This window comes from Eschrichtius robustus, chromosome 6 (genome assembly GCF_028021215.1).
Source record: "Eschrichtius robustus isolate mEscRob2 chromosome 6, mEscRob2.pri, whole genome shotgun sequence".
In the NCBI taxonomy this organism is placed as follows: Eukaryota; Metazoa; Chordata; class Mammalia; order Artiodactyla; family Eschrichtiidae; genus Eschrichtius; species Eschrichtius robustus.
This window is the reverse complement of record NC_090829.1, coordinates 64,333,475-64,585,301: the sequence shown is the minus strand read 5'-3', so window position 1 is coordinate 64,585,301 and position 251,827 is coordinate 64,333,475. Positions and strand designations below refer to the sequence as shown.

General features: G+C 39.2%; 3 protein-coding genes and 2 pseudogenes across 5 annotated transcripts; 3 read left to right on the top strand and 2 right to left on the bottom strand.

The window, feature by feature from the left end:
* The first annotated feature begins 4,069 nt into the window (after positions 1–4,069).
* LOC137765664 (DNA-directed RNA polymerases I, II, and III subunit RPABC4 pseudogene) lies at positions 4,070–4,264 on the top strand (annotated as a pseudogene).
* A 22,445-nt stretch (positions 4,265–26,709) lies between these two features.
* Positions 26,710–58,220, top strand: LIPH (lipase H). Its single transcript, XM_068545649.1, has 10 exons — positions 26,710–26,731; positions 27,263–27,630; positions 28,852–28,960; positions 33,590–33,691; positions 35,545–35,634; positions 38,478–38,645; positions 40,158–40,253; positions 41,994–42,105; positions 56,092–56,265; positions 58,133–58,220. The coding sequence occupies exons 1-10, from the start codon at positions 26,710–26,712 to the stop codon at positions 58,218–58,220; spliced, it is 1,329 nt and encodes a 442-aa protein (XP_068401750.1).
* Positions 58,221–65,141: 6,921 nt separating this feature from the next.
* Positions 65,142–74,010, top strand: TMEM41A (transmembrane protein 41A). 2 transcript variants are annotated; one of them, XM_068546395.1, is made up of 5 exons: positions 65,142–65,334; positions 66,931–67,084; positions 69,470–69,631; positions 69,992–70,130; positions 71,853–74,010. In XM_068546395.1, the coding sequence occupies exons 1-5, from the start codon at positions 65,216–65,218 to the stop codon at positions 72,071–72,073; spliced, it is 795 nt and encodes a 264-aa protein (XP_068402496.1). In that variant the 5' UTR covers positions 65,142–65,215; the 3' UTR covers positions 72,074–74,010. The 2 variants fall into 2 exon arrangements, with proteins under 2 accessions (XP_068402496.1, XP_068402497.1); XM_068546396.1 differs by lacking the exons at positions 69,992–70,130; positions 71,853–74,010 and adding an exon at positions 69,740–69,975.
* Positions 74,011–78,778: 4,768 nt separating this feature from the next.
* MAP3K13 (mitogen-activated protein kinase kinase kinase 13) lies at positions 78,779–244,154 on the bottom strand. Of its 2 annotated transcripts, none has more exons than XM_068546392.1 (15): positions 244,071–244,154; positions 242,144–242,270; positions 126,102–126,661; positions 113,643–113,826; positions 109,197–109,388; positions 105,377–105,535; positions 103,331–103,489; positions 101,977–102,085; positions 93,797–93,906; positions 92,916–93,032; positions 92,090–92,227; positions 87,201–87,987; positions 84,667–84,737; positions 81,605–81,902; positions 78,779–80,758 (listed from the first exon to the last, which is right to left on the bottom strand). In XM_068546392.1, the coding sequence occupies exons 3-15, from the start codon at positions 126,574–126,576 to the stop codon at positions 80,657–80,659; spliced, it is 2,901 nt and encodes a 966-aa protein (XP_068402493.1). In that variant the 5' UTR covers positions 126,577–126,661; positions 242,144–242,270; positions 244,071–244,154; the 3' UTR covers positions 78,779–80,656. The 2 variants fall into 2 exon arrangements, with proteins under 2 accessions (XP_068402493.1, XP_068402494.1); XM_068546393.1 differs by having other exon boundaries at positions 244,075–244,146.
* Positions 202,232–203,059, bottom strand: LOC137765663 (nucleophosmin pseudogene; annotated as a pseudogene).
* Positions 244,155–251,827: the final 7,673 nt, after the last annotated feature.

Sequence of the window (251,827 nt, the reverse complement as noted above, 5' to 3'; positions counted from 1 at the left end):
ACACCGCAACAAAGAGTAGCCCCCGCTCACTCCAACTAGAGAAACCTCGCGTGCAGCAACGAAGACCCAATGCAGCCAAAAATAAATAAATAAAAAATCAATTAAAGTATAGAATCTTTAAAAAAGAAAAAAAAAAAAAATGAAGACATCCTAAGAGACCTCCGGGACAACATTAAAGGCAGCAACATTCGCATTTTGGGGTCCCAGAAGGAGAAGAGAGAGAGAAAGGACCCAAGAAAATATTTGAAGAGATTATAGTTGAAAACTTCCCTAACATGGGAAAGGAAATAGCCACCCAAGTCCAGGAAGTGCAGACAGTCCCAGGCAGGATAAACCAAAGGAGAAACACACCGAGACACATAGTAATCAAATTGACAAAAATTAAAGACAAAGAAAAATTATTAAAAGCAGCAAGGGAAAAATGACAAATAACATACAAGGGAACTCCCATAAGGTTAACAGCTGATTTCTCAGCAGAAACTCTACAGGCCAGAAGGGAGTGGCACGATATATTTAAAGTGATGAAAGTGAAGAACCTACAACCACGATTACCCTACCCAGCAAGTATCTCATTCAGATTCGACGGAGAAATCAAAAGCTTTACAGACAAGCAAAAGCTAAGAAAATTCAGCTCTACAACAAATGCTAAAGGAACTTCTCTAAGTGGGAAACAGAAGAGAAGAAAAGAACTTACAAAAACAAACCCAAAACAATTAAGAAAATGGTAATAGGAACATACATATCGATAATTACCTTAAATGTGAATGGATTAAATGCTCCAACCAAAAGATACAGGCTTGCTAAATGGATACAAAAACAAGACCCATATATATGCTGTGTACAAGAGACCGACTTCAGACTTAGGGACACATACAGACTGAAAGTGAGGGGATGGCAAAAGATATTCCATGCAAATGGAAATCAAATGAAAGCTGGAGTAGCAATGCTCATATCAGATAAAATAGACTTTAAAATAAAGAATGTTACAAGAGACAGGAAGGACACTACATAATGATCAAGGGATCAATCCAAGAAGAAGATATAACAATATAAATATATATGCACCCAACATAGGAGCACCTCAAAACATAAGGCAACTGCTAACAGCTATAAAAGAGGAAATCAACAGTAACACAATAATAGTGGGGGGCTTTAACACCTCACTTACACCAATGGACAGATCATCCAGACAGAAAATTAATAAGGGAACACAAGCTTTAAATGACACAATAGACCAGATAGATTTAATTGATATTTATAGGACATTCCATCTGAAAACAGCAGATTACACTTTCTTCTCAAGTGCACACGGACCATTCTCCAGGATAGATTACATCTTGGGTCACAAAACAAGCCTCAGTAAATTTAAGAAAATTGAAATCATATCAAGCATCTTTTCCGACCACAACGCTGTTAGATTAGAAGTAAATTACAGGGAAAAAAAACGTAAAAAACACAAACATGTGGAGGCTGAACAATATGTTACTAAATAACCAAGAGATCAGTGAAGAAATCAAAGAGGAAATGAAAAAATACCTAGAGACAAATGACAACTAAAACACGATGATCCAAAACCTATGGGATGTAGCAAACGCAGTTCTAAGAGGGAAGTTTATAGCTATACAAGCCTACCTCAAGAAACAAGAAAAATCTCAAATAAACAATCTAACCTTACACCTAAAGGAACTAGAGAAAGGAGAACAAACAAAAACCAAAATTAGTAGAAGGAAGGAAATCATAAAGATCAGAGCAGAAATAAGTGAAATAGAAACAATGAAAACAATAGCAAAGATCAATAAAACTGAAAGCTGGTTCTTTGAGAAGATAAACAAAATTGATAAACCTTTAGCCAGACTCATCAAGAAAAAGAGGGAGAGGACTCAAATCAATAAAATTAGAAATGAAAAAAGGAGAAGTTACAATGGACACCGCAGAAATACAAAGCATCCTAAGAGACTACTACAAGCAACTCTATGACAATAAAATGGACAACCTGGAAGAAATGGACAAATTCTTAGAAAGGTATAACCTTCCGAGACTGAACCAGGAAGAAATGGAAAATATGCACAGACAAATCACAAGTAATGAAATTGAAATTGTGATTAAAAATCTTCCAACAAAGAGAAGTCCAGAACCAGATGGCTTCACAGGTGAATTCTATCAAACATTTAGAGAAGAGCTAACACCCATCCTTCTCAAACTCTTCCAAAAAATTGCAGAGGAAGGAACACTCCCAAACTCATTCTATGAGGCCACCATCACCCTGATACCAAAACCAGTCAAAGATACTACAAAAAAAAGAAAATTACAGACCAATATCACTGATGAATATAGATGCAAAAATCCTCAATACAATACTAGCAAGCAGAATCCAACAACACATAAAAAGGGATCATACACCATGATCAAGTGGGATTTATCCCAGGGATGCAAGGATTCTTCAACATACGCAAATCAATCAATGTGATACACCATATTAACAAATTGAAGAATAAAAACTATATAGGATCATCTCAATAGATGCAGAAAAAGCTTTTGGCAAAATTCAACACCCATATATGATAAAAACTCTCCAGAAAGTGGGCATAGAGAGAAACTACCTCAACATAATAAAGGCCATATACAACAAACCCACAGCAATCATCATTCTCCATGGTGAAAAACTGAAAGCATTTCCTCTAAGGTCAGGAATAAGACAAGGATGTTCACTCTCACCACTATTATTCAACATAGTTTTGGAAGTCCTCGCCATGGCAATCAGTTAAGAAAAAGAAATAAAAGGAATACAAATTGGAAAAGAAGAAGTGAAACTGTCACTGTTTGCAGATGACATGATACTACACATAGAGAATCCTAAAGATGCCACCAGAAAACTACTAGAGCTAATTAATGAATTTGGTAAAGTTGCAGGATACAAAATTAATGCACAGTAATCTCTTGCGTTCCTATACACTAATGATGAAAAATCTGAAAGAGAAATTGAGGAAACAATTCCATTTACCCTTGCAACAAAAAGAATAAAATACCTAGGAATAAACCTTCCTAAGGTGGTAAAAGAACTCTACTCAGAAAACTGGAAGACACTGATGAAAGAAATCAAAGACGACACAGATGGAGAGATATACCATGTTCTTGGATTGGAAGAATCAGTATTGTGAAAATGAATACACTACCCAAAGCAATCTACAGATTCAATGCAATCCTTATCAAATTACCAGTGGCATTTTCTGCAGAACTAGAACACAAAGTCTTAAAATTTGTATGGAGACACAAAAGACCCTGAATAGCCAAAGCAATATATTTTTTGTTTTTTTTAATTTTTAAAAATTCTTGGCTGCGTTGGGTCTTCATTGCTGTGCGCGGGCTTTCTCTGGTTGTGGCGAGTGGGGGCTACTCTTTGTTGCAGTGCGCGGGCTTCTCATTGTAGTGGCTTCTCTTGTTGCAGAGCACAGGCTCTAGGCACATGGGCCTCAGTAGTTGTGGCATGTAGGCTGAGTAGTTGTGTCACGTGAGCTCTAGAGCACAGGCTCAGTAGCTGTGTCGCACGGGCTTAGTTGCTCCATGGCATGTGTGATCTTCCTGGGTCAGGGTGCGAACCCATGTCCCCTGCATTGGTAGGCAGATTCTTAACCACTGCGCCACCAGGGAAGCCCTGCCAGAGCAATCTTGAGGGAAAAAAACGGAGCTGGAGGAATCAGACTCCCTGACTTCAGACTATACTACAAAGGTACAGTAATCAAGACAATGTGGTACTGGCACAAAAACTGAAATATAGATCAATGGATTAGGATAGAAAACCCAGAGATAAACCCACACACCTATGGTCAACTAATCTATGACAGAGGAGGCAAGGATATACAATGGAGAAATGACAGTCTCTTCAATAAGTGGTGCTGGGAAAATTGGACAGCTACGTGTAAAAGAATGAAATTAGAACACTCCCTAACACCATACACAAAAATAAACTCCAAATGGATGAAGGACCTAAATGTAAGACCAGACACTATAAAACTCTTAGAGGGGACACAGCCGTGAGTCGGAATCTGTTTGCAAGCACAGAGAAGTTTCTCCATGTTACATGGGTACAACAATGGACACCCAGAAGGACGTTCAACGCCCAAAGCAGCAGCCAATGATATATATCTGTGGAGAATGTCACACAGAAAATGAAATAAAATCAAGGAATCCAATCTGATGCACAGAATGTGGATACAGAATAATGCACAAGAAAAGGACTAAAAGATTGGTGGTTTTTGATGCTTGATGAAACACGAAATTCAGAGGAATATCTTCATTTGTGTTTTGATTTGCTGTTAATGTTGTATAGCTTTTGATTAGTGTACTTTATGAATACAACTATACACACATGATTTCATTTTAAAAGCCATATTGTATTTAGGTATATACTAATACTTTATATAAGGATATTATTTTTTGTTCAGTTACATGGTTTGTAATATAATTTTATCATATATGTAACCTGACACACAATGAAGGTTAAAAGTGCTTCCCCAAACTACACTTTAATCAAAACCTAGAATCATCTGGGACTCTTGTTAAAAATGAAGTTTGCTAGGGCTCTCTAAAGATCTGATTAAGTAAGTTCCTAGGAAACCACTGTTTTACATCACCAATTGTTTGTAAACTCTCCAGCATCATTTTGTATAGAGTATACCAATGCACTTACTGTCAGTGTGCATATCTCATTTTAAGTTATAATTTTCATTTGTTAACTTGGCATAGGCGTTTCTGTATTTGTATATAATGCTTGACTATTTTTTAAATCTTTGGCAAGGGAAAAGAAACTTTAATGATTGCTTTCTGTAAGGCAAAGTCAATCCCAAGTAAAGTGGATGAAGCAGACTATTAAGGCAGGTGCAATTTCCCAGGCATAATCATTCATTAAGGTAAAAAACTCTGCTTTCAGGATATTAAAAAAATGAGTTGGGTTACACTGAATTGTTGGATGACTGTTTAAAGCTTTTGCCTTGATCTTAGGGATATGGATGCTCAGATACTCCATCTGTTCCAGGATTCGATTAGATATATTTCAACTTTGTTAATAGCTTTGTGTGTCTCTCACATTCAAAGTATTAACTGTACCATTTAAAAATAAAGACTTATTTCTACTATCATCCTCAAATAGCAAGTTCTATAAATTTATTATGTGCTATACAAAGTACTACCATACTCAAGATTTTTAAAGAGTGCTTCCTTGGTCCAGGTTTTCCTGGACCATGGCTTTCATAATCTTGTAATTCTGCCATGTTCCTTCTTGAACTTGTCCTTTCTATACAAAAGAGTCCCAGTAAATATCTCTTTACAACCACAACAACAACAACAAAAAAACTCTTAGTGGAAAACATAGGAAGAACATTCTTTGACATAAATCACAGCAAGATCTTTTTTGCCCCATCTTCTAGAGTAATGGAAATAAAAAACAAAAATAAACCAATGGGACCTAATGAAACTTAAAAGCTTTTGCACAGCAAAGGAAACAGTAAACAAGACGAAAAGACAACCCTCAGAATGGGAGAAAATATTTACAAACGAAGCAATTGACAAAGGATTAATCTCCAAAATATACAAACAGCTCATGCAGCTCAAAATTAAAAAAACAAACAACCCAATCCAAAAATGGGCAGAAGACCTAAATAGACATTTCTCCAAAGCAGACATACAGACGGCCAAGAGACACATGAAAAGCTGCTCAACATCAATAATTATTAGAGAAATGCAAATTAAAACTACAATGAGGTATCACCTCACACTGGTTAGAATGGGCATCATCAGAAAATCTATAAACAAGAAATGCTGGAGACGGTGTGGAGAAAAGGGAACCCTCTTGCCCTGTTGGTGGGAAGGTAAATTGATACAGCCACTATGGAGAACAGTGTGGAGGTTCCCTAAAAAGTAAAAATAGAATTACCATATGACCCAGCAATCCCACTACTGGGCATATACCCAGAGAAAACCATAATTCAAAAAGACACATGCACCCCAGTGTTCACTGCAGCACTATTTACAATAGCCAGGTCATGGAAGCAACCTAAATGCCCATCGACAGACGAATGGATAAAGAAGATGTGGTTCATATATAGAATGGAATATTATTCAGCCATAAAAAGGAACGAAACTGGGTCATTTGTAGAGACATGGATGGACCTAGAGACTGTCATACAGAGTGAAGTAAGTCAGAAAGAGGAAGACAAATATTGTATATTAATGCATATATGCAGAATCTAGAAAAATGGTACAGATGAACCAGTTTGTAAGAAATAGAGACACAGATGTAGAGAAAAAATATATGGACGCCAAGGAGGGAAAGTGGCGGGGTGGGGGTGGTGGTGGGATGAATTGGGAGACTGAGATTGACATATATACACTAATATGTATAAAATGGATAACTAATAAGAACCTGCTGTATAAAAAAATAAAAATAAAATAAAATTCAAAAAATAAAACATTTCTATACAAAAAAAATAATAAATAAATTTTTTTAAAAGTTGCGCACGCATGTTGGGGAGGGTCCTGGGACCAGTCAGGTGTGAAAAAAGAAACGAGATAATTAGCCAAAGGTAAACAAAGACCCGGAAGGACTGTCCTATTTAAATATTAATTTAAATCACTTCATTACTGCACTCTTTGTTCAGGACGCCCATAAGCTTTCTCTCTGGGTATGTATTTCTGCCTAGTTTCTGTCTTAAATAAACAAACTGTTTATGCTCTGTGTGCTCTCCCATACCTTGTACTGTGTCTCTAATAATAAACTTTGTACCTATTTTTACAGTTTTTGCCTCCTTGAAACATTCTTGCTTTCAACTGGGGGAAAGGGCCAGGGCCACTTTCTTTCTAGCCTCTAGTCTAGCAGCTAGGATTCCTGGTTTTCATCCAGGCTACCCAGGTCCAATTCCTGGGCAGGGAACTAAGATCTCTCTTCAGGACTGCTCACTGCTGTCTTTCCGAGATCAATTAGACCAACTCAGTAACACAAACCCATCAAAATCACTGTCATTCAGGGCCTGATCATTTCTCACACCATTGCAATAGCTGCCTCTTCTTCTACCCTGTCCTTCTTCTATGTATTTTCAGGATCTCTCTTTTTCTGTCTTGTTTTTGTTGTCATTATTGTTCTTTTGTTGCCTTTTGTGTTGTTGTTGTTAAGGAAGGTAAATTTATATTATTGTTGTTTTTAAAAAATTTTTGTCTATTTATTTATTTATTTATTTTTGGCTGCGTTGGGTCTTCGTTGCTGCCCGCAGGCTTTCTCTAGTTTTGGCGAGCGGGGGCTACTCTTCGTCGGCGGTGCGCGAGCTTCTCGTTGCAGTGGCTTCTCTTGTGGAGCATGGGTTCTAGGCGTGCAGGCTTCAGTAGTTGTGGCTCGTGGGCTCTAGAGCACAGGCTCAGTACTTGTGGCTCACAGGTTTAGTTGCTCCACAGCATGTGGGATCTTCCCGGACCAGGGCTCGAACCCATGTCCCCTGAATTGGCAGGCGGATTCTAAACCACTGTGCCACCAGGGAAGCCCTGTTGTTTGTATTTATTAAGGAAAGTAATTTATAAGTTACATTTCTAGTTTTCTGTTACTGAATCACTAAAAATGGTTTGGTTGACTTTCACCAAATTTGGGAGGTTTGTTTGGAGTAAGTCTGAGTTAAAATATGTGGCAACGCTAAAATTTACGTTGGATGGCCCTAGGGAGAACCTCAAAAAGAGACACAGGTATCTCTGGGAGCAGCTGAAACTGAGGTGCAGGCAGAAGAAGAGGAAGCCACTTGGTAAGAAACACTCTCCTAATTTAGACAGCGTGAGCCCCTCAAATGGTTCACAATGGTTCCAAATGGATGCCCAAGCCAAAAGTCACAAGGATAGACCTTCCAAATGCCAGGGGTGGACTTTTCCATAGAGTCTTGCACAGACAACTTTGTGTGCATGCTCCAGGGAATAATTGTCCAATGAAGGTGCAGGATTCTCATGACAAATGATTGGGAAGCCAGCTAAATAAAAGTAAAAACCTGACTCTAATATCAGTATTTCAAAACAACAGTTTAAGGTCCAAGTAAATCTAAAAAACATGGTACCAATGGACTTTAAGTATTGAACATTCCCCTGAAATTTTTGTTGAGTTTTCTTTTTTAATGAAATTTTAGTAAGTAAAAAGCATTTTGCCTCTGTCTTGCCATTGTGCAAGGCCTTGCTAGAGCAGTCTCTCTTTGAAATGTTCTGAGCAGCACTCCAAAAACAAGCAGTTACTGAGAGCAGTGGACTTGCACTGATTTTGTTCAATACATTGTTTGTAAGGAAGCCATGCTTTCTAAAACGAAGTAGCTCTACTCAATGAAAAATACTTCTTAGGCCAGAAAAGTAGTATGTAGACATTTTCTTTCTTGTTTTGTAATGAACTACCAAAAAAATTATTCACATAATAATGTTAACAAGTTAGCATAAATATATTATTTTGTATTTATATTATTTATTACATTTATTATATTTGATCATATAATATTTATATTTGTTTGTATTATTATGTAATAGTAATACATTAACATATAAATAGGTGAACAAGAAAAAAAATCTAGGTTCCCATTGTCTTGAAGATAAAAAGCCAATATCCTAAGCATGACATAAAGTTCTTCACAACCTGTCTTCAAATTACTTTATCATTTCCTATTCATACACACCGAACTCTCAATCCACACTTCTTTTATGCCTCCAAGTTCATTCCCTCTGCCTGGAATGCCTTGCTTCCTCCTTCTTCACCTCGTAAACTGCTGCCTAGTCTTTGAAACCCAGCTCAAAAGACTCTTCCTGTGTGAAGCTTTTCCAGTGGTTCCTCCCTGGGATTCCTAGCACCTCACTGCTTTCTCCTCAGTTCCCCTATGGAATGTGTACCCAAATCTCTATATTATATTGCATTGTAGTAGTAGTAGCAGCAGCAGCAGCAGTAGTAGTAATAGCAGTAGAAGTAGTAGTAGTGGTAGTAATGTGTCTGTCTCCTTGAGGGAAGGAGCCATCTCCTACTTTTTCCTTATTATATTTTTAATGGAAGCTCAAGAAATGTTCAATAAATGAAGGAATGAAGAAATGAAACAGGGACTTCCCTGCTGGTCCAGCGGTTAAGACTCCGTGCTCTCAATGCAGGGGGTCCGGGTTTGATCCCTGGTCAGGGAACTAGATCCCACATCCACAACGAAAATCCTGCATGCTGCAACTAAGACTCAGTGCAGCCAAATAAATAAGCAAATAAATATATTTTTTTAAATGAAATGAAACAAATACATAGATTTGGAGAAAGTTACCCTGATCTCCTTATAGAATATGACTCAAGGAAACAGACTTATCTTTCCAAACCTGGACCTCAAGTGAGAAATTGCAGGGCCACTGATGCGGATGAAAAGACAAAAGGACATTATAGTGAGTCATATACTAGCTTGGAGCCCTAGACCAGGGCGGGAGGGGACACAGGTCAACTTTTCTGACTGTTGAAGTCAATGAGAGTTATAAAACCACCTCCCCTCAGTTCCATTACATTTCCATACCTGTTTTTCCTGTCCCTCCATTTGGAAGCTTGCCTGCCTCTTTCTACTCTGCTCTCTGTAGCAAGTGATTTCTAGGTTAAAAAAAAAAAAAAAAAAAAAAAAGCCAGTACATAATACTAAACTGGAAATGAGGAAAATTCTAATGTTCTTGAGTTGTCATTTATCAGGGTCATAGTACTGAGAAAACTGACCATTATTCATTCTTATCTAGCTGATGAGAAATGAAGAAATGGTTTTCCATAGAATACCTTTGAATAAATGTTATCAAATGGTTAGGAGTTGGCAGATCATTTGGAATTTTTAAAACCTTTTATTTGGAAATAATGATCAGTTCATAGGAAGTTGAAAAATAGTACAGGGATGTCCCTTGTACACTCACCCAGTTTCCCACAGTTGTAACATCTTATATAAGATGTTACAAAATGAGAAAATCAAACTATCAAAAAACTATCAGAAATTGCACTATCAAAGCCAGAAAATCGACTTTGGTACAATTCATAGACCTTACTTAGATTTTACCACTTTTATATGCACTCATTTGTGTGTGTGTATTGGGGGGGGAGGGGTTCTAAGCAACCGTATCACACGTGTAGATTCCTGTAATCACCATTACAATCAAGAGAAGGAAGTAATCCACCTCTGAAAGACTCCTTGTGCTACCCCTTTATCACCCATTTTCTGTTCAGCCCTTCCTCACTCCTCCCCCAATCCTTTAGAATGTTTTATGTTTTTTTATATTTGATATATTTCACTACCCAAAAAAGAGGGGATGAGTTCTCTCACTGATTCTTGTGCTGTCCTGAATGCTGGAAGTAGAAGGGAGCACACAGCTAGGAAGTTAGGGGACTTTCTGTGTCCCCAGCAGGACAATCATTAATAGTAACACAAAGAGGCCTCCCAACGGAAATGATTCTTATTCCTATAACTGGCTAGTTTCCAGAAAAATGTACATTGGCTCTGTCTAGATAAACACTTGGCATGGTACTAAAACTGATAGGAATTCAACAAATTTTATCAGGCAAGTACACTGAGCCAACAGGGGCAATGCATTCCATAACATGTTCCTAACAGAATGTGAAACAATTCTCCATTTGTTCCAGAGGGCAGTTGTTTTCAAATTAGTAAAGCTTACTGCAAATGGAAAAAAAAAAAAACCTAACAGGCCACCTATCTGGTTTTCTTATTTATGTATCCTTAATTTATTTCTCCAAGCAGGAGACAAAATACCAAAACAGAGAAGTGCTGGCTAAAATTATTCACCTGAAACATCACTGCTAAAAGGTCCTCTTCATTCCTACATTCCCACAAAGCTTGTCCACCTAATCCTTCTTAGTACTGTGTGGCTCACCTTCTGAGGGGAGGGAAAGGTGCAGACTGTGTGACCAGTTACGTAATAACAATAGTTACCAAGCGGTGAGTGCACTTACCCTTGGTAGTAGGCACAGTGCCAAGACCTTGACTTACAATATCTCATTTAATCCATATAACAGCCTGGTGAGATGTGTAGTTTTATCATCCTCATTCTACAGTGGAGAAAACGAAGAGTTAGAGAACTTCTTGTTTTGGTTAAGGCCACTCAACTAGTGAGTTGAAGACATGGGATTTGAACGCAGGTCAGTGGACCACTGGTAGGGAGTCTTGGCATTCATTAGGTCTGAGGTGTGACACAGAAATCCATATACGATACTTTTAAAAGTTCCCCCAGTGATTCTGATGTACTGATTACTTGGAGAGCATTGCTAGAATCTACTTCCTACAAGGAATGGGGTGCAGGTGCAGAGAATTATATGAGTATAATTTCTCATATAATTTCTCAAACTTATATGAGAACACTGATAAACTTATATGAGAGATGCTGTCACTTCATAAACAATACTAAATGACTAGTGAATTTTGCCTATGCTTTGGATGAAAATGTATTCTTAAGTTGTTTCTGTATTTATTCATCTATCTTTCAGCTCTTCGGACCACCATCACAAGCCTGAGTAAGTGTTGCAAGTACTTCTACCAGAGAGAGAATTAAATTACCTTGTAGCTATGGAGCACAAATTTAGTTACTTCCAAATTTGAGGTGGATGGATTCTGGCCTAGTTCTCTATTTAAAGCCTTTTCATCTATTTTTCCTTGAAGAAAAAGGAGAAGAAGGAGAAGGAGAAGAAGGGGAGGAGGAAGAAGGGAGGGGAGGGGGAGGGGAGGGGGACGGGAGGGGGAGGAGGAAGAAGAAGGAAGAAGAACTAAGAGAGAGATGGGAAAAAATAAAAATAAAGATATATAGTACCATTTTAAAAGTTGCCTTTAATCTGAAGCATATTTTTACAAATATAGGTACTTGATTAGACTTAAAATGTTCTTAATAAAATCTAAAGACTGCCCTCTGAGAAATAAGTGTGTAAATAAACACAAAAAGTAGTTTTGTATACACAGGTCAACAGAAGACTAACTGGATTTGTTTCATTCACGAAAACAAGAGGGGAAAATATCTCAAATCACACTTGATTTCAACACACCAAGCCAAACGGCTAATAAACCGCCCACAAAGAATGAAACTATTTTGAACTCATCATTCTGCACATACATAATATCAAGATATGCATAAAATCGTGTAAGCAGAAATGTACCTGACCTTTTATTGAAAAGGGGAGGAGTCACATAGCCTGAAAGGGTTGGGACCCGCCTGCGGTCTCTTGGGAACTTCCTGTTGTCACCACACCTTTGGGTTAGTTATTTGAGCTCTCTCTGAGGGGAGAGTCTAAGGCTCTGGGAAGGAAATCATTCTTCTTGTGAATGCGACACACACTGTCTCCAGTTTCCATATGCTGAGATTATACTTCCTCATCAGTTTGATGTGCTTGGTGAGACCAGGTTGGTCATTTATTGAATGGCTTTCTTAATTATTTAAAAAATACTTAGTATAACTGTCATTCTATCATCCCAGTTCCTTCACTGGACTTTTTAAGTTTCACACAGCGATTTTTCAGGAAAGAAGATATGGATTAAATGAAATTTCGAATTCTGAAAAAACTTTATTTTTCCTCAGTAGTAAAAGAAACTATTATTCCTTTGAACTGGCCTGTTCTTCTGATGTACAAAACTTAAATATGCTGAAAAATCTAGTATTTTTTCTTTCATAGTTCATTTTTCTGTGCCTTTCCACGTCTATGAAATAAGATCATTTATTTTCTGAGAATTTTAAATTTTATTTTACTATAATATCTAATACAGAGAGGACAGGTTTTTACAGCTTTAATGCATCGTGTTTATTTAAATTATTTTTATTAAAAAAACCATGATTTTATATGTGTAAACCTCTTGGAATGGTGTCTGGCATATTGATTACTTAAAATTGTTAATCATAATGGAGAAATAAAAATTAAAACAGTAATGTACACAGCAAGGTAATAAAAATAAAGTGAAATGCTTTTTTTTTTTTTTTAAAGAAAAGCTCAACACTTCTCAGCTTTTTAGGAATCCAGTACTTTTTCACATAGTTTACTGTAATGAAGACTGGTACAATTTTTCTGAAGGGAAGTATGTTATATATTAGGACCCATAAAAATGTTCATGCCCTTTGAAACTAGTAAAACCATTGCTGGGAATTTGTTCTAAAGAAATAACTTGTAAAAGAAAAACAAAGAACCTATATACAAAGAATGATTCTAACTCTGTTATTTATAATAAGTTAAAACTAGATACAGCAGAAATGTTCCTACATACAGGAATGGATAAAGTACAGTGTAACAACTTTTAAAAATATGTAGCCTTTAAAATAATTCTGAAGCTATGCAGAAATGTGCAAACATGTTTATAACATAATGCAAAGTCAAAAAAGCAGAACTCAATTTTGTAGATAAACTAAGATTACAACTATGCAAAAATCATGTGTGTATGCCTGTAAATAAAGTTTAGAAGGGAAATGGAAAATTAATATAGTTGTATTAGGATTTCAGGCTTATAAATAACTTTTTCTTAATTTGTGCTTTTGAAGTTGACTTAATAGTAAGTTAAAATTAAACTAGTGATGATATTTTAAATTGAGAATTCAACGTTTTAAAATTTGTGTGTATTATCACTTAAAAAAAAATTTTTTTTTGGTCGCGAGGCATGGGGGATCCCTGGCCCCTGAGGGGACCAGGGATCAAACCCTTGTCCCCTGCAGTGGAAGCACGGAGTCTTAACTACTGGACTGCCAGGGAAGTCCCTAAAATTTTTAAAAATAAAATAAATTTAGAGATAGCTTAAGGGGAGTGGGAACTAACCTTCACACAAAAACCTGATGGTAATTTGTGAGTACTTTCTTCCAGTCTCCCATTATATATCTCAGTTTACAAAGCTGGAACTTAATTTTTTGTGACCCGCCTTTTTAAAAAAATGTATTTTTAAATTAATTTTAAAATTTGAAGTATAGTTGATTTACAATGATTCAGGTGTACAGCAAAGTGATTCAGTTCATATATATATATATATATATTCTTTTTCAGATTCTTTTCCATTGTAGGTTATTACAAGATACTGAATATAGTTCCCTGTGCTATACAATAGGTCCTTGTTTATCTATTTTATATATAGTAGTGTGTATCAGTTAATCTCAAATTCCCAATTTATCCCTCCCCAACCTTTCCCCTGGTAACCATTGACCTGCCTTTTTACTTAATGTTATCTCATCAGTAAAGTCTTGTTTTAAGTCATTCCATAAGACCCACTGCTGCATGATAGAACCTAAGCAGATAGATATACATCACAATAAACTTCCATAGCTAGAAAGAAAAAATATAAAAAACATAATTATAGCTGTAAGCTAAATCCGTACTTTCAGTATCTGCAAAACCTTGAACTGAGAACTTTCTTGGGGGAGGGTGTTGAATAATATGCAGAAATTATCGATCACAAATACATTGACTTTTTGTTTTTCCATTCCTTGGCTTGCAGTCCAAAAATTAGGACTTGTAATCCTTGTAATCTCAAGAATACAAGTCACTTACTTTCAGAGATTTTTATTTTGTTGTTCTAACCTTTGTGAAATCATGATAGGAATGTTTGCCGTACTCTTACTAGTGTACAAAGCAATGGCTAGCAAACTCTAGTGTGCACTGGAATCATTTGGGGAATTTGCTAAAAATGCAGAGACTATCTCCAGAGATCCAAACTCTGGGTCTGGGGTGAGGTCCTGGAATCTGCATTTCAAACAAACTCACAAGGTTTTTCAGTTTGTAGGTGGTTCAAGGAACACAGGCTGATAAGTATTCTTCTAAATTAAGGCTGCTTGTCATAAGTATTTTATTTATTTATTTTAAATTTATTTATTTATTTATTTTTGGCTGCGTTGGGTCTTCATTGCTGCCTGCGGGCTTTCTCTAGTTGCAGCAAGCGGGGGCTACTCTTCGTTGCAGTGTGTGGGCTTCTCATTGTGGTGACTTCTCTTGTTGCGGAGCATGGGCTCTAGGCGCGCGGGCTTCAGTAGTTGTGGCACGCGGGCTCAGTAGCTGTGGCTTGTGGGCTCTAGAGCGCAGGCTCAGTAGTTGTGGTGCAGGGGCTTAGTTGCTCTGCGGCTTGAACCGGTGTCCTCTGCAGGCGAATTCTTAACCACTGTGTCACCAGGGTAGTCCCTGTCATAAGTATTTTTAAAAGTTACTCTGCCATTGGTATTTTGTCCTGTGGCAACTTGTGTAAAACTAGGTAGATATTTTCCTAGAGAAAATAGCTTAGTGCCAAAATTAGAGAGAGAATTGTTTCCTCGGATATTGGAAGCTCTCTTCAGATTGATTTATAACTGTGTGTGTGTGTGTGACTCATCCTTCTCCAACACAGAGGGAGACAAAGGTGAGTGAGGGGGTGGAGCGTGAATGTGCATATTTATGCACATGATTAAGAGATGAGAGTGAGGAAATCAGGCATCTCATTTGTTTTCTGGGTTATATCCTAAAGAAATACAAGCTGGTGGTTAAAAGCAAAGATGTCCTTCTAACCAAGAGGGCATTTGGCCCGTATGCTTCTTGCCTGTCTCTGCCTTGGGTAAAAGAGAAACAAAGATATTTCAGCAGTTTTGGCTCTGGCCAACTGTGAACCCGTCACAATCTGGCTCAGGATGGATTTTTAGTGCCAAATTCAGTGTGGTTCTCTGCATTAAAAAAATAAACTTTTCAGATTAAAAAAAAAAATCAATAGAATTTCATTGTAGGGACATGTCACCTCCCCCTTCTCCTTCTCTCTTCAAAGTAGGAGTCCAGCTCATTTTCTAATGTCTCCAAGTCAAAGTTTCTGGGCTAAAGAGATGTTTATTTCTGAGACATTTGGAAGTTCCTGCAGAACAGTGTTTTCAGGCAAGCCTAAGAGTGTGCGCAAACGTGGGTTTCTGGAAAGCTCCTAGCTCCATCAGTTAACACGTGGTGAGCTGTGTGTCCTGGTCACTGACTGGCATCCACCACCCGGCAGGCAAAATACTCAACAGTGTATCCCTTAATCTAGGTCTGAATCTCAGTAAATATTTTCAGGCTACATCGAGTCAATATACCTGTCTGTGGACCTCTGTTCTAAAGAAGTTATTCATACATATTTGCGTCATGTTTGGAGGTGGGGAGAATGAGAGCTTGAGCCCACCTCGGAGCCCAAAACTTGACATGAAAGAAGTGTAAGTCAGGGCCCTGCCTGTTTTACTTCCTGACTGGATATGAGGCAGCAAGGTGAAATTAGGTGGAATTTCACCGCTGTCACTGGGGGTTGGAGATTAGTAGACTAAACTTCACCAACCATGGGTCTGAGAGAAACTGATACTTTCATTTTTTTTTTATTTTTATTTTTTTGATACTTTCATTTTTAATAAACGGACTCGGCCATATTGAGAGGTTTTGCTCATTGACTCTCATAGAATCTCAGAACCGTCTCTCTTCTCGCGCCACTCACGATTGCTTCATTGGTGGCTTATTTCTATCTACAATTCCATCTTCTCTCTTCACAGACACCTCTTTGGATATGAATGAGGAGTTTCCTCTTTCTGCAGGAGTTTTCCCCCAATCAGAGTTGTGGGAGCTGAAATCAGTTCCTCCAAAGGCAGGTAGAAGCTAAAAAGCCAGAACCAAGCATGACTCTGAGATAGCATGGGCAGCTTTATTTAGCTGCAGGGCAGTGTGTCTTGTGAATACAGAGCCAAAGGATCCCTTGGAATTTTCATCAGAAAGGAAGCAAGGTTGTCAGTGATCAGTCTGAGGGAATCACACTTTTCTATCCAACTGGGACTCATATAAAATAAGTCAATCTAGGGAAACAAATGTCTCCCTGTTTTCTTGGTTGTAGCCTAAAGAAACATAGCTGGTGGATAAAAGCTAGGGATAATCTTTCCAACCAAGAGGGCATTTTGTCTAACCAACCCAATTTTATGTGGTAAAGGTAAAACAAAATAACAGCTATATTAATCCCTAAGTCTGAAGAATAAGAGTGATTTGTTTTGCACAGGAACAGCTACAATCCCTCCCTCACAGCCAACAGACTGACCAGAGTGGGTGGCGGAGGGGCAGGGGTGCTTTATTTATCCTGCAGTGGTAGAAAATGAAGGTCTATCAACCTCAGTTTCCAAGGGGAAAGAAAACAAATTGGAAAACTGGGAGCCTGATTTGATTGCAACAGAAAAAGGGAAACTTCTGCCCAGTCACCTCCAAAAGACTTTTCGTCTTTTTTGTTTTCACTCTTTCCATGAAAGGATGAAATTACAGGAGCCATTTTTAAGAAACAGATTTATTGAGATATAATACACATACCATACAATTCACCCACTTAAAGTGTTTTTTAATATATTCACAGATATGTGCAACTGTCACCAGTCAATTTTAGAACACTTTCATGACCCCAAAAAGGAACCCAGTACCCTTTAACTATTGCACCCCATCTCTCCATCTCCTCCCATCCCATAGCCCTAAGCAACCACTAATCTACTTTCTGTCTCTATAGATTTCCCTATTCTGGACATTTCATATGAATAGAGTCATGTAATATGTGGTCTTTTGTGACTGGCATCTTTCACTTATCGTATTGTTTTCAAGACTCATCCTTATTGTAGCATGTGGAACCATGTTTGTTAACTAACAGGTATTTAATAGCAAAAAAACCCTGCTTGATATAAAGGTGGGAAAACACCTATCTGACCAATATTCTAATTACAAGAGTAAAGTATGGTTATTTTCAGGTCTTTTAATTAAAATTTAAGAAAAAGGAGATTTCTTGATATATTAATTTTTTTAGATTAGGGTTGTCTTTGGTTCGTAAGAAAGTCCTGGAAATTTGTTTTCTTAAGTAGATGCAAGAGGCATCCTTTCAAATAAGTTAGTTTGCAGATCTTAGAATTTCATTTCTAAAAGGAATGCTAGAGTTAGCTAAATGGCTAAGGAATGAGGAACCAACACCTCATTTTAATATGAGAAAACTTATGACCCAAATAGGTTGTTTGTTTTACCTTGTTAATGACACAGCCAGAAACAAACACAGTTCTTTGGCCAGGGAGAAGCACTGTCACCTGTATACTGGCTAATAAAGCTTCCCTTTTCCAAATCCTTGGTTGGATTAAGGAAACTAAAATATTGTAAGGGGGACTTCCCTGGTGGCACAGCGGTTAAGAATCCGCCTGCCAATGCAGGGAACATGGGTTCGGGTCCTGGTCCAGGAAGATCCCACATGCCGCAGAGCAATTAAGCCCGTGTGCCACAACTACTGAGCCTGTGCTCTAGAGCCCACGAGCCACAACTACTGAAGCCCACGCACCTAGAGCCTGTGCTTCGCAACAAGAGAAGCCGCTACAATGAGGAGCCCGTTCACCACAGCAAAGAGTAACCCCCCGCTCTCTGCAACTAGAGAAAGCCCGAGTGCAGCAACAAAGACCCAACACAGCCAAAAAAAAAAAAAAAAATGATGGAAGGAAGGAATTTATTGAGCACTTATTTTATATCAAATCCCACACTGTGATTTACTTATTTTATTTAGTCTTCATAACAACCCTACAAGATCGATACTACTAACCCAACTTATCATCAACATCATCATCAATTACTAGCTTTTTGGCATCTATTATGCATCCTGTAATGCTTTAGATACTTCATAGGCATTTTCTCTCATTCTCACATCAGTCCTGACGGCAGGGCTGGGATTACAGTGAGGCAAGTGAGGCACTCACTAGATGCAAAATTTAAGGGTGGAAGGGACACCAAAATAGTCATCAAGGTCAGTCATATTTATGACATTTTAATGCAATACAAATATTTTATTTTTGTGATATTTTAATGCAACATTTAAGTGATATTTTAATATATAAATAATATTTTACTATCATTTAATGTTTAATGCAAACAATAATCTGCATATCATTATCATTAATAATGTATATTATAATGCATAGATGATATTTTAATGCAATATTTTTAAAAGATCAAAATCAATGCAAATATATGATGAACAAAATGTCAAAAATTTTAATAAGATATACTATTGATTGTTTTACAAGTCTGTGTTATTGTACAACAGGAAAAATTATCTCCACTTGGCTGGAATTCCTGAGTCCATGACAACTCACTTCGTTGCTAGGCGGTTTATAAGGGTTGACAATGGTGTATGAACAGATGAAATAATGAAGGTCAATTTTTCACTTGTTTTAAAATATGGGAGATATTTTGATAAATATATATTTATATAAATATGTATATTTATATGGTGTGGTTTTTCTTTTGCCTTGGGCTCAATATGGCTCTGCAAAGCACTGCCTGACAGATTGTCACTATTATGATCATTTTACACATGCAAAACTGAGACCTAGAGAGGTTGGGTAATTAATTACCAGAGGTCACATAGCTAGTAGGCAATGGAATTGAACCACAAACCTAGGTCTGTCTCCAAAACCCAAGCTCTTTCCAAAATTGTGTTGTGTTTTTGTTTAAGACATTAGACCAGGGTTGGCAAACTTCTTCTGTAGAGAGCCGGATAGTAAATATTTCCAGCTTTGTGGACCAGTGGTCACGGTTAAACTACTCATCTTTGCCTTATAGGAGGAAAACAGCTATAGGCGATACACTAATGAGCATGGCTGGATTTGGCCCATGGGCAGTCATGCATTGGATTATAAGAAAATATCTCAGGCACAAATATGTTATATCTGAAGATGCTATAGCCAGATTTCCCTGCCATCCTACTTGAATATGTTTCTTTTAATTTAACAGAGGGAAGACAGTAAATGATAATCAGGCCTGCCCTACATAGGGATCTGAATTCATCACGGGATGGCAGACATCACCCATCCAATTGTAATTTTCCAGTTGTCAACAGGAAACAGCATTTCAGAGGGATTGCATTTCAAAGTAGTCTGAAGAAGAAAGGCAGAGTTTCTCCTGTTTCAAATAAACTCTAGAAGAGGTTAAGGTTTAGAAACCAGTTTAACACGTTCTGTAGTTCTTGATTGGGCTGTTAATAATACTAACTCTAAGCAAACTTGACTTTGTAAAAAAACAACAAAATAACCAACAAGAGGTTTGCTTTCTGAAGGCATACATAGTAGTTAATCATTTTAGTAATACCAACATAAAGTAAAATGTAAAGAACTATATTTACGAGGGTGAAGCAATTTAACAAATTTGCTACTCACATATATCTAGTCCTTGCATGTTCTCCAAACTGCCTGAGAATTTCAGGCCCAAAGACAAGACAAGTTCCTGAGCTTGGTGCTGGGGACACAATACTAGACTAAAAACAATGCAGTTCCTGCCCTCAGAGGAGCTTAAACTAACTTGTAACATGGTCCAAAATAAGATAAATGTAATGTTTTCTTTTTAAAATGTTATTAAGTCTGAGAGGAAAAGGGTTAATAACCTGAGGCAATTTTAAACAAAGAACATTGGAAGTGGAGTGCATGACCCATTGTTGTTTGCATATGATTTTCCAGGCCTTGTCACCTGCAGATATATTTTTACATAGTTTCAGTCGTAATGCATGTGCCACTTCATACTTCATTTATTTTATAAACATTACATAATACACTCCTTATAGTATTTATATGGCTCATACTGAATGGCTGAATAATGCGTTAACAGATTGATATTCATTTATTCAGGAAACATTTATTGAAGCCAACTCCGAGCCAGGTTCTGTTCTTGGCACTGGGAACATAAGAATGGATAAACAGACAAACAGATCAGTCATCTTGGAGCTTCTGTGCTAGTGGGGGAAGTTATTTCAGAAAAGGAAAGAATGCTTCAAGTTTGTGGTAGGAAAAAGACAAGTAACATTTAAGGGGAAAAGTTCTCTGGAGTGGAATTCAACACAAGAAGGAAGTAGGAACGCATATTTAAAGCCAGGGCATCATTTAGGCCAAGGAATTCATTTACAGATATGAATAAACTTAGGAACTAAATTACCCACTAGCCGCTTTTTTTTTTAATTGAAAAAAAAAGAAAAGAGTCAACTTTAATTATAACTAACCAAACTGCATCCAGGAATGTCTCCAAACAATTGAACAAAAGAAAAACGATAAAATTGTCCTATTGAAGAAACCAAGAGTTTCTACCAGTCCCAGAGCTTCTGAGGGTTAAGCCAAGAGCAGCTCATTCCTGAGGCTGGTTCTGTCCCCCACTCAAGTTTCTCATCCCATGAGCAGAGTTGGGGATGGGTGAAGGACCATCCACTAGCCCGTCTTGAAAAGACAGCAAGAGCCAGTCACCCAGGGGTGAATGGAGAAGGCTAGGAAAAGGACTCACTGTGAGCAATAATCTCATACATTATAGAACTAAAACTACATAGCCAGGGAAATATGATCCCAGAAGATAATTTTTATATACACTTCATCTTTATTCACAGTAGATCATGTTCTGTAAAGGCGCTACAAGCACTGAAGTAGCAGTTACTGAACCATTGCTCTTAGAGGGAATATACGGTTAGGTTCCTGTGAGCCTCTGCTTATGACATTTTAGTTGACTGATCAATACATAATCTTATTTTATGTGTGTTTCTATTTAAAGACACCTTATTTTATATATAGTGTTTTGTTTTGTTTTTTTAATATTTATTTATTTATTCATTTATCTACTTAATTTATTTATTTTGGCTGTTCCAGGTCTTAGTTGCGGCTCATAGGATCTTTGCTGCAGCATGCGGGCCCTTAGTTGTGGCATGCGAACTCTTAGTTGTGGCATGCATGCGGGATCTCGTTCCCTGACCAGGGATCAAACCAGGGCCCCCTGCATTGGGAGTGTGGAGTCCTACCCACTGGACCACCAGGGAAGTCCCAATATATATTGTTGATTTGCTAACATTGAACTCATGGCCAGCACTATAACTCATACCTGAACAAAATTATCTCACACTCACATTTTCTCTGTAAGGTACGTCACAGCCTTCATGAGTTTAGAAATGCCAGCCAGCACTTGAGGACTATGTCTGGGGGATTTTAAACAGTGAAATCACCAAGAAAAGGCACAAGAAGCAAAAAACATGGCAGTAAGAGGCCAGGTAAAGGACATTTGCTATGAGAGCTGAAACAAGAAGGCAAAGTGTCACCGTGTTTGACCTCAGCTGAGAGTGATGTGTGGGGCAACTTAGATTTTTTGCCACTCAGCACCTAGCTGTGAATAACTGCAAAAGCCCCTCAAGTACTGATTTTGGGGGTTACAAATACATTTGGGTTTTATTTTAGTTCTTAGGTAGAGTGTTTATTGCTGTGCTTTATCACAGATATTCTGCATTCTTCTTTTAATGTATTAAATATTATGTAATTTTTTTATTTATTAAAAATAAGAAAGGTTTGGCCCTCAAGGGCTCCCAGTCTGTTGCTGAGGTCTGAGTGGCCATCACACTCCTCTTCCGTCTGGGTTTCAACCAATAGAGAAATTGACCCAGGGCTAAAAGTATCAGCTTTCTTGTTGGCATAGCTGGATTTGAGAAAAGTGCAGGTCAAATCGTTTTCTCCTCCTAATGCAAACCAGAGGTCCCCTGCTGACCTCTCCCCAAGTGGCAGGGTGTATCTGCCACCAGGGAGGAAGAGGAGGGAGAGAAACCACTGAAGGGAAAAGGAGAGAGGGGGCGGCCCTCCTTCCTGGGGAGTGGAGTGGATGTCCCTTGGATGAGGCACACCCAAACTACCGGGATGCCAAGCAGGGGTGACAAATTCTTGCTTTGGGGTGTTACAAATAAATTTTAACGAGTAGGTGAATTCACAAGTATGAAATTCACGAATAAAGAGGATTGACTGTATTTTGACAGTGTTTGTGTGAGTGTGTGTGTATGTGTGTGTTCTGAAGAAGAGGTCAAGAAGGATATACAATACAGGAGGCAATACAAGTGCAGTGACTTTCTTATCTTTCTTGGTAGGGAATGAGGAGCTAGAATAGATACAGTAAATAGAACAGAAGCTCTCTGTGATTGATACACTAGGAAATAGAGCCTTAAATTTTATTTTTAAACTAAAAAAGGAATCACCAGATGAACTAAAAGTAATTTTATAACTAATAAAAATCAGGAGGTAGAGGGGAGAAGTATTGAGTGTGCTAAGGCCCTCATCATTTATAACAGAGGGTCATTAGATACTGTCTCGAGTTACTAAAGCAAGGACTGGAGCAGAATAAGGAAAGACAACTGTTCTGACAAAGGTCAGCAGCAGGACACATGGCAGAAGTTAAAAATATGCCCTACAACAGTCTGAAATACAGTTTCCAGGTGCCCAAAACTCCTGGCCAGGAGTTCACATTGGAGGATAAATAAATCTGAATAAATATTGCTAAGTCTGGAGCAGTTCTGCATGTAGTCTATTTCTGACCTACAGGCTACACGTTGAAATCCCATGAAATAGAGATTTAAGTGTTTCATATAAAGTTATAAAGGTCAATCCCAGAAAAAATTAAAGCAGGCTATAAACGTCCCAGTATGAGAAAGAAAATATAAACGGAATAAAACAAAGAAAAGAGAGACAGGGCAATCCACATAGCAAAAGCAATGGCCTTTTCCAGAGCACAATGCTGTTATAAAAATAACTAAGACATTTAAAAATACTTGAAGTCACAGTGGTTCTATCAAATGAAAAATAAAAACCCATTTGTTCTGCCCTTCTTGCCTTTCTGTAACTGTCAATTTTAAGGGCTTCTAGTAAGGACTCAGCAAGCCAAAAAGATTGGTTGAACCATTCCATAGTCATTAAAGTTGGCAGTTTTTGCTGAAAAATAGCTCTGGCCCCAAACTTCAGGATGCATCTCTGAGCCTTCCAAGTACTCAGACACATGGTTTATGACACATTGACATAATATTGCTCAATCGGCTCAAAATGAACAAACCCTAGTAATTAAGCAGTCCCCTTCTTTGGAAAGGGATCTCTATCTTTTCCAGTATGACCTCATTCATAATTAATTTCTGCCGCATAAATTTCTTGGGCAGGTAGGTAGCAAGTGAAAGATGACTCAATTTCCCCAGGCCACCTGGTGAGTCAGTCACACAACCAGGAACAAAACCCAGTTTTACTGATGTCTAAGACCCAGAGGCTCAGCCCTACCCTCTGACTCTTCCTGTCCAATAAAATGACTAATTGAACAGTCAATTATTTACTCTGGGACTTGCTCTACAAGCGCCAGATAAGTTTCAGTCCGTGTTCACCTGGGGCAAGTGATCTACAGGAAGAGAAAAATGAAAGGGGCCAACAGATGGAGAAAATATTTACATAGCTGAATAAGTCCTGGGCATCTAATGTACAGCATGGTGACTATAGTTAACAATACTGTATTGTATATTTGAAATTTGCTAAGGCAGTAGATCTTAAATGTTCTCCTCTCACACACATAGACACACACACACACATGCACACACACAAGTTAACTACGTGAGATGAATGTGTTAACTAACCTTATTGTTGTAATCATTTCTTAATATATATATTAAATCATCACATTGTACACCTTAAATTTACACAATATTATTTGTCAATTATATCTCAATAAAGCTGGGGAAAAAAAGAAAAAAAGACAGTATTTACATTGTGAGCATGCTTTACTGCACAATCTACTGGATAGTACAGAGTGAAAGGAGGAATGTGTGACTTTGGGGCTCAATTTTTAGCCACATCTTTTCTAGGGTGAGGCATTTCAAAGCCTCCTTAATTTCTAACCTTCTATTTGAGCTTCTTTTGCTCATTCTATTTTGGAAGTTCACTCACTCCTAAGTACCAGAGCCTTTGCAAGAAGTTTCAAGTAAAAGTATCCATGAATGGACCCAGGTTGTGAAGGAAAGGTAGAGCCCCCAGGATGAAGGCCACTCTGAGGCTCAGAATAAGGGAGGAGCAATTCCTGGGTGTGCAAGTGCAGATTCACTGAGAATAGGGGCCCAGGGCAAATGGTTCCTAAATTCTTATTGGAAGAAGTCAGAACAGATGTTTCCCATGGCACTCTTGTCTTTTTTTGGGCCAGTTGCAAGTCAACTGTCTTCCCAGTCTGTTCCCTCTCCTGAAGAACGGTCATGGTTAGGGCCTTGCCCCCTCTCCTGAAAATCCTAAAAGGCCATTTCCAGCTTGGAGCTAGGGATTGTCTGCTGCTCCAGTTCACCTCGTACTTGGCTGTTCTCTCTCAATCAAGCAGGATGTGGGGGGGGGGGGTCACAATAATAGTAATAATAATATATAATAATAATTATTATAATTTAAAAAGTAGTCCTCCCAATCATCATATTATTGTGTCTGGATACCAATGTCGATCAGAGGTTTCCTTTTTTTTTTTTTTCATTTATTTTTAGCTGCGTTGCGTCTTCATTGCTGCACGCAGACTGTCTCTAGTTGTGGTGAGCGGAAGCTATTCTTTGTTCTGGTGTGCAGGCTTCTCACTGCGGTGGCTTCTCTTGTTGCGGAGCACGGGCTCTAGGCGTGCGGGCTTCCGTGGTTGCAGCGTGCGGGCTCTAGAGCGCAGGCTCAGTAGTTGTGGCACACGGGCTTAGTTGCTCCGCGGCATGTGGGATCTTCTTGGACCAGGGCTCGAACCCGTGTCCCTTGCATTGGCAGGCGGATTCTTAACCACTGCACCACCAAGGAAGCCTTAGTCTCCTTTAATGTAGAACATTTCCAGTCTTTCTTTGTCATTTATGACATTGACTTTTTTTTTTTTTTTTAAGAATACAGGTTCTTTTTTTAAAAAATAGAATATTCCTCATTTTATGTTTGTCTGATTTTTCCTCATGGTTAGATTCCAGCTATGCATTCTCTACTAGAACACTTCACAGGTGAAGCTGTGTCCTTCCCAGTGCATTACAGCTATAGGCACATGATATCCATCTGCTCCTCATTGGTGATGTCAAGTTTGATAACCTTGTCAAGGTATTGTTCACTTTCTCGATCTTACAGTTACTATTTCTTCCCTAATCTCTAATGAGCAATCTGTGGGAGACACTTTATTTTTTTTTAAATATTTATTTATTTATTTATTTAGGTCGTGCTGGGTCTTGGTTGCAGCGTGCGGGATCTTTAGTTGTGGCGTGCGGACTTCTTAGTTGCGGTATGCGTGTGGGATCTAGTTCCCTGACAAGGGATCGAACCTGGGCCCCCCGCATTGGGAGCATGGAGTCTTACCCACTGGACCACCAGGGAAGTCCCTGTGGGAGACACTTTAAAACCGTACAAATATCATGCTCCTCCTCAAGATCCACATCCCCACCCCAACCTCAGTTTAGCATCCATTGATGATTCTTGCCTAACCAATCTTTGTTATTATGGTTGCAAAATGATGAATTTCCACTCCAGCATGCATTCCACATTTATCAGTTTGCATTCAGCATTATATTGTAAGAGTCCTCCTCTCTTCTCCATGTTTCTTTATTTATGTATTTATTTGTTATGGAATCATGGATTCCTGGTTTTCAAAGGCCTATCATTCATTAGTCTCCTTAATTATTTTGTCCTCAAGTTATCCCAGATCTGGCCAGCAGAAGCCCCTTTAAGCTGGTTCCTATGTCCCTATAACATGTTTTTAAACACTCTCTTACTTTCTGCCATAAAACATTCTCTTACTTTCAGCTCATCTTAAGCTGTTCCCATTACATCCCCAGCCTTTCCATTCTTAGAGCCTAGTCAGCAGGACATATGCTAAAGGTGGTGCTTGAGCAAAGAAGGAGAGAGAGAGCCCAAGAAAGGCCACCATGGTTAACAGTTTCAGATGCTTCTGAAAGGTGCAGGGCAAGGCACATCATGTTCTCTACCACCATCCCAGGTGGGTGCTATAGACAAGGAAAGAGATGCTTGGACCCCACAGATTCTGTTATTGAGTCCTCTACCATGTGCTGGGCACTGTGAGGGATACACAAGATTACAAGGCACCATTTCAAGGAGACTGTGGTCTAGTGGGATAGACACATATGTACAGAAATACCCATAATACATCCCTGAAAATGTCTTCATTGTGCTGTCAGTGTGGCACATAGAGGGGTTTGGGGAGTTCTGGGTTGAAGGACAGACAGTAATTATGGCTGGGAGAGTCGGAGAAGGCTTCGTTGAAGTGACTTTTGGGTTAGACGTTGAAAGAGGGTAGGATTTGGAAAAATGGTTTTCTTGGTGAAAAAGAAGTTACTACTTATGAACTCCAAATCAGGTCTGACTTTGCAACTTCATTCAACTAGATCCAGCCTCTTGCTAGGTGCCGTGAGGCACATAGAAAGAACTCCAAAGAGTGTAGGACAGCACTCTTGCTTGATGCCCAACTAAGGAAAGAACTGTCACAATGCCATCTAATTTTTATTTTCAGACACAGATGAAACATGTCCTTCATTTACCAAACTGAGCTTTCACAGTGCAGTGGTTGGAACGGGACTAAATGTGAAGTTGATGCTCTACACAAGGAGAAACCCGACCTGCGCACAGGCCATCAACTCCACAGTTTTGGGGAACTTGAACGTGACCAAGAAAACCATCTTCACTGTCCATGGATTCAGGCCGACAGGCTCTCCTCCAGTTTGGATGGAGGACTTAGTAGAGGGTTTGCTCTCTGTAGATGACATGAACGTGGTTGTTGTTGATTGGAATCAAGGAGCTACAACTGTAATATACAACCATGCCTCTAGAAAGACCAGAAAAGTAGCAATAGTCTTGAAGGAATTTATCGACCAAATGCTGGTAAGGGAGAATTCTCTTAGATGATTCAGGGCCAAATTGAAACTGGCTCATTATCTGGATATTTAAAGCCAAGAGATAACTACAGTGACCAGAAGGACTATTTTTGCAATGTTTTGCAAATCTGAATAAGCCCCAGGGAAGGTGAAGGGAAGGGCCCGAGGCAAGGCCCATGCATATGGTTGTGCAGGTTGTGCACTGCACAGGGCACCTATCTAAGAGAGCACCATTGTCATTGTAGACATTGTAGATTTATATGTCTATTATGATAATTTTCTAGTGAATGACAGCAAAGGGTCCTGAGGAAGGGACAGCTTTTTCTAACTCACATAAAGGTGTCTAATGGGTATGAGAGGTTCTGTCTAGGGGTTTCCTGGCTTCAATGCCTAGAGTTTCCTCAACTTCTATAGCTCTTCCTTTTCTTAGAAATGCCAAAAGTTTAGTGACCAGATTATCCAAAACCAAAACGGATACACATGGTCTGATGAACGATTTGTGTGTGAGTATGATTTATGTTTTCAGAAGACTTACAAAGATGAAATAAATCTTAAATTTAATTTAATTTAATCTATTTCATGAACTGTCCTTTTTATGAAAAAAAAAAAAATGACTTGACATCAGGACTACTTCAGAGAGTCACACCTGGTGGCCACTGTGGCCAGGGGTGACATAAATTTTACATGAGCTTCCTACTTAAGCCACAGACTTTGGGAAAGTGAATATTAAAATGACTCACGACTGGCTGGCCCAGGACTATGGTTAGTGTGCCCTGCCCCTTTCTTTCCTTCCTTCCCTCTCCATGGTGACTTCATTAACTGAGCCAGCATGGACATAAAGGAGTTCATCAAAATGTTTGGTTGCCCTTCTCAGTTGGGAAGGTTTTAAGGATGTCTCAGCTTGGTTTCTAGCAGAAGCATGAATGGAGACACCATGGCATAAAGGTGAAGGCATAAGTGTGGAGTTGGACAGACCAGTTTGAATTCTGCCCTGCCCCCTCCCTGCCTGACCTTGGGCAGATGACTTCAACCCTGGGCTCAGTCTCCTCATCTGTATAATCAAAAGAATAGCATTTAGTTTGTGTGGGTGTTGTGACATTTCAATAAGAGAATGGATATAAGGTGCCCAGAAATGTTTCTCCGAAGTCAACAGTTAGGAAATTTCTCCAGATGTTGTCAACTCCTTGGCCCCTCACAATTTATAACGATGGACCTCTTGAAATTCCAGGCAGAAGGAGCTTCTCTGGATGACATATACATGATTGGAGTAAGTCTAGGAGCCCACGTAGCTGGGTTTGTTGGAAAGATGTACAATGGCCAGCTGGGAAGAATTACAGGTAAGGCTTCCTGTGAATGGGCACAGGGTAACCAGACTGCTCAGGGTGTTCCCTGGGGGAGCATGATGCAGGCAATCCTAGTCCTTGGGTTCAAAGCCAGCTCTTCCAATTACTTAACCTCTCTGAGCAAATGTCCTCTTGTGCAAAGGGAAGACCATAGTAGTAATTGACCTTAGCAATATTAAATTTATTATTTAATAAAATATGTGCAAAGCACTTTGTAAATTGTATATGCCATAGAAAAGATTGGTGGTGACTTTATTTCTCTTCTGGCTAGAAAAACAGCTACATCCCATGGGGATTTTGCCCCAAGCAGATAGCCTTCTTCCTTTCATTTAATCCAAGATAGTTTCAACTATATACCTAATATATCCCCAGGCATAGCTGGAGCCTCATGATAGGAAAATGAGATGGGAATTATGTTGTCTGGAGCCTACTCTGTGAATATCGGCTTTCAGGCCAAAGCTGAATAAAAACCCTCAGAAACAACAGCATGTGAAATTCCAAACAAAGATTCCCTTGCTGGGTTCATTTGCCTAGTGTTCTGTAGCTTTCCATAGCTACAGATGAAGGGCTGAGGGAGGCTTTCTCTTTCAGAGACTCAAGGCTTCCATACCTTTCCCAGAATCGATCCTTACATTGAGATAGCCATTCCAAACCTAGGAAGTCTGGAAGGTAGATGTGAACAGAGGGAGGGAGGGGAGAGGTAAATGATTCAAACCAACTACATTTGGGAGGTAACCTTTCAGAGCCACAGGTCTGAATGTGCTACTTAATTTGACATGTGGCCCTGGGCATGTCCCCACCACCACCCCCTGCCCTAAATCTCTCTCTCTCTCTCACATACACACCACCCCCACCCCCCCCACATTGGCTGGTGTCTCTTCTAACCTTGGTACTTGAGGTTACATTCTTTTTCCTGGCTATTTTTTTTTCTCACTTTCACCCCAAAGGCCAAGGTTGCCCTTATCTTATTTACCTGCTTTCCTAGGGAAGCAAAGCTCTTTTTCAATTTTTTAAAATTATTACTATAATGTTTTAGAAAGCAGTATGTCTTTACTTTTTATAAATTCATTTTCCCTTATGGGTACAAAGGACAGATGGCTCAAATGTGCTTGTTTTCCTTGTCTATTGGGAGCTTCTCCTCTGGGAGCTGGGACTTTTCCCAGTGGTGTGTTTAGAAGCTGATCAGCTCTCAAAAAAAAAAAAAAAAAAAAAAAGATTTATAGCATTTGTTGATTTCCATGATGTAAATACTCCCACTGTGGCTGATTTCAAGCTACTGACCTGACATCACTGACCACACAGTTTGGGAAGAGATAAGCAAAATCTGCTCTCCAGTGCTGGTGCTGGGAGGCTCTAGCCCACCACTGCCTTATTCCATCTACCCCCTAATTTTGCTCCTCAGCCTCCCAGTGAACCTGTTCCCACGACTACTTTGGATGGGAATGCAATGTAACCTGGCCTCTGACCATGGAGATTCCCTGAGCCAACCTCCCTTCCACCCTGGGCCCACGTGGCCCTGCTCTGTGACCTGGACTCAGCCAACAGTCTGCAGCTCAACTTTCTGTCTCCTCTGATTGACCCATGTTCTCCCAACTCCTCATCCTCTCTGAGCCCCAAGGTTAATCTCACCTGTTACTGAGAGCTATTTCAGGGGTAAAGCATTTCCCTTCTCCACTCACCTTCCACTGCCTTGCCAGAGTGGGATCACTGGATTGAGGGGAGGGAATTTGGCCTGTTACCCAAGGACATAATTCCCTCCCAACTCCCAAGAACTGGGTGATTCTGCTTGTTAATTATCTAGACCAGAAGGCTGCTTCATCTCTTCCATTTCCCTTTTTTTTTCTGCTCTTCCTTCTCCTTTTGCTCTCCAGGCACATCTCCTGGTATTACTTTTCATTAATTTCCTCAACAGAAGATGGCAGAAATGAATGGGTTTAAAAACATTTCAAGTACCTACATCACTTGATAATACATTAAATTTGATTCTTGTAAAAATCACCTTGGGGCGATGGATACCATGCTGACTTGCTGAATTGGAATCTCTGGGCTTGAGGTCCAGGAGTCTGTACTTCCTTTTTTTTTTTTTTTGGCCACGCTGCGAGGCATGTGGGATCTTAGTTCCCCAACCAGGGATCAAACCCATGGCCCTTGCAGTGGAAGTGTGGAGTCCTAACCACTGGACCACCAGGGAATTCCCGGCGGTCTGTACTTTTAACCAGAAGATGCAGGTGGTCTGAACACCATACTTTAGGAAATGACCACAAAGCTGTGTTGTCCAATATAGTAGCCACAAGCCACATGTGCCACTGAGCACCTGAAATGTTGTTAATGCAAATCGAGGTGTGCTGTAAATGCAAAACACACACTGGAATTTGAAGACTAGGTACAAAAGAAGGGTATTAAAGAATTTCAAATTTTTTATATTGATTACATGTTGAAATAATTTTCTGCTATATTGGGTTAGATAAAATGTATTATTAAAGTCAATCTTCCTTGTTTCTTTTTACTTTTTTAAAGTGGTTGCTAGAAATTTTTAAATTATATATGTGGCTCACATTATATTTCTATTGGACAGCACTGCCTTGGAGAGTTAGTTCATGGTGACCTTGGGGATGGGAGTAAGAGGCCCCTGAAAACGCATGCAAAATGTTTGACGTCTCTCCTGGGGAGAGGTCCAGAGCTTTTATCAAATTCTCAAACTGGTTAATCTTGTAATCAAAGCCAGGGATCACTAGCTAGACACTTTTCTGGCTATCACAGAGCAACAAGAAAGAGCTCCATTTTGTCATTTTTGTTTCTATTCTATAATAATTTCAATATTCTGGATTCAGATCCCAGAGTGCTTTGGTAAGTCTTCTGAAGTAGCAATTCATTCTACCTCTATTTTGCAGATAAGGAAACTGAGGTTCAGAGAAGTAAAGTAACCTGCTTAAGATCACACAGCTGGTTAATGCTAGGTTTGGGGTTCCATGTCACATCCATCTGACTCCAATGGTCTCTGCTCACACAAAATATGCAGCTTTTTTAGGGCAGTTTGTGATTTTTGGCTGACAGTATAAGCTGATCATTTGCTATGAATTATCTCTAAGGAGATCATATGTCCAAGTTTACTGTGACAGTCCTCATTTGTGTCTTCTGTCCTGGCACAATTATTAATAGCAGCCTTATCACTTTCAAAATTGCCCTGGTTTGGATTTTATATGGTAAGCCAATGTATCTGCTGTGGATCTGGAGGTTGCTATAAACTGAGGCTCTCACTGTTCATTTTCTCAGACTGGAAATGATGCTGTTTCATGTGAGGAGGGGGAGGCTTCCCCAGCAAGGTCTTTCCAAGGTTATGAGTTTCTCATTCTGTGCAGAGACTATCCTGTGGACTTGGGTACCTGGGTGTTGATCCACCTCCTCCCCACATCAGTTTCAGTTGGGAGCAGACAGAAGAGGAAGAAAAGCTGGCGGGTGGGGTGGGTGGGGGAGACAGAGGGAGATAAAATTAGGAGGCAGATAAAGACATGCCTCAAGGAAGCAAGGGTGTTGGCCAGGGAGAAATGGAGAGATTGGGGCTAGAACCAGGACTGCTGAGGCAAAGATGCTATCTCTTGGATTTTATACCACCGGGGGATAGGGGATGTCATTTAAAATGACCTTCATAGATTAAAAACTCAGAGACATCCCTTGAAACCTTTTTCACTCCAGGTAAGTTTCTAGTTAGCAAGGTCTTTGGGATCCTCTGGTGTTTCGTTTTTAGTTTGTGGTTACATCATCGTAGGAGCTGCTCTCTTGCTTTTGCAGCTGTTTCATAATAATGGTGAGGAATGTCCAGTTAACATTGACCAAGAGCAAGAAATCAGTTCAGGCATTTATGGGGTGGGTTAATTCTGCAGGAACTGGCACCCACTTAATTTCCCTCTTCCATACCTAGTCTAATACCTGGCCTGACCAGTGAGTCTCACACTTTCCCACTCAGTTTGCCAAACCCAGTTCAATGAAATCAAAAGCTCAACAGAGAGAGGTGGTTGCATTGTGAGGCTGTGGTTGCATTGTGAGGCTGTGGCCCTGGCTAAGACACTTGACCTCCCTGAACCTCAGTTCATTCATCTGTAAAATGGGAATGACAATAGCTACCTTTCCTCCTTTGTGATGTGGACCAGGTGAGCTGGTAAATGTGAATAAAAATGGAAACAATAAAGGAGTTTTTTTAATAACAAGAAAGAAAAGTTGAGTGAAGTTTCTGGATTATTTAAAATGAGATAAAGATACGTATAGTGTCTGCTTTTTATATGCACCCTTAGATGCTTTTTTCCTGAGGAACCAGTTTATCCCAGTCCCTGGTCCCCATATGTCTGTGCACTCCCTGCCGTGGAGCCCTGCACAAGGTATAGTACACCTCCAGATGGAGTCTGGATGAGTTCTCAGGGGGCGCTGTGAGGGTAACCACCTTTAGTGTGGGAAAAGGCTATACAGGGCTGTGGAAAGGAGCCTGACACAGCAGGATGGGAATGTGAGTGCCTGCCCACCCGAGGATGCCCCGCAGCCTGTGAGCCATCTCCGTGGGCAGGGATCCAAAGCCCGGCTGCAGGTGACTCATGGCGTGGGGCTGCCAAGCCGACTCTGTTTTCCTTCCAGGTCTGGACCCTGCAGGCCCTTTATTCAATGGGAGACCTCCAGAGGACAGATTAGATCCCAGTGACGCACAGTTCGTTGACGTCATCCATTCTGACATTGATGGTAACATTCCTTGTGGGTCAGTGACCACCCACACCCTCACCCCCAAACTCCTAAAGAGTCTCCCCCTAGGGGGATCGTCATGCAGGGGTGGATCAGGTTCCTCTAGATTCCCTCTTTTCCTACGGGGCAAGTTTCCAAATCCACAAGAATACTGAAGGGAAGCTGCTTTAATGCAGGCACCCAGGATCTCCTGATGGAGTAGAGGTACGTTTCCCGTTGTCTCCTATTATTTTTAAAGTGATCATCTTGACCAGTCAAGGACAGGCTGATTTGCACACCATGTGGACAAATGTTTCCATAAGTACAACTGGGTTTGGATGCATGATTCCCTGTTTTTGTTGGTTCTTTGTCATTATTACCTTAAGCTGAAAGATATGTTTAAGTGTTGTGTCTTTCCACACAGAGCATTTCTGAACCACCTATAGGTCTCTAGCTCTCTGTGGATCTTCCTGGCTATTTCTATCTTTCATGGTGTTGATTTCATTTCTGGGATTGGGTACATGGCTTGGGGGTTGGGCTGATGTTACAGATGGGTCTTTATATCCAGATGTCTGGGAGAAGAGCTGGAGTAGGAACTTGGGGGAGAGCTGAGGGGACAGACCAGAGTGGACATTTAATAGTACATCTCCTTTGTGATACAACCACCTGAAACACACTTGACTGCCTATTGTGGGCACTCTGGTGTGGTATTCAGCAATTGTTTGCCTTAGAAGAAGTTTCTCTGTGAAATAGCTGTGTTCTTACTATGCAGTTTGCAAAGTATTACCTTACTTAGGTGCAGTACCTCAATGCTATTTTAATGCTTGATGGCATAGAGTAATTTATTTTTTGTTCTTGAAGAGGGCAAATTTTGAAGGAAAAATATAAGCTTTGCAGTCAAGGCAGAGGTGGACTCAAATCCCAGGTTTGGTTCTTTCTGGTGGTATCATGTTTGGTCCATAAGTCCTCCAAGCCCCAGAATCTTCATCTGTAACTTACTTCATCTGAATTTACCAATGGCTACTTTTCAGACATTGTGAAAATTAGAAGAAATCTGTGTAAAACCCCTAGTATCACACCCACAGACACATGTAGTTTCCTGAACATATAATAGCTATTATCATTATTGCAATGATACACTATATATGTGTGTATACATATATATACATACATACATATGTATAATCTTTTTTTTTTTGGCCACACTACACGGCATGTGGGATCTTAGTTCCCCGACCAGGGACTGAACCAATGCCCCCTGCAGTGGAAGCGCGGAGTCTTAACCACTGGACCACCAGGGAAGTCCCTGTATAATCTTTTAATCAAGCATTTTACTGATTACTTTGGAGTTACAAGGTCAAAGAGAATAAGCAATTATTAAATCTATCTATAATTTTCTAGGTCCCCATTTTCTAGAAGAGTTTCCAATCTTTTAACCATCCTAGATCCCCAAACTTTAAAGGTTTCTCCTACTAAGTGAAGGTTCATTTTTTCCTGTTTCTTATTCATTAAAGACTTACACAAATGTAATTAGAGGCTCAGGAAGCACCTAGCAATGAGTGTTCCAGCCAAATATAAACATGAAACATATCATTTTATCAGCCATGTGGTGAATGAGTGACCAAATTCTCTTACATTTTCAGAAATATGGGAAATAAATTCTGTTACTAGCTTCATAGTCTCCTACTTGGAAATCACTGCTTTCTAACTAACTATCTGGCTAACTTTGGACAAAATATTTAAATAGGTTTAACGACAACAATAGCAGCAAAGACAAGAATAAGACAATCTCTGCCTATATCCTAAACAGGCAAATGAGCTATGAGATGGGAAAAGTTCAAAGCAGTATAAAAGCGTAGTATATTGTCTTTTAGCACTGGGCTACAGGGAACCATTAGGAAACATAGACTTCTACCCAAATGGAGGATTGGATCAACCTGGTTGCCCCCAAACAATATTTGGAGGTAAGTGCAGATACTTTATATTTTGTAAAATAGTGGTTTAAAAAAGGTGTATTTTAAAAATCTGATATTATTCTATGTGAAATCGTTTTTAATCAAAAACAAATTTCCTGAGAAGATAGAGGTGGTATAAATATAAATTATAAATTAAACATTATTACTCAAATATACTACTTAAAAAAAATAACCATATGATTAAAAGCGATTTTGAATTATTTCTCTCTCTTGAAAAGGTGTATCTTTGACCTAGAAATTACACATTTGGAAATCTCTCCTAGAGAAATAATGGAAAATGTAGACAAAAATCAGAGTGAAGATATTCAACATGGCATTGTTTATAATAGTTAAGTTTTTAGAAATAATCTAAATACCCAACATAGGAAAATTATTAAATAGTATGGTGCATCCTACACAAAGGAATGTAATTCTTAAAAACCATATTGTCAGGTTAATGAAAATGCTTACAATATGATGTTAAGTGAAAAATACACAAATTATACAGTATAATCCCAATTTGTTTTTTAAATGTATATTTGTACATGTGTAAGTGTAGAAAAAAACACTAAACATAAGTGCTCCAAATAATTATTAGTGGTGATCTCTGGATGTTGGATTTCTAGGTAATTTTTGCATCATAATTTGCTATTATTTTTTATTTTCTAAATGAGCATGTATTAGTTTTATAACGAGAAAAAACTCACAAAACAAAAATGGGTAGTTGGAGGGCAACATTAAAGTGTGATGGGGGACAGAATTAAAAAAACCCACCCTGGGCTTCCCTGGTGGCACAGTGGTTAAGAATCCGCCTGCCAATGCAGGGGACACGGGTTCGAGCCCTGGTCCAGGAAGATCCCACATGCTGTGGAGCAACTAAGCCCGTGAGCCACAACTACTGAGCCCGTGTGTCACAACTACTGAGCCCACATGCCACAACTGCTGAAGTCTGTGCGCCTAGAGCCCGGGCTCTGCAACAAGAGAAGCCACTGCTATGAGAAGCCCACGCACGCTAACAACGAGTAGCCCCCGCTCGCCGCAACTAGAGAAAGCCCGTGCGTGGCAACAAAAACCCAACGCAGCCAAAAATAAAAAAAACCCCAAAAAACAACCCCCCCGCCAAGTGCTCTGAATCTGTATTTCACCATTGTTAGAGAAAATTAAACAATCATGGAAATAATTCTAGAAAAAGATGATCTTGTTACAAAATGGTAGCTGTATATGGCCCCATGGGAATGACGTAGTGTTTGAAAATGATCCAGATGAAATGGCATAAGTAGGGCCAATCATATTGTACCATAAATGGTGTGTATTCAAATCCCATCCTGTGTGCTGTAATGTAACTACATCCATGAGCAGCCAAAGATAATGTGCTTTGCTTACAAAGGACATCCTCTGTAGCATTATTAACTTCATTGTTTCTGCAAGTGGAAGTTCCAGGAACAATAATTAAATGTCGACTTGTCAGATTTTACTCCAGTCCAGCTTGGCCCCTGCTTCTCCTCTCTCGCCCAGTTTATTTCTTTCTGTCCTCCACTGATCTCTTCTATGGGCATATGTGGACTCCAGAGAAAGAAGAAACATTGATCTGACTCCAGCTCCCAGTGCCTCTCCAAACTACTAGCTCACAATCACAACTCCTCTTTCCATGGGGTTCACTGTCTGCTATTGAGATCCTTACCTCCTTTGATTACCCATCTTTGGGACCCAGTTCCTGTTTCTGAATGACTTCATCGTCTAACCCATCAACCTTCTGATGAACCTCTCTGATATTTTGTACTTTAGTCCTTCATCAGCTCCAACTCTTCTGATGGCCACCTCTATGCCTCATCAGCCTCCTCTCTCACCACCACATCACATGGCACCCACCAAGAATTAACTTGAGGCTTGTGTCTCACCTCTTCTTGCCCACTTACAGCTTCCAGTGCCACCTCCTATTGTTCAGCTCCTCTCACTTCACCCTTCACCTCTGGAGCAGAAATGGAGCCCCTGTCACTTGTCTGCTCTCATGAATGCCCTGTGCACCCCCAGGCCCTTAGGTCTCTGCCATGTCAGCCCCCATCTTTGCTTGGGCACATTCTGGAGAAGTCATGGAGTCTTGTTGATCAAGTACAAGGTCCAGGCAAACTTGTTAACTTCTCCATGGCCCTCAATAATGCCAGAAAAGCCTCATACTTATCTCTTGCTGACTCCCTATGATCACTCCTCATGCTTCTATTCCAAATACCGCCCCAGCTATAAACCCTCACCTCTTAGAGGTGAGCTAGATCTGACTTTTGTACCTAGATCAAGGTCCCACCTGAAGGAGCCATTTTATCTATCCTAACCTTAGATCACAAAGTTGGTCTTTACATTCATTTCCCCATCTGACCCAAGGTGGAAGCATCCCCCATCCTTTTTCACAACTATCTCCTCTCCTTGCCCTCATTGGGGATTTTCCTCTACAAATTGCTCCCCAATGCCGTCTTTCTCTCATGTCTTTACTGGTTTAAATGTGCTTGCCTTCTGCTGAAAACCTCTGGGGGATCTCTGACTACCACTGACATTTCTTCCTCCTTTCACTGACAAAGGAAGGACAAAGTCAAGTCCTTTAACCTCTCTGAGTCTCAATGTCCTGCTAGGTAAAATGGGGGTAATCATGCCTATCTTCTTGTCTCCTGCCATTTGTCAGCATGAATCCTGATCTATTGGTTTTATAAAGATTAAATGAAATCAAGTACATTGAAGCTGTTAGCACAGTGCCTGGTATGTAGGAGACATGATAAATTATGTGTATAAACAATATGCGAGGCACTATTTATTACTAAATGCTACAACTGCTCTACTCTTTGATCATTCCTTTTACAACCCAGGAATGCAGTATTTTAAGTGTGACCACCAGAGGTCCGTGTACCTGTACCTTTCTTCGCTGAGAGAGAACTGCACCATCACCGCGTATCCCTGTGACTCCTACCGGGATTATAGGAACGGCAAGTGTGTCAACTGTGGCATATCACAGACGGAGTCCTGCCCCCTTCTGGGTTAGTCCAGCAAGCAGTTTCCCACTCTGATTAACAAAGAGCTAATTTCTGGTAGAATCCTAGCACCATTTTACCATCTAAAAATGGGCCTGAAAATGCTGTTTTTAAAAAACTTACTGGGCTTCCCTGGTGGCGCAGTGGTTGAGAATCTGCCTGCCAATGCAGGGGACAGGGGTTCGTGCCCCGGTCCGGGAGGATCCCACATGCCGCGGAGCAACTGGGCCCGTGAGCCACAACTACTGAGCCTGCGCGTCTGGAGCCTGTGCTCCGCAATGGGAGAGGCCGCGACAGTGAGAGGCCCGCGCACCGCGATGAAGAGTGGCCCCCGCTCGCCGCAACTGGAGAAAGCTCTCGCACAGAAACGAAGACCCAACACAGCCAAAAAAAAAAAAACTTACTTAGTTTTTTCTAGCCAATTTGTTCTGTGAAGTACTCTGGGGTCTCCTAAGAATAAAGAATGCTAGAAAGGCAATCTATATGGGATTTCATCCAGAAGGTAGTGCCACCTCCCTGGACACTTTATTCTAGCAAGAAAAAGAAGGTTCCAGAAGAGTTTCCAAGCTCACCCAGGCACAGTCACCTTACGTAGTCTGCTCCTGTGGGGACAGGAGCACCCTCTCCAGGCACACAACCTCTCTGCTGGGGGAGGGTTTGGCAAAGCAACCCCTCTAACAAATTGTGTCTGTAAATGCCCTCATGCCACACTCTGGTGCTGTGTGCATGGACACATACAGGGGTGGGCTGGGGTAACAGACACCGTGGAGGCTGCTTGGATATTTGCTAAGGGTTAGCAGAAATATTCCGGGTGGTGGAGACTTTGTAACTGGATGGTCATGAGAATTCTCTAATTGTACCCAAAGGAAAGACTCAAGTTAACATCAGGGCATGCTATATAGACAAGGGGTTCTCAGACTTGACTGTGCATCTGAATCATCTACAGAGCTTATAAAAAATGCTGATGCCTGGGTTCCACTCCAGATCAGTTAAGTCAGAATGTGCAGGCCACTCCCTAGCAGTGGGAACAGAGGAGAGAGAGAGGCCCCAGGGATGGCCCTCAGCCTCATTCCTGTAGGCACGTCACGAAGGATGACGTTTCCCTGCCTGTTGACAGAGTAACAGCAATTCCAAGTTCTCTGTACTTCAGGGGCCCAATCATAGTTCTTCAAGAAAGCACATCGCTTTGCAAAAGTGATGCTGTTCTAGGTATAAACCTGAATCTGTTTTAAATAATCTAGAAAATGAATGTATTGCTGGAAAATATCAGTGCTATTTTTAGTCTACCCAGTGTGTGTCACTCCCCACAATCCCACCCCTGCTACTGAGGACCAGGGCTGGTGATGTAATATCAGTAGATAGGGGGAAAAGCCACTGGAGGGTCCTCTGGCAAGTGGGTACGAGGGGGATTGTCTCGATGGTGGTGGCAGTCAAACCTGCTGTTCTCACTATCTCCGCCATTGCTTTTACATTTATATAATACATGTTAATGTTACACTTTTCTGACTTATTTTATAGGCTACTATGCTGATAATTGGAAAGACTATTTAAGGGAGCGGGATCCTCCTATGACTAAAGCGTTCTTTGACACAGCTGAGGAGAAACCCTTCTGCAGTGAGTGGTGAATGTGCTTGCTTGCTGTTGCCCAACTCTTTTATTTTTGGAATGGCTGAGTCTCAGCTTCCTGGCTACTTCTTGGCAAATGAAGGCCATGGTGAAGCATGGACTTTGGAGTTGGAAGGACCTAGGTTGAATCCTGACTCTCCTACATAATAGCTGTGTGACCAAGACATTTAACCTCTCTGAGTCTCAATGTCCTGCTTGGTAAAAGGGGGATAATCATGCCTATCTTCTGGGTTATAAGGATTAAAATCTCAACAAATCATAGTTGTTAGCTTCACTGGACGGCCATTCTAATCACTAAGATCTTCCAGAAATTTGCTTGAGCCCCAAGAGATGTGAAATTGTGGTTAGGAAAAATCAGGTGTCAGCCACATGTATGGGTCAGTTCCAGCTCCAAAACAAAAACAATGACCTTCTAAGGACATTGAGAGGTTGGGTATTCAAGATGGGAGCTAAATAGGGCAGCAGATGATCAGATGCCCCGGGAAGCAAGTAGGAATTTTCCTGGGCAGATGTACATCTTACAATCTTATCCCTCTTTTCACTTTTCTTGGGAGCAACCCTTATAAAAGAGGTTGCAGATCACCAGGTTTCCCTCCTCCTTTGGAGCCATGAGTGGCAGCCCAGGGTTTGGTGTCTGCCCAACCCAAATGGGTCAAGCCCCTGAGTACTAATGGGCCATGAAATGGCAACCCCATGGCTGACCTTATTCCCTAGTGGGACTGTCATTTCCCTGAGCCTCTTTCCCCTTCTCTGCAAGTCTGACCAAGAGATAGCAAATCTCACTATCATGGTGGGATCCCCATCTTCCCAGAGCGTCCTTGACCTTGGGGAGCAGAGAGTAGGGAGGAAGAATAGTTCTCTGGATACGTTATGTGCTCTCGTTTATTCAGTAGGAATTAATGGATATCCACAGGTATTACTGCTGGGATTACCAAGAGGAATAACCATCCCTTCCTAGTTATCATTGTAGTATATTTTAGCTTTTTTAAAAACCCCATAAGACATTATACAGGCAATATTTGTATAGATGTACACATATGTTTACCACTTTTTGGTTATCATTTGTCTTGCATTTTGTAAATAAAGTGTGTTAACTAATGATGAGAGAATACCAGAGCATGATAAGAACTCTGAGAGAGACCTGGCTTAGTCTGAGGGTCAGTGAAGGCCTTCTGGAGGGAGTGCATTCAGCTGGAACCTGAAGGATGAATTGGCAAAGGGGGCAAAGTAAGAGCGTCCAAGTTGGGGAAAGGCCCAGAAGCAAGAGAGAGCATAGCAGTGCAGGTGGTGTGGCATGACGGGGGAAGAGATGAGGGAGGCTGGGTAGGCTGGTGGACATGGCCCAGATTGAGGAAGACCTTGTCAGCTGTGGAGGGTCTCTACATGGCCCCCTATTTGGTTTATTCTAAAATGGGCGGGGATTGAAGTGAACCAATCATACTTGGCAGTAGGCCATGAGATTTCAGTTGATAAGGTGGAAACACTGATCCAAGAGTGACGCCTACACATGGCAACTGCATACCACTGAGTTCTGCCATCACTCAGGCCATCTTTACCAAAGAGAATAGAAAAAAATATTAGAAAATTCTGCCCTGGATCTTTGCAGAAAAACTAGAGGAAGAGAAAAGGAGACTCAGTTATTAGGGAGGCTGGGTTTTTACGAACTGAACCTTCAGGAAAGCAGTTGGTAATATTCTTCTCTTACCATGTTCTCTCCCTGTTTTGTAGTATATCATTACTTTGTGGATATTATAACTTGGAACAAGAACATAAGAAGAGGATCCATTACAATCAAATTGAGAGACAAAGCTGGAAACACCACAGAATCCAAAATCAATCAGTAAGTTGGGCTGGGATTCTTTGCAGCTTGCTATTTCCTTTTTTTTTTTAACAGTTTTGGGGTACTGTATTCTGCAGGGAAGGCATTATTATTATTATTATTATTTTTTAATGCTATTCTTGTCTGCTTACATTCTTTTTATTTATGTATGTATGTATGGCTGTGTTGGGTCTTCGCCTCTGTGCGAGGGCCCTCTCCAGTTGTGGCAAGCGGGGGCCACTCTTCATCGCGGTGCGCAGGCCTCTCACCATCGCGGCCCCTCGTTGCCGAGCACAGGCTCCAGACGCGCAGGCTCAGCAATTGTGGCTCACGGGCCGAGTCGCTCCGCGGCATGTGGGATCTTCCCAGACCAGGGCTCGAACCCGCGTCCCCTGCATTGGCAGGCAGACTCCCAACCACCGCGCCACCAGGGAAGCCCAACTATTTCCTTTTTTGCTCAGAGAAATTAAATCCCAAACATATCTACTTTTTAATTATAGGTCTGTATGCATCTTTGTCCTATAAAATATATAAAGGGATATACTGCTTAGTTACTTCTTGTGGCTCTTGATCTTTCAGGCTCTTTACAAATGGAATTGGTACAGGAATTTTTTTCCTTCTTCCTTCTTTCTTTCCTTCCCTCCCTCCCTTCCTCCTTTCCTCCCTTCCTTCCTTCCTTCCTTCCTTCTTTCTCCCTCCCCCCTCCCTCCTTTCCTCTCTCCTCCTTCCTTCCTTTGCGTAAACATTTAATTTCAAAAGTCATCCCTGCTAGCTATAAATGATTTAAACAGTAAAGAAGTATGTAACATAAAAGCAAACCTTGCCCCATCCCAACAATCCCATGCCCAAAGGCACCCACTCACATACACACGTTTCTATTCTTTTCTGAGCTCATAATATACATATATACATAAAAACATATATATATTTCTGAAACTCAGAAAATCTAATTTGCAATAGAAAATTGGAAACACCCTAAAAATCCAATGATGGGGAAATTGTTAGTTCCCATATAATAAAATAGTATTCAAACATTGAAGTTATTTATAAAACATATTAAATGAAATGCTTATAATGTACTAAGTGAAAAAATGCAGGATATAAAATTATATAAAGTATAAAATTAGCTCAACACTGTAAAAATAATGAAAAAGAAACATGCCAAAATATGTTAGATTGCCCCTTGGGTGGTAGGAATATGAGCGCTTTTTAAAGTTTCTCTTTACTTTTCAATTTGCTGTGCTGTTGTATATATATATAGTTTTAAAAATAACGAGTAATTTTTTTCATCTGTTACTTTTATAATCAGGAAAAAGGGAAAAATACCCCAAACCCTTTAGTGTAAGCAAAGGGATTTGAGGCTCCTTTCATTCATTTACTTAGGAGGTGTTTCCTGGGTCCTATTATCTACTAGACACTTGGGTTGTCTCTTGGCCTCATCCATAGAGTACCACGTAGATTGTCATCTGAAACTGGCAATCGCCTTATGGGCTCACTGTGTAGATAAATAGGGAAGGTGTGGGTGTGGGGTTTGGAAGTGACTTTTTTTTTTTTGGCTGCACCGCACGGCTTGTGGGATCTTAGTTCCCTGATCAGGGATTGAACCTGGGCCCTCAGCAGTGAAAGCGCAGAGTCCTAACCACTGGACCGCCAGGGAATTCCCTGGAAGTGACTTTTTAAAATGCATCCTTGGATCATAATAATAACAGCCTTTGTTTATTGAACCAAGCACATTACAGACATTGGTTAATGTAATTCTCACTAAAATCCTGTGAAGTGGTATTACCATCCCTATTTTCTTTTTAATTTATTTATTTTATTTATTTTTATTTGTGGCTGTGTTGTGTCTTTGTTGCGGTGCGTGGGCTTCTCATTGTGGTGGCTTCTCTTGTTGTGGAGCACGGGCTGTAGGCACGTGGGCTCAGTAGTTGTGGCTCGCAGGCTTCAGTAGTTGTGGCTCTCAGGCACTAGAGCACAGGCTCAGTAGTTGTGGTGCCCGGGCTTAGTTGCTCTGCAGCATGTGGGATCTTCCCGGACCAAGGCTCGAACCCGTGTCCCCTGCATTGGCAGGCGAATTCTTATCCACTGCGCCACCAGGGAAGCCCCTATCATCCGTATTTTATAAATGAGGAATCTGAGGCTCACAGAGGGCAAGCGGTTTGGCCAATATCACACTCCCTTCAGCGCCGATGTCCCCAAACCCATAGTGGGGCAGCATTTTCAGGGAGGGAACCACTAAGGGGCCACATCTTGAGAAACCAGCCTCAGGTAGTTTATAGGCATCAATGAGGAAGGTGGGCAGAGACCTCATCTGGGAGTCTAAGAAACAGCAAAATTTGGGTATTTGTGCCAATAATTGGTTACATATTTGCTTTACCTATGTCTTAGAAATTTGAATTTCATATAGTGAATTTCTCCCAAGTAGGAATTCCTAAAGTTGGAGGCTTGTTTCTTGATTAAGATAGAGACCTTAACATCTTTATTTTAGCCATGTTTAGTCATTCCCATTTTAGTCATGTTTGTGAAAAAGTCATCACCGATCAGAGAATATATGGGAGAAAAGGAAATAGTTGTTCTATTTCGTGATAAGATTATGGATACTTTTCTCTTTTCTGCCAGGTAAACTTTAACATTTTAGTATTTAGTATTTTTATGATTTAAGAAAATGGAAATAATAATATTAGAATATGTACCTGAGCTTATTCAGTCTTACCAGTCTATGGGTTACAAATGAAGTCACATTCAAGGATATTATCTGCCTGTTGACTCTCCCTGTATATGTGTTTTTGATATATATATATTTTTTAACCTTAAAAAAATTGAGATATAATTCACATACCATAAAATTCACCTTTTTAAAGTTTATAATTCAGGGGTTTTTAGTATATTTACAAAATGTGAAACCATCAATACTATCTAATTTCAGAACATTTTTGTCATCTCAAAAAGAAATCCCATACTTATTAGTAGTAATTCCCCATTCCTCCCTCCTGTCCAGCCCCTGCCAACCACTAATTTGCTTTCTGTCTCTATAGATGTAGACCTATAGACCTATTCTGGTCATGTCATATAAATGGAATCATACAATATGTGGTCTTTTGTGTCTGGCTTTCTTTAAAATTTTTATTTATTTATTTATTTTTGGCTGTGTTGGGTCTTCGTTGCTGCACGCGGGCTTTCTCTAGTTGCAGCGAGCAGGGGCTACTCTTCATTGAGGTGTGCGGGCTTCTCATTGTCGTGGCTTCTCTTGTTGCGGAGCATGGGCTCTAGGCACGTGGGCTTCAATAGTTGTGGCATGTGGGCTCAGTAGTTGTGGCTCACAGGCTCTAGAGCGCAGGCTCAGTAGTTGTGGCACACGGGCTTAGTTGCTCTGCGGCATGTGGGATCTTTCTGGACCAGGGATCAAACCTGTGTCCCCTGCATTGGCAGGTGGATTCTTAACCACTGCACCACCAGGGAAGCCCTTGTGTCTGGCTTTTTTTTTGATTTGCATGTTTTCAAGATTCATCCATGTGTAGCATTCATCAGTACTTCGTTCCTTTTTATGGCTGAATAATATTCCATCGTATGAATATTCTACATTGTATTTTGATCCACTGACCTCTGGCCCAGATGCACCACTGTGCTCACACATACCACATTTTAAATACCCATTCACCAGTTGATGGATATTTGGGTTTTTTCCACTTTTTGGCTATTATGAATAATGCTACTATGAACATATATGTACACGTTTTTGTGTGGACATATGCTTTCATTTCTCTTGGGTATATACCTAGGAGTGGAATTTCTGGATCATAGAGGACTTTGTGTTTAACCTTTTTAAGGAACTCCCTGCCAAGTTGTTTTCCAAAAGGACTGCACCATTTTACATTCCCTCCAGCGATGTATGAGAGTTCCAGTTTCTTCACATCCTTGCCAACACTGTTATTGTCAGTCTTTAAAAGTTTTTTTTTCTTTTTAATCATGATAAAGAAGCATATGATAAAAAACCCCATAAAATTTACCATCTTAATCATGTTTAAGTGTAAGTTCATTAGTAAGTATATTCACATTGCTGTGAAATAGCTCTCCAGAAATTTTTCATCTTGCAAAATCTGAAACTCTATATCTATTAAATAACAATTCCCATTTCCCCCATCCCCTATCCCCTAGCAACCACTATTCTACTGTTTTTATGAGTTTGACTACTTTAGATACATCATATGAGTAGAATCATACAGTATTTGTCTTTTTGTGATTGGCTTATTTCACCTAGCATAATGTCCTCAAGTTTTGTCCATGTTATAGCATGTGACAGGATTTCTTTCCTTTTTAAGACTGAATAATATTCCATTGTATGTATATATCACATTTTGATTATCCATTCATACATGTCTGTCTTTTGTTACAGCCATTCTTGTGGGCATTACATGATATCTCACTGTGGTTTTGATTTGTAATTTCCTAATGATTAATGATGCTGAGTATCTTTCATGTGCTTGTAGACCATTTGTAGAGCTTTTTGGAGAAATGTCTATTCAGATCCCTTAGCCATTTCTTTTCCTTTTAAACAGACTTTATTTTTTAGAACAGTTTTAAGTTAACAGCAAAATTGAGCAGAAAGTACACAATTTTCCCACATACTCCCTGCCCCACATAGGCACAGCCTCCCTCAGTTCCAAAATCTGGTACCAGAGTAGTACATTAGTTACAACTGAAGAATCTACATTGAAATGTCATTATTACCCTAAGTCCATAGTTTACATTAGGGTTCACTGTTGGTGTATCTGAGTTTTGTCAAATGTATAATGACATATGTCTACCATTATAGGATCACGGAGTAGTTTCACTGCCCTAAAACTCTCTGCTCCCTCCCTATTCAAATCTATTCATCCCTCCCTCCCCCCAACCCCTGGCAACCACTGATTTTTTTTTTTACTGTTTTCATAGTTTTGCCTTTTCCAGAATGTCATGTAATTGGAATCATACAGTATGTAACCTTTTCAGATTGGCTTCTTTCACTTAGTAATATAAGCATTTAGAGTTCCTCCTTTTCTTTTCTTTTTTTTTTTAATGGCTTGACAGCTCATTTTCTTTTAGCACTAAATAATATTCCATTGTCTGATGTATCACAGTTTATTTATCCATTCACCTACAAAAGACATCTTGGTTGCTTCCAAGTCTTGGCAGTTTTGAATAAAGCTGTTATAGACATCTGGGCGCAGGTTTTTGTGTGCCTTACCCATTTTTAAACTAAGCTAATTAACTTTTTATTGTTGAGTTGCAAGAGTTCTGTGTATATTCTGGATACAAGTCCTTTATAGTTTTAGGTCTCACATTTAGGTCTTTGATCCATTTGGAGTTAATTTTTGCATGTGATGTGAGGTAGGGGGCTTCTACTTCATTCCTTTGCCTGTGAACATCCAGTTGTCACAGCATCATTTATTGAAAAAATTCTTCTTTCTCCATGAATTGTCTTGAGACCCTTGTCTAAATCAATTGACCAGGAACGCCCAGGTTGTCCAGTGGTTAGGACTCTGTGCTCTCACTGCCGAGGGCCCAGGTTCAATCCCTGGTTGGGGAACTAAGATCCCACAAACCGTGCAGCATGGTCAAAAAAAAAATTCCATCCACCATAAATGTAAGAGTTTACTTCCGGACTCTCAATCTATTCCATTGATTGATATATCTTATCTTTATGCAAGTACCACATTGTCTTGTAGCTTAGTGTAGCATTACTGTAGCTTTATAACAAATTTTGAAATCAGGAAGTATAAATCTCCCAACTTTGGTATTTTTCAGAACTCTTTTGCTATTCTGGGTCTCTTGAATTTCCATATAGATTTGAGGATCAGTTTATCAATTTCTGTGAAAAAACAGAAGAGGCAGCTGGGACTTTGAGAGGGGTTGTCTTGAATCTGCAAATCAATTTGGGGAGTATTGCTGTATTAACAATAGTAAGTCTTCCAATCCATGAACATGGACATGGTATCTTTCATTTATTTAGGTCTTAGTTAACTTCTTTCAGTGATGTTTTATAGTTTTCAGTGTACAAGTCTTGCACTTTTGTTAAATTTAATCCAAGTATTTTACTCTTTTTTATGTTACTGTAAATTGAATTCTTTCCATAATTTCATTTTAGATTATTCATTGATAGTGTACAGAATTACAACTGACTGATCTTGTATCCTGCAACCTTGCTAACTCATTAGAGGACTCAGTAACATGTTCTATGTACAAGATCAGGTCATCTGCAAATAGAGATAGTTTTACTACTTTCTTTCCAATCTGAATGTCTTCCCCCACCCCCCCCTTTCTTGTCTAACTGACCTGGCTAGAACTTTTTTCTAAGCTGAATAGAAGCGGCAAGAGACATGCTTGTCTTGTTCCTCATCTTTGGGGGAAAACATTCAGCCTTTTTTTTTTTTTTTTAATATCTTTTATTTTATTATTTATTTATTTTGGCTGTTTTGGGTTTTCGTTGCTGTGGGCGGGCTTTCTCTAGTTGCGACGAGCTGGGGCTACTCTTCGTTGCGGTGTGCGGGTTTCTCATTGCGGTGGCTTCTCTAGTTGCAGAGCACGGGTGCTAGGTGCGCGGGCTTCAATAGTTGTGGCACACAGGCTCAGTAGTTGTGGCTCGCGGGTTCTAGAGCGCAGGCTCAGTAGCTGTGGTGCACGGGCTTAGTTGCTCTGCAGCATGTGGGATCTTCCCGGACCAGGGCTCGAACCCGTGTCCCCCATGTTGGCAGGTGGATTCTTAACCACTGCACCACCAGGGAAGTCCACATTCAGTCTTTTAATATTAAGTACATATTAACTTTTTTTTTTTGTAGATGCCTTTTATCAGGTTAGGGAATTTCCCTCAATTCCTAGTTTGTTGAGTATTTTTATATTGAAGGGATATTGGATTTTGTCAAATGCTTTTTCTGCATGTATTGAGATAACCATTTGTTTTTGTCCTTAATTCTATTGACATGGTGTATTATAATAATTGATTTTTGCATGTTAAATCCACTTTGCATTCTGGGATAAATCCCACTTGGTTAAGGTATATAATCATTTTTATATTTTGCTGGATTTGGTTTGCTAGTTTTATTTGAGTTTTTTTGGAATTTATATTCATAAGACATATTGATCTTTAGTTTTCTTTTTGTGTGTGATGTCTGGTTTTGATATCAGGATAATACTGGTGTCACAGAATGAGTTGAGAAGTGTTTCCTCCTCTTCTATTTCTTTTTTTGGAAGAGTTTGTGAAGAATTTGGTGTTAATTCTTCTTTAAATATTTGGTAGAGGGGCTTCCCTGGTGGCACAGTGGTTAAGAATCCACCTGCCAATGCAAGGGACATGGGTTCGAGCCCTGGCCCCGGAAGATCCCACATGCTGCGGAGCAACTAAGCCCCTGCGCCACAACTACTGAGCCTGAGCACTAGAGCCTGCGAGCCACAACTACTGAGCCCATGGGCCACAACTACTGAAGCCTGCGCACCTACAGCCTGTGCTCCGCAACAACAGAAGGTATGACAATGAGAAGCCCACGCACCGCAAGGAAGTCCCAACACAGCCAAAAATAAATAAATAAATAAATTTTTTTAAAAAAAGAGAAGCGTTTAAAAAAAAAAAAATTTGGTAGAGGGGCTTCCCTGGTGGTGCAGTGGTTAAGAATCCACCTGCCAATGCAGGGGACATGGGTTCGAGCCCTGGTCTGGGAAGATCCTACATGCCGCGGAGCAACTAAGCACGTGCGCCACAACTACTAAGCCTGCACTATAGAGCCCACGAGCTACAACTACTGAAGCCCGAACGCCTAGAACCCGTGCTCTGCCACAAGAGAAGCCACCATAGTGAGAAGCCCGCGCACCTCAGTGAAGAGTAGCCCTCGCTTGTTGCAACTAGAGAAAGCCCGCGTGCAGCAACAAAGACCCAACGCAGCCAAAATAAATAAATAAATAAATAAAAATTTAAACATATATATATTTGGTAGAATTCACCCATGAAGCCATCTTGGTCTGGGCTTTTCTTTGTAGGATTTTCTTTTTTGTTTTTAATTGCTAATTCAATCTCTTTATTATAGGTCTGTTCAGATTTTCTATTTCTTCTTTTTTAAATTTATTTATTTTATTTATTTTATTTTTGGCTGCATTGGGTCTTCATTGCTGCACCCGGGCTTTCTCTAGTTGTGGTGAGCGGGGGCTACTCTTCGTTGTGGTGCACAGGCTTCTCATTGCGGTGGCTTCTCTTGTTGCGGAGCATGGGCTCTAGGTGCGTGGGCTTCAGTAGTTGTGGCTTGCAGGCTCAGTAGTTGTGGCGCATGGGCTTCGTTACTCTGCGGCATGTGGGATCTTCTCCGACCAGGTATCGAACCCGTGTGCCCTGCATTGGCAGGCGGATTCTTAACCACTGCTCCATCAGGGAAGGCCCTGTCGTGTCTCTTTTAAAAATCCCTTTCTTGAGAGATTTTGTTCCTGTAGTTTTTATTGGTTGTTATTCAGACAGGTGAACACAAGCCTTCAGTTTGAGAGGTCCCCTCAATCACCAGAATGGACTTTTCCTCCTCATGACAATTTTCAATTTGAAACAGCAAAACACTCTTGGGCTGCAGCATCAGGGTGATATTCTGGCTCTTCTTGAGGACATTATGGGAAGTCAGGCTGTTCAGGCCACATGTCCCCCTTCCCTAGAACAGGAGTACTCAGTGGTGGACTTCCTTTTGTTCTCTTTCCTTTTATGGGCCATTATTTTTGGGGTTGGTGCCTTAATCTTTTCCCACACCCCTAGGCAGTTTGAAATTCCACAGTGAAACCTCAGAGTGACAGTCACCGACAAGTGCTTGCCAGGTTGCTTGAGTGTGGTAGTTCGCGCATCACATTTTTTACATGTAAGCACAAATTTGTATGCTCTTTGAGAATTCTGAGAAGTCTTTGGTAGGTCTTAATCGTTCCAATCTTTTGCATTCTTCCGTCTCTTTTTGCCGTTAGCAATCTGGGTCCCATCAGGGTCTGGTGCAGCGGGGAGGCGGCTGACTGCTCCCTGCCTGCAGAGCAGGGGTGCCCCGGGCACGCGCCTCCGCTGGGAAGGTCGCTTTGGTGGTCCCATGTCCCAGCACTCAGTCCTGCGGGCCTCCTCACTCGCACCCAGCCCGGGCAGGAGGTGCCCCTTCCCTGCAGCTGCTGCGCAGGCGCTGTGTGGACCCGGCAGCTGCACCGCCCCACCAGCCAGGATCCGTCCTCCCGCCCCGCAGCTGGCGGCCACAAAGCCTGCAACCCGCAGCTTCCCTCCACCCCCCTTACAAATGGCTTTATTATTATTATAATTATTTCACTATGTGCGGGAATTCTTTGAGGATCTGAGGAGTAGATTTCTCCAGAAACATTTTGCGTTTGCCTGTCAAGTTCCTGGAGATACCATCAATCTGAGACCACTTTAATTTTTAAACTTGAGGTTTCTCAGACCACAAGTAGTTTGAATTTAGCTGCTGACCCATGTGAAGGGCACTCAGCCCCCTAGCTCCTCACAGGGCCAAGATTCGAGGTGGGGAATATTCTGTCACCTGAGGTGGTAGAAGGTTGTTTACTTCAAATTCATGTTTAGTTCACTCTTCCCCCAGAGTTCTATTCAACTCCCGACCTTCAGGGGTCCATAGACTTTGTTTCATGTCCTACTGCACTGCAAGGCCATGAAAACTGAAGCTCAAGGTTACAAAGTTTCAAAAAGACCAACAAAAGGTGATTTCAGGATTCCTATCTATTTGGATTTCTGCTTTCACGTATTTTGAGGGTTTCTCAGTATTCTTTCCTTTCTTCTTAGTTCAGTGCAATTTAAAAGGTTTTCAGTTTTGTTTTTTGTTGTTTGTAATTGTATCCACTATTATGAATGCTTTCAGGGTATTCAGTGCACCATACTGCCAGAACTCATAGTTCACTGGCTCTCACTCTATTTATTCTTGTATGAACCCAACGCTTGGTTAGTGCCTCCCCATGTATTTCCAGACATCCTTCTAGGAGGAAGAGGGCATCTCACCTCTACTCATGGACAACCTTGATCAGCTCCCGATCTCCTTTTTCTTCTCCCGCCTTCCTAGTACCCCCATTGGGTTCTGCCATCTGCAGGTGGCATCACCTTCTCCTGGAGTCCCTGCCCTTTCCTGATTCCATAGCTGCCCTTGGAGAAGTGGGAAGGGATCCCTTTTTCCTCTTGCTACATTCTGATCAAGAGAGGACCAGGGGCTTCCCTGGTGGCGCAGTGGTTGAGAATCTGCCTGCCAATGCAGGGGACACGGGTTCGAGCCCTGGTCTGGGAAGATCCCACATGCCGTGGAGCGATTGGGCCCGTGAGCCACAACTACTGAGCCTGCGCGTCTGGAGCCTGTGCTCCGCAACAAGAGAGGCCGCGATAGTGAGAGGCCCGCGCACCGCGATGAAGAGTGGCCCCCGCTTGCCGCAACTAGAGAAAGCCCTTGCACAGAAACGAAGACCCAACACAGCCATAAATAAGTAAATAAATAAATAAATAAAAAATCTAAAACGCACCTCATTAAAAAAAAAAAAGAGAGAGGACCAGAGTGGTGCTGCTTATAACCCTCTTTGGTTAAACCACTCCTTTCCTATTAGTTTTTTTTTCTCTCTCTTTATTGTGGAAAATTAAAGTTTACAGAAAAGTTGCAATAGTACTAAGAGCCTTTTCTTTTTCTGAACCATTCTACAGTAATTTCCAACATGCTGCCTCATCAACCCTAAGTATTTTAATGTGTATTTTCTACAAACAAGGATATTCTCCTACATAACTACAATTGACCATCAAAATAAGAGAAATAATATCGATACATTACTACTGTCTGATCCTGAGACCCCATTCTAGTTTTACTAATTGTCCTGATAATGTCCTTTGTAGCAAAGGGATTCATTTCAGGATCACTGGCTGCATTTGGTTTTCCTGCTTCTTTAGTCTTCACTTTGGAACAGTTCTTCCGCCTTTCCTCGCCTCTTTTGACTTTGACACTTTTGAAGATGACAGGTCAATTACTTTTAGCATGTCTTCAGTTTGGGTTTGCCTGATGTTTCCTCACGATTAGATTCAGATCATGCATCTTTGGCAAAGACACCACAAAGGTGACGTAATGGTTGTCTCAGTGCATCCTATTAGGAGGCTCACAATTTTGATTGTTCCATTAATGTGGATCAAGTAATTAAAGTGATTTCTGCCAAGTTTCTCCACTTTAAGGTTACTATTTTTCCCTTTGTACTTAACTAGTATTTTGTGGGTAGGTACTTTGAGACCATGTAGATAGTCCATTACTCCTCAAACATTTACCCACTAGTTTTAATGTTTTGTGGTTGAATTATTACTCTGATGGCTGCCATATGGTGATTTTTCTAATTCAACATTTAGGAAAGGCATTTTTTTCTCATTTATTTATTCATTTATTTGTTTCATGTCCAAATATATCAATACGGACCCCCGGATTTTTATATTTTATCAAGGGGGAATTATAATCAGTTACTATCATTATTTATTTATTTTGATATTCAAATTGTCCCAAATCAGGCCAGTGCCTTTTTTTAATGCATTTTTAATTGTGGTAAAAAAAACATAAGATATACCATTTTAATCATTTTCAAGTGTACAATTCAGTAGCATTAAGTATATTTACATTATTGTGAAACAGATCTCCAGAACTTTAAAGAAAAAAATTATTTATTTATTTGGCTGCGCCAGGTCTTAGTTGCGGCACGCGAGATCTTCTTTGTGGCATGCGGGATCTTTTTTTTAGTTGAGGCATGTGGGATCTAGTTCCCTGACCAGGGATCGAACCCAGGCCCCCTGCATTGGGAGTGTGGAGTCTTAACCACTGGACCACCAGGGAAGTCCCTCCAGAACTTTTTCATCTTGCAAAACTGAAACTCTATACCCATTAAGTAACAACATCCATTTCTCCCTTCCCCCACTCCCTGGCAACCACCATTCTACTTTCTATTTCTATGAATTTGACTATTTTAGATATGTCATATAAGTGGAATCAAACAATATTTATCTTTTTGTGACTGTTTTATTTCATTTAGCGTAATGTCCTCAAGGCTCATCCATGTTGTAGCATGTGATAGGATTTCCTTTCTTTTTAAGGCTGAATAATATTCCATTGTAGGTACAAATCACATTTTTTTTTTTTAAAGAAATTCACGTTCTTTTATTTATTTATTTATGACTGTGTTGAGTCTTCGTTTCTGTGCGAGGGCTTTCTCTAGTTGCGGCAAGTGGGGACCACTCTTCATCGCGGTGCGCGGGCCTCTCACCATCGCGGCCTCTCTTGTTGCGGAGCACAGGCTCCAGACGCACAGGCTCAGTAATTGTGGCTCACGGGCCCAGTCGCTCCGCGGCATGCGGGATCTTCCCAGACCAGGGCCCGAACCCGTGTCCCCTGCATTGGCAGGCAGACTCTCAACCACTGCGCCACCAGGGAAGCCCTAAATCACATTTTTTTAATCCGTTCATCCATTGATTGACATTTGGGTTGCTTTCACCTCTTGCCTATTGTAATAATGCTGCTATGAACATGGGTGTGCAAATATCTTTTGGAGACCTTGCTTTCAATTCTTTTGAGTATATACTTAGAATTAGAATTGCTGGATCATGTGGTTCTATTTTAAATTTTTTGAGGAGCCTTCATACTGTTTGCCATAGTGGCGGTACCATTTTACATTCCCACCAACAGTGTACAAGGGTTCCAATTTTTCAATATCTTTGTCAACACTTGTTTTCTGTTTTTGTTTTTTTCACAGTAGCCACCCTAATGGGTGTGATTCTATATTTTTTTGAACATCTCCATCACTCTTTGAGTGTTTCCTTACTTTTGGCACACATGTTGTTCCAGGATCACTTTGTACTTTCCCTGCCCTAGCCCTGGAATCAACCATTTCTCCAGGGAGCCCTAGTTCCATTTTGTGGAGATGGTATTTAGAAACCAAAATCTGGGCAACCTTTTGGATTAGTTTTACTTGTGGCACTTCTGCTCTGCACAGTGAGGCTGGGGTGACAGGCACCTTCTCACCCCCATCCCGACCTCCAAACTAAGGATTCATTCCTAGAGCAATCATTTCTCCACAGCCTATTCTTGCAGCTCCCCAGAGGGACAGTACCCAGGTGAATCTCCCTAGTGGATACACCTTAGGCTCAATTTGGGATTCCAATTGTAGGAAACATCTCCACACACTTGGAAAAAAAAGTATTGGAACCTGGGATGTAGCTGTTTTAAGGTTTCTCTTGAGGGCAGAACTGAAAAAATATATGCTTAAGCACAACTTCTAAATTAGTATCTAGGGACTTCCCCGGTGGTCCAGTGGTTAAGACTCCACGCTCCCAATGCAGGGGGCCCGGGTTCGAACCCTGGTCAGGGAACTAGATCCCGCATGCCACAACTAAGAGCCTGCATGCAGCAACGAAGATCCTGCATGCCGCAAGTAAGACCCAGCACAGCCAAATAAGTAAATAAATATTTAAAAATAAATTAAAAAAGAACTTATAGGGCTGCTTGCATTAAAAAAAAATAAGTTAGTATCTAGTGTGGCTAAAAAATATACCTGTGCATCTAGCAATGCAGTTTAATGGAAAGACCATAACTTTGAACTCAGCCAGAACTGGGTTTTAATCACTGCACTGCTACAGAGAAGCCCTGTGACCTGGGTGAGCTTTAACTTTGCAAGCATCTGTTTCCTTGTTTGTAAAATGAAGACAATAATACCTTGCAGAATTTTTCAGGGGATTGGAGAAATGCGTCAAGAGATGAGGATGCTGTCTGGCCTATAGTGGGCAGCGCATACCTTTCCAATGTCACAGCATCTCATCAGTCCTGGGGTCGGCAGCTTCACTTATGCAGTCCCTTGGAATCCAACGGACTTTGCCCATGAAAGTCGGCTAGTGCAGGCTATGGGGTCAAATGGCTACTTGCTGATGAGTGATTTGTAGGCTTCAAAACTGTTTTCTTTCATTGGTAATTCATATCCACTTAAAAATATATTATTTCTTCCTTCCAGTGAACCCACAACATTTCAGAAATACCACCAAGTGAGTCTGCTTGCAAGATTCAATCAAGATCTAGATAAAGTGGCAGCCATTTCCTTGGTGTTCTCTACAGGATCTGTAATAGGCCCGAGGTACAAGCTCAGGATTCTCCGAATGAAGTTAAGGTCACTTGCCCATCCAGAGAGGTGAGCTGAGGCAGCGTCTGACAAGCCCCTGTTTTCCAAAGATGTTATTGGTTCCTGTCCAATCCGCTCGGTCTTACGTTTTAACAGGACTTCATCAATCACAATGAAAGAAGTGAGGGGTTTTCCAAAACTAGACTTGATAAAAATAAGTTGCCCAGTAATCCAAGAAAAATTTACTGGTATGCACTTAAAGACAAACCGTCCAATAATCCAAAGAAACAATGTTGTTATATGCTTAGAGTTACACGATTCCTCCCTAATCACTCTACCCACGCTGCTTGCAAGCTGATAATTTGTTGTAGAAAAGAAACTCTCATATAATTTGGCAAACTGATAAAACACAGCCTTGCATTAAAAAAGGTACAGAAAATTTGGAATATTTTATTCCACTGATACAGGATACAACTACTATATCAATGTTCAATTTGATAACTGCACTGAGAATGTACTTGTTCTTAGGAAATACACACTGAAGTATTAAGGGGTAAACAACCTATTCTCAATTGGTTTCAGAAAAAATAAACTGCACGTGTGTGTGTGTGTGTGTGTGTGTGTGTAGAAAGAGAGAGAGGCAGAGACAAAGAGGGGGAGAAAGAACAAAGCTGTGATGGTATGTGTGTTTTGTGAGTAATGCCACTCCTACATATATTCCTAGTGTTCAATCTGTGGACAGAGACAGGAAGTGATGTGAGCAGTTACTACTTTATGTTTATAAATTCCTTTTTCCTGAAGGTTTAGGATACCTCAAAACAATAATACAAGTTTTTTTTTTTCCTAAGAGGATAGTCATTACATCTTTTTTCTTTTTCTTTTTAATTGATTTATTTAATTTATTTATTTTTGGCTGCGTTGGGTCTTCGTTGCTGCACGCGGGCTTTCTCTAGTTGCGGCGAGCGGGGGCTACTCTTTGTCACAGTGCACAGGCTCCTCTTTGCGGTGGCTTCTCTTGTTGAGGAGCACGGGCCCTAGGCACACAGGCTTCAGTTGTTGTAGCAGGTGGACTCAGTAGTTGTGGCTTGTGGGCTCTAGAGCGCAGGCTCAGTAGTTGTGGCACACGGGCTTAGTTGCTCCGCAGCATGTGGGATCTTCCTGGACCAGGGCTCAAATCCGTGTCCCCTGCATTGGCAGGTGGATTCTTTTTTTGTTAAATGTTTCTTTAATTAATTAATTTATTTATTTATATTTATTTTTGGCTGTGTTGGGTCTTCGTTTCTGTGCAAGGGCTTTCTCCAGTTGCGGAGAGCGGGGGCCACTCTTCATCGCGGTGCGCGGGCCTCTCACCGTCGCGGCCTCTCCCGTTGCGGAGCACAGGCTCCAGACGCGCAGGCTCAGTAGTTGTGGCTCACGGGCCTAGTTGCTCCGCGGCATGTGGGATCTTCCCAGACCAGGGCTCAGAACCCGTGTCCCCTGCATTGGCAGGCAGATTCTTAACCACTGCGCCACCTGGGAAGCCCAGTCATTACATCTTAAAACTGGGACTTTTTAATACTTCTTTCCCTGATTATCAAAGGAATACATATTCATTTTATAAAATCTGGAAAGTACAGAAAGTGTTAGGAGGAAGAAGAAGAATACCATGGATAATGTCATTATTCAGAGGCAACCACTGTTAAAATTTTTGGTTATTTCTTTCTAATCTTCTTTCTATTTGTTTTTAAACCTAGGTGAAGTTATATGGTAAATCAAATTTTACACCCTGATTTTTTTGCAGTTGTTGATGTGGCTTTGCTTATTTACCACAAGCATTTCCCTAGAACATTAAAAATAATTGCTAAATAATTTTATATCTGAAAGAGATGATATAATTTACTAGAATGGGGTAATTTTATTATTGTACTGACAAGGATATTTCATCTTATTTTCACAGGCCCCAGTTGTGTCGGTATGATCTTGTACTGATGGAAAATGTTGAAACAGTCTTCCAACCTATTCTTTGCCCAGAGTTGCAAATGTAACTGTTGTCAGGACACCCGGGTACCAGTAACATAAAGAATGCTACAACTACAGGATTTTTAAAGCTTCACCTCGCCTTCTCCTCAAGGCATAAAAAGTACGGAATAACCAGGGTTTTTTTTGTTTTGTTTTTTTACAGTCATGTCCTGTGGATGTCATATTGCAAAATGTCAAGTGACCCTGGATTATGAAACAGTCCTGGGAAGGGAGCCCCTAAATAGGGCAAGTCAGAAATAGCCAGGCTCCTGACGGCCCAGCGTCTTGTTCGGCTGTGTCCTGGGGCCTCATTTGTTCCGAACTGTCGATTCTGCTGCCTGTCACTCGGGCATTTCTGCCAATCACAGTGGCCAGCCAAGCATCTTAAAGGGAAGGACTGGCTGGAGACCTCACTTTGGACTCGACCCCATGTTCCCTGTGCCAGATCCCTCCAGGCTCTGCACAGAGAGGGAATGGCTTCCTGCCTTGTTTAAAGTGGGGCTGGTGCAGGAGGAGGTGGGGACAGAGCAACAGCCAAGAAGGCAGCTGCTGGGACTAGTGGATGAGGGAAGAAGAGCAGATGAAGCAGTGGGGCAGCCTCGCTCACAGGGACAAGGGATAGAGTGAGAGGCAGGAGAGAAAAAGCAGAGCTTGTTTTTCACTTAAGGTGAAGAAGCATCACTTTACATGCAACCCTCATTTTAAGCAATACTTAAGAAATGTTTTGTTTTTCTTTATTACCAATGTAATCTGTAATTATTGAGGGAAATTTCAAAAATGCACAGACGCAAAATGAAAATATGCTATCCATAATCCCACCTGTTAGAGGTTAATTAATGTTAACCTCTTGGAGAGATGCTAAATAACTTGTTTTGCCAACATGTGAATTCAAAGCACTAACCGGTCTGCTCTTGGAGCACCTGAAGCTCCCAGTTTGAGGAATTCTCAGGCTTCCGTAGGAAGAGGTGTGATCCATGAATCTGAAATGACAACAGCAGCCAAGTCAAGAGGCCCTCCCAAGGGCCAAGGTCGGAGAGGTCAGAACCACTTGAGGTCAGATGCCCAGGGTGGAGACAGAGCCAAAGGGGTGGACACCACCCATCCCGCAGCTGTGGCCACTGCAGGAAGGTTCCTGGGATTCCTGAGAGTCATAGGTCCACTAACCTCCTCCCCATCCAAGTGACTGCTCTTCTACTGCTTTCTGTGTGGAGGGCTGTATTTTAAAGAAACAGACTCTCTGTTTCATGAATGATGGAACTCTGTAAATATAATCCAGTGTGGCACACTTTATTTATACCTATATAGCAAGTCCAGAGTCTATTCCACTTAAGTGCGGGATGCCTGCAGTGAATGTCTGAACTCTGAAAGGAGAAAGGCTCAGCGACGCTCCTGCCCACTTGGACATCTTTTCAGCCTTCCTCCTTCCCACGTTTCCTCAGCAGTGGTGGATACAGAGATCCCAGTGCTGATAGGCCCTGATTTTGTTTTTAGAGTTTTATTGGTCCTGTATTTTGATTAGCACAGTCACTTCTTTGGGCTCTTTGCCTTCCTTGGTAAGCAGGGGATCAAAACAACATCAAGAAAATGCCAGGAATAGCATTTCTATCAATGTAGAAGCTCCTCAGGCCAGCGGGTGTCTCTGAGCTTCTTATCCTGGCGTCTCCTAGCACGGCGCCTGGCTCACTGGGGAGTGGGTGGGTGGGTGAACAAACAGATAAATGAAGGAGTAAAGGAAGGAAGTTTGCTGCCTGGACTGGAGGTGAATTCAACGCGTATCATGTAACAGTGATCAGGTGAAATGAAGGCAGTTACAGGTGTGGCCACTCTCTTCTCACAATCTTTCTCCCAAGGCCCCTGGAACTTTCCTCTCTGTCTCTTGTTACCCCTGCCTCTCTTCCCTTCCTTTTGTCAGTGTATTTGTCTGAATACCCAACCCAAGATGCGATGAAACTGCAGCCTACCCTGTTCCCTCCCATCTTCACCAGTACCTCCCACTCCATGTTTGGACCTTAGCTGCATGGTCACTTCCTCAGGGGAGTCTTCCTGGCCCTCATTTCTCCACAGAGCCCACCGGACCTGTCCTTCCATAGCACTGTTCACTGTTTAAGCTGCGTTTTTTTTACATTTATGTGTATGATTATTTGATTACTGTCTGTCTGTCTTCTCCACTAGGCTGCTCTGCCAGGCAGAGGCCGTGTGCCTAGTGTGGGGCCTACAATGCAGTCTGTGCTCAGGAAACATTGATTACATGAACACTCCCCATTATCTTGTGAGCCTTATGGAGCCATGTTCGGTTGTGAGGAAAGACCAGGCCTCCACCCCCAGCCACAGCCCATTTCCCTAGAGGTGCCCACCCTTCGCTGCCTTAGACCTCTCTCCCAGGCACCTTTGTTACTCTTGTCTCTGTTATCTCTGGAGGCCCACCGCCCACTTCCCAGGCTCCCTGGGAAAAAGAGAGTTTGGCTCTTGCTTTCACTCCTCTTCGCAACTTCCAGGTGGTCCCAATACCATCCTTCAGCAAGCCCACCTATCCTGAAGCCTAAGAGATTTTGCTCTCCCCAGCTCCTGTTTTTGCACCTCAGCTAAAACCCTCCAGGACCCTCAGGCATTCCTGGGTGACTCCAAGCTGGGCTTGCTCTTCCACGACTCCCTTCCACCACCCACTTTGTATGTGCTACCATTGCTGCTTGTATTAAGCCATATTGTAATATGTTTCCACGTCTGTATCTCCTCCAAGACTGTGAGCACCACAAGAGCAGCTGCTGCTTATTTGTCTTTGTTGCCCTGGCACCTAACACAATGCCAGGCACAAAGCAGGTGCTCAACAGATGTCTGTTGAACAGAATGGAGTGGATTTGTCCTTAGGGACTTGAGGGAGCCACCTGCATTCTGTTTTAGACATCAACACACTTATTCCCAAAACCTAAACTTAGAACCTCCCACCCTCAGACCCCTGCCCCATGTTCTCGTTCCTGACAGAAATCCACTCATATTTACCCGGATTTTATTAGAGAGAGGACTTGTGGAACCCCAGGGAGAGCTGAGCCATCAGACCTCAGGAAGGGCAGGGATGGGGATGCCCTGGACCTTCAGCAATGAGAATCCATAGGCCTTTACTAACCCTCCTGCTCTGCCACGTATCTCTCTGACTCAGCTCTGCTCCCTCCACAGGGCAGCTGTGGATCATTGGGGTCCTTAGGACCATTGGGTCCTTGGCCACTCACTTACTATGTGGCCCAATCCCAAAGCTCAGGGGGAGGATCCAGCCCTCAGATCCTCCTCTTGGGGCAGGTGTCCATCCTGTTCCCATTGGTTGTGGTTGGAGCGGGGATGGGGAAGCAAAGCCATGTGGTCTGATCAGAGCTACTCCTTTCAATTGCTCCGTGCAGATCCAATTAAGCCAGGAAACGTGGTTGAGCCCCATGATAAAGACCCATGGGGAGTGGCTGGCTAATTTGCTCTCACTAGAGCCTCTTGGCTTTTCTTCCCTCCCACTCCCCTGAACCACTAGCCCCTACCTGTTCCCCAGTACAGCATGTGTCCCTGGTAAGGGTTGCTGCTGTCCTTTACAGGCTGCCTGGCATGTGCTGCAAGTGAGTGGCCTCAGGGGAGGCCCTACAGCCTGCAGGCGGTACACCGGCTGGTTAGAGCTGGCTCTGCAGGTGCTGGGTTGGGGGTCAGGAGGGTTGGAGAGAGGCGGGCTGAGAGTGGGGAGCAGGGCCCCTTCCCCGAAACAGACAGGCTGAGCAGGAGGAATCAGAACAGGAGGCAAGGGGGGTAAGTCAGGGGCAGCGAGCAGGGGCTTGGGCAGTAAGCCTGTAGGCAATCAGGTTTGCATCTCCCGGAAGAGCTCTGTCAAAGGTCCCTTGTCACCTGGTGTTGGCCGAGTCCCACAACCCCTCAGGTCTCCTTGCTGGATTTTCCCATGGACTCGGACACCGTGCACTGGTTCCTTTCTAACAGTCTTTCTTGGGCCCCCAGTGCACTCTTCCCCACCACCCTATCTCTCATCCAACATCCCTGAATGAAATCTCGTTCTCTTTCACCAGTTCCACTATTTTCTTACCGGGCTTCTGATCTCAATCTTCTCTCTGAAAAAGGCAGTGGAGGGTAAGTGCTTAGGCTCTGCTGTTTGCTGGGGTGCGACTTCTGTCGACGCACTTCACTCTGCCTAAGTTTCCATTCTCTGGACTGTAAAGTGGGGGCTGTTAGGAGCCCCTGCCTCATGAAGGTTGTTATATAATAAATACATTCATGTGTGTAAAAGTCCTGTGGGGTGAGTCTGCCTAGACTCAGTGAATGTCAGCTGCTGTTACTTTCCCTCTCATGGTCTCCCTCAGAGCCCTTCCCTCCTCCCATTTCAACTCTCTCCTCTAGACAGATGACCTCTAAATCTGAATGTTCAACCCGAGCTCTGGATCTTCACCTGCTTGTTGAGAGGCAGTGTGGGGCAGAGCAAAGAGCGTGGGCTCGGGAGGGGCCAAGGAGGGCTCGGTCCTGCTCAGCACTCACAGCTGTGGGCTGCATCAGCCCTCCGAGTGACTCCATCTGAACACCTGCTCAGCCACTCATCCAAAGAGGGATGAAGATACTTGCTTCTCTGGAAGCTTGGCCACGTCTGTTTCCTCTGCGACACCATCATGCTCTATAACTCTCTCCATCCTCTCCCCCAACCACAGGCAAAGTGAAGTCCTTGAGAGCAGGAGCTTTTCTTCGTGTTCTCTGCTCTGCACACTTCTAGCACAAGCTCAATATCGTTATTCACTTTCCTCCTGTACTCCTCTGACTTCTCAAAATCAGCATGTTCCAAACCAAACAACCAATCATTTCCTCCGTAGACCCGGTCCATTAATTTAACAAACTATTATTAAGTGCCAATAATAAGCCAAGCACAGGGCTAAGGGTTGGCATAGACATAGGATGGTGAGACCGTGTCTCATTCACAGGAGTGTTCACTGTCTCCTGAGGAGATGGACGCTGACACTGGAGCACAGTATTTGCAGTCACAGGAATACAGACACTCCACAGGCAGCCCCGAGCACAGAGAAGGCACAACCTTTCTGACTGTAGGAGCTGGAGAAGCCTTCTCAGAGGAGGTGACAACTGCCCCGGGTGTTGCTGAAAGAGTAGGGATTTTCAGGCAGAGAAGTTTCCCAGGGAAGAGTGTTGTCAGAGGCACAAACGAACACGGTGCCTACACGGTGCATGTTTAGCTGGAACAGGAGACTTGAAGGGAGAAAATGAGACTGGAAGGCTGAGAACATTTCCCCACGTTGTAAAATGGAAAATTTTACACATACACAGAAATAGGGGAAATGGTATAAAATCCACCTCCAGGTGCTCATCATCCAGCTTCAGCAATTATCACTTCAACGGCCAATCCTGTTTTACTTATATCCCTACTCACTACACTCCCATCCCGTTATTTTAATGCAAATCTCAGACATCGAGTCATTTCATTCATAAATACTTCAGTATTTTGAAAAGTATATCTTTTTTTCTTCTTCTTACAAATGAGTCATAGTATAGTCTAACACTGCAACTTGTTTGATTTTTATCCTAGCCATCTATCTGGCTACTGTACTGTATCAGGATCCATAACGTTGTCTCCCTCTTTCAGGAAGCTACTTAAGTGTTCCATTTGTGAATATACAATAACTAACCTCAATAGTCCCCAAATGATGGGCATTTAGGCTGTTCCCAATATCCTCATATCAAAACAAAGTTGAGAGAATACCCTTTACATGTTTGTCTACCTACAGGCATATCTATGGGTTAAATTCCTGGACGTGGAATTGCTAGGACTTTGTGCACTTTGACTTCTGACAGGTGCTCTTTATTTGGCCCAGGAGGGGCTTTGAATGATACAACAAGGATGGTTTCTGTTTTCCAGGCTTGTGACATTTTGGAATCCTCTCTGTCATTCTCCATTTAATCAGCCATGTCCTACGAACTCAACTCCTCCCAGTCTGTCCACCTTCCTCCCCACTGCTGTGGTCCTGGCTCAGGCCTGATTCCTTTCTCACCAAGACAGTTGTTGCTACAAACTCAGAATGTAGTCTAATCATCTGCCAGGGCAACACATCCTAAAACGAGAACTACATCATTCTCTTGCTTAAACGCCTCTATTGGTCTCTCCCCAAGTACTATATTAAAAAACAAAATCCAACTCCTTAGCTGCCTTTCCATGCTTTCCAGTTTGTTCCCACCTTCTCACTCATTTCTCACACACCTTTAGGCTTCACGGAAACTGGGGCCCCCAGCTCACCTTCTCCCTCCTGTCTCTGTTGTGGAAATCTTGCTCATCCTTTAAGGTGAACTCAAACCCCACCTCTTCCATGAATCCACTCAGTGCAAGACCACTAGTTTTGAACCCAGGGTGACTTGGATTCTAATCGTGACTCCCTTGGGGAATGTCACTTAATCTTTCTGAGACTTGGATTTTTCATCTGTTAAATAAAGACAAAAATACCAACCTTGCAAAATTGTTGTGAGAATTAAGGATAATGGGCACATAGTAGGCGTTCAATAAAAGGAAATTCTCCTTATTTCCGTGGTCGCTTTGACTATCCCACCGCACTGCATTGGCGCCTCTGGTTCTACGCGGGCTGCATTTGCTTTGTGTTACGCCTGGTGGTCGACAAGGCTGTCTTGACCACTAGAGTGCAAGCTCGCTGTGGGCAGGGCTGGTGATTCACCCCGGACCACCTAGCGCCTGGCAGAGAGCCTGCAAATAAGTGGAGAACGAGACAGAGATAAACGTAGGAAGATATACAGGCGGAAGGAGGGCAGACGCAAGCGCAGAGGGGCTGCAAGACAGCTTTCTGCTGGACTCTGGAGCCAACTGCAACCGGAATCCGGGCCGGGGGTGGGGCCAGGATATGGGGGCGGGGCCTGGAGCGGACCCCCGCCCCTGTCCGTCCACTAACGCGCTCCGCTGTAGCAGTCCGATAGCAGCGAGGTTCCTGGCGCTGCTTCCAGGCTCCTCCGCGGCGGGGCGAGTCCGGGTGCTGGCGCCGAGATGCGCCCCCTGCTCGGCCTCCTCCTGGTCTTCGCCGGCTGCACCTTCGCCCTGTACTTGCTGTCAACGCGACTGCCCCGCGGGTCGACACTGGGCACAGCCAAGGAGGCTGGAGACAGGTGCGTGGCGGCGGTGACGGGGGCCGGGGTTCGGGTCAGAGGAAGGGAGCCAGGTCCGAGGATGGGGTCTGGGAATCGGATTTTCGGGTTCCTGGATCGGAGGCGTCGGGGGCTGGGATTTGCGGTTCAGTTCTGGGACTGGAGATTGGGCCGCGTCTACACGGTCTTGGGCAGACCGGGTGGACGAGAGCGGGGCCTGGCCCTGTCTGGGACCTGCGTGCTGCCGGCTTCGCGGGAGTGCTGTCTGGTGCCTTTGGGGTGGTGATTTGCGGAGGGAAACGCGGCGCCTTACTTTGGGCGGATCCTGCTGGAGCACCTCTGTTCCCGCCATTGGATCGCCTCTTGAGCGGTGTTCCTGTCGCCTTCCCAGGCCCAGCCCTGATCCCCGTTTGCATCCGACCTTCGCCTCTATGTGGACCCGCAGCCCCTTCTTAACGACTGCTCTCAGCCTCACTCCATAGTCCTCTCCACTTCACTTCACTACACTTCTGTCAGGTCTGCCCTTGGGGCTTTAAGGCATCCGGTGTTCAGGAGAAACGTTGATGGACAACTTTAAATTATTCACTAATTAATTATCTTCTGTCTTTTCTTGGCTGTCTCTGCTCTTTTCCTTTTACTCCCTGACAGGTTGAGGCAGGAGGCAGTACAAATACCTACCGGGCTGATTTGTCGTGATAAACCAGCATACTGTTTATAAAGTTAATGGAAGTGTGTCAAGGATGTTACTGATGTTTGAATATTAGGACAGCTGTTTTCAGTGACTGTATTCTTTTACTCTAGCTGGGAAGGCTCTGCTGTGGGTGTCAGACATACTAAGAGAAATATTCTGATGAGAACCAGGAGGGTTTGCTTATAATTGATCACTGATGGATTCAAGAGTTGTTCAGCTGGCAGAGGCAAAGTAGCCTTTACACTGTAACCCTTGTACAGGGTTCAGAGTGCACTGAGGATCATATAGAGAGCAGGGTGAAAAGCAGGCTCTTTGAAAGGGTTGGTTCCAAGCCTGACATATTATCAAGAAGATTATGTTTATGGTATGGACAAATATACTTTCCCAGGGAATCTTTAATTGGCTCTTTTGTGACTGATAAAGCAGTCGTTTTACCTAGTAACTTTGGAGCAGTGTGAAGTTTGAATTGTCCTTGGCCTGAAGCTTAGGGGGAGGGGGTACTCCTAGAAAGGAAGGCAGTTTAGGATGTTCAGTACTTGCCTAGAAACTAATCCATTTGCCTTTTAAGAATAGTTCATAAAACCTGAGAGCTAAGAGGGAACTTAGTGATTATCCACCTTCAACCCCTCATTTTTCCGATAAGGAAACTGAGGCTCAGGGACTAGCCTGAGATCACACAACTGGACAGTAGCAGAGTTGAGATGCTATGCCAGGTCCCTTGCTTCCAAACCAAGGCTCTTCTCCTTGCCTCTGCTGTGTTATATCAGGTCATCCACTATTCTGGCCTCCCATTAAGTGTGTGTTCCCAGCAGACCAGATGATGGGCACATTTATAAACCTACTTTGGAAAGAAGACACAACAAGTGACTTTATTAGGTGTTAGGCTGATCTGGACTCTTGTTTCCACCTGCTTTTCCAAATCTCAGGTCACTGTGGTTCCCCTCGGACCTGGCCGAGCTGCGGAAACTCTCCGAGGTCCTTCGAGAGTACCGGAAGGAGCATCAGGCCTACGTGTTCCTGCTTTTCTGCAGCGCCTACCTCTACAAACAGGGCTTTGCCATCCCTGGCTCCAGCTTCCTGGTCAGTATCGCCCTCCTCCTGTGCCTGCCTCCCGGGAAGCCACCTTCTGTCTTTGTAGAGGGGCCCTTAGGCTGCAGATCCTACAGTCCAGAGGACAGACTACTGTGGCTACCATTTGTCGACAGCTTTCCCTGTGTCAGGCACTGTCCTAGTTGCTTTACCTGCACGACCTCATTTAATTCTCCTAAGAGCCAACAATGGGCACTTTTATCCACATTTTACAGATAAGGAAATGAATGGTGAGAAGTTAAGTAACTGTCCCAGGTGACGAGGCGAGGAGGGGGTTGGGCTGAGGTCTGCACCCACATCCGCCCAGCTCCAGAGCCTGCCTTTCCGCTCAGGTATGCTGCTTTTGTTTCTAAGGATTTGATAGGTGTGGAGCACTGTCCTTGAGACCTCTCCCCCTCCGCATGTTGGTTTTTCTTTTAAAAGCTGTTCTCTCCACTAGTCTGTGAGTTCCTTGAGGTCAGGACCTGTTCCTTATTCTCAGCCTTTGTGTTTCTTTGCCTGGCACAGGGAAGTGCCTTCATAAATGTTTGACGAACAGGTGCAGGTTGTTCGTGGTGATGTTAGGCTGTAGAGGACTGGGGAGTCTCCCTGTGTGGAGAGGACGAGTCATTCTGGTTTTCCAGGCGGCCCCCTGGCTCTCGGGAGCCACAGTGTAAGACCTGGGCTTGTGCTTGGGCTCCTGGATGCTTCTCATCAGTTGCCATCTCAGGTGATACAGAAGAATCTGTGCTGTCCTCCCAGCAGCATTTTAAGCTGGTTGCTGTAAATGTGTATATCTGTTATGCCTTTGGGTAGGTTTGAATCCCAGCTGTGTAACCCTGAGCAAGTCATTTAACCTCTCTAACACTGTTTCATCCTGTAGAACCGGCATTCTCCTATGTAACCCCCTAGGATTGTTACATGGGAGGATTAAATGACACAGTGGGTGCATAGGGGCTGGCACGGTGATGGTGTGCCTGGCACACAGCAGCCCTCAGCACTTGTTGAATGACTGGGTGACTGAGCAGGAAGACCTGCAAGCTTCCTTCTGCCCTGCTTCTCCCTCCGGCCCCAACATTCAGCTCACGCTGGATCCGCCTAAGCAGTTTGTTAGAAACTGGAAGAAAAGCAAACACATTCTGCCAAGAGAGATGGGGGTGTGTATGGTGCTTGAGGTCAGGGACTGACTCCTGGGGCTGCCCCTGTACCTCTTTCTCTCTTGAGCTGATCCCTCTTCAGGGCGAAGAGCCAGCTGCTACCTGGAGGTGAATCCTGTCTCTGCCTCGTGTGACTTTGGGCACGATGCTTAATCTTGCACCTATAGAAGGGGTGAGGATGGTATACTAAACAGGGTCATAGTGGGGATTAAATCAGACCTGTAGTCAAGCACATAGTAGGTGCTGAGGAGATCCCTACCGTCTCACTTCCAGGTTCCCCTTTTACTTTCTCTTTTGGATCCCATGTTTGGCAGGATGATGTCAACCAGCCAAACTGCACTTAGGAAGTATTAGTTCACTTTTCCATTTTTGTCAATCTAAGGCTTTTTTTGAGTGTCAGCTGGAACTCTGGTCAACATGGAACCCCCAGTGTTAGCATTATAGAGAAGTAATTCCTGCAGGAAGGAAAGAAATGAGACATTTTCTAAAGCTTATGAGGTCTTACTGAGGGAAAATTCATGGTTTGTGTTCATTTAAAGTAGCAGAAATAACTTGTGAGCTTCATTGCTGCCTCTTCCCAGGGCACCAGGGCTGGCGGGGCCTTGCACAGCCCAAGTGGCAGGCTGGGGGCTGTATACACAGATTTCCCCATTTAATTCTGTCTCGCCTGCTGAGGTTTTAATCTTCTTCCCAGTTTCAAAGGTGAGGAGACTGAGGCCGGGGTTGTAGTTCCCAGCTCTTTCATCACTTTTTTTCTTTTTTTAAAACAATTTATTTATTTATTTTTGGTTGTGTTGGGTCTTCATTGCTGCACGTGGGCTTTCTCTAGTTGCAGTGAGCGGGGGCTACTCTTCGTTGCGATGTGCAGGTTTCTCACTGCGGTGGCTTCTCTTGTTGCGGAGCATGGGCTCTAGGCGTGCGGGCTTCAGTAGTTGTGGCTTGCGGGCTCTAGAGCGCAGGCTCAGTAGTTGTGGCACACGGGCTTAGTTGCTCTGCGGCATGTGGGATCTTCTGGACCAGGGCTTGAACCCGTGTCCCCTGCATTGGCAGGCGGGTTCTTAACCACTGTGCCACCAGGGAAGCCCCTTCATCACTTTGCGTTCATCTCTTTAGAGTGGGAGTTAGGTTTTCTCCAGGAAAATCACTGAAGGAGGAGGGAACCTAGGACTCTTGGGCTCCAGGACGAGATGGCTGGTAGCTGCCAGATGTTCTCATGGCAGAGGATTTGTTTTCTTTGCAGAATGTTTTAGCCGGTGCTTTGTTTGGGCCATGGCTGGGGCTTCTGCTGTGCTGTGTGCTGACCTCGGTGGGTGCCACATGCTGCTACCTGCTCTCCAGTGTTTTTGGCAAACAGCTGGTGGTCTCCTATTTTCCTGACAGAGTGGCCCTGCTGCAGAGGAAGGTAAGGCGAGGGGGTACATCTAAGTGCCGGGCCCCCAGAAAGTTACCACGTGGCCCTGAGGGGAGTAGGGGCAGAGATCTCCCACAGTGGTCCTCTGTCCTGCCTCAGGAGGTCCCAGGGGTCCTGTTGATGTCTCCAGGAGATGCAGATCTGAGCTCAAATCCCAGCTCCTCCACTACCAGCTCTGTGTCTTTGGGCAGGTTCCTGACTTTTCTGAGCCTCAGGTACCTCCATTTTAAAAATGAGGAAAAGAATCTCTGCCCTGGAATTTATAGAATATGTAAAGTATGTAGAACAGTGCCTGGCACCAACAGATTTTCAATACCTGCTTCTTAATGGCCTTGTCTTCTTTGGCTACAGGTGGAGGAGAACAGAAACAGCTTGTTTTTTTTCTTACTGTTTTTGAGACTTTTCCCCATGACGCCAAACTGGTTCTTGAACCTCTCGGCCCCAATTCTGAACATCCCCATCGTGCAGTTTTTCTTCTCTGTTCTTATCGGTAAGACATGGTGTGTAAGTTTGAGTCTCACAGTTGTCCTGGGCATGTGCCTGCCTCTGCGAGCACAGGCTCATGAAGAGCATCGACAGGCCTTATCTAAAGTAATTGTTCCTGATTGCAGATCTACTCGGGCTTGAACATGAAAACCCATAAAAATACTTCTGGAAAAAATAGGGATTGTTCATTTTGTAACTGTATTTAATGCCTATCGTGTGCCAAGCACTGTGCCAGGCCCTGGGATTAGAAGAGTAATCTGTGTAACACACACGACTTGGCCCATAGTAAGGGCTCAGTAAAAGCAGAGTTGGAGTGAGGGGACGTGGGCCGAAGGCAAGTGGAGGCAGGGGAAGGGTCAGAGCAAGGGGCTTCCTGTTTGGCTTTGGCCCCTATTTTGATTAAGATCTGCCTTAGGAAGAGCTGGTACTAGTGCGGTTCCTTCTTGCCTTTTGACAATTGTATGACCTTCAAGAAGCTCCTTACCCTCATGGGCCACTTGGCCAAATGAGGGGCTAGGACTAGAGCAGTGTTTCTCTAAGTATGAGCTTTGAACCACTTTCATATGAATGGTAAAATTGCTAACAGCCTGTAAAATCACTGGCTATTATTTTCTCCACACTGGAAGCAAACCACCCTCTCTAAGCCTAAGGCAAGGATCGCCTCTCTTAACCCTTCTTTACAACATGGAAGGGAAGGCTACTCAGGGCTCTGGGTCAAACATGACAAATCTGTGGTTGAGCAGCTGCTATTAATAGGGAATTCCTGAGAGAACCTGAGATCTTAAATTGAAGCAGAATCTACCACAGCTAATTCTGTCAGACAGGCTTTTAGACAGCATGCCTCAGCACCTCTGTTAGCAGCCTGTAATCACCCAGGTGGCACGAGGCTTGGAAAGACTCCGGAGACCGAGATTCTAGTTACCCTTCTGACAAGCTATGTGACCTTCATGAGTCTATGATCTTGAGACATCATCTACTAGAGGAGTGGATCATCAGGGGGTCCCAAACCAATCAGAATCTTGGGAGTGGGGTTCAGGAGAGGCTGTTAGAATGCAGGTTCCTGGGTTCTACCCCAGACCCAGGTAACCAGAGTCCCTGGGGTGGCACCTGAGGATGTGTTTTTAACAACTTCACCAGGGGTTTGTTATACAACCAGCCTCTCTAGCCACCGGTCAGACTTGTGGGATCCAGTGGATTTGATGACCTCTTACAGACAGTACAGAACATGAATAGTACTACTGCTTCTGAGAAACCTGTTTTTATCACAGGCATGCTGTAAATCTCATAATGCTGGTGCTTCTCTTTACTTTGGCTGTTGGGCGCTCAGAACCAAATTTGGGGACACCTCTAGCAAATGAGTGAACTTTATGCATTTTTGCTTAAGTACTAACTGTACTTTGTTTATTCTTCTCTCATTTTGTTTTATTCTTCATTCATTTGGTTTTTTCCTATTTAAAAAAATTTCTAATCTTACTGTAGTATATATATTTTGTAAACCATCTCAAGTCCTTTTGCTGAATGAGACAAATGTATGTGGGAAGTGAGGAAAGGAGGGGAAGGAGTGGAAAAGAAGGGAAAGAGGTAATATGTTTAGAGGTCAGGAATTGGGCAAAAACAGTACAAAACTGGAGTCACTGTTGTGAATTCCTGGTGACATTTCTGAAGGACTATTGTTCTTCATTTTCCTGCTCCCCAGTAACAGGCTCTTTCCCTTTTCTTCTTCAAGGTTTGATCCCATATAATTTCATCTGTGTGCAGACGGGCTCCATCCTGTCAACCCTGACTTCTCTGGATGCTCTTTTCTCTGGGGAAACTGCCTTTAAGCTGTTGGCCATTGCCCTGGTGGCCTTAGTTCCTGGAACCCTCATTAAAAATTTTAGTCAGAAGGACCTACATTTGAATGAAACAAGCAGTGCTCATCATCTAAATAGTAGAAAGGACACGTGATCTGGATCCTTTGGTTGCTGCGTCCCTGGACTCTACTGTTTATTTGTGTAATGGGCGTGGTCCTCTGAAGCCCCTCATTGTGTTTTTTTTTTTTTTTTTTAAGTATTTGTTTATTTATTTATTTATGGCTGTGTTGGGTCTTCGTTTCTGTGCGAGGGCTTTCTCTAGTTGTGGCAAGCGGGGGTCACTCTTCATCGCGGTGCGCGGGCCTCTCACTATCGCGGCCTTTCTTGTTGCGGAGCACAGGCTCCAGACGCGCAGGCTCAGTAATTGTGGCTCACGGGCCCAGCTGCTCCGCGGCACGTGGGATCTTCCCAGACCAGGGCTCGAACCCGTGTCCCCTGCATCGGCAGGCAGATTCTCAACCACTGCGCCACCAGGGAAGCCCCCCTCATTGTTTTTAAATTATTCTCAACAGGTGATTTGGACACTATTCTTCTGTGTGCACTGTCTTGTCATGAAGGACACTCTGTGCTCTAGAAGGTGAATTATATCAGGTTCTCAAACGAGCCCTGATTTAGCAGGACACTCTGCAAAACGGATGGCCTCCTAGCAAATCCTGTTTGTATTTTACTGAATAACGAAGAACTCGGGCCAAGCCCTGAGCTGGTTCGGGAGAGGATGCTGATTGCCCTCGTCCAGGGTGCCTCTTCTGCACAGTGATCAGCTGTTGTGACAGGTGTTATCCTTTTATGTCCCTCGTGGACATGATTAGTGTAGATAATGATGTGTGAACCCACGTCACTGACACCACTCTTCATCTTGTTAGTCTCCTGAAGAGAGATCCTTCTGCACTGTTTTGCTGATGACCTACCTCTTCCATAAATCACAGGAAACAAGCTGACAAACTGCATAGGATTTCCACGTACAGCTCAAAAGCACAGTGATTGCTGTGATGCTCTTTGTGTTCAGACACACTGTTACCACATATGTCACATCTCCTCTTGGTTGCATGTCCTGACAATTCAGCTGATTGCAAACAGACTATTAAATATCAATGGAGCAAACTCTGTATGTTATGAATATATTCTGGAGAAGTTCTTACCCATCTGGATGGGCAGAACCCTTGACTCACTTGAACCAAATGACTGTCAGTACATTTTCTAGTCTGTCCTTTCTGTGTGGGAATCCCTCCTCTGTCTTGCTGGGACAATGGATTCAATACACTCCAATATCACCCAGTATACCCTCTGAATGCTTTTTTTCATTTTGTCATTTCCTGAGAATAACTGAGGGATAACTCTATTTTATCTTTTAATTCAAGGGAATTAAGGGGAAAATTTGGTTTTGGATTAATTTGTTGTGTTCTATTTTAATGATCTGTAGCTGTCATGGCTTCCTGTGGCTGCAGTATTGAATTGGCACAGACCTGGGTTCATGCTTCCAAGGACAGAAGGGCCTTGGCACCTAAAATGACCAGCTCTGGGATCCTGTACCCTACAGGAGTAACTCATCATTTCTTATCAGAACTGTTGTCCCTGGGCACCATCTGTTGGGTTTTTGATTTGGCTTGGCCAAGAATCTTGCCAAGGCTTTAATGTAGACCAGTTGTTCTACATGAATTCTTGGGAATACTTCTGTTTAGTACAAAGAATGAATTTCCAAGCAGTGTTTTTTGGACATGGTATAATCCAAAAAACACAACAAGGACTTCATTTTTAAGGATGTGTTGCTTTAAAAGAAGCTTGATAACAAGAGTGGGAGTAAGGAGGATGCCAACTGGACTTGGAAATCCGTGGCTCTTTGTGTTCTGAAGTAGGAGGAGGGAAGGGGAGACACAAGGAAGCTCTCTACACTATTGAAAGTATGGCCCATTGCCCTTTATCCAGATCCTTGGATTTGTCTCTCTCCCATCTCCCCCGTGATTTTGCAACAATGTGCCTTATCAGTTGTGAGTTTACAGGCAAAGCAATTTCCCAAATAAATGGATATAAAGATTCTGTGTGGTGTGTGTTTATACATGTTGCTAACTTTCAATTTCCATTGCCAGTGGGAATCAGGATTGGCTGAAAATCAGACAATCCAAAGTGGTGTCTTAGCTTTCTGCTCTCAAGCTTCTTACCAGTTGTATATACTGGAAGCCAGATTTTCATTTTTGCCTTTTCCCTCTTATGCATACTTTATAGTAGGGTACTAATACCACAGAAGTAGCTGTAAGATGGGCAGCAGGAAAGTCATAGGGAAGAAGAAGAGTGCCTGTCTAGGATATGACAGAATAATCATGAAGAGATGATAACAAAAGAAAATCATGGTTATCTCTTTCTTCTGTGGATGTGTCTGACGAAAGAGCCCCAGAAACCAGCTTTTCCCATCACCTATTTTTCCTGGCTGCGGGAAACCCAGTCATGTCTTTCCTGGCTGCGGGAAACCCAGTCTTCCTTTACCGTAAGTTCTGACAAATACTGAGACTTGTGAAGGCAGCTCTCAGGACACAAACAGTACCTATAAGGAAAAGACAGGACAGAAAACAGTGAAGTACACTTTTTGTTTAATTCCATGCATTTGTTTGCTTTGATAGTCGCTCTTTTTCCCATCGCTGTACAATTGTTCAATACAAAGAGGGCGCCGGCGTCAGAACCCACACAGGGAGCAGGGGAGCTAACAGTACCGGAGACCTCAGAGGACACAGATGAGGGAGATCATTCTGAGACTTGACTACAAAAAAAGTTAATTTGCTCCAAACTGAAAGGAACTCAAATTATTGCAATCAAGAATCAAAGTGGGTTGTCCCACTTCCGGACTCTGAGAAGTGGTCGCTCGAGGTAGTGAGCTACCCGGGCGATGCGGTCAAGAAGGGACATCTTCCTGTTAGCCTGCACCTTCTGGTGGGGTTCCCTCTGGCCTGCAACCACGGGAGGACCCTGTCTGCCTGGTCACTGGGCAGCAGCCTGGGGCCAGGAGCCAGTGTGCCCCTGAGTGCTGTGAAGTGGCTCTAGAGAGTAGGCCTGGGATTTGGCCGGAAGTTTTCTTACAGTGGCCTTACCATCTGCTTGGGGGCTTGGCTCTGTGTGAAATCTTGCCAGCATGCTCTGGTTACGTTGACAGTTAACAAAAGCCTTAACCCAACCCTTTTGGGGTTACCCTATTTCTCAGAACACTGATTTCAGAGCTCCCCTCTTCTGCCACCTGTCCCTGAGAAGTGTTCCAGTTTCCACAGGGGTCCTCCACTTGGCAGTCTAGTTCATTCCAGTTTGAATAGGTGCTTGCAGTATTGGCTGTAACATGCAAACAAGCAGACTAATGTGATTCTTATGTGCTAGTCTGTGAGGCTGCTAACATTGGTGATGTGAGTATATTAGGTCATTTATTCTATGAAATCAGCAATGAAGAAAAATCTTGCTGCCTAGAAAGGCACTAAATTCATACTGACAGTACAAGTCAAAGTCTTGAAAAGAATGTCACGTTGATTTGGTACATCAGTCTCATAGAGTCTAAGGAAGAAGCAAGTAACTGGGACTTGTATTAACTTTCTGTTTATAGAAGGTGGTGGAGGAACATGCTCACTTAACAATGAAATGATGTAAATGAAGAGACATTTTGGAATTCAATATACAATTGGAATCGTACTCCAAAAGGGCAGTGGGTGGAGGCACGTGGCCTTTCTCCTGTCATTGGTGCTGCCCCTGATAGCCGTAGGGTGGGATCTATAAGGAGTACACTGGTATATCCTGTCATTCTCCCATCAGGGCTAACTCAAGATCTCAAACCACCTTAGGAAATTAATTATGAGGTTAGAGCTGGGACAGCAAACAGATGTCCCCTTGCACACCAATTCCAATCAAGTGCTAATTATGGCTCCAAATGCTGTGTTGTGAGAGGTTCTGAGGCCATGTCCAGGCTCAGTAGGAAAGAATATGGTGATCAATAAATAACACGGTCTTGGGTATCGAGGGTGGAGATGGTAGATGGTGGTATGAGGTGGTATTTTGGTTTCTGGCTTGGTAGAAAAACAAAATACAACATAGCACACTATACTGCAGAGCAGGGCAGGAATTCCTTGGAATTTGTAGAATTCAGTCACAGGAAGTTCGAGTAGAAACATTTTAAGGAAGGGGGGCGGATTGAGACAAAAGGGCATGGAAAAAAAGGGCAAATCTTTTGATCGATAAGAATGCATTCACACTGGAAAAACGTCAATGCTCCACAGTGGGAGAGGGCATTTAAAATTGGGTTGGTACCAGGAAAACCCCAAACCATCAAATCTATTATTACTTAGGGTAAGAGGAAAATTTAGTACAATGAGGCCCTGAAGTGGAAGTCCAGTGTATTTATTAAATCCTACTAAAATATCCTTAATTCTAGAAGGATGGATTTGTTGATACTAAAGTTTTAAAATATGTGAACTTCAAGCTGGTCATACCAAACCATCATACAACACAGTTAACACCTTCACCTCCCTGGGTAGGTGCTCCCCACAATCTCGCCAACAGGTCCAAACTTTAGTGGTGCTAAGGTCTATTATAACTTCAAAGGAGGATGCAGGCTTCTCAGTCCCTCAGCCAAGCAATTTTAAGAGGCATTGTTATTCAGAGGACATGATCTAGAAATAGATGGGAATCAGAACCAAATGGCCATCTGCAAAACAAATAAAAACTCATTATCTTGCAGTCAGTCAAAACCAGATGCTAAATGAATGTGGAATTCACTTCAAGGGGGTTAAACTTTTGATCAACAATGAAGCTTGAAATCATAGTCCTGTGAGTTTCCTTAAAGCACTGCCACCCAGTTGTCAGACTGAAGAATTAGCTCTTAAATTCCCCGAGCTCTTCGTTCCACTCTTCAGATGACTGTGGAGTTGTTCTCAAAGAAACACACACTAATTCAAAATAGTGCTGGTTATTTCAAGGCAGGCAGTGAAGGGTAGCCTGGGATAGAGAAGGCATTTCTCTTTTCACCTAGACTAAAGACACTGTTCTCTGAAGCCTCTAGTCACTTCTACTAAAAAATAAGTAAAATGTTCAACGTGGAACTTTATTCAACTTTTTTTTTTAAAAATAAATAAATATATTTATTTATTTTTGGCTGCGTTGGGTCTTCGTTGCTGCGTGCAGGCTTTCTCTAGTTGCAGCGAGCGGGGGCTACTCTTCATTGTGGTGCGTGGGCTTCTCATTGCGGTGTCTTCTCTTGTTGTGGAGCTCAGGCTCTAGGCGTGCGGGCTTCAGTAGTTGCGGCTCATGGGCTCAGTAGCTGTGGCTCGGGGGCTCTAGAGCGCAGGCTCAGTAGTTGTGGCGCACGGGCTTAGTTGCTCCACGGCATGTGGGATCTTCCCGGACCAGGGCTCGAACCTGTGTCCCCTGCATTGGCAGGCAGACTGTCAACCACTGCGCCACCAGGGAAGCCCTATTCAACTCTTGACAATAGAGTGAATGACTTGAAGATTCAATACTGTCTGCTATGCTAACTTGCTCATAACAGTCAATCCAGACAGGTATATGGCATTACCATGACAGACAGTCAAGATGGGAATTCAAAAAAGTTATCAAAATTATGAGGTATTGGGGTGGGTTTTCCAGGAAGACCATCACTGAAAGGGGTAAGACACGTTAACCTTCACATTCCTCTTTGGCCATGACAGGTGGGCAAGACCTGGACACGCTGAAGGGTCAGTGTTTTATGTTGGACAGAAAGAGGACACAGAGGGACTTCCCTGGCGGTCCAGTGGTTAAGACTTCACCTTCCAATGCAGGGGATGCGGGTTTGATCCCTGGTTGGGGAGCTAAGATCCCACATGCCTCGCGGCCAAAAAACCAAAACATAGAACAGAAGCAATATTGTAACCAATTCAATAAAGACTTTAAAAATGGTCCACATCAAAAATAAATAAATAAATAAAGAGGACACAGAGTTGTAGCCTCTCTGTTCTCAGAAGTAATGAACCAGAGAGATTCACAGTATGGTGTGGTCTGAAGTCAGAGGATGAAAAATATGGGTTTTCAGGTACTTTTCCAGCTCTGTGACTAAGAGACTAAGCCTCATTCTAGAATTTCTCTTGTCTTGCTATTGGATGACATCACAGTTAGGCATTTTTTTTGTCATGCCATCTATTTATTTCCTTTTTATAGTCTCCCAACTAGGAGAAAAATGTTGGTTTTATGGGATTTAGTAGGAAGGAGATTACAAACTATGCTGCCAGTTCTTGAAACTATCTACCCCACAGGCCCCATGCAGATTCCCTGTAGGCCTGTTCCTCTCAGGGCATTAAATAATTCTCTTTGTGCTTCTAATGTAGTCCCATGATTTTATTTCTTAAGAAACTCGAGAAAATGTACAGCTTTTGAACTCTTTGTCCACCACTCAGTCATCTGATGCCCACCTAGGAGCTTTTGCGATCAAGTCAAAATCACAACGTATCCACTGGACCTCAGGGCGGTACACGCATCCTCAGATGATTGTTGTTGTACACAGAAAATGAGGGAATACAGCTAAGACAAATACCAGGGAGCTCCCAAATGGCAGTTCCATTTTCATTCCTTCATAAAAATCCATAATAATTCATGGTTAGCAATAAACACAATCATTGTGCTACACCATAAACCACACCTTCTGATCGACAGAAAATGAGAAAGATAATTATAAAATAAAATAACAATGATAATAATACCATAACTTAAGATCTTTCATGTAGTCCAGCTACAGAATTTATACAAAATGGAATAATTTAATGAAACAATACTGCTCTCTGTATAAGTTAAATATTTTCCTTCAGCCTACCTAAGAGCTATAAATTACAGACACTAAATTTTAAATCAATGTCTCAACATAAAGTGTAAACAAATGGAGGGATCAAACAAGCAAAAGGAACTGCTCTAAATTCCCTCCTGCTTTTCCTTTTTGGCCGATGCAATCAGTGACACCCAGAGGAGGGTGATGTTTTCATCTGCACTGGAAATGGTTTAATACCTGTGTATGTAAGTCTTTCCTGAAGTCCAGTCCGATGCAATATCAGAGCGTCTAGCCACCCTCTCCAGGTCCTGAGCTTCGAGGTTGTTTGGCAGTAACTGATTTTGGAGACAGAGACAGGAACTAGGCCAACATCTGTTTTTATATAAAATTCTAGATAAAAATTTCCTTAAAGCCAAGGCACCATGAGGTACCTTGGGATGTTTCTCAGAGCCCATGACCCTAGAGACAGGAAGGACCTCATGCCTTGGACAATATTTTTCCAATCTCTGCTTAGCATCAGTTGTTCTTTCTACGAATTTCCAAATCCAATTATTCAAAACTACATTGATCCAAATACATGTTACAAGTAGCATTTAACAAAAATGCTATCGTGATAGGGGAGGGGTTGCCCTTTGCAAGTTGCTTATTTTGCCTTTATTCTGATAGTGGTAGCCAGTCACTACAGCTTCTGGGATAGAATGAGTTAACAAATAAAAACATGGGGGATGGTTTGGGATTGGACATCGGGCAGACTGACACACCTCCTAGCTGTCTTCAAGGACTGTTCTGTTTACATCAATAAAACTCTAGTAGACAAGCAACCTGGTTCCAGGGAGGGGTGATCCCATCTTCTGCACGTAGTTGAACTGAGACATTCTGAAAATGTCCTTTTACAAATTCCACATTTGCTTTTCCAACACTGTTGGACATTCTCTTTTTGTCTTCTCCTTCTCTCCTCCTCAGGCTCTCCCTCCCCTGCCCCCTTTTTCCCTAAAAGAAGCAGCCAACAGGTGGAAAGGAAATGGGCTACAGGAAACTGGCACTTGAGTCTGAAAAATCAACACATTGGTCAAGGTAATGCATTTGCCAAGGTAGTGACATTGACGCATAAAAAGCAGAAAATTTGTCAAGGACAAGGTTGGACACTGTCTGTAAGTCTCACTACCAACGCTGCTCAGCATTTTAAAAATGAGATCAGCTTTGACACGCGCAGTTTTCTTTTTCCTCCTAGAGGAAGCACATGCCCTCAAAGGCCTTGGGTGCAAGTCTCTGGTCTCCAAAATTGTCTAGGTCTTTCCATCACCCATCTGGACAGGCTGGGTGGATTTAATGTGGTCTGTTCACAGATTACCTGGAATTGCTTTTCTTTTGCTGTTTTTGTTTTCTAAAATGTTCAGTATGTCTTGCTCTGGCTCTTCTTCAGTCACTTATGGCCAGAGGAACTGGTCCCCTGTTCAAGCAGCAGTAATACCTCCTGGCTCCACAGATTCCCAAGGATGTTGCTCCTGAATTCCACTTCTGTTCTTTCCTCCTTTCTCTCTCTCTCTCTCTCTCTTTTTTTTGCAAGAAATTATTGTCTTTCTCTCTATCATATATAGTTCACTCTTTACAGTACAAAGTGTTAAAATGTCAAACAAAAATAAATATCAGTGTTACAGTAGCTAGAATATTCAATAAAATAGATCCCTGCCATTCTTGATTGAAATGTTCAGTGAGACTTAATTTCATTTGGATATTTTTTTCCAGAGATTTGTGAAGTCTCTCACGTTCCTGTTATTGCAGCTCATGTCTAGGGGTAAGAAAGATGGGGCAGCTCTCTTCCCAGATGAAAAAGCAGGGAGAGAGTGGGAAGAGTCTGGGGGTGGGATGGATGTGAAATGCCAGTATAGTCATGAGATCTTCAGGGTGGGTATTCTTTCATTACCAAGTAGCAGAGCTGTAGTGTTTATTGGTCCTAACTGTGGCATCAGAACGCTCCCCATCTGAAGAGTCACAGTCCGATTCTTCAAACTGCATAGGATTCTGCAAAGTCAAGACAACATAAGACCTTAATTCCTTTCTGCAATCACTCAGTAAACATATTTTGAGCACCTCTCATGTGACAGGCGCTGTGCTGGGTTGCTGGCTAAGATACAGGAGACCAGGTCCTGTCCTTGTGGGGTTTACGGAGAAAGAAGACATATAAAGATGACGATGGCAATTATGACGAAGGTGATGATAGTGATAACAGTGCCCCCAAAGCCCTACATATATTGTTTACCACGTTCCAGGCACTGATGTAAGTGCTTTAACATCTATTAATCCACTCAATCCTCACAACAGCCCTATGAAATAGAGGCTGTTATCATACCCATTTTACAGATAAGGGAACTGACCTACATCGAGGTTAAGTGGCTTACCCAACGTCACACAGTGAGTTAGTGGAAAGGCTGAGATTTGCATCTAGGCAGTCAGATTTCAGGGTCTACACTTCCAACCACTATGCTATCGTGCCTCTCAGGAGGCAGTACCGTCTGTGAACGAAAGTGTTACATGTGCTCTGATAGCACGTAGGGGCTGGTGGGGACACAGAGGAGGGAGGCTCACACCCTTAACCAGGTTGGGAGATGGGGTCGGAAGTGATGCTTGAGTGAAATCTTGGAATGAAGGGTTCCTGAGCAGTTCCGTGTTTGTGCTTCCTTTGGGAGAACTGCCCCCATTTTGGGGGGCTCTGTTATCTCTGTACTTCTCCTTACTTCATGGAGGCAGTTGTTTTATCTTATATACTAGACGATGATTGTAAAGGCCCTAGGGACTTGAGCATGTTCTAACCCAAAGAGCTCCAGGAAGGGAAGAGTGATGAGAGGAGAAGGGAGGAGAAGCCCCCACCTCATAGCCACGGTCCTCCGTACACAGCTTGCCCAGAGACATCTGCGTCTTCACACGGCGCACAGCACACTCCTTGTCAGAGAGCCCGTCTGAATGCGAGGATATCTCAATGGGGATCTCCGGCGTCTGGGACAGCAGGTCATCTAGCTTCTCTGCCAGGCGGTCTTCGAGTTTATCTGCTAACTCATCAGGGCTGTTTGAGTGGTCACTGGTATTTCCTTCCTCTCCGTCAGACACAGAGAAATTCTCAGAGCTAAAGGTTGAATACGACTGGCAGCTGCTGATACAGCGATGGGGCCTAGAACCACAAAGAACCAGAGGAACTTAGTCCCGGGAATGGCTACTTTCCTTTTTTTTTTTGGCATGCCCCGGGATCTTAGTTCCCTGACCAGGGATCGAACCCACGCCCCCTGCAGTGGAAGCGTGGAATCTTAACCACTGGATCGCCAGAGAAGTCCTTACTTTCCTTTCCTTGTCTGTCAGTCGCAGCCTTGGTGGGAGGCGATCTAGTTTTTTTTCCTGCCCCTGAGGGAGAGTCAAATCCCAAAAGGTAGAAACTGTTTAAAGCAACAGAGAGAGAAATCTGAGCTTTGTTTTATATGTTTATGTGGCTCCACACAACGCTCCAAAACTGATGGCTACCGCTGGTCTTTGAGAAAATCAGCTGGTCTAATGACACTGTGTACACCTGTGTGGTATGGAAATGTTCACATTGAGAGTATGCTTCTTACACACAGAGAATCAACCACCTAGGTTCTCAAGGGTGAAAGAGACTTTGGAGAGTCTCTGGTCTGACTCCTCTCCCAGAGCAGAAAACTGGAGGCAGAGAAGGGAAGTGACTTGTTCAAGGCCACACAGCAGAGCTGGGCTCGGGCCAGGTCTACTCACGTGCCGCCATGTCCTTCTCTACCTGCCTGGGCATGGTGGGGCGTTTCTCATGGGGCAGAGCAGCCCGGAAGGCCGACCCCCAACAGAAATGTGCTTGGAAGGAACATTCATTCTGCAGCTGTGGGCACTGCCCAGCCAGTTGCTGGCTCATTCCAGGTAATGTCTGGGTTTAGCTCTGATGAGGCAAAGCTTCCGGGGTGGGGGGAGGGGATTTACAAAAGTTCCTCATTTCTTTTCCATTGTTTGCAAGAAGCCTAGTAAATAAGAATACTGTTAGCTTACGCTGACTTAACAAACAAAACAAATAAGAAAAAAGATTTCCTTTTCCCTCTGTCATTGTCTGATCTTTCTGTATTTCTTAGTACAAAGCGATTTTGATGGCATATGATCTGAGTTTGGTTGATGGGCAGGCCAGGTGATGGGCTGGGGGCGGGGGTGGCATCAAGGACACATGAAAAGAGGCCAGATGGAGGAAGCCCATGTGGGAAACGGAAGTTAAGGTAGGACTCACACCTTCTCAAGGCTGGTAATCCAGGAGCTTCCCTGGTGGCGCAGTGGTTGAGAATCCGCCTGCCAATGCAGGGGACATGGGTTCGAGCCCTGGTCTGGGAAGATCCCACATGCTGCGGAGCAACTAAGCCTGTGCACCACAACTACTGAGCCTGCGCTCTAGAGCCCGTGAGCCACAACTACTGAGCCCGCGCACCTAGAGCCTGTGCTCTGCAACAAGCCACTGCAATAAGAAGCCTGCGCACCGCAACTAGAGAAAGCCCGCGTGCAGCAATGAAGGTCCAATGAAGAAAGAAAGAAAGAAAGAGAAAGAAAGAAAGAAAGAAAGTCTGGTAATGCAGAAGGGAGACAGGGAGAAGAATGTTATAATATTAAAAGCAAAACCGTGAGGTAAAACCAAAATTTTGCATCATAGCAAGAAAGAAAGGTGGGAAGCCATCAGGTGGGCTGAGTTAATGGTGGTCATAGGAACAAAAGCTGGAAGTAACATAATTGTGATGCCTGTAGAATGAGGTCAGAGGATGAAAAGACATTTTATTTGGGCTCAATCTCACTGCATAGGAGAAAACACAGCGTCCAAGGAAACAACAAGACAGCAATGGCAATGTGGTAGGAACAGCTCAGGGGATAACAGATTTCAATTTTGTGTACAGCATAGGGACCCAGAATACAATTTACCAAAGTACTAGAAGTCCCTTGGTTTTAGGAAATTCCTGGTTCTGGGTAGGTACACAAACCTTCCTGGGGGATTCTTTAAGCCTTCCTCTTCAAAAACAGAATGCCTAGTAGCAGAAAAGGCCTCCTGGGAGGAAAACTACCTTCCATATTTCTACAAAAGGGTAGCTCTTAATTCTAGAAATGAGGGGTGTGGTCCTTCTTTAGTCCTATAAGCAAAGTTATTATTGCTGGCTAGGCAGGAAGCTATTTCTAAGGATGGGTTGAAGGAGGACTCGACTCATTTAATTATACTTAATTTGAGGTATAAAATCCAAGGCATGGAGAGTGCTATGGATTTAATTGCATCCTCCCAAAATTCATATGTTGAAGCCTTACCTACAATGTGACTGAATCTGGAGAGAGGGTCTTTAAGAGGTAATTAAGGTTAAATGAGGTCATAAGGGTGGGGCCCTAATCTGACAGGACTGTGGCCTTATAAGATGAAGATCTCTCTCTCCCTCCCCCACCATGTGAGGACACAGCAAGAAGGCTGCTGTCTGCAAGCCAGGAAGAGAGTTCTCACCAGGAACCTTGGACTTGGACTTCCCAGCCTCCAGAATTGGGAGAAATAAATTTCCATTGTTTAAGCCACCCAGTCTGTGGTATTTTGTTATGGCAGCTTGAGCAGACTCATATAGGGAGGTACACTAGAAACCAGTAAAATTACCCATAAAACAGCACAGCCATCTCTCATAAACTGCCCACTCTATTGTCAATTACAACCTTGAATCCATATTTATTTTCCCCATCTTGCAGTTCCTATCTAGTGAATTTGGATAAACTGGGATCTGCTGTGCATAGCCAGCTGCCAAAATGGGCAATGGTAGGTTCCAACTTCCCTATAAGCTGGCTGTTAGAAAGCGGCCTGTGATCGAACCGGAGGTGCGGCAAACTCAGGATTTTCCCTGATTACACTGAAGGCAATCACATGTGTTTATTGGTTTTACCTCTGTCTTCGTGGAAATTCAACTTCACTATCTACTTCCCCTTCTTCCTCTTCAGAGGAGTCATCTCCACTCTGAGGAGAACAAGGAGGAAAGAGTCTTATTTCTCTTTCTCTCTTACACACAAACACACACACACACACACACATGCACACAGTCCCTGTAAAAGATTTAATTTTCATCAAAGGCATTGAGTGGTAGCTTGCTGTCATTTTTAAACATATATCTCTTCATTCATTTAGCAACTTTCCCTGGGTGTCCATGATGAAAGGCCCTGAACTTGAAGAGGGGAAACCAGAGAAGAGGTCTTGGATTTTGGGGTGGTCTCTTGTAACCATTGTCACTTGTGGTTCTAGGCTCTGATATAGAGACTCCAATAAGAGGTGATCTTTCAGTTCTTCAAAGCCCAACAACTACTTTTTCCCCTTTTATGTACCAATCACCTTTCCACTAATATTATAGTTATCATGCTTACATCATCTCTACTACTAAGACATACATTATTTAGGGTCAGACCCCATCTTGTTGTACAGTATTCCTCCTCCACCATTAATACAAGACTGCATACAAGGTAGGTGCTTAGCCCACAACTGAGTCAGCATGTGGGCACAGATAAGAGAACTCTGGTTGGGACATCTGAGGCCTCATCATTGCTAGGGCTCTGTGGTTGATCTGGAAGGGTGGGTAAGTGTCCCATCTGAGAACATGATCTTCCCTGTGAGGGAAGATTCCATTTCCCTTCCAAGGCATAGGAACAGCCCCACTTCAGATCAACTGTCATTAATGCACGGGATTACTACAATCCCTTGTGAGGTGGGTAAGTGGGTCCAAATAACTGTACCAAAAATTGAGGATAATTTACCTTTAAAGTCAGTTCTGACAATCCATCACTTTTACCCATTTGTATTCTGATATGCTTTTTTGAGTAGGAAAGACAGGGATGGAGTTATCCTGACTGTGGAGATGAGCACTTCCCCCTAAAAGACCCGTGGGAGTGTATCTCAGCAGAGAGAAGTTGAGCTGCTTTGTGGGAGTGTGGTTTTAGTGAGGCCAAAAGTAGAAGGGGTGTGTTCCGTGGCCTGCAGACCCACGGATGCCTCAAAACGGCATCAGGATGGTTCAAAGATACATGTTACTTGGGAGGGGATGGGCAAATGGGGTGATTGCTAAAGGGTGCAGGGTTTCTTTTTGGGGTGATGGAAATATTCTAAAATTAGTTGTGGTGATGGCTGCACAACTCGAGAGAAAGAACTGAGTTATACACTTTAAATGGGAGAACTGTGTGGTAGGTGAATTGTATCTCAATAAAGTTGTTACCAAAAAATTATGTTATTGGCTTTAGGGGTCAGAGGAGCAGAGACTGACTTAGCCCAAATCCACTGCACTACCTGAAACACAATTTATTTCTGGGAAAGCTCAGTCAATAGCAGCACCGTATGTGGAGGAAGAAATACAGTTCTGAGACAGTGGCCTTCAGCTTCAACTTCTTTTCTAGTAAATGTCTAGTTGACCAAAACATACTCATTTACATTTTAGACATTTTCATTCCTTCAACTGAACTTCTGATGAACGATGATGATATGAAACAATAGTTAGAATTGAGTGGGTGTTTTCTCTGTGCTAAATACTTTTCATACATAGTGTTATTTTTAACACATTAGCAAGATGAGCTCACATTTTTGGAAGGTTGCTACGTGCCAGGTCCTGTTCTAAATGCTTTATATGTATTAACTCATTTAATCTTCACATCGACCAATGAGACAGGGTCCACTATTAGCCCCATTTCATAGATTAGAAACCGATGTTCATAAAGGTAATAAGTGGAAGAGCCTGGCTTTGAACTCAGGTCTGACTCCCAAGTTTGGGGTCTTAACCACAAGGTAGGAGAGGTAGCCCGCCTCCCAGCTAATAAACCACAGGCAGCCAGTGGGCGAGGAGGAGGGGAACAGGTTTCAGTGACTGAGAACCGGCTGGATCATGACGGTTATTAATTAAGGCGATACTGTGAAGAAAGCTAGTTCCATGGGGGATTAATAGATGTTATTTTAAAAAGGCAGTATGGTCAAATAGGTGAGGGAAGTGCTGGATTAAACAAGGTTATTGCATGATTTCTCAAAGCCCAGGATTTGTTAATGTGAGCTTAGGAAGCTCCAAGAGGGGACAGAGAATACTGTTTCCCAAACATGTTTTATAATGGGAGCCTTCCTTCTTGCTACATCCCTTAGGACTAGGCTAGAGTAGCGGATTCCAAACTATTTTGATGACGTGTCGCTAACGTATGGCTATTTTTCTATTGATAAATTACATACATTTGAATCAGTCCCCTGATTCAGGAGTTTCCAAAGTGCATTCCTTAGTCCATCACTTAAGCAGTGTGGAAAGTATTAAAAGGAAATAAACTGCTATTTATGCTTTTGTTATCTCATCCCTTTACAAAATGCATATTTTTTATGTACGTTTTATACTGCCTAGAGTATGACAGGCTCTGACATTCCTTGAAGGCAGTGATACACACCGCGGTTGTCATCACACCTTACCTTCTGAAGGGGCCTTGTTTTTCGAGGTAGAGCTGGGGGGGTGATGTGATGAGAGGTGTTGAGGGATGCTGCAGACCCACAGCCGCTGAATTCCTTTTCTTCCATTTTCTCAGAACCTTGGGCATTTTCCGAGAGGGGATTGTGTGCTGGTGGCTTGAAAAGGTTGGGGCTCCTCCTCACGGGCTCGGCAGAGGGGACGTCTAAGGACCCATGCTGTTCTGGCCTGCGCTGGAGGCAGGGGTCATAGGGGTCAGCCTGACAACAGCCCCAGGGGCCTGCCTGGCCCTTGTCAGGCTCGGAACTTTTCCAGCAATCTGCCGCCACGGCCGTGGAGATGAGGTCAGGGCTAGAGCCAGGCATCTGTCTTTGAGCATGGTTGCTGAGTGGGCTCCGCAGGGCTGCCGCGGGGCCAAAATACCTCAGGTTGTTGGCGCAGGTTGCAATGTCCTGTCCGTGCATGTCGAGTCTGGGATGGTGACTCTGAGACGTGGCGGGAGGGGGTTGCTGGTATTGCTGCTGGAGAGGACTACGGTGATGGGGAGAAGGGTATTCGGACTGAGCTTGGTGCAGGTAAGTGGGATGGGGTGAATTTTCCCGGGCTGGCTGGTTTTTTAAGATCGCCGCAAAGTCGCTGTGGCTGCCTCGGCTACTCCCACGGCGGTGGCGTGGTTTGCTCCGATATCGGCTCTTGCTGCTGGAGGTGGACATTTTGGGACTTCCGGACAAAGGGGATGCAGTGGGAGCCACTTCCACACTGGGGATACCTTCAGATCTCAACAGATCTGGCCTGGGAGAAAAGAACAGGTTTGGTTTTAAACACATGAAGACACATTCAAGTTTGGGGAAATGTATCCCAGACCTTAAAATACACGTAATCTTTGAATCAGCAGTTACATACACAGGGATTTATCCAGTGGAGATAACGGATGTGCACAAAGATGTATGTTGGAAGATGTTATGTTACAGCATTGTTTAAAATAGCAGAAAACTAGAAACAACCTAATCTCCACTTACAGAGGATTCCCTTTATTCCTTCTGGATTTTATTCTGTACCTCACTAGCTGAGTACTCAATCTCCTTTAAATTCTAAGTTTACCCTACAGGCTTCTTGACCTCTTCCTCATAGTATCAGCTCTCAGCTTGGTGCCAATATGCCAAGGCACAGGCATGGGTGTTTGCTCACGATCAGAAATCTGTCTGATGATGGATCCCACAAGGGATCACAAAGAACAGAGGTCTGGGACCAGAGAAGGAAACCTCAGTTAATTAGACAAGAGGCTAAATTCAGGGAGTTTCGTCTAGACACGGTCCCCTTGAGGGCCGCTACTAAGTCATATCCACCTTTGCATGTGGAGGACACTAGCAAGGAGTCTTGCTCATAGTAGGTACTCAATAAATGTTTCAGGAAGGGGCCGAAGGGGGTGGCAGTAGAGGAGGGGGAATTAATAGAGAGCCCAGGAGGTTGTGTAGAGCCAGTAAGAGAAGGGCTCATGTGGAACGACCCTGGTATTCTACCGTGTTCCTAAAGGGAGGAGGGCCTCTCTCAGACCACTGGGCTAGTCACGTGGATCATGTGCAGGAGGAACCCAGAGCCTGCAGGTAAACCTTACACACACCAACACCAAGGCACACAGGCAACCAATAAATGATTTCTGAACTGATGAACTGATTCAGGGCAGAGACTCTAGGATGCCAGGTAGTATCGCTACCTCCTTCCCCCCAAAGAGTAGCCCCACCCTTCTTTCGGACCAGACAGACACAAATGAGCTGGAGATTTCAGAGCTGGAGGGCCCAAACTCTTTTTTTTTTTTTTAAAAAAAACAACAGAATCCTTTACTCAAATGAATTATGAGAAACCCAATATATAAAATAGATACAGTAAGAGAACAGATTGGTGGCTGCCAGAGGTGGGGGTGGGAATAGGGGGTGGGCGATATGGGTGAAGGGGGTCAAACGTACAAACTTCCAATTATGATATAAATAAGTCATGGGATGTACAGCATGGTAACTATAGTTAATAATACTGTATTGTATATTTGAAAGTTGCTAAGAGAGTACATCTTAAAAATTCTCATCACAAGGAAAAAAAATTTGTAACTATGTGTGGTGATAGATGTTAACCAAACTTATTGTGGTGATCATTTTGTAATATACATATGTTGAATCATTATGTTATACACCTGAAATTAATATAATGTTATATGTCAATTATATCTTAAAAAACCCAAACCCAGATATAGTAGAGCAGCTGAAGAGAGGAGGAAGAGCAGAAGCCCCTCCCCGTGGGGCTCCCCCTCCTTGTCCTCTCTACCCCTGCAGTGGCCTCAGAGACACCTCTATTCAGCCCCTAGGGGGTCCCAGACCTTGTAAGGAAACCACAGATGCAGTTCTGCCTTCATCCTATGTGATGAAGAACCCAAACCCCAGCCAAAGTGGCTCCTGGTCTCACAGCTCATTACTGATAGAATCCAGACAAGAAGTCTCTCCTACTTGACAGTCTGGCTTGTTGGACAGTCAGAATACAGCTTGAAGGTGTGTACAAATCACTTGGGAGCTTGTTGAAATGACTGCATGGGTCTGGGATGGGGCCTAAGAGCCTGCATTCAGCAGCCACGCTCTCAGACGATGCTGAACTAAGGACTGCATGTTGAAGAGCCTCACAGGAAATCAGTAGGCATCAGGCAATAGGAGATGGGTTTTCTTCTCCTTCAGGAGAAGTTCAGTTAAAGGCTTGTCTTCGCACAGAAGTTCCAGGTATAATTGGTTTATGATGAGGCGGGTAGGGTACTGTGCTGCCGTCAGCATCTTCCTGTCTCAGATTCACAGCTTTGTGGTCAGCTGGCCAACTTGTGGCACAGAAGGCATCTGGATCGAGGAGGTCCTGGGGCTTTTTATTGAGGAAAGAGAGCCCTCCAAGGCCCAGTTAGGGCATCTATCAATACTTACACAGTAACTGGCTATGGCGGGATCTAAAAGAAAGCTGAGGTGAAAGTGCCATTAAGTCAGGTAAAGGCTACATTTATTGAACCTGGCAGTACAAAAATCAAAGAATAACGCTGAGACAGCACTTCACAGTTGACAAAGCAATTTACAATATATAAAACACAAGTTTACTACCATTACAATATCCATTTTACAGATGAAGGCACTGAGGGATCAGAGAGGTTAGCTGGCTTGTGTCCGTCACAAAGCTAGTAAATGGCAAAACTCACAACTTGAAGCCAAGTTTTTGGACACCAAGAAATAGTTCTTCCTCCATTCCAAGCTTCTCCATATTATGAAGTATTTAGATTATCTTATTAGACTATACTCACTCGTGATGGGCTTGGTGGATCCATCACTGAACTCCGACTCTCTTTTCAGTCCCTAACTAAACACAAACTGAAACCAAGGCTAAAGGATAGTGGATGGTTTCTCCTCTCTGATCGCCTCGGTGGGCATTGGCCTTCTGACTCCATAATCACTGGACTGTCCAAGTAATCTGAAACATAAATCCTTCAAGGGGCAATCAACTGAAAGCATAACTCTCTGCAGCTCTAATACCCACTCCGGGTTGCCTTTCCAGACAAGTTCAGCTCATCGACTAAGCATCTACTGGTGCTGTCAAACTCTTTCAAATGCATTTCTCACAGGCAAAATAAAAGTAAACACAAGCTCACACTGTGAAAAATTAAACAGTACTATTTTCTCCCAAAGTGCTCTTTGTTTTAACTGTCGGCAGACTGCAGGGAGGAGCCAGCAGGTGAAGTCTGTGCCTCGTTTGTACACCAAAAGAAGAGAGGTGCTGGGATTCCTGGAGGGTTTTGCCAGGTGCCAACTGAAAAAAATTTCTCAGAGCTTGACCAGAAGATGGTCAGGCATGGTAAGTAAAAGCAAAACTGGAATTAATCCATGTAGTTATCCCTCAGTAGTTTAGATTTATGTTAGTCATGCTGTGCTGGAATGGTCACTGTTCTGAAAGCTTTAAAATACACGCTTGGTTTGCATTTTCTCACTGTCTTTATTCTTACTGCATTTAGCTCAAGTCTCACTGCTGGGTCTACACCCCAGTTAAGGGATATTTCCTTCTTTTGCTTTAATTTAGGATAGGGTCAACTCTCCATTCCTTGGGAGGAATGAGGCTCTAGCAGAGTCTGGTAATAAAAACTGACTGGAAGAGCATTCTAAAATTAAACTAATATAAGGAAAATGTGTTATAATTAGGGGAAAGGGCATCTTTTAAAAAAATTTAAAAACCCATTTTTTTTTGAGTAACTATGATTTCCTAGGTGATTTCACACGTTGTCTTATTTAAACCTCATGAAAGTTCCACACAGGAGTGGGATGAGGGGAACTATATGGTTAGACACAGGTAATTATCAAAGTGCCTGCTTTTGTTTTCGGTGGTGGATTTACAGGCACTTATTACATTATTAAAAAGAACTAACTAAACGAATAAATAAAAGTGGGACATGCATGGACCAATGTTGCATAAATCAAGAATTACGGTGAACTCAATTCTGTGCACTAGGGGTCAAAAAAAGAGAAAGAAATCTCACGTGCTATAGTTATACTGTTTTACCCATGGGGTTGAGAGTGGTCAAGTGACATGATCCAAATCACACAGCTTCTAATAGGCAGAGCCAGGATTTGAATCCAGGTCTGTTTGGCCCCCAGTTCATTTCTCTTTTCACTATTCCATGCTAAGGTAATAAATATCAATGCCTCAGACAGTAAAAACTAGATTCCTGGAGTCCATGACACACTCTCTCCCACCCCCCTAGGCCATATCTAGAGGCAAGTGCGCTGACGACGTGGTACCGTGTGGCCACACCCACCATCATCTGATCATGTATTTTAGGGGCATGTTTCCCCATTTATCTGAATATCAGGTCAGTACAGGTGCTCACCGCTTGGCCTGCATCCCAGGTCTGTGAGGCACACCTTTCTTCTTCATGAGTTTCTCCATGGCATTAGGGTGGATTATTGGACGGACAGGATGTCGTTTGTATGTCCCAGGATACTTCTTCTCCACTGCTTGCTCACGCCTGAAGAATGAAAGCAAAAGCTACGTCTCAGTCACCGCAGACAGAAAAGATGGGCAGAATGTTTTCACAGGTTAACTCCACCCACAGATTCTGGCCACACTTAACAGATACAGGCTATCTGAAGAATAGCAAGGCGGCTCTTTAGGTTAAAAAGGAAAAAAAATAATAACTCAAACTAACCTGACTTCATTTTTTTCTTCAGGTCGCAGATGGACTTGGAGGCCAACCTTCCCGTCCCCAACATGCCTCATGAGACACAAAGCAGTGGCTGAAGTCCTACTTATTTTCAGCAGCTGCTATTTTAGTCAGGACCCCAGGGCTTCTCACCATTCTCAGGAATACCCTGAACCACTTGCAGCAGCTGCCTTACTTCCCCAGGGGGCAGTAAGCTCCCATGCATCCACACCAAGCTCTTCTTGAAATGAGGACCCCTTTCCTGAGCCATTCGGCAGGTTGAAGTTGCAAAGGCTTGTCAAGCGCACAGTCCCCTAGAACCAGCTCTGTGGCAACTCCACTCAACTGTAAGCCTCACCGGGGCGGGGACCTGTGCCCGGCACATGCCCTAAGGAATGTTGGGCGGACGAATAAAATAGCTGCCGGTTCTGAGTAGCAGCAACCTGAAAGAGTAGTACAATTCAGCCAATTGATAGACCCACATCAGTCAGGACACAGTGGTCTGGATACATACTTGATTAGCTCCTTCTCCCGCATTTCTAGCTGCAGCATGATGGCACTCAATTCCATGTATAAATTATTAGCCCGCTCAAGTTTTCTCTCATAGTGCTCACGAATATCCAAAGCATGCCTATCAAAGAAAACACAGAAGCAGTGAAGCTGATGAATGTGAGGGAGAACTAAGGTCAGCTCTAAAGAAACAAGAACAGGATGGTTTATCTCAAAAGCATTTGCCCAGGGGCCCTCTAAATTTAAGACTCCCTTGTCCAATGCAAAGACTCAGACAAGAGTGAGTGGGAGATGGGAAATCCAAGTTTTCCACTTAGTTGATTGTTAAGGGTCATATCCAGCCATGTAGGATAGCCAGGAGGGTTACAGATAAAACTGAATGCAATTTATGTATAATTTACAGCCTTTGTCTATGCAGTATTGGCAATATCTTAATAAGAATACAGTATAATATATGTTAAGGGAAATATGCAGTTAAAGCATGATCACTCATCACTCATTTATACTTATCCACACTACAGATCCTGTCTAATCTAGTGGTTATCTGAGAACATATGTTCTATCCCTTGATAGATTATAAGCATCTTGAGGCCTGGTACTACATCTTATAAACTTCTGACCTTTCATGTTACCTAGGACAGCGGCTGAATAAACAAATAGCATTGCTCCAGGAATCTTTGTTGCAGAGATATAATAAAGGAGGATAACAGAGGTGGGGGGAGACGATAAAAAAGTGATATAAAGGAGGACCAACTTTTAAAGAGAGTAACAATAACCAGCAGAAGTGCAAGGTGTGTAGAAAATGAAATGATTCACAACAAGGGTTCCTGCTAATATCTGAAGACCTGGGAATGAGAAGAGGTGAAGTAGGAGACATCAGCTGACCTGAGCTCTTCTCTGCGCCTTCGAATCAGTTCTTCATCTAATCGGTGGATACAAGTTCCTTCACTTTTGATCTTCTCAAAGTGTTTTTTTACTTCTTCTCTCCATTCAGCCTAGGCAAGGACAAATTAGATTTTGTTAATAGTCCAGGAGTTTTAATCCCTGATATAACCATAGGATCATGTACAAGATTTTCCCCCCTGTATGCTTCTACTAAAGAACCTTATAGAATAGATGTTCAATAAATGTTATTTGATAGCAAAATATCTCATGCTAGTGTATCTGCACACCCCACCCCACTCCTCACCCCATTTTCTGTATTTAGTCCAGTACTCAGTGCTGTCTTTTCTAATTTTCTGTCAGTACTAGCCATAAGAAACATCACAGCTGGCACGCTAGCCATCATCTCTGGAACAAAAGAGCTCAATTTTAAGTCAGGATGGTGGCTGAGAGAGCCTGGCTGGAAAGAAAAGCTCTGATAACCATATGGTACAAGCATGTGTCAGTGACAATATGATCATCTTTACATCTGGACCAGAATTCCTCCTAGGCTTTGTTTATGAAAATATCTTGAGAAAACATTTGGAATAGAAGATCCAAGGGGCATGAACAGCAGGAGATGGGGATAAAAATATGGGGAATTATACGGGAATTTGGGGGTGGGGGAAAGAAAAGAAAAGAGAGAAGGAGGAGGAGGAGAAAGAGCATGGCCAAACATTTTAGTAGTCTGACAAAAATTTTAGGAGAGGGATGGATATCTAACGTGTGATTTAATTGTTCAAAATGTAAGCCTCTTCCAATTTCCTAAACCTTTAGTAAAGTCTCTGACATTCACCTTGACTTTGGATGAGTGTTTTTATTTGTTTTGTTTTGTTTTTTTAAATCAAGGAAAGGTGCTGAACTTCATGCTTAGGTCAAAGACAGGAAAAAGATAAAGGAACAACCAAAAGATGGCAGGAACAGGGGCCCAAGCAAACAGAGTCAAAGTGTCCATGAAATTATAAATCTCCCAGGAATTCACAGAAGTATTAAAAAGGACATTGGACTTTGCATAGGGCATGGAATTTCAGACCAATTTTATCTAAATTTTAGGAGGTAGGAACATCTCTGCAGGAATATAGTCTACAGACCATTTCTAGAAAAGCAGCTAAAGGAGACGCTTCCTCAAATTATGTACACACTACTATCCCAAGAAGCGAATGAGATTATCTAAAATAATTTCTAGTGAAGGCTAGATATGTAACCAAATGTTTCTAATTGTATCATCTTCTTCTAGAGCTATTCTATTACTTTTAGATTCATGTTAAAAATGATCTCTCTAGATCATGGAAGAAGTTATGCTTAAGTAGTTGTGAAGTTACAGAAGTTTCTCCCCAAATTTGCTGTTTCTCATTTTTTAAAAAAGTCTTTATTGAATTTGCTACAATATTGCTTCTGTTTTACATTTTGGTTTTTTGGCCGCGAGGCATGTGGGATCTTACTCCCCAACCAGGGATCGAACCCACACCCCCTGCACTGGAAGGCAAAGTCTCAACCACTGGACCGCCAGGGAAGTCCTTCATTTATTTTTATAGAGGAAATTATATTGCAATTATTTAGAAAGTGGTCATCCTACTTATCTGTTTATAATACGTTAGATCTTCACATATATATATATGTTGACTGACCATTGGGGAGAGATTTCTGTTAGTCAGTTGACTTTCGGGCATCAAACCTCACAGACAACGTCATCAAAGAGCCGAGATCTAGAACGCACTGTCCATTGTTTGGTAACAGTCTTTGACTGTATCTAAGCAGTAAATGCAGGTTTGGCTGAGCCCCAGGTAATGCTGTTCTCTCAGCCATCAGATCAAAGTCATGAAGTAGGAAGAGCATTTGAGCTTTAAGAGGCCAAAGATGGAAATCAAGAGTTGTTGGACCTAAGAAGGATAAGGGAGAGGGCCAAATGTGGGCCTTAAAGCAGCCTCTTTTGTGAAAAACATGTCAGTAGATTCTACTCCAACACTTAAAGAAGGGACCAGGAAAAGGAATACCTCCCTCTGGCAGTGAGGAATCAGATATCACAGATCAGATTTTTTAAGTTCTAGAGGAAATAAACCTCCTGACATCTAGCTTACGGGAATGTGAAACTTAAAGAAAACCTTCTCAAGATTGAAACTTATTAAGAAAGTAGATTTCCCAAAAGAAGTTCCCTCTGTGGGAAAACACCAGGTACTGATTAATAATGTGTTTTCCCCAAAGGTACTGTGTTACAGGTAGATGTTAATTTTGGAGTTCCATCACTATACTTAGAATCTTTATGTAATAGGAGTTCCAATTTGCACTTAATCTGCAATTTAGACATTTCTGGGCATAACTAAGAAATGGAGGTGGGCAGGCTGAAGCCAATTTGCACAGAGATTAAGGAGTCTCTGAAAGAAAACATGAGGGAAGAAGGAATCCTGTGTGATCTTGACCTATAACAAAACCATCAACATAGGAGTGGAGAGGCATTTCCCATTTGTTCCACTAATACCTGTAAAATTTTGGGCCATAATCAGCACTATTCTGTGACCTTTAACAAATGTAACTCAACAGGGAAAGGAACAATTCATTGCATAAACAGAACAATGTGCAACTTTGGAATATGGAGAAGTCCAGAGCTTCAGCAACTGCAAAAAACAGCAGCTCCTGGTGGGTGATGGCAGTGCCTTAAGGACACGGCAGCATCCACTGGATGCCAGCTGGGGACTACAGCCTTTCAGCAGAAAACAGTACTAACCAATAAAGTAATACCCAGCAGATGCTAGGTGGAAGACTGCCGTTCCAGCCAGAGTCACTGGAAAGTAGGGCAGACATTAATATGAGGCTGTTTGAGATCCCCCCCACTCGTTACTGGGGATTCCCCCAAACTGCATGTGTGGTGGAGGGAGGGAGTATGGAGTGCTTCACAAGGTACTTAAGTCCTGTGTAAGCAGGTATGGGAAAAATACAGTGACAGTTGGGTTATTGTCATGAATGGAATCCTCTTTATATCCCAGATAAGGCCTGGGAAAGGCTGTAACATCTAGAAGGTTTTTGTCTTCTCCAGTCTTTCAGTTATTCAATCAGTAGACTGAAGCTCTTGTACCCAAACCTTGCTTCTCTTCTCTCTCATAAGTGTCAAAACGAAGCTGAATTAATATATCAATGGATAAATAAAATAGGGTATATCCATACAGTAGAATATTATTCAGTCATAAAAAGGAATGAAGTTGTGACATATGCTACAACATAGATAAACCTTGAAAATATGCTAAATGAAACCAACCTGACACAAAAAGACAACTATTGTATGATTCTACTTCCATGAAATATCTAGAATAGGCAAATTCATAGGGATAGAAAGTAGAACAGAGATTACCAGGGGCTGTGGGGAAGACAGAATGGGAAGTTATTGCTTAATGAGGTAATGAGAAATTTTGAAAATAGATAATGGTGACAGTTTTATAACATTGTGAATGTAATTTATGCCACTGAACTGTATATTTAAAAATGGTTAAAATGGCAAATTTTATATATATTTTACCACAATTTTTATAAAGTAAAAAAAGAAGTTGAGCCAGCTCCAGCCTAGCTTGAGGAATAGAGAAGCAGGATGTTGAGGGGCTAAGTAGTGGGAAAACATATATTCTGAGTCAGAAAGGTCTTAGATGTTGTCAAGTCCAAATCTTGATTGGCACGAGTCCTCTTTACTGTCTCCCCACGTAAGTGCCCAGCCTGTGCCTAAGCGCCTACTTGCTCATGATGAAATTACTCTTAAGGTAGAATAGTCTGTCCCTATAATGAGCTATCTGTCTCTTCAACTCCCAGCCCCTGAATTTCTGGGTGGTCATGGTGGCACTCAAAAGGAAACCAGAATGGTGCAAAGACAGAGGGTTGTGGAAGAGCTCAGAAGAAGGGCACGTGACGCACCTAGCAGCTGGGATCTGGGACCAGGCTAAAATGTTTTCTAAAGACTCATACCAAATGTAATTGAATACCAGAGCAATAATTGCCTACTTGGAGAAATGGGTTATTGTCTAGGAATGAAGCAATAGCTTTGGCAGAATCTAATATTGTACTGAAATTGGTTGCTTTGTTCATCTGTTCTATATATGCTGCTTCCTTATACATGTGCTGTTGATGAGAAACAGATGAAGCATTTTCTCTCAGGAAGGAGTCAGCTGGGCTCTTGGCAGCACTCTTGACTGACAGTTCTGGGGGAAGGTGGCAACCAGCAGCTAGTAACCATTGATGGATGACTGATGAGGAAAGGGTTTTGTCAGCAGGCAGGAGGTGAGGCTGCAGGTATAAAAGTGCTATCGAAAAGCAAAACTATGTGCTAAAAAACTAGTTCTTGCCCATTGGGGGAGGATAAAGTCAAAACACAATTAATAGGAATTTAACTGCGGATGGAGCTCCCTAGCTGCCATCTTATCCATCTCAGGAGTACATCAGAAAAAGTACCCAGAATCTCTACAGTGGCATATACTCAGCAATAAAAGGAATGAACTATTGATATGTACCACAACATAGACAAATCTCAAATGCATTATGCTAAGTGAACGAAGACAGGCACAAAAGCCTACATATCATATTATTCCATTTATATGACATTCTGGAAAATACAAAACCATAGGAATAGAAGACAGATATCTTTTTAGCAAGGACTGGGGCTGGGAGGAAGGGCTGGATACAAAAGGACATGGAGAAAATTGGAATGATGAAAATGTTCTGTATCTTGTTTGTGGTGTATATATTTGCCAAAACACATCAAATTGTACAAGTAAAAAGGATGTATTTTATGTTTGTAGATTATACAGAATAATGTGACTTAAAAAAACTCTCAATCTTAAATTCCCAATTAGAGTTTGAGATGTCCTAGGTAATTTTGTTTCTAGCTTCCTATGTAACTTTTTCCTTTCTATAGTAGCAGCAAACACCAAGGACTTTAGTTATTAGATTTTTATAACATGTCTGAGATATATGGCAGACATTGTTACATCTATTTTATATGTGGGAAAATAGAGGCCCAGTGGCATCCAATTACTCATCCACATTAATGGTGTAATGGTGACCAGAATCCAGGTCCCCAGGTTCAAAGACCAGTGCTTCTCACATACATTAAATACCCATTCCTCAAATAGTAACCCATCATCTTTATAATTAGCAACCAGTAAATAACCATTTTCCCATTTCTAATAATAAAAACAAGGATAAATGGGTCTTAAAAAAAGAAAGAAAAAGTATCCAGAATGTAACACCTCCAAGGAGGCTTAATTTTTATAGCTTTGTGGGAGGTGAATAATAATAACAATCAAACAGTTCTTTACAGTTTATAATGCACTTGCATGTTTATTATCTTATTTGATCCTCACCAAAACTCCACAAGGAAGGGAAGATATGGTTATCCTCATTGTTTAGATGAGTAAGCTGAGGTTTAGGGAAATTTAGTGACTTATCCAAGGTCACAGGACAGGGGTTTAGGCTCAAAATCTGTTACTTTTCCCAGTACCTCCCTCATTACTTCATAAATATTGGGTTGGCCAAAAATTTCGTTCGGGTTTTTCCGTAAGATGGGTTTTCATTCGGGAAACACCCAAACGAACTTTTTTGCCAACCCAATACTTTATTATCATCAGCCAGAGATGGTCTGAATTTCAGACCCAGAAACAAATCAGCTTGTAAATGCCCGAAAGATTCTAGGAACTAGCAAGGGTATTTTGAACTATTTAAGGAGAGGTAAAATTTTATGCTGGGAGAAAACTGTGGTAGAATTTATGAATATTAAAAGATGTCCAATGCACTGTTTTTCCCTTCCATTCCTTCTCCTCCCCTTCCTCTCCTTTTCATACCCTTGCTCTAAGAGAACCTTCTCTGAGTTTAATCTTAATGCTGCATAGATTAATAAAAGTGAATTTACACAAGTAGGGATACCAACTGTGGGGACTTAGTTGTACTACACAGTGTTTTATATATATGGTGGGTATTCAGAAAGTGTGGCACTGGCTTCAGAAGTGATATTCTGGGAGCACACAAGTAGAATCTGTTTAGAATTTGATGTCTTCCAAGTATGTACAGTTATACTCTCCGTGGCTTGTGGCTTAGTATTCTCACCAAAAATTGCTTTTCAAAATTGTGGTACGTATAGTTTTCTTGTAAAGGAAGCAACGCTGTGATTGTAACCATATCTTAAAGTCTGAAAAATTTCCTAGAGAGTACTCACTATTATTCTCTTTCATTTCACAAGAGGACTTAAGTCTTCTTCTTAACAAAAGAAAATATTTGAAAGATTTCTAATCCAGTAACCAATACCTACATGTATTTGTATGGATAGGTAATAGCTTTAATAGTTCTAAGGGAATTTACCTGAATGCATATCAAAGAACATAGGAAACGTCATGAAGTTATCCTCTTATTTTCTCTAAAATCAAACACTTCACTTATATAATAATCCCCCAGAAACACTAAAAAACTATAGGGGCAAGCCAGACTATTCAAAGGCACAGTGTGGGGAGAGCTAAGTTTGTGGGTCATAGAGTGTTAGAACTTTAGGCAATAGAGGAAAGGTCTCTGATTTATTATTCCTTAGAAACTACATAAACCTTGTTCCTTAATTAAGATATTCCCCGATATCTGATGGGAGGAGTATCTCTGTTTATCAGACACCAGAGAAGCAAGTACTCTAAGCCTCTGGCTGGGCCGGGCAATAAACCATATTGGAGGACTTGTTTAACTCCCAGGGATGATGCCCCTCCCAGTCCAGTTTGCTTTCACTGCATACTTTCCTGGTAGGTAAACTCATCACCCGTTGGTGTTGGGGGCTATTAGGAGTAGACTGAGACACTAATTGGTAATAATATTTCTTCTCTGAGAAGAAATTCTCTGAGAATGAATCTTTGAAATCATACTGGAAGTCAACGCAGAGATGGAATTCATCTTGCAAAAATTCATTTTGGGAAGTGAGAAGAAATTTCTTCTGTATGAGAAGAAATTAGGTAATACTATATTTAAAACTCTATAAGCATAAAGCTATAGTTTAAGATCATCACAATTATTTCAAAAGCCATAGTTTCATCCCATTTTACTCCTTTTGCTATTGCCTGGGTCTGGTAGGGGTAAGTAAGGACCTCACGTATACTGATCCCTCACAACTCCCTATCCATGTTGACAGTGGTTAGACCCCGATCCTTATGCCATTTACAGCATTTTTATTTAATGGTCACAAATTTATCAGTAATGCACCCATGCCTTACAACATGTGATGGCAGATTCTCTTGTCAAGAGGTGAAATCTATTTCTCAATCTGGGTTAGCCCGTGACTTGCATTGGCCAATGAGACATTAGCAGCCACAATGCACACACAGGCTGGAAAGTCACGCGTGCGCTGGGGCTTGCTCTCTTGCTGCATTTGGTACCCTGAGAAGATCATGTGAACAAGCCCAAGTTAGCCTGCTGAAGGATAAGAAGCCACGTGGAGGAGAACAGAGGCGTTCTAGCTAATAGCCAGCTAATCGCCGGACTTGTGAATGAGACCATTTGGAACCAGCCAGCCTCCCAGTCAACCTGGCAACTGACTGCAGACACGTGAGTGAGCCCAAGTCAAAGCCAAACGAAGAACCGCCCAGCATAAATTACAAACCCACAGAATCATGAGCTAAACAACAGCTTATTGTTTTAAGCCATAAGTTTTGGGACAGTAATGCAGTAAAGGCTAACAGATACATTAAATTATATTTTATTTGGTGCTACTAGGTGACACACTTAAAGTTAGTGGAAAGCCTAACTTAATCAACGGGCTCTCTCTGGAATTTAACTTTCCTCCTCTGTACTTTAGCTTTTCTAACTTTAAGGAAAGCAATATTTTCATGAAGGTCAGCAGTAATTCTAATTCAAATGTATGTACATACAGTTTTCATATCCTCTTTTCCTCTTTTCTCTCCAACAACTTCACCAGAACCCACTAGGAAGATGAATTTTAATACATGCTATCTTCAAATAAGAGAATAATATATGTTAAGTGCTTAAAAAACTCCAAAAATGTCATATGTGTGAGGTATCATCATTATTGTTTCACAATGAATAGAGTTATATAATTGCTATCAGAATCAGAATACCCTTACTCCTTCTCACTGAGAGTTTCCTGTCTGTTTAGCAGCACCTGGAACAGTTTCCAGACTTACCTGAGACTTGAAGTAAGTTTCTTGTGGGGTGGCAAGTACATCCGCAGATGCGATGTCTAAATGCATGAGTGTCTGCCGAAAAGAAGGTCGATTGCGAGGTTTACTCTGCCTAAAAAAAAAAAAAAAAAAAAAAAAAAAGCTGTGCATTTGAGAAGTTGTGTCCAGGAGGATAAAGATTTTACTCTACTTTATAAAAAATATATATATATTTTTAAAGTATCTGCAGGAATTTATTAGCACTGTTATTCTTTATTTATTTATTATTTATGGCTGTGTTGGGTCTTCGTTTCTGTGCGAGGGCTTTCTCTAGCTGCGGCAAGCGGGGGCCACTCTTCATCGCGGTGCGCGGGCCTCTCACTATCGCGGCCTCTCTTGTTGCGGAGCACAGGCTCCAGACGCGCATGCTCAGTAATTGTGGCTCACGGGCCTAGTTGCTCCGCGGCATGTGGGATCTTCCCAGACCAGGGCTCGAACCCGTGTCCCCTGCATTGGCAGGCAGATTCTCAACTACTGCACCACCAGGGAAGCCCAATAAAAAATATTTTTGACTCTATGTGTGGCTATGTCTCAGGCAGTTTTGAAGTACTGAAGAGCAAAAGGAAAATGTAATTATGAGATACCTCTAATGATGAACTGGAAATCTCTAGGATCTGTTTTATAATAATTATCCCTTAGGGCTGGTAAAGTAATGATAGTTATCATTTACTAAGGCCTACTGTTTTAAGATATCACACCAAATTCTTTATTTATAATTTTTTTTTTAATTTTTATTTATTTATTTATTTATGGCTGTGTTGGGTCTTCGTTTCTGTGCGAGGGCTTTCTCTAGTTGCGGCAAGCGGGGGCCACTCCTCATCACGGTGCGCGGGCCTCTCACTATCGCGGCCTCTCTTGTTGCGGAGCACAGGCTCCAGACGCGCAGGCTCAGTAATTGTGGCTCACGGGCCTAGTTGCTCCGCGGCATGTGGGATCTTCCCAGACCAGGGCTCGAACCCGTGTCCCCCGCATTGGCAGGCAGACTCTCAACCACTGCGCCACCAGGGAAGCCCTATTTATAATTTTTAATTAATCATAACACAACAACTCTATGAGTAGGTGTTATCCCCATTTTACAGATGAGAAAACTGATGCTTGGATGACATACCCAAAATTACACAGATAAAAAAGGGCAGAGCAAGTATTTGAATCCAAAGTTCTCAAATTCCAAGTCTCCTAGACTTTACACAAAGTAAGGTTATTCACTCCAAATACACGTTAGAGACTTCCTCGCAGTTTTAAATATAGTTTAGAGAGTTTTAAATATGGTTTTGAGGAAGAAGGTAAAAGAGGATATTGGGAGAAACATATTTCTTACCATGTCTGCTTCATAAGGATTTTGAATCCATCAGGGCAAGTGGAAGGAACTGGAAGGTGTAGGCTATTGCTTCCAACACCCCAAATAATGGCTGAAGAGTCTACATCTTTGTACGGGATCTCTCCTGTCAGCAGCTCCCAAAGCACCACTCCAAAAGACCTACAGTAGCACCGGGAACAAGTATAAAAGACATTTCAGAAAGACTGACTTGTATTTGAGTTATTCATTTATTAATTTTCAATCGAATATATACCCCAGTTTTAAAATTCTAATATTGCTATAGGAAAAATAGAAACAGCCAGGAAAACTCTGAAAAAGAAAATTAATGAGAGGGTAACCAACACTATCAGATATTAAGACATACTTATAAGGCTTCAATAATTAACACTGGTGAGGAATAGTCAGCCAGACTATAGGAATGGAATAGAAATCCAGAAATAGACCCAAAACATATAGGAACTGAGTATATGAGAGAAGTGACATCTCACACCAGTGGGGAAAATTGATTATTCAATAAATGCTGTTGGGAGAATTGGGGAAAAAATTAAATCTACACTTCATCTTACGTCAAGGTAAATTCTAAATGTATCAAAGATTTAAATGTGAGAAAAGAAATCATAAAAAATCGTCAAAGAACACATGGAAATTATAAAAAAAGAATCTTAGAATGTTGAAGTCTTTTCTAATTAAGAAATCCAGAAGCCATAACAGGAGAGACTGATAAATCAAACTGCTTAAAAGAAAATCTTGATGTGGAAAAAAACCTCCACCATAAGAAAAACAACAAAAGTGAAAAGTACCTATAATTCATATACACAGAAGGATAATCTCCTTAATATATAAAATACTCCTGTAAGTTGATAAGAATAAAAGATCAGAAAGCTTAGTAAAGGATTAGAGTAGTTCACAAATAAGAAATTACAAATGGTTCATAAATATATGAAAAAATGTACAACCTTATTTATAATATTAGAAGAGGAATGCAAATTAAAACTGCACCTAAGACACTGTTTTTTTACCTATATGGTTGGCAAAAACATCCCAAAGTTTAACACATTTTATTGCTGAGACTGAAAAAACACTCTTACACATTTCTTTTGGGAACATAAATTGGTATAATCCCTAATGAGGACACTTTGGTAATAATTACCCAAATTACAAATGATCCCACATTTCTACTTTATCTTATTTACTCTTTACTCTTATTTACTCTAAAATTACATGCAATTTTAACATATGCTATTTTTTTGGTTTTAAGCCTAAAAGTTACTAGTAGCCAATTTTAAGAATGGAAGAAAAGCAACTATAGGGAAATATACCGGTTTTTTTGTTTTGTTTTTGTTTTGTTTTTTTTCTGCCAGGCCACGCAGCATGCAGGATCTTAGTTCCCTGACCAGGGATTGAACCCGTGACCCCCGTAGTGGAAGCGTGGAGTCCTAACCACTGGACCACCAGGGAAGTCCCAAGGGAAATATACTGTTAATAGCAGAGATTTGTAACCTCAGAGGAAAAGTTAATAAAGATTAACCCCCTCCCAAGAAAAGCATAGCCCATCAGGGCTGTTTAATAAAAGGGCAAACAGCCCCATACACCTCAAATAGGTCTAAATCATATAACTGTATCACAGCAAAGTACATCACTGATATACCCAATGATGGTCTGAGTCACCAAGAATAGGTAAACTTTGTTTAACATATTTTATTCAAGAAGGTGAAAATTATATAGTATATTTCAGAAAGACTTTTATACTAAATGGCTATATGAAGTGAACTTTTAGTTTTCAAGAAAGTTCAGCATATTCTCTGGGAGTCCCCCAAACTGATGACTTACTGAATGGATATTCACCTTAATTCCTTCTCCCCCAATCCTTCTTACCAGGTGTGATGATCATGCTGGGTAGTACCTCAGATTATATGAGACTGAAATCAACCACAAGTGAGTAATACTAAAGAATATTTTGGGAAAGTAGACATGTTGAAAGAGGAAAGCGCTAACAGGGTGAAAGTGGGAACAGGCTTTCTGGTTGGCACAGATGGCACCACTCACCATATATCGACTTTTTCAGAGACAGGTTCATTCCGTATCACCTCTGGCGCCATCCATGCTACTGTGCCAGCGAAGGACATCTTGGTACTTTTATCACTAAGTTCCTTAGATGTACCAAAATCTGAAATTTTTACTGCATCTGTGTGAGTCACTAAAACACTTTAAAAAGAAATAAAGAACACATCCAGATCGTTAGTATTAATGAAAATCACGACTAACTGGCAACTGAAGATTTTGTTTGCTGCCTCCTACCTTGCAGAATTCAGCTCTCGAGTTCCAGTACTACTGGGGCATTAGCTACACACCACAAACAGCATCATTCATACTTGTGAGGTAGCATAGCATAGTGGGCTTTCTACATCTGGTTTTATCCTGCCTCCACCACTGCTAACTGTGTGACCTTTGCCAATTACTTAATTCTTCTAAGCCAGTTTTCTCATCTGTAAGATGGAGACAATTCAGGTCACAGTATCTTATCCACAATTCAAAAATCTCCAAAAATTCTTTATAAATATTTTTTCATATATATAAAGCAAACTCAATTTATCCCACTTTATGCGACTGTCAAAGGTTTTGCTGCAGATTTATGAATGTGGCTGATCATAGGATGTGGCCCCGGACTTCGCTGGGGGTGTAAGGTAATGCCCTATGTTACATTTCTGAAATCATCTGACTCCAAGAGCTTTGGATAAGGGATTATGGGTCTGTAATAATGGTCTCATAGAGTTTTCATTTGAACTAAATGAGGTAATATATGTAAAGCACCCATCTCAGTAAACATTGGCTTTCATCCTTGCTGGTCTCAGACAACTCAACAGGAAAAACACTTCTTTTAAAACACTGTTTAAATGATGGCCAACTAAAATCATGCATGGGACCATGACACAAGGGATTCATTATTATAAAAGGCTAATAAGTATGCTGGGATTCCATTAATGTTGATAAGGAAAAGCAGGAATAAATATAAGCTTAGGTAGATTCCACACAGTCATGTTATACTTGTTACAGTAGTGATCTGGGTTGTGACTTGGGGCAAACTGCTTTTGCTAGCCTTAAAGTGAATAAAATCTAGTACCAGTCAAATCCAGAGAATTAGCATCCACACACACTAGACTGAATTCACTTGAAATAACCTGTTTAGAACTTCAGAATGTTAATGAGTTAGGGCTTCAGAGGCTTAATGATATAGAGACTTAATTTTAACGAGAAGTCTTCATACTCAAATAGTATCAGAATCGAGGCGGCTAGAAAACAGAAAACTTCTCAATCTATCTCCTTCCTCCTCTATGTGAACCAGGAACTTGACATTTGCCCCCCTCCCCGCCAATGTCAGATGGCTCTCTACCAAACAGTTCATTGCTTATGATTGCTTTAGAATACCTTCATCCATATCTTAACCCTGGTTTTGTATGTGACATATAAAATTTACATAATTTAGGAATTTTGATTTAATCATGTTAGTCTTGGTGAAAATGCATAAGGATTAAAATATCATGGGATATCTGAGATAACTGGAGAATTGATGGTATCATATATGCTGAAAATAAAAAAAGGTGATAAGCACCTAGTAAGAAAAACACTAGAAGCTTCCTCTTCTGCCTCTTTTGTTCTGCTCATTATGGGACCTGTTAGTATGACAAGAGGGAATAGACATGGGAGGAGACTAGAGAAGATACAACGTTGGGACTTTTGTGAAGTCTTCTGAGACAAAGTTGGGGTCACACAGCCTAAAGATTTAACGTAGGTAATGAAATCTCTCTTTACAGCAGATTGACCTTTGTCTTCTCAATGTCAGCTTGGAACCCAAAGAGGCCAAGGCTGCTGGAGGTTCGGGATGGTATTGATAGCAGAGGGAAAGACTTACTGGGTAACAAACTTATTGCTCTAATTTTAATTTTTTTATTTTATTTTTTAAAAAGATTTATTTTATTATTTATTTTATTAATTTATTTTAGGCTGCATCAGGTCTTAGTTGCAGCACTTGGATCTTCATTGAGGCATGTGGGATCTTTCGCTGCGGCGCGTGGGCTTCTCTCTAGTTGTGGAGTCTGGATTTTCTCTCTCTAGCTGTGGTGCACAGGCTCCAGGGCATGTGGGCTCTAGTTTGCGGCACGCAGGCTCTCTAGTTGAGGTGCACGAGCTCAGTAGTTGTGGCACGCGGGCTTAGTTGCCCTGTGGCGTGTGGGATCTTAGTTCCCTGACCAGGGATCGAACCTGCGTCCCTTGCATTGTAAGGCGGATTCTTTACCACTGGACCACCAAGGAAGTGCCTGCTCTAATTTTTAAATGACAAGAGGTAAAGAGAGTAGCATGTGATTTACATATCCTAAAATTTCCTGAATTCTTCCTCTAAAATTAATTCTTTTTTTTTTTTTGGCCACTCTGCCTGGCTTGCAGGATCTTAGCTCCCTGACCAGGGATTGAACCTGGGCAGCCACTGGACTGCCAGGGAATTTCCTAAAATTAATTCTTAAGGAGAACAAGGTGGTTAAGAAGGAGGCCATTCAAAGAGGTCTTCGGCAAGTATTTTGTGTACCTCATGTGTATGCAGTGGATGACAAAAGCAACAGATTGTGTGAAAAATGTGAACAGAAGGAATGAACACTATAATAAAGTTTATTTGCAAGTAAAGCAAGGAGAAGGTTGTTCAGTGAGCTAACGACTATAATAAACATTGTTGAGAACTATGGTGATAAATAGGAGCTGCTTTGAAGTTGATAATCAAGGACAGATTTGTATCTTCCATGGAGAAGAGGCAGGATTAATTGTGAATCCCTCATCTTCACATGATGAGGGAGAATGCAGTGGTCTGTGGTCTAAGTTCTGGGTTCAAGTCCTAGCTCCATGACTTTGGGCTCTGAGTTCTAGATTTTCTTACATAAAATGATAACATGATATTTGTTACATCTATTCCATACATTTTTGCTAAGATCAAAGCAGATGTGATCATGGATATTTTAAAATGTTATAAACCATGAAAGCACTATGCAAATATGTTTTTGGAAAAAGATTAATTCTTCTCTGCTTCTCTAAACAAAAATGTGGTGGGAAATAATGAAAATAATGTTTAAAAATAGGAGCTACACTGAAATATACCATTTAATCAATTCCTTTCCTTCCTTCATGCATTTTGGGGAATAAACATTCCTCTTGAAGTGGTTATTGGTAGCCGAAGAATCACTTTGAAAACAGGTTACTAGAAACAGCTCTGCTTCTCTTAAATAACCAATTTATATTATTTAATGGACACTGTGAACCTCATTACTACTTGTTTCCTTCTTTGCTTAGACCCTAGGAAGCTCAAAGCCAAATTCATAAGCCACCTCTAACAACTGTACAGAATCTTATGGCATACATTTTGTGAACAAGCTTTAGTTAATGTTTTTATTTTCTCTTTGCCTCTGTTTCTTATCCATTTTTATCCTGTTGTATATATTTCTGAAACTCAGTTTTTAAAAAATTGGTTTTCTGGGGGGAACACACTAGGAAAACAACAAGTCAAGCCTTCCAGTGGGAAAGTCTGGCATTAATTATCTGAGATGATGGAAAGTGAATACTTTAGTTAATAATATATTTTGTTTCATAGTTGTACAATTAAAAGGCAACAAAAAGGGAAAACTACTGTCAGGTGCCTGGACACATCTGCCATATAGGTAAGTAGGTTAACAGTAATCCCCCAAACGTGCAAATAGAGTTATCCACTGTGCTAATTTAAACTGAACTGAAAATATGATGTCCAAAAGCTTCAACTATGGTTGATAAAATTCCATATTTCAAAACAATAAAACAAAATGGCTGAAAAATTAGCTCCAGAACTCACTTAGGTGATTTGAGATCACGATGAATAATTTTATGGAGGTGTAAATAATTCATTCCACTTGCAATTCCTGTGGACCAATCTACTAGCAATCGAGGTGTGATCTTCCTGCCAGCTCGCAAAACCTCATAAAGTTGTCCATGGGCACAGTATTCCATGATGATACAGTAACATGGGGCCTGAGTACAAACACCCCTTTCAAGAAAACACAGACATGTACATGAGTACACACATACATATAAACATATATGTATACATATTTATATTTTAAGAATATTTAATAAATTTAATAATTAAGACCAGTTCTCTGTCCAAATTATTTAAAAAATGCATATAATCTTTCCTGATTCTTAAATTACCATTTAAGTCCCTCTAGTCTACATGTTTCTTTGTTATGCACCTAGACAATTTTAGTTTGTTTTGTTCACTTTAGATATCTATATGCTATGCTATATCGGTGCTTTTTCTGTGGGACCATTCCATTCTAGGACAAAGAGCACCTTTCCCTGAGACTTGTGTAGGCTGGATATTTTAGACTGTTAAGAATAATTTAAATATCTTCCTTTAAAAATTAAATGGAAAGTTTTATATATAGTGTACAGAGAGAATTCAAATAAAATATTGCTATTTTTACTATTTGTTGAATTTCAAATTACTCAAATGTAAGATAACTAGACTGAGGACCAAAAGAATCAATTTTCTATGTTATAGAGTAGCTGAAAAACATTTCTGTTTAGAACAAAAATAATGTTACACAATGTATTATACACCTATGCAGCCTCTATTTTCATCAATTCCTACATCTTCTATGAAGCCTTTCCTGATTATTCCAGTCTAAAAAAAAATCTTTCTCTTCTCTAATTTCCTATGCTACATATTTGTTTTTTATATGCAATTTTTCTCTGCCTGTACAGATTATCGGTTCCTTAAAGGAAATGGTCTTCAAGTTCTTTTCTTTCTACCACATAGCTTAGAAGTTCACAGCAAGTCCTTGACAAGTATTTTTTAACTTCACCTGAACGTTCTTTGTTGATAAAGCCTTTGCACAAACAAGTACAGAGGCAAGGGGTAGGAGGAAGGGTACTAACATGAAAGAACATCCTCTATTTGTCAGGCATGTTTACATGTTAGTTAATTGTCTTATTTAATCTGCCCCAAACCATTGTACGATAGATATTATCTTTTCCATTTCTACAGGTAAAGCTCAGCGAGGAAAACTGACTTGTCCTAGATCATACAACTAATACATGACAGAGCTGGGATTCGAATCCAGTCTGTCTACTTCAAAGCCCATGCTCTTTCCACTTACTACGCTACACTGCCTCCCTTCCAGCTTTTAAAAGTTTGTATAAACAAGCATATTGGGGATTCCTATATTAATACTGTTATCCTATAAAAGTGGGAAAATCATATTAGCTCTACTTCACAGTTTTGTTCTGAGAATCAGAAAAGAGAAGAAAAATTACCATGAGCAATTCTCTGTGTCTTATTTCTTAATGATACGTATGCTTTCCTCCAAAAGAATATCATTATTCTACCTACAAGACTCCCAGCTAAAGTCCTCAGCCAGCTACCAATTCATGTCCTATCTCTTAGGCTGCCGTAAGTGCTGAAAGAATTTAGAGGTTGTGACTTGTGATCATGTGAAAGTCTTATAACAATGGCAGATTATGAATAAGTATAATTAGTTTTTATTTTCCCTGCCTTGATGTGCCTGTCAAATGCCACAAAGCTATTTCTATTACTCTCCTATCATTTTCTAAGCTCCCCAGAATTCTCATCTTGATTTTTAAAGAAAAAAATTTTTTTAAGTTTCTGTTACTTGACTTTCAGGAAACCTCAGTGGAGCGCAAGTATACAGCAACAGACAATTTAATTTTTACTACAGAGAAATAATGAATAAGGGCAGAAATAATGTAATGTGCTTAAGAATATCAAAACAAATATTTGTTTGAAACTACTCAGCATCTTACTCAAGTATGTTTTAACTTGTCAGACAAACATTGACATAAAGGGCCTAACGGCGATATGTTATACACTTTTCATCTTTCTTGACTGACAAATGAGAAGCAATCATTCCATCAGCCCTGTACTATGACAAGACATCTTAGTAGCTATAAATAACAGCTCTATAATCACTTCTAATTGCTACCTTTTCTTCCCTTTGGCACTCAATTCCATTAGGAACAGGCAGGTTGGGTTTTCTTAAAAGATTGCTTAAAAATTGGAAGAAAAAGAGAATATAGTATTCCTTTCTTGCACTTCCCTTCTGTACATGGTTCTTACTAACTTCAAAAGAAGCTGAAAGCACAGAAATCAGTATCCAGAGAGATGTACTAAAATCTAATCATGCCCTCATATCTTCCAGACGGTTCTGAATGATTCATTGGCCAAGCAACACATGGCACAGATGGCTGCAAACATAACACTGCACAATGCCTCAAGAGCATGGTGTAATGGGCCAGGGACACAGTCTCACTATTGTTTTCCATGTAGAGGTAAAGACAATTCAAGCATCTTCAGCCTAAAGAGTTGGACACCAACAGAGCAATACTTATCCATAATGCTGAAAACTGTATATGCAGGTAGGAGGGTCAGAGGGTAAAGCGGGGAAAAGACTCAGAGGAAAAAGGAAGAAACAAAAGAAAGGAAGGAAAAATCAAGCTTCTCGCACTCATCCTCTGAGGACACATTTCTACCTTCAGTAACCCACGACGTCCTGCTAGAAAGCCCTCTCACCTGAGACTCATAGCCTAGTTCACTTCGGGAGGCCAAAAAGCCATGCTCATCTATAGAAGATTCAGCGTCTCAAACCTAGCATACCAGTGATTTAAGCTTAAAGTTTAGTTAAATAAAAGGCTCTTCCTTCCATTTACGAGGGTAACCATACTGTAATGATGATCCTCTCAGTGAAGTAAAATGAATGAAAGAAGTGAGCCTCTGACAGACTTGTCTGCTTAAAAATAATCCTCCTATTGTCTTGAGAAACTTATCATCTTGGGAAGGATTATAATTGGTCTCGATAGCATTTTGTTTTAGTTTCACATCCTTCTGGCCCTCCTAGGGCAACCAATAATAGAATCACTACAGCAACTGAAGTTCTCTCCCATGTCCTCTGCAGGGATGTTCCTTCCACAAGGAAATGAATCCAAGGACTTCACTTAGTATCCCAGTTGAATGCTTCTCTTCTTTTCATACTTCTTTCCCTTTCCGTAAGGGGTTTTGTTTGGGAATCAAAACTCAACCTCAATACACATTTAAACCCATTCTACAAAACTTGTACCCATGATTTCTGTTCCTTACTTTGGGGATATATTTCCAATTAGAAATCATTGCATGACATGTTTAGCTTTATAATCAGAGTTTTAGTGAGGAAAGGATTCCTCTTGGGGGCTGGAGGAAGTCCCTCCTAGGTTAGGAAAGGGGAATTTGTAAGTTATTCTACTTTTAGCTATAGGCTTATTGGTCATACTATTTTCCAGAATTGAAATATATATAAATTCAATATGTATTATATAAAAATATACCAAGAAGCTCTAATTTCTAATCTTTCTTCCTTCCTAAAGGCTTTCTTTCCTGTTCTTCACCTTTCTTCCTCTTAAGCCACTCATTATTCATTTGTTCAAGCCTAGGGCAAAATTTCAAGGCTGGTAAGAGAAGGAACTCGAGGGAAAAGTACAGGCAGAAGAGATTATACATATTCAGAGCTCAGAACTGCCAAGTTCGGTGCCTTCTACAAATTTACCTCTGAATCTTTCCATTTTGCTAGGGATCCCTGTCAATATTATGAAAATAAGGGACTAAACTAGAAAGATACGTTCACATACTCTTGAAAACAACCACTTTGTGAAATAAATATAGCATTTAACTTACTATCATCACTAATTCTACTATTATTAGACTTAGAAAGCTGAGTGTTTGGCATTCCTTGAAAACGGATCTGGCAAAACCTGAGGCAGGGAGAAATACTCTGAAGGTACCTGTTATTACAAGTTAATATTTAAGAACGGACACTAATAGAAACTAGTAAGAAAATACATCTCTATTTACAAGGAACTAATTGTTCTCTGATCACTTCAGATGTTAGCTTTGTTTTCTTAACTGAATTTTAGGATGTTCAGGTTATCTTGAAGTAGCCTCTGTTATCCTACTGATAATGACATTGATTCAGCAGATCTGACTGCTTGGCAGGAATCCACTTTCTCCCTCTCTGTCCCACATACATCCCTTCCAAGAAGTGTGTGCTCTGGCAAAAAGAACTATTAGACTATAAAATCCTTAAAGACATGATTCTAATATAATAGTTCTTTGGTACCCTCCCAAAGCATCTAGCACAGTGCTAAGTCTGTAGAGTGTTCTTAACATGTCTTTCAAAGCAGGAACTTAAATGTATATACTGGGGGAAAGAAAATCTCTCTATTTCTTTAAAAAAAAAAAGCCTTGACCTACTTGAAAGCGATGATGTTAGGGTGCTTCAACTTCCTCAAATGCTTGATATCCGTCTCATTCTGTTCTCTCACTTTCTTGATGGCCACCTCCTCCGCTCGGAACTTGCCCAAGAAGACAGCTCCCTGGGCTCCACTACCCAGCCACTGCAGCTCTGAGATCTCCTCAAATGGCACTTCCCAAGTATCTAGGCACACAAGTGAGAAACAAGCTTAAAGAGATCTCAATGGCCCCTTGTAGAATGCTCAGGGGCCATTCTACAAGGCCAGTCTGAAAGGACCAACTTCACCATCACCCAAAATGACCTCTATCCTTTGTCTCTCACCCGGTAACTCTCCAAAAGATATAACCTTTCTATGGGTCTTGATACCATAGATAAGATATTCACATGTATTAGTCTGTATCAGTTTTTAACCAGTGAAATTCAGCAGATCAGAGATCTCCTCCAATATAATCACCTCTGAACAAAACACATCCTGACACTCCCACAGCCCCACCTCCTCACTTGAAGCTTGCATGTTCAGTCAATTCACCTATCTGTCTCTACATCACCATCCCTACCCCATCACCCATTATAAGTGTTGCTTTATTCCTCTTTGAATTTCTAGTGCAGGCTCTCAATTAATCTTTGCTGAATGAATTTTCAGTGATACTCTCTTAAAGATCTAATGATGTATAATAATTAAATTAGTATTTACCTTTTATTTAGTACTTACTATACACCAGACACTAGCATAGTGCTTTAGATCTGTCATGTGTTTAATTCTTACAACAATCCTATAAGTCTGGCCTTATTATGGTTATTTAAAAATGAGAAAACTAAGCCATAGGGTAACCATGCCTTAAGTAACTTAATCAAGGTCACATAATTGGTAAGTGGCAAAACAGGGCCCAGGACTCCAGAACTGGCTTGAGTCCAGGGACTGTGTTTTCTCTACTATACCACATTACCTCTCATGAAGTATTTGAGAGAGAGGGCCATTAGTCATGATATATTTATTCATATAGATGCAGTATTTTCAAGTTTCTGTTTTTCTTAAAGTTTAATTTCTTTTTGCACCAAAAATGTAACAGGGGTCATTTCTAAGTGGTGGCATTATTGATTATTCATGTTATGTCATTTATCCTTTTCTGTATTAAAAATTTTAAACCATAAGCCTATATTACTTTTATTTTTATTTTTAATTGAAGTATAGTTGATTTACAATATTGTGTTAGTTTCAGCCTATATTACATTTAAAATGAATAAAATGCTATTTAAAATAGATCAAAAATTCAATCAATATGTGCTTTAATCTCATGCAACTTAAAAAGAAGACTATAATCCATTGATTATCCTGTTTGCCAGTGCATTGTCACTGCACTGGTCAGAAATGAACATCAAAGAGCTAAGAGCCCCACGGAGTGAGGAGAAGATGATGACAATGCTAAAGGTTATGAGAGATTCTTGTCAGATCACCAATCACTTAAAGGCCACTGTTTGCAGAACACTGAACAAAGTAGTGTTGAATCAGCTTTGAAGATATTCTGGTCTTGAAAGCAAATCAACTCACTACTATGTCAATGAAGCAAGAGCAGAAAGAGTAGAAGGGAACTACATTTCCCTCTTTTCTAATTTTCTTTAACAGAAAAGAAATTCCGTAGATGCTTAATAAAATGTGGTTTCTCATTACAAAGGTTAAAACATGACCTTCAAAATATAAATGCATAGAGCAGAAAAAATTATAGTGATTAATAGCATGGGCACTTGTCCCATTTTTCTGGTATGAGCAGTATTAAAGGTTTCTGCTCTACTGAAATTGAATAGATGCTATACAAAAACAAATCTCTCTACAATACAAATAGCTCACAAATATGAAATCACCAAAGAAACAAATTTGGGTGGAAACAGTAAGTTACAGACGACTGCTTTTAGTATCTTTACAGCGTCTAATGACTTTCATCCCTATAGGCTTATTCATGTGGCACACATAGGACACAGGTATTGATGGCATACTTAGTTTTACTCATTAGGCGTCCAGTGAAGAACTAAACACAGTGTCATTTTGACCATTCTGGGGGCTGAATAAAGTACTAGCACTGGATTCTGAGCAAGAACATAACTGGGCAATATTTCTCCAAATAACTCTATAAAAGCCCAAGTTACCCTAATTTTTAATACATAATTACTAAAATTATTCTTTAGCTGTCTTTTTTTCCTATTTACGCAATCTTTATTTACTGTTAAGTACTAGAAAACATTAGAAAATACTAGAAAAAGCAGAAAAGCACATATTTTATCTGAAATCCCAGCACATATTCAGTTTTCATCTTCTCTTTTAGTCTTTGTTTATATGTATACAGCTATGTCAGAGTTGTATGTATGTATAATTTTTTCTACTTTTTTCATATGTTATGTATTCCCCATGTATTTACAGTCTTTATTATAAGCTTAATAGTTACTTACTGTACCCTCTTACCTTTTTTTGTACTTGTGTTTCCATTGTTTTGTTTGCTAAGTTAAATTTGATACTTTTTTCTTTCTTTATATTACTTCTTCACGTTCAATCCTGAGATTAAAGAGTATAGTTTCCTGGTTCTTGGTATACATTCCAAGTTGCTATCCAAAAGGATTTTTCTAGTTTTTGCTGACAATAGCAAAGTATGAGCAAGTCTCTTTTACTACAACTTTGCCAGCAATGAATGTTGCCGCTTATTTTTTGGTGCTAATTTAATTAGGTATAAAATAGTGTTTTATAAGTTTGCACTACTTTAATTGCCAGTGATATAGGATATTTTCTCCACATTTGTTTAACACATCTTCTTTGTATGAATTATCAAATTTATCCCTTGTCCATTTATTTATTAGGGTCTTGCAGTTCTCATAAGCTCAAAGGAGCTTTCTATTTCTTTGATACATACGAAGAGGCTTTTTACAAAAGCATTTTTCTTTTAATTTTATTATGTTTTGAACAAAATATTTTTATAGTTGCTTCTCATTTCCTTTGCAATTTCTTCTACTGCCTAATCTATCTTCTAAGAGTGATCTATAGTTGATTTTTTAAAAGTTTAACCTTTACATCTGAAGTTTATTTTGTTGTATGGTATGAGAACTGATGCAAATTAATTTTTTTCGTAGTGTTATTTAGTGATTCAAAAAACAATCTGTTAAATAATCCTTTCTTTTTACATCATTTTATAATGTTTATATTGTAATTTACTATAAATTTTATAAATAACTCTTATTACTTAGTATTTTTATAAAATGAGAAATAAATGTAGTATTAAAATACAAATGATAGGAGGGAGGGACAAGATAGGGGTAGGGGATTAAGAGGCACAAACTACTATGTATAAAATAAATAAGCTACAAGGATATATTGTACGGCACAAGGAATGTAGCCAATATTATATAACAACATTTTTTTATTCTTCTTTTTTTAAAGATTTTTTTTTGATGGGGACCATTTTTAAAGTCTTTATGGAATTTGTTACAATATTGCTTCTGTTTTATGTTGTGGTTTTTTGGCCGTGAGGCACGTGGGATCTTAGTTCTCCGACCAGGGATTGAACCCGCACCCCCTGCATTGGAAGGCGAAGTCTTTTTTTTTTTTTTTTTAATTAATTAATTAATTTGGTTTTGGCTGTGTTGGGTCTTCGTTTCTGTGCAAGGGCTTTCTCTAGTTGCGGCAAGCGGGGGCCACTCTTCATCGCGGTGCGCGGGCCTCTCACTATCGTGGCCTCTCTTGTTGCGGAGCACAGGCTCCAGACGCGCAGGCTCAGTAGCTGTGGCTCACGGGCCTAGTTGCTCCGCGGCATGTGGGATCTTCCCAGACGAGGGCTCGAACCCGTGTCCCCTGAATTAGCAGGCAGATTCTCAACCACTGCGCCACCAGGGAAGCCCGGAAGGTGAAGTCTTAACCACTGGACAGCCAGGGAAGTCCCTATAATAACTTTAAATGGAGTATAATCTATAAAAATATTGAATCACTATGTTGTACACCTGAAATTAATATAATATCGTAAATCAACTATACTTCAATTAAAAAAGAAATAAAATAAAATACAAATGATAAATATATTTGGCACTCAAATACCAAAGGTTGATATTATAATAAATAACAAAAATTTCCTTGACCATCAGTAGCTCACGCCTGTGTTAATTCATCTATGTTCAACCAAATCTTAATTGTCCATGGAAAAATAAAGGGGCTGGCATTGGTAATTCAGGAACACAGAGCGTAAAGTAATACTTCAACCGCCTTTCCATCAATTTTTTTTACTAGAACTGACTACCAGAAGTAAAGTTGATTCATGTGATTTAGTCCTCTCTGTCCGGTTCCAATGTCCTGATCGATATCTAGTAGGGAGTCAAGGAACAAGAAAACGGCAGCAAAAAGAACGTTAGCAACAAGGATATACAAATTGGGGGCCTAGATCACTGAGGAACAAGATAACAAACCTTATAATGATGGAAACTGGCTGTGCTCCCTCCAGGGTTAGTCCCAGACTTTCTGCTGCTTTTACAGCTGTCCCATTGGTACTCTTCCCCAGCTTTTATCTTCTCTCTGATTCATCACTATGACTACTATCTTAATTCCAATATCCACCATGATCCCTAGGACTGAGAAAAAGCCACATGCCCACTCACTTTAACACATAAGTTCTCCTTTGTTTATTCAGACAAGTCTATGACAATACTTGCTTTGAGACTGGGAACTATTTGGCAGTAAAAGATTTCACATATTACCTTACTTACGCTTCACTACCAACATACTAAATGGGAGATGAAGATATCATTAAAAAAATTTTAATCAAGTGAAATTTCCTCATAATACCAAATGCAGGGACACATCTGTTATATGTACTATCCTTCGGTTGACTGTAATCCAGGATTAAAGATTAGCTCCATGATCCCAGAGCTGACAAGAAAAAAACTACACTAGTTTCAGGCTAGTGAATCTCTTCTACAGCCCACAGCAACACCTGCTCACGGTAGGATATCCTGTCATTTGCTGAAGAGCTGGGCAGCTGCCGTACCCTTGTAAGCTTAAACTGACTAAGGATGTTTCTTATTTGTTCCTGAACTAAGCCTTTCTGAAGGTCACATAATCAATCGGAACACAAATCAAATACAAGGTTACAGAACAATAAAGAATTTTAAAGGCTCCTTTTAACAGACATAGGATGTGTCTGTTAGTCTTCTTTATGAGTCTGAACCTCAATGCTGCATTTGGATCCCGAGACCTCCAAATTGCCACCAAAATAATTATTAGACTGGACAAGTTAAGACCCCCAAAACCAAATGAGTTTATCACATAAGCAGATATTAGTAGGTTTTGTGTCTAAGCAGAGAAGAAGGAACTTCTAAAAAATAATAAATTAAGGGTGGGTGGTTATGGGATGACAAGTGATTTTTATTTTCCTCTTTGGATTTGTCTTTATTCCCAATTTTTAAAATAATAAAACTGTTTAACATAGGAGTCCCCAACCGCTGTGTGACAAGGAACAACTCTTTAATTTCCCTGAAACCTTAAGATCATAGAGGGAAAAAAAGGGTAGAATGTGCAGGGTATGGAGAGAAAACAGACAGACAAAACCTGGGGATTGAGAAAGAATGCTGTGGTTGACAAATCCTGGAAAGTATACCTGGAATGGACAGATTTACAGGTAAATCCCAATATACTTATGGAGAAGGGGTATAGATGGGGAGTCTGGTATTGGTTTAAGAGAAAGTATTTCAGAGTCATTTTTTTAAAAATTGAAGTATAGCTGATTTACAATGTTGTGTTGATTTCTGCCGTACAGCAAAGTGATTCAGTTATACATATATATATATATATATATATATACACACTCTTTTTTCATATTCTTTTCCATTATGGTTTATCCCAGGATATTGAATATAATTCCCTGCGCTATATAGTAGGACAGTATTGTTTATCCATTCTATATGTCATAGTTTGCATCTACTAACCCCTAACTCCTAGTCCATCCCTCCCCCACACCCCCTCCCCCTTGGCAACCACAAGTCTGTTCTCTATGTCTGTGAGTCTGTTTTTGTCTCGCAAATAGGTTCATTTGTGCCATGGTTTAGGTTCCACATAAAGATGATATCATATGGTATTTGTCTTTCTCTTTTTGACTTACTTCACTTAGTATGATAATTTCTAGTTGCATCCATGTTGCTGCAAATGGCATTATTTCATTCTGTTTTAGGCTGAGTAGTATTCCATTATATATGTACCACATCTTCTTTATCCATTCTTCTGTCAGTGGACACTTAGGTTGTTTCCATGTCTTGGCTACTGTGAATAGTACCATTATGAACATAGGGGTGCATGTATCTTTTTGAATTATAGTTTTGTCTGCATATAAGCCCAGGAGTAGGATTGCTGGGTCATATGGTAATTCTATTTTTAGTTTTTTGAGGAACCTCCATACTGTTTTCCACAGTGGTTGCACCAACTTACATTCCCACCAACAGTGCAGGAGGGTTCCCTTTTCTCCACACCCTCCCCAGCATTTGTTATTGGTAGACTTTTTGATGATAGCCATTCTGACCGGTGTGAGGTGGTACCTCATTGTAGTTCTGATTTGCATTTCTAAAAGAAAGTATTTCACATCAATAGATGAGAGGAGAAAGACAATGTGGTATATATATATCTACACACACACACACACACACACACACACACACACACATACACACATTGGAATACTACTCAGCCATAAAAGAGAATGAAATTTTGCCATCTGCAGCAACATGGATGGACTTGGAGGGCATTATGCTAAGTGAAATAAGTCAGACAGAGAAAGACAAATACTGTATGATGTCACTTATATGTGGAATCTAAAAAATACAACAAACTAGTGAATATTAAAAAAAAAAGAAGCAGACTCACAGATAAGGAGAATAAACTAGTGGTTACCAGTGGGGAGAGGGGGAAGGGGCAATATTGGGGTGGGGGAGTGGGAGGTAGAAACTACTGGCTGTAAGATAGGCCACAAGGATGTATTGTACAACACGGGGAAGATAGCTAACATTTTGTAATAACTGTAAATGGAATGTAACCTTTAAAAATTGTGTTAAAAAATAAAATAAAATAATACCTTAAAATAAAATATCAAAAAAAGAAAAAGTATTTCAGAAATAGAAAAAATTGAATGCATGGAAAAAGTGGCTAATGGTGACTAATGTCAACTGGCAGTTGTGGAAAAGCTGTCAACAGTCTTGACTAAAATATATGAATACATTTTTAAGGGAGGGTCACAGAATCCAATATTCAGTTATAAAATAAATAAAACAGAATATCATTTCTGGTCCATATTATTCCTTTACAAAATTTCTTGATGAAAGAACTCATAACAACTGATCATTTACATAAGGCTGCAAAGATATGTATCAAAAGCCTTAAAGCAAAAAATCCTTTGAACCCAGCATTCCTCTTCTAGTAATTTATCCTAAGGAGTAATCAACATATGTGCGAAAATTAAGGAATGGACACATGTTCACTGCAGTGTGGCTTATAATCACTGAAAATAGTAAACAAATTGTTAAGCAATAGAAGATTGCACTAGAAGTTATCAATGAATTTGGTAAAGTTGCAGGATACAAAATAATATACAGAAATATGTTAATTTCTATACACTAACAACTAACAATCAGAAAAGGAAATGAAGAAAATAATCCCATTTACAATTGCATCAAAATGAATAAAATAGTAGGAATAAATCTAAGGAGGTAAAGGACCTGTACTCTGAAAACTATAAGACACTGATGAAAGAAATTGAAGACAACACAAACAGATGGAAATACCGAGTTCATGGATTGGAAGAATTAATACTGTTAAAATGACCATACTACCCAAGGCAATCTAGAAATTCAATGCAATCCCTGTCAAAATACCCATGGCATTCTTCATAGAAGTAGAACAAATAATTCTAAAATTTGTATGGAAACACAAAATACCCCAAATAGCCAAAACTATCTTGAGAAAGAAGAACAAAGCTGGAGGTATCATGCTCCCTGATTTCAAACTATACTGCAAAGCTACAGTAATCAAAGCAGTATGGTACTGGCACATAGATCAATGGAACAGAATAGCAAGCCCAGAAATGAACCCATAATTACATGGGCAATTAATCTATGACAAAGGAGGCAAGAATATACAATGGGGAAAAGACATCCTCTTCAATAAATGGTGTTTGGAAAACTGGACAGCTACATGCAAAAGAATCAAACTGGACTACACCATATACAAAAATAAATTCAAAATGGATTAAAGACTTAAATGGAAGACCTGAAACCATAAAACTTCTGGAAGAAAAAATAGGCAGTATGGTCTTTGACATCAGTCTTAGCAATATTTTTTGGATATGTCTCCTCAGGCAAGGGCAACAAAAGCAAAAATAAACAAATGGGACTACATCAAACTAAACAGCTTTTGCACAGTGAAGAAAACTATCAACGAAATGAAAAGGCAGCTTACTGAATGGGAGATGATATTTATAAATGCTATATCTGATAAGGGGTTAATATCCAAAATATACAAACAACTCATATAGCTCAACATCAAACAAACAACCTGATTAAAAAATGGGTAGAGGATCTGAATAGACATTTATCCAAAGAAGACATACAAATGGCTATCAGGCACATGAAAAGATGCTCAATATCACTAATTATTAGGAAAATGCAAATGAAAACCACAGTGAGATATCACTTCACACCTGCTAGAATGGCTATTATCAAAAAAACAACAAATAACAAGTGTTGGCCAGGATGTAGGGAAATGGGAACCCTTGGGTACTGTTGATGGGAATGCAAATTGGTGCAGCCACTATGGAAAACAGGATGGAGATACCTCAAAAAACTAAAAATAGACCTATATATAGAACTACCATATGACTCAGCAACTCCACTCCTGGGTATTTATCTAAAGAAAACAAAAACACTTTTTAGAGACCTAAATGTAAGACCAGATACTATGAAACTCCTAGAGGAAAACATGCAGAACACTCTTTGACATAAACTGCAGCAATATGTTTTTTGGATCCGTCTCCTAAAGGAAAGGAAATGAAAACAAAAATAAACAAGTGGGACTTAATTAAACTTAAAAGCTTTCACACAGCAAAGGAAACCACTGACAAGACAAAAAGATAACCCACTGAATGGGAGAAAATATTTGCAAATGATATGACTGATAAGGGATTAATATCCAACATATATAAATAGCTCATATACCACAACATCAAAAAAACAAACAACCAGATTAAAAAATGGGGAGAAGAACTAAACAGACATTTTTCCAAAGAGGAAAAGAAAATGGACAACAGGCATATGAAAAGATGCTCAACATCATTAATCATCAGGGAAATGAAAATCAAAACCACAATGAGATATCACCTCACACCTGTCAGAAAGAATGGCTATCATCAAAAAGAACACAACAAATGTCGGCGAGGATGTGGAAAAAAGGGAACCCTTGTTCACTGTTAGTGGGAATGTAAACTGGTGCAGCCACTGTGGAAAACAGTATGGAGGTGTCTCAAAAAACTAAAAATAGAACTACCATATAATTCAGCAATTTCACTCCTGTGTATATATCAGAAAAAACCAAAAACACTAATTTGAAAAGATACATGCACCCCAATGTTCATAGCAGCATTATTTACAATTGCCAAGATATGGAAACAACCTAAGTGTCCATCAACAGATGAGTGGACAAGATTGGATACACACACACACACAAACACACACACAAAATGGAATACTACTCAGCCATAAAAAAGAATGAAATTTTGCCATTTGCGGCAAATGGATGGATATGGAGGGCATTATGCTAGTGAAATAAGTTAGAGAAAGACAAATACTGTAGAATATCACTTATATGCGGAATCTAAAAAATACAACAAACTAGTGAATATAACAAAAAAGCAGATTCACAGATATAGAGAACAAACCAGTGGTTACCAGTGGGGAGGGAGGGAGGGGTGGGAGAGTGGGAGGTACAAACTACTAGGTGTAAGATAGGCTCAAGGATGTAATGTATAACATGGGGAATATGACCAATATTCTGTAATAACTGTAAATGGAAAGCAATCTTTAAAAAGTGTATAAAAAATAAAAAATTTTAAAAAACAAACAGAAAAAAACACTCTTTAGAAAAGATATCTGCACGCTTACATTAACTGCAGCATTATTTACAATAGCCAAGATATGGAAGTAATCTAAGTACCCATCGGTAGATGAATGGACAAAAAAGGTGTGGTGTATACACACACACACACACACACACACACACACACACACACACACACACGCAATGGAATATTACTCAGCCATAAAAAAGAATGAAATCTTGCCATTTGTGACAGCATGGACAGACCTAGAGGGCACTAAGCTAAGTGAAATAAGTCAAATGGAGAAAGACAAATACTATATGATTTCACTTAAATGTGTAATCTAAAAAACAAAACAAATGAACAAACACAATAAAACAGAAACAGTCATAGATACAGAGAACAAACAGGTGGTTGTCAGAGGGAAGGAGGGAGGGGGGAGGGGAGAAATAGGTGAGGGAGATTAAGAGGTACAAACTTTTAGTACAAAATAAATGAGTCAAGGGTATGAAATGTACAGTGTGGGGAATATAGTCAATAATTATGTAACATCTTTGTATGGTGACAGACAGTAACTAATCATGGTGATCATTTTGAAATGTACAGAAATGTCAAATCACTATGTTGTGTACCAGGAACTAATATAGTGTTGTAGGTCAATTATAGTTCAAGAACAAACTCATGAAAAAAGAGATCAGATTTGTGGTTACCAGCGGTGGTGAGTGGAGGAGGGGGAATTGGATGAAGGCAGTCAGAAGGTACAAACTTCCAGTTATAAGACAAGTAAGTACTAGGGATGTGGTGTACAACTTGATAAATATTAATGAACACTGTTTATGTTAATGCATGAAAGTTGTTAAGACAGTAAACCCTAAGAGTTCTCATCACAAGGAAAAAAAACAGAGGATTACTTAATTACAATTACTTAAACTGTGTATGTTAACACAATTTAATATTATGCAGCCATTAAAAATGATGCTGAAAAAGTATATTTCATGATACAGGAAATGTTCACAATATGAAGTAAAAAAGTGTTACAGAACGGCATGACTTTTTTTAAGCACACATACACACATGTATAGACTAACATAATATATACCAAAAACACTAATGGTGGTTATTGTCAGGAGATTGGGGATCATAGATTATTTTAATTTTTGGGGGGGAACTTACTTGTATGTTCCAAAATTTCTATATATATTACTTTTGTTCTCAGGAAAGATTGTTTCAACAATATAAATGAAGTTATAAAGAACACTAGTGCCATGTGTTCTCTTTACTTCAAAAGCATAAGGCTTGAGGGACTTCCCTGGTGGCGCAGTGGTTAAGAATCCGCCTGCCAATGCAGGGGACACGGGTTCGAGCCCTGGTCTGGGAAGATCCCATATGCCACGGAGCGACTAAGCCTGTGCGCCACAACTACTGAGCCTGCACTCTAGAGCCCGTGAGCCACAACTAGTGAGCCTACATGCCACAACTACTGAAGCCCGTGCGCCTGGAGCCTGTGCTCCGCAACAAGAGAAGCCACCGCAATGAGAAGCCTGCGCACCGCAACAAAGAGTAGCCCCTGGTCGCCACAACTAGAGAAAGCCTGCGCGCAGCAACAAAGACCCAACGCAGCCAAAAATAAATAAATAAATAATAAATTAATTAAAAAAAAAAAGCATAAGGCTTGAATTGGGGCATATGAATATACATACGACACAATGATGGGAGTTAAAATTTTACTTTTTAAAAAGCTGTGGGATCTTGAAATAATAATGTTTCTCAAGAATGGTTAGATATTTTGTTCTTTCCTCAAAATGTGAGCTTTCTGTGCCTGACTGTAAGATAAAAAAATTCCTTTTTACTACTACCTAAGGCAGGCCTACAATCTTCAGGGGCAGTACCATGTGGCTTCTGTCTGGTTTTGAATTAGTCCAGTGACCATCAGACTTCTTGACTGTAAAAACTGTCAATAAAATTTTTGAATATGCACTCACTATGTGATTTATTTATAAATTATATATCTGTAAAACTTTATTAAAATACCAAATATATATGAAAACATGCATGAAAATAGAAATTTAAAGTGATGAGATAAAAGGAACAGAAGCTCTAACATCTTCTTCCTCACAACGTCATGGATTGTCTTATACGTACTCTACTCTGGACACCACTGGACTGTACAACAACAAAAGGTGGGCTTCGACCAAAAAAGACCAACCATATGTCAATCTGTTCCATTCAGAAGGTCTACAGGAAATTGATATGGGGTATTATTCTGGCACTAGGTCTTTAATTTATCAAAGGTTATCCAGTTAATGGTGGTAGTGTGTTTACACAGGAAATATCTTCCAGGTCCATACTCTAGCTTACCTTGCTGCTGCAATTTGTAATCAGTGGAATATGCCTTCCCAATGATATTCCATACAGGCCTTAAGCATCCAAATAGTCCTTCAAGAAACCCACCACTGCCGCTGCCCGACCTGCTGAACTGAATCTTGATGTCTTCGGTTCCACTTGTGCCCTCTCCATCCACAGTGTTGCTGTTCCCATGAGACACGGCCATCTCCGATTCATCTTGTTCCCTTAGCTGAAGAACGCTGTTCTCAAACTGGTCCCTGGAATCCTCGCTTACGCTTGTCAACACTGTTGTGGTGATGGGGCTGTTCATGCCCTCAGTTAGCTCTGTTTGCACCACCCCCTTTTCCTGCTGGTCCTTAAGAAGCTTGGGTGAAGGGTGGCTTCGCATAGGTGCGACGTCATCTTGTAGTCCATTGAAGGTTTTGTTTTCACTCAAAGGCAAGTGTGGGGAAGAGGAGCAGCTCAGGTGCTCCTGAGGGTTGGCCATCGTGCCATGAGTGTGCCCAGGGTCCTGAGATGACACTCAGAGGATCATTAGAAAAGAGTTCTGATGTAAGAGGGGGCTTCAGAACCTGGGGAAAACAGGAGGAGGTCATGAGATCACCCTTTCTTTAGTCACCCACACCACTACACTTCCTTTTATAATAATAAAAACATTGAAACAAGGGGGATTGATTAAACAGTGGTGTTCATCCACATGAAGGAATACTGTGCAGCAGTTAAAAATCATGTTGTAGAAGAGTATTTACTAACATGAGAAAATGTTCATGACATATTAATATAAAAAATAGGTTAGAACAATATATGCAATGTAAGCCATTTAAAATTTTTATTATTTAAAAGGATACACAAACACATATACAAGAAAAAAAGACTGGAAGGATACATCCAAAGAAGTAACAACAGTTAATTCTAGGTGGTTAGATTTGGGAGGGATTTATGTTGTTGTGTTTTTCGAGATATTCTAAGCATTTTGCATTAATATGTTTCTATAGACTGAATGGTTGTGTCCCCCCAAAATTTACATGTTGAAACTCATTTGTGATGCTGTTTGGAGGTGGGGGCCTTTGGGATGTGATTAGGTCATGATGGTGGAGCCTTCATGAATGGGATTAGTGCCTTATAAAAAAGTCCCCGGAGAACTCCCTTCCCTCTTCTGCCATGTGAGGACACAGTGAGAAGATGGCTGTCTATGAACCAGGAAGCAGGCCCTCACCAGATTATCAAATCTGTGAGTGCTTTGATCTTGGATATCTCAGCTCAGCCTCCAAAAAACTGTCAGAAGTAAAAATATTTGTTGTCTGAGCCATCTAGTCTGTGGTATTTTTGTTATAGCAGCCTGAACAAACTAAGACATATATATTATATTTATAATCAGAAAAAAATTGTTTCCCTTCCCAAAGGTATAAATATATTTTTGTTAGAAACTACATTCTGTGTTATTTTAAGTCACTGCTGATATCTTCTGTTTGCTTTAGTGTCTTGTCCACTGGCACCTTGCTTTACTTTCTAAGGCATTCATTAAGGCATGTAGATAAATGTCTTGTGTATGTGACAGATAAATTCCTAAGATGTAAATTTCGTTTTACTGTACTGCACCAAATCTGGAGCAATATGACCAAGCCGCAGCTCTTTAAACTTATTCTTTGCTTCTGATCTGTCCATTAGCACCAATTTCTCAGAGCTACCTACCCCCTGAAAATAAAGACATGGAATTGCTCTAGATTCACCAGATCATGCAAAATCAATCTTAAACTTATTCAATGTATGTCTCTTATCAGAAATTTAGTTTCTTTGCAAATCCCTATATAATAGTCCTTCCTTCTTTCACTCTGTATTAAGCATCAAGGATGTGCTAGAGGCCAGGGGATAAAGATGATCTCGCAGAGGGGGCAAAAGACAGGCCAACAAAGATTGACTGTACACTGCTTAACCACGTGCTCTGGGAGCACAGAATAGGGAGGGATAGTTTCAGGGATAGCTGTCCAAAGGTGGTAACTATTGATCTGTTTGAAGGAACTGTAGAAATTCATTGGGCAGGCAGCAGAGGAGTGAGTGAAAGAAGAGGAAGAGGGTACTACAGGTTTGGAGAAAGTGTGAACGAGGGCATGGAAGGATGAAAATATGGAACAGATGAGATATCTTAGTGGCTGAAATGTAGGTTATATGTATATATACGAGAAAGATAAGAATTGGAGAGAGTCAGGGGCTAGATTGTAAGTATGCTAGGCTAAGAGATTTGGATTTTATTCTGAAGGTGATGGGGAGCCATAGTATCCTATATTGGGGGTTACAAATAAAAATAGACCATTCTTATGTTATTAATTTCTCATCTTCATTACTGAGACCAGGGATTGCTAGGGAAGTGAGACTAGGCGTTCCAGGTGGTAATGGAGAGCAGCAGGAGATAACTCTTGTAAAAGGTGGGCCAAGGTCAGCATATGGTGGACCTGTATGGCAAGCTAAAGCTTTTAGATTTTATCCTCAAGACAACAGAGAGTCATTAAGGAATTTTAAGCAAGGGAGTGATTTGGTCAGATTTGTAATTTAAAATCATACCCATAGCAGTAGAGGTTGGATTGAAGGAGAATGACTGAAGGTCAAGATATCAGTTAGGAGGAAGAGATCAAGTAAGAAATGATGAGGACCCAAACCAAGGCAGTAGCAATGGCAATGAAGAGGAGGGGACAGGTTTAAGAGGTAAAACTGGTAAGATCTAGTGATTGATAAAACATGGGGGTGGGTGAGGAAAAGGACAGGAGAGGAATACTTTCAGATAACCTACTTGGGATAATGGATAGATGGACAATGTCATTAACTGAGATATGAAATATCAGAAGAGATGAAGTTTTAGAAAGAAGATAATTAGCTCATAAATGTAGACGGTTTAACGCCTACTGTGTGTTTCATGCACTGAACCAGATTATTATTTATGTTATCTGATTTTAAAAAGACACTTCAGGGACTTCCTTGGTGGTCCAGTGGTTAAGACTGTGCTTCCACTGCAGGGGGAACGGGTTCCACCCCTAGTCGGGGAACTAAGATCCTATATGCTGCGCGGTGTGGCCAAAAAGGAAAAACAATAAAAATAAAAAGACACTTTATAGAGAGGAATTTAAAGAGAGGTAAACATGGGAGCTTCTTTAGCTCAGGGACAGAAGTATCAAAATAATACAAAGGTGAACCCAAGTTAAATTAAAAACGTTTTTATTAAATGCATGTTAGGAACAGTACCAAGTTAAATTAAAAATGTTTTTATTAAATAAATGCTAGAACCACACACTAGGTTAGGTTCTATGGGTACAGGACATTACTATTACCATTACTACTTTTAATGGGAAGGAAGACAAAGGGCTTTACAATTTACAGAGTTCCGTTTACATAATCAGCGATGTGTTTACTCTCCAGGATAAAAAAACCAACAATGCGATTTGTAGTGTTTGCCAATTTCCCTGGTATAAATACTCCCACCAAGGCAGATTTCAAGCTAATAACAACAGCTTAACAACCTGCTTGCAAAGTTACTAAATATTTGACAGCTGGCTCTTAGAAATTGGCATATAAACCAGCACCAACACCATCATCTTTGTGATAGTGTCATTTTCATTTGAAAGAAGTAAGAAACTTCTAAGGCCACATATTGAGTAAGCGGTAGAGCAGGAATTAAAATCTAACTCAGAATTCAGATTCTCAAATTCCCTTGCCTTTTTTTTATGACAAGGCACCTCTTATGATAACCGTTCACTTTCTTTGAGTACTTTTCCTGTGACCTTGACCTAAACACCTGATTGCCTGTTTAAGGAAGCCAGAGCATGGAATGGCTATCCCTGTTTTTCCCAGAAGGACACGGAGGCCTAGAGAGAGGTATATGCTAAAGGTCACAGAGCCAGGACTGAATACCATTTTCTTTTTCCTAATTCCAAACTCTCTCCTATACCATGTGGTCTCTGTAAGACATAGTTTCTTCTTTTCAAAGCTTATACACTACTTAAAGAGTTAATAATTACACCGAGGCAATTACCTCCTGCCCACTCCCACCCCATGACATACGAGCCATATTCTGTTCTACAGGCTGTGGGAGAAGGGCAACAAGAATGGGGCAGGAGAAGGTAGATTGGGCTGACTGCACTTGAGGTGAACCTTTGCAAGGAAGATGTGTTTGAAACTGACAGAGGAAAGGAAGTCAGGAAAGAACAAGAGCATTAGCAGAGGCAGGGAAAAAACGACCAGGGCATGTGTGGGAGGGCTGATCACCTGGAAATAATGAAAGAGCCAGCTAAGGTTGGAGAGTAGTGTGCAATAAAGGTAGCTCCTTCACATACAGTCTCTGAAAGCTCATGAAATAATGCAGATAATTCTTCCCTTTAAACAAATCAGAAAACTTTAACTGTTTGAGGTTAGGTTAGGAGGGACTTAAATTCTAGGGCATGGAGAAATTTAGGGGCTGGGTAGTTGCCTGGGACTATAATGTTGGGGAAAAGAAAGAAAGAAAGAAAAAGAAAAGCTGGAACCCTTCGCTACAGCAACAGCTGTTTGCTGAATTGACCGCCATTCCCCACCCCAGTCCTCTCCACTTCCTTCCTTTTTTCTCATCTCTAAGCTCTGACATTACTGATCCCCTCATTTTGCTTTCTTGCTGACCTCCTGCCACAACCTTGATCTGTCTCTTGCCTTTGGCCTCTCTGACCTTGCTCTGTCTGATCTCTTTCAAGACTGCTGACTTCATATTTTCAGACTTGGCCACTGCCTTAGTAAAGTTGCTTCCAGTCTGTCTTTACCGTTGGGATTCGTGGTTATCCTTTACAGCACAGGGCATATATTATGCTGTTGGCTCACATCAGACTTGATAATGCAAATACCCAAATGTATATGTGAATTTCAGCCAAACACCTATTTGTGCAATTTGTTCTTTGAACCCAACTACAGGATTTTATATTAATTCCTGGTAAATTTCCATTTTGTCCATTTTTATTCTGAGTTTCTTCTCCCTGATGACCTCATATTGAAATGAGCTCATATACAAAAAGTTAGAGAAACATGTGTTTGTTTTGTAATCTCTTCCCATTTCTTTTTTTTTTTTTTTTTTTGGCCACGCCTCAGATCTCAGTTCCCCAGCCAGGGGTTGAACCCGGGCCATGACAGTGAAAGCGCAGAATCCTAACCACTAGACCACCAGGGAACTCCCGTCTCTTCACATTTCTAAGAGGTTAATGGTATACATGAAGTGGACCTGTTCACACAGGCACCGGGAATGAGTCTAAAGAAGAGAACTTCAGCATGGTCATCACATTCAGTTTGATATTTAAGACATCAAGGAATAACAGGACCTTCAAGGAATACAGTCCAACCACCTGTTTTACATATGAGAATCAAATCCCAGAGAGATTGCTGACTCGCTCAATACAACTAATTAGTGTCAGAGCTAGAATGAGTCCTCTTTCTTCATCCTATGATCTTCCCCTAGTCTGGCTGTTTATTCAGACAAATAGAAACAAATAGCCATGATAGCATGACCACTGATGACAAAAACGATAATAATTCACTGTGTTATTCTAGATGCACTAAAGCTACACCCAAAGAAGCACAAGCACCCATTTAGAGGGGTGGCCCTGCACCTGTTAACAGAGGAGTGAAGGGCACCCAGCTATTGGTGATTCAGTGGCTCTGAGAGTGGGCAGAGGTGATGGAAACCTCAAGGTGTGTATAAAGATATGTAGTCAGAGAGGCTTTCCTCTGCTCACCAAGAATATCAAGACCAATCGCAACCAACAAATGCAGAGAAATGGAGAAGCACGAGAACAAAGGGAAAGAAATCATCACCATGGCTATATTCAAATATGATCAGAGCTGACTCTACATGTAAGAGTGTAGGAGGATAAAAATATCTAAATTTTACCTGTGTTTGTACGTACACCCACACACTGCCACTGCACAGTGAAGGAGCTGGTAAGTGGAACCTAAGGGAACACAAGCAGCCCCACCATCTCTGCCTCTGTCTTTGTCCTCTCAGTTCCTCCCTCTCTGTCCAGATTTGGCTCAGGTACCCTTTTGGGAACTGACTGTTTGCATATTTTAATTCATGAGAAGGCAAAGCTAGAATTCATTAGAAGGGGATAGAAAGGAAATGAGGCAAGGATTTCAAACACTGAGAGTCAAATGGAAAAAGATAAGGAAGAGCAGAGGGGCAAAAGGGCAAGGTTGGCGTGTCACCCTTATCAGTAGGAAGCTCTATGGGCAACTTCCCTTACAAGGGCTCCTGAATCTGCCAGGAGCACAAGGTAGTGCTTCCGTCTCTGCCCTTCGGGCACACTTGCCTTGCCCTCAAAAGGAGGAAGTGGTTTGCGCAAAATTAGTAGGCAAGGGTTGGAGACAGCAGCAGATGTGCATTTGCCAGCGCACTGCCAATTTCTGGAAATTACCTTGGCTTCATGCCAAGATGGGTTCGGCACAGAGAAAAAGACGAGTGGAAGAGGTCATGTGGCCAAACGGCCCCTGAGTTCTTGTGTTTTTATTATATGATACAATTTCCCCATGTTGCTAATAGAGGATAATTTTATAATAGACCAGAGTTTGAGTTTTACATCATAAATATGAATAAATCAAAGATTTTGGAAAATTTTGCCTCACAAAGTTTTCAGGATGACTAAAATTGAATCAAACTTGAAAGTAAGCCTTTTATTGCTGAGATTTCTTGATTGATGCTCACCTCTTCCCAAGCTGTCTTATTATTACTTGGCATTTGCTTGCCTTAAAATGAACACAATGCTGCTATCCTAACTTTCTGGTTATTTCTCTAAAATTCACATAGCAGTATTTAGAGCACAAGTGAGATTTCTGCTGTTAGGGCATCATTCCCATTTTAAAACCGGGATTAAGTTACTTGTTCATAGCAATAACATAAAAAATGATCTTTCTAGGACAGAGGTCTATCACGGAGATCTTGATTTGAACTTTAAAAAAAATTAGATTGCTTTTCCTAATGGAATTGCAAAGTTAATCAGATCAGAATAGTGGCCTACAATTGCGCCTTTACCCCTAACTTGCTCTCCTAACTGTGAACCCTCTACTGAAATCCCTATTTGAAAGGACAATAATAACCTCACGTCAACCAAATCCACTGACCTACCTTGTCCCATCTTCTTTATAACATTTCATCCAATAATCATGCATTCAGAAATATTGATTCAGTGTCTACCATATATCTATATTTTTGGTTAAGATTATGAATGTTTAATAATATTAAAGTATGCTGGAGCCAGCAAAAAATAAAAATTACAAACAGGCAATCTCCATGTTGACAGATCACTTAATGAATATTACTACCTATAAATACAACTATGACTAAAGTTAAACTAACTTTATAATGTAGGTTTTAAAATGAATAAAGATGCTTCATTTTCAGAGTTACAGACTATGATCTCATCAAAAAATAGCAACTTGTGAGGCTTCAAATATACCTTCAGTCAAAGGCCAAACAAATTTCTTGACCAAAGGAATGGTTTCTCTATAACCTCTATAAATCTATGATAAATAATATATACTAAGTGTTAATATTCCAGAATAGAATCAACATTTTCTGACTTAAATCTGACTTGCTATATGAGGAAGAAAATTAGTAACTAAATAAATCCACTTAAAATATCTTAAAAAATAAGATACAGACATATATGCCCTTAAATATTTAATATGAATGAGTATAAAAATAATTATATAAGCCTTTCAAGAAAACAGGAAAATAGGTTTAAAAGGTCAACAGTGGTTATCACTGTTGTTTTTAAAAATTTTCTATATTTTCCTAAATTTCTAGTCTTAGCATGCATCACTTGTTTAATCAGAAGTTTTCAATCCAAATCTTTGTTGCTTTAAACATATAGATGAACGAGCCATCTTTACTACATTTGCATATTTGAAAAATGATATGCGATGTTAAGGACATGGTCAGGAAAACTAATCGTCAATGTGTGCTGAGGCTTGCGAATAGGCATAAGAATCATTTATAAATTCAAAACAAAAAGAAAAATGAATAAAAAACAGATGACAATGAGGAAACAAAAGCTGATGACTCCTATTTGGTTTTTACCTTTTCTACTAGTAAGAATCATATTCAAAAGGCAGAATAATCTAGATAAGAGAACTGAAACTTAAGACAGATGAAGAGACAAAGGCATATCTAATTATATCTTGATTATTTCCAAGTTCTAAGGTCAGATGAATTACACACTAATGCACTGAAACGCTTGCATTTAGGATCACAAAAACAACCTTTCGTAAAGAATTACCTTTAGGAACTGTGAGCAAGATATTCATGGAAAAGTAGGAGATAGAGAAATACCCTAATTTTTTTTAATAAAGGAGGATTATAGAATATATAGATAGAACTGTGAACTTGAGCTGGTCCCTGATAACAGCACCAAGTATACAGTAAGCACTCAATAAAAGCTAGTCCCTTTTCTTCTTTTCCTTTCCTGTTATTTTGTGCCTTTCCCCTCTTTTTTTGGGATATCTATGATTCTCCTTAAGATAAATAGTTCAGGAGAACAATTGAAATGACCATTGAAATTATTTTAAAATTACTATTTAAAATTTAAATTATGTTTTAAAATTTGGGCTATAATGCACACTTTCATATTGTTTCCCAATCAACCGATTCAGAACCTTCTATGCACTTCATCATATAGAGAGCAACACTGTGAGGGGCTAAGAGGGGAACCACTGGACGAAGATAGACCTGGATTCAAATACTAATCATTAACTTGACCTTACTCTCTCTCTAAGCCTCAATTTCATTACCTGTAAGTGGTGATAACAACAGAATCCAACTCATAGAATAGATTAGATGATTATATGAGATAACGCATATATAATGCACTTATCTAGCACATAGTAAATCCTCAAGACTTGTCAGCTATCCAAATCTTTAACTAGAAAAACTAGAATGAAAAGATATATGTCAATATACTCAATATATATGTGAGATCAAGGGGCATGAAAGGAAGGGCAAAAGGAAGACAAGTGAGCTTTCTTAAAGAAAGTGGAAAAATGACAAAAGTGGGATAAGAGAGGGATAGATCAATATACATAGAAATTGAGGCACATTTAGCTTGTAATGTTCATTTGAAATTATAAATGAAAGCACAAAGATTCAATAAACAGAGAGATACTGGGTCAAAAGGGCAAAAGGAAGATGGAAAACAGGTGAGGAAAATCCCAAACGTATGCAACTTCTTTTTCATATTTAATTTCCTTTGTCTTTGATTTAATTACAGCAGTTATTTTTACATTCCAGGTTTCAATTAAATTGAAAGAAAAAGGGAAGGCTCTATGTAGCTATAATATTTGGGAGAATATTAATACTATGTAGTTCTAATATTTGGGAGAAAAAAGTATGTAATTCCCATGGTTTTAACATTGCTATATTAAATTAGGAGATAATTTTATTGATTCAAGAAAATATCTCTGGGAAAAGACTGCTTATGTTTTAAACAGAAGAGCAATTAGAACACAGGAGAACCACTGCAGAACTGTGTTCCCAGAGGAGAGTATGGAATTTTCTTGCCTAGAGATCGACATGTTTCTACATCACGTTATGTACACATGAAGACATTCTGTCTTTCAGGAACTGCTTAATTCTACTCTTGTCTCACCCACCTTCCTGGAAACATTATAGTTTTCAGGCAGCTTGCCTTCACTTTTTTTATGAAGACCTCATCCCTAGGGCAAAGTCTAAAAAGTTTGTTGTGGCTCTAGGCCTAGAGAACTTTGTACATTAGCAACTTCCCACAAGCTTAGAAAAATAATAAAAAATAGTCCTTAAGTGATAAATTGAACATTGTAGTCAAATGTGTACTCTAGATTCAAACTCTCTGGTTTGAATACTGATTCTGTCCATGGGGAAGTTCCTTATCTTTGTGTGTCTCAGTTTTTGCAGTCAAAAACTTGGATAATAAGTGTATCTACCTCATAGGGTTGTAATGAGGACTAAATAAGATAATACTTGCAGAGTGCTTAACATATAACCTGGTACAAAGTAAGCACTTAATAAGGTTTTGCTATTTATACTTTAAATTAATAAACATTTTATTCTAAAATAAGACTGTATTCTTTATTAATAATAATATCCATATTGTTAAAGGAGTAAGATCAAATGAGTACATATATTTTACAACAGTTTTGTCCTTGGTCATTCCAGGGATATAACCATAGAAAAAGGGAAACTTAAAGTTGTCCCAGAGGATGGCTACTTTCATTTTATAATGAAAAGACCATTTATTTCCAAGGAGTTAAGCAGAGCAGCTTAGCCCAGAAATAAGCAATGGCCCCAGCCTGTGGGATTTGACACCACTATTCATTGACCCCAGGCCCTAAGACCACTTTGACCCATTCTCATAAGTCACCATGCTTTGTCTAGTTTGCAAAAAAAAAAAGTTTTTTGGATGTAATTTGAAGGATTATAGATGTTGAGAGATTAATAAACCCCTAACTAGGAGAGAGTACAAGTAGCACAAGTAATTAACTTGATGTTGAGAATAAAAACATATTTAATAATTACTTAATAACATCGTGATGTCAACATATTAATAAATTAATAAATATTAATGTTAACATTTGTTTATTATGTCATATGTATCTTCCTTTGTAGACTGGGCATGATTCTAAAGACAAAATAAGCAGAATCTAATTAGAGGTTAATTCATATTCCAAATGTACTAGGGGTTGAACTGAAGGAAGGTTTTTTAGGCTGTGATAATCATTTTTCTGACTTAAGGTTTTCTGGAGTCTGTTTGATGAGCGAGCAGCAGAAGCAGGCACTAACACTGAAGTTGGTGCAGGACCCTGTATTAGCCTAGACCCTGGCAAGAAAGAGATGCCACACTCAAATGGGGCAACTTACAAAGTTATGAGACTTTGAGACTTATGAGACTACTTACAAAGGTGGGGGCAGGAAAAGCAACAGGGATGGTGCCATTCCCCAAAGCTAGTGACAGTCAAAAGGCTGTTAACTGAGCAGGGGAAAAAATGATTGCCAGAACCTGGAGAGCATAACTATAGAAGAAAGTCATCCAACAAGAGCTGTGGCTTTGGTAGAGGGATGCAACCAAAGTTTAATGACCTGATAGGGAGGGAGCCAGGGGAATTAATATTGAACCCCAACCTCACGCTCCCCTTGCTCTCTGAGACCCTGCAGGTGCTTCCCATTGGTTGAACCCAACAGAAGACAAGAAGGCAAGGAAGTCCATTAACGCAGCCTTCAGAGGCACAGAACAGAATGCTCTGAGAAGGACTGAAAATGGATCTGATCCTAAGCGTCAGCCCAGTGCAGGTCCTCCTGCTAAAGGCAGAGACATAATGGCCAAAGCTGGAAATGCAATGAGCAGAGCTAAGCCCCTGCTAGTAAGAGGTCTCCCTCTGGCTTCTGGATCTTTCAGTTTGGTGGGAACCCTTGAACTTCGGTGTCGGTTATGGGCTCTATAGCAGTTGGGTACCACTGGACAATCTGTTCTTTCTGCCTGGGCTGAAGTATGGGGAATATTTTCCCCTCTAAATATATAAAATACTATTTACTATATTCAGGTCATCTACGAGTCTTACTACCATGTACTATGTTCCAAAAAAAGCATTTCATCAATGAAAACTAAATGATACCCACATTGTGATTAAATACTTAGAGTGGAGGCAGCTTGCTACACATGGGTTCTGAAAAAACGGGCTTCCTCATGTGGTTTATGTGAATTTTAAATGAGGTAAGGTACATGAAAATGCTTTTCAAGCTATGAAGTAGTATCCTGATGCTGTCACTATTAAAATATATGGCAGCCATAGGGAAATGATGGATAGTGTACTGCTTAGTAAGAATTGTTGTCAGGAGCTACTGCTCAGGGCTCTAAGCAGGTGAGAGTGGAAGGAAAATCTTTGTGATTTTATATTTTGAAATTATGTTATGAAAGTTCTCTTTTCCCATTAAATTTACTGTTAGTGTTTGGACTGTTTAGTTGGACAGTGAAATATAACTGAAGTAGAGCTATGAATATAACACATTACATACTTGTTTTATACTATATAACATGAAAATGAAATAATTCATTGCCAGCTTAGTATAATAGAGTTATTGAAAAGCATCAGTAACAGACTTCCAATGATATATGTGGAATTTCCCACAAAGCTGCAGATCCTACAAACTGTTCCTGGGCAAGTCCTGCTTGTTCCTGGCAGGCAAGAAGTTGTCAAGGGTCCTTCTGCCATCTTTGCATTGCTTTTTCAGGTCTTGCTTAGGAATGATAGAAACAGAGATTGTTAGAACTGGAGGGAGCAGTGAGTGGGTGATAACTTCTATTTTTAAAGAGAAACAACTCATCCTAATTAGTTTGTAAATTTGCTAGGGGTAGAATCCAAGTATTATTTATCTCTGTTACCTTGTCCCTCTTCTTTTCCTCCCTACCTAGCCTCAGCACCTAGTACAGGACCTGTGTAAGATGATGCAGTTTACTTTTTGGATGAGAGAACTTCACACACACACACACACACTCAGAGCAATTTGATAAATAATACATTAATAACAATAGCTAACATTTGCTGAGATTATTGCCAAACACTGCTCAAAACACTTTCCCTATATTAACTTCTCTAACCCTCACATCAACCCTTTGAGAAAAGTACTACTATTACTCCTATAGTTACCAAAGCAGTTGGGGCATAGAGTGTTTAAATAACTCACCAACAGCTACTAAGTGGTAAAGACAGGGGTTGAACCCAGTTCCACTCCAATTCCAATTCCAGAGCCTGAGCCCGAGTTGAGTCCAAGCCCATGATGTTAGTCACAACGTCCTACTGTCAATATTATAATGGGCTTCTATTTAATTAAGAAAGGCCTAAGAAAAATATGGACATCTTACCTCGAGGTTAAGTTCTATATTTAGGATAAAAGGTAAAAATTCCTAGCAACAAATAAAGACAAGTGGAAAATTCTAAAATATGCCCACTTTCTACAGGGTTTACTCCATTCTGTTTTAATATTAAACCCCCATACTTGCACTGTCCAATATGGTAGCTTCTAGGCATATGAGGATATTTAACCTAAAATTAATTAAAAATTAAATGAAATAAAAATTCAGTTCCTCAGGTGCAGTAGTCCATTTCAAGTGCTTAGTAGCCACATGTGAGTAATGGCAACCATATTGGCTAATACAAAATAGAACATTTCCATCATCACAGAAGGTTCAGTTGGACAGCAGTTCTCCATATGACTCATTCATATTAACAGATCTGTTTGTTGTGAGAATTAATAAAGATTATTGCTTCCCTTTGTACATGGGAATTTGATAAATGCATAGAACTCCATTAGCTCCTTTAAAATAACAGGTTTGCTACCAAATTCTAGTAATGCCTGTGAATAAGATGATTTAAGTACAGTTCATTCTAATGATGGTTCATCAGGATCAAATTAAAGCAGAGATTTTTTAAAAGGATTTTCTAAGGGACCATAGTCAGTTGTCCAAAATCATTAGAAGAGCCAAAGGATTCATTTTCAAATACCTAAGTAGTTTCAACAGTCATTTGTGGAGAATTTTACAACTGAAATTGGATTGCTATTTTTCTCATAATTACCATTCCTTAAAGTTCCTAATCATAGGACTAGTGTAGGTGAAAGGCAGAAAACTAGGGGAGGGCTAATGGAGGGAAGGCTGAACAGGACCAGAAGTTTCTACCAAATCACCAACAGCTCTTGTCACTTCTCAGAGAAAACTGTACAGATAACCAGGATAAAGACTCCAGGGGGAACAAGGAACTCTAGACTCTGGATCCAATATACAATTTTAATAGAGAAGTAATTAAAACCATATTAGTGAAAGATCCTATTGCTTTAGACTTTTACATTTCTCCTTAATATTGTTTTTGCTCACAGAAGCACAGCAGTTTTAATTTTTTAAAGTAATGATTCAATCCAGATGATATTCTAGAAAATGTGTGATAGGACATTTTGAGCTTTACCAAGAATAGAAGTTTGACACTGGCAAAAATCAATCATTTTTCACCTGTCTCCTGTCACTATTTTGGAATGTGAATTTGACTTTGTGCTAGAGAGTAATCTAAACCCATCATTTAATTATTCATTGGTATAGTTTCCATTTCTACTCCAAATATATAGCTAAAATTTGCAAACTACTAAAGGATCCTTGATGAGGATAAATATCAATAAATATTAAATTTTTTTCTAAGTGTTAAAAATGTACAAGACAGTTCTAATGGAAAGAAAAATAAATGCAGAATAATCAACCATTTGTGAGAGTAAACAGTATGTAGTTGCCTCAATACAAACATTAATATTACAGAGGATAGAATTTAGACATATTTAGCTGTCTCCCTTCAGAAATTAAAATTTGAACTCATTACAAGTGTACGTTTTCAATCACGTGTTCCTAAAAAGTTTTCTATGAGTCCATTTATATGAAATACATTTATAGAAAAGACATAACCATACAGAAAACAGAAAAGTGGTTAACAGGGAGAGGGTTGAGGGAGAGGGGACCTACTTGAGCTTTTCTTCCCTTTAATTCCAATACTGAGATCTGCAAAAGGCATTCTGAAGGCAAAGTCCCCAAGCTGTCCTGAGCAATGGCAGAATCACCAGAATACATCAACAGCCTTCTGACAGGCTCCTTAGAAACTATCGGTGTTCTAGGGACACCGATACTTTTCCTGACACTTTTACTAGGATGCCTTGGACAAAGTCCAGTTAGTTGTGTAACTTGTGGTAAGCTTTGTTAAAATGCAACCACATTGCTTTAGATTTATAAATTTCCATTCATGCGTATATTAGAATTAATTTTATATTTAGAATCCTTTAACATCCTTTGTGATAGATGTACCTCTGGGTGTTTCTAAATGAAAGTTAATAAACATGAGTCTACAGAATAAAATGAGCAAGAGTTTAGCACAGTCAAGGTTACTTGTCCTTAGAATCTAAAAGCCATTCCTGGAGTTTCCTACGCCAGAATCAGTGTTGACTGAAGGTTGAGGTAAAGATCTAGGGTGAGGTGGCAGAAAATGGTTAAGGAAGGAGACGTTAGTTATATCCTGAGGGTTCACAGACAAACACATAATCACCTCCTGTATCCTTCCCTTCACTTACTGAGGCAAATCAAAGTGTCCTTCTCATTAAATCTTTAGGGTTTCTAACGTCCTTTCGTGATTTTCTTCCCTTTCTAGGCATGCTTTCGATATTAATTTTTAAACTTTATTTTACTGGATAAAAATTTTGTGGGAATATACCCCACATCTCCTCTGGGATGATCCCACTCCACTGTATAGTTTATGACTTTCACTTGAAGAATTTTTCCACAGAGCCCATAAAAACAAGCAGTTTCATTAGAAGAATGGATTTTGCAATGGGGCATCAATGCAACCTCACTAGACTGAAATAAATTGAGCACGAAAATTTAAAATATGAAAATAAATAAATAAATAAATAAATAAATACCTATAGGAATCACAGAGTCCTTATACCTAGTCAACTAAATGGCCTTCTTCTCATAATCACTGAAATGACAATAGGGTGAGGATGGTCCACCAATTATACCAGTACCTTGGAAATTAACCCATTTACAACGCCTTGGACAATTCAGGTTTGGGGATTAGTGATATATTCTATTAGCCTACCCATGGGACAAAAGTAAAGACATGATTGGCTGTGGTCACAGAGAAACTCAAAGAAGAGTCTGATTATTTTTTAACCCCAGTAGATTCAGGTTCTGATTCTTACTCTCTTTTTCTCTCTCTCCTTACTTACAACTAGGCAGAATCAAGAGAAAAGACACAACTTTCACAATAGCTAGGATTTAGTTTAAGAGTCAAAGTGGTAGAATAAAAATGTATTTTGGAAGGAGGAAGGAAAAATTAGGAGTATGGGATTAACAGACACATACCAACATATATGAAATAGATAAACAATAAGGATTTACTATATAGCACAGGGACTATACTCAATATTTTATAATAATCTATAATGGAAAAGAATCTGAAAAAAATATATATATTTAGAAACATATATATATATTTTTGAATCACTTTGCTGTATACCTGAAACTAACACAATGTTGTAAATCAACTACACTTCAATAAAAAGTAAATGAAAAAAGAATATATCCTTAAAATCACCCTATATCAGCTCAGAGAGATTGTCTTTATTCTTTTGTACATGCTTCAATCGAATTAAATATGACCACTGCTTTACCTGGGCTTAAAAAAATGTATTTAGCGTACTCCTAAATAGGCCTGCCATTATACTGGCTTTATTTCAAGTCTTTTCTTGACATGGCAGTATAATTTAATTAAGGGAAGGCGCTACAAAAAGAAAAGTTGAGAACTAAATTGCAGGCTAGGAATGGCTAAATTGAGAGTCAAGTGGTATCCTAGGCTTCCTGTTTTTCTGATTTCAAAACGTTTTAGGTAATTTTTCCTGACTACTCTGGGGCCCTCCAGTCTTTTTAACTTTTCCACTACTGGACTCTCACTACTTTTTCACCTAGGGTCACTACATTATGCAATTCTAAGGGGCTTCATCCCCAGTGACAGCCCTATTTTTATTATTTCTCTCTTCCCACAAATGTTTCTTAAAGTAGAAACTATTTCTAATAAGATCAACTGATCATTTCACTTTAGGGAATTACAACCAAGTGCTTTTTTTTTTGGCCACACCACACAGCATGCAGGATCTTCCCTGACCAGGGATTGAACCCGTGCCCCCTGGACCCCACTTAACCACTGGACCACCAGGGAAGTCCCAACTAAGTGCTTTGGGACAACAACACACAAGAAAATACTGTAAAGGAACTTGAGTTATCTTTCTAATTCACTCACTGCTATGGCCTGACTATGTCCCCCCAAAATTCATATGCTGAAATCCTAACCCCCAAACATTATGGTATTAGTAGGTGGAGCCTCTGGAAAGTACTCAGGTCATGAGGGTGGAGTCCTCATGAATGAGATTAGTGCCCTTATAAAAGAGGCTCCAGAGAGCTCCCTAGCCCCTTCCACCATGTGAGAATAAAATGAGAAGTCTGCCACCCAGAAGAGGGCCCTCATCCAACAATGCTGGCACCTGATCTCAGACTTCCAGCCTCCAGAATTGTGAGAAATAAATTTCTGTTGTTAAAAGGTACCCAGTCTGTAGTATTTTGCTATAGCAGCTGGTACAGATTAAGACACTCACTCAGGAAACATGCACTGAGCATGTGCCAGACATTGTGTTACCATGCCATGGATGATGGAATAAAGACAGTTTAGAAAGTCCTGCCCTCAAGGAATATACAACCTATTGTGTCAGATAGGCAAGTAAACAAGTAACTAGAAAGCAAGGTGGAATTAAGAAAGGCTTCAAGAGCTGTATGTGCCATGACACGGCAGTGGGTGCGATGACTAACTCTGACTGAGAATATCAGAGGAAAGCTTCATAAGAAAGAGACACTCATGTAACAAAGTGGGACCCTAAAGGAAGAGTAAGAGTCATACCAGTGGGAAAAGGGTGAGGGATGGAGGAGGCAGAAGTGCTACTTGGAAGAAGGCATACATTTTTATCAAAGAGAATTTCATAAAGAAAAGAATGGAAGGCAAGAAAATAAATGGCATTTTCCAGGAATAGCAAGCAGTTTGGAATAGTTGGAGCAAACGGTACATGGAGGGCAGTGATCAGCACAGCTATAACTATAGAGTGGTGTCACATCATGTAAGATTTTGAAGGCTGGGTTAACAAGTCTTTTTTCTCTCATCAGAATAATTTTGCTTCTTAAAAACCATTACTCATTACTTGTGTAAGGATCAGAAAACTTCCTATGCAAAAACCACAGGAATTAAAATCAGGAAAATATATAGTTTTTGAAATCATGCTATCACATTAAATAATGTGTATATACCTTATTAGCTAAAAAGCATTGTTTGGGGGCATAAAATTGAGGCAGAGTTTTCCTTAAGTCACTCTGGCACAAACACATTTTTCAGAGCCACTTCTAGAAATCTGATAGTAGACAGGAAGGACTAAAAGTGCTGGCCTTTGAGCAAAAAGGGGCATGTCACAGGAAATCAACGTACTGAGATGCACTGAGATCATCATCTAAGGGCTTATGACAATTTTATACATGCTAATAGAACTGGCTACAAAATTTTCAGAGCTAGAGCAAAACGAAAAAGCAAGACCCCCTGTTCAAGAACTAGTAAGAATTTCAACCTAGAGACAGCAGAGCATTAAACCAAGAGCAGGGCCCTATGCAAGTGCCCCCATTACACACCCGTGAAGTTGGCCTGACTTCCAGCTCTAACTTTTAATGATAATCCGGTTAGTTTCCACAGCCTGATATGTGTATAACAGCTCTCATATTCAAGTGTGAATTTTTGACACCAATTTACCCCCCCAGAATTTATCCCATCCCCACCAATGTGCTTTCCTCTCCACCTTCCCTGGCAGTGGTGACTACAAGAAAGCCCTTCTTAGAGACGTGCTAACTCCTTCACTTGATCTTATAATGCCGTTCTTCTGCTCACTGAAAACTCAGGCTTTCTGTTCTTAATCATTTGTGCTGAAAATTTCCCTTCTTCATAAAGTCTTCACTAACAGGAGGTACGGTAATAAGTTCTCAACCACATCCAGTATTTAATCTTAATTGATGCGCTGTTTAGGCTACTATTTATGCAGAGTTTAAGTATAGCTGCCACTGCTGCTGCTAATACTGATGATGTGGTTGAGTGCCTAGGTGCGGTGCTGGGCACTTTACTGTCCTGAAAATTGATCAGTGCATGATCCTGTTGCTATCTGATTTCCTTGTTCTTTATATTTTAGTCCTATTCCTCAGCATATTAACACTTTCCCCAAAGAAAAAACAGAGGAAGGAGAGGGAAAAAAATCACTTGGGTCAGACAATTTTGCTACCTGTTAATAGGGTTGGTAAGAAAAAACTGTTAATGACTCAAAAAAAGATTTGAAACAACTTAATTACAGCTCCTACATTATCTGTGCATTTCATTTATTCTCCCTGACATTCAGTGGATAAACTGATTGTTAGGTTTATCTATCATCAGTAAGTTGGCTATCCTAGGCAATAAAATCAGAGAAGACACCATGTTTTTTTGAATCGCATTTGTACAATACACATAGCCTTAGCTGTCAATAGAAAAAATTGAAACAGATCGTTTACTGTAGCTGTGAATTCTACTCAACCAGTTGATATGTATATTATGCTGAGCCTTGTGCTGCATGCTACATTAAAAAGGTGCATGTTTTCATATTGTGAGTGTACTATTATCACTGAAGAACTTCAGACAAGACCCTCCTGTGGCTCTGAACCTGAATTTGGTTCAGTGCTGTCTGAGTGGGGTTAATTTGTTTAAACTTCACCAATTTTAGAACAGCAGCAAATCTAAAGTCAGAGGCTCTCAACTGATTCGAATTAAACTCTTTGGATTAGATTACTCCTATTTGCATTCGCTAGATTGGAATGATTTCAGTCTACTAATAATTTCCAAAACCCTGTATATGTAGCTGAAGTTTGGCATACAGTTTACCTTTTTTCTCCATTTTTGTCTTTTTATCTTTGGTTTGAGAAGACCATATACCCCCATCCTGTGACTATGAGAAGGAGGGAGGTTTTTGTTTTTACATACAGAAGGTCTACTTAGTACCTCAGGACACTGTGCCTCCTGAGCCACAGCTTAACAGCATTAGCAAATGCAGCTCAGCCAGAGGGAAACTGAACAGCAGCTGAGTCAGTCTAATAATTTACACTGGGGAAAGCCCTTGGAATTCAGAGGCACATTGCCCAGCTGGAGAGACAAACCTAATCTTTGCTAATGATGTTCCTCCCTCTCTTTCCTATCAGGGCTGGGCTTTTTACACATGCGCACATAATTATATATGCACACTCGGAGTCTAGTGAAGCCAAACAACACAGCACCCAGGATTAAATTACACAGTAAGACTACCAGGCGTCATCTGGCCTCTACATCCTGTCTAATAAATGCTGTCCATGGTTCACATTGTGGAGCTGTTAAAGATCGTAAGAGTTCAAAAACATATACAGCTACATCCTAAAATTCAAAAGTGAAAATATTATGGTGATATTAAAAGTGATAATATATTGCAATATTATTTGAGGCTGAATACAGTAAGCTTGACTTCTTAAATTGACTTAAACAAATACATATTAGAAAACAGACACATGGATTTTGTTCTAAAAAGGACTTGAGGCTATTGACAAAAATGCACACAGTACAATAGGTAAACAGGTGAAGGGAAAATGAGAATAAAATGTAAAAAAAAAAAAGAAAAAACCACCAAGGAAAAAAAACAGTAGGCAAAAATAATTTGTATGCTAGCAACTGTAAAGATGGTTCACAAATTTGGACCAGAGCTTTCTGTGGATCAAAGTAAGGAGAAAGACACAATTGTTCAAGTAAGAGAATACCATACCAATTGTCCAAGAGCAGTTTTTACAATACTAAGGCCCAAGAGGCTTTTCTTCTACTGATCCGTACAAAATGATAAAACAGCCTCAACAATACCCTCATAGCAAATACAGCAGCATTTCTTGGACAGTTTTTAGAGCACCTCTCCATTCAAGGTAAGTTTCCCAAGTATTCCAGAAAAGCAGTACTTACAGTAAGAGATTCCAAGGAAATAGCTGAAATTCTGATTTAATGCAGAAAGGGATGGACTACATCTCCTTCAGGAAATCTTTCCCTGATCATTATTGATCACACTCAAGCTTTCCAAAAAATTAAGTAGCAAGAATTGCAGGTTCTATCCTCTGGCAAGAACCTGGAACGCAAACATTCTGGGTTTTCATGTAAGGGGTAGACCCATAAGCTTTAAGAATCAACCAAGAAGGAGAAAAAGCTGATATCTTCCTATGAAAATTCAGGAATATGACCAGAATTTATGCCTCAAAACCTCATTTCCACCTGGAGGTGGGCCAAAAAAAAAAAAAATAAACCTGACCGTGCAGTGGTTTATTTTTTTATTATAATGTTCTTCGCATTCTGATGAAACTGTAATTTTTTCAATACCTTTATAACTATTTTTTTACAGAACCCTCTGCAAATAGCATCAACTATTTTAAAAAGAGGGAAGCAATTTAATAGTTAATACCTCTTCTGATGGTTGTGAGTCACCATCTGGGGCTATAAATTATAATCGTGCTACACGGTAACGGGCAGAGGACTGATCCATGAAGCTCCCCCAGGAGAAGCCATCTATCAGCGCAGCCATCTAGACAAGGGACTCAGGGACAGGGCAGCTCCGAGGCCAGACAAGGGCTACAGCGGAAGGATACAGCACAGTCAGATTTTCAAAAGCACCTCTCAGACACCCCCAGCCCCAATGCCATACCAAATTTCTGAAATAAGAAAATTATACAGAAAATTCTCACACTTTAAATACTGGCAATTAGAGGGGAATTTAGGATTCAAGAAGCTCTGGCCAAAAAATGTCCTCAAGTGAGAGAGAACAAACAAGAGGTTCAGAGCTGCTTCATCTATTTTTAATGAACTTACAAATGTTTCGAAAAGAAAAAGGTGATACTATTTACCACAGAATGAGAACTGAGACATTAACCTAGCAAGAAGAAGCTATGAGATTGTGCACACATGTGCTTGTATAAACTCGCACAGCCCCCAAACCTGGCGCCCTGGTGGCTGATTAGTGTCTTCTGCCTCTTACTGCAGACTAAGGGCTTAGCTGCTTTGGACTATTTCCTCCAAATACAATAATTTCAAAGATGGTATAAGCAGGTGAAAAGAAGACAGAAGACAGGAATAATCCTAATAAGAAGGAAAACAGTGCAGAAAGTCAAGTTTATAAAAATAATCAGAAAATTACAAGTCGAAAGAAAAATGTACAGTTAGGATACTTTCTGAGGCCTTACATTAAGCCTTAAAGGGCACCTGAGATCATTCTTAGAAAGAGAATACAAGCTAGAAGTGCTAAAGCAACTGGGTTTTTTGGTATGCTGCTTAAACACCTAAAGCTTAGACCTGTCACATCTTCCAAGATATTCAAGGACTTTTATAGACATTCTCACATCAGTTCTTGCAACAAGGATCTGAGAAAGGCACTCATTAGATTTGCAAAATCACAAACCTACACCTAAAAACTCCCATTTCTGTGAGGAAGGTGGTCACTTAGATATTTTCTACTCAGCTCATTCACTGAATCAACAAATACTTTGTTAATCACTCAGGGTGCTGCAGTTAAGCAGTAAAGACAATGCAAAGATGAACTAGACAGTGGATCCTGGCTCTGCAGGAGCTTACAGTCTAACAGAGGAGAAACATAAGAATAAATGATTAATATGTAGTATCAGAAGCTCTCTGAAGGAGATGGATACAAATTTTTGAAGTACAAAGAAGGGAAAATTGCTGTCCAGGAAGAATAAAGAAGGGGTATATGAGTCAGAGGACTAGGCATGCACAAAGGCATGGAGGTGTGAAAGAAATCATGCTGCTATTTGGGGAGAGGGGAAAATGTCAGCAGGGCTGGTGGGAAGTGATGAGAGATGTAGAAGATAGGGCTGGAAAAAATAGATTGGAGATTTTTTTTTCCCCTATGGGCAGAGAAATATGGAGAAGTGAAGGGAAGTGACATGATTAGATTTGAAAGATGATTCTGTTTAAGGGTGGAAGACGGATGGACGGAGGATGGAAAAAAGCTAAGGTAGAGAGAATGGAAAGCATCTGAGAGATATCTAGAAGACAGAATTGACAGGATATAGTGACTGCTGGATGTGATGGTGAAAGAGGGTTCTCCAGTAGGGCAGACTAGATGCTACCATTGATCAGGTAGAAAAGTGCCAGCCAGGGACCTGCAGCGATGAGGTAACAAGCTAGGGTTTATATTTCACAAACTCTACCAGGCAAGGCAGTTGGAAATGGAATAAGGAAGTAGCTAAACTGAAACTGGGTCAAAGGGCTACAAATATTGTTGGAGAGACAAATACAATGGAAAAGTTTTATATAATTATTATAGTCAGGTCAGGAGAGTTATAAATTTCATGGACTCAACTTTATCCTTAGTTTGTTGATGAGTATTAGCCTTTTCTCAAGGGTTATTTTATCATTGTCCTTTGTCTCTTTCACGTTCCTCCTGAATCTACCACCTAGCTCCTTACCCTCTCCCCACACCACACATGAATAATCTCCTCCTGTCCTTCCCTCAACCCAAGCATGTTCCTTCCTTCAAAGCCCTGTGTCTTCCATGAGCCACTTTTGAGCCCTCCTCAAAAAAATCAGTGATGGCTAAAGGATGTAACCGAACACAGATAACAAACTACTTCTTTCATTTAATGCCAAATCCATATTCCCATTAGCTATTTATACCTTTATTGTTTCATTCCTTTATTTAAACTTTAAGTCATCCGAATAGGACACTACTTCTGAGTTCTAATCATCATCAAAAATTAGGACTGTCTAATGTGGGCAACATTGTTCTAAGGCCTTTTGGAAAAGCTACTATTTTCATGAATATCAGAGTAGATTTTGCATTGACCCTCAGAACTTAGGCCCCCAGGGAAAATGATTCTGATTCTGCATAATCTTCAAGAGACAGAAAGGACGATTGTGCAAGTGTAAGAAGGAAGTTAGTACTGCAATTCTACAAACCTTTCATGAGTGCCAGGTGCATGCTAGGTGCTGTACTGTGCTTCTTAGACGCCATATGAGAATATAAAGGTGTAAAGAGGGCATCCTCTTTATTTTTTGGCATGCCTTACATATTTCGTAATTTTTTAAAAATGGTCCCTTCTCTTCGGAACTCAAGTCCAGTAGGGAAGACGGCACAAACACAAATGAAAGCAGGCCATGATGCATGCTTGTAATAGGGGTACAAAGTACCGTAAGATAATAAATAATAGATTAACCTGCTTTTGAGGAACAAGAGTCTGGTCATCTATCTTTATAAGGATATGAGACCAAAAGTTTGAAAATTGGGAAGAATATGTATCTTTCTCACTGATACATCTGATAAGCCTTAAAGAAATATTTTTGAATCTACAACTGGAAAGGCACTAAGGCTAGCCCATTGGATCACAGGCCCAAAGCTGCTGCCAGGTCCTCTTATTTTTATTTTTATTTTTTAAAAATTTATTTATTTTAATTAATTTAGTTTTGGCTGCGTTGGGTCTTCGTTGCTGCGAGCGGGCTTTCTCTAGTTGCAGCGAGCGGGGGCTACTCTTCGTTGCAGTGCGCAGGCTTCTCGTTGCGGTGGCTTCTCTTGTTGTGGAGCACGGGGCTCTAGGCACACGGGCTTCAGTAGTTGTGGTGCGTGGGCTCAGTAGTTGTGGCTCGCGGGCTCTAGAGGGCAGGCTCTGTAGTTGTGGTTCACGGGCTTAGTTGCTCCACGGCATGTGGGATCTTCCCAGACCAGGGCTCAAACCCGTGTCCCCTGCATTGGCAGGCGAATTCTTAACCACTGTGCAACCAGGGAAGCCCCCCGCTGGTCCTCTTTCTAAGGCTTTTGGTTATTTTTCGGAACAGATAGCATTGCTTGTCAGGGCTTTACACCACACCATTTCCAATGCTCCTTCCCCTCCAGTGTGTCCACATTGTACCTCAAAACCCTCTCAGAGTCTATCAGCCTCTCCCATCATAGCCAATCAGTGTTCAGTCCTTCCCTTCACTACTACCCCTCCCCCACCCCACACACAGGCCAAGGGGTGATCCTAAAGCTTCCAGCGTATAATTTCACAGGACAAAAAGGTTGCAGATTCCCTTTAAGTGCAGTCCTTCCAGAAGGCAGGGAAAGGCCAGGCAACCTTTCAAAGTCCCCCTGGCATATGGGCAGGCTCTACTCCGTGTCATCCACATTGCCACTGACAGGCCTGGGACCAAAGCCTGACAGGAATATAAAAAAGCCCCTGGCTCCAGTCCACTCTACAACCCTCATGTCAGGCAGAAAAATGTGTTTTTTGTGTCTTTTTGGTCATATGACTTAGATACAAGAACCAGACTGATGACTTCCTTTTCCCTCCTCTAAAAAGGAAAGCAAAAAAAAAAAAAAAAAGTCCTGTTTAAAGCAGGGAGTTTCTCATAAAGTTTAAGGAGATATTTATACATAATTAAAAGGAAAGATTTAGATTTTCTCTAACAAAATCAAAATAAGTTTATCTATAGTATAACACAAACATTTGCTATGCTAAAATATGCTGCATCTAAAGCATTTATACACTGCATAATAGCATTTAATACTACTCAGCATTTATGACTTAAGTAATTTTGCAGTTTAATGATTTGGAAAAAAGCTACCAGGAGTCAGGAGTCCCAGCTGTGTCCTAAATTAACTGTTTGGCCTTCGGCAAGTCACCAAACGTCTCTAGGCCTCAATTTCCTCATCTGCAAATTGAAGGAATTGGACTAGAATGGTCTCTAAGGTCCCTTTTAGCAACTGAAAAAGTATTCTGTGAATGTAAGGAATCAGAACAATCCAACAATGGAAAAGGATATCTCAAAACTGATTTGCTCTCCGCATCTCTGGAAATGCTCGATGTATCAGAGAAATTATAATATTCCTGCTTTGGTACAGAGGATTGAACCAAATGACCTCTCCTATGTCTTTCAACTGGAAGATTCTGTCATTTTACAAATTAGTTCTAGAGACCATAAAACAACCAGAGAATGAAATTAAGTGGAGGAGGGGAACACCATCTAGGTACAGCAAATGTTTGCTGTTACATTAACAGAGTAATGACAGGTATAGCAAGTCACTGTGTAGCTAACATGAACTGTTTGCCTTGGGCCAGGTTGCTAGGCGGTGTAAATAACTCTGCAAACACAACACCTAGCAATAAAAAGGTCTAAATGCCTTCAGTCACTCCAAAGTGAGCAAATAGGGTTTCTTCACGTAAAGCCTCTGATTGTCAGTCAGAAAAACTAAGGGAAGGAGGGAGGAAGATCACAATGGGCTCTCATTTGTCTGGGGGCAGACACTTCCTACACTGATGTGCTCCACTGGCCCACGTTCTTAGGGCCATACAACAAGAGGGTGGCAAATAATAACAATAATCACTGCATTATCCTACATTTATATGTGGAGTTGAGTTTCCAAAGTAATTCCATCTATTTTAATCTCCTTTGAGCCTCATAATGGCCATGTGAGGTGGGCAGAGCAGGTATTATCGACCCCTCTGAGAAAAACTGAAGCTTACCAAAGTTTAGTAATATTCCTTTTCCTCAAAAATGAGAAACTGATCAAATCCTTATTATATCATTTTCAACTCCCGTTAATGCTTTTGTCATAAGAGGTCTGCCAGGATCTATGGATCTATTTATGATTTCATTATATTTGCATATATTCAGGAAATGACAGAGGAATATAACATTGTTATGGAATTTCAGGAAATATCTCTTAAAAAGGAAACCAACAATAACAATCCTGAATTGTAATGCTGTTTTAAAAAGCTGACAGAAATAGATGTTGAATTAGAAATGCCTCCTATATCCGAGAAATAATAAAGGGGACCAAAAAAAAAAAAACTATAACAAACCAAATCCAATTTAAGTTGTAATCTAGCAATGTGATTCTGGAAACACATAGTGGAAAAGGTTAGTATACTGGGAAGATAGAGAAAAGTATTTGAAATAAGTGATAAATAAGCATATCAAGAAACAAAGATCTTTCTAAAGAAATTATATTGAAACAACTAAATTTGGATTAATCAAGAATTAGGCAAAGGAGCTAAATTCTAAACATAGCCCTGCCCAAACAAAGGCAGATTTTGGTATAGGCTAAGCATATAAAAGCTTTAAGCTTTGGAAGAAAAAAAATGGCAATATCTGTTAAGGCACCTATTATGCTTATACTTTTAATACACTTTATCTCATTTAATCTTCAGACCTTCATAGAAGTCAATATTATCATCATTTTATAGATGAGAAAAATGAGGCTCAGAAGGGTTAAATAACTTGCCCAAGGTTACACAGTTAGTAGATGGCCTGTTAGGTCCATCTGATTTCAAACCCAGTCTTTTTAGAAAGTTACTTCTTAGAAAAAGTATATCTTCTACAGTTATATTTAGTTACTGGAAATATGAGATATTAAAAGATAAAAAATACCTTTTCATCTTTCCTAATAATTGGTAGGCTGAAAATTCCATGAGATGTTATAATTTAAATCACTCATCCTAGTGACATGAGCTTTAGAATCAGAAGAACTGGGCTTGAATCCTAGAATCCTTGCCTAAGCAGCTACACGAACTAGGGTAAACCCTTGAACTCTTTAGGCCATAATCCAATATATGAATCTTTCATTGTATATATTTATGAAAAATAATTGCTGGGTGTTTTGCTAGGCATCCCAGGGAGAGAAAGATACATAAGACATGGTTCTCTGTCTTCAGAGTTTATTTTCATTAAATCAATTTAGTTAAATCAAAATCACCATCTATATTTTTAATCTTCATCATTCTTTTAGGCTTCTACTCCAAGTAAGCAGGTACATAGGAACAAGTGCCCAGAGGGACATGGGATAAATGAAGGGTTCTAACACTGACACTAGAGATCACAGGACTACTGGGAATAATTCTTCAAACCTTGTAGCCAGCTAATCCCACCTTGCATAACATTCCTGTTCTCCTTTGTTACTGCCCAAGATGTAACTATCTCTGGTTTATAGTCTCAGTCCTGTATTTTTCTTTGCATCCTCTTCCCTGACCCCATCTTCCATCATCCTTTCCTTCCAAAATTGGGCCACTGCAGTCTCCTGTTCAATCTTCAACATCTTGACTGAATGTTCCCTCACCCCTTTGAATGAATGGTTAGAGTTGACTTCTCTCTCTCTTTTCCTCCCTGCTCACCCTCACTACATTCAACTAATCACCAAAATCCTGTGGACATTTTCTTGTCAGGGAAAATTGTCAGAGACTTTGAAATGAGAAAAAAGACAACTGGGTATCCGTGCCTAGGGCACCATCCCCAGTTTATGTGAGACTTTCCCTGTTTTTGAGATATTTACAACACTGAAAATTGTAGCACACATCTAGTAATGCAGCTGACCCTTGTCCAGAGAAATGCAAATAAATTGTATCTGGTGAAATGCAATTGATTATTAATGCCCTGTGGATACTGACTGGTTTTGCCCCTAATTGCACAGCCATTTCAGCCTTTCACCACTCCTTATTGCCTACATACAAGTGTGGTCTTTGAATTTTCTTTATAATGTCCTACTGGTTCCCTCATTAACTAATGGGTTAAATAATAACCTTGACATATATTCATTTTATATGTGTATGAATTGTTTTACCCTTTAAAAAAGTATCCTTTAATATTCTGAGTATCTCTTTGAATTTGTGCACTTCTCTCCATTGCAGTAAGCCTTTCTAGCACAGGTCAGCATCATTTTTGCCTAGTTTAACAATCCTCTAATTTTACCCTTGTCTCCAGTCTCTCCGTCCTATTCCATTCTCTCCATAGCCAGAGTGCTTTTTCTAGAATGTAATTCTGAACATATTTCTCAACTTTGTAAAGTCTCCGGCTCCTAGCATAAAGTTCAACCCTCTTGGCATGATTTGCTTCTCTAGCCTCATGTTTGGTACAGTCCTGCAATTCACCAGCCAGACTCAATTCAGTTCTCTGAATTCACTGCCTTCTCTCTCACCTCTGGAATCTAGCCCTTGCAGTCTGCTTTGCATGCAACACATTCTGTACACCTGTCTCCACCCAACTGTTGCTTGTTCTTTAGGGTTCATGTCTGTCATCACTTCCTTCCTGAATCCCTCAAGTCTGGGTTGATGCTCCACTTATGTCCTCCACTAGCAGCCTGTATGCCTTCACCTCTTTACCTCTCCCCTAATAGCACATACCACTGTATTATAATTGCTCTTTAACTATCTCCTCTACTAGTCTGTAAATTCTGTGAGGGCAGGTGACATGACTAGGTTGTTCACACTATATCCCCAGTACATGGCATAGCAACCAGCATGTAGTAGTCATTCAAGAACGTATTCTGAAAGCTGAGTTCTCTGTATGGTCCCAGGATAACAAACTTTCCTATACAAAGCCTTCTCAAGGACCATGACTCCTCTTGCCCCCACGTCCCCAGTGAAAAAAGGACCGGTTATGCTCAAATAGAATGTACTTCAGTTTATTTAAGCTTTTATTTTGTAAAGTCAGAGCAGAATTTTTAACTCATCGGCTTTTTAAATGTGAAACAGTTCCATAAAATGGCCATGCCTAGAGGCGATGAAAGAGGGTTTTGTTTTACTTCTTCTATGACAGAAAAAAGGGAATGGGAGTAGAAAAAAAGCATGAGAAAGAGAAAAGATCAGAATCACGAGAATTGGCTACAGTATACATGATGGGTCCTACCTATTGCCCAGCCATTCTTTTTTTTTTTTAATCTCCTACTGAATTCTTCTTATCCAAGCAATATTAAAAGTTATAGGATAAATTTTGAAAATAGTAACTTTGTAATAAGGCATAGAAGCAGCATAATATAGGTTTATGTCCTATAGTATTTTACATTCTCTTTCTTCTTTGTTAACTGATATTTCTTTAGGTCCTGCGTTTGATTTATTCTTAAACAAAGCCCTGAATTTATTATTCCACCTGAAAAAGAAAGAAATTCTAACACATGCTACAACATGGATGAACTTTGAAGACATTATGCTAAGTAAAATAAGCCAGTCACAGAGGACAAATATTGTATGATTTCACGTATATGACATAAGTAGAGTAGTCAAACTCATAGAGATAGAAAGTAGGACGCTGGTTGACAGGGACTGGGGAGAGAGGGAAATGGGGAGTTATTCTTTAGCGGGTACAGCAGTTCAGTTTCGGAACACTAAAAAGTTCTGGAGATGGATGGTGATAATGAACAATATGAATGTTCTTAATGTCACTGAATTGTATATTTTAAAATGCTTAAAACGTAAATTTATCACAATAAAAAAAAATAAAGAAGGGGGAAAATATCCTTGAAACTGCAGTAACTGGCAGCTACTAGTAGGAACCTTGGACAGACTAGGGTACGTAGGACAGCACTGTTAATGAAGTTGCAAAAAAGAAAAAAAGTGTAAAGTGATTTAGAAGAAACTTATTAGTTAAAGCTGAAGGCTAAAAACTTTCACAAGAATAAAATCCTGCTCTGTATTTAGTAACAATGAAGTGTTCTCTTAAGATTGTCTATAAGAACACCCATTCTTACATATCCTTTAAGAAAAATGTCTTCACTATGAAATCTTACTCAATTCCCAAGTAAGGAAGCAGTACAGGGGCATAGAAAAGAGTTTGGATGCTGGAGCCTGACTATCTGAAACTGAATGCTGGCTCCACTTTGAGGAATTTGCCATCTTTTTGCTTTGGTTTCATCTGGAAATTAGGGACAGTAATAATAGCACCTACCTCAGAGAGACGTTGTGAGGTTTAACTATGTAAAGCACAGTGTCTGGCAGATGGTGAGCACGATATTGATGTTCACTATGGTTCTTGCTCCATTGTCACACTCACGTCCTGTGTGCAGTGGTGCTCACAGTGGACTCGGGGGCCTCCTGGGGATCCCTGAGACCTTAGGGGGGCTGTGAGGTCAGAACTATTTTCATAATAATGAGATATTATTTTCCTTTTTCACTCACACTCTCTCACAATTCCACAAATTCTTATAGTGGAATTTCCCAGTGGCTACTATATGCCATTTGATATTACAATAGATTGAAAGCAGAAGCTAAGATGAGAATCCAACTACCATCTACGAAGTCAGACATGAAAAGATTTGCAAAAGTCTCTTCTCATAATGCCACCTTCCTCACAAAAATGTTGGAGGTATGGAAATTACAGTTAGTTTTCGTAAAAAAAGTTATGTGAATGTGTAATGGTTTTTTAAAAAATAAATTAGTATTAAAATTTTTCTCAGTTTTAATTTCTACTGTAGTAAATATAGAAGATACAACTCACATAAACAAAAGCCCTTTGGGAATCTCAATAATTTTCCTGGTCCTGAGCCGAAAAAGTTTGAGAACCACTGTTCTATTATAATATATTACAGTGTATGTGTCAGTCTCTTCAAGTAGGCTGTATTTGTAGACAGCAATACAATTTTTCTTTCTTTTTTTTCTCTTCTTTCTTTTTCTTTTTAAAAAATTTCCCCAGGTATTGACCGACAGCCTTTTTATTTTTATACGGCAGACCATCAGCAAAGCGAATGAAGCTAACATATAGTAGCAACTACCATTTATTTGGGGCTTAGTGTTTCTTACGCGCGCCGTGCTCAGCCTTTCATTTAACACTCATTAGGTTCTAGAATTACCCCTATTATATACATGGTGGAAACTTAGAGACATTAAATAACTTAAAGGCATAGATAGCTAATAAATGGACTTGCCAGGACTCAACTCTCTGACTTCAGAAGCCAAGCTCTTAACTATGTCAAAAGAGTGGAAAAATGCAGAGAAATTAGAAAATCTATAGTTAGGCAAGACAAATTATTTACAAAGCATGGTTCCAGTAGTCTCTATCAAGTAGCTAGTTTACCTTTGCAAGGCGTTTGTAATTCTGGTTTTCTCCTGGATATTCACATTGTGACTTGGAACAATTTTTATTTGGTTTAACACAGAGAGCATACTCCCGTATACTAAAGTTAATAAGATCTTTCCTAAGAAGGTCAGCTCCTCAACCAGAATGTATTGCCTCTGTCTCTCAAGGAGGTGAATAGGTGGTACCTCTTAGTACCTTATGTCTCTGAAAGAACTAGTAAGACACAAATTTTAAAGTGTAACATTATAAACCTAACGTAACAATATTATAAAAATTGGAGAAATAAAGAAAAAATTACTCTTTCACCCTAACTCAAAAAAGTTTGGTGTATTTCCTTCAATTTTTCCCTTGAAAAATTTTAAACGTAACTCGAATTGTGCCGTACTTGAAACTTTCTCTCCTGTTTCTTTTCTCTTACAACTACATCATATATATTTTTCATATTGATCAAACGGATTTCATCACCATCATTTTTAAAAGGCAGCATATATTCTGTCAGTTGATTATTAACTGTAGTTACTCTTGTTATTCGTGATAGTTATGTTCTATATAAAGTCACCAGGAACAATGAATTAGTGAATACTGAACCATTGCTTCTTGGAGAAATATAGGGTTAGGTCTCTGTGAGCCTCTGGACACAACATTTTCATTAACTGATCAATACACAACTTCGCTTTATGTGTGTGTCTGTTTAAAGACACTTTATTGATATACATTGTTGATTCATTAACATTGAACTCACAGCCAACAGCACAATAATTCATGCCTAAACGAAGCTGATTTTCTTAGCACATCATGGCCTTCATAGGAACTCCAGGCAGCACTTCAACACTATGCTTGGGGGCTCTTTTAAATAGCGAAATCACCAACAAAAAGCACACAAATGCAAAAACCAGGGCACTAAATCGACTTCAAGAAAGACACTTGTTTACAGTATGAGCTCTGAAACAAGCAGGCAGAGACAGTCACCTTATTCCACCTCGGCTGGGAGTGTGTACTTCAGACCACTCACATTTTTCACTGCTCTACACATGTGTGCAAATGACCTTTTGTAAAAGTGCTGCACGTATTGATTTGGGGGTTAAAAATAAATTTTAGTGAGCAGGTGAGTTCACAAATATGGAATCTGTGAATAATGAGTATCAACTGTATTTCCCTATTATTGAACAGTTAGGCTATTTCTTTCTCTTTCTATGAAAATAATGCTGTGATTAGTTTATGCATAAAACTTCTTCTTTTAGGAGTACTTCCTTAGGAACAGGGCTAGTTACAATTTTGATAGAGCCTGCTTATTGCAGTAGCTCTTGGAGTAGCTCGTGCCAATTCTTCAATACAAAGTGTTGTCCTAGGACCAGTAGCACCAGCATCACCTGGGAGCTGATTAGAAATGCTGACAAAATCACCCCCAGATTAAGTGAATCAGAATCTGGGTTCTAACAAAATCCTCAGGTGATTCCCATGCACATTAAAATTCTGAGAAGCTCTCCTATAAATCAAGGATTCTCAAACTTTACTATGCATCAGCATCGCCTAGCCAGCTTGTTAAAACAGAAATGCCTGACTCCACCCCCGGCATTTCTGATTCGGAACATCTGGGGAGGGGCCTGAGACTGTGCATTTCTGACACATTTCCAGGTAATCCTATGCTCCTGGTTCTAAGACCACACTTTGAGAACCACTGCACCAGCTGGTTCATGAGTAGCTCTCCGGCAGGATTAATGTTTTTAAATTGCTAATGCATCTTATTTTTGTAGAAGGGAGGGAAAATATAATCAATTTATAGCTGATCAAAAAAAAAAAAAAATTCCTTCTCACTGTATAGGGTCAGGGTTTGTGGAGGCAGGTAAGCCAGCCAGGATGGTTAGACCTAGTCATGGTTGGTGGGGGGAGGCTAATGTGGAGGGATCACCTGAGAAACAGAAAAAGAAAAAAACGTTTTTTCTCTTATTATTTAGGCACCTCCTATAAAAGAATCTATAATTTAAGTACCTGGAAAAATTCCTATTGAATAGTTTTTCATAAACTAAATTTTATTAATTACATCCCAAAATAAGAGAATATGGTAAAAAGTGTCAAAGAAATTTTTTTTTTTACTTCGAGTTTCCTGTGGTGAAAAATAATATGTGTACAGCAATGAAAGGATAGGTCCCAAAACAAGGCCCCGAAGCTTAGTGTTTTTAGTCTTTGGCAAATCATTGGCTATGACTCAGGAATACACTGGAGATTTCTTTTAGAAGATAGAAGACTTGAGACTACAGTTTCCTCACCCTGAATCTTCATGTCCAGCCCAGTCAATTCAAACACATAACAATTCTCCAGCATAAACACATTTTTGGGAACAAGCCATATGCATTTCAGGTAAATCACGATTACCATTTCATATTGCTTATGAGCTTGGCAAAGGTTTAAGGCAGTACAGTCTCCTAGATAGGTACTTCCTTGGAGTGCCTTCCTTTTCCTTAACCTGGGACCCCTTTGCCCTACCTTAATAGTGAGGTTCTCTTGGTCATTCCTCTTTACTTTCCAGGCCTGGTCCAAGGCTATTAGAAACTGGGTGGCTAGCAGCTCTTTGTTTTTAAAACCATTCCAAGTCCTTTTAAATAGTTAGTAGGAAAAAGACAAAGACAATCTGTGACAAAAGCAGTTGACACTAACAATTAAAAACAAGAGGGAAGAGATATGGGAACATATGTATATGTATAACTGATTCACTTTGTTATAAAGCAGAAACTAACGCACCATTGTAAAGCAATTACACTCCAATAAAGATGTTTAGGAAAACAAACAAACAAACAAACATTAATCCTGCCGTAGATCTACTAATGAACCAGCTAATGCAGTGGTTCTCAAAGTGTGGTCCTAGAACCAGGAAATAATTGGTGAGTAATTAGTAAAATGCTTAATCTTATACTCAAAGGTATAAGATTCAGTTAAAAGAAATCCTTATCAATGAAGATAACCTTTTGATCAAAGGGGAGCAGGTGATGGGGAGTGAGTGCTGTTTCAATGTGTTATGGCAGAAGCCCTGAATGGAGAAAAGATCATATAAAGGATTAAGAAAACATAAAGTATTATGTGATTGATTTTCTTTCTCCAAGAGATCTGCTCTGGTCTCCAGGTCTCTGAGAACACATAAGGATTAGATTAGGGCCTAGCTTTAATCATTAACACAAGCAGTATAAAGCAAATGTTCAGTTATTTTTGATTAGACAAACAGACAGAAGGGGTTCTGTTCAAAAATGGCCATAAATAGGAGGGGGAGGATGAGGAGGAAGGAGGGAGAACCTGGCAAAATAGTAGAATTTCTTTTCAAATTGGCTCTTGAGCCCCAGCAGCTGCAATATCAGGTGGGTATTTCCCAGGAGTTTTTATGCTTAGCAAAGACTTAAAACGAGTCTGTAATTTAGGTCTAGCAGTGACTGGAAATATCCAAAGGTATGTTGCATCTGTTTCTTCTTAGCATGCATATATACTTGAATTTGTTATGTGAGAGGAAATAATTGGTGAGTAATTAGTAAAATGCTTAATCTCACTTTAATCGAAAGATTATTTTCTCTGGAAAAAGCAATCATGGCTTTGTGTTTTGGTGGGCTTGATCTCACTAATCTCAATTCTCCACGGTCACGCACGCCTGCAGATAGCCTAATGCGTCCCATTAAAGGCAGGAGGGAGAGCTACTAGAAATGCAGGCACAGTGCCTCAGGGGTAATAAGAAACCTCGGAGGGCTTGTTTGGTAAATTGAGCCCTCTTTAGTTATAGCAACTGTGACAGCCCGCTTTAGGACACTAAGAGTCTGTTTCAGTCTGGGTCTCAGATCCATTCTCTTTGGTTTAAGGTGAAAACTGCTGGCCTGGCTGCCACCTGCCTGGGCAGGTGAGCCATCAGCGCAGCCACAGTCTCCCTGGGCTCTGCCTCCCTTTTCTCCATCACCTTTCTCCATTCCTTTGTCTTTGGCTATTTCTTAAGCCATTCACTTTTTTTTTTTTTTTTTAATTTATTTTTATTTTTGGCTGTGTTGGGTCTTTGTTGCTGCGCGCGGGCTCTCTCTAGTTGCGGCGAGCGGGGGCTACTCTTCGTTGTGGTGCGCTGGCTTCTCATTGCGGTGGCTTCTCTTGTTGCGGAGCACGGGCTCTAGGTGCACGGGCTTCAGTAGCTGTGGCACGCAGGCTCAGTAGTTGTGGCTCGCGGGCTCTAGAGCGCAGGCTCAGTAGTTGTGGCGCATGGGCTTAGTTGCTCCACAGCATGTGGGATCTTCCCGGACCAGGGCTCGAACCCATGGTCCCCTGCCGTGGCAGGCAGATTCTTAACCACTGTGCCACCGGGGAAGCCCCGAGTTTTGCTTATTAAGAGCACTAATAAAAGTCAGATTAAGGAAGAGGCTACAAAACACAACCAGCCTGAGGTTATTAGATTGCCTGTTGCCACGTGCCCCATTAGCCCAGACCAACAAAACACTAGTCTACTGGAAGCTTTCTCTTAACTACAGAGAACAATGGCCAAGACAACTTCCTCATTCAGAGGAAAATCTGGAGGTGATTTAACGTTTCTTTGTCGCACCCGGATATCTCCACCTGAAACACTTCTGATGCTTTCTCCTCCTCCACTGTAGCAGCATCCCATGGGGGTTAAACGTCTATAAAAGTACTATGAAAAAATCGGAATAAAGGTAGATTAACCAGATTGCCTTACAAACTGTCACTTGCCGATCTGATGTAGGCAATAACCAGATTTTAAGAATCCTAACAATGTTAGGGTTAGAAAGGACATTTGAGATCACTAAGAACAAGTTCTTCATCTCATATATTAAAACCAAAGCTGAGGGAAAATTTCAAAAAGCTGAGAGAATTGGAATCTTGCCAAGGATGATCTGCAACCGCTACACTGGCCCTTCTAGTCTTAGTACAATTCTTCTTCCATTGCATCATTGTCTCTTACAGCAGGTAAATAGAAAACATGTTGATTTTATCCATTTTAACATAAGTAACCTTTTAGATAAAGAAAGAAGGCAGGTGGATGGTTGCATAATAGATCCTCGTTATTAAAAACTTTACTACACACCAAGGGTTCAATTCGCCCTCTGTTCAAGGAGGTGCATGAGAATCTCCTGCTAAAGTGTAAAAAGCAAAAGGAGTCTGCAGTATTCCCTACACTGATGGTTCTCTGCCCATTTCATCTGAACGCTAGAACACATCCTCCTTGTTAACTATCCCTCACCATGCAGTGATTCTCAGTTGTGACATTATGGAAGGACACAACCCCTTACCCCCACCATACATAAACACACATACTTAGAAGGATCTATCCTAATAGGGCAGCAAGCAAAGTTTGAAAAAGTTTCCCAAGCACCATCCCTGTCCTGGCCTCCATCCAGTGGAAAAATCACTAATCCAAAAAAAAAAAAAAAAAAAAAAGTACTTATCCAATAAACAAACGTTTATGAAGTGTGTACTCTGTGCCACGAACAGGGTATAAAGTGCTGAACAAGAGTTAATACTAAATACTCACTCTGGGTTTTAGTGCTTAGAAGCTGCTGTCTTTATATACCCAAAGTGCCTGGCATGGTCAGCCACCATCCCCTCGGTTTGATGGTTCCTTAATCTCCTTGAGGAATCTATATCTGCACATAAACCAAATGATGAAAAGGTTCCTTTTCGATTTTACCCCACTCCTACTCTCTGTTCCCCTCCTACCTTTATTTTTCTCCTTAACATTTATCAGTCTAAACATAACTTACTTATTCATTGTTTGTCAGCCCCAGTAAAATAAGCCCTCAAGAGAACAAGAATTTTTGTCTATTTTTTCTCTTGCTGGGTCCCCAGTACCTAGAACGTATAGTAAATGCTCAATAAATATTTGTTGATTAAATGAATGCCAACACTTCTACACCTGCCAAGTCTATCTGATACATCCTCGCTTCTACCCTGGTCTCCCCACCATTCCCTTCAATCATTCTCCCATATACAGGTCCAGTATATTGGCCTCTGTCCTCTTAGGATTTTTCCTGTCGGCTACATCTAGGCAAAGTACAGCCAGCCTGGGTTCCATGATTAGCTAACACATGATGATTTTCATTCACTTCACCCTCTTATCTTCCACTGCACCTGCTGCACCAACACTTAACCCTATATTACTCCCATTGTCCAACTTATCTTACTGTTTGTCCAGTCCAGAGCATTGCTAGAGAAGATTTAGATGCATGCTAGACTGGACCAATCTCAATTCATGGTAGGACTCAATTCTCAAAATTCATAGTATACAGAAGAAAGAGAATGGGATTAAGAATTAGAGCCGGGGGGACTTCCTTGGTGGCTCAATGGTTAAGAATCCGCCTGCCAATGCAGGGGACACGGGTTCGAGCCCTGGTCCGGGAAGATCGCACATGCTGCGGCGCAACTAAGCCCGTGCGCCACAGCTGCTGAGCCTGCGCTCTAGAACCCGCGAGCCACAACTACTGAGCCTGCGTGCCACAACTACTGAAGCCCGTGCACCTAGAGCCCGTGCTCTGCAACAAGAGAAGCCACCGCAATGAGAAGCCAGCGCACCGCAACGAAGAGTAGACCCTGCTCGCCGCAACTAGAGAAAGCCCGCTCGCAGCAACGAAGACCCAACACAGCCAAAAAATGAGTAAAATAAAAAAAAATTTTAAAAAGGAGCATTAATTAAAAAAAAAAAGAATTAGAGCTGGGTTTAAAAATAGCGTATAATGTACACTACCTGGTGTCTTTGGCTGACTCAGCAACCTTTCTGAGGCTGTTGTTTTCTCATCTGTAAAATGGGAGTGGTAGTACTCACTTCATATCTTGAGGATTATATTTGAAATGAAATAATGTACCTGAAAGCTCCTAGCAGATTTACAGGCATGTAGAAGTTGCTTAATAAGTGTTAGCTCCTTCTCTTCCTTTAATTTAACATATTTCACTAACCTCTGATGATGCCCTCACTCTCTGAAAATGACTAACATCCACTTAGCCAGAAAATCAATGCTTTCTGGTATGAATCTTAATTTTCTTCTTTTCTCTCTTTTCCATATCAGAATTCTATGTCTTCACTCATCCTATCTCCTGATTCAGAAATAATGTCCCTCTTCTTTTGTAAGACTAACCCTCTATCCATACCAATAGTTTTCATCCCTGGCTGCACATTAGAATCATCTGTGGAGCTTTTTAAAAATGCAGATGTCTGGCCCCCACCACAGCCCAATTAAATATGAATCTCTGGAGGCGGGAGCATGGCATCAATATTTTTTTTAAGTTCCCTGGTAGTGTGCCAAGACAATTCAGTGGGGGAAAGAATAATCTTTTCAACAAATATTGCTGGAACTAGATATCCTCATTCGAAAGAACGAAGTTGAACCCTTCCTTATACCACTGACAAAAATTAACTCAAAATGGATCATAGACCTAAATGTAATAGTTAAAATTTTAAAACTCTTACAAGAAAACATAAGAGTAAATCTTCATAACCTTGGGTTAGGCAAAGCCTTCTTAGATATCACACCAAAAGCACAAGCAACAATGACAAAAGATAGATAAACTTAACTTCATCGAAATTAAAACATTTGGTGCTGCAAACAATATCATCAAGAAAGTGAAAAAGACAACCTACAGACCAACAACAAAAAAAATCACAAACCATATACCTGATAAAGAACTTGTATCCAGAATATATGAAGGACTCTTAAACTCAATAATAAAAAGATGAATAACCTACTTTTTTAAATGAGCAAAGGATCTGAATAGATATTTCTCCAAAACCACAATGAAATTCCACTTTAAACTCATTAAAATTGCTCTTACCAGAAAGATGGATAATAATAGTTGTTGATGAAGATGTGGAGAAACTGAAACCCTCATACATTGCTAGTGGGAATGCAAAATGGTGCAGCTGCTTTGGAAAATGGTTATTGGAAAAGTCTGAAAATATTAAATGTACAGTTATCATATGACCTAGCAATTTCACTCCTAGGTATATACCCAAAAGAAATGAAAACATATGTTTACACAAAAACTTGTACACAAATGTACATAGAAGTATTATTCATACAGCAGCCAAAAAGTGGAAAAAACCCAAATGTCCATCAACCAATGAATGGATAAGTAGCATGTGGTATAGCTATTCAATGGAATATTATTCGGCTATAAAAAGGAACGAAGCACTGATACATGTTACAACATGGATAAACTTTGAAAACCTTGTACTAAGTGAAAAAAGTTACAGTTGCCCCTCGAACAACATGGGTTTGAACTGTGCAGGTCCACATATACTCAGATTTTTTTCAATAGTAAATACCACAGTACTATACAGTCTGTGGTTGGTTGAATCCAAGGATGTGGAAGAATTGCAGATACAGAGGGATGAGTATAAATTGCACTCAGATTAACCCCCCCCCCCACACACACACATTGTTCAAGGGTCAACTGTAGTCACAAAAGACCATACACTGTATAATTTCATTTATAAGAAGTGGTCAGAATAGGCAAGTCTATGTGTAGAGAAAGTAGATTAGTGGTTGCCTAGGGCTGAGAGTTGAGGGGAAATGAGGAGTGACTGCTAATGGGTATGGGGTTCTTTCTGCAATGATGAAAATGTCCTAAAATTGACTGTGGTGATGGTTGCACAACTCTATGAACATTCGAAAAACCACTGGCTAGGAAAGAGAGACAGAAAGTTCCCCAGGTAATTCTAATCTTAATGTCTATTTACAGAAACCAATTTCTGAACCACAACACTCAAAGTGTATACGGTATTTTACCTTCTAGATTCCTTAGGGGTAAAGATGGCATCTTCTAATTCTTTCTCTCTCCCATACCCTTAAGGAATAATAACGGACACAGAGCAGGAGTATGATATCTTTTAAATGACTTTTTTTAAGTAGAAGAGTGTTCTTTGTGAACGGTTTTTTAAAATTTTAATCAAAATTGTTAAGAGTCAGGCTGCCACCTGGCAGAACTGATCATCTTGGCTATCTTGATTCATTTAAACTCCCCAAGCAATTAATTCAGCTGTAGCACATAGAGAGATGGTAGGTAGACAGTGCAAACCAAACTGACCGGTTCTGCCATTCAACGTATGGTTGTTTCACCATATAACAGTGGATGTGGCCGCTGGCCGGCCCTTAGGAACTATTCTTTTGACAGCTCCCCAGGACACAGCTCTGGTTTGACTGACTTTGTTTACTAAATAAATTAATTCCTACTTCTGGAGTAGCTTCAATTTTTAAACAGAAAGCCATCTATTGACAGTCACTGATACACAGGATTTTATTGTTTGATATTAAACAATTAAGAGTTATTGTTTTTTTTCCCTACAAGTACACCATACATGAAAATAAATATAATCTAGAATACAGCCACTAGGAGTGGAGAGAGGGGGAGAGTCTATAGCCACTCTGTGCCTTAAAGGGATAGCTTTACTTTAATAAAACCAAAGGGCAAACTGTATTTCTTTCATGGAAATTAAGCTCTCTTTGGCAAAATGTACATAAAAGAGTCTGATGAACATTTCCTAAGATGAGTTTAATTATGGAAACACATTTTTTAAAAAATCCTAAGGATTCAGTCTTTCGATCTAGCAGTGACCTAGTAGACTTTAATAATTTAAACTAACTTCGAAATTGCTACTTTCAATAGAGGCTCTGAAGGTACATACACAAAAAATGCTGAAATAAGTCTAGGTGTTTACAAATATAGGGAATTTTGTCTTATTCAACCCAGCAGATTAAAAAATAGCAAAATATGACACCATAGTTGTCTGAGCATAGGACAAAAACCTGGTTTACAATCAGGCAGAAGTTTTCCCTTCTTTAACTCTAGTGAGTTCAAATGTACTCAGAAAAACAAAATGAATGAGGGCAATGTCAGATGAGAAATAAAAAGAAAATTCTAAATCCTCAGGTAATTTTGAAATGAAATGAGTTTACAGTTGGAAGATTCATTAATAAGAATAATTCAAAAGATATCATTAGAGCCATAATTTAGAAGCCTTGTTTCATGAGGAGATTATAATCTGAAAATCTCAAAACTAAGAATTGATTATACAAGGTAAACAAGATAAGGCTAAATGATAAAAAACAACAGACATTTTGTGTTCTCTCTCACTGGAAAGAACAACTGGCTACATGCTGCTGACTAGACTATAAACTGCTCTAAGTGAGGCAGTTGGAAAATGCTATTAGATTATATGGGTTGAGGAGCTGCCCCAGGGGTAGAACATGTCACAATGTCACATCCCTCTTCTTTACTACCACAACTTTCACCAGAATCAACCAGAGCCTTGGAAAACAAATTCAGTCACAAAGACTAACTTTCTGTTAAAACTCCAGTCAAACTATCAAACCAACTTAATACCTGGAACATATCAGAAGTTTTCCGTGTTCCCCAGACACAGTGGAATAAACGATTTTCAGTTGGAAGTTCATCTTAGAAAAATGCTCATGCGCATTTCTAGGCATATAATTACGGGATATACTAAGAAACCACTTCTTAGTTTTCATTAGGGGATATTTAACAAATCAGAATTTAAGGATAATTCCCCTTTTGCCTCTGGTGCAGGCTTTAGGTTTTTGAAAACGTAAATAAAATGTACAGAGTGACATAAAGAGCTATAAATATGTATACATATACGACTACAGCTCCCATAATAAAAGCTTTTGGAAAAAAAAAAAAGATTGAACTGGTATTCATCTTCCCCAAACTGCAATCCCAAGATATTGACTGTTATACAATTATGAAACAAAGGCAAGGTGAAGGGTGAGAAACAACAGAAAGGACGGCAGAAAGGAAGACAAGTGCTCATCAGGCTAGAACCTGCTCTGTCTAGCTGGCCCGGCTTTCTCCAGCACCTTTCTGGTACCAGTTCTGGGCTTCTCCTATAATACAATTCACATCATCGCTCAGAGAGATGAATCTCCCTTTAAGGAAAGCCAAGCCAGCATCCAGAGGTAACGTGCAGAACCGTAAATGAAAAATGTCCACGTCTAGCAGGCAGACAAGCAAAGGAAAACCAGCTGTCAGTTTCAGAGGCTCCTAGCTGTAACGGGGTTTCAGGTTTCTCTTTGCTTCTGTCTGTCTCTCTCATCGTGTCTCCTTCAATAATATCAGTTTTCTAATCACCTCAAATCACAAATACATTCTCCATCTGTCCTTGTGAAATAAATGCTGATGAAACAGAAAAACAGAGTGCGATACTCACAACAATGAAGAATTCCTACACATGCCGTTCCATTTTCTTGCTTTAAAAAGATGTAAGGTTAATTTAAAAAGCCTTGCAGAATTAGAAAAATAAGGGGGAGGGGGATTCTACCCACACAATCCTCCCGCCCACCGCAAAGGAGCCCGAAGGCTTGCTGACGTCACAGATTCATGAATGGATGTAAATTGGGCTGGTTTAGGATTCCGCACAGACTTCGCTGTGGTGTGTGCTGTGAAAAAGAAAGGGAGGGTCCAGAGCAGCCCGGGCCAATAGACTTCAGGCAGTCATGGCCTGCCTTCTTTCAGAAGGAATCTGGTCACAGAATAAACAGAGCCCACCAATCAGGGGCGTCAGCCACTGCCTTAGGACAGACTGGCAGTCTGAGGAAGGAGGGTGTGCGTGTGTGTGCGCGCGCGCGCGCGCGCGTATGTGTGTTTGTGTGTGTGTGTGTGCAAGCGCTGCAATAGTCATAAAAACATTATTATTGCTACTGAATGAGGGCAGACTGGCAGCCTGAGGAGGGAGGGTGTGTGTGCGCGCGCGTATGTGTGTGTGTGTGTGTAAGCGCTGCAATAGTCATGAAAACATTATTATTACTACTGAATGAGGGAATCAGAATTTTGGTGAAATCAGTGCATGCATATAGAAGATATCACAATCTTTGATTCATTAGAGCTATTTTCTTTAACCCTTTTCTTGCTGTTCAACAACGTGCCTGATCTGATGTGATAAAAACAAATCAAAGTCAGAGAAAGAGTCTCTAAAACTGATGCCCAGTAGACAAGTATGCCCTGCACACCAAGACTTGTAAAAGCAAAATAGTAGAGAAATAATAATGGGAATAACAACCTAACGATTAAGGAAATAGATAAGAAAATATTACATAAATGTAATTGTTTGGTAGAACAATATCACCTTGCTGACATTTGCGATGAATCAAAAGTGGGTGTGAAAGAGTAATTTACTGCTACATTTAAATAAGGTAGGGCATTTCCTCATTGGTTTATTAAACTTCTGACATTCAATTAAGATGCAGCTCCAAAAGAGCTGTTAATGTTTCTTTGAGCTAATTTTTGTTTTAGTAAGATGTCTTATTACTAATAACAAAAACAGCTATAATTAAATTCTCAAAGAGCTCATGATATTAAACAAATTTTTCTTATTTAAAAAATGTTAACAGCTTTATTGAGGTGTAATTGCTATACAAAGAACTACTATATTTAATGTGTACAATTTGATAAGCTTGGAACTATGCAAATACCCATGATACCATAATCACAGTCAAGGTAGTAGAAATATCTGACATTTCCCAGAGTTCCTCGTGTTCCTTGGGTTTTTTGTTATTGCTGATATTGTTGTTAGTTTTTGTGGCAAGAACATTTAACATGAGACCTACTCTCAGCAAATTTTGAAATGCACAATAAAATACCATATTGTTAGCTATAGGCACTATATTGTACAGCAGACCTCTAGAACTTATTCATCTGGTATAACTGAAACTTTATACCCATTGAATAACAAATCCCCATTTCCCTCTCCCCTCAGGCCCTGGAAACCACTATTGTATTCTCTGCTTTCATGAGTTTGACTATTTTGGATAACTCATATAAGTGGAATCAAGCAGTATTTGTCTTTTTTGTGACTCGCTTATTTTACTTAGCATAATGTCTTCCAGGTTCATCCATGTCGCAAACGGCAGAATTTCCTTTTTAAAGGCTGAATAATATTCCATTGTACATACAGTATATACATTTTCTGTATCCATTCATCTGTCAATGGACACTTGGGTTGTTTCCATATGTTGGCTACTGTGAATAGTGCTGCAATAAATATGGGAGTGCAGATATCTCCTTGAGATCCTGATTTCAATTCTTTTGGATATATACCCAGAAGTGAGATTGCTGGATCCTATGGTAGTTCCATTTTTAATTTTATGAGAAATCTACATACTGTTTTTCATAGCTGCTGCACTATTTTACATTCTCTTCAAAAGTGTACAAGGGTTCCAATTTCTCCACAACCTTCCCAACACTTGTTATCTTTTTAAAAAATAATAAGCCATCCTAAGAGGTGTGAGGTGATATCTCATTGTGGTTTTGATTTGCATTTCCCTGATAATTAATGATGGTGGGCACCTTTTCATATACCTATTGGCCATTTGTATGTCTTCTTTGGAGAACTGTCTGTTCAAGTCCCTTACTCATTCTTGACATCAGTCTTGGCAATAATTTCTTGAAATGACACCAAAAGCAGAGGCAACAAAAGCAAAAATAGACAAGTGGGACTATATCAAACTAAAAAGCTTCAGTCAACAGAATGACAAGGCAACCTACAAAGTAGAAGAAAATATTTGTAAACCAGATATATTGTCTGATAATGGGTTAATTTCCAAAAAATACAAGGAACTCATACAACTCAGTAGCAAAAACAAAACAAAACAACCCCACCCCAAAAAAAAACAACAAAAAAACTTGTGACACTGTTTACTCTTTTTTTTTAGCTTAGTATCGTCAACAAAATTTTAAAAATTTTTATTGGAGTATAGTTGACTTACAATGTTGTGTTAGTTTCTGTTGTACAGCAAAGTGAATCAGTTATACATATACATATATCCACTCTTTATTTTAGATTCTTTTCCCATATAGGTCATTACAGAGTATTGAGAAGTGTTCATTTTTTCCTCTTCATTTTAAATTTTTTCAAAGTTACACAGAAGTGGAGATTAATATAATTTATTGCCCTGTATCCCATCATTTCACTTCACAATTACCAATACTTTACTAATACTGATCATAACTTTTTTGAACTTTGGGAATGACCTTAAATCCTTGAAACTGGAACAATGGTGGTTAATATAAGGCCTTGGTTATAAGGTGTCCAGTAACCAAGAACATTCTGAACAGATATCTGCTCTATCTCTCAATCAGATTATTTGTACAGCTGAGAGAAGGAGAGCGGTTGCCTGTTTCTATGTGGTTATAAAGGGTTCAAACCTGACACTAGTAAGTACTGCTCACTGCTTACCTCACTTGGGAAAAAAACACCCAACTTCCCAGGACTATTTTATACGCAGGAAAGATGTTCAGTATATTGTTCTATATACTCAAGCAATAAAATATCACTGGCAAACAACATATTCAACAAATTTCTCTAAAGGAGCTTATTGTGGTATGTCACTATGGAAAAGACAGACCAAAGAAATTTACCCATGCGACATGGGTGTGCTCAAGACCAATGTAGTACTGGTACATTCCTAGTAGGCCTGAGTGCACCACACTAATCTATATCAATCAATATGTCCATGTACCAGGATTATTTTAGAACCCACAAATGGAAAGAAGATGAATATACATCTCTGTTTCCTTCAACAGCAATCAAAGCCAACCAGGATACACTGGAAGAATTGGATTTATTAAAAAAACAAAAAACAAACAAACAAAACAAACACTTCCAAATAATACAGACTAACTAATACAGGCAACCTCTTTGTGGAACATGTCAATGAGATGGCCAAATCTGTTACAGAAGCTAACACGTTGCCTGTAAGCTCTGAGAGCAACATCACTACTCAATCAAGGATCAGGGTAGGTCTCTGAAGCAATTCAACAAAACAGAGTATATAAATGGTTCTAATAACAGCCACCTAAGATATTGGTTTAATATGTAATCTGGCAAATAAAGATTAGCTGGCTCTACAGACTTGCCATTTTAGTAAGATGAACTTTAGTCTGGGTTAGCATGCCTCCCTAGAGCACAGAAATACCAACTGGGCCAACAAAAACTTCTCTATGTCAAACATCGTGGGAAATCATTGGGAAGATAAGTTGTATCCCCAAATTACAGAAACTGCACAGGTTATTCTTCAAGGAGGCCAATGTTGTTTTAGGGACAGAATTTGGAAGGTAGGGAAAGGGGGCCATGAAAAACGTACATCCTAGAGCAATACTTTCTGAGAACTTCTTGTGATGATAGAAATGTTCTATAATTTGCACTGTCTCATACACTAGCATTTGAAATGTGGCCAGTATGACTGAGGAACTGAATTTTGAATTTTATTTAATCTTAATTAATTAATTAATTACTTAATTAATTTATTTTTTTTAAACATCTTTATTGGAGTATAATTGCTTTACAATGGTGTGTTAGTTTCTGCATTATAACAAAGTGAATCAGTTATACATATACATATGTTCCCATATCTCTTCCCTCTTGCATCTCTAATTAATTAATTAATTAATTAATTTAATTAATTTAAATTGAAAAATAAATAGTCACATGTGGCTAGTGGCTACTGACTACTGAATGGGACATTGCACCTCTAGAGATATTAAGCCAAGTCCCATAGTCACAAGTAATTTTTTATTTCAGCACGTGGGCATACTAAGTGTGGAGCACTACAAAGCCATTATCAAGGTGAGTAAGCTCTTTAAAGAACCAAATGAACCTCTTCAAATTTCAGTAATGACTAGAAGATGACTGGTCTCCTTTCCCAAGAAGATATTCAAAACTCATTATTAGGAAAAAATTTAAGAATAGAAGTTAAGGTACAATTATTCTGGCATAAAAATGTGAGCTATTCTAGAGTTGGTTTTTTTCTTGAGAAAAAAAAATGTGTTTTTTTTAAAGGAAAATGACTCAGTTAAGCCAGAACCTAAGAGAAGTTAAAGTATTATGACCCAGTGACAATTTTTGTCATAAACACCAAGAAAAAGAAAGAGTATGATGACCTCAGTTCTAATGCATGAAGATTCGGATTTCCTTCACAGGCACCAATGTGGTTAGAAGCTAGTAAAGAGATCTGGGTTCAAATCCTGACTCTGTTATTTATTAGTTATGTATGTTCAGGTAAACCTGAGTGTCAGTTTCTCATTATTAGAGGGAGGATGAAATGTACAGTGTGGGGAATATAGTCATTAATAATGTAACATCTTTGTATGGTGACAAAGGTGGTCAAAAGGTATGAACTTCCAGTTATATGATAAATAGGTACTAAGGATGTAATGTACAACATGATTAATATAATTAACACTGCTGTATGTTATATATGAAAGTTAAGAGAGTAAATCCTAAGAGATCTCATCACAGGGGAAAAATGTTTTTTCTTTTTTTTCTTTTGTATGTATATAAGATGATAGATATTAACTAAACTTATGTGGTAGTCATTTCATAACGTATGTAAGTCAAATCATTATGTTGTACGCCTTAAATTCATACAGTGTTGTATGTCAATTATATCTCAATAAAACTGGAAGAGGAAAAATAAAGTGGGGATAATAGGCTATGCCTATTACGTGAAAGTTAAGTAAAATAACACATGTAAAGACTTCAGTACAGGGACTTCCCTGGTGGCGCAGTGATTAAGAATCTGCCTGCCAACGCAGGGAACATGGGTTCGATCCCTGGTCCGAGAAGATCGCACATGCTGCGGATAAATAAGCCCATGCACCACAACTACTGAGCCTGCGCTCTAGAGCCTGCGAGCCACAACTACTGAAGCCCGCGCACCTACAGCCTGTACTCCACAATAAGAGAAGCCACCGTGATTAGAAGCCCGCGCACCGCAACGAAGAGTAGCCCCTGCTCAGCTCGCCGCAACTAGAGAAAGCCCACGCACAGCAACGAAGACCCAGCACAGCCCAAAAAGAAAAAAAAAAAAAGACTTAAGCACAGTACCTGCATATAGAAGATATGCAGAAAATGATACTGATAGCTCTCTTTGTTTCATTGTTGTTGTTAGAATAAACAAAATAAAGATTCTTTATCGTGCTTATGATAAAGCTTGAACAGATCTTTGCAGGAAATTTAAAAAATATGTATTAGTGACATGTCTTCCAAAGAAAAGCTCACCCAAATCATTTTCCTTTGGTAGGTTGAGGAATACTTTCTGAGGTTCTGAAGGTGAGTGGGGTAAAACCCTGAGGAAGTTAAGGGAGGTGACCAGAAATTCTCTTTATCAAAAAAAAGCTAAATTTTCCTACATAAAGATGTAGTTTCATGAACTAATATAAAAAACAATCTGTCTAATAGGTGAGAACACTAGTCAGAATTCTCCACTTCCGTATCAGAACATTAACCCTAACTTTCCCTGTTTCCAAAGTATACGGTTCCTCAAACAACAATTCCTTTTTTTTTTTCGTTCACTTAAACTATGAGAGATTGTGACTAAGGCTCTGAGTGGGTCTTTCTAATCCGGAGAGTCCCAGGTCACATCCTCTACCTCCTCATTCTTTTTATTTTTTTTAATTTTTAAAATTTATTTGTATTTTTTATTCAGACAACAATTTCAATATTCACATTTCAACATTCAAAGGCCTCGGCAGACTATTACTTGAACTTTGTTGTTGTTGTTGCTGTCCAGCTCCCAGGAAATGTGTCCATGAGAAAGTGATTTTTAAGAACCATCTAAGGAAAAACATTCTCATAAATATTACTAAAATCTGTCCTTGCATCAAAGGAGATAGAGAGATAATCAGAAAGCTACATGCTACCTAAATGTCATTAGCTTAGTACTACTTAGCAGAATAACTATCATTGAGCTACACTTCTATGTTATGGTTTTCCTTTTATTATAAGGGACAGCCATATTGCTTTTACGTTGTCCATTATCTTGCGTGATGTCTCACACGTAATAATTCACACGAGGAGTTCGTTTTAGAACTCAATACCAGGGACTTCCCTGGTGGTGCAGGGGTTAAGAATCTGCCTGCCAATGCAGGGGACATGGGTTTGAGCCCTGGTCCGGGAAGATTCCACATGCTGCGGAGCAACTAAGCCCATGCGTCACAACTACTGAGCCTGCGTGCCACAACTACTGAAGCCCACACGCCTAGAGCCCGTGCTCTGCAACAAGAGAAGCCACCGCAATGAGAAGTCTGTGCACCACAACAAAGAGTAGCCCCCGCTCACCGCAACTAGAGAAAGCCTGCAAGCAGCAACAAAGACCCAACGCAGCCAAAAAATAAATAAATAAATAAATTTATTTTTTTAAAAAAAGATTATCATACTAAGTGAAGTAAGCCAGACAGAGAAAGGCAAATATCATATGCTATCACTTATATGTAGAATCTAAAAAAAAAAAAAAAAAGATACAAATGAACTTATACGTAAAACAGAAACAGACCCCACAGACATAGAAAACAAACTTATGGTTACCAAAGGGAAAAGGGTCGGGGGGGACCTGAAACTAACACAACATTGTAAATCAACTATACTTCAATAAAAATAAATTAAAAAAAAATAAAGTCAGTGACTTTTATCAATTTGTACTGTATATCAACTATTATGCTAAGGGCCTCATATAAATACCTCAATTAATACAATGATTTGAGTAGGTATTTTGATCCCCGTTTTAAGATTTGGAATGTGAGACACAGAAAAGCTAAATAATTTGAAATCACAAAGCCAGTTTAAAAAAAAAGGGCAGCAGTTTCCAGAACCTATGCGCTCATTATACTAGTCTGTTTGTAAGAGAAAAATAACTTGACTGGGAGTCTCAAACAAAAAGCATCCAAACAACTGGATATGTTTTCAGAGGAATATGTATGGTCATCCATTTTAAAAGTTATGCTACAGTAATTATTGAAGAAGTCCATTTTAAGGGAATGATCCACAGGCCTGTGAATAATCCATGGCCTGGCAGCCTGATCTGTGATAGTGGTAAGAGCAATAACAGGCAAATGAAAAGCAAGCTGTTAGAATTTATTTCATGAAATGAATTGTTCAGGACCACCCAGGCAGACTATATGCACAGAGCCCTAGGAAAAGAGGCACCTGAAGTATTTATTTTTGATGGACTCAGATATTTGACATATTTGTTTTAAAGAATCAAAGTTGTTGTTGTTGGGAAAATAAGAATTTAACAGATCTCATATATACATATATATACATATATATATATATATGATCTAAAATATGACACAAATAAACCTACCTACAAAACAGAACAGACTCACAGACATAGAGAACAGACCTATGGCTGCCAAGGGGGAGGGGGTGGGAGAGAGGTGGATTGGGAGGTTGGGGTCAGCAGATGCAAACTACTATATACAGGATGGATAGACAACGAAGTCCTACTGTATAGCACAGGGAACTATATTCAACATCCTGTGATAAGTCATAATGGAAAAGAATATGAAAAAGAATATATATAATATAACAAATATATACCCAAATCACTTTGCTGTACAGCAGAAATTAATGCAACATTGTAAATCAACTATACTTCAATAAAAAATTAATTTAATAGGCCATGAGTATCATTTTAAAAATTAGATAAAATAGAACAGAAAATAGTATAGCCCATGTGGTGAAGTTAAGTATATTGTTTCAAGAAACTTGTTATATGTGTGTAATGGGACACTATAAAAGCTATGCTTCCCACTGTGAGTTGTGGTACAAAAACTTTAAAAATCACTATTCAATGATATATATGTATAATACATATCTGTTTCTTGTTATTTTTTTTATGTCCCGTATTATATACCATGTCTTTTGTGCTAAAATATCTTCTTTATATAGTTGTGCTCTTTCAGAGGTTTGGATATCTAATTTCCAAAAATAATAATTGGGAACAAATCTGGTCCTAGACATTCTTTGTAAAAAATCTTGTCCTTCACTTTACAATTTACAGAGTATTTTAAAATAGGGTATATGTTAGTCTCATTTTATACGTGAGAAAATTAAGGTTCAAGAAGATGGGCTCATCTAATCCAGCTCTATCTAAACTCTGTAACCTACTGACATACTTTTAAATTCTATCCATTACCTCTTGTCTCTCCCCTGTTAAAGATCTGTCTACGATCATTCAATGACTAAAATTTAAAATGAGTTTAAAAAGTGAAAATGCAAAGATGAAAAGGCCAGTTTGTAGTATCAAGGAGCTTTGCTAAGATGAGTAACAACACAAAATGGTGAAAGTGCTAAGTTAGGCAGGAATGCTTTACTTGAGGTTGGAGAACAATACCAGAAGGAAGTTAACTAACATTTGGGGGTGGGAATATTCTTCCATGCATGGGACTTTTCTACATAATGCAAAATGTTTAGCAACCCACCCCTCCTCCACCCCCCACCATGCCTGTAACAGCCCTAGTCTTAGCCATAGCTAAAAAAATCACCCTTGTTATTTGTCTCTGTAGGAGCTAGGGGATTGAGCCTCACCCAGTTTGAGGCTTACAGGTTAGGCTACAGAGTGGTGCCCTCTGCTGCCCTCTGTTGACATAGAAAGGTAAGATCAAGCCCTTAGCTGAAAAAAATGTGTCCTATCCCTTGGAGAAAAATGTCCCAAGAACAGCCTGGTGTTGAGGCTCAGTGAGAGCTCTGGGAATGTGGGGTGAGGCTGAGTAAAGGCTGGGAGCCACTCTTCCTGGTCCAGACTATAGCCAGTATTTGCCATTTGCCTGTCTTTGGCAAGTTGGCATGTTTGTAAAGGGAATAAAGGCTTGTCTTATACAAACACACCTTGTCCTTATGCTGCAGTTTGCCCAGGGCTTGAACCAAGCCTTCTTCTCTTTCTGATAGAATGATCATTTTGAGCTGGGTGGTTACAGTCAGTTATAAAAGTAGGGAAACTTGAAGGGGGAAGATTTGAGGAAACTGGATATGAGCAAATAGGACAATTCTTCCAAGGTAGTTCTTATCAAATGTAAAACTGGTAAGGCACACACCAGCACTTTTCATTCCCATATTGGATTACAGTGTACAAGTTCACAGAGAAAAAACCGGAAGTCAGAGTGGAGAAGATGTTAACACAGAGTCAGTAAAGTGTGGCTTGCTTTTAAAATGAGCTTTATATGGCTACCCATAAACAGCTCACTCTGTGTAGACCCACACTCAGCACTGCAGTCAGCTCTTTATTATTCACACTAATGAAGGGAACAGAGAAGACAGAACCCAAAAATCTTTCAGAGAAAGATCTGTTTTAAAGTTTCTCATAAATAGAGGAGGACCTTCAAGATGGTGGAGGAGTAACACGTGGAGATCACCTTCCTCCCCACAAATACATCAAAAATACATCTACATGTGGAACAACTCCTACAGAATGCCTACTGAATGCTGGCAGAAGACCTCAGACTTCCCAAAAGGCAAGAGACTCCCCACCTGGGTAGGGTAAAAGAAAAAAGAAAAATCAGAGACAAAAGAATAGGGACGTGACCTGTACCTCTAGGAGGGAGCTTGTGAAGGGGGAAACGTTTCTACACACTAGGAAGCCCCTTCACTGGTGGGGATGGGGTGGGGGGAAGCTTCAGAGCCACAGAGGAGAGCCCAGCAACAGGGGTGCAGAGGGCAAAGCAGAGAGATTCCCGCACAGAGGATCGGTGCCGGCCAACACTCACCAGCCCGAGAGGCTTCTCTGCTCACCCACTGGGATGGGTGGGGGCTGGGAGCGGGGGCTGGGAGCTGAGGCTCAGGCTTCGCTGGTCAGATCCCAGGGAGAGGACTGGGGTTGGCTGTGTGAACACAGCCTGAAGGGGGCTAGTGCACCACAGCTAGACGGGAGGGAGTCCAAGAAAAAGTCTGGAGCTGCCGAAGAGGCAAGAGACCGTTGTTTCGGGGTGCGCGAGGAGAGGGGATTCAGAGCACCACCTAAATGAGCTCCAGAGATGGGCGCGAGCCACGGCTATCAGCACAGACACCAGAGACGGGCATGAAACGCTAAGGCTGCTGCTGCAGCCACCAAGAATCCTGTGTGCAAGCACAGGTCACTATCCACATCTCTCCTCCCGGGAGACTGTGCAGCCCACCACTGCCAGGGTCCCGTGATCCAGGGACAACTTCCCGGGGAGAACATGTGGTGCACCTCAGGCCGTTGCAACGTCACGCTGGCCTCCGTCACCGCAGGCTCGCCCCGCATTCCATACCCCACCCTGCACCCGGCCTGAGTGAGCCAGAGCCCCCTAATCAGCTGCTACTTTAACCCCGTCCTGTCTGAGCGAAGAACAGATGCCCTCAGGCGACATACACGCAGTGGCGGGGCCAACTCCAAAGCTGAACCCCAGGAGCTGTGAGAACAAAGAAGAGAAAGGGAAATTTCTCCCAGCAGCCTCAGGAGCAGCAGATTAAATCTCCACAATCAACTTGATGTTCCCTGCATCTCTGGAATACCTGAATAGAAAACAAATCATCCCAAAACTGAGGCGGTGGACTTTGGGAGCAACTGTAGACTTGGGGTTTGCCTTCTGCGTCTAATTTGTTTCTAGTTTTATGTTTATCTTAGTTTAGTATTTAGAGCTTATTATCACTGGTAGATTTGTTTATTGATTTGGTTGCTCTCTTCCTTTTAGATATATATATATATTTTTTTTTTTTTTTCCCTTTTTCTCTTTTTTTGAGTGTGTATCTTTATGCTTCTTTCTGTGATTTTGTCTGTATACGTTTACTTTTACCATTTCTCCTAGGGTTCTGTCTGTCTGTTTTTTTTTAGTATAGTTTTTAGCGCTTGTTATCATTGGAGTGTTTTATTGGTTTGGTCGCTGTCTTCTTTTTTTTAATTACTTTTTAATTTTTTACCTTTTTTATTTCAATAACTTTATTTTATTTTATTTTATTTATTTATTTATTTTCCTTTCTCCCTTTTCTTCTGAGCTGTGTGGCTGACAGGGTCTTGGTACTCCTGCCAGGTGTCAGGCCTGAGCCTCTGAGGTGGGAGAGACGAGTTCAGGACATTGGTCCACCAGAGACCTCCCGGCCCCTCATAATATCAATCGGCGAGAGCTCTCCCAGAGATCTCTGTCTCAATGCTAACACCCAGCTCCACTCAACGACCAGCAAGCTCCAGTGCTGGACACCGCATGCCAAACAACTAGCAAGACAAGAACACAACACCACCCACTGGCAGAGAGGCTGCCTAAACTCATAATAAGTTCACAGATATCCCAAAACACACCACCGGACATGGTCCTGCCCACCAGAAAGACAAGATCCAGCCTCATCCACCGGAACACAGGCACCAGTCCCCTACACCAGGAAGCCTACACAACCCACTGAACCAACCTTATCCACAGGGGGCAGACACCAAAAACAATGGGAACTACGAACCTGCAGCCTGTGAAAAGGAGACCCAAACACAGTAAGTTAAGCAAAATGAGAAGACAGAGAAACACACAGCAGATGAAGGAGCAAGGTAAAAACCCACCAGACCAAACAAATGAAGAAGAAATAGGCAGTCTACCTGAAAAAGAATTCAGAGTAATGATAGTAAAGATGATCCAAAATCTTGGAAATAGAATGGGGAAAATACAAGAAACGTTTAACAAGGACCTAGAAGAACTAAAGAGCAAACAAACAATGATGAACACCACAATAAATGAAATTAAAAATTCTCTAGAAGGAATCAATAGCAGAATAACAGAGGTAGAAGAACGGATAAGTGACCTGGAAGAAAAAATAGTGGAAATAACTACCACAGAGCAGAATAAAGAAAAAAGAATGAAGAGAATTGAGGACAGTCTCAGAGAACTCTAGGACAACATTAAACACACCAACATTCAAATTATAGGGGTCCCAGAAAAAGCAGAGAAAAAGAAAGAGACTGAGAAAATATCTGAAGAGATTATAGTTGAAAACTTCCCTAATATGGGAAAGGAAGTAATCAAGTCCAGGAAGCGCAGAAAGTCCCATACAGGATAAATCCAAGGAGAAACATGCCAAGACACATATTAATGCAATTATCAAAAATTAAATACAAAGAAAAAATATTAAAAGCAGCGAAGGAAAAGCAACAAATAACATACAAATGAATCCCCATAAGTTTACAAGTGAATCCCCGTAAGTTTAACAGCTGACCTTTCAGCAGAAACTCTGCAAGCCAGAAGGGAGTGGCAGGACATACTTAAAGTGATGAAAGGGAAACAATCTACAACCAAGATTACTCTACCCAGCAAGGGTCTCATTTAGATTCTATGGAGAAATTAAAACCTTTACAGACAAGCAAAAGTTAAGAGAATTCAGCAGCACAAAACCAGCTTTACAACAAATGCTAAAGGAACTTCTCTAGGCAGGAAACACAAGGAAGGAAAAGACCTACAATAACAAACCCAAAACAATTAAGAAAATGATAAGAGGAACATACATATCGATAATTACTTAAATGTAAATGGATTAAATGCTCCAACCAAAAGACATAGACTGGCTGAATGGATACAAAAACAAGGCCCATATATATTCTGTCTACAAGAGACCCACTTCAGACCTAGGGGAACATACAGACTGAAAGTGAGGGGATGGAAAAAGATATTCCATGCAAATGGAAATCAAAAGGAAGCTGGAGTAGCAATTCTCATATCAAACAAAGTAGACTTAAAATAAAGACTATTACAGGAGACAAAGAATTACACTACATAATGATCAAGGGATCAATCCAAGAAGAAGACATAACAATTGTAAATATTTATGCACCCAACATAGGAGCACCTCAATACATCAGGCAAATGCTAACAGCCATAAAAGGGGAAACCGACAGTAACAAAATAATAGTAGGGGACTTTAACACCCCACTTTCACCAAGGACAGATCACCCAAAATGAAAATAAATAAGGAAACACAAGCTTTAAATGATACATTAAACAAGATGGACTTAATTGATATTTATAGGACATTCCATCCAAAAACAACAGATTACACTTTCTTATCAAGTGCGCATGGAACATTCTCCAGGATAGATCACATCTTGGGTCACAAATCAAGCCTTCATAAATTTAAGAAAATTGAAATCATATCAACTATCTTTTCCAACCACAATGCTATAAGACTAGATATCATTACAGGGAAAAAAAACTGTAAAAAATACAAACACACGGAGGCTAAACAATACACTACTAAATAACCAAGAGATCACTGAAGAAATCAAAGAGGAAATCAAAAAATACCTAGAGACAAATAACAGCGAAAACACGATGATCCAAAACCTGTGGGATGCAGCAAAAGCAGTTCTAAGAGGGAAGTTTATAGCAATACAACCCTACCTCAAGAAACAAGAAAAACCTCAAATAAACAACCTAACCTTACACCTAAAGCAATTAGAGAAAGAAGAACAAAAAAAACCCAAAGTCAGCAGAAGGAAAGAAATCATAAAGATCAGATCAGAAATAAATGAAGGAAACGATAGCAAAGATCAGTAAAACTAAAAGCTGTTTCTTTGAGAAGACAAACAAAATTGATAAACCATTAGCCAGATTCATAAGGAAAAAAGGGAGAAGATTCAAATCAACAGAATTAGAAATGAAAAAGGAGAAGTAACAACTGACACTGCAGAAATACAAAGGATCATGAGAGATTACTATAAGCAACTATATGCCAATAAAATGGACAACCTGGAAGAAATGGACAAATTCTTAGAAAAGCACAACCTTCTGAGACTGAACCAGGAAGAAATCGAAAATAGAAACAGACCAATCACATGTACTGAAACAGAAACAGTGATTAAGAATCTTCCAACAAACAAAAGCCCAGGACCAGATGGCTTCACAGGCGAATTCTATCAAACATTTAGAGAAGAGCTAACACTTATCCTTCTCAAACTCTTCCAAAATATAGCAGAGGGAGGAACACTCCCAAACTCATTCTACGAGGCCACCATCACCCTGATACCAAAACCAGATAAAGATGTCGCAAAGAAAGAAAACTACAGGCCAATATCACTGATGAACATAGATGCAAAAATCCTCAACAAAATACTAGCAAACAGAATCCAACAGCACATTGAAAGGATCATACAACAGGATCAACTGGGGTTTATTCCAGGAATGCAAGGATTCTTCAATATATGCAAATCAATCAATGTGATATACCATATTAACAAATTGAAGGAGAAAAACCATATGATCATCTCAATAGATGCAGAAAAAGTTTCTGACAAAATTCAACACCCATTTATGATAAAAACTCTCCAGAAAGCAGGCATAGAGGGAACTTACCTCAACATAATAAAGGCCATATATGAGAAACCCACAGCAAGCATCATTCTCAATGGTGAAAAACTGAAACCATTTCCACTAAGATCAGGAACAAGACGACGTTGCCCACTCTCACCACTATTATTCAACATAGTTTTGGAAGTTTTAGCCACAGCAATCAGAGAAGAAAAAGAAATAAAAGGAATCCAAATCGGAAAAGAAGTAAAACTCACTGTTTGCAGATGACATGATACTATACATAGAGAATCCTAAAGATGCTACCAGAAAACTACTAGAGCTAATCAATGAATTTGGTAAAGTAGCAGGATACAAAATTAATGCACAGAAATCTCTTGCATTCCTGTACTCTAATGATGAAGAATCTGAAAGAGAAATTAAGGAAACATTCCCATTTACCATTGCAACAAAAAGAATAAAATACCTAGGAATAAACCTACCTAAGGGGACAAAAGACCTGTATGCAGAAAACTATAAGACACTGATGAAAGAAATTAAAGACGATACAAACAGATGGAGAGATATACCATATTATTGGATTGGAAGAATCAACATTGTGAAAATGACTATACTACCTAAAGCAATCTACAGATTCGATTCAATCCCTATCAAACTACCAATGGCATTTTTCACAGAACTAGAACAAAAAATTTCATAATTTGTATGGAAACACAAAAGACCCGAATAGCCAAAGCAATCTTGAGACAGAAAAATGGAGCTGGAGAATCAGGCTCCCTGACTTCAGACTATACTACAAAGCTACAGTAATCAAGACAGTATGGTACTGGCACAAAAATAGAAATATAGATCAATGGAACAGGATAGAAAGCCCAGAGATAAACCCATGCACATATCGTTACCTTATCTTTGATAAAGGAGGCAAGAATATACAATGGAGAAAAGACAGCCTCTTCAATAAGTGGTGCTGGGAAAACTGGACAGCTACATGTAAAATAATGAAATTAGAACACTCCCTAACACTGTATACATAAATTACAGACAGATCCTTTTTGACCCACCTCCTAGAGAAATGGAAGTAAAACCAAAAATAAACAAATGGGACCTAATGAAACTTAAAAGCTTTTGCACAGCAAAGGAGACCATAAACAAGATGAAAAGACAACCCTCAGAATGGGAGAAAATATTTGCAAATGAGGCAACTGACAAAGGATTAATCTCAAATATTTACAAGCAGCTCATGCAGCTCAATATCAAAAAAACAAAGAACCCAATCCAAAAATGGGCAGAAGACCTAAATAGACATTTCTCCAAAGAAGATATACAGATTGACGACAAACACGTGAAAGAATGCTCAACATCATTAATCATTAGAGAAATGCAAATCAAAACTACAATGAGATATCATCTCACACCGGTCAGAACGGCCATCATCAAAAAATCTACAAAAAATAAATGCTGGAGAGGGTGTGGAGAAAAGGGAACCCTCTTGCACTGTTGGTGGGAATGTAAATTGATACAGCCACTATGGAGAACAGTATGGAGGTTCCTTAAAAAACTACAGATAGAACTACCATACGACCCAGCAATCCCACTACTGGGCATATACCCTGAGAAAACCATAATTCAAAAAGAGTTATGTACCACAATGTTCATTGCAGCACTATTTACAATAGCCAGAATTTGGAAGCAACCTAAGTGTCCATCGACAGATGAATGGATAAAGAAGATGTGGCACATATATACAATGGAATATTACTCAGCCATAAAAATAAACGAAATTGAGTTATTTGTAGTGAGGTGGATGGACCTAGAGTCTGCTATACAGAGTGAAGTAAGTCAGAAAGAGAAAAACAAATACCGTATGCTAACACATATATATGGAATCTAAAAAAAAAAAAAAAATGGTTCTGAAGAACCTAGGGGCAGGACAGGAATAAAGATGCAGATGTAGAGAATGGACTTGAGGACATGGGGAGGGGGAAGGGGAAGCTGGGACAAAGTGAGAGAGTGGCATGGACATATATACACTACCAAATGTAAAATAGATAGCTAGTGGGAAGCAACCGCATAGCACAGGGAGACCAGCTCGGTGCTTTGTGACCACCTAGAGGGGTAGGATAGGGAGAGTGGGAGGGAGATGCAAGAGAGAGGGGATATGCAGATATAAGTATACGTATAGCTGACTCACTTCGTTATACAGCAGAAACTAACACACCACTGTAAAGCAATTACACTCCAATAAAGATGTTAAAATAAATAAATAAATAAAAATTTAAAAAATAAAGTTTCTCATAAATGTAATTATATGTGATGTCCAGGGAATATACTTAAAACCAAATGTTTAAGCCACTCTGGAAAGCTCTTGGTTTTCCATTACATGTAATCATGCTACCCAGAAAAGGCAGTAGTTGCTATTAGTAGCAACCTGCCCCCAATCGATCAATCTATTTATCTATAATAGATATTTATAAATTTTACTACTTCATAGGTTCCAATATAGTCTCCTGAACTAGGCTGAGAATTAAAGTTTTACATGTAACATTCACTACGCAAGCAATAAGTAGATGGAGCAGCGTAACGGGAGGGAGGATTATTGGACACAATGCTTACTTAAATGCTCTGAAAAGTCAGCATATAAATAAAATATACACATTTTTACTGAATGCCATTTATGTTCAAGATACCTTGACATGGGCTGTGGGGTACACATATAGGGATAAATCACAGATCCTGATCTCAGCCTATTTCATTAGATAAGATAGAAAAACAATAAACAGTAAAATAAAAACTATCAGAGTGGTTTAAAATCATAACAGAAGGCATAGTGGCGGAGACTGTCCCCCAGTATACAATCTCCTCTCTTTCCCTTTAGTTACAGAACCCTTACCCCACCCCAACTCTTAAAGTTGTAGGTGGGTACAAGCCACGTTGCTAAAGACTTTTCTATTCTCCTGGTTGTAGATGTGACCATATGACTGAGTTCTAGCCAATGGGGTTTGAGTAGAAGTATGTTTGTAACTTCCAGGTCTTCTTGGAGATAAAGCTGCTTGTGCTGGACTCTCTTAAGTCCCATGCTGAGTGAGCTTCTACCATGCAGATGATAGTACCCCAGGCAATGGCAAAGCAACAAAACAGGAGGAGCCTTGGGCTTTGAATGTTCTGATGAATCAGAGTTGTCCATCTGTCCTGGGGTACCTGCCTACTTTAAGACTGTTAATGAAGACTGAAACAACATTCTTCCCTTTTGGAGCCACTAAAATTTTTGAGACTCTGCGTTACCGCTACTTAGTCTGCATTCCTCCTAATACTGCATATCCTGTTACCAGGTGATATACAATTATTTCCTAAATGAGATAAATAAGCAATGACTGTTTCAGCCATCTTGAGAAGAAATACTGACTCAGAGAATCAAGGATCTGGGAGAAACCTTAAAACTCAAATCTACTCTGTCCCCTTTTTTTTTACATATGAAGAAACTGAGGTTCAGAGATTTGCCCATAGTCTTGGAATTTGTGGCTGAACCAGGAGTTGATCCCAGATCTCCTGAATGTTCTTTGTATTTCTTTGTGGGATAATAGTGACCACTAATGCTGCCTCTTTTTCTTGGGCAGTCAGTTATGGTTTACTCAGTATTCCTGGGACACAGAATACTGTCCTTGGTTCTAAAGAAAAGCCAACAAGAAGTTTAAAAGTCACATTTTTTGTCTCAAAGATATCTGCAGTCTAACACAAGAGAAAATACTAGCTTAACTATATGGTACTACTAAAACCTGGACAAACAAATAAGACCCATCAAGATATAAGTGGAAATGTTCATAAAAGTATTATAGAAGCAGTTCATCTCCTCATAACAAGTGCTTTGGAAATACAGAAAATATGATTCAAGAATATCTGAATCAATTCTTAAGAACTCTGTTGGAACCTAGTTAAACCTGCAAGGGGCTGGGAATGTATTTTCAATCTTCATGAAATTCTTCTTTTTCCTTAGCCTGAAAAATTTTAATGCTTTAATCTTTTAAAAACCACCTGTAAAGCTTAGGGATCTCTTCTGTGTTGGTTAGCCAACAACAGCTGTTCTTCACCAGAAACCTTCTCTTCTAAGCTGTACTCTAGCTGAGGAGGAAGAGTTAATGACCAGAGTAGCAAGTGTTCCTCTTTCCCCCTCAAAACTCACAACCACTAGGGCTACCTTACAGCCACCTTTCCTGGCCTCTGGGACAGAATACCCACCTGTCATTGTAGCCTGGAAACAAAAGCAAGTGTGTCCCCAGATCCTCTGTGGCGATGTTGCTTGCCCCTCTCGTGAATGGACTATAGACAATGTTTAACCAACTTCAGGGGGAATGTTATGCTCTACAGAAAATTATTACAAATACTCTTGAGACATGTACTGACCCTGAATTTTAAAATTAGCAAATTGAAACTCCAATGAAGACCACTCAAAATGGAAGCAGTGGCCTAAAAAGGTCACATTTTCTGAGCGTGTATTTTTAGTCTGTTAAATTACTCAAGGCTCTGTATTAAATGGTCATCATTCAAAAGGCCACTCCTCTAGAAAAGAGGCTGGTTGTCTTGAGTGGCTTCCGCTGTAAATATAAAAAGAGGTGGTAGTGGGGGTTAAGATTCCCCAAAATAGTAAAACATGCTACAATAAGTAAGCACTGCAACATTGGAAAATAAAATGCAACTTCCCAAAAAGAGTATTTGTTGGAGCTTACTTCCTAACTGCGCTATGAAATACTCACAAATTTCACACTGAATTTACATTTCTGGAGTAGCCTCTATCACAGAGCTCTTCACATTTAGGGCAAGTTCCTTTATATTGCCCCCTATAAACGCCTGATTACATTTTGAACCAAATGAAAGAATGCTTTCTGTTGTTGCCACCTACTGCAAACTTGAAAAATGTTTGAAAAACTTAAAAGAGAAAATGCAATACAATAATATTACTGAAGAAAAATTTACAAGTCAGACAAATAGACTGAGATCAATGTCATTATGCTTTACTTTACTAAATGACTAATTATTCCAAAACCCTGAATGATGACCAATAAGGTGATGTTGCATAAAGAAGGTCAATAAGCTACACAGAACAGTATTGTCTTTGTCAAGCTATGCTTGACAGATATACACACACATACACATATGTGTACATATACATATGTATGTATGTATGCCATATGTATGTACATCATTTTTTCTCTAGTCTATCTTATATGGAAAAATCAGTCTATCCTTTGTGTTAAGGAAAACCCCATTTATAGCTACCAGAAAGCACAAAATACACTGTTACTAATTTGAACAACCATGAGCTCAAAATTATCAAAGTAGATAAACATACAAATGAGGGGAAGAGGAAAAAGCTCATGAACAGGCAATTTACAAAAAAAGATATGCAATGGACAGTAAGAAAAATGTGCGACTTCAGTAATCAAAGAAATGCAAATTAAACCAAAATAAGATACCAGTTTCTCCTTGCAAAGTGGCTAAGATTGCTCTTTTACACACTGCTTTGGAAAAGGTATGGGAAAACAGATACTCTTATACACTGCTGATGGTTAAATACTTGTTACAACCATTGTGAAGTACAATTATTTGGCAGCAGGTATCAGTAGGCTTAAAATGTAAATATTCTTTGATCTAAAATTCAACTTCAAGGAATTTATTCTAAACAAATAATCAGGAATTTGCAAAAAGGGTCTAGCTATCAAGATTTCATCACATATGTGCTGAATTGGGCGATTGGGATTGACATGTATACACTGATGTGTATAAAATTGATGACTAATAAGAACCTGCAGTATAAAAAAACAAACAAACAAAACAACTAACACTAAACTTTCTTTGGGTTATTTTTATGGAAATATGTTAATATAAATGTTTCAGACATTACGTGAAATTTCTAAAAATCTTATATGTTCTGGTATAACGTTATAAGTCATAATTCTAGTTATTACTTTAAAACGCATATCTCAGAAATAACTAAATTTCCTTGTCAATTGCACTATTATGAACTTTCATCAAATCTTTAACTGTGGTCATTTTTAAGTCTTTTGTCTACAGACAGTTCTGGGTGTACTCTGATGCTTTTGTAAATATGTTCCTATAAAAGGGGTTCATCTTCAAGGAATTCATAGAAAAGACTCTGACAAGTACAGGTTTCTGGTAACTGTACTGCTGAACTGAATGAATAAGCATTTTCAGAACTCTAATGAAAAACTGATGAACTCATAAAAGTGCTAACAAAAGATCAAGATAAAAAAAAATTAATTACATGGGACTGAGTGAACTGATGAGGATGATTATAATTTTTGTGACTTTCTGTTTGAATTAAAAAAAAAAAAATCCCACAAGGACTCAGAGGCAAAGAATATACAAATCAATTTTCACTGCAAAGTAAAGGAGCTGTTACAGTGGAGGATTACTGGACTGAATGTCAATATTATGACATAGTATGAGTGTGTTTCATTGTTGCTTTTGTTGTGGTCATCCATTTACAATGCTTGGTGTCAGTCCATTTATCTCTTGTAAAAATAAAATACAGTGTGTGTGTGTGGGAAAAAAAAAAGATTTCATCACATAATTATTTAAAACATAAATCACTGGGAAAATAAAATATCCATAAAGGGAAGTTTTAATAAATAAATTATGTAAAACTATACAGTATCTAAAATGTTTACAAATTATATATTAAAATATATAAGGACAGATAAAAATATTGAAAACAAATTGTGAAAAAGGAAGGTAACATGATAATAGGTACCATGTAATCTGACACATCTCTATGACTAGAAGAATAGATATAATATTAGCCATGGTTATTTCTGGATGTCGGGATAGTGATGGATTTTATTTTCTTCTCTTTTAATCTAAATTTCTAAATTATCTATGAAGTACAAATTTATTACTTTGGGAACAAAATTAAGTTTTAAAACTTGCTAATTTAATAAATACTATTATTTTAACTTATTTAAATTCTTTGAACTTTAAAACACTTGTTACAGTTTTTTCCCCCTCTAATTTTAAGGGAGATATCAGACGTCAAGGCACAGATGGCTTGGCAATGATTCTGTAATATACTCTGCTATAGTGGGTAATATGTCTTCTTCAACTAGAGTGAGGGATGCTTGTGGCTGGGAATAAGCTTTGAGGAGGTGGGAGGGTTTGGGACCGAAAATCTTGACCAGAAGGTAGGTAGGGATACCTGTGTGTATTTACTTATATTGTGTTGCAAGAAAATAGAAAAGTGAGGATGGCAATAAAAGATTATGAGATGAGTAGAAAGGAAGCTGAGAGACCCCATCACAGGAGGCACAGTCAACTGAGAAGGACAATAGACAGGATAATAAGGAACAGAAGAGGTTTGGATAGCTACTGCGGAAAATGCAAATAGATATGAATTCAAGGCCACCAATCAGCAGTGAGGACCCAACTGAGGAGGCAGTCAATCAACATAGCAGCAGAAAACACGATTAGGGAGGTACTCTGGGTTTGCATAGTCAAAGGAAGAAGGGCCAAAAGGTGACAAGGGGTGGAGGAGGTAAGCCTGGGAGGAAGCAATTGTTGAAATCATTATGTTGCCAAGCTGGATGGGGCATAAAGGCAAAGGGGTCAGGGATATATTTAGTTTGGTTACTATGGTATCTACTGCCATGTATGACACACAGTAATGTATGTTTAAGGGGAAAAAAAGTAATGAGAGATTACATTACTTTTTTTTAAGGGAAAAAAAGTAATGTAATATATGTTAAGGGGAAAAATGTAATGTAATATATGTTAAGGAAAAAAAAAGTAACGTTCATCTCCAGTCTCTTCTTATTGTCTGGGCTTCTCCTTTGCCTATAAGCAGGCCCATGTCATTCCTTTTCAAAATTTCTCTCTGACTAATCTACTCACTTTTCTGTGCTTTACCACCAAACTTCTTGTAAGAACACTATATGTCAGGGCTGGCAGAAACTAGGCATGTGGGCCTCTACTCCTCCTCCCACACCTATGGTAGGTACAGCCAGTAGATGGTAGCACTCTTTCCTATTGACCCATACCATGAACATGCAAAATTGAACAGCACCTACAAAGGGCCCTGTATATATACGGTAAGCATTCAATAGCAATTCACTACATGAATAAATGAATGTATGTCACACATTAAAGTAGATTTGGGATCACATTTACTGTTGCCCTTCTCATTCTAAGGTCTTACTAAAACTTGAATACAATCTATGCAGGTATGATTGAAAAGGAACATATAATAGAACTTTTTACACTATACCTGTGACCTTTTGTGGAAATGGGCACCTTTGGCTCCTCATATGCAGGAAGCCTTTGTTTAGGGTCAGTCTAGCTAGCTGCATGCCAAGCTGCTTCCAGGTACAGCATTTTCAAGCCTGAAAATGTGTTTTGGAATTAGGTATATCTTTTACTTTCCCTACCTTTTATGATCCCATTTCTATTCATTTACCCTCTATGCTTCTATTCAACACTCTCCTGGGTGTCATCCATTCGTAGCACAAAGGAGGAAAAAATGCACCTCACTCCCTTTTTAGGTACAGAAGCCATCTTTGGTAAGGCAGGAATCCCACCTTGCAAGGAAGACTTGCATGATCTTCAAGTTCGTCATGGCAGACATATTCTTAAGATGGTTCCTGTGGTCCCCACCTGCTAATGTTTTCCCTTGACTGTGACTGAGACTTGCTTCTAACCAATAGAACACAGAAAAGGTGCTGGGTTGTATGTGGTTACATGCACATAATGATGTGATGATGTTATATAAATCTGTACTCCCTGTCTTGCTGGAGTTTCTCCCTTGCTAGCTGTGAGGAAGGAAAATGGCCATGTTGGGGAACCCCACATGGCAAAGAAGTGTGGGTGGCCTCTATAAGCTGGGGGACACCTCTACCCAATAGGTAATAATGACCAAAAAAACCAAAAACCAAAAACCAAACAAACAAAAAAACCCAACCCCAAAACAAAAAGCTGAAGCTCTCAGTCCTACAACCACAGGGAACTGAATGCTGTCAGTAACTACACGAGTTTCCCAGTCAAGCTTCCAGATGAGAATCCAGCCCTGGCCAACACCTTGATTGAAGCCTTGTAAGACCGTAAGCAGAAGGCCCAACTAGGCCATGTTCAGAGTCCTGACCCACAGAAACTGAGATAATAAATGTGTGTTGTTTTAAGCCACTAAGATAATATTGTGATGCATCAATAGAAAACTAATACACCCACAGAACTCAACACCATCCTGACTAGAGACAACTTGGTTAATATAGAAAGCAACTAAAACCCAATAAAGGTTATAGTGGCATACTTGAATACTCCTTTTTATATAAATAATAGTAACATAATAGAGCAAACTCAAATAAGCATGGTTTACAAGCCTAACACTTTGTTAGTGATAGTCACATTCATCAGCAATAATCATACACAGTGCTATATTAGTTAGTAAGGAGAATTATTAAAAGTATAAAAGATACAGCCCCTGCCTTCCAATATCCTTTGTTTCCTAAATCTTATCTATGTCATCTGGGAGTTTCTTTATATAAAGGTCTTATATAAAGTGTTTCTAAAATAGCAAAGCCAGAGGCATAGATAAGGCACGCAGAGCAGCTTGTAGGCAGCATGGAAAACTGCAGAAGGGGAGGATGAGTGAATTGGTTATGTATTGCAGCATAACAAATTGCCCAAAACCTAGCAGCTTAAAACAACAAACCTTTATTATCTCACATAGTTTTTGAAGGTCAGGAATCTGGGAGCAGCTTAGGTGGGTGGTTCCAGCTCAGTGTCTCTCAGGAAGTTTCAGTCAAGCTGTTGACCGGGATGCAGTCATCTGAAAGCTTGCCTGGGGCTTGAGGAACTAAAGTTGACCCCTGAACAGCACAGGTTTGAACTGTGCGGGTCCACTTACATGTGGCTTTAAAAAAATTACACGTGGCTTTTAAAAATATTACAGTAATACATGATCTGCGGTTGGTTGAGTATCTAGATGTGGAACCGTAGATATGGAAGACCCATGACTAAAGACGGCCACCTGTAAGTTATATGTGGATTTTTAACTGAGCAGAGGGTTGTTTCCCCAAACCTTCCCACATTGTTCAAGGGTCAATTGTACTTCCAAGACTATTCACTCACATAGCTATTTGCAGGAGCCCTCAATTCCTTGATAACAGGAATTTCTGAGTGTCCTCATGACAAGGCAGCTGGCTTCCCCCAAAGAAAGTTAATCAAGAGCAAGGAAAAAGCTGCAGTGCTTTTTATGACCTAGTTCAGGGATTAGCAAACTTTTTTTTTTTAATAGATCTTTATTGGAGTATAATTGCTTCACAATACTGTGTTAGTTTCTGTTGCACAACAAAGGGAATCAGCCATATGCATACACATGTCCCCATATCCCCTCCCTCTTGAGCCTCCCTCCCATCCTCCCTATCCTACCCCTCTAGGTCATCGCAAATCGCTGAGCCAATCTCCCTGTGCTATGCTGCTGCTTCCCACCAGCCAACTATTTTACATTCGGTAGTGTATATATGTCAATGCTACTCTCACTTCGCCCCAGCTTCGCCCTCCCACCCCATGTGCTCAAGTCCATTCTCTATGTCTACCTCTTTATTCCTGCCCTGCAACTAGTTCATCAGTACCTTTTTTTTTTTTTTAGATTCCATATATACGCATTAGCATACGGTATTTGTTTTTCTCTTTCTGACTTACTTCACTCTGTATGACAGACTCTAGATCCATCCATCCACCTCACTACAAATAACTCAGTTTCATCTCTTTTTATGGCTGAGTAATGTTCTATTGTATATATGTGCCACATCTTCTTTATCCATTCATCTGTCAATGGACACTTAGGTTTCTTCCATGTCCTGGCTATTGTAAATAGTGCTGCAATGAACATTGTGGTACATGATTCTTTTTGAATTATGGTTTTCTTAGGGTATATGCCCAGTAGTGGGATTGCTGGGTCATATGGTAGTTCTATTTTTAGTTTTTTAAGGAACCTCCATACTGTTTTCCATAGTGATTTATCAATTTACCAACAGTGCAGGAGGTTTCCCTTTTCACCACACCCTTTCCAGCATTTATTGTTTCTAGATTTTTTGATAATGGCCATTCTGACCAGCGTGAGGTGATACCTCATTGTTGTAAACTTTCTTGAAGGGCTAAATAATAAATATTTTAGGCTTGCATGCCATAGAGTATTGTAACTACTTACCTCAGTTGTTTCAGTGCAAAGTCAGCTACGTACAATATGTAAACAAATGGGGATGATATGTTCCGATACAACTTGATTTATAAAAATAGGCGGCCAGCCCATATAGTAAAGTTCGCTAACCCCTGACCTGGTCTCAAAGCTGCATGCCCTCATTTTCCCTTCATTCATTCATTAGAAGCAAGTCATTAGGGTCCAGCCCACACTCCAGGGGAGAGGAATTAGGCTCTATCTTTTGAAGGGAGGAATAAAAGAATTTCTGGACGTATCTTAAAACCATCACAATGGGCTTAACACATAGTAAGCAGAATATGGGTTAAATATTGCATTCGTTTCTTAGGTCTGCTGTTACAAATTATACAAACTGGCTGGCTTAAAGCAACACAAATTTATTCCCTCACAATTCTTGAGACTAGAAGTCTAAAATCAAGGTATCAGTAGGGCCATGCTCCCTCTGAAGGCTCTAGGGAAGAATCTTTCCTCTTTGTAACTTCTGGTGGCTCCCAGCAATCCTTGGTGTTCCTTGGCTTGTAGTTGTTTCACCCCAATCTCTACCTCTGCCTTCAAATGGACCCTTCTCTCTCTGTGTGTCCTCTCCTCTTCTTATAAGGGTACCACTCACTGGATTTAGGGCCCACCCTACCCAGAACGACCTCATATTAACTTAAATAATCATAACTACAAAGAGTCTATTTCCAAATAAGGTCACATTCTGAGGTCCTAGGTGAATATGGATTCTAGGGGAACACTATTCAACCCCCCCCAACACACAGTAGTGTTCCCTACCAAGTTCTCTGTCCTCACTTCCCGCCACTCCTAGCTCTAGGCTCTAGTCAGAGTGAATGGCTCGTTCTCCTAACCTACCAGGCTATATGATCTTGCTGTTGCTCTCCCTAGAGTGCCCTGTCACCTCTTCTTTGCTTCTACTTAACCTTTAAGATTATCCCTTCAGAATCCCTTGATGACACTCCTGGATCTGTTGGACGTGTTTCCACAGCACCCTTTGCATATTTCTAACACATCTGTATTGTAATGACTAGTATATAAGTTTGTATTCTACACTAAACCCTAAGCTGCTTGAAATCAGTAACTGTCATTTTCATTCCTGTGTCTTCAGCAACTAGCAGAGTACTTTGATAAATAGAAGGTATTCAAGAAACATTTGTTGATTGAACAAAGTTACAGGATTTTCTTCTTGTAAATTCTTAAATGCAGGATAAAATCTCTTTGGGCTAGGACAATTGTAACACAGTCCTTCCTGAACATAGGAGGCTAGATTTGTTATTTCAATAATTACTTTTATTAAAGTCTCTCTAGGCCCGAGCCATGGCAATAAAGGACTGTGGGTGCACAGCTGGCCCGCATCTGGAACACATCCACACAACAACTTGTGCAGGCAAGTTGATGAGTATTGTTCTGAATCCCTTCTACCACTCTCCACCAACCAGGCAATGTGAACTGCAAAGCAGTGTTGAATATTCTAGTTTTATATATTATGAATCAAAGTAGAAATATCCTTTCTCTAACTTTTTTCTTTCTTGATACTTGAAGGCCCATTACTTTAAGCAATAAAGTTTGGTTGCCTTACAGCAAGAACATTTTTTAAATTGAAATTTTTATTGAGATAACTGTAGATTCACCTACAGTTAGAAGAAATAATACAGAGCAATCCCTTGTAAACTTTGTCCAGTTTTCCCCAACGTTAACATTATGCAAAATTATAGTATGATATCACAAACAGGATAGTGATATTGACATAATCCATTGATCTGACTCAGATTTCCCCCATTTTATTTGTACTCATTTGTGTGTGTATGTTTGTGTGAGTGTGCATTACATTCTATACAATTTTATCATCCGTGTAGGTTCATATGTCCACCACCACAGTTAAAATACTGAACAGTTTCAACGCCGCAAGTATCCCTTATGTTACCCTAAAGCATGTTCTATTACATCCCATCTTTTATGTTCCTATTGTCATATTTTATATACACAGATTTTACATTCTATAAGAAATGATATCATGTTAATATGTAGAATGTGATCATTTAAGGATACACAGTAAAATTGCTACAGCAAGTACTAGAAAATATTAAAAAGATACAGCTAAGCAGTCATTAGATGAATTGAAATAGAATACTACAAAACATTTGATTAAACTAAAGTCAATTGATCAATCAAAGGAAGAAATAAGGAACAAAAAACCCCAGACGGGATAAACAGAAAACAAAAAACAAAGTACACCTAAGTAAAACCATATCAATAACTACATTAAATGTAGATGGACTAGAAGGTAAAGACTGAGACTGAATTAAAAAAAGCAAGATCTGATTATATGCTATTTCTAAGAAACACAATTCATACATAAAAAAGACAGACAATTTGAAAATAAAAGGAGGAAGGAATGATATACCATTCAAATACTAAGCATAAAAAAGCTGGTGTGACTGTTTTACCAGACAAAACAGACTTCAAAACAAAGAGCATTAGCAGAGATAAAGAGGGAGATTTAATAATAATAAAAGGGCCACTTAATCAAGAAGACAAAATAATCCTAAATATGGACATAATCAACAACAGAGCTTCAAAGTATGGGATGACAGAACTACAGAAATAGTTAAGTCCACAATCATAGCGATTTTAACACCCCTTTCTCAGTAATAGGTAGTAATGGAAGTAGACAAAAGAAATCCATAAGCAGATAGACTTAAACAATACTATCAGCCATCTTGCTCTAATTGACACTCATGGAACATTGCACTTAGCAGCCGCAGAATACATAAGTGCAAAGATAGTTGCACCAATATAGACCTTATTCTGGGCCTTAAAATGTTTCTCAATAAATTTCCAGGGACTCCCCTGGTGGTCCAGCAGTTGAGACTCTGTGTTCCCAATGCAGGGGGCCCGGGTTCAATCCCTGGTCAGGGAACTAGATCCCACATGCTGCAATTAAGAGCCTGCATGCCACAACTAAAGATCCTACATGCTGCAACTAAAGAACCCACGTGCCACAACAAAGATCCCGAGTGCTGCAACTAAGATCCAGAGCAGCCAAATAAATAAATAAATATTTTTTTAAAAAATAAATAAATTTCCAGACTGAAATCTTAAAGAGCATGTTCACTGACCATATACAAATTAGACATCAGTAAGATAAGTATTTTTATATATTGATAAGATACCTTTTTAAAAAATCCCTGTTCGCTTCACACCTGTCAGAATTGTCAAAAAGACCATAAATAACAAATGTTGGCGAGGATACACAGAAAAGGGAACCCTTGTACACTGTTGGTGGGATTGTAAATTGGTGCAGCCACTATGGAAAACAGTATGGAGGTTCCTCAAAAAACTAAAAATAGAACTGCCACACGATCCAGCAATTCCACTCCTGGGTATGTATATGAAAAAAACAAAAACTAATTTGAAAAGATACATGCACCCCAATGTTCACAGCAGCATTATTAGCCGAGATATGGAAGCAACCTACGTGTCCTTCAACAGATGAATGGATAAAGATGTGGTATATATACACAATGGAATATTACTCAGTCATAAAAAAGAATGAAATTCTGCCATTTGCAAAAATATAGATGGACCTAGAGAGTATTATGCTTAGTGAAATAAGTTACAGAAAGACAACTACTCTATGTTATCACTTATATATGGAATCTAAAAAATAAAACAAACAAATGTATACAGCAAAACAGAAACAGACTTACAGATATAGAGAACAAACTAGTGGTTGCCAGTGAGGAGAGGAAGTGGGGGCAAGAAAGGGGTATAAGATTAAGAGATACAAACTACTATGTACAAAATAGACAAGCAACAAGGATATACTGTACAGCAGAAGAAAGTATATCCATTATTTTGTAATAACTTTAAATGGAGTATAATCTATAAAAATATTGAATGACTATGTTGTACACCTGAAACTAATATAATATTGTAAATCAACTCTACTGCAATAAAAAAAATCCCTGTAATATATGGATACTAAAAATACACATCTAATAACCCATGGGTGAAAAAACAAATCACAAGGAAAATTAGAAAAGATTTCAAACTAAATGAAAATGAAACAAACCCAACATGCCACAATGTGCAAGATACAAAGAAAACAGTGCTTAGAGGAAATATTATAGCTTTAAATGTGTGTTTTAGAGAAGAAGAAGGATTTTGAAGTAATAATCTTGATCTTGTTTCCACCAAAAAAGCTAGAAAAAACAGAGCACATTGCTATATTTAAAATAGACAACCAACAAGGACCTACTGTACAACACAGGGAATGCTGCTCAATATTTGGTAATAATCTAAATGGGAAAAGAATTTGAAAAAGAATAAATACATGTATATGTATAACTGAATCACTTTGTTGTACACCTGAAACTAACACAACATTGTTAATCAACTATGTTCCAATATAAAATAAAAAGCAAAAAAAAAAAAAAATAGAGCAGACTAAACGTAAAGTAAGAATTACAAAAAGTAGAACTAAACCTAAAGAAAGAAGAGAAAATAATAAAGATAAGAAAAGAGACCAATGAAATAAAAAACAACAAAAGAGAAAATAAAGCCTACAGCTAATTAAAAAAATATTAGTAAAACTGTTAATACCCAAGTGAGACTGATGATAGAAAATGGAAAGGAAAAAACAAATTGTGCTAAGTGACAGAAGCCAATCTGAAAGGTTACATACATATGAGTCCAACCATTCTGGAAAAGGCAAAACTATGGAGACAGTAAAAGAAATCCAGGAATTTGGAAGAGGGAAAGAGGGAGGGATGAAGAGATGGAGCACAGTGAAAATATTCTGCATGATACTGTAATGGTAAATACCTGTCATTATACATTTTTCAAAACCCATAGAATCTTCAACACAAAGATGAACCCTAATGTAAACTATGGACTTTAGTGAATAATAATGTATCAATTTTGGCTCATCAATTGTAACAAATGTACCACACTACATGCAAGATATTAATAATAGGGAAAACTTGGGGTGGGAGTAGAGGTGAAAAAGTTTATGGGAAACTCTTTGTACTTTCTGCTCATTTTTCTATAAACCTAAAACTGCTCAAAAAATTCTATTAAGGGGGCTTCCCTGGTGGCACAGTGGTTAAGAATCCATCTGCCAATGCAGGGGACACGGGTTTGAGCCCTGGTCCAGGAAGATCCCACATGCCACAGAGCAACTAAGCCCGTGAGCCACAACTACTGAGCCCGCGTGCCACAACTACTGAAGCCCGCGTGCCTAGAGCCCATGCTCCGCAATGAGAAGCCACCGCAATGAGAAGCCCACACACCGCAATGAAGAGTAGACCCTGCTCGCCGTAACTAGAGAAAGCCCGCGTGCAGCAACAAAGACCCAACACAGCCAACACAGCCAAAATAAACAAAATAAATAAAATTTTAAAAATTCTATTAATAAACCATCGACCAAACAAAAAGACAACCTAGTGAATAGAAGAAAATATTTGCAAATGATATGACCGATTATATATGTTGGGTATTAATCCTTTATCGGTCATATCATTTGCAAATATCATTTGCTTTTTGGAATTCTTTTTTCAAATATTTTCTATCTGCAATTGGTTGAATCCATGGATATGGAACCCATGGATATGGAGGGCCAGCTCTACTTGATTTAAATCAAATTCTTGGAACATATAACCTATGCCATATTTTCCAAAGAACAATTAAATAAAATTTCACTTATTTCTTTCTCTCTATATTAATTTTCCCCAAAAAATCTTTAGCAACAAATATTAAGTTTATTAGTATACATAAGAAAAATATATAAAATTGAAATCACATTTAAAGTTGAAATTTACATTTAAAACTATTTGCATAGCACTTACATTATGTCAGGTATTATAAGTAATCTAGAGATGATTTAAAGTATACTGGAGGATGTGCTTTGGTTATATGCAAATACTAGGTCGTTTTATATAAGGAACTTGAGCATCTGTGGATTTTGGTATCTGAGGGGTTCTGGGATCAATCCCATAGGGATACTATGGGACGACTGTATTTCTTTTGATTTTATGATTTGCTTGACTTTTCTACATTTGGTCATGAAATTAGTCTTCTGTTATTGTTTTTCCTCTTACTGTGTTAGCAAGTTGGGACATAAATTATCTTAAGAATTCCCACAATTTATTCCTGAGAAACTGTATATTACAAACTTTGCCTCTGGCACTTTTAAGCTGTGTAACCTTGGGCAAGTTACTTAGCATTATCTGTATAATGGAGAAAATGACAGTGGTGGTGGTGATGGTGATAATTATGACCATACCTACCGAGATGGTTACTATAAAGGTTAAATGAGATAAGGCATGGCAGCCCAAAGCACAATGCCTGCTCACAAATGTTTGCTAATATTTTAATAAATCTAGTCACTAAATCCAATTGATTCCATCTAAATATCATTCAAGTTTTTGCCCCATTCTTGATTCGCACATCTTTCCCTTAGGTTCCTTTCATCTCTCATGTGGCCTGTAGCAAGAGCCTCCAAATATATCTCCCTGCTTCTAATCTCCTTCCCCTTCAATTCCTACAGGAGCAATCTTTCTAAAATACATTCTGATTATTTCACTCCCTTAATGAAAATCTTTCCATGGCTCCCCATCGCATAAAGCAATGCTTCTCAAACTTCATTCATTCCCATACCTCTTCCCAAGCGTTGCAAATGTTTCCTCTGCCTGGACTGCCTTCCCCATCTTTCTTCCTAAAGAATTCATTCCGTATAATTTACCTTATTTTATCTGCAATAAGGATGTCACTTAACGTGAACTGCAAATTTTATTCCAGACCCTTATTTTGTACCTTAAAAAAATCTTTGAGTGGCATATAATTTACATACATGAAATACATAGATCACAAGTGTTCTGTTTAATGAATGTCAACAATTCTACACATTCATGTAACCACCACCCCAAACAAGATCTAGAACACTTCTAGACCTCTAGAAAGTTCCCTGATGCTCCTTTCCAGTCAAGCAAAATATCTTCTTCCACTGCCCCAGCCAAACAAAAAAAAATTTTTTTGAGAAAGAGAAGCAGTGCTACTTTATTAAAATACTGGTTTATTTCACATGTATATATTTGTCTCCCCACCATTTCCATTTGTCTGACCACCACTACTACTATGTCCTATCATAACATTCCATACATACTTAAAACCAAGCAAAGGGTGGAGTTTCGTCTCTAAAAACTAAACAGGCATTTTGGACAACACATTCTTGGCAATGGAACCTGGACAATATTTATCAGACGTGGCGGGGAAAGTTCTCACTCTGCATTATAAAAAGGACAGCCAGATATCAACCGTTACAGAAATGAAATAAGATGGAAAATTTTAACAAACTGTTTAAATTATTTTCTTAGAGAGACTTCCTCCACTACCAGAGATCTTGAATAGCCTCCTGGTCAGTCATCTGGAAACAATTCTTCACATTATTGATGAACTTGGCTTCCACTTTGGGAAGGGGACCACCTTTTCCTATAGTTGCTTTCATTTTTGCTTTAATGTCTTCTACAGAGTTAGGTCCTTTTGGTGTTTTAGGAGTTTTTTCCTGTTTTTTGAAGGATTCTTGACATTTTGATCTTGGTATTGATGGTTTTGAGTCTTTTCCATTCTGGTTTGATTTCTGTGCATTTTTGGCTGGAGTATCTCGTACAGATTTCTTTACTGGAGCTTTTTCTTCCGCTTCCTCATCATCGTCGTCATCATCATCATCATCTTCATCTTCATCAGCAGCAAGTTTTACTTTTTTCTGTGGAACCTTGCTACCACTTCCAGGGGCAGCACGCTTTCCAGACATACTTAGGAGTGTCACATCCCCCTCCTCTTCATCTTCTGACTCTGCATCTTCCTCCACAGCTACTAAGTGCTGTCCACTAATATGCACAGGACCTGAACCACACTTCAACCGTCAGACCACAGGTGGTGTTATTTCAAAGCCCCCAAGTGAAACCATTGGCTGTACAGACATTTTTGAAGTTGCCAGTGTTACTTTGATTGGACTACCTTCATAATTCATTGCCTCTGCTTCAACAGTGTGCAATTCATCCTTTGCGCCAGCCCCTAAACTGACCGTTCTTGAAGATAACTGGTGCTCATTTTCATCATTATCCACCTTAAAGTGATAATCTTTGTCAGTCTTTGGTTCACAACCGAGAAGATAGTTCTGGGGCCTCAGGGGGCTCATGTCCATCTCCATCTAATCTTCCAGGGGTTGGTGGCATGCACTCAGGTGGGAGAGAAAGTGGACAGATAAATAACTACTGTTCCGGAGAACAGCCGCACAGGATGGCATCACACCACAGTAAAGCCAAAAATGTTATGACAAAAAAGATTTTAAAGGTCACAGAACAATCATAATTTTTTCCATTGATATTAAAAGTGCTTTGCATGATTTCAGCTTGCATGATCATTTTTACAGTCCCACGTTACTGTGCATAGAGAGGGTTGTTTGTGTTTTGTAACTTTTCATTTTATTTCATTTTTGGCATTTTAGCTATATCTGTTTATGTGTATATGTGCATGTGCATGTGTGTGTGAATGGTTGCTCTAAAGTAGAAATCAGCAACTACAGCACATGGACAAAAGATAACTGGTGCTCATGGCCTTTTTTAAAGAATAAATAATACTTTATTAGAATGCAGCGCTGGAGACCATATGGCCCACAAAGCCTAAAATATTATTATCTGACCCTTTACAGAAAACGTTTCCCAACCCTTGCTCTAAAGTGATGGTTCTTACATTTTAGCATGTATCAGAATCACAGAAAGACGGCTGAGTCACAGCCCCAGAGCTGCTGACTCGGGTCTGCAGTGGAACCAGAGACCTTCATCTCTAACAAGCTCCCAGGTGATGCCGATGCTGCTGGGCTGACTATGCCCTAAGAACCACTGTTTTAGAGATTATATTATATAACTTTAACTTATTACAACCTCCCTCATACTATTTTGTACTACTTCAATCCCAACTTTTGTGCTCTTGTTATATTTTATTTCTTCATACGCTCTCAACTCTATTGTACATTGTTATTATTTTTGCTTTAAATAGGCCATAGTTTTTTCTGTAAATAACACACAGTGAAATTGACTTCCTGTGGTGTACAGTTCTACAGATTTTAACTTATGTATGGATTCTTGCAATTGCCATCACAATAAGTCCCTCTGTTAAAGGATTTAGTAGAAATGAGGAGCATGAATAAATGAAGAATTTTACCACAGAGATGGAAAGTATAAAAAAAGAATCAGAAGGAAATTCTAGAAATAAAAAATAAATATAAAAATTTAAGAATTCATTAGATGGGCATAAGGGTCTTGCTATTGAGTGAAGGTAACTTCTCTACTGTAATGTAAGGTTCTCGTGTTTTCTGCTCTTTTTCTTTATTCAGTGAACCAGCACTATTAATATCCACTTATATGTTGGTCATTTCCAATTTGTATTTATTGCTGTTAATGTGTATCTGATATGATTTCTTAAGTGTATTGTCTGAAAACTTTATTCTTGAAACTTTCAACTGGAAAAAGTTCTGCCAAAATTATTTTTTCTTTCTCAGTTTCTCAAAACAGCCATAGAAACCACTTTGTTTTTCATGTTTGTTCCTATGGACCTTATTGTCTAATCATTTTCCAGGTAAGAGATTATAAGGCAGCCTTTTTCAGGTTTTCAGTTAGTAACTTTTTATGGTCTTTCTTGGAGAGGTTTGTTTCCTGGTTTATGATCCTCTAGATACTTTAGGGAACTTTAGTGAGGAAAGCTTGTAGTTTCCGAGACACTCGGCAGCCATTGTGCCCCCACCTCCATCATCTTATTAAATTATGAAAGCTGTTAAGGAGAATGGAAAGACAGCCTAGAGGTGGGGTTCAATAACTTTTACAACTTCCACTCTGATTATAATAAAGTATCAGGCTGCTAAAAAGACATCAAGTTTTGTTCAGCTCCCAGGTCCAGGTTAATAAGCAGTAGAGTTACATAAACACCTTTCCATTTGACACCTCACAATCCCTAGATGCCTTCTGAGGTATGTCTCACCCTTTTGTTTATACTATTATAATACAAGCTAAAAATTGGTTTTCAATTTCTAATGTAAAATTCTTTTGTCATCTATGTTGTAATCCTGCCTCTAAGCATTTGCCTAAGTAATCTCTCTTGCCTGTTTTTTGATGAGGTGTGTCATAAAGTACTGTAAAGGGTGTGTTTACTTTGTGTTGCATTTATTGAGAAGTAGAAAAAAGACCGTTCTATACCTTCCAGATGTTCCATCGTTTCTTTGATGTCTGCAGAACAACCTGTGTAAATTGTTTCTACTAAGTTTGTATTGCAAATGTATTTTGAAATGAATTTTACCAGGATCCATCATACCATTTTGCTATGAAAACAATGGTACACATCTCACAACATGGCATTCAAGGTTTATTCCTTAAATTCTAGACTAATGCTCGAAGTAGTGTATTTTATTATCTGGTTATGATTGTATTTGTTGTCCTGGGAGGAAGGCAGAGTGAGATATTATCACCTCACTTTCCACATGAGGAAGTGGAGACATGAACAGAAATGATTAAATGAGACAGCACACAAGAAAAGTATCTGGGACAGAGCTTGGTATGTGTGTATATGTGTGCATGTGGTGTGTGTGTACATATACAGAGAGACACACACATATGTGTGTATATATATGTATTTTATATATATATATTTTGCAAAATGAGGGTGAGGGCAATAATTTCTTTCTTTATAAGAATATATATACTTACTATCAAAAAGCAAATTAGTGGCAGATCTAAAATTAAACCTTCTTAATTTCTAGTAAGCTCTATTCAGATGTCACAGATAACATTTCCCTATCTGGCTATTAGCTTTCCACATTCAGGAGAAACTAATATCTGTTACAGTAATCAATTTTTAAAATACAATCCAAAAACATTATAGGGACACTTCCTTAAACTCTCTTTTCTTTATATATTTCTACTGGCATTACAATACTATTTTGACTTCTTCCTCAGATCTCTTTCTCTGAATACAGCCTTCAGCCAAATTCTGGTTTAAGTAAAGTTTGGCTTTGATTTCCCTCTACTTTCTATTTTGGTTCTTCTGCTTCTTATGTGACAATCCATATTCCATAAAAATCAGTTCATGGGCAGAAACAGCAGGAAGAGGAATCTGATTAGGACAGTGAACTGTGAGTCAGAGAGTGGGAATTCCACAGGGGGAAAAAGAAAAGGCTTTCAAGCAATTAGGAACTGGGATTACTAAAGGAGTTGAGTGATTTGAGAGAAGCAAGGGGTTAATAACTTGGAGTTTGCCAGGCAATAAGTGAGCAGGGCAGAGCAGGCCAAACAAGTATATGGAAACAGCAGCAGGCAGAATGCAAAAATGCTTTGTACCTTCAGTCACTCTTTATTCCTCTTATTATGGCAAATTTCAATCTAATGTGACACTATCCCAGAATCCTACCGGTAGTAATAACTGCAACAGTTGGCTGGCTGACCAGTCATTATGGGGTGAGGAGTGATTACAGCTCTTTTGGAAGAAGGGTTTTCTTCACTCTGTTGAAATGGATGCAATTACAGTAATTCACACCAAAGAGGGAGAAAATGATCATTAACTTATTACAACCCTCAAAAATAGTATGTTTTGAGGAGAGGACTGAAGCAACACTTCTCCAAGTGAATTCTATGCCACACTCACTCCTGTATTTTAGTTCAATGCTCCAGATGAAAAAGGCTTCTGTGGTCAAACATGCTGAGAAATGCTGCATGATCCTCTTACTAGAAACATTAATAAAGGTCCCGAGAAGTCTTGCAGTAAGAACGTAAGTTCATTTAATTTTATTTAATTTACTTTTATGGTTAGTGCTTTCAGTGTCCTGCTCAAGAAATCTTTGCATACTCCAAGACTGCAAAGATATTTTTCTTTGTTTTTCCTAGCTCTTGGTTCTGAGTTTTATATTTAGATCTATGATCCATGCCTATTTAATTTTTGTATATGGAGAGAGAAAGACATGGAGATTCTTTTTTTTCCCCATAAGAAAATCCATTTGATCCAGCAACATGTTTAAAAAGACTATCCTTTTCCCGTTGAATTTACTTGCCACCTTGATCAAAAATCAATTGACCTTATATGTGTGACCGATTTCTGGACGCACTATTGTGTCCCACTGATATTATTTATCTATGCTTAGGGCAATACTTGATTAACTGTAGCTTTAAAGTCTTGAAATCACATATTATAAATCTTCCACCTTGTTGTTTCTTTTCAAGATTGTTTTAGCTCTTCTATATTCATTGCGTTTCCAAGTAAATTTTAGAATCAGCTTGAAAATTTCTTCAAAAATGCCTGCTAGAATTCTGATAGAGGTTGCATTGGATCTATAGATTAATTTAGGGAGAACTGGCGTCTCAACAGTTTTGAGTTCTATAATCCATGATCATGGTATGGTTGACCCTTGAACAATACAGGTTTGAACTGCATGGGTCCACTTAGATTTTTTTCAATAGTACATTGTATGGTACCACACGATCTGAGGTTGGTTGAATCTGCAAATTTGGAACCCAGAGGGAGGAACTGTGTATATGGAGGGCAGACTATAAATTACTGCAGATTTTCAACTGCACGAGGGTCATCAGCACCACTAATGCCTGCACTGTTCAAGGGTCAACTGTATATATACTGTACTTTTAATTTTGATCTTTAATTTTTCTCAGCTATGTTTTATAGTTCTCAGTAGAGAGGTCTTGTGCTTTTTTAAAAGATTTATTTCTATGTATTTGGTATTTTAATGGTGATATTTTTATTTAGTTTCTAATTGTTTTAGCTATTCTAATTATTTCAAATAAATTTTTTATATTAACTATAACCTGTGGCCTGGATAAATTTACTAATTAGTTCAAATAGTTTTTTATAGCTTCTACAGGGTTTTCTATGTATACAATCTTTCTGTGTGTGAATCACGCCAGTTTTGCCTCCTTTCTGAAACTTGGCCTTTTATCCCCTTTTCTTGCCTTAACACAGTGGCCCTATACTAAGCACATAATATACATCATCTCATTTAATCTTCATAACAACTCAGTGATATTCCTATTTTACAGATAAGAAAACTAAGGCTCAGAAATGTTCAGCAACTTGCCCAATCAATATTGCACATCCACTAACAGATCTAGAATTCAAACCTAGGCAGTCTTACTCCAAACCTGTACTTATGCCTACTAGCTTCTAAATTTGGAAAACTCAGAGGCACAAAAGCAAAAAATTTTTCAAATTAATAATAGAAAAAAATCCCATTAAGGGCAAAGATACAAACAGTTCATAGAAAAAAAAAAAAGGCGTTTCTTTTAAATATGAGAAGATAGTCAACCCCACAGAAAATGAGAGAAATGCAAATTAAAACTATGCTAAAATGGTGCAGTATGAAAACAGCATAGTGGTTTCTCAAAAACTGAAAATAGAATTACCATATGATTCAGCAATCCCACTTCTAGGTTTATCCAAAAAAACTGAAAGCAGAACCTCAAGGAGTTATCCGCATACTCATGTTCATAGCAGCATTATTCACAGTAGCCAAGAGGTAGAAGCAAACCAAATATCTATAGATGGATAAATGGATAAACAAAATGTGATATCTACAACACAACAGAATATTATTCAGCCTTAAAAAGGAAGGAAATCCTGTCATATGCTACAACATGGATGAACCTTGAGGACTTTATCCTAAGTGAAACAAGCCTCACAAAAAAGACAAAAAACTGTGTGATTTCACTTATATGAGGTATCTATAATAGTCAAATTCATAGAAACAGAAAGTAGAATGGTGGTTGCTAGGAAATGGGGGAGGGGGAAATGGAGAATTGTCATGTAATAGGTAAAGAGTTTCAATTTTACAAGATGAAAAAGTTCTGGAGATCTGTTTCATAACAATGTTAAAATGCTTATTAACACTACTGAATTGTACACTTAAAAACTGGTTGCGGGCTTCCCTGGTGGCGCAGTGTTTAAGAATCCGTCTGCCAATGTAGGGGACACGGGTTCGAGCCCTGGTCCAGGAAGATCCCACATGCTGCGGAGCAACTAAGCCCGTGCGCCACAACTACTGAGCCTGTGCTCTAGAGCCTGAGAGCCACAACTACTGAGCTGCATGCCACAACTACTGAAGCCCACACGCCTAGAGCCCGTGCTCTGCAACAAGAGAAGCCACTGCAATGAGAAGCCCGCGCACCGCAACTAGAGAAAGCCCGAGTACAGCAATGAAGACCCAATGCAGCCAAAAATAAATAAATTAAACAAATAAATTTTAAAAAAGCGGTTGCAATGATAAATTTTACATTATTTTTTAAATCACAATTTAAAATTTAAAAACTATTTTTAAAACCTTAACACAAATTTTATTATAAATTCTTAAAAAAACTATGCTGAAACCATTTTTTAAGCTATCAGATGGGCAAAAATCCAAAAGTCTGATAGCACTCTCTTATATGTTCATTGCTGGGGGAGTACAAATCGGTACAGTCCCTATGGAGCGCAATTAGGCAATAACTATGACACCTTTTGATCCAACAATTCTACTCTGGTGAATTTAATCATTCAGATATACTGTATGAATACATGAGATGATATAGGTACAAGATTGTGAACTTCAGCATTGTTTGTAAAAGAAAGATACTTGAAATAACCAAAATGCCCATTACTGGATGACTGGTCAAGTAAGTTATATCTATACAATGGAATACTATGCAGCTATTTTAAAATGAGAATGCTCACTATGTACTGATATGGAAAGAGGGTCAAGATATAAGTGAAAAAATTAAGCGTATATATAATAGTATGTGTAAAAAAGGAGGGAAGTAGGAATCTGTTTATACTTTTATCTTTCCTTGACATATAAAGAAACTCTAGATACATGAAAAGGATAATAATAAAATATAGTAATATTGATAATAATAATAAATAAATAAAAATAATAATAACGATTTGGGGGCCCTGAACGGGAACCGAATAGGTAGGGGACTGGGGTGGGAAGACTTTTCAAAATATACTTTTTTATATGTTTTGATCTTGGAACCATGTGACTTATATCACCTATTCAAAAAGTTCAATTAAAATTCCTATGCTTAGAAATAAATTTTAATGGCACCAATTGACATTAAATGATTCACAAAACAAATGTTTATCAAGTATCTACTATATGTCAAGTAGGCACTATTTGGGGTACTGGCAATACAGCACTGAACAAGATAGAGTTCTTGCCCTCATAGAACTTACATTCTAGTGGGAAAGACTATATATATTTTACTGAAAAAAATAAATTATGCCAGGTAGCTATTTAAGAAAACGTCAACCAGGGTAAAGGAAAAAGGAGCGATGTAGTGAAAGTGAGGTGGTGGTACCTCTGAAGAGGAGGCATTTGAGTAGAGACCTGAATGAAGGGAAGGAAGAAACAATGTAAGGGAAAGCTTTCCAGGCAGCAAAAGCCTTGAGGCAGGAACAAGCTTGATGTGTTGCAGAAACAGCAAAAACATTTATACAGCTGGAGCAAACTGTGTGAGGAGAACAAGGCAGGCAATGATGTTAAACAGACGGTCAGAAGGCAGATCATATGGGCTTTGTGGGACATGTGCAACAGTTTGGGTGTTTGAGACAACTATTGGAGGTTTTAAAAAAAAAATCTAGAAGGGTCTTCATTAAGATTTGGCCAGGGCACACCTGTATGGCCTTCTAGGTTGTTAAATGACGGAAATATTTTAAATATGGTCAGAAAATAACTGCTTCCCTGGTAATAGTGTCACCTGCCATGCTGGCTCCTCTCCCAGGATACCCAACCCTCTCCCCCGCCATGAACCGATAACTAAGTAACCTGGCGCAGCAGTGGCTATTAATAAAGCTGGGGAAGTTAATCAGCTCAGGAACCTAGAATCATTGCAGTTCAGCAATCTAAAGGATGAGCCAAGGTTTCACTTTATTATAGCCCTAGAGCCTGCTTAGGACAGTGTGTCTTGGTCTTCCATCCCACCAAGGGTCAGTTGGGCCCCAATACCATCATCTGGGCTCCCGCTCAAGTCCAGCAGGAATAAGAGGCAGGCTAGAGAAATAGACCCAATGTCCCTAAGGTCTGAGATGAAGCTAGAGGAAAGGGAAAACTGTACTTCCATATAAACAATCTGTCTCCTCAGTACTTCCTGAATGATTTGAAAGGCTACTGGCCCACAGCCAGCCTTTATAATTTTTATATAATACATTAACCACATCAAACTTTTTCTATGTTCAAAGTCATACAGTTGTCGAGTACCAGGATTTTTTTTTTCAAATACATTATGACAAAAGGGAATAGAAAATATCAACCTCGCCAGCACCAAATGCAATCTTAACACTCTCATAGCTGCACTCAATAAAGTCAATGTTTGTATAACAATGTGTAGTTCCTGGAATCCTAATATCAACGTAGAACTCTAGCAGCTGAACTACAGCAATTTTAATTTCATATATGAAATTTATTTTACACACTATAGTATTGGGAATTTAGTCCGGAAAATTAGTACACATGTCAAAATCTTAAAAACAGATTTCTCCGAAGTTGCATGAAATTTCTAAGGCTGCTTGCCATTTCCATCCATTTCACGAAGCTCCTCCTCTTATTGTGCTGCTCTTAAATCTAGGATCCCAACAACTGATTATGTTAGTTCTACTTAGTTCTCATTCATTCGATTTCTTTGAACATCAAAACCTCCAGTTTAATTACCTGAGAGACTACTAAATATTTGTTAACATAATCTTGTAACATGAGCCTAAACTAAAGGGAAAGCAACTGGAGAGAACATCAGGGAGAAAAGTTAAGCACTACTCAGAAATAATCAATCTCAGGGCACCAGATATATATACAATCACTTTTATTTTCTGACCATAAGCACCTTAACTCAACCAAAGACAAGACATTAAAAGTCATCTCATGCAAGCAGGAGGACCTGTGTTAGCAGAACACTTGCTGAAAAAGCTTTAGGGCTTTCCTTTTCATTAAAAAAGATCAAACTACTTGTGAAATGCTGAAACTTTCTTGTAAGTAGGTCTAGTACACAAGATTTAGTACCTTAATTTAATCTTAGATAGAAATTGTTCCTACCATGCTTTCATATTCAAATATCAAAATATTAAAAAAAAATACTTACACCACAGCAACCTGAAGTCTGCAGAGACAGCATGAAACTACCAGCAGCTGCCTACTTCCTCACAGACTAAACTTTGTTCCCTTCCTGGCTGGTTCTGGATCAGGTTCACACTGATACACATTTAACCATGGCGCCTTGGAAGCTACCACCCAATGCGGTGGGAGGGTTTGTTAATTTAAATCCTGCATGATAACCACCTATCAGCAACTTCTCAAAGGGGGAGTTGGACATGTTTAAAGAGACAAATGTAAGAAAGATTATAGAGAAAGCCTGAAAAATCTCATAATCTCTAATGGCTGGGTTTTGGTTTCAGAGGGGATTTCCTTCCCATGTGTTCCTAGAAAAATCAAACAAACCAATACAATAGTCCTCTGAGATTCAAAAATCTTGCTTTCTTCCTTTGATAAAAGTTTTCCCTCCTCCTCAGAGTGCATACATTGTGCAGTCACAGCAGAAAGAGGCCAGAAAGTTGCTTCTCAACTACTGTATAGTCCATCACCTCCATTCACCTCAACTCTTTCACTAGTTAGGGAAACAATGCAAAGTTCTTGTTAAACTTAGTGCTTTCTGACATTGAAACTACTTGCTGATCTAACGTAAAGTGAAAACTTAGATCCCAAATTCTGTTCTTCACAAGATAAAATGTTATGCTGCTTCATCCCCTTCCACATCCCTAAGCTTCTTTCCCTCTGAGCTACTGCATTTCTGTAATTTGTAGCATTAGCCTTTGAAGCAGAAACCATTTATTATGTACTTACTACACTAATCACTTTATAAACATTATCGCATTCTCTCCTAAGCAATACATTTTGGGATCATCTTCAATTTGTCTTAGTCTGATTCTCTGTATCCAATTTAGCCCCTTCACTATCCTGGTGATCCTCTGCAATAAGCACTGCAGTAGGCAGAATAATGACCTCCTCCACAGATGTCCACACCCTAACCATCAGATCTGCGACTATGTTACCTTCCACAGCAAAGGGGACTCTGTAGATTCAATTAAGAACTTTGAGATGGGGAGATTATCAAGATGCATCTAATCTTTCCCAGCTGTGGTAAGAGAGGGGCAATGTGAGGACCTGACTTGCTCTTACTGGCTTTGAAGATGGAGGAAGGGGGCCACTAGACGCTGAAAAAGGCAAGGAAACACCTTCTCTTCTAGAGCCTCCAGAAAGGGACACGGCCCTGATAACACCTTGGTTTTAGCCTAGTGAGACCCACATTGGATTTTTGACCTACAGAACTGTAAAATAATAAATTTGTGTCGTTTTAAGCCACTAAGTTTGTGACAATTTTTTTAATAGCAGGGATAGAAATATAATATAGGTACTTTAATTTCAAAATGTCTCTTTGAAAACATAACACCCAGAACTGATAGAACACTCCAAATGAAGTCTGATGAAGAAAAAAAATAATTGTGGAACTATCAAGGTACTATAATTTTATAAATGCAACTCAAGACTGTTTTAGATTTTTAATGCATTATGCTCTTAAGTTAGTGGACTCAAGTTTTTGTCACACAAACTACATCAAATCAGGTGCCTCATTCGCTTTTTTCAGCTAATATTAGAGATTAAATGCAGAGCTGTATATTCAGTCCTTTTAAATTTCATCTTATTGGTTTTAGCCCATATTTCTAATATTAAGATAATTTTGAATCATGTCTCTGTACTATGTCACTGGAAATATTTTTTAAGCCTAACTGCATTGATTTAATTTCCATGTATTCACCAAGTTATTAGTAAGTAAACACTGAGCAGTCAAGATCAAGAACAGAGTTCTGAAACAGAGAACAGAGTCCTGCTATTAGAGATCTTCAGTTTGACATTGGTCCATGAGTCAATACTCTTTGGGTACACAAGTTTGATCAGCTACAAAAACACTCTCATGTAGCTTATACTGTTTTTTAACTTCTCAAATGTATCAGGAGAATAAAATGCCTTAATAAATAAAGATATGTCTACAGCATACCAATCCACTAGAACTCTACTGGAAATGGAGATGTGGTTACTGTGATGTGAGCAGTTGTTTTGTTTTGTTTGTAAGTCAGTGTTGTCTCTTAGTGATTATCATTTTCTTTTTTAAGAGTTTATAAACTATCAGTTAATTATTCTTTCTAGAAGTCCACTTGAAATTAAAAGGAATTTTTCCCTGTTGTAAGAAGTGACAACAATCTCTGTCTCAAAGTGGAGATATAGTAGAGGGAGGAAATGGGGGAACACTATGAAAGAAGGCATGGTGGAAGGAACGAGCGCTGCGTGCCCTTGGGAGAGTATAAAAAACAGACTGATCGGAGCAGCAGTAGTTGTTGGAAAGTAGTGTGAAACTAGGGTTTTAACATACAATGTAAAGTCTTGAAAAGGGAACTAGGATTTTAACTTAATATATCAGGAAATAGGTGAAACTGAAAGATTTTAAGGAAAGAAAATAAAATAATGAGTACATTAATAACCAAATTGAAAAATGGGCAAAGTTATAGGGACAGTTCACAGAAGAAGAAATATAAATGGCTCTTAAATATATGAAAAGACTCTCCACCTTATTCATTATAAGAGAAATGCAAATTAAAAGTACAATGACAATATTTTAACCTATTAAATTGGCAAAGTTCAAAGTCACATGAGACACAATGTTGGTGAAGTTACGGGGAAATAATGGAGGATAAATTGGGAGAACCTCTGAAAAGCAAATTGGCAATCAAATTATGAATATATATCCCCTTTGACCCAGCAATAACTAAAAACATACATATATAAAATGATTTATGTCCGACTATTCACTGCAGCTTTGTTTGCAAAAGTTAAAAATGTCAATGAGCAGGGAACTGGTAAATTACAGTGCAGATATCCAATGGAATACTGGAATAAGAAAACAAGGCAAGCTTGTGTTACTGATGAAGAATGATCAAGCTGTGTTAAGTTTAAAAAGGTAAATTACAGAGCACTATATTTAGAATGCAACTATTTGTGTGTGTGTGTGTTTGAGAGAGAGTGTATACACAGAAAATCTCTCTGGAGGAATACCCAAGAATCCAGAAACAGTGGGTTCTCTCTAGGGAAGGGACTGGATAGCTGTGGTTCAGAGGTGGAAGGAGACTTATGCATCCTTTTGTCCTTTTTGAATTTTTACCCAAGCTGGTATTAGCTATTTAAAAATAGAAATATGCTAAATGGCAATATGGCATCCTGGAATAGAAAAAGCAGAGTAGCGAAAAATCTGGCAAAAACCAAATAAAGTCTGGATTTTAGTTAACAGTCATGTACCACTGTTAATTTCTTAATTTTGACAAATGAGCCATGGTTATGTAAGATGTTAATATCTGGAGAAACTGGGTGAAGGTACTATTTTTGCAACTTTTCTGTAAATGTAAAATTATTCCCAAAATAAAAAGTTTATTAAAACAAGAAATAAACATTTAAAAAGTTACTAGGGCAGCTATGGTGGAAATGGCTTGGAGAGAGGAGAGATTAGAACCAAAAAGAGGCCAGATGAGAAACTGGGGGAGTAATCCTGGCATGAGTGGATGAAGGCCTGCATTTAGGGTAAAAGTCATGAAAATACAATGACAAGAACTAACACAGATATAAGATACATTTCAAAAGAAAAAAATCAACCAAATATTTGCAGTAATGGAGAGAGAGAAGAATAGTGATACCAGATGAAAGATGAAAATTAAAAAAGGAAGCTGGTTTGAAGGGGAATGAAATTCATTTAATTCATTCCTTCAACAAATATTTGTTGATACCTACTATGCCAGGCACTGTGCAAGGCACTGGGGATGTGAGAGTGACCCTAAAATGTTCTAGTTCAATTGTCTAAAAGGCCTCTGGATATTAGAGGATGAGAGTTTGGGGAGAGGACAGAACTGGGATAGGTGAGAAAGATGATACAGAGTAAGGAAGGAGAGGCCAAAACTGAGCCATGGAACAGAAACACAATTAGGGGGAAGAGCATAGTAGCAAAAAAGACAAAGAAGGAATCAGCAGAGGGGTTTGAAAAGAAGCACGGTCGGGTAATTTCCTGGAAACCAAGATAAAAGATCAAAGAAGAAGGGTTCCATCAAATGCACTGTCCAAGAAATGAGGATATACAAAAGACCACGAGACAGCGGATTAAAAAGAGAGAAGAGAGATAACTGATGGCAAAAGAAGTCACTCAAGAGACCTTTTTCACTTTCAGTGAAGTCTAAATGGAACCCAGATCACAGAAGTCAAAGTTTTACAAGAAAGCACTTCTGAGTCAAAGGCCTTTGGGAAATGGGATTCCATTTATTATCATGCTTCTCAAATTGGGTACTTGAAGCCACAGCACATATTGTTAAGTAGCATCAGCTTTATTTGGAGGAAAATACACTGAATGAGAGAGAACACACAAAATTTGCATGAGTTTCTAAGACAAATCCTAAAATTTCAAGCATGGGGGTCATCTTCTTACTTCTAGGGCTACAAATTCACTCTCCATTTCCATAAAGGGGTACTTGGGTAGAAATTTGAGAAGCACTGATATAATGGCCAGCTATGCTGAAATGTGGGCTTGCTATTAAAACTCAGATAACTATAATTTAAAAATAACGATGAATTATGGTCTCGCATGGCAAATTACAATAAACATTTCACATTCAAAGAAGAAAAATAATGAACAAAATCTTGGATTTATCATATTTGCCACTATTTGCTATTTCTAGTCACATAACCATATATTATTTACCCTTTATGTCTATAGCTAGAGCTTGGCTACAAACTGAGAGGGAAGTCACAGTGTCAACTATACTCAGATGCTTTATCAATGCTATTTGAGAATGATGAATGTATACTAAGTACCAACCAATACTATATACATACATATGTGTGTGTGTATATATATATATATACATATATATATACACACATATATAATTTATATATACACATAATGTAAATATGTATGTATGTGTGTGCATATACACATGCATAAGTATGTATATATATATGCATACACGTACACACACATACTGTAAACATAGATGTTAATGCAAGAATTGGTGACTATGCTTCAAATTCTAATTTATAACTAAACAACTGAAACCCTGGCTTATGTGTAGTGCATGGTATATTGATAAAATGGAAGTGTAGTTTTCATATGCAGTTCCCTGCCAAGTAACTTGAAACACTACTTTGGCATTAGTTCCTCACAAACCAGGCTAAACACATATTTGAAAGCTTCGCTCTGATATTTTCCATCTAATTTTAAATAGCCTTGGTCTACAAGCCACAAGGCAATACTCACACCAAGTAAAGATTTCTTTTAAATCTTTTGTGTGAGAAAGTCATTAGATCAGTAACAGTGTAGGTAATATACAGGAGCTTCTTGAAAATGTCATGGGAAAACTATGTAGCGTTAGTAATTTTTTAAAAAATCAACTATCTAGTCTAATGTCATCTGAATGGAGAAATTAATATCAGCATCATTTATTACCCTAATGTAATTCTAATACTTAGAGTTTTTTTACTGTTTGAAATAAAACCGATTTTAAGAATAGTTAAACCAGCTTCTTTTGTAGATGTTTAGGTTTCTAAACTAAAAGTTACTTACATAGCAAATAGCTTTCATTAACTCCACCTTGTATACCTTCTCTGAAAGTACCTCTTAAGGCTAAGAAACAAAAAGCTAATGTAACACTAAATCTGAAAGACAAAATTACAGCTTTCACACATATTTCATTCAGCCTGGGCTGTTAGCTTTCACAGTCAGTTACAACTACAGAGGCACGTTGTCACTTCTTAACATCATCTACTGCCTATAACTCTCCGTTGTCACATTTTAAAGAAATGTTGACATTATCATGTTTTGAGAAAGCAAATCTGAATTGATATCCTAGGGAACAATATATCATTTTATTTTCCTTCTTGACCTTCATTATCATGAGAGTGGTAGAATTCTCAGTGATTCCCTTTCTGTCCTAAATATTCAAGGAATGAGAATTGATACAAGCACTTTGGATGTCAGTTAAATGGAATTATTAGTACTGCCATGCAATTTGGTATTACCTAGAAAAGATGAAGAAGCACATTCCTACAACCAGCAATTTAACTCCCAGGCACACACCATAGCCCAGCTTCCTAACTGCTGTTCCATGGTACCCTAGAGTGCAACAAATGGGTCATAGGTGTGCCCAGATATGGATCTCCTCAACTCTCCAGCCAAGCAGAAGCCCCCAGGCCAGAGACACAGTTTCATTCCTTTAATGGAGAGTTTTGTACAAATATGATCTATAATTTTCTATGTGTGCTATGGCATGAAAAATGTTGGGAAACACTGAGAAGTTCTTGCCTGTGTGTGGCAGATACATATTCAGGAATATATGTATACATAGGAGCAATGCTCGTAATAACTAAAAACTGGACTATCTGAGATATTCATCAATCAATTCATCTGCTAATAAATTCTGGAATACTCATACAATGCAACATTATACAGCAGTGAAAACTAATGAACAATAGCTATATGCATTGACATGGATAGATCTAAGACTATAACGTTGAGCAAAAAAAAAGGTAAGTCCCAGAAAAATACATACAGTATAATTCTATTTTTATAAAACTCAAAAACAAGTAAAACCAATAAACTGTTTAGGGATATTCAGATATGTGACAAAACCATTGAAAAAGGGAAGAAAATTATTAACACAAAAATTCAGGGGAATTCCCTGGTGGTCCAGCGGTTAGGACTCTGCACTTCCATTGCAGGGGGGCACAGGTTCCATCCCTGGTTGGGGAACTAAGATCCCTCAAACTGTGCAGCACGGCCAAAAAAAAAAAAAATCAGAACTTTGGTTGCCTCTGAGGGAGGATGCAAAGTTTGGGATCAGAGAGAAGCACACAGGAGATATTAGAGGTAATGGTCATATTGCTTTCTTAAAACTGGGCTGAAGGGACACATATGTTCTTTATATAGTTATTCCATAAGCCTTACAGATATTTTGTAAATGTTTTATATCTACTCAATGTTTAATAAACACCTTTTATAAAAGCCTACTTTGTCCAGAGGTAGATAGCAAATGTATCTGTGACCTCTGCAACAGTATGAGGTACATGGAATAGGAGGGACAGAAAGCACCAAATACACAGAATGCTGCAGGTCAGACACTGAACCTTTCACAGAGGCCCTACAAACTCATACACAGTTGCAACAAGGAAAGATTTGTAAGCTACACAATAACTAAAATTAAGACTAAATTCAATATGCTATCATTTTATGAGGCATCACATATGCAAATGTTAACATTAAACACAGATTTAAAGAATCAGGAATGAATAAACTGCCAGCCTACGGATGAATAACTCTTCTTTCTATTTTCTAAACAGTCAACATTTCATTGTGTATTTAGACCACACAAAAGACATTTACAGACTGACAATACTTTAATTCATCATGTATATCCAGCCATGTTTGCTGAGTCAAATGTCTGTCTGTTTGTCAATGTCATTTAAGGGCAGGTTTATAAAGCCTCAAGAGCAAGAACTAGATCTGTTTCATCTGATATAACTACCAAGGAAAACACAATGAAAATGGTTTAAGAATTCCTGCCTCTACTCTGTCTTCTTGTGTTTAAGGGCTAGACATTGGGAAGCTATTTTTCTAAGCACTGGCTATTTTGCCAATCCAGAAGAGTTAAAAGAGACCACAGAAATAGAAACTTAACTTCCAAATTAATTAAATTTATTATTTTTGATTTGGAATATAAAGGAAACCCAGTCTGAGCTCTCCCTTTAATATTAAAAAAAAGAGTCACTTAAAAGCAGATAGGTTAATGTTTACACAAAGGCAATTTTTTTCCGTTTGCTTTTTTTTTTTTTTTTTTTCTTTAAATTTGAATAGGTGAGTGACCTTGCTGGAATTCCCCTGTCAGTTCTGGAGTATCTATCTGGAAATTTCAAACAGAAACTACATTCACACGACACATTATAATGGTATGCCCAGTGGTATCTGTTTCTGCACCTTGAACTCAGATATTACACCACCGATGAATCAATAAACTTCACACAAAATGAAAAGCTTTTTTCCCTTGGGCCATTTAAGAAAAGATCAAATTTAATTGTACTTGACAGTGTATATTTGTACGGTCAATTGTACACAGAAAAACTTCACATATTTACCCAATTCAAGAAATTCACCCTGATACAGCTACAAGCTATCAAAGGCCAATTTTCAAGTATGTCAAACACTGAATATATCATGCTGAAGTGAGAATCTGAGTCCATATTTAATTCCCATTACATTAGCATAACTACCTAAAAGTCTACATAATAATAAAGCATTTATTGTTTCTGCTTTATTTCAGATTTTCTAAAATACCTATTTTCACCGAGAGGAAGTTATTTCAGATTTACTGTGAAAAGGCTTATGGCAAACCTGTCCTTTCCAGTGTGAGGCAGTCCTGAAACTAACCCTAAACCACTGAAAATCAATACAGAGTCATAAGCAACAGTGGGAACGATTTAGAATAGAAACAAAATATTTCCCTAATCTAGGCCACACCCCTAGTTTCACCCTTGGCACTTCTCTCCCTCATTTTCAGAAGGTGAAAGTACGATAAGTACGCTCTGGAATTTTAGCCCAGTCATCTATCTTGCTCTCAAATGCTGTTTACAGGACAGAAAAAAAAAATTAAATATTTCATAATCTCAGTTTCGACAGAATATATTAGTGTTTCAGAAGTTGAGATGAATTGGTACACAAGAGCGAATGGGGAAAGAGTATCAGGGAAAGTTCAGCAGAGGGAGCACTGCACTTTCATATTTTTCCTAGAATATCTCTGCACTATTTTATAATAGTGGCTGGAATCATTTCAATATTATATAAAGAATGTAAAATATTCTTTAAAGAAAAATTTTAAACCATTAGCATGACATCTCACAATGTTTCCTGTCCCTACTGCCTCCAATTTAGGAAGGCACAGTAAATGGGATAATAATTCCATGTACAACTGCAACCTGATTTTTCAAATAAAGCTGGAATGAAAGTGTAATGGAGGCAGGGAGGAAGGAAAAATTAGGTATCAAATTGCTTTTCCCAACCATTTCTCACTTCTATCTCCACCTCCCAACCCTCATCTAGTTAGTAAAAAGAAAAAAAAACAACTTTTGATGATATTATTTGGAAATATTAAGATACTTAGCATAACCAATTCACAATTATTTCCTAACCTTTACTTCCCAAAATGCTTTCTTTAAAACCTATGCAATATAGAGAGATATCTTAAAGGATATTGGCATCGTGGGGGAGGGAGAAGAGTTCAAGAACATTTTTTATGCTTCTTTATATATTTTGGCTGAAATACATTTATAACCCCAAAACCCCTATAAAGTTATTTTCATTTTGGAAAATAAAAGACACTCGGTGCAAAGATTATGTGATGTCATCAAACAGTAAACTCTTTTGTTAAAAATTTTTTATTGTAGTTGATTTACAATGTTGTGTTAGTTTCAGGTGTACAGCAAAGTGGATAAGTTATACATATATCCACTCTTTTTTAGATTCTTTTCCCATATAGGCCATTACAGAGTATTGAGTAGAGTTCCCAAACAGTAAACTCTTAAATGCAAACACAAGAGGTTTTTTGGCTTCTAAGATACAATTTCATTTTTACACGTATGGGAAAAAAATCCCTTGCCTTTTTTGTTCAGGGCTTTCTCTTACTGTCTTCTTATATCCTATTGACTCCCACATTGATACCTTCTGCTCAGACCTCTCTCTTTCTCTTTTCTTCTCTATGGTAAGCTTTGAAATTTCTTAACCAAAAATACAAGAATAGCTAATATGTATTAAGCCAGACATTGTTCCAAACAATTAATTAAATCTTCACAATAATCCTGTGAGATACTACTTCCAGTTTAAAAATATACTGTTATCCCCACTTTATAAAATAGGACCTGGAAACAGAGGTGGTTCATATTCCACTTGCAATAAAGCGCAGTAGCAAAATTTCTTTCTTATAACTAAATAATTTGCTTTTGCTTTTGTTTTCTTTTTTTGATTTCTTCAGGAGGTATTTCCTAAGGAGTGATACTTGGAGGAAAGGGATGTGTGATTCTGCTGTTTTCATTGTGTATCTCCATAGTCTTTTCCCAGGATTTTTCTAATGCAGCGATTCTCTACTTATGATCTCTGGACCAGCAGCATCAGCGTCACGTGGGAACTTGTTAGAAATGTAAATTCTCAGGCCCCACCCAGGCCTACTGAATTAGAAACTCTAGGTAAGGGCCTAGCAATCTGTGTTTTTGTTAAAACGCACGCGCGCACACACACACACACACACACACACACAAACACATACAAAATCTGCTTTTTGTTAAATTATTCCTCCAGGATGATTCTGATGCATGTTAAAGTTTGAGAACCATTGTTCTAATGTGTAATATATCGATCAGTTATGAAAAAGATCCCATTTGGCCACATATTTCATATATTGAGGTATAACTGTATTTTTACTAATTGTATTATATCTCTTGGAAAGGTGCACTCATTTGCATTAATTCGACAAACATTTACTAGGCACCTACTATGTGCTTAAGAATGAGTGCTTGAAGAACTAACAGTCTAGTAAGCAGAAATTTAATAAATACAATGCCACGTGGTAATATAGTGACAGAGATGCATAGGAAGCTGAGGAAGGGCAAACTGCAATAGGTGAAAGACTGTCTTGATCTCTTAGGAATTGCTGCACTCCATTGCACCCTTCTGAGAAACATTATTTTGTGTGAACATATCCTGCTGTCCTAACCCAGGGACTCTTGCCCAAAACAGGGGTATTACCATAGCAGTCTTCCCTGTCACACAGTGATAACAAACTCAGTAAGATCATTCCTCCTTGGTTAGAATCCAGAGGCCATGAGAGACAAGTAGAGAAAGTAGCTAGACAGTCTCCGGAGCTGCCTAAGAGTCCAAAGGGCTTTCCAATTTTAATCCACAATTAACTTTATAATAATTCACCCTTTTCCCACTGCTACCTCATCTTTTCATAATTCTGTCAGATATTTTCCAAAATATAAAAATTTTCAAACACTCTCTGTACTCTTCCAAATTCACATACTTCTAATACTTTAATCACTATTCTGAATATAGTGTTAATCATCCCCCAAAAAGTAAGTGGACCCTTGAACAACACAGGTTTGAAATGTGTGGGTCCACTTACACATGGTTTCTTTTCAATAAATATACTGGAAAAATTTTTGGAGATGTGTGACAATTTTAAAAAACTCACAGATGAAACATGTAGCCTAGAAATATGAAAAAACTTAAGAAAAAGGTATGTCATGAATGCATAAAATTATATATAGATACTAGTCTATCCTAACACAGGCATAAGGTGAGTGATATTTAATATAAATATGTGTTCATTTTCTTACTGTTTTATAATTTTGCTTTCAAAGAATTACATTACCATGCAGTATGCCTCTCTCTCTCCTAAATGGAGAAACAGCCTATCATCAGAGATAAGTGGTTTTTTAAAAAAATAACAATGTTTCTAATACTGCATTATGAATATAACAGTAATATTCTATGCCATAAAAATTTTATAATGATTCATTCATTAGTGTATAGGTTGGGCTACCATGAAGCAATCGTATTGATTACATTAGGCTTCCATAAAGCAGTCATATTGCTGCTTCTTCATTATCAATACATGAATTGTTATATCTGTATAAATATGAATTTCTTTTTCACATTATCTTTTCATTTTTGATGTCCAGTGTTAGTAATATAGATAACATCTACCGTGTTTTGTATCATATAAGACAATATTGATGTAGGTACTGACAGATGATTCATCTTGCAAACAGATGTAAACGTACGGTATTGATAAATACAGTACAGTACTGTACCTATATTTTCTCTTCCTTATGATTTCCTTAATAACATTTTCTTTTCTCTAGCTTACTTTACTGTAAGAATACAGCATATAATACATATAATATACAAAATATGTGTTAATTGACTGTTTATGTTATAGGTAAGGCTTCCTGTCAACAATAGGCTATTAGTAGTTAAGTTTTGGGGGAGTCAAAAGTTATATGTGGATTTTTGATTGTGTGGGGTTTGGTGTTCCGAGCCCCCATGTTATTCAAGGGTCAGCTGTACTATTTTTCATTTTTATGAAAATACGTAAGATCCTTTTGAAACTTATTTTATTCAACGTTGTTTTTTGAGATTGATCCATGTTGATACAAGCAGGTCTATAATGCATTGATGAATTTTATTACAATGAATGAACAGTCAGCAAAGTTCATTCATCCATTTTCCTCTTAATAGAACTTTAGAGGAAAGCTATTTACTTTTTTTTTTAAAACAGTGATGCAATTAATATTTTAATAGATTATTTCAGCAAATATGAAGAAAATGTGTCTAGATCTCTCCCTCCCCCTATCCTTCCCTCCTTTCTCCTTCTCTCAATTTCAACCAAAAAGCACACAAATTATTTCAAAACAGCTGAATGAGAAGGAAAGGAGAGTCCAAACAATAACTAAAGAGAACCTTAATGGGCTTGAAGACCTCCCTGGGCTGCCAAGAAAATAAGCAAAGATGTCTCTAGGGCTCACAGCAGACACAAGGGATTGCAAGACTAACATTCTCAAAAGAGGGAGGAAACAAAGAGTACTACTATTTGGAGTAGAAATATCCCTAGGAAACTCATTCTAAAATAGGAGAAAACCCTAAGGTACTAGCCAGATCAAAGTTCCACTCGTTTGAGCTCTTTAGAGACATAATTTTGAGATACAAAACAGGTTGATTCAAAACACCTTCTGACAACTCCCAGGAAGTTGTCTTGTTCCACTGAGAATAGGGGAGAGCACAGACACTAGTTCTAGCGCCAGAAAACCAGCAATACTACAGACCAACACCAGAGGGAGGAAAAGACTACAAACTCCTGGAAAAGAAAGTAATTGGGAAGGTACATACATACAAGCTCAGAGAAGATGCCTCTTCATACAATGTTTGAGAGGCTCCCAGAATCTTTAGTAGAGCTGATTGGTGAAGGTCTTCCCCTTATGAAGCCCGTCTAAAGAACCGGGAGAGGTAGTGGTTTTTTTCAAATGTGCAAATCCTAGCAAAAAATAACAAGGCATACGAAGAAATTGGGAAACATGGCTCAATCAAAGGAACAAAATAAATCTCCAGAAACTGACCCTAAGGAAATGGAGGTTCATGAATTACCTGACAAAGAATGAAAACAATCATCTTAAAGATGCTCAATGTGCTGTGTTCAAGAGAACACAGACAACTAAAGAAAGTCAGGAAAATGATGCATGAACAAAATGAGACTATCAACAAAGATAAAGTATAAAAAAGAAACAACTTCTGGTGCTGAAGAATACAAATGGGAAAATTCATAAATATGTGGAAATTAAACAACACATCAGGAACAACCAATGCATTAAAGAAGAAAACACATGGGAAATTAGAAAATATCTTGAGACAAATGAAAATGAAAACACAACATATCAAAACTTATGGGATGCAGCAAAAGCAGTACTAAGAGGGGAGTTTGTAGTGGTAAATGCCTACATTAAAAAAAGAAGAGAGATCTCAAATCCACAAGCTAATTTTATACCTCACAGAACTAGAAAAAGAAGAACAAACTAAACTCAATTAGCAGAAGAAAGGAAATAACAAATATTAGTGCAGTATTAAAAAAATAGAGACTAGAAAAAGAAATCAACAAACCTAACAGCTGTTTTTTTGTAAAGATCAACAACATTGACAACTCTTAGCTAGACTAAGAAAAAAAAGACTCAAATTACAAAAATATGACATGAAAGAAGAGACATTACAACTGAAACCAAAAACAAAAAGAATCCAAAGAGTCTGCTATGAACAATTATACATAAACATATTGGATAATCTAGAAGAAATAGATATTTTTCTAGAAATATACAACATACCAAGACTGAATCATGAAGAAACAGAAAATCTGAACAGACCTACAACTAGTAAGGAGATTGAATCACGAATCATAAACCCCCTGACAGAGAAAAGCCCAGAACCAGATGGCTTCCCTGGAGAATTTTACCGAACATTTAAAGAAGAATTAACACCAATCCTTCTCAAACTCTTCCAAAAAACTGAAGAGGAGGGAACACTTCCAAACTCATTTTATGAGGCCAGCATTACCTTCATATTGTTGATAAAATGAGATGAAAATACTACAAGAAAACTATACACCAATATCCCTGATGAATACTGATGTAAAAATCCTCAACATAATACCAGCAAACCAAATTCAACAACACATTAAAAGGATTATACACCATGACCAAGTGGGATTTATTCCTGGGATGCAAAGATGGTTCAACAGATAAAAATCAATTGATGTAATACACCTCATTAACAGAATTAAGAACAAAATCCACGTGATCATCTCAATTGATGCAGAAAAAGCATTTGACAAAATTAAAACCTTTTCATGATAAAAAAAAAAGTCCAAAAAATTAGAAGGAAATCATCTCAACATAATAATGGCCATATATAAAAAGTCCACAGCTCCACAGACATAGAAAACAAACTTATGGTTACCAAAGGGGAAGTGGTGGTGGTGGGGGATAAATTAGGAGTTTGGGATTAACATATACATACTACTATATATAAAATAAGACCTACTGTATAGCACAGGGAACTATACTCAATATTTTTTAATAACCTATTAGGGAAAAGAATCTGAAAAAGAACATATATATATCTGAATCACTTTGCTGTACACCTGAAACCAATACAACATTGTAAATCAACTATACTTCAATTAAAAAAAAAAAAAAGGCCATAGCTAACACATAGTCAGTGGTGAAAACTGAAAGCTTTCCCTTTATGATCAGAAACAAGGCAAGGATGCCCACTCTTGCCATTTCTGTTCAACATAGTGCTGGAAGTCCTCATCAGAGCAGTTAGGTAAGAAAAAGAAATAAAATGTATCTAAATTGGAAAGGAAGAAGTAAAATTATCCCTGTTCACAGAAAACATGATCTTATATGTAGAAAACACTAAAGATTCCACAAAAAACCCTTACTAGAACTAATAAATGAACTCAGTGAAGTTGCAGGATACAAAATCAACACATAAAAATCACTAACAATGAACAATCTAAAAAGGAAATTAAACAATCTGATTTACAGTAGCATTTAAAGGAATAAAATACTTAGGAACAAACTTAATCAATGAGGCAAAAGACTTATACACTGAAAACTGCAAAACATTGCTGAGAGAAATTAGAGAAGACACAAGTAAGTGGAAAGACATCCTGTGTTCAGGGAGTGGAAGATTTAATATTGTTAAGATGTCCATACTGCCCACAACAATCTACAAATTAATATAATACCTATCAACATTCCAATGGCATTTTTTTTGCAGAAATAGAAAAAAAATCCTAAAATTCATATGGAATCTCAAAGGACCCTGAATAATCAAAATAATCTTGGAAAAGAAAATCAAAGCTCAAGGCCTCACACTTCCTGACTTCAAAACACATTACAAAGCTACATTATTCAAAATAGTATGGTATTGGCATAACGACAGACATAGAGACCAATGGAACAAAATAGAAAACTGAGAAATAAACACTCACTATGATCAAATTATCTTCAACAAGGGAGCCAAGGCTAAACAGTGGGTAAAGGATAGTCTCTTCAACCAACAGTATAGGGAAAACTGGATATCCACATGCAAAAGAATGCAGCTGGACCCTTAACCTTATACCATATATAAGTATGAACTCAAAATGGATTAAATACCTAAACATAAGACCTAAAACTATAAAACTTACAGAAGAAAACAAAAGAAAAAGTCATGACATTTGATTTGGCAATGATTTTCTGTATATGACACCAAAAGCACAGGCAACAGAAGCAAACAGACAAAATGAGACTACATCAAACTTAAAAGCTTCTGTGGAGCAAAGGAAACAATCAACAGAGTGAAAAGGCAACCTACAGAATGGGAGAAAATATTTGCAAACCACATATCTGATAAGGGGTTAATATCCAGAATATATAAAGAATTCCTACAACAAAATAATCCAATTAAAAAATGGGCAAAGGGTTTGAATAGACATTTCTCCAAAGAAGATATACAAATGGCCAATAAGCATATGAAAAGATATTCAAATTTACTATCAGTGAAATGCAAATCAGAACGAGATATTACCTCACATCGGTTAGGATGGACACTATCCCCCTTGCCAAAAAAAACCCCCAAAAGCCAAAACCCCAAAACCCCCCAAAGAGAAAATATCAGGTGTTAGTGAGTATGTGGAGAAACTGGAACCCATGTGCACTATTAGTGGGAATAATGTAAAATAGTACCACCACTCTGGAAAACAGTATGGAAGTGTCTCATAAAATTAAACATAGAACTACCACATGATCCAGCAATCCCACTTCTGGGTATATAGCCAGAAGAATAGAAAACAGGATCTTGAAGGGATATTTGCACTTCCATGTTCACTGCAATATTATTCACATTAGCCAAGAGGGGGAAGGAAGCTAAATGTCCATCAATAGATAAATGGGTATAGAAAATGTGGTATACACATACAATGGAATATTATTCAGCCTTTTAAAAAGAAGGAAATCCTGTCATATGCTACAACATGGATAAACCTGGAGGACATTGTACTAGTGAAATAAGCCAGTTCACCAAAAAATAAATACAGGATGATTCCACTTATATAAGGTATCTAGAGTAGTCAAACTCTTAGAAACGTAAAGTAGAATGGAGTTGCCAGGGGTTAGGGGGAAGAAGAAAAGAGGAGTTGTTCAATGGGTACAGGGTTTCAGTTCTGCAAGATGAAAAAGTTCTGGAGATGTGCTGCACAGTGTGCATATAGGTAACACTACTGTACACTTTAAACAGTTAAGATGTTGCGTGGGGGGCAACAGAGACACAGGTACACATAAGGAAGACAACCATGTGAAGATGGAGGCAGAGATTAGAGCTATGCTGTCACAAAGCAAGCAACACCAAGAATTGTCAGCAAATACCAGAAGTTAAGAGAAAGGCATGGAAATAAACTATACTCCAATATAAAATAAAATTTAAAAAATAATAAAAATATCCAATACCGATTTTTAAAAAAGAGAGAGAGAAAGGGATAGAGCAGATTCTTCCCTAGATTCTTCAGAGGGAGCATGGCCCTTCCAACTCCTCGATTTTGGACTTCTAGCATCCAGAACTGTGATAGAATTGCTGGTGCTTTAACTCATTCTAGTTAGTGGCACTTATTGTTTTGGCAGTCTAAGGAAATTAATACAAGGGACCCATAGAAAAGAGCTTGAAGTGAGTGCAGACCCCCCTGTGTCTGGGGCTCCCAGTTATTCTAAACTGTTATTCTAGCCCCATATTCAGACTTCAAGAATTCATTAAAATTTTAGCTGTTCTCTTCTTATCCCCTTTTATGGTGGTTGCTGCTTCCTCCCATGCTCTGCCAAAGGCAAAACAGTTCCTGTGTCCCATCTCTTCTCAGAAGGGCTTGTCTTTGGAATTTCATTTCACCTGATTGCCTTGTGAACTCAACTCTCTCATGGGCTCAAGAAAAGTTATGACTGTGGATTATCAGGCTTTTTCTCACATTAGAGTGGGAGAAATGTTCTCTTGCAACTTTCTACATCTTAAACAGAAGCAAAACTCTCCTCCTATAGTTTAATATGAACTCTTTTAGATTTAAGAGATTTTTTATTTTTGTATATACTACAAATGGTTTTTTATCTAAAATCATGTCCAGAAAGCACTTTGCTTTGTTTATTTGCTCTGTTTATTAATACTTTTAATTTTGGGCATAAATTATGTGTACTAAGAAAATGTTATCACTTTAATATTCAATGCTTGTTAAACTATATCTAAACAACTTGATTTCACAAATCTTTATCTTGGTATTTGTTTCCATTTTTGTCTTCATTCTATATATGAATGTGCAATACATATACTAGTGCTTTTTCCTTTGAACTGGATCCATGCTAATTTCTGATTCATGGTTTAGGTTTTCGTTTTTCAAAATAATCCTCTTAATACTGATGTATCTAATTTTGGTTTTCAGTCTTGCTACTTATATTTTGATCTGTCTGTACTAATACCAGATGGTTACAAGGGCAGTTGTATTATAGCACATAAAACTTTGGAAGTCAGTCTTTTCTTCTCGTGCTTTCTTCAGTGATTTTTTAATTTATATGTGCTCTCTAATTTTCTCCAATTAAACTAGCTACCATTTTAAATACATCTATGTTTACGTACTATGGCAAGTTCAGAAAAAGATACTACCACTATACTGACTATATTTACCTAACCCATTCAAGAGTAATTTACTTAATTCAACCTGTTGAAAGCATTATTTCTTAATTGTACATTGACAGCATACCTGAAAATATCAAGTAGTGTTTGATAAATAGTAATCAAATCAGTATAAATATATACTGACATTTTGAGAAAGTCTCAGCTTAAATGGGATTTTTCCCATTATGTCAAAACTACTTTGATTTCTGTATAAATAAAACCTTTAATTATTTTATATTCAGCCACATTAAGACAAATAAACAATATTATATTCAACTAATTAAGACACTTAAGCAATTCTATACATGATTAATTAATTCATTCATTCAACAAATATTTATTTAGTACGTTCTATGAGCCAGGCCCTGTTCTAGGCACTAGGGTTACAGCAGAGAACAAAAAAGACAAAGCAAATCACTCTGCTCTCATGCAGCTTACATTCTAGAGTTGGAAGAAAGAAATAGACAAGATAAATAAGGAAAATACATGGAATGTTATATAGTGAGGAGAAAAAGAAAGCAAGAAAAGGGATTAAGAAGTATGTGTGTGGTGGCCAGGAGGGAGAGTCGGGAGTTAGGTAGTGGAGCTAGTGAAGATCTCACTGAGGAAGTGACCTCTGAGTCAAATCCTGAAGGAGGTGAGGGAAAGTGCCACATGGTTTCTGGAAGATCATTCCAAGCACAGGGAACAGCACCAGCAAAATCCCTAAAACAGAGAGAAGGCTGAAGCAGGTTACCTGGTGAAGGATAGTAGCAGATCAGGTCAAAGAAGTAAAGGGTTTTTATTAATAAGATAGGAAGCTACTGGAGTTTTGAGCAGAGTGACTTGATGTTACTTCTGTTTAACAGGATCACTTTGGCTGCTGTGTTAATAGATTGAAAGGGGCAAGGGTAGAAGAAAAAAGATAAGTTAGGAGGTAGTGGTAGAGGTGACTGGACTCTGCCTGTATGTTTAAGGTAGAGTCAACAGGACTTTCTAAAGGATCAGATGGTAGGTATGAGAGAAACAGAGTCAAGGATAACTCCAAGGCTGAGAAACAGGAATGATGGAATTGTCTGTTACTGAGATAAAAAAACTAAAAAGAAGTTTGATGGGAAGGAAGATTAGGTGTTCAATTTTGAACATGTTAAGTTTGAGATGAATGTTAGACATACAAATGGAAATGTTAAGTTGGCAGATGTATATACAAGTCTGGAGTTCAGAGGAGAGGTCCAAGCTGGAGATTAAAAATTTTTTAGTAAATACAGTATTAAAACTGTGAGAGTAGATAAGAGAAATGGGTCTAGGTAGAAAAGAGATAAGGTCCTAGGATTGAGCTTTAGGGCACTCCAGTGTTTAGAGGTCAAGAAAATGAGAAGAAACCAACAAAGGAGACTAGAAGGACTAGTCAGAGAAGTAGCAGGAAAGCCTGAAGGGTGTGATATATTGGAGGCCGAGTAAAGAGAATGTGTCCAGGAAAAGATAAGTCATTATCTAGGTCAAGGCTGTACAATTATTTAATGACCACACATCCAACTTAGTACATATGTACAAATTTATGAATAATCTTAATAGTCTAACCTCTATATTCATTAATGATATTGGATAAAAATCTCATTGACAATCAGGATTTATTTACTAAACAGTACATAAAATATTACAAAGAATATATTAGCATACATGTGTATATGTATGAAGATATATTTTAAATTTATTTTTCAATCTAGAACAGCATTTCCTGAAACCCTATTCCAAGGGTTATTAAGATTTTATGAGCCAAAAAGAGTTCTGGCCACACATAGGTTTGGAAAATGCTTATTTGCATTATAAATTTCCAAAAAAATGTGACATTTTCCAAACTTATATCATTATAGAACCCTTTTGGTTTACTAAGTCTCTTTTAGCTGTATCAGCTATTCTGAGTAACACAGTTTGAGAAATATTGAGTTAAAAGCCTGGACAATTTTTTTTGTCCTCACTGTAGCAAAATTTGTGTCAGCAAAGTTGTTGGGGGATATTTTCTTTCTGCCACTTCAGCACTTTTAATGAAAACAAGAGCTCTCTGCTTCTATACCACTTATGCTAGAAGATATGATGACCTTTGCTTTATTTTTACAGTGATAGTTCTGTCTGTTCTCAGGTTTTCTACTGTTACTCATCAAATGCCAAAATGAAGAGTTGCTTGATTTCTTTAAAAATAAAGTTCCATCAAATAAATAAAATGTGTAAAGCAAAATCAGTACATTTTAAATTAGAATAATGTATACTTATACACCGTTAGAAAAATGTATACTTACAGATTAAACATAACCCAATATGATCGATTCATCAGCAACATGTTATACATAAAGCTTTTGGTAAAATTACTTTCCCTTTATGCGAATTGTCCACCTTAATGGTTCTGTGGTGTTATTAGTTTCCCCATATTCTGACTTTGAAATATGTGGAACATAAATGATTTTTTTTAAATCCATGTTTTCATCATTTCCCTAAAAGTCTAATGTTCATTTAGTTCCCATCCTTCAACCAGAGCAGGGCAGAAGATTTGACTTCCAAAAGTACTGTTTATCTCCAGGTCAAAGATAGAAAGGAGAAAGGTACAAGCAAGAAAAAGTCAAATAAAAGCACATTTTGCCAGTGGAACACCACTTAGCTAAATATTCTCTTCTTTTGCCTCAAAATGCCAGCTTTGTTTAATGAAGCACGGCGGTTTACTGGAAGGTCTGCATTCCACCCCCACTCACATCCCCCACTTTATCTCTGGCCTGCACTATCTCCACAATTCTCAGTTTTGTTTTGTTTTCATTCATTTCATTTATTTGTTTTAAATGACAAAAAAAGACAAAACAGAATTCAGGAAGTATACTTCTCATGAACACAAACACATGTCTTGGGACTTCCCTGGCGGTCAAGGTGGTTAAGACTTCGCCTTCCAATGCAGGGGGTGCCAGTTAGATCCTTGGTCTGGGAGCTAAGATCCCACATGCCTCGCAGCCAAAAAACAAAAACATGAAACAGAAGCAATATTGTAACAAGTGCAATAAAGACTTTAAAAAATGGTCCACATACAAAAAAAAAACTTAAAAAAAAAAAAAAGACATGTCTTACTGCATAATGTCCCATTTAACTTCACACGTACACAAGGTAGCTCTAATTTTGGTTACTATTGGGTTGGCCAAAAAGCTCATCTTAACGGAAAAACCCGAACGAACTTTTTGGCCAACCCAATATATTGGTGAAAGATTTCTTGAAGTCTAATTCACCTACGTAACTCCCAATCCTCCACCCCAATTCAGTGGTTGACTGTATAAAAACTTCTTTTTTTCCCTAGTTTTATGGAGATATAATTGACATGTAACCTTACATTAGTTTAAGGTATACAACACAATAATTTGATCACAATAATTTGATATACGCGTATATCACAAAAAGAAAAACCTAACTCTAAGCCTCCAATTATCTATCTTAAAAGGAAGCCACAACCACTGGAATCTCATACTACCTCATGAGTAGGAGAAATCAGAGTAATTGATGTCCTCGTTGGTATCTTTGACAACAAACTTCCAAAAATATCTGATTACTAACTTTGAATCAACCTTGGAAATGTCCTAAACACAACAGAAGCAGAGGCTGACAGCTATGACTGTCATCTCTCAGACACAGCAGAAGCTTAATTATGGATAGACTGTGTACATTTTATACCAGTAGGAAATTTCCGAATACAGAAAGCAAGTTTTTTCTATAAGAGTAATCTCACAAGTTCTTATAGTTAAACCAAATAGGTTTTCTGGGTCCCTACATAAGACTCAAATGTCTGTGACCTGTGCCACAGGACAAAGTTCATGATTCGAGTCCAATTATCATTTCTGAGCAAGCTAACTCTTTAACTAGTCAAACTTACAATCTGCCTTTAGTCACTATGGAGGCCCTTCTATACATTAACTTTACCCAGTTCAATGTTACGATTACATTCACTTTGTTTTCTTCTCTTTATATGTCTTCATCCCTTTGCACTATACGCGTTTTTAGAAGCTACTTCAAATATTTAGAACAAAGCAAGCTATAAATAAATTTAATTAACTCATCTTTTAAAGTCATTTAAAAATATTAGGTCCCCATAATTTGGTTTATAGGACTCATTGTCCCAAATGTGCACCTCTGTGAATACAAGTTACATTCATTCACCTAATAAATATGTTCTAAGCACTTACATGTGTCAGGCACTGTGCTAGGTGCTGGGAAAAACACTGGTGAATAGGATGTCAGTCAGAGATAAGTACCATGGAGAAAATTAAAGCAGAGAAGGGGAATAGGGATGCCATGGGGTGGGGGGTGAGGTTACAGTTTTAAATAAGATGTCAGAGAGAGCCTTACTGAGAAGGTGACATATCATGACCTGAAGGACCTGAAGATGAGGGATTAAACCACATAGATACCTGCCACATAGATATCTAACACAAGAGCATTCCAGGAGGAGAAGCAAAGTTTCTGAAGCAGAAGAAAGCTTTCTTTCTGAGGATCAGCTAGAAGACCAGGGTGGCTGGGACTGACTGTTAGGAGATGACAGAGAACTAAAACAATATTTACGTTTACCACGTGGGATGCATTGTGAAATTTTCTGTTCTATGTACTTTCGTTTAAAAAAAAATGCTGGTTACAACTTAGTTAAGCACTAAAGAATTAGTTTTTCCCCAATGAATTGTAATGTGCAACCCTTGGAAGAAGAAGCCATTACCTATTGTTCATGGATACTGTAAAAGTCACATATTCCTAACTAATGCTATCACCAAAACAGTGGATATCTGTTTTTAGGGAAACAGTTGAATAAGTTAATGCCAGTGGCTTATTTAATCTTAAATCATTAAAGATAATGTAGGTACTCAGAGAAAGATAAATTGGCATTTTCTCTTCTAGCGACCATCAAACTCCCAGTCATGCTAACTATATTCTCTGGAACCTATCTCCACTGAGTCCTCAAACAATGCTAAACTAAGCGGGAGTTTTTTGTTTTTATTAGTCCAGAAAGATAAAAGTAAAAAAAAAAAAAAAAAAATTAAAGGGAAAACATTTAATACCATCTTTCTACTAGTATGAGGTTAAACCAACCTTAAATGCTATAATGGTCTGGGTGTGAGAGTAGATGGTATTAGAATATTAAATAAAATACCCTTAAGGCCTATAGGTTTTCTCTGTGCTATGAACTAAAGAATAGTTCATTAATTAGACCAAAGTCAAACTGATATTAACCGTTCATTCCTTTGTCACAAGTAGCAGTATGAAGTGAAGAGAAACACTGAGTCTCCTTAGAATCCAAATGCATGGAAAGGGATTAATACTGAAATGATAATCCTAGATCAGCGACTGCAACTCAAAGGGAAAAATACGTTTTATTTAATGACCAAGTACACAAATACAGGCACATACATTTATATATATGTATACCTATGTGTGTACATATATATATGACTAAAACAATATTTACTCTTACCATTTGGGATGAATTGTAAAATTCTCTGTTCTATGTACTTTCATTAAAAAAAGATGCTGGTCGCAACTTAGTAAACAAATTTTGCAAACCAGGTGTATGTTATAACACATAACTGCTCTATAGCATTATCAATGCTAACTTATAATTTTAGGGAAATTTATAGTCTTCCTCCCTCTTAGAATTAGCCCACTGGAGTATTCTATGTACTCAAAGAAAACAAAAATTAACATAGCCTTGTTACCATGTATCCAGCCTGGACAGGTACATGCTTTCATTCTATTTAAATCACCTACCTTCCTAGGCCCAAGAGCTGAGAGAATAAGAACCATTAACTTTTAGGTTGAGGGTTTTTTTCCCTAAACCATGTAGCCTCTGAGAGCATAATCTGACCTTAAATATTTTTACCACTTCATCCTCATTTTCTTAGTGTTGACTCAAGTTTTTATAAGATACAACAAAAGACCTGATTCTAAACTTACCATGCCAAGTTTACGTTTCTCTACCAAGAAAACTTATGGCCACAGGACATACATTCTTTTGGAAAGCACTGATTCCTTGGCTGTAGTCTAAAGGAACATAAGCAATATGAAAGACCTTAAAGGCCAAGGAAATTGAAATCAGAGAAAAGGATATAAAACGGAATGTATTAATGGATTTTAGTCCCTTTAAGCTTTTATTTTTGTGAGAGGGTTCAAAGGAGAGCTTAATACAGATGAGACTTGAGGCTTTTGAAGAGGATCTAAGTCTTGATGAAGTTATTCAAACTCAAATCTTGAATGCGTAATCATGGTAGGCCCCAGGGTCTTCAAAAACTTGTACTGGATGCTTTAAAACAAAACACACAAAAATTCTACTAGCAAGTCTAATAAAAGTTTTTAAGGGTTTTGAAAAGGTATAACTCTTTGATCAGTAATTAATCAGATCACTAGATACTATGCTGAAAGAACAAAAGAAAACAAAAAGAAATAAAGAAGAAAAGGAAAGAAAGATTTTAAAAAGACATAGTGTACAGAATGGCTAAATATGTTCATTAGTTTATCACTTCAATTAATATTCTTCACTTCAAATTGCAACTGAATTTAAAGTTCTTACAGAACCACCATGGGTTGTAGTCAGATAAACTGATCTAATGATAATTTCCTGAATCTCTTTCACTGCTATTCATGATATTTGATTGTCTTAAAGGGCTTTTGATTTTTGAAAGCATGGCCAAATTATTTGTTGGATGAGACAGCATAAAATGAAGTTGATTTTGTGGGGTAGAGAAAGAAGCTAAATTAGGAATATCATGGTTTGAAAATATTTAAACAGGGAGAAAAATTAACAAAGCCTTAGAATGGAAAAATTCAGACCACTTTGCAAGCTCAAATGAAAAATATACAGTAAATCTCACTAACTATTTGTGCTCATTCTAACTTGTTTCTTTTACTTTATCTACTCCCATAAACCTGTTTTTTTTCAAGAAAAAATTAAGCTTTTAAAAATTAATAATAATAATAGGAATTTATATTTACTGAGTCTATACTTTGTGCCAGGCACTACTCTAAGCACTTTAGGTAGATTAAATCATTCATCCTCAAAACAATCCCATGAATTAGATATTACTATTATCCCCAATTTACACATGAAGAAACCAAGGTACAGAGAAGTTAAACAATTTCAGGTAGTTTACCTAGCTAGTAAAGAGTGGAGTCAGGATTCAAACTCAGGCCCTCCAGCTCCGCAGCACCAAACTACACCCACTATTCTACAAAACTGGTTTCATTACACAAAATTTTCCAGAACTAGGGCTTTCTTTAAATCAGCATTGTGCCATGTCACAATCTTCAACTGCATATTCTGATTAGAAAGTGTAGTGACTAATTTAAGTTTCTCAACAGTAGTAATGTAGAATCAGTTTCAGATGTCACTACTCAGAAGTGACATCCTATAGGAATATCAAAGCAGTTTAAAAATAAAGCATGCCACTTATATATTAATAGTGGTAGAGGATTTAGATGACTTTACTCCTTTTGGGGGGATATACACATATATTTTTTCTATATCCTATTTTTTGTAAAGTGGACATGGATTACTTATACAATTTTTAAAAAAGGTTTTTTAAGCATGTCATCACCATTATTTGCATTAGTAAACTTACAATAAACTTATTAGATAAGTTTGCTTTTGCTCTATTTGAAGAGAAAAAAATTCAAGTTAGAGTAGGCTTTATGGTAATAATGAAATAATAATAGCTATTATTTAATTAACACCTAATATAGGCAAATCTTTTACATACATTTACTCTTCAGTAAATTCCTATTTTATAGATAAAGAGATTGAGGCTTAGGATGAATAATAAACTTAATTAATAGAACAGCTAGTAGATATTGGAGCCCAGATTCAAATCTGCGTTCACTGTTCTAGAGTCCTTGCTCTTTCCACTGTACAATGCATGTACCCTCTCCAAATGCCAAAATAATCTGTCTTTTGTTATTAAACACACGGACGAAATCTTTCTAAAATTTAGGTATTCTTAAATAGAAAATACTGAACATAAATTATTTAAGTTCAGTCAGGGTTATCATTTTGAATATCCATGACCACAGAGGTGTTCTCATCTAATCAAAAGAGCTCCAGGTGCTACAATTTTAAAATTAGTTGGTCGGCTTTCTAACTTCCTTCTTGTCCATACTTGTCAATGTGCCTGCCTCTAATAGGAGCACTTAGCCCACTCAGAATTTGTTGCTTCTAGTACACTGTGGAGTTAGATACCAGTTAATTAAGCATGTTAGAACTGTGTCTAAATGTAAATAAACCAAGTAAGGACCTGAGAAGGGCATATAGATTTTGTGTCTCATAATTTGGGAGCTCAGGTAGTTTTATTTCCTGGTTATGAGTAACCTGAAGCTGGTGGGTGAATGACGGGTAGATAAGTTAGCTCTCAGTATTTAAATACAGGGATAACAGAATGTATACACATACTATAATGAACCACTTTATTGCACTATAAATTTTTTTTCAGATTTAAAAGATACCTTAATAATAATCTGGAACAATCTCCCATACAATGAGAAATACCCTCTACAACACTCCCAATGTTCAAACTCTGCTTAAGTGACCCTAATGACTTGGAGTTCACTGCCTCTTGACACAATCTGCTCCACTGTTGACTAGTTCTATCTATACCTTCTCTCATTTAGAACTAATTTTGGCCTCAAATAACAGAGAACAAGTGTACTTCCTATGGAGTTTCTCCAACTCTTCCAAAGTCTTCTGTTTTCTGAACAAAGTAGTCCCAGTGCCCTCAACCTAGATCATCACAGTTGTCCTTTTATATAATCACAAAATTGATTAAAAACAATTCTCTTGTTCTTCAAGGTTTCTCTAATAATTAATATACAAAAACTGTTTTGTAGGTAATGGGTCTAGTTAATCTATCTTGGTCATACACAATTGGAATGCTACGAAAAGCTTAGGGACCTAGCTCAATTCCAACTAAACAGCAATAACCTTTTCAGTTCTTCCTTCTTTTTCCCCCCACCCAAAACAATGCCACAAAACAGAATCTTAAAAAATACCCTTAACCATATCTTGCATGTTACTAGATTTTAACTTTCTCATTCTCAGGCTTTTGTCTACCTTCACATCACTTGGACCCTGTGAATGATCTTAAAACTTCCAAAATTTTTCAAGCTGTTCTAACAATTATGAATTACCCCATAACAGGCCTAGCTCTGAGGCCTTAAACTTCTGACTTTTTTTTTCTCTTGCATTAGCTGGATATCTTCCTCTGCGGAATTTGTGGTTTTCACATAAAATGTATGTGAAAAAAATATATATATATATGTATAAATATATATATGTATAAAATGTATAATATATATACACGTTTTAATATATAATGTATTATACATCTATGTACATACACAAACACACAGGTATCTTCCCAATTCTATGTTCTCTACATATAACTTACATTCATCTATAAGTCACCTTTACCATATTCATCTTGACTCAGGAAAACACAGCCTACCCTTGGATTCAATTTGTTGCTATCCATTCTCTTAGCAAGAATAAGAAGTCCCACTCTAGGCATCCTGCCCAGTGGTTTCCCCCTGGTGGCCAGTAGTGATTAGTCCCACAGATCTCAAGAAGCAAAGCATCATTTAATAGAAATGATTATATGCAAAACAGTCTGCCAAAGTGTGGTATAAAACACCTGGCATACCATAACCTGTTCTATTCCATTAATCATGACTCAGCCCCTAGATTAGTGGCCTTCATTTTGCTTTTAACAAGATACACAATCATGTATTTTATATGATAGTAGCATCATATAGGTATGTATCTTACATAGCCTATTCTCAAGCAAGTTTCAAATACAATCCCTCCACTAACAAAATGAAGATTATTATATCTTTAAATTTCCTGTATAACTCATTTTACTGACCCACTACTGTTATTCCAAATTTCCCCCAATGAAAGTATGGAGAGACAAAGACGGCTAGAGAAGTAAAAAGTCACCAGAAATTTTTGCTGAGTTCCAAGGCAGATAATCAGCCAATTTAAAGTAATATTCTCAATATAGAATGAGATTATCCAAATATATCTAAATGATCTTTTTGGCTTCCTGATTTTATAACAGAGAGAACAAGCCATTCTCTGAAATGTCTTAGGCCAGTTCCTGACATCAAGAACAAAGTGAAATAATAACGATAAGATTTGTCTAAAGAGTAGAATCGCTAAAGAGTAATTCAAATCAAATAAAGTCCATCCCATTCAGTAATAAGGAGAGGCTCAGAAGAACCATGCCAATGCGAAACAAACATAGCTTGCAAACAAAGATAACAACTTCCATATCACCTGGGAAGGTCAGCCACATAGTATGAATTGTGTATGAGCACTGAATTCGGCAACACTAAGCACCTAATTTATTCACAAATTCTTACTATGAATAATAATCTAATGTCAAGGTTAAAAACCTATTAAAATATCACCAAACCTTTCATGCAGCTCTGAAATAAACTTAACTCACTTGTGCAACCCCACTCCTACTGAACAGTGCAAATAATCATAAGGACAAAAGTCATAAGGAATAATAGTGGGCTCCCATAATTAGCCTAAAGCCTTGCTGTTCGTTTCTTAGTATAATAAAAATAAAAATGTCCATAGTAAAAAAATCAATCCATCAGAAGGAGAATACAGAAAAAAGATGAGTCTTCTTCCTATTCTAGACTTCTAGTTTCATTCCCCGGGGGTACCTATGTCAGTAGTTCCTTATATGGATTTGAAGAAATTTTACAAGTATATGCAGAAATATATGCTTTTAAAAACACAAATGAAAACATACTGTACATACCATTCTGCATTGTTTTTCTCAGTTAACAATGTATCTTAGAGATTTTTCCATATCTCCACCTACGGATCTACTTCATTCTAACAGCAGCAAATACTACATTATATGAAGGCATTTATTTAACCAGATGTCTGTTGAGGGATGTTTAGGTTATTTCTAGTTGTTGTTGTTGTTTTTTAATTTCATATAATATGGTGATGAATATCTTTAAATACAAATTTTTGTGTGCAAGTGCAAATATATCTGAAAGATGAATTCCTAGAAGCAGTCTATTTTTAGAAGTGAACAAATTCTAAACAAGAAGCCAGTTTATCTACAGAGGAGACCAGGAAAAACTATAAATTTAATAATTAGTGATTAAAAGGTGCCTAATATTATTGCAAAGTTAGAAGTTAAAAGTTCTGAAAATTAAAAACTCCTCAACTAGGAAAGATAAAATAGAAGAAAGAGAGAACTTTTACCCCGGGACAGAAAGATAAAAGGCCTGGAGAATGAATCATCTAAGATATTTTTTAAAAGAACAAAGAAGAAAAAATTAAAAAAGAAAATAGCGTAAATAAGGTAGGATTAAAAAAAAAAAAAAAGACATTTAGGGGCCTCTTTTCTTGCTTTAACCTAAGGCATAAAATAAAATTGGCTAGATTTGGGACACATACTATTACAGAGCCAAACCTGGATGTGAGATGACCTAATTGACTGCTTGAGGTCCCATACCTACAGGGTTGATATACTCCACCAGGCTCTAAAATGTTGAAAGGAGATCTCCCCACCACCCCTCAAAGAAAACAGAGCGATAATCTTCCAGGAATAACATATCTTGTCAATCTCTTTAATTTCTGATCAGTTTTACAGAGAAATAGTAACAATCACCTTGTATATACTGAACAAAGCTCAAACCTCTTTGGAAGGTCCAGATTAAAACATAATTTAAAGAGATTCAGCCTATATTTTTCAATCACAATCCCACAATTTTCTAGACCAATCCAGGGCTATTTCTCACCTAACATAAAACAGTTAAAAACTTACCTTTCCCCAAGTGCTAGGATTTGAATGCCAAAATACAATCTGATTCATGTTTTTGTCCATTAATGGTCCGTGGGTTTCTTTAAATGAAGTCCATGTTAGCGTCCACAGATATCGGAGTTCTGCAAAACTGAAAACCTCAAGAATGTCAATGCACATACCCAAGTTACCACTTGGATACCAATTTATTATGAATACCAGTTATAATAATTATTATGAATATAGGCGTTTAGATGTGCAAAATTAGTGGACATGACATCGAACAGCACATTGAGGTAGTAAAATTAGACTTTATGACACTAATATTAATACAAATCTAGAGGTACCAAATTTTTATGTATCCTAAAAGTGGCACCATAGTAAGAGCACACAAAGGTGGGGATGATTTGGATATCAACAGTTTCCAGAAATTAGGAAACAAGGTTTATAGGCAGGCAAACTTTAAAGACTTAGATGTCTTCAATAAGGTATTCACATGCCTACTTTTAGTTTTTTCCAACCTATTTTTAAGAACAGCTTAGATTGTTAAATCTAAAAATGCTTACTAGTTTCTTCTTTGTAAAACAAACAAACAAACAAACAAACAAAAAGCCTTAAATTCAGATTTTCCTACTCGTTATTTCCAATCTAATAATAACATTCTAGAACCACTTAGGAGCTACTATCTCATTTGATAGCATGAAACCCATACACATAATCACCTCCCTAGATGTAGATCAATCACTGCATCTATTTAGTGATTCATGCCCAGATCTTACTACAAGCCTGATGTGTCACATGCACTTTTTTCCCATTTGACAACCAAAAAGAATCTGGTTACACTACTTGTTCTTTAGGTCTATGCCTACTCTTTATCCCATTCAAGACATCTAAACAAATACTTTACAAAGGAAACAATTTAACCTTCAGGGATTCATTCTTTTGGAAGCCTCCTACAATTGTTTGGAAGGAGTTAACCTTTTGTGTACCCACCAAGTGAAACCTCTGACTGGATTTTTATAGATTACTATTTTCATCTTTGTTATGAAATACTTCTCATTTACATCTCAAATGTAAAAATACCTCAATTTAAGGAAGAAAACATTACGAAAAACAAAGCAAGTTCATATTGGAAAGAAAGCACTTAGAACACTAATTAGAAGCTCAGTGCTACAACTGCAGCTTTTCATTTGATGGCCAACTCCTGTCTGGTATCATTCACCTGGAAGTTATTCCCAGAAAAGTAAAGGCACCTGAAAAAAGCCAAATTGATCGCCTTTCCTCTCTACCCACCCCAGAGAAAAATACTAAGACACATTTCTAAATTTCAATAACTACAAAACAATAACAACAATATCCCGAATCTCTACTGCACTGACATCCTCAAAACCACGGATTAGCAAACTAAGCTGGCATCACTTCTACATTCACAGGTAGGAGCACTGAAGTTCAGAAGTTCCCCCAGCTGATCCAGAATTGGGTTCGTGCGTTCATTAATTCATTCATTTGACAGCATCTAAAGATGCCTAATAGTGGCAAAGCACTGTCCTGGATTAAGAGATGAAAAGATGATGTCGCTGTCCCCTACTAGCAGAACAGGATGGGGGACGGAGTAGGAGGGAAATGAACTCTAGGTCAGCTCATCTCAGTGCCCAGGTTCCATCTCTTCACCCCCGAGCGCCAACACTCATGAGCCTGTGACCCCCAGCCAAGACCGATTCCTAGAAGACTCAGCCTGTATTTCCTCAACGACCTCGGCCCTCACGACCCCGTTCCCAAAGTTCCTCGTATCCCTGTTTCTCCAGGGAGTCCCACGCCAAGGAGCCTTTTCTCCAGACCCCACCTCATGCGAGATCCACGTTTCCCCGCCCGAGCTTGGAGCTTCGAGCAATCTGAGCCCCTAACCCCAACTTTCACCCTTGCCCCGGTCCCGGTTCGGCCTGCAGGTTACCTGCCTGGAATCCGTGGTTCCAGGATGACCACGAACGCCCCGCCCCGCCCATCGCGACGCCCTCCACAACCAGGTACCGCCTCCAGGGCGTAACTTCCGGGTGTCGCGTCCGGCCCGAACTCCTCCCGGCCCCGCAGTCCCGCTAAGCACCTGACGCCGCTAGTTGACGCCACTTCCGGCCTGTTCCTCGGTTCCCCCGGGATCCAGGCGTTCTCCCGGCCTGGTTTTTTCTGCCTGCTTTCCTAAACTCCGGCTATGTAGCCCAGCCTGGAGAAAAGCATTTTTTTTTGTTTTTCAAACTTCTTTGCCAACTTCTGCAGCCTTCCCTTCGACGATCACTTCCTTCTGCTCCTTCTGTACTTTGAACTCATCACTGTTCTCTGGACTCGTCAGGCCCCTCGGAGGATCACAAGGTTTTCTCAATCTTGCTCAAGTGATGCTGCCTCTCACTTGTAACGGTATTACCTAGGCAAGTTACTTAACCTCTCTGTGTCCGTTTCCTCAAGCGTGAAACAGACAATATTAGTACCTAGAATATAAGGTTGGTGTGTGTGTATTACTTGAGATAATACATGGAAAGCGCTGGCATAGTGAAAGCATTCAATGAGTGTTTATTACAAACGCTCTCTGGTTTCCTGTTGGAACATGCAGATGGTAAAGGAGCTTGGAACCGGTGTTCCTGTTATCCTCAGCTTTTAATTAAGTGATTAATTACTTCTTTTAATTAAGTGATTAATTACTTCTGAACTGTGAGCTCCTCCAGACAAAGATGGAATTTTGTATAAGAATCGGTTTCGACGCTCCTTGAAATCACCTGCTTGGTTTTTGTGCTAGGTACTGAGGGAAAGGTGGGTAAAACCCAAGCCCTGCCCTCAAAAAGGTGGAGATGCATAGTAAGTTATTATGGGAGGAAGAGAGTCAACCCAGGAAAAAACAGATGGGACCAGCTGAGCTGAGGATTTATCTTTAGAAAAAAAAAATTTCACAGAATGTTAGAACTGAAAAGAACTTTAGAGATAATTATTTAGTCAACCTCTTGATGTTACAAGTAAGGAAAATTGGATCCAGAGAAGCAACTGACCAAAAGTCACAATTAATGGCAGGGCTAGGTAGGACCAGAAGTAGAGCCTAAAAATACTCACTACCTTCCTCCATTTCCAAAATATGCCTCAAGGTGTTAATAAGGTAAAAGCAGATTCACTTGCAAGACCTTCACTCTCAAGTGAAAAAGACTAGGAAAATCCCAGTCCAAGAGAGACAAGAGCAGTGGAACCCAGCAGTTGCCACAGGATTCCGATGATCTTGTGAATGTTCTGGTCTTGCCACTGCTGGGTTCATTTCAAACACCGTAGCCCCCTCTCCCCTGGCAAACTTCTTATATTTACCCAGAAATGAGGGGTTAAGTATCAATTCCTGTGAGCTCTACCTTCAGTTTTAACTGGCTGGACAGGCATAAGTAACGGATTCAAGCAGTTTCTGAGGGTAAACATAAATACTCTGAATACACTGCCAATAACATGGCACAACTTTATTTAGACTTGTCTATTGGACACGATTTCTCTTAAATACTCAAACTCTGTTTTAGGACTATGACAAAGCTAACATAGGTATTATTATTGAAATGTTGGTTATGAGTCTGTGTTCCAAATGACCAGGTAATCCCATAGACCCATAGAATAATATAGTTGGAAAAGATGAAATTTAAGGTTTCTTCCAACTCTTTCGTTAAAAAAGGTCAGTGATACTTTTAATGAATCTATGGACCATTGGAACTAAATAATTTACTGAAAGTCACAAAACTAGACAATGGCAGTCAGTTCTAAAGTCTAAGCCTCCAAATTTTATTCATTTATGCATTCGTTCAGGAGAGACACCAGGCCAGGCATTAGGGATACAAAGATGAATAAAATAACCCCCTGCCTTTGAGGAGCTTTCTGTATGGTGAGGGAGACAGACCTTTTAATGAAAAAATAATTCCATGTTAATGTTATCATAGGTCCATCTAGTGCCTTCATTCAACCAATGTACTTTTTCCCCTTTGCTACCAACATACCATAACTTGATAAAAATAAGTATAAAATATGTTTTAATAAAATTTTAAATCATTTGAACCATATATATATATATATTTTTTTTTTTTTTTTTTTTTGCCACACCACACGGCTTGTGGGATCTCAGTTCCCCAACCAGGGATTGAACCCAGGCCACAGCAGTGTAAGCGCTGAATCTTAACCACTAGACTGCCAGGGAACTCCCAAACCACATTTTTAAGAGTCAGACAATCACAGTTTACACAGGTCTTAGAGTCAGTTTGTTTGGGTTCTACGCCTAGCTCTGCTATTAACTAGCCATGTGACCTTAAACAAATCACTTCACCTCTTAGCCTCAATTTCCTCTTCAAAGTCCTACCTCCAGTAAACCTTGTGTTAGTCTGTCTAGTAGAAAAAAAAACACATGCTATCTCCCACTGTGACCGCTAGATGGCTTATTTGCTTTGCTTTGCTTTCCCTCTCTCCCCTCTCCTCTCTTCTCTCACTCTTCCTTCCTTTCTCCCTTTCTTTCTTTCTTGTTAGTTTCTCTAACCAAAGACATTATTATACCACCTATCTGAATAACCATCTATACTGGTAAAGATTGAGTATCCCAAGACTCTGGGAGAGGACAGTTCTAAAATGTTTGTTGAATGAATGAAAGAAAGAATGGCGGGGACTTCCCTGGTGGTGCAGTGGTTAAGAATCCGCCTGCCAATGCAGGGGACACGGGTTTGATCTCTGGTCCAGGAAGATCCCACATGCCACAGAGCAACTAAGCCTGTGCGCCACAACTACTGAGCCTGTGTTCTAGAGCCTTCGAGCCACAACTACTGAACCTACATGCCACAGCTACTGAAGCCCACGTGCCTAGAACCCATGCTCCACGACAAGAGAAGCCACCGCAATGAGAAGCCCATGCACCACATCAAAGAGTAGCCCCTGCTCGCTACAACTAGAGAAAGCCAGCGCGCAGCAACAAAGACCCAATGCAGCCCAAAATAAATAAGTATTAAAAAAAAAAAAAAAAGAATGGAGTCCAGGACTACTCTGGACCCTTCTCTCCCCTACTACTACTGCCCCTTTCTCCTATTAAAATACTTCCTCTTTTAAAAGTGGTGGCAGTGGGAAGAGGAAGAAAAGATGAAACAATAGATAGGAGTTGAGTTGGGAGGAGAATGGAAAAAAAGGCATTGCTTTGCATCTCAAAACAAACATCAATGCACTCTGGTATTTATGGATAAATAATGTAATGTCTGAGACTTATTTTAAAATAATATGTGAGGGTTCAGATGATAAAGATTGGTTATATATTGATATTGTTGAACTTGGGTAGATTGGGTTTCATTATATGCTATTTTTTGGTGTATGCTTGAAAATTTCCACAATACAAAGTTAAAAATAAGATAGACCATGAGCGCATTTCCCTTCCTGTAGACAAGACCAAGTTCAAACTACCCCATTGAATTTCAATTAGGCTGCTTTTGCCTGATGTTACAGAAAACTTGTCACAGACTGGGTTTTGTGGAAGTAGACACTGATAGGGAGATGGGGAGAAAGATTTTTATTAGGAGTGGATGAAAGCAGGCTTGGTCAGAGAAAGAAGTTGAACTGGTATTCAAGTCCAAGGACTCTTCAGCCCACCTGGGTATCACCCATCAGAGTATCTTGTGTCAGGCTGAAATGGCCATCCCTTTGTAACGGATGCAGTCTGCCCCAGAAAGGGTGTAATCTCAAGCGAGGTGGCTCTCTGCAGCTGAGGCAGACCCCGAAGAAGCTGACAGCTGGGGGCTGCGTGCTGACCACATTCCAGGAGCTGCACAGCAAGTCCTCCCTCGAGGGGGAATTGGCAGCATATCTTTGCATTTTCCACAAAACACGGCAGAAACTGGGTTAAACAATAGGGGGAATTTTGACTTCTGTAAGTGGACTGTTATGACAGGCATCAGGGTTAGTTGCTCCAGCAATTCAATCATATTCAAGACCCATATTTCTTTGCCTCTTTGCTCTGCCTTCAGTAGCATCTGCTTTAGCTTACCATCAGCTTCCCGCAAGGTGGCAAAATGGCCGTGGCAGCTCATCTTCACATCAATACACAGTGCACACTCTCAGAGGGTATGGACACACATTCAGTAATTCCAGGATTCTCAGGCTAGAAAAGAGAAAAATATACATTAATTTATAGATTGGTCACTCTATAATTTTTATCTTTTTAACTGTAGCATAGGGCTTTACATTAGTCACCATTAATGTCACACTGTCACAAACTTGCACTAGAATTCTGCATCAGTTAGGACAGACAGGGTAATACTGCAGGACGTAAACAACCCCAAAACCTAAATGTCTTAGAACAATTTAGATTAATTTCTTACTCATGCTACAAGATTACTCTGGGTGTGCCAAGAGGCTCTGTTCATTATAGTCACTCAGGAACCTAGGCTGATTGAGCAACTACTGTTTTGAACATTTTCAGTAGCCAAGCCAGAGGGAAAAGGGTTCCAGTAGAGCAGCCATTAACTTAATGCTTCCACCACTTCTGCTCACATTTTATAGGCCACAGCAATGTCACATGACCTCACTTCAGTGAGCAGGAAGTGCAATGCTACTGTGGGTAAGAAGGGGAGAAAACTAGAATGTTTGTGAAGAGCACCAATGACTATTACAAAGCCAGCTCTATATCTTAGATCTCAGTGACACAAACTCATCTAGAATTGAACTGTACCAATCTGTGGATAAAGTACAAAGCAGCAGGAAAATTCCTCAACAGTTTCCCTCTTTAATTCTAATTTTATAATGTGAGCAGTTATATACTATGTATATATGAAATTATTCTGACATTATTAGTTGCCCAGCTTGAAAAATAATATAGTTCAAGGCAGAATCAAGTCAAGAACACTGTAGCAAACTACTCGAAGCTTCCCTCATGAGTTTCTTAACCAAGGATGTGCATTAAAATTCTCTGGGGGAGGTGGCGCAGTGGTTGAGAATCTGCCTGCTAATGCAGGGGACACGGGTTCGAGCCCTGGTCTGGGAAGATCCCACATGCCGCGGAGCAACTGGGCCCGTGAGCCACAGCTACTGAGCCTGCGCGTCTGGAGCCTGTGCTCCGCAACAAGAGGCCGCGATAGTGAGAGGCCCGCGCACCGCGATGAAGAGTGGCCCCCACTTGCCGCAACTATAGAAAGCCCTCGCACAGAAACGAAGACCCAACACAGCCATAAATAAATAAATTAATTAATTAATTAAAAAAAAAATTCTCTGGGGGAGCTTTTTAAAATTGCTAAGTTCACCCAGAATCAGAATCTCCCAAAGGGAGTGCCAGATGTTTGCATTTTCAAAATGCATGCTTCTCCCCCCACCTCCCTCAGTTAAAATCTACTGTTCCATAATACTATGAAGCAGGGAACATGAGGGCAGGAACCATGTATGTTTTTGCTCACATTACATTAACAGTACCTAGGACACATAACTGCTCAATAAAAATATGATTGGTCAAATATTCATGAAACAGTTATCAAGTAACACACATCATATTCATAAGGATTCCATTATCTAACCATGTTAAATCTCTCTAGGAGTCTCAGTACAACATTTCTCTGGCCTTCCAATATATTAATCCTCTCAAAGACTGAAATGAAATTAATTTGGCATATCTTGTTGTTAGTGAACACAATATATCTTTGATGATCACAAATTCCTTTTCACAAACCATCTCCTTAATGAATTATTCTAAAATTTCATAAGGTATTGTTTTAAATGCACCAGTCAACAACATCTTTTGCCTACTGAAAAATCAAAACATTTGCCCATCCCTAGTCTTCTGGCCCCTTTCCTTTTCCTTGGGATTTCTCAGTGCTATAATCACGTCAGCACAATCTCCAGGCTTAAAATCAAAGCACTTTGATGGGAAAACCTGGAAATAAATACTAGTTGCTAGAACTTCTGATGATTACATTAGTGGAGGTATGAGTCGTGCCAACCTGCTTTACTTTGACCTTAACAGTGCATGGTGTATTAGTTTGAATCCTGTTTGCTATTCACAGCAGATGGAAATATAATCTGAGAGGAAAAACACAATTCAATTCGACTCATCTCAAAGGAACATAATACTAATAATATCTAATAGCATGACTATTTTTACTGAGTGCTTTTCATAAGCCAGGCAGATTCTCAATGTGTATTCACTCAAAAAGGGACAAGACCACACTTAGTAACAAAGAAAGATACAATATAAAAACAACTAGCCTGGGACTTCCCTGGTGGTGCAGTAGTTAAGAATCCGCCTGCCAATGCAGGGTACACGGGTTCAATCCCTGGACCAGGAAGATCCCACATGCTGCAGAGCAACTAAGCCCGTGCACTCTACTACTGAGCCTTCGCTCTAGAGCCTGCGCGCCACAACTACTGAAGCCCGCACGCTCTAGGGCCCATGTGCCGCAACTGCTGAGCCCACGTGCTGCAACTACTGAAGCCCACGTGCCTAGAGCCTGTGCTCTGCAACAAGAGAAGCCACCGCAATGAGAAGCCTGCACCCACGCAACGAAGAGTAGCCCCCACTCGCCGCAACTAGAGAAAGCCTGCGCGCAGCAATGAAGACCCAATGCAGCCAAAAATAAATAATAAAAAAATAAAAATTGAAAAAAAACCCCAACTAGCCTAATTAAAAAATGAACAAGTATTGCTAAGGATTTCAAGAAATTGGAAACCTCAGACATTGCTGTATGTATTGTATGCTAAATGGTGCCAAACAGTTTGGCAGTTTCTCAAAAAGTTAAACATAGAATTACCATACGACCAAGCAATTCTACTTCTAGGTATATACCCCAGAGAATTAAACACATAGTTTTACATAAAAACATGTACACGAAATGTTCATAGCAGCATTATTCATAGTAGCCAAAACAGTAGAAACAACCTAAATATCTACCAGCTGATGAATGGATAAACAAAATGTGGATATTCAGCCATAAAAAGGAACGAAGTACTGATATATGCTACAACATGGATGAATCTTAAAAATATTATGCTAACTGAAGGAAACCAGACACAAAAGGCCACATATTGTGTGAGTCCATTTATATGAAATGTCCAGAATATGCAAACCCATAGAGACAGATTAGTGTCTCTATTAGAGTAGATCTGTGTTTGCTGGGGATGAGAAAGGGGAATGGTAAGTGGCTACTTAATGGATACAGCGTTTCTTTTTGTGGTCTTAAAATGTTCTGGAATTTGAGAGTGATGATGATGTACAATTTTGTGAATATACTAAAAATCGTATCGTACACTTTCAAAGGGTGAGTTGTGTTGTATGTGAGTTCTATCTCAATAAAAAGTTAATTATCCTTTAAAGAAAAGAGCACATCACTTGAAATTTAAAAGGAAAAAGAGTTTTTATGGATCAGAAAAAAGAACAAACATGAGTTAAGGGAACATGAATATGACCTGATTGATGACAGGTGCAGAATACAGAGAATCATTGCCATTGACAAACATGAAGGGTGTCCAGAAAAACCCACGTAGTGAGAAACTAGAGATTGCTTCTCATATGAGAAAAGGTGGTACCTGAGGAAGCGCCTAAGAAGAGCAGGCTGGGACAGACTTGTTAGCATATTTAAGTATTTGATGAAAGACTGTTCTAATTAAAGGAAGACAGTGTATAGCAAAAGTAGAATCATGGAGTAATTACTTTTGAGAACAAAAGTAGAATAGGGAGTGGAAAGTCCTAAG

Coding starts and splice junctions, on each gene's coding strand:
- LIPH (XM_068545649.1), top strand. CDS start 26,710: ATGTTCTCTACCACCATCCCAG. Junction 27,631..28,851: donor AATTTATCGACCAAATGCTG/GTAAGGGAGAAT, acceptor TTGAAATTCCAG/GCAGAAGGAGCTTCTCTGGA. Junction 35,635..38,477: donor CCCCCAAACAATATTTGGAG/GTAAGTGCAGAT, acceptor TTTACAACCCAG/GAATGCAGTATTTTAAGTGT.
- TMEM41A (XM_068546395.1), top strand. CDS start 65,216: ATGCGCCCCCTGCTCGGCCTCCTCCTGGTCTTCGCCGGCTGCACCTTC. Junction 65,335..66,930: donor GCCAAGGAGGCTGGAGACAG/GTGCGTGGCGGC, acceptor TCCAAATCTCAG/GTCACTGTGGTTCCCCTCGG. Junction 69,632..69,991: donor TGGCCCTGCTGCAGAGGAAG/GTAAGGCGAGGG, acceptor CTTTGGCTACAG/GTGGAGGAGAACAGAAACAG.
- MAP3K13 (XM_068546392.1), bottom strand. CDS start 126,576: ATGGCCAACCCTCAGGAGCACCTGAGCTGCTCCTCTTCCCCACACTTG. Junction 113,827..126,101: donor TTACAAATTGCAGCAGCAAG/GTAAGCTAGAGT, acceptor TTGTGTGCCTAG/ATACTTGGGAAGTGCCATTT. Junction 92,228..92,915: donor CGGGAGAAGGAGCTAATCAA/GTATGTATCCAG, acceptor TTCATTCTTCAG/GCGTGAGCAAGCAGTGGAGA.